General features: G+C 40.4%; 62 protein-coding genes across 62 annotated transcripts; 29 read left to right on the forward strand and 33 right to left on the reverse strand.

Annotated features, from left to right (window-relative positions):
* Positions 1 to 2,835: 2,835 nt before the first annotated feature.
* On the reverse strand, positions 2,836 to 5,499 carry HO133_003615 (uncharacterized protein; the record flags this gene model as incomplete). The annotated part of the gene is made up of 4 exons (XM_037294537.1): positions 2,836 to 3,499; positions 3,654 to 3,873; positions 3,926 to 5,195; positions 5,281 to 5,499. The coding sequence occupies 4 exons, from the start codon at positions 5,497 to 5,499 to the stop codon at positions 2,836 to 2,838; spliced, it is 2,373 nt and encodes a 790-aa protein (XP_037149225.1).
* Positions 5,500 to 8,115: 2,616 nt separating this feature from the next.
* Positions 8,116 to 8,700, reverse strand: HO133_003616 (uncharacterized protein; the record flags this gene model as incomplete). The annotated part of the gene is made up of 3 exons (XM_037294538.1): positions 8,116 to 8,423; positions 8,475 to 8,577; positions 8,638 to 8,700. 3 exons carry the CDS (start codon positions 8,698 to 8,700, stop codon positions 8,116 to 8,118), a joined length of 474 nt encoding a protein of 157 aa, XP_037149226.1.
* A 971-nt stretch (positions 8,701 to 9,671) lies between these two features.
* On the reverse strand, positions 9,672 to 10,830 carry HO133_003617 (uncharacterized protein; the record flags this gene model as incomplete). Its single annotated transcript, XM_037294539.1, has 3 exons — positions 9,672 to 9,817; positions 9,870 to 10,343; positions 10,782 to 10,830. 3 exons carry the CDS (start codon positions 10,828 to 10,830, stop codon positions 9,672 to 9,674), a joined length of 669 nt encoding a protein of 222 aa, XP_037149227.1.
* A 1,235-nt stretch (positions 10,831 to 12,065) lies between these two features.
* Positions 12,066 to 14,784, reverse strand: HO133_003618 (uncharacterized protein; the record flags this gene model as incomplete). Its single annotated transcript, XM_037294540.1, has 2 exons — positions 12,066 to 14,611; positions 14,676 to 14,784. The coding sequence occupies 2 exons, from the start codon at positions 14,782 to 14,784 to the stop codon at positions 12,066 to 12,068; spliced, it is 2,655 nt and encodes an 884-aa protein (XP_037149228.1).
* Positions 14,785 to 15,013: 229 nt separating this feature from the next.
* Positions 15,014 to 16,877, forward strand: HO133_003619 (uncharacterized protein; the record flags this gene model as incomplete). The annotated part of the gene is made up of 2 exons (XM_037294541.1): positions 15,014 to 15,168; positions 15,215 to 16,877. The coding sequence occupies 2 exons, from the start codon at positions 15,014 to 15,016 to the stop codon at positions 16,875 to 16,877; spliced, it is 1,818 nt and encodes a 605-aa protein (XP_037149229.1).
* Positions 16,878 to 17,318: 441 nt separating this feature from the next.
* Positions 17,319 to 18,368, forward strand: HO133_003620 (uncharacterized protein; the record flags this gene model as incomplete). Its single annotated transcript, XM_037294542.1, has 6 exons — positions 17,319 to 17,358; positions 17,565 to 17,627; positions 17,676 to 17,857; positions 17,907 to 18,042; positions 18,131 to 18,205; positions 18,259 to 18,368. The coding sequence occupies 6 exons, from the start codon at positions 17,319 to 17,321 to the stop codon at positions 18,366 to 18,368; spliced, it is 606 nt and encodes a 201-aa protein (XP_037149230.1).
* A 1,993-nt stretch (positions 18,369 to 20,361) lies between these two features.
* On the forward strand, positions 20,362 to 21,504 carry HO133_003621 (uncharacterized protein; the record flags this gene model as incomplete). The annotated part of the gene is made up of 1 exon (XM_037294543.1): positions 20,362 to 21,504. One exon carries the CDS (start codon positions 20,362 to 20,364, stop codon positions 21,502 to 21,504), a length of 1,143 nt encoding a protein of 380 aa, XP_037149231.1.
* Positions 21,505 to 22,249: 745 nt separating this feature from the next.
* Positions 22,250 to 25,585, forward strand: HO133_003622 (uncharacterized protein; the record flags this gene model as incomplete). The annotated part of the gene is made up of 9 exons (XM_037294544.1): positions 22,250 to 22,337; positions 22,437 to 22,473; positions 22,541 to 22,637; positions 22,701 to 23,475; positions 23,526 to 23,688; positions 23,751 to 23,830; positions 24,398 to 24,723; positions 24,804 to 25,223; positions 25,424 to 25,585. 9 exons carry the CDS (start codon positions 22,250 to 22,252, stop codon positions 25,583 to 25,585), a joined length of 2,148 nt encoding a protein of 715 aa, XP_037149232.1.
* A 1,932-nt stretch (positions 25,586 to 27,517) lies between these two features.
* HO133_003623 (uncharacterized protein) lies at positions 27,518 to 30,862 on the reverse strand (the record flags this gene model as incomplete). The annotated part of the gene is made up of 6 exons (XM_037294545.1): positions 27,518 to 28,599; positions 28,648 to 30,097; positions 30,154 to 30,309; positions 30,363 to 30,484; positions 30,538 to 30,622; positions 30,680 to 30,862. 6 exons carry the CDS (start codon positions 30,860 to 30,862, stop codon positions 27,518 to 27,520), a joined length of 3,078 nt encoding a protein of 1,025 aa, XP_037149233.1.
* A 398-nt stretch (positions 30,863 to 31,260) lies between these two features.
* HO133_003624 (uncharacterized protein) lies at positions 31,261 to 33,148 on the forward strand (the record flags this gene model as incomplete). Its single annotated transcript, XM_037294546.1, has 8 exons — positions 31,261 to 31,298; positions 31,418 to 31,424; positions 31,474 to 31,550; positions 31,698 to 31,716; positions 31,874 to 31,929; positions 31,985 to 32,124; positions 32,321 to 32,339; positions 32,428 to 33,148. 8 exons carry the CDS (start codon positions 31,261 to 31,263, stop codon positions 33,146 to 33,148), a joined length of 1,077 nt encoding a protein of 358 aa, XP_037149234.1.
* A 484-nt stretch (positions 33,149 to 33,632) lies between these two features.
* HO133_003625 (uncharacterized protein) lies at positions 33,633 to 36,418 on the reverse strand (the record flags this gene model as incomplete). Its single annotated transcript, XM_037294547.1, has 4 exons — positions 33,633 to 34,745; positions 34,798 to 34,960; positions 35,014 to 35,120; positions 35,174 to 36,418. The coding sequence occupies 4 exons, from the start codon at positions 36,416 to 36,418 to the stop codon at positions 33,633 to 33,635; spliced, it is 2,628 nt and encodes an 875-aa protein (XP_037149235.1).
* A 453-nt stretch (positions 36,419 to 36,871) lies between these two features.
* HO133_003626 (uncharacterized protein) lies at positions 36,872 to 39,292 on the forward strand (the record flags this gene model as incomplete). Its single annotated transcript, XM_037294548.1, has 3 exons — positions 36,872 to 37,135; positions 37,204 to 37,376; positions 37,432 to 39,292. The coding sequence occupies 3 exons, from the start codon at positions 36,872 to 36,874 to the stop codon at positions 39,290 to 39,292; spliced, it is 2,298 nt and encodes a 765-aa protein (XP_037149236.1).
* Positions 39,293 to 39,599: 307 nt separating this feature from the next.
* Positions 39,600 to 41,718, forward strand: HO133_003627 (uncharacterized protein; the record flags this gene model as incomplete). Its single annotated transcript, XM_037294549.1, has 6 exons — positions 39,600 to 39,640; positions 39,968 to 40,954; positions 41,006 to 41,337; positions 41,388 to 41,431; positions 41,483 to 41,656; positions 41,707 to 41,718. The coding sequence occupies 6 exons, from the start codon at positions 39,600 to 39,602 to the stop codon at positions 41,716 to 41,718; spliced, it is 1,590 nt and encodes a 529-aa protein (XP_037149237.1).
* A 488-nt stretch (positions 41,719 to 42,206) lies between these two features.
* On the forward strand, positions 42,207 to 43,278 carry HO133_003628 (uncharacterized protein; the record flags this gene model as incomplete). Its single annotated transcript, XM_037294550.1, has 5 exons — positions 42,207 to 42,267; positions 42,324 to 42,407; positions 42,462 to 42,613; positions 42,672 to 42,920; positions 43,012 to 43,278. The coding sequence occupies 5 exons, from the start codon at positions 42,207 to 42,209 to the stop codon at positions 43,276 to 43,278; spliced, it is 813 nt and encodes a 270-aa protein (XP_037149238.1).
* A 164-nt stretch (positions 43,279 to 43,442) lies between these two features.
* Positions 43,443 to 45,258, reverse strand: HO133_003629 (uncharacterized protein; the record flags this gene model as incomplete). Its single annotated transcript, XM_037294551.1, has 4 exons — positions 43,443 to 43,918; positions 44,172 to 44,269; positions 44,318 to 44,768; positions 44,823 to 45,258. 4 exons carry the CDS (start codon positions 45,256 to 45,258, stop codon positions 43,443 to 43,445), a joined length of 1,461 nt encoding a protein of 486 aa, XP_037149239.1.
* A 514-nt stretch (positions 45,259 to 45,772) lies between these two features.
* On the reverse strand, positions 45,773 to 48,993 carry HO133_003630 (uncharacterized protein; the record flags this gene model as incomplete). The annotated part of the gene is made up of 3 exons (XM_037294552.1): positions 45,773 to 46,831; positions 46,888 to 48,617; positions 48,687 to 48,993. 3 exons carry the CDS (start codon positions 48,991 to 48,993, stop codon positions 45,773 to 45,775), a joined length of 3,096 nt encoding a protein of 1,031 aa, XP_037149240.1.
* Positions 48,994 to 50,342: 1,349 nt separating this feature from the next.
* HO133_003631 (uncharacterized protein) lies at positions 50,343 to 51,779 on the forward strand (the record flags this gene model as incomplete). The annotated part of the gene is made up of 1 exon (XM_037294553.1): positions 50,343 to 51,779. The coding sequence occupies one exon, from the start codon at positions 50,343 to 50,345 to the stop codon at positions 51,777 to 51,779; it is 1,437 nt and encodes a 478-aa protein (XP_037149241.1).
* Positions 51,780 to 52,395: 616 nt separating this feature from the next.
* HO133_003632 (uncharacterized protein) lies at positions 52,396 to 54,316 on the reverse strand (the record flags this gene model as incomplete). The annotated part of the gene is made up of 2 exons (XM_037294554.1): positions 52,396 to 53,820; positions 53,879 to 54,316. 2 exons carry the CDS (start codon positions 54,314 to 54,316, stop codon positions 52,396 to 52,398), a joined length of 1,863 nt encoding a protein of 620 aa, XP_037149242.1.
* A 434-nt stretch (positions 54,317 to 54,750) lies between these two features.
* HO133_003633 (uncharacterized protein) lies at positions 54,751 to 57,263 on the reverse strand (the record flags this gene model as incomplete). Its single annotated transcript, XM_037294555.1, has 2 exons — positions 54,751 to 56,550; positions 56,742 to 57,263. The coding sequence occupies 2 exons, from the start codon at positions 57,261 to 57,263 to the stop codon at positions 54,751 to 54,753; spliced, it is 2,322 nt and encodes a 773-aa protein (XP_037149243.1).
* A 1,084-nt stretch (positions 57,264 to 58,347) lies between these two features.
* HO133_003634 (uncharacterized protein) lies at positions 58,348 to 59,708 on the forward strand (the record flags this gene model as incomplete). Its single annotated transcript, XM_037294556.1, has 2 exons — positions 58,348 to 58,838; positions 58,889 to 59,708. The coding sequence occupies 2 exons, from the start codon at positions 58,348 to 58,350 to the stop codon at positions 59,706 to 59,708; spliced, it is 1,311 nt and encodes a 436-aa protein (XP_037149244.1).
* A 1,755-nt stretch (positions 59,709 to 61,463) lies between these two features.
* Positions 61,464 to 63,808, reverse strand: HO133_003635 (uncharacterized protein; the record flags this gene model as incomplete). Its single annotated transcript, XM_037294557.1, has 5 exons — positions 61,464 to 61,578; positions 61,642 to 63,235; positions 63,289 to 63,507; positions 63,561 to 63,594; positions 63,650 to 63,808. The coding sequence occupies 5 exons, from the start codon at positions 63,806 to 63,808 to the stop codon at positions 61,464 to 61,466; spliced, it is 2,121 nt and encodes a 706-aa protein (XP_037149245.1).
* A 3,442-nt stretch (positions 63,809 to 67,250) lies between these two features.
* HO133_003636 (uncharacterized protein) lies at positions 67,251 to 69,127 on the reverse strand (the record flags this gene model as incomplete). The annotated part of the gene is made up of 4 exons (XM_037294558.1): positions 67,251 to 67,672; positions 67,747 to 67,854; positions 68,067 to 68,680; positions 68,733 to 69,127. The coding sequence occupies 4 exons, from the start codon at positions 69,125 to 69,127 to the stop codon at positions 67,251 to 67,253; spliced, it is 1,539 nt and encodes a 512-aa protein (XP_037149246.1).
* A 26,309-nt stretch (positions 69,128 to 95,436) lies between these two features.
* Positions 95,437 to 97,034, reverse strand: HO133_003637 (uncharacterized protein; the record flags this gene model as incomplete). Its single annotated transcript, XM_037294559.1, has 3 exons — positions 95,437 to 95,989; positions 96,399 to 96,913; positions 96,975 to 97,034. 3 exons carry the CDS (start codon positions 97,032 to 97,034, stop codon positions 95,437 to 95,439), a joined length of 1,128 nt encoding a protein of 375 aa, XP_037149247.1.
* A 1,571-nt stretch (positions 97,035 to 98,605) lies between these two features.
* Positions 98,606 to 99,345, forward strand: HO133_003638 (uncharacterized protein; the record flags this gene model as incomplete). Its single annotated transcript, XM_037294560.1, has 2 exons — positions 98,606 to 98,687; positions 98,813 to 99,345. The coding sequence occupies 2 exons, from the start codon at positions 98,606 to 98,608 to the stop codon at positions 99,343 to 99,345; spliced, it is 615 nt and encodes a 204-aa protein (XP_037149248.1).
* Positions 99,346 to 101,775: 2,430 nt separating this feature from the next.
* HO133_003639 (uncharacterized protein) lies at positions 101,776 to 103,265 on the reverse strand (the record flags this gene model as incomplete). Its single annotated transcript, XM_037294561.1, has 3 exons — positions 101,776 to 102,040; positions 102,089 to 103,156; positions 103,213 to 103,265. The coding sequence occupies 3 exons, from the start codon at positions 103,263 to 103,265 to the stop codon at positions 101,776 to 101,778; spliced, it is 1,386 nt and encodes a 461-aa protein (XP_037149249.1).
* Positions 103,266 to 104,907: 1,642 nt separating this feature from the next.
* Positions 104,908 to 105,550, forward strand: HO133_003640 (uncharacterized protein; the record flags this gene model as incomplete). Its single annotated transcript, XM_037294562.1, has 3 exons — positions 104,908 to 104,983; positions 105,066 to 105,369; positions 105,433 to 105,550. The coding sequence occupies 3 exons, from the start codon at positions 104,908 to 104,910 to the stop codon at positions 105,548 to 105,550; spliced, it is 498 nt and encodes a 165-aa protein (XP_037149250.1).
* A 479-nt stretch (positions 105,551 to 106,029) lies between these two features.
* On the reverse strand, positions 106,030 to 113,122 carry HO133_003641 (uncharacterized protein; the record flags this gene model as incomplete). Its single annotated transcript, XM_037294563.1, has 6 exons — positions 106,030 to 109,398; positions 109,465 to 109,986; positions 110,123 to 111,174; positions 111,838 to 111,858; positions 111,914 to 112,997; positions 113,045 to 113,122. The coding sequence occupies 6 exons, from the start codon at positions 113,120 to 113,122 to the stop codon at positions 106,030 to 106,032; spliced, it is 6,126 nt and encodes a 2,041-aa protein (XP_037149251.1).
* A 2,399-nt stretch (positions 113,123 to 115,521) lies between these two features.
* HO133_003642 (uncharacterized protein) lies at positions 115,522 to 117,129 on the forward strand (the record flags this gene model as incomplete). Its single annotated transcript, XM_037294564.1, has 5 exons — positions 115,522 to 115,560; positions 115,608 to 115,901; positions 116,057 to 116,439; positions 116,494 to 116,555; positions 116,690 to 117,129. 5 exons carry the CDS (start codon positions 115,522 to 115,524, stop codon positions 117,127 to 117,129), a joined length of 1,218 nt encoding a protein of 405 aa, XP_037149252.1.
* Positions 117,130 to 118,472: 1,343 nt separating this feature from the next.
* Positions 118,473 to 119,423, forward strand: HO133_003643 (uncharacterized protein; the record flags this gene model as incomplete). Its single annotated transcript, XM_037294565.1, has 3 exons — positions 118,473 to 118,867; positions 118,916 to 119,265; positions 119,329 to 119,423. 3 exons carry the CDS (start codon positions 118,473 to 118,475, stop codon positions 119,421 to 119,423), a joined length of 840 nt encoding a protein of 279 aa, XP_037149253.1.
* A 324-nt stretch (positions 119,424 to 119,747) lies between these two features.
* HO133_003644 (uncharacterized protein) lies at positions 119,748 to 121,457 on the reverse strand (the record flags this gene model as incomplete). Its single annotated transcript, XM_037294566.1, has 3 exons — positions 119,748 to 120,713; positions 120,928 to 120,946; positions 121,189 to 121,457. 3 exons carry the CDS (start codon positions 121,455 to 121,457, stop codon positions 119,748 to 119,750), a joined length of 1,254 nt encoding a protein of 417 aa, XP_037149254.1.
* A 1,723-nt stretch (positions 121,458 to 123,180) lies between these two features.
* HO133_003645 (uncharacterized protein) lies at positions 123,181 to 125,527 on the forward strand (the record flags this gene model as incomplete). The annotated part of the gene is made up of 3 exons (XM_037294567.1): positions 123,181 to 123,258; positions 123,326 to 123,443; positions 123,510 to 125,527. The coding sequence occupies 3 exons, from the start codon at positions 123,181 to 123,183 to the stop codon at positions 125,525 to 125,527; spliced, it is 2,214 nt and encodes a 737-aa protein (XP_037149255.1).
* A 213-nt stretch (positions 125,528 to 125,740) lies between these two features.
* Positions 125,741 to 126,680, reverse strand: HO133_003646 (uncharacterized protein; the record flags this gene model as incomplete). The annotated part of the gene is made up of 2 exons (XM_037294568.1): positions 125,741 to 126,552; positions 126,605 to 126,680. The coding sequence occupies 2 exons, from the start codon at positions 126,678 to 126,680 to the stop codon at positions 125,741 to 125,743; spliced, it is 888 nt and encodes a 295-aa protein (XP_037149256.1).
* Positions 126,681 to 126,960: 280 nt separating this feature from the next.
* On the forward strand, positions 126,961 to 128,944 carry HO133_003647 (uncharacterized protein; the record flags this gene model as incomplete). Its single annotated transcript, XM_037294569.1, has 2 exons — positions 126,961 to 127,652; positions 127,753 to 128,944. The coding sequence occupies 2 exons, from the start codon at positions 126,961 to 126,963 to the stop codon at positions 128,942 to 128,944; spliced, it is 1,884 nt and encodes a 627-aa protein (XP_037149257.1).
* A 740-nt stretch (positions 128,945 to 129,684) lies between these two features.
* Positions 129,685 to 130,210, forward strand: HO133_003648 (uncharacterized protein; the record flags this gene model as incomplete). The annotated part of the gene is made up of 2 exons (XM_037294570.1): positions 129,685 to 129,700; positions 129,753 to 130,210. 2 exons carry the CDS (start codon positions 129,685 to 129,687, stop codon positions 130,208 to 130,210), a joined length of 474 nt encoding a protein of 157 aa, XP_037149258.1.
* Positions 130,211 to 131,388: 1,178 nt separating this feature from the next.
* Positions 131,389 to 132,601, reverse strand: HO133_003649 (uncharacterized protein; the record flags this gene model as incomplete). The annotated part of the gene is made up of 4 exons (XM_037294571.1): positions 131,389 to 131,556; positions 131,615 to 131,841; positions 131,896 to 132,235; positions 132,293 to 132,601. 4 exons carry the CDS (start codon positions 132,599 to 132,601, stop codon positions 131,389 to 131,391), a joined length of 1,044 nt encoding a protein of 347 aa, XP_037149259.1.
* A 41,768-nt stretch (positions 132,602 to 174,369) lies between these two features.
* On the forward strand, positions 174,370 to 175,160 carry HO133_003650 (uncharacterized protein; the record flags this gene model as incomplete). The annotated part of the gene is made up of 2 exons (XM_037294572.1): positions 174,370 to 174,410; positions 174,467 to 175,160. The coding sequence occupies 2 exons, from the start codon at positions 174,370 to 174,372 to the stop codon at positions 175,158 to 175,160; spliced, it is 735 nt and encodes a 244-aa protein (XP_037149260.1).
* A 1,398-nt stretch (positions 175,161 to 176,558) lies between these two features.
* Positions 176,559 to 177,330, reverse strand: HO133_003651 (uncharacterized protein; the record flags this gene model as incomplete). Its single annotated transcript, XM_037294573.1, has 4 exons — positions 176,559 to 176,704; positions 176,803 to 176,826; positions 176,916 to 177,008; positions 177,087 to 177,330. The coding sequence occupies 4 exons, from the start codon at positions 177,328 to 177,330 to the stop codon at positions 176,559 to 176,561; spliced, it is 507 nt and encodes a 168-aa protein (XP_037149261.1).
* Positions 177,331 to 179,134: 1,804 nt separating this feature from the next.
* Positions 179,135 to 180,000, reverse strand: HO133_003652 (uncharacterized protein; the record flags this gene model as incomplete). The annotated part of the gene is made up of 4 exons (XM_037294574.1): positions 179,135 to 179,352; positions 179,512 to 179,744; positions 179,804 to 179,887; positions 179,933 to 180,000. 4 exons carry the CDS (start codon positions 179,998 to 180,000, stop codon positions 179,135 to 179,137), a joined length of 603 nt encoding a protein of 200 aa, XP_037149262.1.
* A 1,725-nt stretch (positions 180,001 to 181,725) lies between these two features.
* On the forward strand, positions 181,726 to 182,501 carry HO133_003653 (uncharacterized protein; the record flags this gene model as incomplete). The annotated part of the gene is made up of 2 exons (XM_037294575.1): positions 181,726 to 181,734; positions 182,052 to 182,501. The coding sequence occupies 2 exons, from the start codon at positions 181,726 to 181,728 to the stop codon at positions 182,499 to 182,501; spliced, it is 459 nt and encodes a 152-aa protein (XP_037149263.1).
* Positions 182,502 to 182,867: 366 nt separating this feature from the next.
* Positions 182,868 to 183,863, forward strand: HO133_003654 (uncharacterized protein; the record flags this gene model as incomplete). Its single annotated transcript, XM_037294576.1, has 1 exon — positions 182,868 to 183,863. The coding sequence occupies one exon, from the start codon at positions 182,868 to 182,870 to the stop codon at positions 183,861 to 183,863; it is 996 nt and encodes a 331-aa protein (XP_037149264.1).
* A 312-nt stretch (positions 183,864 to 184,175) lies between these two features.
* On the reverse strand, positions 184,176 to 185,270 carry HO133_003655 (uncharacterized protein; the record flags this gene model as incomplete). The annotated part of the gene is made up of 3 exons (XM_037294577.1): positions 184,176 to 184,932; positions 184,955 to 185,180; positions 185,255 to 185,270. The coding sequence occupies 3 exons, from the start codon at positions 185,268 to 185,270 to the stop codon at positions 184,176 to 184,178; spliced, it is 999 nt and encodes a 332-aa protein (XP_037149265.1).
* A 3,368-nt stretch (positions 185,271 to 188,638) lies between these two features.
* On the forward strand, positions 188,639 to 189,932 carry HO133_003656 (uncharacterized protein; the record flags this gene model as incomplete). The annotated part of the gene is made up of 3 exons (XM_037294578.1): positions 188,639 to 188,992; positions 189,045 to 189,493; positions 189,545 to 189,932. The coding sequence occupies 3 exons, from the start codon at positions 188,639 to 188,641 to the stop codon at positions 189,930 to 189,932; spliced, it is 1,191 nt and encodes a 396-aa protein (XP_037149266.1).
* Positions 189,933 to 191,262: 1,330 nt separating this feature from the next.
* On the reverse strand, positions 191,263 to 192,534 carry HO133_003657 (uncharacterized protein; the record flags this gene model as incomplete). The annotated part of the gene is made up of 1 exon (XM_037294579.1): positions 191,263 to 192,534. The coding sequence occupies one exon, from the start codon at positions 192,532 to 192,534 to the stop codon at positions 191,263 to 191,265; it is 1,272 nt and encodes a 423-aa protein (XP_037149267.1).
* Positions 192,535 to 192,945: 411 nt separating this feature from the next.
* Positions 192,946 to 193,446, forward strand: HO133_003658 (uncharacterized protein; the record flags this gene model as incomplete). The annotated part of the gene is made up of 3 exons (XM_037294580.1): positions 192,946 to 192,984; positions 193,046 to 193,310; positions 193,376 to 193,446. 3 exons carry the CDS (start codon positions 192,946 to 192,948, stop codon positions 193,444 to 193,446), a joined length of 375 nt encoding a protein of 124 aa, XP_037149268.1.
* A 455-nt stretch (positions 193,447 to 193,901) lies between these two features.
* On the reverse strand, positions 193,902 to 195,457 carry HO133_003659 (uncharacterized protein; the record flags this gene model as incomplete). Its single annotated transcript, XM_037294581.1, has 2 exons — positions 193,902 to 195,099; positions 195,156 to 195,457. 2 exons carry the CDS (start codon positions 195,455 to 195,457, stop codon positions 193,902 to 193,904), a joined length of 1,500 nt encoding a protein of 499 aa, XP_037149269.1.
* Positions 195,458 to 196,024: 567 nt separating this feature from the next.
* Positions 196,025 to 197,775, reverse strand: HO133_003660 (uncharacterized protein; the record flags this gene model as incomplete). The annotated part of the gene is made up of 2 exons (XM_037294582.1): positions 196,025 to 197,653; positions 197,704 to 197,775. The coding sequence occupies 2 exons, from the start codon at positions 197,773 to 197,775 to the stop codon at positions 196,025 to 196,027; spliced, it is 1,701 nt and encodes a 566-aa protein (XP_037149270.1).
* A 994-nt stretch (positions 197,776 to 198,769) lies between these two features.
* On the reverse strand, positions 198,770 to 202,360 carry HO133_003661 (uncharacterized protein; the record flags this gene model as incomplete). The annotated part of the gene is made up of 6 exons (XM_037294583.1): positions 198,770 to 199,645; positions 199,694 to 199,974; positions 200,024 to 200,197; positions 200,248 to 201,094; positions 201,148 to 201,936; positions 202,106 to 202,360. The coding sequence occupies 6 exons, from the start codon at positions 202,358 to 202,360 to the stop codon at positions 198,770 to 198,772; spliced, it is 3,222 nt and encodes a 1,073-aa protein (XP_037149271.1).
* A 1,341-nt stretch (positions 202,361 to 203,701) lies between these two features.
* Positions 203,702 to 207,758, forward strand: HO133_003662 (uncharacterized protein; the record flags this gene model as incomplete). Its single annotated transcript, XM_037294584.1, has 5 exons — positions 203,702 to 203,782; positions 203,838 to 203,963; positions 204,019 to 204,087; positions 204,346 to 204,911; positions 204,959 to 207,758. The coding sequence occupies 5 exons, from the start codon at positions 203,702 to 203,704 to the stop codon at positions 207,756 to 207,758; spliced, it is 3,642 nt and encodes a 1,213-aa protein (XP_037149272.1).
* Positions 207,759 to 208,183: 425 nt separating this feature from the next.
* On the reverse strand, positions 208,184 to 208,823 carry HO133_003663 (uncharacterized protein; the record flags this gene model as incomplete). The annotated part of the gene is made up of 2 exons (XM_037294585.1): positions 208,184 to 208,531; positions 208,662 to 208,823. 2 exons carry the CDS (start codon positions 208,821 to 208,823, stop codon positions 208,184 to 208,186), a joined length of 510 nt encoding a protein of 169 aa, XP_037149273.1.
* Positions 208,824 to 212,983: 4,160 nt separating this feature from the next.
* Positions 212,984 to 213,430, reverse strand: HO133_003664 (uncharacterized protein; the record flags this gene model as incomplete). The annotated part of the gene is made up of 2 exons (XM_037294586.1): positions 212,984 to 213,113; positions 213,195 to 213,430. 2 exons carry the CDS (start codon positions 213,428 to 213,430, stop codon positions 212,984 to 212,986), a joined length of 366 nt encoding a protein of 121 aa, XP_037149274.1.
* A 729-nt stretch (positions 213,431 to 214,159) lies between these two features.
* On the forward strand, positions 214,160 to 215,217 carry HO133_003665 (uncharacterized protein; the record flags this gene model as incomplete). Its single annotated transcript, XM_037294587.1, has 4 exons — positions 214,160 to 214,584; positions 214,637 to 214,721; positions 214,833 to 214,852; positions 214,902 to 215,217. 4 exons carry the CDS (start codon positions 214,160 to 214,162, stop codon positions 215,215 to 215,217), a joined length of 846 nt encoding a protein of 281 aa, XP_037149275.1.
* Positions 215,218 to 215,485: 268 nt separating this feature from the next.
* On the reverse strand, positions 215,486 to 216,239 carry HO133_003666 (uncharacterized protein; the record flags this gene model as incomplete). Its single annotated transcript, XM_037294588.1, has 2 exons — positions 215,486 to 215,922; positions 216,206 to 216,239. 2 exons carry the CDS (start codon positions 216,237 to 216,239, stop codon positions 215,486 to 215,488), a joined length of 471 nt encoding a protein of 156 aa, XP_037149276.1.
* Positions 216,240 to 216,409: 170 nt separating this feature from the next.
* On the reverse strand, positions 216,410 to 217,740 carry HO133_003667 (uncharacterized protein; the record flags this gene model as incomplete). The annotated part of the gene is made up of 2 exons (XM_037294589.1): positions 216,410 to 216,440; positions 216,722 to 217,740. 2 exons carry the CDS (start codon positions 217,738 to 217,740, stop codon positions 216,410 to 216,412), a joined length of 1,050 nt encoding a protein of 349 aa, XP_037149277.1.
* A 2,221-nt stretch (positions 217,741 to 219,961) lies between these two features.
* Positions 219,962 to 225,026, forward strand: HO133_003668 (uncharacterized protein; the record flags this gene model as incomplete). The annotated part of the gene is made up of 8 exons (XM_037294590.1): positions 219,962 to 222,106; positions 222,163 to 222,254; positions 222,304 to 222,862; positions 222,916 to 222,932; positions 222,987 to 224,016; positions 224,066 to 224,395; positions 224,446 to 224,685; positions 224,853 to 225,026. 8 exons carry the CDS (start codon positions 219,962 to 219,964, stop codon positions 225,024 to 225,026), a joined length of 4,587 nt encoding a protein of 1,528 aa, XP_037149278.1.
* A 1,527-nt stretch (positions 225,027 to 226,553) lies between these two features.
* HO133_003669 (uncharacterized protein) lies at positions 226,554 to 228,120 on the forward strand (the record flags this gene model as incomplete). The annotated part of the gene is made up of 2 exons (XM_037294591.1): positions 226,554 to 227,655; positions 227,705 to 228,120. 2 exons carry the CDS (start codon positions 226,554 to 226,556, stop codon positions 228,118 to 228,120), a joined length of 1,518 nt encoding a protein of 505 aa, XP_037149279.1.
* A 1,586-nt stretch (positions 228,121 to 229,706) lies between these two features.
* Positions 229,707 to 231,738, reverse strand: HO133_003670 (uncharacterized protein; the record flags this gene model as incomplete). The annotated part of the gene is made up of 4 exons (XM_037294592.1): positions 229,707 to 229,725; positions 229,781 to 231,482; positions 231,536 to 231,592; positions 231,642 to 231,738. The coding sequence occupies 4 exons, from the start codon at positions 231,736 to 231,738 to the stop codon at positions 229,707 to 229,709; spliced, it is 1,875 nt and encodes a 624-aa protein (XP_037149280.1).
* Positions 231,739 to 236,549: 4,811 nt separating this feature from the next.
* Positions 236,550 to 240,853, reverse strand: HO133_003671 (uncharacterized protein; the record flags this gene model as incomplete). Its single annotated transcript, XM_037294593.1, has 5 exons — positions 236,550 to 236,678; positions 236,733 to 238,671; positions 238,753 to 239,217; positions 239,271 to 240,196; positions 240,260 to 240,853. The coding sequence occupies 5 exons, from the start codon at positions 240,851 to 240,853 to the stop codon at positions 236,550 to 236,552; spliced, it is 4,053 nt and encodes a 1,350-aa protein (XP_037149281.1).
* Positions 240,854 to 243,061: 2,208 nt separating this feature from the next.
* Positions 243,062 to 243,970, reverse strand: HO133_003672 (uncharacterized protein; the record flags this gene model as incomplete). The annotated part of the gene is made up of 3 exons (XM_037294594.1): positions 243,062 to 243,119; positions 243,175 to 243,325; positions 243,529 to 243,970. The coding sequence occupies 3 exons, from the start codon at positions 243,968 to 243,970 to the stop codon at positions 243,062 to 243,064; spliced, it is 651 nt and encodes a 216-aa protein (XP_037149282.1).
* An 870-nt stretch (positions 243,971 to 244,840) lies between these two features.
* On the forward strand, positions 244,841 to 247,911 carry HO133_003673 (uncharacterized protein; the record flags this gene model as incomplete). The annotated part of the gene is made up of 11 exons (XM_037294595.1): positions 244,841 to 245,013; positions 245,141 to 245,177; positions 245,345 to 245,400; positions 245,452 to 245,630; positions 245,784 to 246,002; positions 246,062 to 246,198; positions 246,765 to 246,928; positions 247,005 to 247,188; positions 247,237 to 247,270; positions 247,320 to 247,477; positions 247,609 to 247,911. 11 exons carry the CDS (start codon positions 244,841 to 244,843, stop codon positions 247,909 to 247,911), a joined length of 1,644 nt encoding a protein of 547 aa, XP_037149283.1.
* A 505-nt stretch (positions 247,912 to 248,416) lies between these two features.
* On the forward strand, positions 248,417 to 249,813 carry HO133_003674 (uncharacterized protein; the record flags this gene model as incomplete). Its single annotated transcript, XM_037294596.1, has 2 exons — positions 248,417 to 248,601; positions 248,652 to 249,813. The coding sequence occupies 2 exons, from the start codon at positions 248,417 to 248,419 to the stop codon at positions 249,811 to 249,813; spliced, it is 1,347 nt and encodes a 448-aa protein (XP_037149284.1).
* Positions 249,814 to 250,104: 291 nt separating this feature from the next.
* On the forward strand, positions 250,105 to 250,759 carry HO133_003675 (uncharacterized protein; the record flags this gene model as incomplete). The annotated part of the gene is made up of 2 exons (XM_037294597.1): positions 250,105 to 250,148; positions 250,591 to 250,759. 2 exons carry the CDS (start codon positions 250,105 to 250,107, stop codon positions 250,757 to 250,759), a joined length of 213 nt encoding a protein of 70 aa, XP_037149285.1.
* A 3,227-nt stretch (positions 250,760 to 253,986) lies between these two features.
* HO133_003676 (uncharacterized protein) lies at positions 253,987 to 255,256 on the reverse strand (the record flags this gene model as incomplete). The annotated part of the gene is made up of 3 exons (XM_037294598.1): positions 253,987 to 254,526; positions 254,798 to 255,136; positions 255,188 to 255,256. The coding sequence occupies 3 exons, from the start codon at positions 255,254 to 255,256 to the stop codon at positions 253,987 to 253,989; spliced, it is 948 nt and encodes a 315-aa protein (XP_037149286.1).
* Between the last annotated feature and the right edge of the window lie 28,532 nt (positions 255,257 to 283,788).

Below are 283,788 nucleotides of genomic sequence, written 5' to 3' on the forward strand. Positions count from 1 at the left end.
GGTTCCAATTTTGCTTTGTGCCTGCTTACCACTGCAATGCCGTTCGATCCAGCGGTTCATTCGAGGCTTGTTTGGACAGACTGAAGAAACTTAGAGTCTGCAGGCAGTCTCTGTGTGAGGGAAAACAACGCAAGTGTCACAAGTGGAAACCGTCACTCAATTGCTTGAAGCGTTTCCGCTCGCAAGGAGCAAGGTTGGCGAGGATTCGAGACCGAAGCCCCTTAGCCATGAATTGTTGCGCCATTGTTTTGTGACATCTTAAGGGTCTGCGGTGTCTATGACGAAAGTAGTCTGCAACTCCAAAACAAAACGAAGTGCCTCTCATTGTCATTGCTGACCTCCAATTGTAATAGGGTGAGATGATGTGAAGTAAAGGCCCTGCTCCGTTCTCGAATCGCGTCCATTGACGACATTGTCTGACCTACAACTAGCGAGATTCGTGAAATGCCATGTTGGAGAAGATGAGGTGTGCTAGACTGATGTGGTCTTTCTTCAGGGAAGGGTACAGCAATCAAATTCTGCAGGAACTGTGGATCAGCTATTGCTAGCGGCCGTTTATGTTGTAGATGTTGTAGATGTTGAGATTGCAATTGAAAACTTATACGTCAATGTGACGTTCGAACAACTTTATATCTTGTGAAATAACCAAAAGATCATAAAGACGATTGTGTATTAGAGAATTCCATGAGGGCAGGCATGATCAATAGCAGACCTCATCAATAGATGTTCGGGAACACCATGATTTGTAGGCGGGTGGAGTCACAAGTAAATTGTCACCATTGCGGTCAGTGCTAACAGACTTTCGTCTAACACTACCAAGGTATTCTGTTGATGATCCTCTCGGGGTTGCTGAAAGAAAGAAAACTTACAGTCTTTGGGAAGTGCGACTCATCCCTATGCCGCTGAGATTGTGCTGGGAGAATGCTGACATTGTTTGCGAAATGCTGATGGAGGTATGGAAGTTTGTAAGAAGAATTTATGAACACAATCTCTGTTAGGATGGAAGCTTCGGGGATGCAAAGAGGCATGGTGAATTCCATGTTCTTCCCATACCACTTGCACCGCTAAAAGCCGAACAACCTTTGCCAGATTTACCATTAAACGCCCTTGCGTCGGTAGATAATGGCCGCGAGCAAGATAATCTTTGAGGTGACAGACATTGCATGACACGTATTTGTAATGACTTTCGTAATGCTCCACCGCGAATCTGCAGAATGGCACTTCGACCACAGATTTGAGTTCATCGAGCATTTCATGAAACGTTCGGTAATGGCCCACAAGATGTCGTGGGGACGAAAGCGATGATAGTGGATGGAGCAAAGTATCTGAGAGGATTTGCCATTTGCTGAGATGGTCTCGATGTAGTCACATTGATCTGGCGTATAGCGGATCGTGGCAGTCGGAGTTGAACGCGAGGAGAGAACGAGAGGAGCTCTAGACGGCCTTGGCTTAGTCCCTATCACTGTATGATTGTTAGCATTCACAAAGGCCGTGGGGGCCAGGAGGTACAAACGTGCGGGGGGAAGGTTGACTTGACATTGACAGGTGAGGTGTGGGAATTCCCTTCGTAGAGGTTTGTACGTACGCCAACCTCGCGGTCTTATAGCACCAACAGGCAGTAGAATCTTGTTACCAATGCTTGGGGTTGAAAGAGCTTGTAAGGATGCAAAAATTATAATTCTGGACGAAGACATGCACAGAAGACGGAATCAACTCTTGGGGAAGTGATGGGTTAAGTATTTTGTGCAGACAGGTTCAAGTACTCTCGGCTGAGCTTCGTCACTAGAGGCGTCCAGCTTTCCCATCCCATGCGTGAAAAAGCTCGTAGTCAGGAAGTCAGCTTTGGAAGGTAGAGCCATTCGCTGCTTCATCAGAGCTGGTGAAAATATGTATATGTAGGGTAGTGGCCTTCAAGAATGACATAATAGCAGAGCTGTTTGATCTTGAGATTGACCGACATGACAATTGTGGATGGCATGTTTCTGGTGCGGTATCTGTGCTGGATGTGAAAAGGATTGAGGCACCAGAAAGGATCCCCGTTGATGCAATGGATCTCACGACTTTGGTTAGCACCTTCCCTCAATCTTCAATCTTGCCTAATATATCGTAGAAATCCTGCAACTCATGGCGCTCACTCTGCGCGTTGTGCTGCTCGATTCCGCCATGAAAACGTAATTGCAGAGGAATTTTACTCAACATCAAGCTCAACTAACAATGAAGATACAAATTAGTGGCCTCTTGTTTGGCATAATGAGCTGATGAGTAGAGTGAAACTGCCAGAGAAGTTTGAATTAGTCACGAGAGAGATGTCAAAGTATTCAGGGTTTTCAACCGCCGGTTGATGAACAAGGCCAACATGAGACAGGTATAGGAGGTAAATTTAGATGGCAGATGGGAAAAGTAGAGAGCAGTACTGTGGATAGTGCGATGACATAGGGGCTTGTTCGGTAGGGAGACAGAAAGCCTTGTTGCACCCAGGTACATGCGGATCCACCAATAGATCATGTGTCAAGGTCGATAGCATTTTCATTGTCCAAATAGGATGCTGTGGTTCAAGAAAGGGAAGAAGGTTGGAACATGCGTGGGGGGTAACTCGCCGGTGAATGAAGCAAGCGTTCCAAGCCACCAGAGACCGGACAGATTTCCCGACAAAACATGCCGCAGTGAAGTAGTGAAGACCGCTGAGCTGGACAAAATAAAGGTTATTAAACAAAATCCAAGCCGAAGAAATTTACAAGGTCCCCAACTGACTTTTCAAAATAACTGGAACTAGGACAAATCCAGAACAGCTTGTCGATATAGTCATACCGCCCTTTACCAAGAAAATCTCGCACATCATTGCATGGGCCAGCTACCGAAGTCAGGCATGTTATTGAGATAATCCATCTGGTTGAACACCTCCACGTTCGAGGTTTCGCTGTCTTGATAATTCTGGGTCTGGTCAGCCTGTATCAGATGCGTGAATAGATTCGGGTGGAGATCCATTGGGAAGTCGAAGGCCATATCATTCCAAGACGGTTGCAAGGAGTAATTCGCATCAGAGTAGCCGTTAGATGATTGGAACTGATTGGGCCACGCGGTAGTGTCCATGGTAGGATTCTTGCTAAAATCGTTGCGAAAGTTAAATTTTTCTGTGTATTGTGAAGGGTCTCCTCGTGTCAATTCCGTTGGTCTAGAAAGCTCAAAGCCTGCAGCCGACCGTATTTCCTCATTTGCTGGCCTGTGTGGCCTCCCTTGTTGGTGGAACCACACCCTGACTTTGGTCAATATTTGGAGGAATTTGGCCCCAAGAGTGTGTATATTTTGGTCGTCCAGGGTGGCCACCGCCCTAAGATGAATAAGAAGCTGCTCGAGGTAGAGTGAGACCTTGATATCCTCGGATTTCAGCACTTTTCCGAGCTCGGTTGTACTTGTACTGACGGATAGTTTGATAAGAATGACGACAGCGTAGACTACGCGGACGTAGACGAGCGTTGGGGTTGCGCGGATCTGTTGGACGCTGTAGAAGATACCGAGCTCAGTAAACCTTCGAGAAAATTTCTGTTTTACTAGGAGTTCCTGGGTAGCGATACAATTTCTTTGGTCGCGAAATATGTTTTACGACCCAGAAAATAGTAACAATCAAGGATCAAAGTGCTTCGAATGTTACGTACCTTATGTTCAAAAAGGTCTTTATCAAGGCATCTGATGAAGAGATACATTGAATGATCGCATTGATATACGGTGGAGTCGGAGTTCCTGTTGGGGTGTGTGGCATGGAATCATTCACCGCTACAGAAAATGGTGGTTTAAAGTCTTCGGCGTCGTGATCAGGGTGAAGGGCAATTTCATGCAGGTAAATGTTATTAGCGTGGTAGGTGATCTCCAGGAAAGCTGAACGAGCGTTAGCACCAATTCTTGGAAGCCAATGTGGGGGACGACTAACGGTTCATGATGTTGTCATTGCTAACAGCATGTTGCCTCCATGCTTCCAATTGCTTCTCATAGCTCTGAAGCATGAGCTGAGCGCGCTCATCTGCCAAGCTGACCGTATCATCAGGGCTGTCTAATGCGAAATTTGTTCCGCACTCCTCAACGAGACGTTGTAGCTGGACCCATGCCACAAATCGCTTGTCAGTAGGCGCAGCGTCTGGGGATGTTCTCAGGACTTCAGAGCAATCCGCCATCCAAGAAGAATAACGCATGAAGTTTGGAAGGCGCAGACTCATAGATACCGAAGCACAGAACAGGTAACACGCCAACAATGCTCGGCGGCAGTCTAAGGAACCACTATCCGGCAAATGCTTCTTCGGGGACATCACATGGTTTGCAGACTCTGTATCATAAGAAACATCGAAAGGCTGCCCGCCGGGAAATCTCGTTGGCAGGCTCGTGGACCCTTGATCCTCCGCCAAATCGGGATTGTCCCCGGCAGAGAGCACTTTGGAGGGTTGCTGCCCCATCGAGTTCCCCTTTGGCTTGTTAGCGAGCCCCAAATCCAATGCCATCGTAGCTGCCATGTGTATCTGTTGATGGAACTTCAGGTCCTCAAACTTGTCTGGAGGGTAAGTCCAGAGAATCGAAACCAAAAGAGACTGTACCAGCTCGAGCGACTTGAGACCCTGGATTGACACTTTCGTGGCATATACCCTTTGGATCTCCTGGTTCAGTCTACGATTCAAGGACGGATCTGATGATCCTGAACCTGCCGCCAGGACAGCCAAGAAGAGGATAGGTTTTTTCGATCTAAGCTCGGCCACATTGTAGCTTAGTGGAACTGCCGGATATTGTGGCAGAAGTACATCGAGATATGTTTGATACAACTCCGTAGCCTTGGCCATGTTCAGTATGCCACGATCGATTACGTCCGGCAGAATCGATATTGACTTGGGAACTTCCGTGTTCTGTTCCCAGACCTGGTGGGACGAGGCGGGGTTCTGCGGTAGTCCTTGCTGTTTGCCATGGCTCACGCACGTATCGTCTTTGGTAGCTGCTCCTGGACTGAGACTGCTGTTCGAGAATGAACGGACCCTTCCGATGTCGCTATTCATCCCGTGAGTATCGACGATCTCGTCCTCTTTCTCGAAACTTGACGGTGTGGAGCTACTCCTCCCGTGTTCCAAAAGGAAGCTCATCTCCGCAACCCGTTGTTCAAGCTCCTTTACCCTTGTATCCGTTCTTTTTCGGCGGCGGGTCTTGCTGTGCGTAGTGTAAACCTATAAAGTCATTAGCTTCTGCACTTCCCCAAGGCTGTCGCGTTTCGACATGAGCAGTACGGTATTGGATTGGTAGGGATCGTACACATTCTCTGCTTGCTCTCGCACAACGTTGGCATTTCGAGGACCTCGAATCCTCATTGGCAAGACATCGCACTTTCCTTAGCCGGCAGGCATCACAAGCTCCAATGGTACCCGGTTGGCTCTTCCCTCGCGTGACGATTGCTTCATGTTCGACTTCCTGATGCCCTGGTATCGTAGGCACCGCTGGTGCACTTTGCGGAGAGTCAAAAGTTGCCTCCATTGCTGCTGTCAGTGTGGTGTTGGGAGGACGGTGTGAGCATCAGCTATGTAGTGGTGGGATGCCGCCATAAGCTAAGGTACACACTCTCGCACTATGCCGTTCCAAGAAATACAGTTGTAATCGACCTCCCACACTCCCGCACATGGTCGGGTTGCCTCAGTCCCTTAGACCAGCCTAGCCCGTCACTAAGCCCCTTCGGATCAGAAAAACCGAAATTTGTTTAGATCGAGTATCGATTTTTGAGTGTTATACGATGAAATATATTAATAGCTAGCTTCTATTTTCTATTAATAAAAAATCTATATATATAATACTTTAAAGCTTATTTTAAAATTTAATAGTATTAAAATTAAATATTATATATAAGTATTCGATATCGTTATATATATAAATCTATTAAATCTATTAAGATCTTAATATTATTTTCTAGAGATTAAAAAGATATAATATAAAATAAAATATAAATTTCGATACCTTTTTAAAATATTATCTTATAAAATTTTAATCTTACTCGACTAGTTTAATTAAAATGAATTATTATATTTTTTTTAAAAAATATAAATTAAACGTTAAATAGTATTAAAACTAAGTTAAAAAAAGATTAAAAACTCGTAAGTAAAGATTTTTTTTAAAGAAAACTTATATATATATTTTTAATTTCTTATATACGTTAAATATATCTTATAAAGATTATATATTAAATTTAAAATAGTTTAATATAAATAATATAACAATCGACGGCAAAAATAAGATAAATTAATTATAATTTAGGAATCTACGCTTAGGTGTGCTATCTGAAGATTTCATACCTTAGCGTGCTTAGATAGTAAGCAAAAGGGTCTTAGCTACGGTTAGCGAAGAATGAAGCTTAGCACGCTCTAAGGGAATGAGGCAAACGTGAGGCTGACGGCTAGAGTAGCACGCGGACTCTAATCTGTGGTGCAACTGCTCATATTGGCAACGGCTAGCGAAGCGCCGAAGGATTCACGTGTCATCCGGGCAAACTCGACGTGGAGAAGTTGGGCAAAGCGAGGTGTGGTGGGTGGGTGGACCCTCCGGGCGCTTCCGGCTGAGCTTGTGTACAGATAGATCGTTGTCATTGCTACAGCATGCTTGTTACGACGGCCAAAAAGCTCATAGCCCCCAGCAACACCTCCACTCCGCCCCCTTGGCCCCTCGTCCGCTTCCCGCCCTCGTTGATGATGACATAACAGCCCACGGTTCGTGTGGGGGCACCAACGTTCGCCTCTACTATGGTTTTGTATCCCGTTGAACAACTGCCCGAGCTCGTCACCTCCGCCTCTTGTCCTGCTGCCGCTGTTGTAGTCGTCGTGTAGGGAGAGTATACTGATGTGGTGGGGCTGTAGTAACTCGTTGTCGTTGGAGAGTAGTAAGACTCGACAGTCGTCTCTGTCACGGGGACAATTGGGACGACGTTCGGCGCGGTCGACGATTCGCAATTGCAGTTCTGACTGGCACTTTCGTAGACGGTCGTGGTTTGCTCCGCTTGACTCCATGTTGATGATGACGAGGTATAATATTGCCCTGCAGCGCCTGCATTGGAGCTGTATGCGCTACCCTGACAGTTGTACCCAGACGCGCAACACGCGACTTTCCCTGCATCGTCCCAGGCGCATGATTGACCAGAATTGCAGCAGTATTGCGATTGGCCCATGTTGGAGCAGGATGTTTGGTAGGAGGCGACAGGAGCGCCATTGAGGTAGATTGCTGTGAAGAAGCTTCCAACGCTATTTTGGGCCGAGGTCAAGCAGTAGTGGAGAGAGAGCAAGAAGAGGACGCATGGAAGGTAGACTGGAGTCACCATCTTGGCAGTGTGAAGGGCAAAGCCTGCATTCGGAAAGTCATTGATGGACAAGTCTGACCGCTGCTTTCGAAGGGGAATGTGGAGGTTTGTGAATAGAGAGCATATCTAGCGTCATTGGGCAATAATGTGGGAAGGAGAGTGATAGACTTTCTGGACTAGCATTCGAGCTCTCCCAATAATCAGTGGAAGTTGCGAGATTGGAATCTTGGAAGCTGACATTATTAGAGTATTATCAGTCTGCCAGGAAGCCACGCGGAAGGGTGATTGGAGAAGTGGGGCCCTCGGGTCTAGACCGAAAATCATTATATCATTATCCCTCTTCAGCCTTATCGTAACCCTAATCAATCTGTTGGTGGTCTGCTTCCCAGCCTCCTCCAAATCGAAGCATGGGTCATGGCGTCAGCAGAGGAAGCTGATAGGACTATAGATGAGAGCCAATTGTAACGCTGCATGTTTCATGGATGCTTTTACAAGTATGGAGGATTGAGGGAAGAACACCCGGGGTATAGTTGTCTCATGATTGTTGAGAGCTGAACCTTTGGCATATTGGACGGCTTGATAAATGTGAAGGTGTATTGAAAGCGTTCGGGACTAGGCCTGTTGAATTCTGAAGAGGCTGGTACCCAAATGCAATAAAAAACTCGAAAAATTGTAGCGAGCTCGGCGTCTCAAGGGCTGATCCCTTCAGACGACAAGAAGCCATTGCTACCAATCCCAGCGGTACAAGACCACATAAGACGGAACTCTCCCATCATGTTCAGCAAATGCCTGAACCCCCTTTCCACATTCAACTAGATCTCAATCTCTCCCTTCTCTTCGAACACAACATATTGCTTCTGTCCCCCTTTTTTGAAACTATCGGTCGATCCGAGAGTGTCTTCCATGAATTGCATGTATGTCACCTTTCCGTCTTCGTTGACCTTACACCAGATCGAAAACGGACTGACGGACACCTGTCCCAAGGATCTCGAGCGATAGGTGAAACTGCCAAAGACCGCTACATCTTCCCCAGCGCCAAAAAGGGTCTGGATCTCAAAGGCTTCGTTGGCCCAGATTCGATTGACGGTGGCAAAGGTATCGATAATGGCCTGTGGGCCGGCTGGGACAGTCGTAAGCACAGCCACTTAAGGCAGGCAAGATAGCCTGGTACCTTTTGTATGGCTACCTGCGTACGGCAGGATCTTGGTAAGATCAGGGTTGTCGTAGTTGAGTGATACATAAGTTGCATCTGGGGCAACGAGCTCTCTGACTACCTACTAGGCGGTCAATATCCAGCGGTTCTGCGATTGGGCACGAATAAGAAGCGGACTGACCTCGGGATTGAGTGTGTTCTTGAGAAGCTTCGAGACAACTTCGGTAGGTGTAGTAGACGACATTGTGGCAATAACAGTCCAGGGTGTCGGTCAAAGAGCGAGAGAGCGGAAGTCTGTGGACATGGGAGGGAGTGCGGACGAGGCCCATCTTGAGTTTCTGCACTCAAACGTTGACTCCTCAGCCTCGACGGGTCGACGTGGGGTAGATGCCCAAACCCCGCGCATTAGTGATTGATTGTCTTCCATCTCCAAGGCTTAGAAATATTTCACACGGTTTGGTGATTTGTAACGCTTGAAAGATGCGTTGAGGGTTGTTTGAAATCTGCTTTGTAAGAACGATCGGCGCCAAGAAGGATAAGGCTGCATCTGCCGCTAGGCTTGCTAGTTCCGCCGATATCAACGCTAACCCTGTCAAATCATTGCAACCAAACCACTTCAATTGAACATGTAGACCAACCGTAAGGTACCCCGACCTTCGTGATGCATTGAGCTGCATCAGCTTATCCATAGCGCTCATTTAGATGCATTACAAAGCTCCCTAGATCGGGTCAGAGTTCTATTGTCATAATTGCCAATCCCTCACACATCACACGAATGCTATCCCAAACAGTGTACAAGCAGCAAGCTGCCTTGTCGTGGACTGCTTTCGCCCCTCCCCAACGATGGAGATAAGTTCAAAAGGTTGATCAGCAATACAGCTAGACTAGGTGACCAGACGTCGGACGTTCTGCTTTCCTGGCCAGAACCCTGAAGCTCTCCTTGACTTGTTGCTCTGGTACCAATGTTGAAAACACGCCATCGCTTGCAACACTTACGATCGAGACACATGGCAGCCGAGATCAACGGGCTGTCATACTTGTTCTTGGCTAGGCTACATCGATCCTCCGCTGCAGAAGCATAGAACCCATGCCAACCAGCCAGTCTTCCATTGCCAATCCTTTCCCTTTCAATTTGTCATTTCAAAGTAAGCTTCGTCGGCCTGGAGTCACATTTCAAATCCTCATGTCATCCCTGGTGACCCATCCAACATGTTCTTACTTCGGAGGAGGATTGGTTGTCGAGAAACAGTAGCGTGCGATCTTCCATTCGCCGCCAACTTTTTTGAAGACGAACAGCTCCTGATTGGCCTCGTTCCCTTTGCCACGACCTTTCACGACAGTTGTACCAGCGGAGTTAGTACCTGCATTTGGTCAGCCCCCAGGGTTTGTGCATAGGTCCTGCTCATTGCTTACGAGCGAAGGCGTATTCAGGGCTGACAGGCATGACCTCCTGGATGTCGAATTTGACATCGAATTTGATGATCTCGAAGAAGCTTTCGTAGGCCTTGCGCACGTTGGCAATGCCGACGAACGAGGGCGAGTGTTGGGGCATGACGATGCCATCTTGAGTGTAGAGCTTCACGGCGTCTTCAACGCTTGCGTTGTTGAGGGCATCTTGGTAAGCATGTAGGACAGCCGAGATCTGCTCGATATCTTTAGACACTGTTCTCACACGGTCAGGATGCTGTCTGTTGAGCTTGGAGACAGCTGTTTGCGGGACGTACTGATGAGGCTTCTGATATGTTGAGGCAGCAGTCCAGCTATACACATCCAACTTTTGAATGATCAAAGTCGTACCCTCCTGCAAGAAACGGGTCCTCGTCTCCTGTGCTATGTTCTTGTCAAGATTCTCTTTCTGAGTGGGTGTGAGGTCTCCTCTTATAAAGACTGAGGGAGAATGTGACAGGTCTGGTAGAGCCAAGCGCGGCTCCTACTCGTGGATGGTGTTATCTATCTTTCCTTAGCCTCCCCCTCCTGCTTTGGGGCTTTGGCAACAGGCTTTTCTACCGCATAGTATTGTCTCGGCTACAGGGGGCCTCGAACTCTAGCCTAGCGTGCATCGTGGTTAGGTAGGGTGATGAGATGGCTAGCACATCTGCAACCCGAAGGGCCTAGCGTGAGGATTACCCCGTTTTTGTCAATTAGTCAGAGCCCCGAATGCTTTGAGTTATCCTGACAAAGCTGACTATCTCAGGCCATCAATGCACTCGATCCTGCCGCTTTACACCTGTTGCACTGTCTCCGTAAGGCAGGCTCGATGAGACTAGACCAATCATGTTCGAATTCACTGCTGACATGTGACCAAGAGCAGCAGTCTGCGCAGACTTCCAGACTCAGGGCTCAGGGCGGCGATGCCGGCTTGACCTTCTTCCATGACGTCCACCTTCCCTAGTCTGGCCCCACACATTTGACGGCGCCTTGCCTAAAGAGCCTTTCTCGCTATGCTCTTGACGGACTGTCCTTGAACCCTTGAGGGTTTGAGACGGTCTCATGCAATCACGGTGAGCGAGCTCTGATAGGTGGATCAGGTCGGTGTTTCCTGCACAAGGTCTCCCTCCGGCATCCTGAGCATGTGATCAATTGCAAATCATTCAAAACCCAGGGACCCTGGGTTGGGCGCATGACTCGTGATCTTGTTACATTCCTTGTTTGGTCAAGTCTAGGCACGTTGCAACTATGAAGGTACGAGAGCAACTTGGCTGTCGGAAACAAGCCGAGACTACTCAAGTTTCAATGGAAACGTTGTGTCCAGCGTTCCTGCATCCCTTAATATTCTATGCTTTGGTCATCAGAACATTCGAAAACCCCTAGCACAATCCGTGAGGTCAACTTGCTTCTTCTCCTTGTTCCTTAACCTACCGAACCTCGGGTTTGTGAATGTGAACCCGACCTTCTATATCTCCTCCCTGTCTCACAAACCCCAGCCGCCACAACAAGGGAAAGCGACTCGAACCCCCAAATCCAGCCTATCTCCCACCTCTCACGTTTGAAACACCCTAGTATTGAAACCCAAAAAAGCCTCGTCGCTTTCAAACTTCTCAAACCTAAACAGGCACCAGAGACCTCCCTGTCGAATTCTCTCATCCTCCCTCAAGCCTGAAGAATTGTGAATGCATGACCTTGATCTCGATTCCATACTTACGCTACTACGGCTACCGGACCACCGGTTGCAGGCCCTGAGACATGTCCATTTCCATACTGCCAAAAGCAATCGATCCTTCTGCTCAAGAGGGGCAGAGCAGCCCCGGATATCAGCAGTCTCAGATCAATCCGCAGCCGACTATATTTTAGTCAACTCGCCCAGTGATGAAGAGGAAGTTCCCAAAATATCGGCCCCAGAACTATTTCGATCGGTCTGAGACATTTGCAGAGTATTGTCAGAGCGATTGAATTGTGACTTGGTGTTAACTGTTCACTATGATACACGTAGCTTCAGCCCACATGCAACGAGCCAAGAGGCGTCTAGCTCTGAAACAACGTGGAAGTCATGAGCACAAATGCCATCAACGTGATCGTCCACCGAGGAACCGGCCATGCCAAAAGCTACCAAAACTCCAGCTCATAAGATGCTAGACGAGAAAGCAGCAGTACCAGAACTCCCTCTTCTCCCTATTCGTCTGCAAAAATCCACTTTCCCTTCGGCCTAATCGCCTCCCAATATCTTTCTTGCACTTTCTCTCGCTCCATTATGTCCGCGGCAGCCCGATTGTCCGCTTCCTCTTGGGTAGTCGGAAAGTCCACTTCCCAAAGCCCTGGAGCCTCTCGTGCCCGTGGAAAGGCCTGTCTATGACAACCATATCGATTGGCAAATTCTTTAACCTTTGCTTCAATCAAGAGATCCGACCTCTCCTTCGAGGACATACTCCTCAACTGGCGGTGGTTGTCTCCAAGAAACTCTTGCATCAGACGCCAGTCCGCCTCGTCTTCGCTTTCTCCCGGCTTCTGAGCCGTGTTATATCCGCTATCGGTAATATATTTCCGAAGCTCCTTGCATCTTAGACAGTGACGGTCGGTGCAACCGGAGAGAGACTTCTTCTCATCGTGTCTGCGGACGGTCTCGTGATATGCGTAGTCACTATAAGAGGGATTTAACTTGAAATCTTGCAGGCCGAGGCGATCTACTGGTCGCGTTCGGAGAGGTTCCTGCTCTGGCCGGGTTTCCGAGTAGTCTACCAGTGGGGCCTTGCGAAATGCTGGGAGATTCTTTGTTCTTTTAGTCACGGCTTGCGCTGACTCGCTAAAATTTGCCAGTTCGGATTTATTTCCTGGGCAATGGTTGAGCTCAGATCTCTTGGCCGGGAGGCTTCGAGGTGTAGCTGGAGCTTTGGACCTTTTATGATACACTGACTGGGGAATTGGCGTCTTTGACCATGCCTGATCAGGAGAGACATGGGCAACAGACTCTTCGGATATGAGGAGCGACTTCTCAGGAGAGGGTTTGGTCAATAGAGCCCCGAGGCGATGGTGGGTAGGTGGCGCTTTGGGTTCCTTATCCGCAGGCCCATGCGAATTATTTTGCACGTCCCCAAGAATCTTCCCAGTCTTAAGTGCATCACAGTTGGAAGACAGTCTTTCTCCGTCTTCAGCTAAGACTGCCATATAGGCTGCACCGCGATCTTGGCGACTTGGAGGACAGGGCCGCTTTCGATTTGCGGATGGATCGCTGGTCCTCGGTAAAACAGAGGCATTGACATCTCTAGACTGTAGAATAACAGGGCTAGCCAATTGGGGTTTTCGTTGCCCGACTTCTCGAGGGTCGTTAGGCGTGTGGGGTTGTTGGGCAGGCTCGTTGGTAATCGGAGATGAGGACCTGGGAAGGTCGAGAATGGGGTTCCTCTTCTCAGCGGCCTCTAGCCGTTGATGAATCCGATCATTGTGGGCGTGTTGTCGGGCCATCCTCTCATCTCTGCGAACTTTCTTCTTGTCATCTGCTGTTTTCTCGGGTAGGGTGGTATACTTTTCTGTGGATGAGCTGGCTTGCTTGTCTCGCTCGCCCTCGATATCGGAGTGCTCGTCATCTAAATGTCGAGGATATTGGGCCGCCGTCATATCATCTAGCTTGTCTTCTTCGTCCTGCGCTGCTGTCAAAGTTACCATCATTGAGGACCTAAGCCGTTCCTGCGCCATTCGTTGCCTCTTCCTCGGCGTATCGAGATGGCCTCCCACATCGTCCAAGTCAAGACTGTCATGGGGTCCATTCAAATGAAGGAGAGGTGGAACTGGTATTGGACTTGAAAATTGCTCGTCTTTAGGGGGGAAGGTCCGGGGAGCTGCTCCCAAATGGCGTTGATCATCCTCATGCACGTGGATGTTTTGGGCACTACTCCTCGCAGAATGCCTTCGCTTTAATGATCGTTCGAATACTATGATGGGTGAACTACCACCAGTGGCTGGCTCGATTTTAATTGGCTCCGCTTGCCCTTCAGACTCAGGAGTAGCCTCGGTAACATCCCCAGAATCTGACGCAGTGGCGACCTTATGCCCAGCTTGCAATATGCTAGTCTCGTCTGACCGTGATCCCCAGTCCCTGCTATGATGTTCAAAGACCTGATCGTGCCGGTATTCTGTTTCTTTTGGATCTGCTAGTGCATTGTGATTAGGAGATAGAGACCTAGAAAAACCACTAAGAGAAGGAGTGAGAGCCTCGGGGAGTGCTGGCGGAGCGGGAGCACTTGAAGATCTGCGTTGTTCCGCTGTTGTTAGTGGGCTGGCTCTCGTAGAGCTAGGCCGTAGATGACCGAGCCGCTTATTGGGATGTTTCAATATCCAACTCTTTCGATATTCTTTCCACTGTCTGAGGGAATCCTTTTGCTCCCGAACCTTTGTCTCCAGGTGCTCTCGGGCCCAGACAAGTTTTCCATAGTCACTTCCAAGCTTGATCAAATCCTCTTTGACTCGATTGTACTCTTCAATGTCAACGGACAGATTCTCAGTCTTAGTCTCGGTCTTAAATGTAGCACTTGATCGATACGCTTCGCTATTACCACCGTGGCTACCAATGTTTGAGTGCTCTCGGTGCCGCTGTCTGACTTCTTCGAGCTCCGCTTTGAGTTTCTTATTTTCCGCTTCTAATTCCTCGGTCCTTGCCACTTTTATTCGCAGAGCATCAATCTCTTGTAGATAGTTGCTTCTTTCAACCGAGTAAATTTTGTCACCTGAGGGCATCCCATGCAATTAGCCCACATCTTCAACCTCTCCACCACATACAGGAACGCTTACGCTCCGTGAGCTTTTCGGTGAACTCTCCAGTCAAACGATGTTCGAAATCCTCCAGGTGCTTTCTGACGGTATGCCGGATCTCAGCCTTCGGTCCCTCGGGTGACTCCATTGAAATAAGCTGGGGCTCCTGCCCTTCCCCCTTCGTTGCGAGTATGCTAATTCATCCTCAAGGTGGGGGTTTTAATTGTTTGTGGACGCGCTCTTTGTAGAGACGCGACCAACGTTCGGGTTGTAGTTATCTTATCTCCGAAGCCGGGATGCTTGCCGAGAAAGAGGCAGAACTTCCTTACTTCCACTTCGACCGATTCTACGGTATCTCTCCGTCGTGAGAAGCTGCAATGGCAAAGCGCTCTCATGAGGATCAAGAAACAGACGACCGCCCAGCAAAGCGTCTACGTCCTAGCGATCCAGACAGACTGTCACACTTGAGCGATGAGCTTCTCATAAGAACTCTCTCCTACCTATCAGTCTCAGACCTTGTTCTCTGCCAAAGGTGCGCCTGCAGAACGTTACTCCGAAACTCATAGCTGACCGTGCAGACTTTCTCACCGCCTCAACTCCTTGGCTGGTGACCTCCAACTGTGGAAGGCTCTTTTCTACGACCGCTTTGTTCGCCCCCGGGCTTCTCGAATACCAGGCGTTCGAGACCAGGAACAGTCCCCAAAGTCTTTATACTACTCGTCCAAGATATCTAAATGGCTTGATGATGACCATCTTGTAAGGAGAGGAAGCGTGACCAATTGGAAGAGACAATACAAGCTACGCCATAACTGGTCAAGGGGCAGCGCAAATGTCAGCGAAACCCAACTTGCAGAACACCCTTCACAACCTCCACTGCTAGTACGCTTGCATGAGGACATAGTTGTGACTGCGGACCCAGTCGCTGGTTTGAGAGCGTGGGTGCTGAAGGGAATTGATCGGCTGATTGCTACCACGCCATTTTACAGGGGCAAGGATGATCGCAGTGCTGGTCCGACATCTTTGTCAATCGATGGAGCACAGTCAAGAAAGGATCGAGTGAATATATCGGTTGGGTATGATGATGGCAGCTTTGCGATCTACACACTACAGCGGAATGAGAGGAGATTTGCATGCCGATATGTGCATGCTCCATCCAGGAACGGCGCGATTCATGCCATTGCGTACGCTTCACCGTATTTACTGACCATGACTGGAGCACCTCTACTATCCCTATATCGCTTTGGTCATGAACCAGAGGAAATCATGAGCAATCTCGAGTCGAGTTCCGGCAGAAGAAACAACATGGGTTCCATCTTCACTAAGGAGCCTAAAATCCTTGTGAAAAATTCTCACGGAGACGCCCAAGAAGATCTAGGTGGCTCTGGTGTGAACAAGGGAGAGGTAGACGATGATGCAATGATGCGGCCTCCGACCTTGATATCCTCGTTGAGGTCGCAGACAGCCTATCCTCCAATATCACTTGCCATCAGGGCTTCATCAACTAGCATCGTTGCTTCGATAGCTTATGCAATGCCCACTTGGACGTCTGGATGGTCCGTTGGATTGCAAGAGATCCGTATAACACCAGATGGCACCATCATTGATTCTCGTGTGGCATCTGCAGCGACTCGAGGTGCTCTATCGCCACCGTCGAATCCACAACTGGATCGGTCAGTGCACAATTACAGTACGACCACTTTGGATCAACGAGTCGTTACAGGCGTGAGGATGGCTCTTGGCAGTAAACCGACGTCTCTTTCATACAATCATCCTTATCTATTATCAGCTCACCCGGATAACACGCTCACACTTTATATGGTAACATCAAATGCTGAGGAGCTGAGCGTAGGTGTGGGAAGCCGGCTGTGGGGCCACACTTCTTCCGTTTCTGGAGCTCAGGTTGGTGACCGTGGCAAGGCTGTCTCTGTCAGTGCACGAGGTAACGAGCTACGGGTATGGGAGCTGGAAGGTGGGATGTCTTCGAGCACATCCCGAAAACGGGCAGCTGCAGGCGAAGCTAGCGTACGAGTACGTCCTAAGAGGGCTACCTCTGAGACGAAAATAGAAAACACATCGAGAGCCGACATTGGTGCTGTTGCCGGCCCTAGGTTCATGCGAGAGCAAGCATTTGACGATTCGACTGTCACCCATGGCTGGGTTGCATTCGACGAAGAGAAAGTGGTACTACTCCGGGAGAAGATGCTAGGGACTCAGGCGTTGGTGGTGTATGATTTTGAATAGCAAGGTCAATGCGTCGATATGTTTGAATAAGAAGCGCTGGAATCTGGCATTTTATCACATCGTCATGGCATTGATTACTGCTGGGCAGTGACTTCTTTTGTGCTTCTGACCGTCCGTTGAAAATGACGAGGATGCCAAGATCCAGGGTTCTTTAGCGAGCTTTCTTTAGCGCTTTTGCCCCACGACCCGGCAAATCTCATGCTTGACACCAAACAAAACTTCCTGTCAACAACCTCATCACCTCCTGTAACGACTGAATTTTCGTTGCTTACCACTGACAATTGCGATTTGGTACAGTCCTTGCCGATCTCGACCAAAGTAAGCGAACCCACAGCTCACCATTCAGAAGCCTCAAGCAGCGACGCTTAAACTCAGTGAAATATCAATGGCGCTTCCACGCTGACCTTAAGTACTTGCATAGATCAATAGATACCAGTAATCATGGATTACCAGCAACCTGGCGGGCGCGGCTGCTATAACTGTGCGTTACTGAATCGCCCTTTTCTCGTCTTCTGCTATTTTAAAAGCTGCAACACTAAACACCTGGATCGCAACGCACCCTACTGGCCCACAGTTTCTACATTGCCAACCCTGGTTGCTCTGTACTTAGTACCAGCGTTCCTTGGCATCCTCGATGTCTCAATGCATGGGCGAAGATTCATGGCTGACCTGTCGCTATCTCAACAGGCGGCGACAGCTCTCATCAAGCCCGCGATTGCCCAAAGCGTGGCACCCCCACCTGCTACAACTGTTAGTGTCGAGAAGCCCCTCTCGAAAGCCGTCAACTGACCTTACTAGGTGGCGAAGAAGGCCATGTCTCTCGCGAATGCAATGCTCCTCAGAAAGAGAAGGCCTGTTACCGCTGCAATGAGGTCGGCCACCTGAGCCGAGAGTGCCCCAATGCTGGTGCTGGTGCTGGTGGAGGAGGGGGCATGGGCGGCGGATATTCTGGCGGAGGAGGCGGCCAAGAATGCTACAAGGTAACAAAGTCTGGTTTGATTTCGCTGCAGCGCTGACTACGACTTGTAGTGCGGCAAGGTTGGCCACATCGCTAGGAATTGTACCGAGGGCTACGGTGGAGGTGGAGGAGGCGGCTATGGAGGTGGAGGTGGAGGATACGGTGGAGGAGGGTACGGAGGAGGTGCAGGCCGTGGAGGAGGCGGAGGTATGTTTCTCATCCTTTTTGGGAGAGGCTCGCTCGCTCTCGTTGTCCGCTCTACGTCTGTTCGATACTAATCCCCCATTCTGTCTAGGTCAAACCTGCTACTCTTGCGGAGGCTATGGCCACATGTCTCGTGACTGCACCCAAGGCCAGAAATGCTACAACTGTATGTCACACCCGCTCCTGGAGGCATCTTCCAAGTCTGACTGACCGCAACAGGTGGCGAGCAAGGACATCTGAGCCGCGACTGCCCCTCGGAACCTTCTTCGGAGCGCGTCTGCTACAAGTGCAAGCAGCCAGGACACGTTCAGGCAGCTTGCCCCAATTAAAGCTCTCCCAGACCTCTCTACTCGGCCAGGACGTGGATCATCACATTCTTCTTGTCTTCCAACAGCGACTGCATATCTCGCCTGGCGGCGGTTGAAGGGGGCTTCCGCGAGGAATCTACAATTCTTGTATTCTGATTTCCGGCATTCACGCATTAACGATTTTATACCCAAGCATTGAAGGCAATCTTGGTGGGGATATCGAAGGGCGAAGAGCAGAGAGAGATGATGTTGAAGCCACAAAGGCCGTGTTGCATAGCGATGGCTACTCATGTATGCTAGTTTGATGATGTCTTTACGGCCTGGTCAGCATTCAAAAGTTGATAGGAAATGATGACCGATGTCTCCGATCTCAGGACATTTTTCTCCTACAATACTGTTCCGTGATGCCCGATGACCCCTCCTACCAATTATTGGTTTGGACTAATCCTCAGACAGAGGCACTCTGATTACTTTCTATCACAAAGCGGACTCGGAGATGGTGGGAGACTTTGGTTCCTTCTCTCACAATGGGAGAAAGAAGCATACACGGAAATGGCATCGTGACCATCTACGCTGCTTCCAATTCTTACTACGCCACTGACTAGTCCAAGTAAAATGCGACCACATATCATTTCGGATCACAGGCTGAGTGAGGTCAATTGACCGTAGTGCATTGGTGCATAAAGGATGCGCATGACGTCCCGATGGCTTGCATCCTTTTCTTGCCGATCTCCCACGCTCCCATGGCATGTGAACATTGAGAGCAAGGCTGACGCCCAAGAGCATCACATTTGTCTGTGAGGTCGGCAATTGGCTCTCCTTTTCCGTGAAGCTTTTCAAGGTCATGAATGGTTTGTGTATCATGTATCGAGATGGTGTATAAGAAATGCACTTGGGATATGCACTTTGAATTGAGTTTCTTCCCGAGGGTCTGTGTGTGGCTCAAGATATGCGCGACAGGGAGGTTTGGGTGTTTTAAGAAGCATGGGGTACATAGGCGGGAAGGGCTACGGAGGCACGAGGGACCTGAGTGCCCAGTGGACCCCTTAATTTGCTTTTTTTAGGGCATTTTGGGGAAAGGGAAAAGGAAAAAGGAGATATCCGGGGACCAAAGTGGCGCAAAGATGAAACTAGGCTTCTTATTGCCTGGTGTCAAATATTGACTCACTCAGACTCTCCAAAGAACTATTACTACTTAAAATATTTCCATTATTATTGTTCCACTCGTTCCCACTCCCAAGGTAGCATCTGACTTATTTGCTCGAACCACCCTCACACCATCTCGGACAAAGGAAAACATTGTTTAGTCTCTCTTCCGTCCCATTGACCAATCACGGGTGGAATCATCTAGCACTTTCTGCTATGATCCTACGGCCCAGTCGTTTCACTGCCGGCTGACCACAGGATGCCAATGGCGCTTAGTCTTCCCAAGACCTGAAGGAAAAGGCAGCATTTTTGCTCTCCCTCTCCCTCTCCCTCTCCCTCTTCCCTTTGCCTCATCATCGTTTGCGAGTCATCATCTTGAACCAGTCATCATCTGATCCAAACTCTGCTGCCTGACCATTGACCCCCCCAATTCACTTTCTGCGCCCCACTCATTGTCCCTTCCTATTGACTCCTTCCTTCCTCCTGCTATTCACCGCCAGCCTTGTTCTGAACTTTCTGAACAAGGCTCCCTCATCTTCTACATTCCATCCTTCCTCCACAAAGCTCTTCCATCTTAGATCATCATCAACGACTGCTGGCTCTCCATCTCTTATCATCAATTCATGAATTCTTGGCCATCGATCCTTTAGAACATTCCAACGTTGTCCCGCCTCCGAGCCTTTGCCACCCTCTCGGACCACCTCTTAACACCTCTTAACACCGTACACCTGACAAATCGCTTTCAACGCAGCCACAGGCGTCCATTGACTTCTGCCTGCTACCACATCATCTACAACTATCCTCGCCAGCCTCCAGTAATCTCTCCTCCTACAACATTCATCAAAAGTCATCGACACACCCACCAAGCATGTCACGCTTGCCTACAATATCGAACCTCATGTCTCCTCCGGAGGCAAAACCACTTGAGAGCTTCTCTATCACACCCGCAAAATCTCCATCCACAGCACATTCCTATCGCTTGAGCCCGGAACAGACCCTCGCGCCAATGGCAAAGAGCACGACTCCAGATACCAAGACGCTGAGAATCCTACCATCACCACCAGTCTCGCCATGGATGAACAAGCGGTACAAAGGAGCAAAGGGCGAGCGTGCATCGCCGCAAAGTCATGAACGGCGGTCTGAGGTGGTCAAAGACCCTGTATTGTATCCAGAAGGGTCCTTTGAGTCTGTCGAAGAACATCCTCTGTTCCCGGCAGAAACTTCGAACTCGCACACGGAAGACATCATCAGCAATCACATTGCAATGCAAGGTGGCAAAAAGACCAACCGCCCTACGCGTGACGAGTACCGCCTTGCACTGGCTTGCGTCTCTCAGATCGGTAGTCTCTATAACCGCAATCCTGGTGCCTACATGAAGAGACAACGGGAAGAGGTGGAAGACCAATACTGGCAAGCAAAACGTATCTGTGCCAAACCCGGCACAAGAGCTATTCCGGTCGCCATTGCTCCAGCACCGAAGCAGGCAAAGCGAGCCATCAACCGTGTGGCAACACCCACCAAGGCTCCAGTCCCAAGGGTCAAGCGTACCCCGAAAGCTTCACCAATGGCCAAGTTGATGGGCTATCCAGACAAAGGACGCTCGGCAACGCCTGACCGCTTGCCTGGCACAAAGCGCGAGGACGTCGACTACAACTCTCTTCCCGACTACGCACCTCCTACAGACACCCTTCCAAAAGGGAATCCAAAGGTTCTAAAGGCAGATTGGGCTAGCAACAACGTCCTTAACCTGTCCAATGACCCGGATCGAAACATGCTCCATGAGGCCGAAATCAACCTCGCAGGCACTCTCCGCTTGAGCTGTGCAACTTATCTCTGCAGCAAGCGACGAATCTTCGAGGCCCGCCTCAACGCTCTCCGGATTGGCAAAGAATTTAGGAAGACGGATGCTCAGCAAGCTTGTAAGATCGATGTCAACAAGGCTAGCAAGTTATGGACCGCCTACGACAAGGTTGGGTGGTTCGGCAAAAGCTACTTTTTACAATATCTCTGAATCACTGCTTCACCCACACCCTAATCACTATCTACGAATTTCAAATTCAACATCTACACTCATTCTACGACGATCAGATTGAATAAGGCGATCCGATATTACGACACTCCACTTTTTCCAGGAACATCCACGGGCAGGACCCGCATTCACCGATCGACTCGGGCAAGGCGCATCTCAGGTTTCCTCTCCACTCGGTTCGACACCTTCTTCACAGCGACGGTGTTCGGCTCATCATTGCTCTTGACCACAGATTGTTCGGTCCAGCACTCAGCTCACAGATACCCCTTTTCGCTTTCTATTTGCCTCTGGGCAATGTTTTGATGGACATAATGACAGGATATGGATCACGTACGATTGGCCTCGACTTGAACCGAAGGGAACAGAGTAAGGAGGGAGGCAATTGACTGATGTCACGTGAATTGGAGTGACTCCGGGAGGGAGATTGGAATGGCGGGCCAGAAGCATTATGCTCGCTCTCTTTTTGAGCCTGTATCTAGTCCAACCCAATGCAATGAAGTCAATGACACCCATACATATCTTATATGCAGGACCCGTGAGCTAATTCGGAGTTAATGTATGCACGTAATGCGAGATAATCCGTATGAAGTATTTTCGATTGCGGCACGTCCTTGGCGTCAGCCCTACGCCTACCTGTGCTGCCACACTTGCCATCAACCGCCGACCTCAAGCTTACCAACCACAAGCATACTGTTCCGAAGGCACTCATGCGTACTTCAATCGCACAATGTCGCAAACTCAGACACACACGGAGTCGGTAGATGGTCAAGACCACGATGAGGTACAGAAGAAGGCAAAGAACAGAAGGCCAGCTAGTAAGCTCACCACCTTCACGCCTCCCAAACAGCGTTGGCCGGTAGACCGGTACTTTCAAGATTTGTCCAGTGTCTGACAAAAGCCTCGCGGCTCTACAGATACTGCCTTCCGGCAGCAGCGACTGAAAGCGTGGCAGTAAGTGGCCTGCGACCTCCTACCAGCTACATGTCCCCGTTACGGACCACTACTGAACAATTTGCAGACCCATCCTTACCCCCAAGACGGTTTTGCCTCTCTTCTTCATAGTTGGAATCATCTTCGCTCCAATAGGAGGGCTTCTACTCTACGCCAGTGCCCAAGTCAGCCAACCTCAATCAGACTTTCCACACTCCCACGCATCTTGCTAATGGACACGTTGATAGGTGCAAGAGATATCAATCGACTATACTCATTGTCGGGACGAGGCACAAAATACCTCGATTGACAGCACAGAATACCAGACAATTCCCAGCAAATATACTTCGTCGTCATTCAAAGGCTCCAATTCGAATTGCTCAAGCAACCCAACATACAAATGGAGATCATACAACATCAACCGTACCTACTACAGTGACCAACCTGTGGATACTTCGGTCTGCTCATTGCAGTTCAACATCCCCGACAACCTCAAACCTCCGGTACTCCTCTACTACCGTCTCACGAATTTCTACCAAAACCACCGCCGATACGTTAAATCTCTGGACTCGAATCAATTGAAGGGCGATGCTATAAACAACAATTCTCTTGGCGCGTGTAGTCCTTTGAACACCGACCCCAATGGGAAGCCGTACTGGCCTTGCGGTCTCATCGCCAATTCAATCTTCAACGATTCATTTGCAAATCCCGTGCAGCTGAATGTGCACGATAGTTCTGCCTTCAACGTTACATACAACATGACAGAAAATGGTATCGCCTGGAGCAGCGATAAAGCTCTGTATGCTCCTACAAAATACGACCCTGCAGATATCACTCCTCCACCTAACTGGTATCTGCGATACCAAGACGGTTACACCTCGGACAACTTACCAGACTTGGAAAGCGACGAAGCTTTTCAGGTTTGGATGAGGACTGCTGGGCTTCCGAATTTCAGTAAGCTGGCGAAGCGCAACGATAATGAGACCATGCAGTGTAGCATGTACCAGGTGGATATCGAAAATAGTATGTTGTCCGCCTCAATCTGCTATCACATACTGAAATACGAATTCTAGACTTTCCGGTCGACATATATGGAGGCACCAAATCCTTGGTCATATCCACTCGAACAGTGATGGGAGGGAAGAATCCTTTCCTTGGGATAGCGTATGTGGCAGTTGGTGGCATCTGCATTGTCCTCGGCGCCTTATTCACAGTGACCCATCTCATTAAGCCCCGGTACGTATAATGGAGACTTTCCTACATCGTGGCTGGCCGGACTGACGATATCGTCCATGTAGCAAACTCGGAGACCATACCTATTTGTCATGGAACAATGACCAACCCAGCACAGCGACCGCAACCGGGATTTCAAGACCAGGTAATGATGCAGCATGACCTACTTATATAACGTCGTCGTCTCGACGTGCGTTTTGCCGGAATAATGTTTGGCGTTCTGGTGATATTTTGAACAGGCGCAGCTGAAAAGGGTATAGCAATCTAGAATTTCGTATTTCCTTTCCAAACAACCTCGTTTGCAACATTTTTGGCCTGGGATGTTGATCTGCCCTAAAGATGGGGAGTGGTGGTAGTGGTGGTAGTGGCGTTGGGAAAGCAACAAGAATCCCTTTGTGCTCACCCTAGGGAATCCGGATGCAGTCCACTGAGCTTCAGATTCAATGCAAGGTTCATGCACACAGGAAGGCGCCGCTGAGAGCAGAGGACCTTTGCAATCTTTGCTTCGGTTGACATTGTGAAAGCCTCAGCGGTACCACCTCCGATGCTCTGAGATGCCCTTTTGAGCTCTTCTCCTGTAGAGGTGTATAACACGAGGTAGACTTCTCTCCTTTTGATACTTCATAAACGTCTACTTTGCGTTCCAAGGTTACCCCTTGCCGACCGATTCCCTCAGAAATATAGGACGGTTGCATCATGCTTCTTCCAATAGTGTTAATTTTCCTCTCCACTGCTGCCAATCCCAGCTTTGCCCATCCCGCTGGTGCTAGTCTCGACCTTCTTGACAAGCGAGCCCTCGGCACTGTAGGTCGAAATGTCAACCTTTTTCAAAATGTCACCCAAGTATGCGGCACTCGTGGCCCCAGCGATGAGCTCCGCCAAGCACACGCCGATTTCCTCGAGCAGTCACGACACGGCAACAAGGAACGACAGGCAAGCTCGCCGATCGTGGTACAAACATACATACACTTCGTCTCCACAACCGACCAAATGGACCACTACCCATCCAGCGTGCGGACCTCCATGGTTTCCAGCCAGGTACTCCCCTTCTCACCCATCCCCCCTCCTCTCCCTCCACTCTTCTTGTGAAATTGACAAAACACCCACCAACCCCCCAGGTCTCCATCCTCACCAGCCTCTACCGCCCCGCCGGCATCACCTTCAAGCTCATCTCGACGACCTGGACCGTCAACGACGCCTGGGCCACGGACGCCGAATCGACCCCGATGAAGCGCTCCCTCCGCCGCGGCAACTACGAGGCCCTGAACCTCTACTTCCAGACCAACCTCTCCGCCGCCCCCTACGCCTACGACGCCGCCTCCACCCTGCTCGGCTACTGCACCCTGCCCACCACCATCACGTACCCGGGCCCGGCCGGGCTGGCGCTCGAGTACCCGACGCTCGACTACGCCACCGACGGGTGCAACGTGCTGGCGGGCAGCATGCCCAAGGCCCCGGTGCCGGCGTTCGGGTACGATTTGGGGAAGACGGCCGTGCATGAGGTGGGGCATTGGTTCGGGTTGTTGCATACTTTTCAGGTCTGTTTCATCGTTTTTCTCTCTCTTCTTTCTCTCTCTTCTTTCTCTCTTTTCTTTCTCTCTCTTCTTTCTCTCTCTTCTTTCTCTCTCCATCTCCCCGAACGGCAATCCCGATGGCCGTCGTGCTCGTTTCGAGAAAGAGAAAGAGAATGAATGAATGGGTTCTGACCGACCGACCGACTGACTCGCCCTCCGCCCAGGACAACACGTGCGCGACCGGCGACCCGGGCGACTACTGCGACGACACGCCGCAGGAGAGCCAGAGCACGACGGGTTGTCCGACGGGCAAGGACAGCTGTCCCGGTTCGCCGGGTCTGGACCCGGTCAGCAACTACATGGATTACTCGACCGACGCGTGGTAAGTCTCGGATCCGCTCTCCTTCTCTTCTCTTCCCCCCCCCCACCCCCGCTGCGAACCTGAAAATGTGTGCGAACCGTGGGGGACACGGGAGGGTGTGGGGGGGGGGGGGGGGGATTGGGGAGAACGTTTGAAAAAAGACAGGGACTGACATCTGCACTCGCTCGGTGCGGTATAGCTACAGCCGGTTTTCGCCGGATCAGTTGGCGCGGATGAAGAATATGTTCGGTCTGTTCCGGTTGGGGTTTTGAGGTCGATTGGGGAAGGGGATGGGAGCATCGGTTGTGGGCCGGGGGGGGGGTATTGCAGCGCTTTCTTTATAGGAAGGAGGATGGAGTAGTTAGGGAAACACGTGCACTTTGTCGAACATATTGCCCGTTGTTGCGTTCGGTGTTTGGAAACTACGTTGAGCAGCACCGCTGCTCTGGAAAGATTCTCGGGTGCGCGACAATTTATCTCCCTATCATATTCCCACTCGTCACTTCCACCCTCCTTACCAACCCCCCTTTCCCCCTTCTACACCTACACCCTCACACCCACCCACCCACCCCAACCTCATCAACCTCATCAACCTCATCAAAACCCGTCCCCCGTCCCCCGTCCCCCGCACCCCTACCTCATCAAACCCCTCCCCCCTCCCTCCCTCCCCCCCCCCTCCCCCCTCCCCCTCCTCCACCCCCGCCCAAAATCCAATCCCAACCCCAACCGCACTCAACGGACAAAAGAATCCCACAACCGACCGGCTGACCGAGCGAGAACCCGTCAACGGCCAAAAGATCCCGACGGGAGCGCGAGAGCTGCCGACTTCATACGAGAAAGAGGCGGCGGCGGGGACGATGATGATGATGCTGGATCGCGCGGGCCGAGGAGGAGGGGATGGGTGATCGGCGGCGGCACGTGGGTGGTTGAGGGGGTGGGTGCGGAGGCGGTGGGAGAGGCGGGTGGAGTCGATGGTGTGGGAGCAGGGGAGGCGGACGGGGTGGGGGAAGGAGGGCGGGCTCGTGGCAGCTGGGGTGGGGGGAGTAGGGAGGGCTTGTGGCAGATGGGGGGGGGGGGGATTGGCGGTCTGGGAGTGCGGTGTCTGGGACGGAGGGGAGTTGGGGGAGAGAATGCGGAGGCCCATTTTGGAGATTGGGGTTTGGATGGATGGATGGGTTGGTTTTTGTTTTTTTTGGGGTGGGTATTGATGTTGGTTGGACTGGAGTGTAGATCTGATTTGAGAGATACCGTTGGTTCTGAGCCGGGTTTGAAGCTTTGGGAGATCTTACAGGCGGCGGCACAGTTCCGGTGGCTTCGATCAACGGGCACGGTTTTCGATAGAGGGGTTTGATCTTTTGGCAAGAGACACTGCTGGAGGTGAGGGAGCCATTGAACACAGGGTTGGATGGAGGGAAAAAATAAAATGTGCCTATGGGCACCTTTCCCCATTGCTCCGCATTGGAAGGTTGAAGAAGATTCATAAACGGCTTCATTAATGATAGGGAAATTGTCTATTGTCGAGCGAGCTATTCGAAGTGCTTTGCAGTAGCGTGGGTCTGGACCGTCTGTTCAAGGCGTGTGGACGCGAGTCCAGTTGGTGGGTTTGATGCTGGAGAAGGAATAATGACGGTCGTGGCTAGGCTGGAAGGACCTCTGGAGTTTGGTGGCAGCCAGTAGTGGACACGTTCGAGATCTGAAAGACGAAGCGCCGAGACCATGCCTCAATCCAACCCGTGCTGGGTCTGAAATGACTCAATATGCGAAGGGTATTTCATCGTGATCCTTGTCTATTCAAAAGGCTGCTCAATGACTAACACCACGTCGTCAGATGGAATTAACCAACGCTTAATGCCCGAGAAACTTGCGTCTGTGGGCTGTCAAACACACAACTGCCCAGGACGAGTCTCGTATCAAGTGGATGACCAAAGGTAAATGTTCCCCAATCAGTAAAGGCAATCTACCGCTTCTTCTTCCTTCCGGAATCCTCATCTTCCAAACCACCCTCTCTGTCCTTCTTCTTAGCTTTCTTCTCAAGCTCATCCCAGTCCTCTCCACCACTCTCATCGTCGCTTGCGTCACCTTCATCAGCAGAAGCGTCGTCATCGAACTCCGATTCGTCCTCGGACTCAGACACGTCAGCAGCAAGATCAGAGTCCGACATTTCGAACGCGGACTCTTCCTCCTCGTCTTCCTCGTCTTCATTGTCAGATTCCATGGTCAGGAACGACCAACCACCGTCGACAAAGAACTGGTGAGGGTCCGCAATCACAGTCTTCATGATAGTGCCCCAATTGAGATTCAGAGGACCTTCGCTGTATGGAATATTGACGGAGTCGAGCCAGTCTTTGACAGCCTCCAGGCTCTCCACTGGTACCGTGTTGATGTGGACAGGCGGTCGATTGAAATCTTTGAAGATGCAGACCATGTCAAAGTTCTTCAAGCCAAATTGTACACGTTCCAGATGGACGATCTCAATCTCTTCTAGGGTGAGTACCATGAAAGGCGGCTCCGTCAGTTGCACCAGGCAGTCAGTAGTGGGCTGGCATAGCACGTTCGAGCGGTTAGGTACACCGCTAAAGCCCAGATCTCGGAATGGAATGTCGACCCCCTTGGAATCTGAATCAGCGGCCGTTATCTTCTCTGCGAAATTCTTGAAGACTTTGTCAAGCTGCGCTCGTCGTCTTCTCTCCTCCTGCTCCTGCTCGAACTCCTCTTCGTCACCATAACGGTGCTTCCGCTTTCGGTTTCCAGTCTCATCAAACGCCATATCCGTGGCTTCGCGATAAAATTGCACATCTTTGGCCTTCTTCTTTCCAATCATGATCGGATCTCTCAGATGAATGTGTATGATGACGATCAGCTCGTGCGTAGAGGGTTGAAAGAAGAGATGCTTCATGTTACTGAAGAGGATGTCAATTTGACTGCCACGATGGTCGTGGTAGCGGAGACCGTTATTATGGATCTCCAGTTCACCAGCAATACGCTTGCCGTCAAGGCCAGGCCGGGCGAAGACATTGTCGAGACCCACTGGCTTACGGTCTGGGTGATGTTAGTAATCTGTCTTCAAGACAGGATCAAAATACATACTTCGGACAACACTGAGCTTGTCCTGCTCAACCACGTCTTCCAGCTCTTTCTTCTCCTGTTCTCGACGCACAGCGTTCTTTCGGAGGTCGGTTATCTGCTGTGCGATATCCTGCATTCGATCTGAATCCGTAGATCTGAAAGTCAAGCTTCTCACAAAGTGTGCTGTTGCATCCTCGAAAGGCTGGTCGTCTTTCCTGCCAACACCCTGCCCAGGCGAGAGGAAATTGATTCGCAGATAGGAGAATTCTCCTTCGTCACTTTTGCTGGCGTTCTTGATCGTATTGATATGGAATGGCACAGGCCGGCCCATGATTGGCAATACGATTGTTGAAGCCTTGACATCGACTACGATCGAGAGGTCTGCCACCCTTGAAGGAAACTGATTGTCCCGTTTGTAAGACTCAAATTTCTTGAATTTTTTCTGTGTCACCCCATTCGCATCGCCGATTGCCTCGCTGTACTGCTCCAAGCCATTCTGCTGGATCTTCTGGGAGAGTTCCTTCTGATGGTCTCGTCTCCGTGCTTCTGCTCCTTCGTCCACCTGTTTTGCGCGGTCAGCACGAAGCTTCGTCTTCACCACGTTGCTAGATGCCACAGCTCCAATTTTGGGATCTTTCTTGGCTTTCGACTTCTGCGCCGGCGTTTCTTCTTCCTCTTCATCCTTGAAGTAGAATGATACTGCCCCGAGCTCCAATGCCGCGGCATTGGTAAAGTTGGCAGAGCCTTCGGATCGTCCCTTGACGCGGATAGTGTCCGATACGAAGAGTGTATAAGCTTTGCTTTTCTTGTCCTGAGGACTTGGGTTCTCAATGTCGGTGAAGCCAGGGGCGATATTCAGTGTCATTCCATCCTTAAGCTGTCTGGTATTCTTTGCGTTTATAATGAGGGTTGAGTCCCGACTCTCGATACCAATCCCCCCACCTATACTCTTCAGGAAATGTTTCTCCAGTTCCGGCTTCTTTGTCTTGATGATATTCAGGGCTTTGTTGTAAAGGTCTTTGATGACAACACCTTCCCTCGCCTCCTGAATGAGCGTATCTTGTATGCTGTGAAGCACTTTGTAATTCGCTTCCTGAGACGAGTTGGGATCCACCAAGAACGTGCGAGCTACCATCGAGCTGTAGCTCTTGTACCGAAGGCCAAGACCAGCGATGATAATACCGGGATGTAGATTGTTAGTGTCAGAAGCCGCTGATAATTTAAGGTCGTAGTTCCCACCGCTCTGAACCATTGGTCCGTACATAAAGTCAAGCTGGCTGTTGTCGAAATCAGATGGTAGCTTGGTCTTCAGATTTCGGAAAAATTTCTGGTCATCGAGCTTCTGGTCAATCTTATCCGAGAGTTCTTTATGCGTCACTTTCTTCTCCGCATCCAGGATTCCTGACATCTCCTCGACGAAGAACTCTGATAGAAGTCCCGTACAAGCCCTTGACGCGTTTCGCATATTCCGCTGCTCAGTATAAGCGACCTTCTGAGCTGAACATGGATACGCATTGGGGGACCCACCAGCTCGTTTTCATCCTTCACTGCAAAGGCGGCTCCTGAAAGAGCCAGGGAGATGTCGACTTCTTCAACCTCTTTGGAGATGTCACCATAAGCCTTCTTCCACTCCTCCGCAAATGGCCCTGCTGAGGCATCCTTGGCAATGATCCCAACTTTCTTCTGAACGATGTCAGCGAACCTGTACAGCAACTACAATGGACCATGTAACGTACTCCTGCGCCTTTGATGACATCGAGGCACTTCTCAAACTGCTTCGCATTCTGTTCCGCGTCCTTGCCGCGGACAAGGATCTCGATCGGGACCTTGCCACCCTTCAGAGGCTCAAGGTGTTTAGCTAGAAAATTTCAAGTCAGTCCAGAAGCCGCGCGCAGCTCGGCTGCCACGTACCTTTCTTCGAAGTAGTGACGATATAGAGGGACTCCAATGTGAAGACCATTAGAGTAGCAGGAAATTCATATCCAAGTAGCCAGAACTGCAATCACCTGTGTAAGCTCTTGACGTCAAGGGGCATTCTAGTAGTAGCACATACGTGCATGGCGTTGTTCTTCTGAAACGACTGACTCTCCTCATTCCTACCCAAGAGAACCACTATGGACCCCACGCCGCCGAACAGCGCGTCGTTCGACTGTCGTTTGTCGCCCTTCCATGTCGAAACAAAGTGTGAGAGCCGATTGTTGAAGGTGTCCTTGTCTATCTTGACTTCGTCTCCCATTTTCTCGAGGGCTCTAGACGAACTATGGTGGGAGGAAAATGAAAAAAGAATGATAGTGTTGTGAAGAGTAAGGTGGAGAAGTGTCAGTGAAAGGTGAAAGGTGGAAAGCGCGAAGCGCGTAAAATGGCTGCAGACGCCGATGAAGCTTAGCGCCCTATTACGAAACGGGTATAGCGTGGCAGGCACCGACCTTCACTTCATCTCAACCTCGCAGGCAATCACAGAACCGTTAGATGCGTGTTTCCTTGAGATCGGAAGTAGGTAAGGAGCAAGTGATATTCCTATCCAGTGACACAGATGGCTTGGGAGTAGGATGTTTGGGACGTCGACCAAAGGATTATCAAACACAGATTCGGCTTCGGATATACCAAATAGTCCTCGAAGAGACAAAAAAAGCAATGCCGCCACCGGAGCATCCGCATCAGGAGTGCGAGCTGTTGCCTCTCAGACGGTAGCCTTCTATTTCAGGGCTCCAGCGAAGGCCTTCTTTCGTACTCGTGTTGAGTGAGTTCAGTGTTACGTGTAGAAGAGATGGCCATGCTTATCTCTGTGTAGCTACCTAGTACGATGCATTCTTGATAGTTTTGAGGAGCTGCTGAAGCCAGTGTCAGGCCTTCGCAAGGGCTATCAATCCTCGAGTTCAGGCTCAGGAAAGTTGGTCTCTCCGAATGAGTACGCCTGGGCTTCTGTACGTATTTTCGGAGTCCATATTTCTTCTTCTGAACTAAATTTTGAGGCTTGAGAGATGTCTTGGGAGTGTTCACTCTCTAGACGTGTTTCAAGGCTCGCCATGCCCCCTCAAACAAGCAAGACTGACCCTGAGTTCATAATCCAGTACTCATGCCGTTCGAACTGTATGTACATTTCAGCAATATTTTCATATCAGAGACCATTGTATGAGTGCAAGGCCTGTTTGGGGGGCGAGAGCTCCTTTCTTACTGCCGCAGTCGTCATAAGAACAGTCTTTAGCCTCGAAGAAAGACAACATTCTGACTCTGACGTATTGGATAGTACGGATGGACCTTCATTCCCAACCATGTGCTCCCGCCCATGCTTGCAAATGTTGGGTAATGCCCCCTCTTCTCTCCACGCTAGTAGCCTTGAATGCCTGACAAGTGGTAGAGTTGGAGCAGTTCTGTACACGTCTTATCTCCAGATCTTAGGTACTCTGCACCACCCCTCTTCGCAATCGCTGAAGAGAATCTATCCACCTCCACCAGTCTACTGCACAGCCTTAGCCGGATTTTCTGCCGGCGTAGTCCGTACGTACATTTCGGAGCTGATCCTTTCTATTTCGTAATGAAGTTGAGTCGAACGATATATTTCGAGAGCCAGAAAATCTTTCTTGTCCTCAGACCTGTCTTGCAATTCCATTTCCTACCCCAAATAAACAATGCTGACTCCGAGATCTGCGCAGAGTACGTATCCTCGGTGCACATGTCCTTTCTTCTTGAACAGAGATTCGAGTCTTAAACAAGTCTTGGGAGTGTTTTCACCTTAGAGATTTTTCCAGGCTCGGTATTCCCCCCTGAACAGGCAGATACTGACCCGCAATCTGGATGCAGATCAGTGATAGCGGCTCCTCTTGACGCTCTGTCCGTTCGCTTCCGTACCAGCGAGGTCTTGAGCGGCAAATATAACACGATGTGGCAATACGGCCGCAGCAAGCTCCGCGAGATCGGTCCTCGTGGTGTATTCGCGGGTTGGGGCCTGTCTCTTGTCAAAGATTCATTCGGCTATGCGGCCTTTTTCGCAACCTTCGAGTATGTCAAAGCCCAGGCTTACTACGGCTTCGTGGCCAAATACTACGGCGACTTACAGAGCAATCTACTTTCCCCAATTCTGAGTCCCAAACTGGATGGGACTGGGCCCATCGATGCCATCAAACCGCACTACGCCATCGAGCCGACCTTTTTGATGCTTGCCGGAATCGCAGCCTCAATAAGTCAACAGATCGTCCAGCATCCACTCAATTTAATCCAGAACGTCCACTACAAGTCGCTCGCGTTCTTAGACTCACAGGCCAAGATTGATCAACCCAAGGCCGCGATGTTGCGGAGCTATTACGGGGCTTACAAGAAGACATATGACCAATGTCTGGTGTACGCCCGCCGTTCTGGCGGTTGGCTAAGGTGGCTTTATAAGGGGGTTCTCGTGAACACTATCAAGCAAGTCCCAAGTACTAGCGCCGGCCTTGTGATCTTTGAGCTCGTTAGGAGACGGTATGGTAATGAAGCGGAAGCTGTAAAGATCAAGAAGCACGGTTATGACATCCTTCTAACGTGATAAGGGCCCGGAAATGCGGTCTGAAAAGGGAGCACTCATGCGGTGGATAGCCAACCTGGCCTACTCTTGAATGGGACGATATCCCCTGCTGGCCTAGAGGGTTTTCCAATTTAATGTACAATTAGAGATGGAAGTGGTCACACAACTCACTCAAAAAGCAGCGTTGACCGTGTGATCACGGCAATGAACCGCTTTGTCCTTTGTTTCGAGTCCGGTAGCCCTCGCGTGCACCTCCTGGAGTTCCACACCAATGAACGTACAGAGTAGCAATCATTGTATCCACTCAATTAAAGTATATACAATCATATGTAAAGTATAGCATACACAGCAAGCTGTGTGCATTAGTGAAAGCTGCTGCCAACATGTGCCCATCTGCTGCGACTCTTCTACATCGCCAACTCACTCTACCAAAATGAATGCGCTTTTCCTTTCCTCTGGGTATATGCATCCAAGCACACGAGGACTGCAACAGTCGACTTTTTCCCTATGTATTCACCCTCTGATAGAAAAGAATGTATGCGACTTTGTTGTCCTTGACGGACGCCCGATGAACAGGAGTCATCTTTCCAGATGAAATCTTGGGTATCTCATTCCCATTAGCAACCCCTGACCACTTCTTGCCGACTGAAGACGAAGTCGAGGCCACGCCATTGACCTGACTCCATCCTTTCTCCGCCTGCTTCTGCTCCTCTTCTTCCGCTGCAAACTGTTCATAAACGTTGCTGCTCTGATGCTGACCGTTTTTGTGCTGCTCCAGCGCAGCAGCTAGAACTTTAGGATCCTCTTCGCTCCCGCCTTCCGCCACATCTTCGCTTCTAATTCGCCTTATGACCGTGTCATCGAGTCGAATCCACTCCCGTCCCTCTTGCCGCCGCACGTCGACAGTGTAGTGACCTCCGCTAGCATTCTTCCCGTGATGATATACAACACTAATGAGACGATATTTTGGCAAGCCTCCATGAGCGAGCAAACCTCCCCTTTTGTGTTGCGGGAAGACCTCCTTCGGAATCTCAAGGTCCAAGGGGTAGCCCACTTTCTTCCAAATCTTCTGAGTTCCGCCACTACTGTCGTACTGAAAACGCTTCAGATGAAGGATGAGCACTTGTGGCAGAGTTTCAACGGTGACCTGTTTGGTGGCCGTTGAACCTGGGCCCCTCGGTGAGTTGAAATCGCCATGAAGCGTTTCTGGCTTAGTCAACCCTTTCAATGCGTCTATGATATTGCTGACGTGCGGTGCGCCAATGTCAAGCTGTAAGGGCTGGTATGGTTCCAGTGTGACCGAGTTCTTCATGCCTGGTACACGCAATTCTGAGCGAAGTTTTCCACCGAAGATCTTGGTAACCGGTGATTCAGTGGCAATCGCTCCTGATGATCTAGTAATGGCAGCTCTCTGCTTCGGTCCAACTTCCTGCCAAACCCCATCATCTATTGCATGAGGATCAGTAGATTCGCTGGTCGGGGATGTCACTCCGTTAGTAGGAGTTGACGCTCCAGAGGACATTTTCGCATTGGGTGATCTCATCGCCCGACTGCACTCATCATGCATCTCTTCCAGAATGAAGCCGAGGAACTCTTCTGCATCTTGCTGGTGTCCACGCTGATGGAGGTCAGTAAATGTCTTAGCGATCCAAGATAAGCAAAAGACTTACTCGCATAGACGAGAATCGAGGTAGTCGGCGAATGACCTCGTACACGAACTCTGGAATGAAAGCTTCGCCATATTGCTCAAGCTCATTTTCTTTCAGACGCATCCGAAGCTGGTCAACAGAAGCTGCTGCATCGATGACAGGGAATTCACGCATGAACATAATCCTGAGAATAGGTCAATACTACTCGGCTGACACATGGCTTCACTACTGGCTTACATGGCGTCCATGAGTGGAGTATCACTTTTGAAGCTATGTGCCGCTTGTCTTCCGATTTTCTCGAGAAAATTGTAGAATGGTATACAAAAAACAAGGACCTGCAGAATCTATTGGACTGATTAGAGGCGTTTAAAAATACCGAGGAGCAACTAGGACTTACAGAATTCATGTAGCACATGTTGCCAGTATTAACAAGGCCTCTCGGCTCCAGGAAAGCTATTTTCGCATTCTCGTTATTCTCCTTCACGCTGTATGAGCTAAGGGCGTCGGCCAAAGACCCGGCTTTGGTTGGGGTAAAGCCATTGGTCTGAGCTGCGGAGTCACTAGGAGCTTGAGCTGTTCTAGCTGTAGTGTTCTGTCCCATAGTTCGAACGAGGTCTGCCCAAGACTTTGGTGCGGCTTTAACAGGAGGCAAAGTTACAGTCTCTACAGACTTGGCCGGGTCTTCGCTCCCCTCCGCATTGACTTTAGCAGCAGTCTCGACAGCATTGGCGAGGTGATCAGCGTTCGCTGGTACGCCATTCATTACATCGGAAGCGGCACTAGCTGAGGCTCGCTTGGATGGCCGCGAGGCTAATGGAAGGTTTGGGACCGCAGGCACTATAGGAAGTAAAGGGATGCTCGGTCGACTTGAGGCATTCATCTTTGGAGTAATTTCAGAGGAAGGAGTGGTCGGCTGGGTAGACAGAGCTTCTGATGGAGGTTGTGATGTCAAGGGGGTCTCAAAAACAGGAGGGTCGCGTAAGGATTCTTGCATGGGAGGTGGAGCTTCGACAGCTAACATAGCTTCGTCAGGTACAGTCTCAGCATCGCCGATGGATGCTCGACGAGAAGGAAGCTCAACAGGAACGCTTGATGACTGCGGAGCGGGCGTTTTTCTTCTTCTTCGAGATGCTCTAGAAGGGAAGGCGCCTTCGAATGATTGCCAAGGAAGAGGTGGGTAAAAAGGAGTCCGTTGAGACGGCTGTGGCACGGATGGAGGTGGTGGAGGCGTCGGAGGAGCACGGTACGGGTTCGACACAGTCATGGGTGTGGATGAAGGTACGTGTACGGACGTGTTGGACGAAGATGGTGAGAGCATGCCTTGGACCGAACGTATCGAAGATGATGAGGGGGCTTGTTGTGATGATGGACGCATAGGTGGCAGGTGTGGTGGTATTGGATAGGGTGTTATCGAAGGATATTGCTGGTAACCCCTTCCCATGGACATGGGTACTGGATAGGGCGTCCATTGCTGCGGAGGCCGCTGGTAATGGACAGGGTATTGATATTGATAGCCTTGGTAGTATGGCGGCTGCTGCGGAGGATGAGGGGAAGGGGCGTAGGGAGCATTGTGCCCAGGTCGGCCATTGGAAAGAGGTATAGCTGGCTGCACCTGTGGTAAGATGGGTTGGTGAGAGTTCATGGCCGTGTGCCCCAGAGGGGGACGTAGAACGACTCTCGGCGCGCAACAATCTCTTTTCTAAGTCAACATGGCATATGCCGTCCGGCATTGAGATGTCATTGTGGAAGCGGTAAAGCAGGAGGTATGCCTATAGGTGCCTTTCGCAGAAGATATCTGGGATAGTCTTGCGAGCAGGCGTCAAACAATGATGGTCGAGGCTGTCGTTTGCTGGACGGTATTATCTACTTAGGTTATTTTCCGTCTATCCAAACCGCCAAGCACCAAACGGCGCTAGGGCTAGACCTCGACTGCGAGTCATCTTGCCCCTCCACCCTACCAACAACAACGTCCCTTTTGGGGCCTGTACACCCCATAAGACACACAGATGAAAGTGCGTTCAATACTTGTTCCTGTATATCTCATACCTTGTACATAAATCACATTCGAGCCCTACTAGGACCTCAACTGAACGCGATGTCAGCAAACTCGTCGGTCTCTCTGGCTTCAAAGAACGCGTGCAATCCATCCCAGACGCCTTCGCCCTCACAATCGCAAAGCGGGTCTTCCATTGGGATCGAGGGTCATACACAGCGCCGGATTGGTGGTTCGGGAAGCTTCGGCATAGGATCGACGTCGCGGTCCATATCCTCCACTGCGAGGAACAACCAGTCCCTGAAGAAACAACACAAAGGCCAAAGGCGGCCCAGGCTTGCGGATGAGGATGCTGCTGCTGAATCCGTGAGCCAGAACCCACATTCCTGAGACAGAAATGTTACAGACGGCGACTGACACCTCGTGATGGATAGGCGGCCATGCAGTCTACCAATAGTCGGAAAGGACGGACTTCGATAACCCATTTGATGAACTTCACTTTACCCCCTCGACCTCAGTCTTACCAACCTCATCACTTCGGTCGCAACACAAGACGAAACCCCACTTGGGGGCTGGGATCTGGCTATCATGCTGAGGATAAGGCCAAGTAGGCAGATCTTCCGTGCACATGTGGTTGAAATTCGACGCTCATAAACAGCAAGATACATACATGCCAACTACCGCTTCATTGTCAATCCGAACGGGGCTTACCAAGCCCAAGGCGTGGACGCAGATGTGCATTTAGACTGGAGTAACGTTTTGCAGATCCTTGTTTCTGCTCAATCACAATCAACCAATTGTCCCATATGCTTGTCGACCCCGGTGGCTCCTCGAATGGCCAAATGTGGGCATATTTTCTGTCTACCATGCCTGATTCGATTCATGCACTCGTCTGATGATACCGGCCCAACACCTGAGAAGAAAGCAAGATGGAAAAAGTGTCCCATTTGTTGGGATAGTATATACATCTCGGAGACTCGGCCTGTCCGATGGTTCACTGGACAAGAGGGAGAGCGACCCCAAGAAGGGGCCGATGTTGTGCTTAGACTGATAATGCGGCAGCCTGGAAGTACGCTTGCTTTGCCTCGAGACGGGGCTGAATCTTTGGAAAAAGCTGAAGACATCCCTTGGTACTTTGCTGCGGAGGTCATGGACTACGCACGTGTGATGAAAGGGAGCGAGGAATATGTGACTGACCAGTACGACGAGGAAATTGAGGCGCTGCAGCAGCAAGAGAAAGAGGACGAGCTCATGTTTGGGGAGGAAACTCAATGGACAAAGAAAGCTGTGTCATCCATTTTGGAAGCTAAAGAGAGAATTAAGGGCATCGGCAATCCTCCGAGTGCGCCCAAGCAGCCCAGCGAAAGGAAACCACGGCGCCCACTACTCGACTTCGTTAAAAGCAGTGATGGCACGAGTGTCCCCGATTTCTATTTATTACAACATGCTACAAAGTCTGGTCAATCTCTGTCTGGAAGCTCCGTTGGTCCACAAAGTCTATCTGGTTCTTCATTGGATCCGTCGCCGACAGCCACATCAACCAGCCAGAGTAACGAAAGGACATCTTCGGCAACAGTGTCTACTGAGTCCCAGAGTTCAGCTACTTCTCGCTCGCAACCTCTAGCATCAAGCACTGACCAAGCGTCGTCGTCGCGCTTCCGAGACAGATCTGGCGCTGCCTCTCGTCATGCCCACAACGATCCACCTTTCTTCTTCTATGAGGCTCTTATGCACTACTACTTATCCCCCCTTGATATTCGCATTTTGAAAGCTGCGTTCGGAGATTATTCTTCTTTTCCTACAACCATACTTCCACGAGTAGAGCGGGTCTCCACAGGACATATCATCGACGATGATCTCCGACGGCGCGCAAAATACCTCGCACATCTCCCTCATGGATGCGAGGTCGGATTCCTTGAATGTAATTGGACCGACGTTGTAAGTCCGGAAGTCCTCGAGGGATTTGCGGTTGAGATCGAGCGACGACGGAAGAAGAATCGGGAAAAGGAATTCCGTGAAGAGAAGGAACGTATAAGAGCAGAGAAAGAGGAGGACGACAAAAGATGGGCCGCTGCAAGAAGGCGACGCCCTATCCCATCCCATGATCTTGTCACCGAATCCGATTTCCAGCCACTACCTGATACGTCAGCTATAGACCTCGCAGCAGCCTCCTCATCACCGCCTTGGTCCTCATCAAGGGCTCAAGGTGGCTCTGGATTTGCCTCTTTAGCGTCCCCATCTACCAGCCCTGTTGCCTCCAAGACTGTATGGGGCACAAGAATGATTGTGCCCACGTCACCAGACATGCCTGCAGTTCGGGACGAGCATGAGCCGTCAGAGAACGATGGCTGGCTTCAGGGATGGGAGCGAGATCTTTTACAAGAAGAGGATTTAGTTGCTCAGGTTGAAGCAAGCAGTCTCGAAGCCAGCAGTTCCAACCAAGCAATCCCAAATGCGAGCAACAAGAAGAAAAAGGGCAAGAAGATCACGTTAATGTCTACGAATGTGCGCAGGGGCGCATAGTGACAAAGTGTTAGTTGACGCTATTTTAGGAGAACATTTTGGGTGTACATAGGTATTAATTGCATATCAAGCAATTCACTGTAAATTTCTCCTTCAATTTTGTGTCTTTGAGCGGAGTCAGGAGTAGCACTTTGGACCAAGCCTGATGATACTTGATAGATATTTGTATTCCCGTGACGATACAAACACGAGCACTTTGACAAAGATACATTACCCGAAACTTTCTATTGTTGTTGTTGTTGTTGTTACCAGATACATATGTTTATACCTTAGAATAGAGTAAGTAGGTAGTGGGAAGTAGATGACCATGTCCATCAATGACGATGTTTTAGCGGCGGAGCTTGCTCCGTACGCCTCTCTCCCTGTTTAAGAAATAAATCGCGTTCCACAACGTTTATAATTTATTCCTATGCCCATTCCTATGTATTACTTTCATTCCTCTGCCAAGCACAAGTAGAGGTCAACCTGTTAGTTTTCATGATAATCGCTATATTCAGCCACCCTTCGTACTGAGACTGGGCCAGGGACCGTAACGTCAGTATGACATTGACGCGTTCTCAACTGGGAGAAACCCCTAAGTACGATCCCATTGCACCACTGCATTAGTACAGGCTGATCGCACGTCATCCTCTTATCATAACTGGTTTCTTGAGTCGGCGACTGACTATCTTCTAGGAAGACAGAGCGTCCTGGCTACGTTGAAACGCCCACGCGACGATCCAAGGCTCGGAAGTTCACAGCAAGGGATGGAAGCTCAGAGGTCTCTCCAGATGCTATGCAAAAAAGGGGTGACAATAAGGCCGCTAGCAAAACGAAACAGGTAAACGGAAGCGCAAACCTCAACGGGAGCGCGAATGGACATGCAAAATCCTCAAAGAAAGGCAAAGACCCTCGCATTGACTACACTGGACACTTTGAATTCGGCGGATCATGGGGCGTCACTGCCATGATGATTGGCTTCCCTCTCTTGATGTGGTATATGTGGATTGGAGCGACATATTACGATGGCCACCTTCCGCTGCCGAAGCAAGGAGAGAGCAAATTAGAATTCGTCACATATCTGGTCGGCTTGGTCTACGACGGTGCTTTCCCAAAAATGAAGGCCTGGATCTTGTACTGGGGCTTCTTGCTCTTCCAAGCCGCATGTTATCTCTATCTACCGGGTATCCACTCGGCTGGCAAACCATTGGAACATGAAGGGGGCAAGAGCTTGAAATATTATTGCTCGGGACAATGGTCCTGGTATACGACCATTGTCACTGCTGCAGTACTACATGTCTCTGGAATTTTCAAGCTTTATACCATTATTGACGAGTTTGGACCGCTCATGTCCGTTGCCATCATCTCTGGATTCATCGTCTCCATTGTGGCCTACGTTTCCGCCTTGTACCGCGGCGCTGAGCACAGGATGACCGGATATCACGTCTATGACTTCTTCATGGGCGCAGAGTTGAATCCAAGGATGTTCGGATGGTTGGACTTTAAAATGTTCTTCGAAGTCAGGTTGCCATGGTATATCCTCTTCTTGGTATCATGCGGCGCCGCAGCACGTCAATATGAGCGGTACGGTTACGTGTCTGGTGAAGTGGGCTTTCTCATCATGGCCCACTTCTTATATGCGAACGCCTGCTCCAAGGCAGAGGAATCGATCGTCACCACGTGGTAGGCATGGCCCTAATATCGACATTAGCATCTTGCTAATTCGGATGATAGGGACATGTACTACGAGAAATGGGGCTTCATGCTTATCTTCTGGAATCTTGCTGGTGTACCGCTCAGCTATTGCCACTGCTCAATCTACCTAGCCAACCATTCACCTTCGGATTACCACTGGAATCCTATTGCTCTGACTCTTCTTTACATCTCTTACCTGTTCTTCTATTGGGTTTGGGACACCGCCAATGCGCAAAAGAATCGATTCAGACAATGGGAACGCGGTACTCTTTCTAGCAGAAAGACATTCCCCCAACTGCCATGGCAAGACCTCGATAACCCAAAAACTATTCCGACCGATCAGGGTGTCGCTCTTCTGGCAGACGGCTGGTGTATGTTGATCGTTTGTGGTGTTTAGAAAGTATACTAATCAGCTTCACAGATGGAAAGGCTCGCAAAATCCACTACACTTGTGATCTGTACTTTGTGGGTGGCTTCTCATTCTCAGCGCCCGGTTTCGCTGACAGGACATGCTAGGCATTAATGTGGGGCCTCGTCACTGGCTTTAATAGCCCATTTCCTTGGTTCTACGCTGCGTTCTTCACGCCAATGATTCTGCATCGAGCCTACAGAGATATCCAGAAATGTTCTGCCAAGTACGGTGATGCTTGGAAAGAGTATGAACGACAAGTTCCTTATCTATTCATTCCAGTAAGTTGTCCTCCACCTTACAGATGGCGCCTCTGGCTGACCGCTTCTAGTATGTTTTTTAGATACCCCTCTATGAATATATAGCACGCAATAGTGTTCAATTGATCAAATTTGATTGTGTTCTGTTTCAAGCAAAGATGCCGAATTGATAAGAAGCTCCACATATTCCTCATGAGCCACCTAATAGCGAACAAGGATACTTTCCAGAGGGCGTCTGCATGGTCCATACTTTACTTCGTTTAGTATGTCAAATGCTCACTGGCGGTTTCTCCTTCAGCTACTCTGGAAGGGATTGAAGGCGAAGGTACAATATCTTTTGGTAAGGAAAGCCAACTCTTTCAAACATTGATCAGCGGCACAAGCACCTTTGGATTGTCATATGGAGATGTCTCGAAAGGCAGAAAATGTGCTACCGGAGAGCTCTGTGGTGGGGCTCTGCGGAAGGAAACCGCTTTGACGCAGAAACGCGGGTCAACAACCGTCTTCTCTTTCACGTTGATATTTCAATTTGACACGACCACTCAACAGCTACTCATTGTCAAATCGAACCATGTTGATCCACGAAACCCACCAAGATGTGGAGACTTTCGCAGATGGCAAAGGAAGCATGCGTACCGACCCCCCACCCTTCATTCCTACGTGTCACACATCTATTAAACAATTTCAGGAATATACCTCTACCACCCCGTCATCCCCGGCTTTTCCCAAGCCAAATTCCCCGGCGTCGTCATCTTCAGCGAAATCTACCAAGGCCCGCTTCCCTTCCTCTCCAACCCCCAACCCTTCAATTGACCCGAACCCCCAGTGACCGGTCCCGTCGCCCGCTTCGCCCGCCAAATGGCCGGCCACGGCTACATAGTCGCCGCCCCCTCCTCCTACCACGAATTCACAGGCCCGGAACCCCTCGCCTACGACGCCCGAGGCACCGATGATGGAAACAAGTACAAAATCGAAAAGGTCCGCCCGGTCCCTGCAACCGGCGGCAAGCCCCCGACTGACTCCCGACTGCGCTCAGAAAGTGCACGCGTACGACGAAGACGCCGCTCTCTCCGTCACGGCCCTCCTCTCCCTCCCCACCTGCAACGGCCGCGTCGGCACAACGGGCATGTGCTTGGGCGGGCATTTGGCATTCCGCTGCGCATTCGACAAGCGCGTCGCCGCCGCCGTGTGCTACTTCGCCACGGACATACACTCGAAGACCCTCGGCGCCGGCGGAGACGACAGCCTGGAGCGCGTGGGCGACATCGAGGGCGAGCTCGTGATGGTGAGTCTTTGTTTTCGCCGAAGCGAGTTTGTGGCCCTTTCGTGCCTCTCGGGCCCGCAATCGGACGTTGATCGATGGAGGGTGCGTGCAGATATTCGGCAAGAAAGACAACCACGTCCCGCCCGCCGGCAGGGACTTGATCCGGAAGACGTTGCATGAGGAGGGCGTCTGCTTCTCCTTTTACGAAGTGGCGCACGCCCAGCACGCGTTTATACGGGACGAGTTGAGCAAGGGGCGGTACGATCCGTTCGTGTCGAAGGTTTGCTTTGAGATGTTGTTGGAGGTGTTTGGGAGGGCGTTGAGGGCTGATCTGGGACCGAGGGATGGCGGGCGGGAGAAGATTGAAGATGTTTGTTGAGTGTGGTACCTCGATACCCTTATCTGCTTGTTCATAGATCCGATCGCGTCTCGAGGATGCAACTGGTAATTGTGTCCGATTTGAAAGGCTTTCTCCTACTTGAGCATGAATATCCTGACTCCGTCCACGCGCAGGATCTTGGTGTTTTCAACGTCCTCGAGAGCTCACACTCTAGTCCATCCTGCAAACCGCACCACTTCCTCCCTTTTGCCCTCATCCTCTTTCTCTATGCGCCAAACATGATTTATACCATGCGATGTCGCTTTTTGCTGGGTGACCACTCCTAATAAGCGCTTCGCGGAATGGTTCATCATGTTGTAGATTTCTCGCTGTCCAGGGTTGACAGATTGGCGGACAATTGATATGGCGGGCGCGTGGAGTGGTAGAGATGATCGAGGAATGTCGATGTGGAAGAGGTATCCGACGGCTCCTTGGTCTTTGCGAAGGTTGAGAAGGTTCTGGTCCGCGGGTGATGGGATGAAGTCTCTCCAGTGTTGTTCGGAAGGGTCCCAGGCGCCAGTGAGGTCGATGAAAATTGGCTCTTCGATCTGTGAGAGGAAGTAGAGCAATTGGTGTGCGTATGATTCGAGGACCCTTTTTGCGCGGGCGAGGTTTCGTAAAAGCCTCTGATCTGCGAGGGCTGAAATTAGGGAGCAGCGTTGGTAAAGCAAGCGTGGTGAACGCCACGTTGGGCAAATCCTGACATGGTTTCGGTTGGAGAAAGGTAGCGAAGAGGTTCATGGATGTGAACGAATAGCTTCTACCTTCCTCATTCAGCCAGCCCCATTTCGAAATGGAGTCAGCCTGCGTCTGGAACACAGGCGATTGCAGCTCAATACTTTGCTTGGATCTGTCGCATTGGTCCGTTGGAGAATGTCTTCGTCAGATCTCACTCTTCCCACTGAATTTCCGATGCAAAGCCCTCATAATCGAAACAGCCCCAGACTTGTAGCCCCCGCCGAAAATCGCATGATGATTCAAGTGATGATACCTACTCTCAGATTAGCTTCATCCTCGCAGGCCTTCTGATCACACTTACAGTTCGTATAAATTGACCCGATCCTCATACTCGTCCACCGGCTCCGTCTTAGGACAAATTTGATGATACTCCTTCAGAAAGCTTCCCCCAAACCCCCCAAACATCCTCATTATCCCCAACTCATACTCGCTATGGGCATAGCAAGCACTCGGATCAAAAACGACGTCTTCGACAGCCCCTTTGCCACCTATTCTTCCTCTTCCCTTATTCCCGCTCCACAAATCGCCGTGAACAACGACAGGGTTGATTCCCTTCCCACTGTTTAGGTGTTTGTCTCCTATGAGTCTCGGCACGGTCTCTGCGACCGTCTTTTCTACCAGAGAGCGAAGGGTAGGGTCCTTCCCGTTCGTGCGTTCGCTTTTCTTCAGAATTGCCAGGAGACGATGTTGGGCGTAGAAATCGGCCCAGGACTCTGTGTAGTCGTTGGGCTGTTCTGTGTCGCCGCAGCAGGCTGTAAAGGGGCGCGTCAGGGAGAATTTGATAGTTGCATGATGCTTCCACTTACTCGGCACCGGAAAGCCAAAGACAGGTTTCTGAAAGCCTTCTGGAATCGGAGCAGCCGTGGTGTGCAGCTTCGCCAACTTCGCCGCCAATGACATCCCAGACCCCTTTTCGCTCCCCAACGACGTTCCACTCATATCCAGAAAATCCGTGACCAAGAATGCACCCCCTGCAGCGTCCTCAAGGGGCCCGTGTGCGAAGCTGGCAGGGCATAGTGATGGCACCATGTGAATCGCATTAAGCGAGGCGTGTTCACCTGCAAACATGACTTCGGCGTCTTTGCCCTTGCCCGTCTTCATGAAAAAGTGCTTTTCAGTGCCATCTTTCAGCGTCGTGGTAATCTTCGCAGTGGTCGAAAACCCGGATCCTCCGTGTCGGGCAACTGTTGTTCTGACTGGGTCGAGGCTCAATGCCTTGATGACTGCAGAGTCGATTTTCATTTTGCTGGTATGCACGTCTACGAGGCAATTGAGAAATATTAAGAGTACAAAAGGAGGAATGCTATAATCTACGTCAAAATAATTTGTCGATAGCAACCCTAACCCTAACCCTACAAAGCTGCAAAGGCACATGTTATCATCGTATGTCCGACAGGATAGTAGTCGTAGAACTCGAAAGCACGGAAAGAAGATAATATCTAAGAGTTGTTTCGTTGGAAAAGCCAACCGTCAAGGCAAGCTATGATCAACAAAGCGAAACAATGTATGGGATACAACAAGAGTGCGTCACAGTCAAAGTCGTGGAATCGTCGAACCCAATGATCGTTCTTGCTCACGTTAGTCATACAGTATGTACATTGCTGGAAAAGCACCCTTCGAAACGAGTGCACAAACGCCAAACGAACGAGCTAGATGCACAACGACATTTGGCTGTCATCAGAACCGCAATGGCGTCACATGCGTCCTGAGGAAATGTACCCTCAGCGTCCGGGAAGCTGTAAGAGCAGCAACCACTCTATTGCCGTAGCAGGGTCGACATTTGATTTTTGGCAGTCCGTGCACGCTCTCGACAATCCAGATCAGCATCATGCTCCATATGCTCCAGCTTCTCAGATACCCCAAGCTTCGTCAACTCGCGAGCCCGCGCCTTGCAATTCATGTTGTCAGATGCGTCATCGATCCAGGTAAGGTTGATGACAATCCACAAGCAGCAAGCGCGGACATCCTTGCTTGGGTGGCTGAAGAGTGGGACAATAAGCTTCAAGAGCTCTGTCTGCGAGATGAGCAGTTGGCGTTGGCGTGTACTCCCTGCAGCGATGTGGACAATGATGTAGCACACAGAGACAACAATGCCAGTCTGTGGTTGGACATGCCGCACTCCGTTTTCAGATGATCTTCGTTCGCGATTGAAGGCGTTGAACACTCTGGGTCTCAGCTTCGTGGCCAGTAGCTCGAAAATTTTATCCTGACCAAGTTCTCTGAAGATGTGCTCGATCATATCGGAAGCACCTGATCCGCAGATGAGGTTTCGAATGAAGTCCAGACCTTGCTGCTGTATCGCCAGCTCGTCTGTGAGCGCCGGCTGTGAGGAGGGTCGCCTACCTGTCAGACCTGCGGTCTCCGAGATTGGGCCGCGGCCACTGCTCGAATGCGAATACAATTTTCGATCCAGCTCTGCTCTGCTCAAAGCTCCGATGCTGTCGGCCATCTTGAGGTCTTCCTCACCATCCTCCTCAACATCTTGACTAGACTCTCGGGAATCTTCTTCGACCGCGTTGAGTAGGTCCACTTGCTCGCCAGCGGCGTTGGGGGTACTCATCCTAATTGGAGTCGACGAACCATCCTCGCGATCTCCACTCCTCGACGTCATGCCGTGATTTGAAGCCTCGACGTCATTGTTGACTATTTGCTTTAACCAGCCAGGTCCAAGCTCCTCTAGGCAGCTCATCTTGATAGCGTTCGATGCCTCAAGCACAACATGCTTAAGCGCCCATACTGAGTTTAGACGCAGTTTTGCATCCATCGAATGAGCATGCTCGCACAAGATCTTCAATGCACCAGCTTCCATAATAGCCTAGCATTTGGTCAGCGGATAAGTTGGAAGAAATATTAGGATACAGAGATAAGAACCTCTCGCATGGGGCTAAATTGGAGGACGAGATTAGTCACAACGGCAGTTGCTGCAATCTGGAGCTCCATGTCTTGGCACTTGATCAAAACAAAGAGAGGGGCTGCAAGACCAGCATCCATGAGGCTCGTCCTCAATGTACTGACTGATCTTGACAAGGCCCTGGCTGCTCCACAAGCAGCCAAAATAGCATATTTGCAGTTTCCTGTGAACGCTCTTCGATACCGCGAAGTCCCCTCGGCCTGGCCATCGGCTTGCGCAACAGTCTCACTCTCTTCCGGTTTCAGAGTCTTGATGACAAAGGGTACGACTCCATTGTCTATAATCAATCTCCTGTAATCGTCCTTTTCCGAGGCAATAGCAGCAAGAGCGGTAAGTACCGATTCCCTCAGCCTCATCACGTGATAAGCTGTAGCTGACAGTCCAGCAGAACCAAGCTTTGAGCCGTCATCTCGGCCCTCAGAATGTCTAGAAGTAGATGACTCCGGCGTCCACATAGCCACTGAAGAATTGGCTGGCATCTCATCGTATGACTCCTTAAGAAGCTGAGACAGCTTCTTAATAGCTCCAGCATCAGCTGCCGCCTTTTGTATCTCCAAGCTATTCACTGCGAGCATAGCCAAGACCGAAGGAGCTTGCTCCTTAACGAGCCTGTCAGGAGAAGCAATGAGGCTGGTGTCGTAGGTATTTGAAGCGTCTGAGGTCCTCGAATCTTTGTCCAGCATGCGTACAAGCGAAGGTACAAGTAGGAGCGCAAATGCTGCCTCTCGGCCGCGTTTCGTCAATCCGTGCTGGTACAGGATTGCGAGGACCCGAGCGGCCGTCAATCCCGTTACTTCATTCTCTATTCTAGCAATATACAGCAGCCATGCGATCAGAGTGCTCTCCTCTTCTTCTATGAATTCGAGTCCTTGGCTCTGAATGACTTCAATAGCAGAGCTAAAACTTCTCGACATCTGGGTTTGCTTACTCGAGGACCCAAGAGCCCCAAGAGGAGGGAAACTAGAATTTGGCGCCAAGGAGCTCCGGAAATGGGTGCTTGGAAGGGGAGGTATCAGAACATCAATGGCGTTGGGAGGTGTCTGGCGGACATTGAACATGTTGGAAGCATTAGGACCCCAAACGGTGGGCTTCTTTTCAAATGATGAAGTGACATCCGCGTCAGGTTTTTGGAATACAGAAGCGAAGGCTGGCGCGTTCAGGAACTGTATAGCTCTGGGTTTTGAGTGTTGAATAATAGCTCCAATAGCTTGCAATATTGGTGATATCCTCGATCTTGAGGTTGCGGGAGCAATATCGCCGATATATTTGGATCCTCCATTACCAGTGTTGAGAGAACATCCGGTAGTCACGACGAAGGATGCCAGCCTGACCGCAAGGGCTTCCAAGACCCCGGTCTGAGCCAGCATTGCCTGATGGTGCTCGTCTGGACATGTTTTACTTATCAGCGCCGCTGTCAGAGCAATCTGTTGTTGAACTACTAACGAAGGCGACGTCTGTAGTAACAAATTCGCTATGGTTGGCAGATGCTGTTCCGTATACAGTAAGTTGAGCAAGCCATCCTCACTTGTACCATGATCTGAATAGGATAGGGAGAGCGAATCGGCCACAGCATTGAGAGATCTCAAGGCATTTAATACCAGGTGAGGTGAAGACTCTGCGGGCGAGAGTAGGGCGAGCAAGGGGGATATGACAAGTCCAGCAAAGATAGGCGAGACGTAACCTGGACCGCCTGTTGGCCATTGCAATGTCAGAATTGAATCCGCGAGAAGCTTCGAGAGAGCAGCTGTTCCCTACTGACCATGTGCCAAGCTACCGACAATGATGATTGCTTGGAGTCGAGCTTCCTCCTCGTCGCTTCTGCCACCCCTCTGCTTGGACTGATTGGTACTGCTGTTGACATCTCGGTGTCTTCTCTTCCCATTTCCTTTGTGCGTATTCAAGATACGCGCTATAGGCGCCAGCACCCCGAGACCAACCCACATCTCCTTCTTCTGCTCGTGTCCAATGACTTCATTTTTGAGAGCCCGTAATGCTGCAACTTGACTGGCGGGGGAAGAAGCACTTCGTAGCTCAGATAGGATAGGAGGGGTCGATGGTCGTGTCATGCCTAGGGCAGTGCAGGAGCGTCAGGTGCGGATGGGATAAGCTTGCCGAGTATGAAGGGTCATAGAATATGGGGGTATAAGTCGATCAAAACGTAATAATAAATCGCTGCAAGCGCAATGAATGTACAGTGAGTCAAATTAGTAGTTGGGGATGATGCCCAGCGGCGGAAAGTGCAGAAGCGTGACCGGGAAATTTAGGATAGGCCGTGAAATTGGCTGCCGCCAGATCTGATCCAGATGGTCCTGCAGCTTTGATCAACGAATCTGCGCAGCTTGACCCAGGTATATATTATTTGCGCCAGAGGTTATCAAACCACGTCGAGTGCATACCGTAGATGTACTTTTACACCAGTAAATTGTAGACGAAGTTGACATATTCAGCCACGCTAATCTCTGTAGGGTTAGCGGAATCCGGGGTAAATCCGACTTGCCGAAACCATCTGTCTCTCTTTATCCCAAACGACTTAATTATATAAGAAAAAAAAGTCTTTTGTCTGCGACTACCTGCACATGTATACTCTCTATCTGACGGACATCCACCTTGCGTTGCTACATTTGAAAGAAGCCCTTTTGCTGAGAATACTGAGCAGTTGTTCAACGGCGAAGTGCTCATTTTCTTTTTCTCCTTCCGTGACCCGTTACAAGGTTCAATTCAACAAAGTTCAGCGAAGTTGTCATTGCTCGAATTCTCTTTGATCTGATCGCTTTGCACGTGGGCCTCTTCATGCTAGTCATTGGCTACGGTAACCATCCGACCTGATCATTTTGCCGGGCGGCTAACATGGGTCGCTATGATAAATAATCTTGCGGCTCTTTCTCTCCAGATCAACATCTGAAACACAAACAATTTCCTTGTCACTGTGGCACTGGTGTCTAGATTTTCTTCCTTCGCACTACGCATTCAACGGCAGCCCCTCGGTGAATGCGGAACACAGTTCGCCTGTCGTTAGACATTATGTTTGCGGTGCGCTTCCCGCAATGCTCAAGCTTTTGCAGGGAGACAATCTGGGGTACATGTCAAGGAGCTCTCCAAACAGTTGACGAAAGGTCGAAGACGTTGCGCAAGGCTACAGCGGAAGAGAGGTCTATTAAGTTGCCACCTGGAGATGTATATAATAAGTGGATGTGCTAGATATGTGGATCTTGGTCGTCTGAACAGCATACAGTAGTCTTTCTCTGCCCTTTCCTTTATCTCTTCAGGTATTAGAAGAACAATCATGATAGTCTGAACATCAACCCTTGACTTTGAGATTTATTCTCTTGCGCCGAAGAGAGAGAAAGCGTTTTCATCCGATTCTTCAACTACTCTAGAGTTTGATAAGAAACCCACGCCTACCTTACCTTAGATAATGCCAAGCCACACTAACGGCATGCGGCCCACGGGTATCCGCCGGCGTCAGCATCACCCACCGCCTTACTCTGGCCAGGCACGACATTATTACTCCAACGGCTCGTGGTACAATCCATACGCTGCTAGAGAATCCTGCTACTCCGACTTCGTCCCTTGTACATACGACGAACGCACCTTGCTCACTCGCCTCTACAAGTATGCGCGTGACTTCCTCGCCCAGACGAACGGCACTTTCTTACAGCGGAGTCCTCTCTCCAACGCCAGTGGCAGTAGTGGCAGTAGTGGCGACGGCCACTCCACCTCTGATATTGAGATGATAACCTCCTCTCCCTCGCCAACGATCCACGCCAGCAGCACCACATCATGTTCTCCACGATCTTCCTACGATGGAACATTTCGCTTTCCCTCCTCACACTCCCCACGTCCGTTCATTAAGCCGCCTTCCCCAGCAGCTTTTCCACGGCACGTCTCTCAGTCGCCTACGGTGACCGCAAACCCGCATAAAAGATATCTATCTACACCTTCCACAAAGAATGTTACAGTAGATGCAGGTACACAATACTCTCCTCCCTGCGCGCCAATGCCCGATCCTCCCAGAAAGGCGGGCAAGCGGCGTGGTACTCCCAGTCCACCACGACCAGCACTGCCACCACCGGAGCCCGCTTTGGAACCGCAACTGCCGTCCAAGCGTGCTGCTGAAGCCGTCGCAGATCCACAAATTGCTTCGGTATCCTCAACTACACTTGCGAAATCTTCCTCGTCCTCACAAGGCTCCTCACCAAAACGTGCCCGCCACCTCAGATCCAGGGTGAAGCTCATGCCGTTGCAGTATGAAACCTGCGATGTGAAAGATCTGGTACTTCTGATTAGCAACATGCTCCTCGAGCTGATCAAATTCAATGACGAAATCCCACTGAAAGATGGCCGGCTGACCAGATTCCACTCTCGAGCCCCTCCCGGCATTGGCGTCAAGGACTATTTACAACGACTGACGACACACGCTACGCTCTCCCCACCAATATTGCTGAGTATGGTATACTATATCGACCGCTTATGCGCCCTCTACCCTGCTTTTACTATTTCATCCCTTACAGTGCATCGATTCCTCATCACAAGCGCTACGGTAGCAAGCAAAGGGCTTAGCGACAGTTTCTGGACAAACAACACATACGCTCGAGTAGGCGGTGTGAGTTTGAAGGAATTGGCCTTGCTGGAACTGGAGTTCTTGTGGAGGGTGGAGTGGAGGATTGTACCGAAGCCGGAGGTGCTGGTCGACTACTATCGAAGCTTGGTCGAAAGGAGTGAGGGATTTAAGATCGAGGAAGATTCGGCGAGCGATAAATCCTCGTCCAAATCCTCGTCAAGTGAAGAAGAGATGGATGTCGTGGACAAAAAGGAGGACAAGGAGAAAGGCGAAGAGGGAGCTCAGAAATGATACCAATTGATTCCAAGAAAGTACGGGGCCTTTGACTAGGAAGCGAAGCTCGGGCTTGGGCGAAGGCCCAATACGAGAGCCATTGTACATAGGTCATGGAGTATCGCGGCAGTCCAGGTCACAGAGCCATGGCGGTGAGCGGGATTTCGAAATCCAGTTGGTAAATACAATACTGAAACTTGTTCATCTTGTCTTAATGCTCGTACTATTGATCGACTACCTGATCGGACAAAAATCTCCATGATTCGTTCAACGTAAAGACGTAGAATTACATACCCCTGGAAAAAAGGGACCGTGAGAAGTCCACGGCTGCAGCGAAGAAGAGGGTATCATGTTCGAAAAATCCGCCAGCGTTCCCCCTAAAGCTCTACACAGGTCAATCGCCCTCCCTACATCCTTCCCCCAAAATGACCATATGTACCGAAGCCGCATAAGCCATCCGAACCGCACATGCCACACACCTGCCCATTTCGGAGTCAGTATGACTTCGTCGAAGCAGAAAACTCAAGTCGAGCAAGATTGGGAAACATTATGAGTAATTTCCCCCCAAGCCATGTCCTGGGACTCACCCATGGTATAGACCGGTGGGGAGGGGGAATCGCTCCAAAGAGTGCACTTACGTCTCCCCGCCAGTCGCCACGACGGCCGAAAACCCAATATGCGAAGCCCACGCTCTGGCCAAGACCTCATTATCCTCCACCCCGTACGCCTCCACCACAAGGATGGACTCGGGTGCCGGCATCTTCTTGCCCTTGGCGTCCGCACCGCTCGAGCTCGTAGAGCTAGAGGCACAGCCGCTGTTCTCGCTGGGTGTCTTCGCATCGACGAAGACGCCGTTCCAGCATCGGAGATCCAGAAGGAGCTCGTCCACTTTGGTGGTTCGGTATGCGTAGTCCCAGAACAGAGGATGCTGACCGCAGCAGGGAGGGGCGTAGATGAAGGAGACGTTGTAGCGGAGGCGGATGGGGACGATCTCGTTCGCAATGGCGAAAACGATGGCTGCGTCGTAGGTAGTCGGGTCATCGGCTGAGATTGGAAGGGAGTGCATGTTGAAGGCTAGTTTTTGGACTCTGACGCAGTCGACGATGTTGGTGGAGTCTGGTAGTGGCAGCACGTAGTCGCGGACAGGGTAGCGGTGAGCTGGTGGACCGAGGGGCGCGCTGCGTGCTGCCATTTTTTGCACACGACTCTTGCTCGGTTTGACGGGGACGTCTTCCGTGCGTATGAGCACTGTCTGAAGTTTGAAGAGATCATCGCTGGGAATGCAGGGACCAACCCAGCCGTGGTCCTGGTTGACGCCTCGCGAAGCCCCCAAGACTTTTCCGACAATGTTCTGGAAGTACCAGTAGGTGCAGCCGCCGTACTGAAAGCCGAAATTGGACTCCATCTTGTCGAAGCCATGGGGCGGGTTGATTATGGTAGCATCGCAGTCGATCAGGCATCTCATCGCTAGCCAACATACGGATGGGCCCGGTAAAATCGTGCCGGTGATCCAGGAAGATGTATGTGCGTTTTGGAATTCAAGAGGGATGCCACCATCGCTGTCCTCTTCGAGCATGGATTCAACATCGTGCATGCCCACCCACTTCATGCTGCGTGCGAAGTTTAGGAGCCTCTCCCTTTGAGCATCTTTGGTGAGAGCTGTGACATGAAAATGGGTAGCAGGTCGCAAAAAACCTTCATCAATCGGCACCAGAGCCATCTTCGACAGCCAGACCTTACTCAATGCGAGGTCCCAAGCGACTTTGTCAGGGACGTGAGAAATCATGGAATGTTCCTGGTCTCCTGCTGCCCGCAAACGAAGGTCGAGTTCAACACTCAGAAGCAGCTGTTGCCAGAAGTGCTTTTCCACGTCGACGTCCTCTGTGTCGTAATAATTTGCTAGTACCTGAGATGTGGGCTCGCGAAAATCGATCCAACTAGGGTTGCTCAATGCAGCGATGAGAACCATAATCTGCCTCGCCAGCTGCGGAGGTGCTCCTTTCTGCCAGAGAGGGTCATAGACAAGCTGTGTGCACAGAAATTCCTCCGCAATCTCGATCTAGACCCCGGTACCTATCAGTGTCTCTCGAATCAGTGAGAGGTTCCCTCTAGCTTACGTCATTGTCCCAGCCATTCCTCATCAAGTAGTGCAGGCGCTGTAGCACGAGCAAGTTGTCCATGGCGCGAGGCTGGATTTCATACTTGGGCAAGCGTTCCGGATGCCGAGGACAGCTGATCGCGTTTATGTAGCGATTGAGTGTGACTGTTCCTGGTAGCGCGCCAAAACATTGCTCCATGCTGGGCTTTTCGAGAGGCTGGCCACTCAACACAAGCGACGCGTCTACAAGAGTGGCGCTAGGCTGAGGAGAAGCTTCCAAATGCTTTCCAGCAGCTGCAAAGCTCACAGTCGCGTAAAAGCGAGGTTGGCGAATGAGGGTATGATTGGCTTGTAAGAAGAGACCTCCGAAGAAGGCGGCGCCTCTAGAAATCAGCAGCTCAGCTTTTTCTTCAGGAAGCTCAGACTCTCGACTCAAGCTATGAGGTGGCCATGACATGTTGATTGCTGTGATTCGGCGTGGTACACATCAAGTGCTTGCGCCTCCTTTCACGTCAGCACGTATCATAGTTTTGGAGCAAAAGCAATGGAAATGGCAACAGATGGGAAATCGATGGTAAATAGACCGGGAAATGAGGCCTCGGTGGCAAAGAAAATCTCAACTTATCACTTGATCTAGCTCTCATGTAACTACAGTCACTTAAAATCATTAGCATATTGCAGCAGCTTGCACATGCATAATCAGAACTGGAAGTGGTTCAATCCAGGTAGACCATCTCTCTTTAGATTTACAACTCCTCATTCGTGTCACACATGGAATCATATTGGAGAAAATACTTAATTACGGGGTTTTATTCCTAAACCCTGCTTGTTTAGTGGGAGAAACGGTCTTATTTCTCAACTTCACTCTCGATGTACCACAATTTTACACCATCAGCGCAACTCCTGATGTATGGCTGTGGTCCAGTCAGACGTGTTCCCGGTCGCCAAATCTAACAAACCCAATATCTGACTTGCAGGGTCGTCATGTCCCTTCTGTTCCGATGCTGCTTGATACTTGAACCCAAAATTGAGACATAGAGCGATGACAAGTCCAATGCAAACGACAATTGGACCTATCACGTTGTCGAAATCCTTGCCGCTACGCTCCTGAATCATCCGACTGCGGACGATATACATCCACCACCCCCAGGCTCCAGCAAAGAGCGCAATCAGAGTATAGACAACTGCCAAGGCCCGAGCGACGTTGTTGGATTCTCCAGCCGCGTTGTACAGACCGAGAGATAGGGAAGCCAGCAGCACCGATACGTGCTGCCACTTGATGAATGTCCGCTGGTTTGCAAGCCACACTTTAGGCTCCACTCGGACTGGGTTCATATCTTTAATGAGCTTGCCAGGTTCTCTGACTCCAGGAGGCAACTGCACCGATCCTTGTCGATGTGCGCGTGCATACTTGGAATTCGAGAAAGGCGACAAGGAAAGAAGACCGGAAAGAACGCCGGGCTCCGAATGAGTTGGCTGATCGGTTTCATCGTCAGTGTCGGCCTCTTCAGCGACGTCTTCGGTGCCGGTCTTTGATCCTCGTTTCCCAAAGTCGGTGGCTGTTTTACCTGCTGGGGATCCTACCGCAGCTTTGAACGAAGGGACGGACTTTGATCCAAGAAAACTGCCGACCGCTGTTTGGTCTTCCGCTTGCTTGGCCTTCTTCTCTTGCTCCTCTTGGAAGGCAGCCACGGGATCTTGCCTAATGTCTGTCTCCAAATCGCTTAGCCAGAAGGGGAAGCTGTTGACTTGATCTTCAAAAAGCTGGGCCACCCCATGAACGAATTTTGAGAATCTTGGTTCTTCTTTGAGGAGATGTGACGACATTAATTCCGACACCCAGTCATTGGTCTTCTTGCTGGAACCATCTTTCACTTTGATCTCTAGGAGCGCATGTGGGAATCTTGAGATCTCTCCTTGCCTGACTGCGGAGAAGGGGTACTTAATGCCAAGTCTGTCAATATCCCCACGATGCCAGTCCTCGGGGTCTCGACACGGTCGATCTTCATCAAGCGAGTCTTCTCGAATGAAAGCCACATTGGTGTCGATGGATATTCGCACCTTGTCATCGCCAGGAATCTGGAACGCCGTGCGAGTGTAGTTAGCTCTCAGCACAGGTTGCAGCTCGTAATCCTTAATAAACTGTTGAATGTCTTCGACACTCCGCTGGAGGCTGGCAACGCCATTGCCTTCGGTGCCTTCCCGATCTCGGAGCTTCTCTACACTCTTCTCCATCCTGTAGTCGCCTTTGATGAAGGGTTGAATATACTTCTGCTTGATAGGGAAGCGGGAATCTTCGCTATCTCCGCTTTCTTCGAGTGTCTTCTTTTCGAAGAAGATTTCAGGCTTTTCATCAAGCTGGCCAAACCACCTGAGCCTTAAAGAGGAAGCATTTGAAGTCTTTTCGACTTTCTTATTATAAAGGGCAAATTGGGGGTTGTCAAAGTATAATGAAGTTATGGTAGGGTCGGACTGGCCACTTTCCACAACCTTGGATGTCCGGAGGTTATAAACTAGGACCGGAAGGCGGCGCAGAATGTACGTCTTGACTTCGAGGAGATTCTCAGGGTGTACCCAGACTGAAGTCATAGTCAGCATGGATGCCTTTGCACGATGGTTTTGGCAGGCCACTTGCATTTGTGTGATGTGTAAGTCTCTTTGCCGCTTGTAGTCCCTGCCAAAGACTTGGATCTTTCATTACTACCATTCATTCTCTGTCTAATGAATGAGTACATCGTAGATATTCTAGTATCGACATGAGCCTCAATCCAAACGACTTGTGGAGTGATGGATCATTGTGTCACGTGCCTGTAGAGCAAGGGCGAATAATCCTCCGAATTGAAAGGCAATGCTGCCAATCTGACTTGGAGCAACGGTCGGACCTTATACTTTGACCCGCGTCTTCGGTCGTGTTTCTTTACAGCCTTCAGAAAGCCGGTATAATTGATACGGCTGTACTTCTCTAGCTCGTTGATTTCCTTCATGATGCCGTCCAGCTCCTTGAGCACCTGTTGCAGCTTGCCGTCTTCCTGGCTCTTCTCATCCTTCTTTTCATCCTGCTTCTCGTCCTGCTTCTCGTCGTGCTTCTCGTCTTGGTCATGATTCTGACCCGAAGCCTCCTCGCCCTTTGTCTCTGATCCTGCTTCTTTTTCAAGTCGAGTCTCGCAATCGGAGGTTTGCTCACGGAGGCGTGTGTACGTCTCGGCTTGGAAGGCATTGACCTTTTCTAGCTGAACATTGACGAGTTCCTCCACGAATCTACCCTCATCATCCTCGGTCCACTCTCCGTATTCTTCCTCTGAAGGATCATCTTCCCGAAGAAGCTGCTTTAGCTTTGCATAGTCAATGTAGTTGGAGGCCCACGGCTCGTAGATCGATTTCTTCAATGTCTTGCCGAAACGCATTGTGATAGGAAGCGAATCACTCAATACAGCGCACCCGTAGACGCATCAGCGGTAAGAGTGCAATGCTAATAGAAGAGATCCAGAGATGGGAGCATACTTACTTGCTTTTGGCGGGGTACCTAGCGACTAGGAGGGAGCTTCCCCGCGAGAAGCGCGTCGCTTATAATGCTTTTCCCCTAAACTATTCTGGGCCCCAATATCATCCCCATGGTCGGAGACCCAACTTGTGTCTGTCTCTACGTAAGTACACAGATTGTCATCACTAATAAGGGGGTTAAAATGGTCGGAGACACAAGTTTCCCCACCAATAAAGGGGGTTTCATGGGCCTAAACCATGGGGACCCAGGTTCAAAACACCTCGGAAAGCCATAACGACGGTGACAGCGACGTCCTGAATAGGTCTATTGAGGAACAATGATACTACCATGCAGGGGAATTTTACAACCAGATCGAGTGGGAAGCTGTCTGTATAAGGGGATTATGCGCGAGGCATGCTATGTTGGTTGCCTGTGTGGTGATATAACATGAGGACAAGTAGAGTCGCTTTCCTCTTCAAATCCGGAGATGCTGAGAACGTTATAACCAGATCAAGCGGAAAACTGTCTTTTGATAGGAAGTATACCCGAGGCATGCTATGTCAGTCGCGCGTGTGCTGGTGTAATATAAGAAAAAGTAGAATTTTCGCGCCATCGTTCTGATCGTCAACCACGCTCAAATTGCAAAGCATGGCGTGGGAAATCCACTGCCTGAACTTATGCCAAGGTCGTTCTGAAAACCTATGCACATCCCCTCCCTTCTCCTCTCCCTCCTCTCCTAAGCATTGCTGCTTCAGCGACAGTCGTATCGGCAACGGTTACCGCATCGCCCTTCAAAACCAGATCAAATAGACTGACTTCAGAGATCACCAGGAGGTACTTCCAAACAATTCAATAAGGTGCACAGGAAAAGAACGGCGCTCCGACGTAGATTGTAATTTACTTTCGGCGTACGGAGGTTTCTCCGGGAGAAGCGCGCTAGGCGCGGTTGACGGACTTCCTGAATATCTGTTATCCTGTTCCTCCTCCGCACATGATATTCTGCAACAATGGGACTAGTTGATAGCGGACCCGAGGCTCCAGGCTCGCATCCTCTTCGTCTCAAAGCCGTACTTGAGCAGATTCACCAAGAAGATTGTCCCCAAATTCCAAATCCTCCAGGATGTACGAAACGGGCAGCAGTCGCTTTGGTTCTACGAATCCGACCCACATACCCTCACCAGGCAGTCTACGACAAGAATCAATGCTCCTCAGTAGCCCAGCCGTTCCAGGAATGCTTGGACAGCTTTTTCTCGCAAGCATGGGTCCAGGAAGGAGATGCCGAGGTTCTTTTTATCAAACGAGCTGCTAGGGTAGGCGACAGATGGACTGGTCACATTGCCCTTCCAGGTGGGAAGAGGGAGTCGGCTGATTTGGATGATCGTGCAACAAGCTCAAGGGAAACAAGGGAAGAGACGGGCCTTGAGCTTGACAGTGAACATTGTCTTGAAGTCGGCAATTTGCCTGAGAGGATAATCAAGTCACCTTGGGGTAAAACGCCGTGGGTTTTCTGTTTCTGCTCGATGTCTCTGTTTCTGATCAACTACGCAGGCTAATGGTACTCTGTCCATTTGTCTATCTTGCTCTGCGGCATGACCTTCCTCCCTTAACCCTCCAGCCTTCTGAAGTGCATTCGGCCCATTGGGTGGCATTGAGAGGGCTTTTGGCGCCTTCGCTTCGGACTGTTGAACGATGGGACCTTTCTAAGGGCTCACCGCGGAAAGGCTACGTTGCGCAAATGCTTACTCGGGCCACAGCTGGTTATATGCTTTTTGGTGGGATTAAATTGATACCAACCGAGAGTTTATACAACAGTGCAGCCAGCGGCTTCATCCCTGAAACCAGGAGTCCAGCTACTTGGACCGAGTCTGCAAATCTTATGATCAGGAACGCTTTCACAGGAGATCCTACCCAGCATGTTGAGAATGATCGTTCTCTAGTGCTGTGGGGTTTGACTATGGGAATTATGGCAGACTTCCTCGAAATGCTTGACATACATGGAACGTCAAAGCTATGGTACTGGCCCCAGTTTTCACCTTGGGATCTGCGTGTAGTGGTAATGCTGCTTACCTACAGATTCCGTTCACAGAAGCTGCAAGAATTGACTGCGACAATCGCTAGGCCTAGGCCCAACGATGTCCGGATTAGCGGGTTCGATGCCACGACTTTCACGACATCGGTAAGGCGACAGAGTACAGGGTCAGAGTCTGGTATTGCTGGTGGGCTGTTGCTTGAAGGCTACTTTGATCGCCTGTTCAAGGCTCTCTATGTGGCCCTTTTCGCGAGATTTGGCCTCGGTCTTGCTTTGACGGCTTTCATAGTCCGACGATATCGTCGGCGTGCCAAATCATGCCTTCCCATATCTGGCTGACGACTGAACATCAGCCTGACAAGTCTGGGCTGCGCGGCAATGATCATGTCCGTGTGGCGCGCGCTGCGGAATTTTGCCAAAAGATTCTGTCAAAAAGAAGAGAGGGCAAAGGACAGGGGCATTTCGAGTGTAGTGTAGTGTTTGGAAAAGAAGCCGACGGATCCGCACTTGAAGGGCACCATTCCGTCAAACAGGAACGACACGAGCTCATCACCAATAAACACCTGAAAAGGAGCAAAATTCCTTTCAAACCGCACCAAATGGCAAGGACACCAGAAGAGAGAGCGCAATAGGGATCTAATGTGAGAAAATCTCAGAGAAAGTGTGGTCATAGACGATGATGTAATCGCAAATTCGAGATCGTTCAGATCATGCAATTGTTAGACATTTGTCTATCATATATCCCATATTCTGAACAGCAGTCGCTTGGGATGTTTCGATGTGGCCCCAGCTGATATTGGCGTTGCTCCCGTCTCCTATCACCCTACCTTTTAGTCTCTACAAAACCTGCTCTCCATCCTCATCCTTCGCTGTCACAAGCATGCATACACAACACTTGTAGCACCAATTACATGACGTCGAAGGCGGAGAAGTCATTGCAATGACGTGACGATGTGAAGTTGGCTTTCAACATGACCGCCATAAGGCTTCACCAGAGGTTACAGGATCGATTCCTAGGCACGATACCCGTACGGGTAATTTATCCGAAGTCAGGGGAGGGAAAGAGGAAGGAGGGCAAGGCGGCGGCCTCGATCTATTTCCACGGAGGCGGGTATACGGTGGGGGGCTGTGGATGAGTTTGAAAACGGGTTGAGGGTTGTTGGCCGAGGAGTCGGGTGCTCAGCTACTTTACCATCACCACCACCACCACCACCTAGCAAAAGGACAACAACAACAACAACAACCATGATAAGAGCCTCCATGCTAATACAGCAAGCACACACCCAGATCTACGCCATCGGATTACCGCCCCGCCCCCAAATTCCTCTACCCAACCCAACTCGACGAACACCCCGCCATCATCGACCGGACTCCACGGCGACGGCGGGGGACTCTCGAGGCGTCGATCCCGATCTCGTCTGCGGAGGGGCCGACTCGGCGGGTGTGGACATGACGGCCGCCATCGCGCTTTCGCCGGACGGGACGAGGGGAAGAATGAACGTAGCGGCGCGGATGCTGTTGCCACCCGAAGCCCAGGATCCCCATCTTTCGGCACTCCGGCCGGGACCGGAGAACGACACGGGGGGTTGTATCTCGGGTGTGATGGGATTTTTCCTCGTTTGCGGACCATGATTTGCCCAGGGGGATGACGCCTGCGTTCGAGTATGTTTCGTTGGGTGTGCAGAGTTTGGAGTACTAGTACTTGGAGGGAGTGCCTCCGGCGGCGGTGTTTACGGCGGGGTTTGACCCATTGAGGGATGTCGGTGTGGAATATTCCCATAAGTTGGAGTGTGCTGGGAACACTATGCAGTGGCATCATTATGCTGAAAAGACGCACGGACGGCTTCAGATGATGTCCTGGTCTTAGGAGGCTGTGAATGTTGTCAAAGAAATTGCTACGGAGATGAAGACGTTGGTGCACAAAGAGGGTTGAGTATCTTGGTGTATCAAATTCTACATGTTTCACACGCCAAAAGTTGCATGCCGACTTTCGCTATGCTCTATGTAAGAAATGCCGGAAAGCCCAACCCATTGTGGAAATTGGTGCCAAAATCTATTGATGCAAATGCGGGATCTCGAGGGCAAAATTTCTCATCACAGCTTCGCTTGGACGTTCTTGCCCGACTTCTCCTCTGCCAGTGCTTCAGCATATAGCTCATCAAGATGCTTCCTATACACCTTGGCCGTTGGTGGACGCTTCATCTTCAGACTAATTGAATATTGTCAGCACGATACTGCGTTCGCGATGTAAATTACCAAGGTTAGAACTCACGTTGGCGTCAGAAGCTCATTTTCAATCGTAAAAGGATCCACCATCAAGTAGCAATTCCGGACCCGCTCGTAACCGGCAAATGAATTCTTCCTTCCCACCTTATCCAGCTCTTTCATGACCGCTTTTCTGATCTTGACATCTCTACAAGCTGCAGCCACGGCCTGCGAATCCGTAGCTTCAATCGTTCGACCAAGCACCTTGCTAGCAAAAGGCGCAAACATGTCCGGCTGCACCGCAAAAATGGCGACCAAGAAGGTCTGCATCGAATCACCATGCACATACGCCATGGCCAGGAAGCTGAGATGCGACAGGTAGATGTTTTCAATACGTTCAGGCGAGATGTACTCGCCTTGAGCGAGCTTGAGAACATTTTTCCGACGATCGATAATCTGGAAACGACCGCGCGAGTCAATGGTACAGATATCGCCGGTACAGAACCATCCATCAGGTAGCATAGCTTTCTTCGTCTCTTCTTCGTTTTTGTAGTAGCCGGAAAAGAGCGAGCCACCTCGAATGCAGAGCTCGCCGCGGGGTTGAGGTTTGTCGGTCGAAAAGTACTCCATGTCTGGTACGTCTAGTAGCATCAGCTCAAGAGTAGGAGCACAGGCGCCACAATTTCCGACTGAAAGATCTCCCTTCTGTTGGCAAAGACCTTGAGCATATGTCTCGGTGAGCCCGTAGCCTTGGACAAACCTGTTTCCAAATGCTGCGCGGAAGAATTTATGGAGAGTCGGGTCGAGGGGTGCGGAACCCGATACCATGTCGTGCACATGATCAAGACCGAGAGCTGCGGCGACCTTGCGGCCCCAAATGCGGTCGTAGATTGCGTGCGTGTTTGTTGCGGATGGGGAGTCGGCGGGCTCCATATTTGCCAGCTTGGTGGAAATTACGTGACGGGCCGCTGCCCCTTTCACGCCTGGTTGCTGGACTGTAGCAGCGCGGATCGCACCGCCGAAGCGGTTGTAGAGCCGGGGGACAGAAGTGAAAGCAGTAGGACGGAGATTCTGCATGTCATCGACCAAGGCAAGAATGTCGCCATGAAAGTATCCGATTGAGCCGCCAGACCAAAGCGCGCCATGCTCGGTCATTCGAGCGTAGATATGTGCCAAAGGAAGATAAGAAATGAACCTATCAGTAGGGCCTTGTTGGCACGAGACAAGTGCACAGGAAGCTGCAACCACTGCCGCCGCGTGCGTCAGTACCACACCCTTGGGGGGCCCTGTGGTACCCGAGGTATAGTTGATTGTTATTATGTCTGTTGGCAATGCATGATTGTACTGAGGCGGGCCGAAAGATGCTCCAATAGCTTCCACCTGTTCTATAGAGTAAATCTTAAGACCTAGTTCCAACGCCATTGCACTCAGCAGAGCATGCTTTGAATGCCCTTCCCTCTCCCCATCGTCAAGAGGATCTAGAGATATGATGACCTTTAGGGAGGGTAATCTTGGCTTGAGCTTCAAAAGGGTTGGGATATGAGGTAACGAGGTTGCAATACAGGGAAGGGAGGCATGGTTGGCAATATACTCGGTTGCCGAGGGCCCGAGAGTGTCGTATAGCGAAACGGTGTACAGTGCTTGTGACATACAAGCCAAGTCTGAAAGCAATGTAAGATGGCAGATCCATCCGCAAGCTGTTGGGGCCCAATACCTGTTATCTGCCATTCTGGCCTATTCTGGCACCAGAGCCCAACCCCATATTTCTGATCCAGTACTCCAGCTTCTTTGACCACGTATTTGATGCCAACACCAAAGTTCGCTCTTCGCTTCTGAACGGTAGCGTAGTCCATGAACTCATATTTGCCGAACGTCTTGGTGGCTGGATTGTAGGGTCGGGAGCCAAGACATTTGGCTGACGGTTGACGATTCGCTAGGACTCGGATTTAGCGTATATCAAAGTCCACCTAGGTGGTGTTGACATACCTGTGTTCTCAAACATTTGGTGGGCGTTAGTGACCTAGCTGAAGAGTCAATTGAGGCATCCCAAAACATTCCGCAAAGACTCTACCAACATTTGGATCCAGACTCTTGAGTAGTCCATCCCTGAACCTCCAATGTCTGTATGTCGCACTCCGTCCCGGTTGCTCCGTGCCTGGAACGGTCACTGAGTAGGGGCCGCCTGCTGGAGGAGGGGTATGGTAGTCTTTGGCAAGCTCGAGGTAGGCGGCCATGATGTTGGGTGACAATAATTGTTGTCTTTTCTTAGAGCTGATGCAAGAAGAATGGAAGGCTGTCTATCTGCATTACAAGATTAGCTTCGAGTGTTGAGGGGCTTAGACCATGGGTCCCTTCGCATCTTACCGGTGCATGCGTGTTACTAGAATTAGGAAAGTAGTGTTGAGCCCGCACATGGAGGTTTGAATTGAGGCAAAAGAGGGGTGGAGATGACACTATCGCATCCAGCGCAGTAGGAGCTCCTCGACGCCTCTTCCATCTGGACCTCGGCAACTCCGGGGGCGCACCAGGCGTTTCATCGAAGTATAAAAAGACTTTGGATTGAAGGATAAACGATGGATTGTGAGTCTCAATCTCAGTCCCAATCGGAGTCGGACCTTCTTCACCATGTTGCCTCTCGAGATGATTTTTATGAATTGAAAAATTTCTGCACTCAATGTCGTTGGTAGCGTTCATGTGCTCAATGAATGTATTTGCTGCAGGGGTGCTTCGCTTCGGCGCGCTTACAAAGCCAAGCCACAAGTTTTTGTCCGTGCTTTTCCATGTCTGCTTTCCTACTCTACATCTCAAGTCTATCAAGTTTCTCTATGCCATGTGCTGCAGTATGATCAGAATACAACTATGTAGTAGTACTACTACTACTACAGTCGGCGTGCATGTCATGTGCGGAGCGAATGGCGCTAAGTCTAATTGTACTGCGCCAAAACAAGACTCTGTTTGGGAAATTGGCTTTCTTGTTGCATTTGAGCCATAATCCGAAGAGCTCATGCATGCGAAAAGCCGCGGAAAGCCATCAATCAAGTCCTTTCTGCAAAGTTCATGAATTCCTCGGCGAACCCAGCGAACGAAAAGCACTCGATTTGAAACCGGCATCCTCCTTTTTGCAATCAACATCGCCGGATACTGCCAGACGCCTGTAGACCAGGATAAGAACGCCAAAACCCAAAATAGCCCACGACTCTAGACCATAAAGCAGCTCTTTCACCTCCACGGATGTGCCGATAGGTCTCCTGTACTCCGTCCTCAAGCATGATACCGAGAGCTTGCGTGGTGAAAAACCGTAGTGCATCTGACTGACTTGGGGGGATATTGGCACCGAGGTCCGATACTATATGGAAGAAGCTGCGCGGATTTCGGAGTCAGCATTGCTTATGAAGTTGCGAGACAGGTCTCGGGAGTAAAAAGGTCCGCTTGCTTCGAAACATGTCTTGCGACTCAGCTTCAAGACCAGATGGGAAGTATCGGCTCCGAAATGTACGTACCCGGAGACGAGAAAAACGAAGAAAATGAGAGTGTAGCGTTGGATGAGCCCCACCCGTGGAAGGCGCAATACATCGTATGTTATGAATCGAGCTGGTCCTAGGAGATTGAGTTGCAGATTCTGATGCCAGAACTTCCTAGCGTGGCATGACAGTCAGTTATTTATTCTATAATTACTATAAGTATAATAGAGATAATATACGCGTAATATTTATTAATATAAAAGAGTTATATTATTATTATAATAATACGTTTAAATTATATATTAAAATCGTTATATATATAAAGATTATATTATTACTAGATATTAATAATACTTATATATAAGTACTTTTTTTATTATTCTTTACTTTTTAACTTTTAACTCTTAACTCTTAAGATCTCGGGTATGAGAAGTAAGTATATTCTTCGAAAAAGTAGTTTCACGTATGAAAGAAAGGTATTTCTTAATATGATAGTAGTTAATTAATGCTAGAAAGCTATAAAGAAACGAAATTAAAGAAAGTAGTAATACGCTAAGTTACGCTAGGCTAGAAACTACTAGAAATATAATAAACGCTACTTTATAACTTATAACACTCTATAGTATTATTAAACTTTAATTTAATAGAGTTCTTTTAATTTATTAATAAATTAATTCTCGATTTAAAATAATATATAAGTTAAATCTTTTCGAGATCTCTATTAATAAGATTAAATTATTATATAAAATAATCGATTTACTTATAAGAATTTACGATATATTACGTTATACTATAAGTTACGAGTAAAGGCCTATGAATTAAATTCATAACCGTTTTTTTTAATCAGGGCTGTCGAGTAAATTTGGTGAGCGGTCTTTAGTGAGCGATCTTTAGTAAGCGATATTTGAATTCCATACCTTTGAAGAACTATAAGACCAAATTTTAGAATTCTTTTTTTTATCTGAAAGCCCACATTACGTTTTATAATTTAAAAGAAAAATCTCGAAATTTTAATAGAAAACAAAAAAGTTATTCTAAATTCGAATAATGTATATCTATTTTTTGATCAGGGCTGTCGAGCGAACTTTGGTAAGCGAACTTTGGTGAGCGATATTTGAATTCCTTGCGCTTTAATAATTATAAGACCGAATTTCATAATTTTTTCATTATTGAAAAGCGCAAGTTGCGGGCTATAATTTAAAAAAAAATCTAAAGATTTTAATAGAAAATAGTAAAGTTATTAAAGGGTTAAATGTAGGGTAAGAGATTTTGATGGTTGCGGACGCTAATTTGTTTACCCGCGATGACTTAGCCGGTCTAATCAAAGGGCGTAGCGAACCCGAATTTATGATTGGCTGCACATACAAATTCAAGGTTTTCAAGCTCAGCCCTATCTTATTCTTTTATATATACTTATTACTTATTTTATCTATATTTATTTTATTTTATAAATACGTTAATATTATTTAAACTTCTCTATCTTCGATAAATTCGTCTCTACTCTATCTTAACTTTAATTCGAAATTTAAAAGCTTTAATAATTTATTTTTCTCTAATTTCTTTAATTATAATAATAATAATAATAATAATAAAAACTATAAAAAAAAGAAGATAAGAAAATAATAAAGAGAGAGAGAGTAGTAATAATAAGCTCGATAAGAGCGATAATTAATATATAAATAATATTTAAAATAAAATTACTATTAGCGTCGCTATCGACGCTAATAAAATAAAATAAATAGATTTAAAAAATAAGAATAAGTCGATTTTTTATTTTTATTTTATATACTTTATCTATCTAGTTATTATTAATAATATCTATATAGCGTCGTAATATTATTACTTAATTAATTTACTATAATAGATCGTAAGTTTAATTAAGCTTTATTTAAAGAGTATACTAATTTGATACTAGATAATCTCGTATACTAGGTGACTCGTCCCTCTCTTGTATTTTTTCAATACATATCTCGTGAAGATGGAGGTGTAGGTAATGGAAATGCGGAGGAACGTGCTTGAAGAGGAGCGACCATTGATTGGTATCTCCTACAAGGTCACAGATCTATACGTGGAAAGCAATCGCGTTATCAATTTCACAGTGGCCGAATTCCGAAACCCGATATAACTTCACCATTTCCCGTTCGATGTTGAAAGTCTTCACAAGAATCTCTTTTCCATCTAGTCGATAGAGATATCCCTACGCGGCATCGCCATGTTAGTACGGTCCAACATCAGGGAAAGTCAATCTTAAGATATCGGGTCTCACCCTGACCCTTTCTCGAGCCCTCTCTTTTCGAATATCGGGACCCGAATCCCTCATTTCCATTCGCGGGCTTTTTGTTGGTCCCTCCGATTTTAAGGGGAACCACATCATTGGAAGTTCCAACTCTGTCAGTACTAGAAGATCCGGGAGCCTCAGGGCGGCAAGCTCGTTCGGACGCGCAGACAAATTGCTGCGAATGAGGTTATGGAAGTGTATTTGTAATGTCGTGAGAATGGGGTGCGAAATGGGGTAAAGGATTTCCGAATTGAGCACGTCAACGAGTTCCCAGCGTCCAATTGCCATAGCTATCTCGAGCGCGGTCATGTTACGATTCGGAAGTTCGGATGAGCTGGTCCAGGCAGTGCGGAGGAGACCTGGAGGCAAGAGATTAGTGGCAGTATGGTAGAGAGATAGGAGGTACATTTGAGGCTGAAGAAAAAAGCCTCACGCAGAGAGCCAAAATCCCGAACTAGGCGGGTGATGTGGTCTTTGGATGCTCCCATGTAGACAGCTTGATGAAGAGGGATCCATCCGGACGCTTGCTGAGGTGTCCTGCCTATTGATACCTGTGTATCAGCGGTGGAATCAAGCTTGTAACATTCAGCAAGGAAGTCCCTTTGTTTGCTTCACTAATGAATAGAAGGAAGTCCTTCAGAAACATAGTCGATGAGCTGTGAGATGAATAAATTTTACGTCACATCAATCGACATGGCGATCGGACGCTCGGGAATATCGTTTGTAGGACACCAAAGACAAGGCACTGCTTACTGAGTCGTGGTGCGTTTGCCCATGACTGCGCATAGGCGTGTTCCACATCAGCTAATACTTGGAACAGTGTCTCGAATTGGCCGGAGTAAGCCGCGTCTGAAAGTTTATCTCTCAACGCAAGATACCTTCTGTCAAAACCTACAGGTGAGAGATCGCCAAACCAGACCGGGAGCTTACTAAGCTGCTCTACTTCTATACTCTCGTCGTTGTTGAATAAATCTGCTTCAAAAATGGCTGACTCGGGGTCGTGGTCTTGCATAAAATCTTGAGATTCCTTCGGAATTCGTGATACATGGCTCTGATCGTTGGTCTGAGGTATTGTATCGTCATATTCTTCTTCAGCCAGTGTCTGCGTGTCTGAGATCTGCAATGAAGAGAAGCCATTCATGGACGGCTCCCAGTGACTTGGTATGCTAGACTTTTTCTGACTATCCACAGAGCCTACCACAGAATTTCCCATTCCTGAAACTCTCGGCCTGAGGTTATCGGCTTGAAGGTCAGGCGCGTCAACGGCAACAGGTGCTTCAGAGCTGAAAGGGGCCGTGATTCTAGAATGAAGAATCGCATCTTCGCGTATTCGGCGGATCTCGTCCTCCGTCCTAACGGCTGCGGACCTGCGATGGCGATTTCAGTCACAAGAACAATCATTTCCAGCTTGGGACTTACGCTGCAACTGATAACAACGTCTGCATAATTTCTTCTTCGTGACGATGAAGCCTCTCAACCAAATGATCAGCGGCACTTCGGTTCAGCAGTACTTTGATCCTGATCAACGCAGGTGTTTGAGCAATACTTTGAACGAAAGCATGAAGCTCGTTGATCGTTTCTTTGGGGCCGCTATCATTGAAGTTCAGAAGAATGCCAGCTCGAGGCCCAAGCTGTGCTGTGAGGGCGCGAAGTTGCTCCAGGAAAATGCGGATGCGTTCCGTTTGGCTCAAGAGCCTTAGAAGGAAGCTCTTAGCATTCCGAATAGTCTCGATTGTCTGCTTTAAGACCTTCACAGCTTGAACAAAGATAGTGATAAGCGCCGCAGCTGAGGCACTCAATGAGACTGGGTCCATGACGGACACAATCTGTTGGGAATTTTCACTTAATCTTTGATGAAGCTGGATCGTGAGTGTGGTTTAGCAGTCAGATACAAAAGGAATTGATTGATTACATCATTTTGCCCTAAGGTTAGCCTCTGGTGGGCCAACTACGCGAGATTATATGATCAATTTATTACCCCTATATTCTTAATCATTGGAAAACTAGAAAATTAGCATTCGGGCTAGCACCCCCCCACCCAAAATCGTACTATAGACATACCCACCATATTATCGCTTTCATCAATCTCTTTATACCTCGCTATCACTAAATATAGCTACTAATATACGAAATAAGCGAGTCTCTAATAGATTTAATAAGAAGGTTGCTTAAATCGTTATCGACGCTATTAAAGAGAGACGTAAATCGAAGAAATCTATCTTAAAATCTAAGTCGATAAAGAAATCTTTTCTTCTTATTAATAAGTCTAATAGAATTAAATAAAGTTCTTCTTCTATCGTCTAATTTTAATCTATTAATTCTTCTATAAAATTACTAATTTATTTAATTAATATAAGTATTCTATAAAAAGAGAAGAAGATATATATTTATTTTATTATTTTTAAATATTTTGATTTCTATAAATTTAATTTAAAGACTATTTAAGAGATTAAATAGAAAATAAAAAAGAAAGACTATAGAGTAATCTTTAAAGCGCTATTATTACGCTTTTATTCTTAGAAAATATTAAGACTATAAATAGTTAATACGGCGATATTACTAAGTAAGAGAATATTAATAATCTAATAAGATAATAGTTAGTTAAAAAAAAGAGAAAGGGGATTATTATAAAGATTATATATATCTATAATCTTAAATAAGATTTCTCTAAATTAGAATCTTTTATTATAAAAAAATCTTTTTTAAAGAAATAAAAGAAGATTAATAAGATTATTAATAATAACTTTTCTTTAGATAACTTCGCTACTATATTAAATAATTCTAAATTATTTAAATCTAATAAGAAGAAGAAATAGAAGAAGAAGATTAAGATATTTAAATCTAATAATACTATTACTAAGTAAATACTATATATAAAGAAGATAAAGAAATTAAAAAAAAAGTTTAAATCTAAAAGTTATAAGATTATAAAGCTATAATTATATTTAAAGCTTAACTATTAAGAAAGAATATATTACTACTAGTAATTAGACGATCTCGATAGTATTTATTATCTACTCGATAGCGATTAAATTATTAAATAGAATAAGGCTATAGCGAAGTAGGAATATAGTATTAATATCGAAAACTCATCTATATAAATATAGAAGTAAATAAAATCTTAATAGAATTAAGCTATAAAGGTAAAGGCTATTGATAAAGAGATTAAGTCGACTAAGAAGAAAGTTTATACGATTATTAACTCTAAAGAAAATCTATATAATTATTAATTCTTCTATTTTTACTTCTATTACTATTTTAATATTAATTAATATATTACTTAATAAATTAAATATCTTATTTTTATTAGCGTAAGGCTTTTAGTAATAATAGTATAATGCGTATTAATAGTAATATAATCTATATTAATAGTAATAAGTTTAAGGCTATTCGCTCTATTAGCTAATACTTTAGTAATCTTAATATTTTCTTTTATAGTAATACGCGTATATTTAGAATTAGTTTATTTAATCTTATCTATTTAGTCTAATTAAGCTATTATCTTATTTAAATATAGCTAATCGATTATCTTTTAAAGCGCCTTAGTTATTAAGTAATTTAATTCGAGTAAAGAATAATATAGATAAACTGCGGAGAGTTTATTTTATTTAATAAATTTAGAGGAATCTGAGTAAGGAAGCGATCTTTATAAACGCTCTAAAAAAGATTAAAATAGAGTTATATATATTAAAGTAAATACGTTAGATATTATCTTCTAATTAAAAAGAGATAGAGATTTTAAGAGAAATAATTATACGATTAAAGAATAAGATAAAGAACTTTATAAAGATGCTACGATTTCGTATTATTATCTCTACTATTAAATTCGCTAGTCGTTAATTATATACTACTTTAAACGCCTTTATTATTATTATTTTATTAGAAAATAAGATTATTAATAAAAATAGTAATAAGAAGAGAAAGAAGAGGGAGAAGAAGATTTGAATAGCTATATATCGAAGTTTAAAAAATAAGGTTTAATAATCGATAATTAGCGTCGAGCTTATCGTTATTACGTAAATCTCGAATATTTAATATATTTAAAATTAACTAATAATTATCTATTTAAATAATCTAAATAGTATAAAATTACGAGTTAAATATAAATTAAAATATAAAAAAAAAATCTCGAGAAACGATTATATTTTAGTATAAAAATATAAGTAAAGGCCTATGAATTAAATTTATAAAGTTAGATTTTTCTAAGTTAAATGGAATTTTAGCCCTAGCCCTAAGTTAAATCGAACTCTAATCGCTTACTATGCGTTTTTAATCTACTTTTATTATTACGAAATTAATAAAGAAGGTGAAAGCTCTAACTCTAAATTAAATTAGACTTTACTTACTTTCTATATAATAAATAGCTTACTTCTATTACTATAAATCGCTAATTAATTATATTCTTATCTAAAAAAGAAGTATCTACTTAATAATCTTATTTTTAATATATCTTATTAATCGAGTAAATTATCTTCTTAATAAATCGTCTAAAATTATAATTAATAAATCGATCTTATTAATAACTTAATTTAAGATTATATATAATTAATTATAGATAAAAATCTCGGAATATAGATATAGATTAATCTACTATAATAACTAGCTTTAAGACTTATTAATTATTATATTAAAGATTAATTAGATTAAAAATTAAATATATCGAAAAAGAGTATATAAATCGTTTAAATTAGGCGAAATTAGAGGAATATATAATATATAATATTATTTATTATTATATTTATCTTTAAGAATATAATAATCGAGTATCTTAATCTTAATATACTTAATTTATAGACGTATTTTATTATATAAATTTATATACTACTTTAAATTTCTTAATAATATTATTATATAATTCTATTTTAACTTTAAATAATAGAGTAAAAGCGAGATTAATTTAAAGGTATTTATTATTTTAATAAATAGAAGAAAGCTATCTTTCTTATTAATAACTTAATTTCTATTATTATAAATAATTTTAATTTTAAAAAACTTATTAAGAACTTAACTATTAAACTAAGCGATATTCTTATTAAGAATATAAAGAATTATCTTAAATATATAAAAATTAGCTATTCGATATAGATTAAGATTATTATAAATAATATTAATTAGTTAAATAATAAAGTCGTCTAATAATTATTTAATAGATTAATTAATAGCTTCTTATTCTTTAAAGCTTATTAAAATATTATTATCTATATCTAATAGTCTTTAAGCGAATTTCTTTATATTAATTTAATCTTAATTAATTAAATTTAAGTTTTAAAGCCTTATATTTTTTATTAGTCTAAGAATTTAAATATAATTTTAAAAATAAAACGTTTTTAATATAGTTTAAGCGATATAATCTAATTTAGTATTTTTAATAATTAAAAGAATTTAATAAAAGTTATTATAGAAGTATATAACTATATTATTAAAAGAAGCGAGATTCTTTTAAATATCTTAAAATATATAATCGACGATCTCGATATTATGGTAATTTTATATAGAGATTTTATTTTAGAAAATAAGCTTAATTATCTTTAATAATTAAGTTAAATTAAATTTTATTAATATATTATAATTAGATTAAATAATAATATTAAAAAAAATCTTAAAGTAAAAATAAGTAATAACGTTATTTTAAAGAAGAATAAAGATAATATTAGATAAAGCTATAATAATAACTATCTTAGAGTTATATTATACTCTTTATAATATAATATTCTAAAGTATAATTTTATTAATATCTCTATAGCTATTAAAAAAGAAGAGTTAACTATTAGAATAAGAGATCGCGTTTTAAATAGCGTCGACTATAACGATTTAATCGTTATTAAAATTCGCTTATATCTACTTTTAGATATTAATTTAATAGCTATATTCTTCGCGTAGAAGTCGATTTTAATTATTAATATAATATTATTTATAATTTTACTAGATTATAAGTAGATTAAAGTTAATAATAAAGCTAATATTCTTTATAAAGCTAATATTACTTGTCAGGACCGGTACAGATGCAATATCAATGTAGGTATGTTGAATAAGATAACTAAGGTACCGAACTATGTAGGTGGGAAGGAGGCATGATATGGTAGGGGATGCCTCCGCCAAGGCCCGCTAGCCATAGGGCTGAGGGGTGTGTCAAGGGTACGCTCGTAACACTACCCCCCCCCTTCGTTAAATCATGTCCCATGATTGGTGAGTGGAAAGGTAGAAAAATGGGTATGCATGCACGCTTGACGTCTGAAAAATGGTAAAAGCAGTAAAGAAATAACCGTATCCGGGAACCCCAGCATCGTACCTTTCTCCGTCAGAGGTATTGGGGACGGTAGCAGCTTTTTGTATTTGCGCTGTAGCGACGTCGCTAGCCGGGGTGTATGCGCATGTAGAGGGCCTAGCCGGGAGCAAATCGGTGTGGTGTGGCGAAAACCATGCCCATGGGCGCAGGGGTAAACAATGGTGATTTCCGAATTCGTATTTGAGCGGATGGGATGTCTGTGGAATGATGCGACGTGATTGGTTGAGGGCTCCCGAACCGAACCGAGCCGCAGGCGCTAAAAACTCTAATCCAATATCAAGTGACTTTGGTGCAGTCTTCTCTGTGGTATGTCATTTAGCTGATATCGATCATGTTTCGTGACAGCGACAACGTGGTCCATGTGTGTACTGGTATGGCTCCGGAAGGTCTTCAGGGTTGTATTAGCAACGGGGGCCTGCGCGGAAGGCCATGCATGAGGTGATTCCTGATTGAAATGGGTCTGAGGGATCGATTCTCGGTTTTGGAAAAAATGAGGCTATCATGAAGACATCGGACGGTCTCAATTCGACTGAAAATGGGGTGTCCGAGGTAGTTCCGGCCCGGGGACGCTGCCGCTGTTGAAGGCCCCTCGCCCTGGTTCCTTTATAGGTGAGGCTCTTCGGGATATCGCTTGTGGAAGTCGTCCACCAGGTCCTGGCAATTTTCGAATTCACCGCCGTCCGCATTATACCAGTTGGGGTCATTGTCGAGGCCTTCCCACTTAACTTTGTACTTGAGACGGCCATAGATCAATTTGGAGCCAAGTATTTCTTCAACAACCCATTCGGTCCGACCGTTGACAGTGACATGCTCCGGCGGAGGGTTTACCTGCCCTGGTAAGGGGTTATTTGCCGCGAGACTCAAGAGATTGGGGTGGAAGACGTCGTGGATCCTCATGGTTGGCGGAAGTTCCAGACGGTATGAGGTTCCCACAAGGCCTGTAATCTCGAATGGACCGAGTCTCTTGTGGTCCAGTTTGCGGGAAGGGCGATCGGAGGTGATGTTCTTGCTGTTTAGGAAGACCTTATCGCCTATTTGAAAAGTAACCTTTTGTCGATGCTTATTGGCTTGTGTAACCATGGCCTTCTGAGCGCGGTCCATGTTACTCCGGATATACTTGAGAACTTGTTCCATGTGGTCCGTGATATCCTCCGCCCGAGCAGCATCGAGACGCTTACGTGTGGTCTCGTAGTCGGTGGTGTCCGGGCTGAAAGTCATTCGAGGATGGAACCCCTTATTCGCGAGGAAAGGTGGGATACCAGTAGCCGATGAGGTAGCATCATTGTCGGCGAACTCGGTGATAGGTAGCCACCTTGCCCAGTCGTCCTGCATGTAGTTGCAGTATGTCCGAAGATGACGCTCCATATCCTGATTCGCTCGTTCGGTCTGTCCGTCGGTCTCAGGGTGGAAGGCTGTTGATAGCTTGGCTGTGATGCCCAGTCTCTCGCAAAAAGACTTCCATATGGTAGCTATGAATTGAGGGCCTCGATCCGATATTATTGAGGCCGGCAGGCCGTGTAGGCGGAACACTTCCTTGAGTAGTAAGTTGACTGTCTTCTCAGCGGTAGTGCCTTCATCGATGTCGGAACAGGCTACGTAGTGACGTTCCTTGGTGAGTCGATCGATCGCTACCCAAATAGCGTTGTAGCCGTCGGACATGGGCAAGCCTGTGACGAAGTCGACCGATATGTCTTGCCATCGTTTCTGTGGGATTGGTAGAGGCTGTAGTAAGCCATGCTCCCGATCGCGAGGCGCCTTGGCCCTCTGACAGGTGTAGCAATTCTTAACGTAGGTGGCCACGGTAGCCCTCATACCTCGCCAGTAGTATTCCCTTTTGAGCAGTTCATAGGTACGTGCTACCCCGGGATGGCCGCAGGACGGTTGATCGTGCACCTCTCGGATAACATCGGTGTACATGTCATCGGACACCCACAAACGGTCCTTATGGTAAAGCACCCCGTCTTGTACGGAGCATTTACTGAGAGTAATCCCTCGAAACTTGTCCTTGCCTTCGGCGATAGCCTCACGGATTTCCGTACAATATTCGTCTTCCTTGTTGGCCCCTACTACTTTGTGGTAGATAGGGTCATCGATTGCATGTACGTCGATATGTTCGCCGTCCAATTCCAATCGATCAGGGGTAAGGATTGTCTGATGCTGTTGGCGTAATCGTTCGTCCCCGGGATCGGTTGGTTTGCACCCAGCCATTCGTGTGAGTGCATCGGCCTTGACGTTCTGAGGTCCAGACCGGTAAATGATCTTTATGTTGAATTCTGACAACATATCCAAATACCGGGCCTGGCGTCGGCTGAGGTCCCTTCCCTCAGCAAAATACATTAGTCCTTTGTGATCGGTGAAGATCCTGACAGGGACGTCCGTACATTCCAGTTCAGGGCGCCAGTGTTCTAGACAGCGAATGATTGCCAGCAGTTCCTTGTCGTAGATCTGGTAATTGCACTCGGCCGGGGTCAGGTTTTTGCTGTAGAAGGCTATCGGGTGGAGTACTCCCTCATCGTCGTACTGGGAAAGAACACCTCCGTTGACGTAGTCGGAAGAGTCAGTCTCTAGGACGGCCTCCTTTGTTCTATCGAAATGACGTAGGACTGGAGCTTTAGTGACGGCGACTTTGAGGAAGTGGAAGGCCTCTTGACATGCTGGGGACCAATCAAATATGGCCTCCTTTGCCGTGAGTTTTACCATGGGTTTGACTATTTTAGAGAAGTCTCTAATGAATCGCCGGTAAAAATTGCAAAATCCGATGAAGGCCTGTACCTCTTTGAGGTTGGTAGGTGTGGTCCACTCGACAACAGCCTGGATCTTGGTAGGGTCCATTCGCAACCCGTCTATAGACACCAGTAGGCCCAGAAACTTGGTTTCCTGGACGTGGAATTCGCACTTAAGGATGTCCACCTGGAGGCCGGCGTCCCTCAATTTCTGGAGGATTTGTCTGACGTGTTGGACGTGTTCCTTTTTTGTCTTACTGTGAATGAGTATGTCATCGAGGTAGACCTGGCAGAAGTCGTTCAGGTATTCGAACAGAATGTCATTCATGTATTGTTGATATGTGGCCGGGCCGTTGGTCAGACCGAAGGGGAGGACCCGATACTTGTATGCTCCAAGGGAGGTGACAAAAGTAGTGAAATCCTCGCTATCGGGATGCATACGTAGTTTGTTGAACGCGGCTATGATATCTAACCGAGTGAGGTATTTGCATCCCTGGATCCTTGCCAAAACCTCATCTATCAGTGGGATTGGGTATCGGTTCCTTTTTGTAATAGCGTTTAGCTTCCGATAGTCCACACAAAAACGCAACCCTCCATTCGGCTTTTCCGCGAACAGGACGGGTGAGGCGAATGGTGCATGGCTTGGTGTTATGAATCCCTTCTTCAGATGTTCGTCCAGGTACTTCTTTACCTGTTCCAGTTTGTGTCCTGACATTGGATAGATCCTGCTTTTCGGAAGTTTCGTTTTGTCGGAGCTGTCGTTGAATTCGAGCTTGTGGTCATAAGGACGGTGTGGGGGAAGTATGTCCGCCTTAGTCCTGTCGAAAACATCGAGGTAGTCGTGATACTCCGCAGGTAGCTTACGTTTCACCTCCTCAGGACTGACCTCGTCGGCGCTATTGATCTGAATGGGGCAGTTAGAACCACAACATCTCTTATATTTCTTTCCTGAGTCGCAGGGACACGGTTTATTAACCGGTATGCGAGTTCCGCGAGGTGTTCGGGCAGGGGGAGGCGTATGTGGTGTAGGCGACGTGTCATAGATCCCATTCATTGTCAATGTGAACAGCTTGTTGCCTTTTTCACGGGCCAGTTGGTAGTAAGCCGCTGCACCAATCTCAGCGATGTCAATGGACTCAGGCTCCTTGCTATTCTCGTCCTCATTTGATGAGGAGGTGTCCGAATCGGTCTCGTTGTCGCAGGTGGGTGGGGGAGGGCTTTGTCGTTTCAGTATGACAGGTGGGGGGGTGGGTGGTGTGGGTGGTCGGAGCTCCGGAGTTGGTAGGAAGGGGAGGTCGTCCATTGTTGATATTTGATCACCATCATGATTACATCGACCGGGTAGAAAGAGTATCTTATCCCGTAACATGTCAAGGACTACCCCGTGTTTGTTCATCCATGGTTTTCCAACTATCATGTCGTGTTTCAATGGTGCAATTAGCATTGGACATGTTCCTTCTCGATGGCCTTCCACTGTCACCGTAGGGAGTAAACAGTGTGTAATTGGTCGTTTTGCGATCTGGCCGTCGTAACCCCTTAGTGGTTTAGGTCGTGACAGTGGGAGTGGTTCCAGATGTAAGGCCTCACATATCGCTGGGACCAAGGACTCATTTATGACTGTGTAAGCACCGGTGCATCCACTATCCACAAGAGAGTCCTGAAGTAAGTACTCCCTTCCTTGTGAAGATAGCGTGACTTGTGTGCGGAAAGGACGACGTGCCAGGGCGTCATTGGGGGTGTCTACCAGGCACACTTCATGAGTACCTCTTATCGTGACTTTGGAAGAGGCTATTCGTTTCCCGAATTCGAAGAAGAACCGTCGCTACCCGTGGTGTCGACGTTATCGATTTCGAATTCTTCGTTCATTTCCATCGCGTGGAGTCGTGCCTCCTCGAAGGCCTTTTTGCCGGCCTCGGTTTGGGTAGTTATTGTATAGTCCTTCCGGTAGTGGCCTTTCTTGCCGCAGTTGTAGCACATTGGTTCCCTCGGTTTCGAACCGGTCGTGACATTCAGAGGCGTAGTGGTCGTACTTGAACTGGACCCGGTGACGGGTATGAGGCGTGCATTGGCCGCGGGTGCTGTCGTCGATGTCCGTGTTGTAGTTGACTTGACAGTGGCCTTTGTGGACTCAAAATCCTTGTAATCAGCACGTTGTGAGTTATCCAGCTTCCGAAGGTATTCTTTTGCAGCCTTCAAGGTAGTAAAACCTCCTACGACCTGCCATGCCTCCTTCAGTTTCTTCCTCAGTTTCTTGGGAAGGTAGTCCTCCAGCATAAGGGTTTCGTCATAGCCAAGGATGGTGCCTAGTCGAATAAAGTCTGAATAGAAGTCGATGAAGGGTCGGGTCCCTTGCTGTAGAGCATGCATGTCACGCAATGCATCACTACGTCGGTCTGAGTTCTCGTAGATATCGGCCAACTCGTCCATGATCTCAGTGAAAGACTGGTACGGGTTGGTGGAGTTCCGAAGTCTTCTATGCATCGTATGTTGTGCAGCCTTACCGCCGAGTCGTGAGACTACGTAGGCTATCTTGGAGTCCTCGGTAAGGTAATGATCGCTGTTGGCCTTGAATTTCTGTTCTATTCTGGAGGACCAGTCGTCCCAGGTAGGGTCGCTACCGTCGATGAACAGAGGTGGATCTGGGACCTTGACTGATTTCTCTTTTGAACGTCTAGGCGTGCGTTCCTCCTCGATCGGTGACAGCCGTGAGTCTTTCATTGACTGTATCTCAAGGCCATTGACTTTCCGCTGCAGGGAAGTCATGTCCTTCTGGAAGTCTCGGGCTAGTTGGTTTGCCTCCTCGGTCATTCTGTGGGCCTGGTACAAATCGTTCATGGCCAGGTCCTTTTCCATCACGGCGGCGTGATACCGAGTAGCAACCTCCCGGAAATCGTCTCGCTCCTGACGAATTTCATTCAACATAGTCATGAATTCGTCGGGTTGGTGCTTGGCCCAATGTTGTAGTTGTAGGCTATTAGCGACATCCCAAGGCGTATCTGCCGAGTCTGCCTCGTCAGGGGCATCATCTGGTAGAACTGACACCCGTCGGAACTTGGTTTGCTCTAGTAGGGTCTTGATTTGATCCATTCTTTCGATGTTGGACTTCGCCATGGGAAAGAAGAAAGGAAGGTTTGAAACAAAGTGGAGAGGAGTTTAAATACTCCGAAAGAATGGGTGCTGGGGACACCAGATGTACTAGAGAACAATGAAGCCTCTCCAAGGCGTGTCGAAATTATTCGGTGTTGAGAATAAAAAATTTCACTGTGAAGCCCAAGGCAAGGTTGTTTCTTTGCGGGGGTTTAACACACTTATTTCCTGACCGTTTGAGGCGTCAAGAAGACTGTAAGTGCTTTGAACAGTGGCCTTTCGAGTGCACTTGCTCCGCTCAGGGGGTCCCTTGTCTCGTAGAGAAGTTGTATGCGGGGAAGTTTCGGAGAACAGTATCTTCAATTGGCTGTAACTCGGTCGTTTCTTGTCTGATTGGGGCCCCGTTAAAACCTCAGGCGTTGTAGTGTGTGAAGTTGCAAGTGGTGCTGCTGGTGTGTGTTTTGAATGTGGAAATGTGAGATGGTGTTGGCTATTTCTTTCGATTCGCTAGCCGTACGAATGGTCCAATGCCTTCTTTATCCCTCGACCACTGTTTGCCGAGGCCGTTTCGCTGTCCCTTTTGGGCTCTTTGAAATCGATTTACCTGTCTGGTAGGCTTACCCAGGGATACGATGGCTCAACTTGGTTTCTTGCCAAAGCCCCTGCCAGCGCGTTTCTTTGAATTCGTCCGCTAATACGAATGAAATGAGTGGGTTGACCTTAGTTATAGTGTCAGGACCGGTACAGATGCAATATCAATGTAGGTATGTTGAATAAGATAACTAAGGTACCGAACTATGTAGGTGGGAAGGAGGCATGATATGGTAGGGGATGCCTCCGCCAAGGCCCGCTAGCCATAGGGCTGAGGGGTGTGTCAAGGGTACGCTCGTAACATTACTTTTCTTTAAGCGAATTTAAATTAAATAAAGATAGAAGTCTTTAATAATAGTTTATTTATATTATATATTATTTAATAAAGAAAGAGTATAGTATTAAGTTTAAGGAATTTAAATAAAGAATAATAAGTATTAATTAAGAAATATACGTAAAGTATAAGAGAAGAATTAAATTATTTATAAGTAAAAAAAGAAAAAATATATCTAGCGCGAAAAGTTTTAATAGTCAAAAAAAGAATACTATATTAAAAAGTATCGCGATATTCTAAAACCATTATTAATATAATAATCTTCTTATTTTATAGTTTAAAATACTTTAACTTATTAAAGAAATTACTAAGAAAAAATATATCTAATATAAAAAGTTTTAATATATAAAAAAAGAAATATTATATTAAAAAAAGTTATAATATTTTAATATTATTATTAGCGCGATAAGCTATTTATATTACGCTTAAAAATTTTCTATTTAATAAAAAAGAAATTATCTATATATCTTAATTTATAATTATTCTATAGATTTAGAGAATTATTAAATTTATATTATAATAGAATTATTACGAAGAGATTTTATAAGGCGTATTCTTTTTATTAAACTACTACTTTATTTAATATTTAATCTTATTTAATATTATTATAAAATAAATCTTTTATTATATAGATATTATAATAAAAAGAAAGAATATTATTATCTATTATATATAAGTCTTTAAAGAAGATATCGTAGATAAAAGAGCTTTCTAGCGTTTAAATTAATATAATATATTTTTTAATAATATCTCTACGCCTCTAATATAAACTTTATTTAAATATATCTTTTTTTTTCTAGATATATTACTTCGATAGATTAATATAAAAGAAATCTTTTATTTATCTTCGCTATTAACGCTATTAATTTAGCTAAAAAAAGATTATTAGCTTAATTTAATATTTATATATTATATTAATTATCTAATTTAGATTATTATTATTATTAAATATTATATTATATAAACTTATTAGAATAACTCTATATTATATATTTATAGAAAATTAGCGATAGATAGAATAGAAGAAATAAACGATATAGATCTATAATATAAGATAAATATTACTTATATAAAGCTATCTCGACTAATAGTTTTTCTAATTTATAAAATAATTTCGCTATTTCTACTTCGCTAAATAAAAAAACTTCTATTTAATATATTATCTATATAGGATATATTATTATATTATAACTATTTATCGAATAGAAAGATAAGAGAATAGCGTAGAGATATATAGGCTAAATATTAATATAAAATATTAAATCTCTTATTACTTTAAGTTTCTACTAATATATCTCTAGTCTTAGATATATTTAATAGATTATTAATATTATTCTCTTAGATAATAGTAACTTTATCTAAAGTAAGACGATTATAGATATATAAATTATAATATTATAAGTTCTTATAGAATAGCTTATAATCTCTTATATTTAAATTAATCTCTAATCTTTTAAATATCGATTTAAAAATATTAATATAGAGATTAATACTTTTAAGAATTATAGCTATTTTATAATAAAGTGTTTAATTAATATAATTATAGTAGCTATATCTAGTAAAGTTAATATAAGAAATATAATTAGAAGAAAGTTATATTATATTATAAATTAATTTTAAATATTATTTATAATATAGATTTAATTAAAGATTAATTTTTCGCTTTTTAAAAACGCTAGAGTAGATATATGAGTAGTAATCGCTCTCTAGATTTTATATATATAGAGAGCGATTAAATAATTAATAGTAATTTATTATAAGACTATAGAGATTATATTATTATATTAAACGCTATAATAATAGAATTCTTTATAATTATTAGTAAAATTTAAGATCTTTAGCGTTAAAGAATAGAGAATTTAATTAATAATATATTCGCTAAGATTAATAAGATTATTTATACTTATTTCGACGTTTTTATAATTTTATTCTATATTATCTACTTCTTAATTAATATCTATTTTAAATATATTAATTTTATTAAAATTCGGATTACGTGACTCTTAACGTCTTGGCGATTACGTGATATAGTCACGTGATACGCCTTAGCGCGCCTATATTAAGTCGCTCTTTTCTTTTATAAAACTCTTTAATTAATATAATTAAGTATTCTATCTTTATATTTTAATAGATTATAAGCTCGAGCTATACTCGATAATTATTTTAATAATAATATAATCTATCGCTATAACTGCGATTATCTTTAGATATTTATATTTATTATAATAAAGATAACTATAACTATAAAGAACTTTATTAACCTCCTTAATATAAGAAATTTCTACTTTAAAATAATTATTCTAGATTTAAATAATTATAATTCGCTTATAATCTAAGGGCTAGAGGCTATTACTTAGATACTTTTACTTTCTATTTAAGATAATATAAAGCGAGTTAAGATATATCGTATCTAGTCGAAACTATTAAAGTCGCTATATAATTAATTATATTATATTATCGCTAAGATCTCTAGAGTATTATTAGCTTCTCTATATAAGATACGCTAAATAAAGAGATAATACGCTTTTATTTATATATTATAAATATTAAAGAATTAGATAGCGAGTATTTAGACTTCGTATTTATTTAATTATAAAATATTCGTAATAGAGACTAAAAACTAGCTATCTTAATTATCGCTAAAAGAAGCTAAAAAAAAAATTCTAGTCTCGACGCTAATTACGTAGTTTCTAGTTATCGCTAATAGAGATATATTAATTAAAAGAATAAAAATCCTAATCTTAAAAGCGAAAGGGGAAAGAAATCTCTATCGTTATAAAGAAGTCTTAATGCGAGTATTTATTTTAGAGATAAAATATCTCGATAGTAAGTAAATAATCTTATAATTAATCTCGATCTTAATCTTAAACTTTAATTAAGTTAATTTTAAAGAAAATAATTAAAGCTTTTAATTATTAAGATAGTTAGTATAATTTTAATAATATAGTATTATATCTATATATAAGAGATAGATTCTTACTATTACGATATTCTTAAACTATCTTAATATCTTTAAAATTTATTAATTACTTAACTTCTCGATAGAATATTATTTACTATTTCGAGTATTAATAGATAATAAATCTTCGTAAGTAAAGATTTAAATTATATTAAATTAATTTTAAAGCTTAATAAGATTTCTCTTATACGTTTAAATCTTTAGTGTATTACGAAAAATATTTTAATAGCGAGAGTGAGTATATATTAAGCTCTCTTATCGATTTCAACTTAATATTAAAGTAATTAACTTTTAAGTCTTTATTAGAGTTAATCTTTAACGAAGATCTCTTTAATTTTCGAGCGCGCTTAATTTTATTAATATCGCTTATTCTAACTACTTTTTTAAGCCTTATTAATATATAGACTTTATTCTTAAATTTAGACTTTAATAGAGCGAGTTTATCTAATTTATTCTCTAATAAAGAGAGCTTATTGAGTCTCTAAATACTATATCTTTCGAGAAACTTAAAATCTCGATCTCTTTAAGTCGTTTCGATAATATCGATAAGCTTAAAAGTATTTTTAATTATTAAATTTAGAAGTAATAATTTAAGAATAAATTAAAGCTACTTAGATTATAGCGCTATATTAAAAAAAATTATATAAAGTTAATTATTAATACTATTATTATTAAAGTCTAAATCGATAACTAATTATAAGCGTAAAATTAAATCTATATTATATTAAAATTACGCTATAAAAAGAATTTATATTCTAAAATTAAGAATAAGATTAATACTAAAGAAGTTTAGAAGACTCTAAATAAGTTTAAATCTCGAGATTTAAATATTCTTAATTTTATATTTAGAAAGATAAATAATATTACTCTTATAAGATATAATAATAATTTTTAATTCTACGTTAATAGATTTATAAAAATTCTAAATAAATTCGATAACTTACTTTTAAAGTTAAAGTTCGATAAGAATTAAAAAATCTATCGCTTTTATTTAGACTTAGATTCTCTATATAATTTATACTATAAATAATATAATTAAAATTATAATACTTTTAAGAATAACGATATTATAAAGTTCGATTTAAACTATATAATTACTCGATTTATTAATATTATAATTAATTCTATTAACTTAATTAGTATTAAAATCTATATACTAGCTACGCTAGTTAATAAATTCTTTATATATAATTTATAAAGCGTTATTATATTAATTATCGTCGATAAAGTTATTAAGTATAAGATTTAATAAGAGGTCTATATTAATAACTCCCGCACTTATACTTAGACTTATAAATATTATAATTATTATAAAAAGAACTAGTATAATAACGTTAAATATATTACTTTATATTTCGAATTTAAGAAATAAGATAATAATAATAATAGAGGAGATTATAATAATTATAAAGGTCGTAATAATTATAATAATAAAGATAGCGATAAAGATAATAATAATAATAATTTCTTTAGCTCGAATAATAAAGATAAAAATAAAAATACTTAAAATAATAAGTCTATTATTAATTACTAATCTAGCAATATTAAGATTATTGTAACATATATTTAGCTAATAATAATATATAATTTTATAATATATATTAATCTTAATTTAGAGAATATTATATATCTTATTATTAATTCTTAATTCTTATAAAACTAAGTTTATTATTTCTTTATTAAAAAGGGTTTAAAGACTATAGCTTAAACTTCTTCGATATCTATAGCCGCTATATTATTATATCTATAATTTATTAATAATATTTACACTTAATATATTACTTATAACTTCTTAATCTTTTAAATCTTTATTTTATTTAAATTATATTATTTAATTAATAAAGTTAATAATTTAGTTATAACTATAAGCTTTAAGCGTATTAAGCTTAAATATAAAGGTTTTAAAAATAAATAAATTTTATATATAAAAGATATCTAATATATCTCTAATAGTAGTTTTAATCTAATTTCTTAAAGATAACTCGAAGATTAAAACTATTCTCTTTAGTTTATATCTAAGAATATTAGAGTAAAGAAGTATAATATTATTTTTAGACGTTAGCGTAATTATCTTTATACGCTAAATATATAGATAAAAACTCTTATATATTTAGTAGTTATTAATAAAGATATCTCTATCTATAATGAGTTTACTATATCTATATCTATATCTAAATCTAAATCTAAATTCTTATTCTTATTTACTAATATTCTAGATTCTTAAATTAATAAGAAAATCTTATATATATAATACGCTTATTACGACTATTTAGAATTTTAGAACCTTAAGAAATTAATTAAAATATATATTAAAATAAACTTATCTATTTTACTTTCTAGAGACGCGTACGAATTATATAATATTATTAATATAAAAATTAAATTATATAAGCGTTATATAACATTAAATCGCTAGAAAAATAATCTAATTTACAATAATCTCTAAAGAGCCTTTCTCTATTTTTTATAATAATTATAAATAGATAGTAATCTTTCTAGACGATAAAACGCTTTATTTCGCTATATTCTTACTTTCTAATAAGAATAATCTTATAATTCTCGCGATATTTAAATCTTTTCTAAATTAAGTTAAATATAGAAATTACGTTTATATTAGATTTCGTAATAATTATAATTTTAAGTACGATAATTATAATATATATACTTTTTAACTTATTAAAGAAATTATCTAGAAAGATATTATATTTAATAACTTTTAAATAAATAGTAAATTCGAATATCTCGATTAAACGATATAACGTAAGATTAGCGCTATACTTAAAGAGAGTAAGTTATTATAAAAGTATTAATCGAAATTCGCGTAAATTTCTAATTATCTACGCAATCTATAATTAATATTAAAAAGAGATATTATCTCTTATAAAACCTTTATAAATTATTTATCTAATATTTCATATCTTTAAATTATTAAATAAATTAATTTTTATTAAATATATTTATTAAATATCGATTAAATTAAATATAAGGACTACGTCTATAAGAGGCGCTTAATTAATTATAAAGCTAATTAATTTTATCGTATATTAATATTAAATAGTAAAATTTAAATCTATTTAAATATAATTTAAATTAATAATATTTCTTTTAAGCTTATTTTATTTAAGCTTAACTTTACTAAAGAAAGAAAGATTAATAATTAAAATTTATTCGAGAATAGAAATAAGCGTTATATAAATACGCTATAAAAGATTATATATAAGCTATTAATTATTTTTTTAATATTAATTTTAAAGGAGAGAGTTTTAAAAAGAATAAGATAAGAAATATTTATCGAAGTAGTAATTATTTTAGCTAAAGCCGTTAGAAGAGAATTTATTACTATTATATAAATCTTCGTTAGGAAAATACCTCTATAGATATCTCCGCCGTAGATATTATTATAGATATATCTAAAGAGGATAGAGTCGGAATCATCTAAAACCCTAAGCGAAAATACGTGTTACGAGCGTACCCTTGACACATTACTCAGCCCTCAGCCCTATGGCTAGCGGGCCTTGGCGGAGGCATCTCCTACCATATCATGCCTCCTTCCCACATACATAGTTCGGTAGCCTTATTATCCTATCTACCTCACCCATACTGGTATCGCATCTATACTGGTCCTGATAATACGCTTACGGGATCTATCTTGATAGTATTAATATCTCTAATATAAGCCTTAATAAGGTCTATAATTAAATCTAGAATTAATTAATAATCTTTTTTAAAGTAATCTAGGCGATACGAAGTCCTTAGAGCTTATCGCGATCTTTTATTAGATTTACTTATTCTTTTAGCTAAAGCTAACACTTCTAAATTATTTAAGCTCTAAATCTATTAAGAGATAATAATAAATAAATATCGGAAAATAGAATAGAAATTTATTATATAAAAAGAAGTTAACTTTCTTATAGTTAACGATATTTAGATCTTAATAGATTTACTCTTAAATTACGTATACTCTAAATAATAAATAGATTTATAAATTTAAGTGAGATCTTATAGAGAAGATTATATAATATAAAGCTCGATAGATAATTTATAATTTTAAATAGCGCGAAGGCGTAGATTCTAATAAGACTTTTATCTTTATAATTAAATCTATAAATTATAAAGCGATCTTTACTTTAATAATAGTTCTCAATTAGAAATTAAAGTAAATGAATATTAAAATCGCTTTTCTCTATAATAATATAAAGGAAATCATCTATATAATATAGCTTACGAGTTTTAAGACTAATAATAAGTATAAGATATATAAGCTAAAGAAGACGCTATATAATTTAAAGTAATCCCCAAGAATGTTACGGATATAGTGTGCTTTAGAGGATTCTTGCCGTTCAGGTAAGGGTCCACGCTCTTTTGGCGCTTTGGCGCAGCGGTTTAGCGATAAGGCACGCTTTTCCGTGACAAATGGTAGCAACACCGGTTCGATTCCGGGTGTGACCCGGACAGTCTGAATAGGTTACTTGGCACTCGGGTTCGGTGAGGATTTGGTGGGGACTCATAATCCTCGTGCCTTTCTTCGTGCCTTCCCTCGCACCAGGCCGCAAGTAGCTTACGGGGTCACACCCGGGGGGTTCCTATATACGTTACTCATGCGTGTAGGCCAGCGCATGGGGACATGCGCCATTTTTCGAAGTGTGCAATTGTTACGGATATAGTGTGCTTTAGAGGATTCTTGCTGTTCAGGTAAGGGTCCACGCTCTTTTGGCGCTTTGGCGCAGCGGTTTAGCGATAAGGCACGCTTTCCCGTGACAAAGAATCTAATATAATATACTCTTTATATATCTAAAGAAATTAGACTTTAAGCTTATTACGATTAATTTCTCGATCTTTACTAATAATATTATAATTATTATAATTTATATGAATAATATTCTTTTAGCCGATCTCGATAAAGTAGAAATTTAAGATATTAAAGATAAACTTAATAGTTACTTCGAAATAACTAATTTAGAATTATATATCTATTATCTAGATATAACTATTATTAGAAATTATATTAATTATATTATTCGATTTAATTAAATAAAGTATATTAAAAAGTTTCTTACTAAGTATAATATATAAGAATTTAAAGATATATCTACTTCTATAAATATCGAAAGATATTAAATATTTGAAGAGAACTTTTAAGTCTCTAAAGCCTCTTATATCGAGTATTAGTCGATAATAAGATTATTAATATATATAATACTTAATATAAGACTAAATATTATATTTATAATCTCGATAATATTTCGATATAGTTTAAACTCTAACGAAGTCTATTAAAAAGCGATTAAGCGAATCTTTCGCTATTTTAGATAAATTATCGACTATTAACTTATCTTTAAAGGAGATTAAAATCTCTAAGCGATTATATTAACGCCAATTAAGTCGATAATTAAAATATCTATTGCTCTATATCTAAATATATATTTAACGTCAATAGCGAGATTATTAATTAATTATCGAAGCGATAATTTACTATAGTACTCTCGATCTATAAGATTAAATATATCGACTAAATATAAGTTATTAAGAAAGTAATTTAGCTATATAATCTATTAAATTAATTTAATCTTAATAATAAATAAGTATAAGCGGTGGTTATCTTTTATAATAATTAAGACGCTATAATACTAGTTAAAAACCCTTAGTTTTATATCTATATTAAATATATTAATATTCAATATTATTATATATAGAAATAAGTTATCGCTAGAAACGTCGCTCTAGACTACGTCTTTATTAATTAATAAATAGTCGATAATCTTATTAAGACCCTCTATAAGAATAAATTTAAGAGTTTTTATCGACTTATTAAGCTAAAATATTATTTATAATTATAATCTAATAGTCTTAATATAGAGAAGTTATCTACTTTAGAGAAGCTATTTTATTAATCTCTATATTACGAATAATCATCTCGAGTTATTTATTAAGCCGTCATATTAGACTTAACACTTAGCGAACTCGCCATTTTATATCGAAATAGCTATTTCTTTAACGCTATTATCGCTATCGTTATTAAAACTTCTAAAGCTCTTTTAAGAGATCTAGATCTATTCGTTATTAATATCTCGAGTATTATATCTTTAAATCGCCGCTATTATAATTACTATTATTAAGAACTAATTATCTAAAACGGCCTTTATAGAAATCTTATAATTAGCGATATACAGTTAGAAGAATTTCTTTTAATTATTTTATTTAGCTACTCTTATATATATTCTCTAATCTCGAATTAATCGATTTTTAATATATATTAAATAGTCTAAAAATAAAATTTTCGAAAAATCGCTTTTTAATAAAAAGTAAAATTTAAGTTATATTTAAATAGAGGCCATAGTTTAATATAGTTATTTTTAGATTTCGACTTTTTACTTTATCTATTCTATTTTAGACGTTATAAACTTTAAATCTCGTATTTTTTAATTTCGTTCGTATAGAGAAATAGAAGTATAAGAGATATAATTTTATATTAGCTATTCGGCGCTAACTTACTTTAGCTACTTAATATTAATTTTACTTTTACTATTCGACGCTAATTACTTTATCTTATCTACTCGATTTTAATATTATTAATATTAAACTTCGTAGTTACTAGATTTCGCTTATAAAAGAATATATACGAAGAAGAGTATTGAAATTCGGATCACGTAACTCTTAGCGTCTTGGCGATTACGTGACTACGTCACGTAATACGCCTTAGCGCGCCCGTATTAAGTCGCTCTTTTCTTTTATAGAACTCTTTAGTTAATATAACTAAGTATTCTATCTTTATATTTTAATAAATTTTAGTCTTTTTACTATCGCAATATTATTTAACTATCTTATCTTTTTATAATATTATATTATAGCTATTATAAATCTAATTTATAAGACTTAAATTATATTATATAGATTTTATAGTATATAAATAACGCGCGATATAATTAATAAGTCTTATTAAAGATTAAGTAGAATTTAAATAAGAGCTAAAAGATAGACTAAAAGGATATAGACTATCGAAATCGTTATTAAAGAAATCTATTAATAGGTTTTATAATAGAGAGTTTTCGATAGGGTCTTTCTCTTATTTAGAAGCTTTTTTTTAATGATATTTAAAATTTAATACGCGTTAAAAGGCTTTAAAATAGAATAATAAAGAATAAATAGGTGTTACGGATTCCTTGCCAAGGCACTAGTGGCTTGGCACTACGCACATATCTGCCAGCAGGCCACATTGTATTCTACATCTTTATTACATATATCAATAGAATACGTACCCACCGAGGCCTCGTTAAAGATCGTTCCTTAACAATGGTAGCAACACCCTGGTTCTGATCAGGGTAGCCTTCTTATTGCATTCGCCCACCTCGCCTTCGTCCAGCACCTACACGGACCCTACCAATGCCTCCCTTCATGCACACCACAGTGCTGACACCCACTACCGGAGAAATCCACAGAGAATACCACTCCCATTGAGTGCAGTATCTCCAGTCTCTCTTAGACGCCCACCTCGCCTTAGTCCAGCACCTACACGGACCCTACAGCCACAGCCCTACAAACCACGCCGGGCCTCGATCTCTTCACTGAGTTATCGATGCAGTAGCCCTCACGAAGCTACGACTTCCTACCGACCATTGGCTGCCATTGCACCTGCCGTACACCAGGCACAGCCCTATCAATCACGTCATGCCCCACGGCCCCTGACAACTACCATTACGGAATACGCCCACCTGTGACCCCACCTAATGGCCACATCATATCAGCCATGTCGCACGGCATGTACCTACCAGCCAGCACACCGGGTGCACTTTCGATTCTACCACAGCGGAGAAAGAGTTAGAGAAACAGGGCTACCACACATGGCATATCTCCATCATCTCCAATGAGTGCAGCGAGGACGCTGCTTTTTCTTCTTCTTAGTGGGCACTGTTACGGATTCCTTGCCAAGGCACTAGTGGCTTGGCACTACGCACATATCTGCCAGCAGGCCACATTGTATTCTACATCTTTATTACATATATCAATAGAATACGTACCCACCGAGGCCTCGTTAAAGATCGTTCCTTAACATAGAGAAGAAAGACGCGTTTTAAAAGATAGTATTATTAGATTAAAAGATATTATCGCTAGCTTAGAAGGAATCTATAGAAGAGAATATATTTATTTAAACTCTTTTTAAGAGTCTTTTAATATATTTATAAATAGTAGTAAATAGCTATTAAGCTCGCTTACGATCTTAATTATTAATAATAATAAATTCGTTAAGAAATAATTTAAGAGTGTTAATAGAGATTATAAGAGATAAGTAAAAGAGATATATATATCTTATAGACTTAATAATATGAGAGTAAGAGATAGAGAGAATAAATATATTTATATTAATGAAATTAGTAGAATTAATAGAGTAATAGAGAAATAATAATTATATAAATAGATGAAAGAATTATTATTTAATCTCGGATATATTTAATATAATTATAATATTTAAATATTAATTTAATTTATTAATAGTAAATTAAACTTTATAACTTTTATAGTATTAGAAAGTATAAACTAAGCTCTATAATTTACGAAATTATAAAGTAATAATATTTTTAGAAAGCTGATTATTTTAGAGTATAAGACTTCTATATATAAATTTTTATAGATTTTTAATAATTATAAACGCCAATTTATTTACTTATAATATTTAATTAAAAAGCGTAGATCTAACGAATTTATAATTAATTATATATATAAATTTAAGATTTTCTAACTTAGCTTTATCTTATTCTTTTATATATACTAATTAGATATAAGAGTTTTTTCTCTATATTACGCTAAGATATAACTTAAAACTCTATCTTTAAACTTTTTCGTTATTTAAATAATAGTCTTTATCTTTCTTATATAACTTCTCTTCTTTCTCTTTATAATCGCTTATTAATATATTAATATATATAAAATAAGTCTTAGTATAAATCTCTATATTATAAGTTTATATAGCTAGCTTTAAATATTATTTAAATAATATATTCTTCGCTAACTTAAAATATCTTTTTAGCTAGATCTTAAAAATCGAAAAGAACTTCTTAATAAAGTTAAAATCTAGCGAATATAAAGATAAATATAAGATTATAATATCTTACTTTTTATAGAGTTTTCTAACGTTAGCGATATAATATATAAAATAATTATTTATAATAAGAATCGATTTTAGATTAGAGAATAGATTATAGTAAGAAAGAACTTCGTTCTTAAGAAATTATTCGAATTAAGTATTATTAATATTATTTTAATAAATATAATAATAAAGAATATGATTTAAATAGTATATCGATAGAACGCTATATTACTTAGAATATTTAATAAAAATTTATATTATTAGTCGAATTTTAAAGGCTATATAATCTCGCTTTCTTTATATTATATATTTATTAATAACGCTTTTATCTAAAAAGATAAATATATTATATATAAATTTACTAATCTTTAAAAAGTATATATTATAATAAATTTATAAGTATTCTAAGACTTTATAGCAAAGACTTTTTCTATTAATCTTTATAAAGTATAGAGTCTTTAAGATTATAAACTAATTAATAAATAAATTAAATTAATTAAATAGATTATACTATATCTTATCTTAATATATTTATAATTTATTCTCAATAAAAGCCTTTAATTTAATTCTTATAGTCGAAAAAATCGCGAATAATTATTCTCTTTTAATTATATAAGACGTAATATAAATATTAAACGCGAGAAGATTATCGATAATATAATATATAATACTCTTTTTAACGCTCTTAATAAAAATAATAAAAGCGATAATAAGTTTATTAAGAATATACTATTAAATACGATTCTTATAAATATTAAATAGTGAAGAAAACGATATTTTAAGGCCTTCTATACGTTAGTAAGAAACTCGAAAAAAGAAATATTAAATATTCTATATATATAAGCAATTTTAGCCTTAACTTAACGATATAGATAATTATAAAAACGATAATATAATGGATATATCTATAGTAGAATTTTGGATAAGAGAGATACTAGTCTCAATGCTAATTTTCTAATTTTTTAATAATTAAGAATATAGAGATAATTAATTATATTACTTTATTTAAAACTATTAAATAACTATATTTATAGCTATATAGTTATTTTAAATATTTTTATTTAATATTAATATATATAATAGAATAAGATAGAGTTAAGTTAAAAAATCTTAAATTTATATATATAGCTAATTATAAATTTAGAGTTACTACGCTTTTTAATTAGATATCGCGAGTAAATAAATTAGCGTTCGTAATTATTAAAATCTTTTACTCTACTTTTAACTCTTTAATAACTTTACTATTTTCTATTAAAAATTTTATATATTTTTTTAAAGTATATAGAATATAGACTAGACGTTTTAATAATTTAAATTTTTTAAATTTTAATCTTAATATATTAAAAATGTTTACATATAGAAGAGCGTATCACCTTTCTAAATTTTCATTCAGCTATATACACTCAGATATGATATGCTTAAAAGACATGGATGAAGGAAGCGAAAATGCGTAGCAGTATTCTTGAAATAACTCGAAGCCACAACAATATTCAGACTGGCCGACGGCGATCCTGTTGCAGACATATTGACTGAGAAGCCGACAGAGAGAACGTCAAGCATTCGCGAGCAGGGTTCACCTTTAACGTCGCTTCCCCTCCATGTCCGGAGAGACTGAGCAAAAAGCTGTGGTTGCGCGAAAATGATACGATTGTCCCAGGCGCTCTGGTGATGTTGGATTGGGAAGTATGAGGTGCAGGTGGTATAAGCTTGAAAGAAGTAATGCCACGGCCATAACTTGACCGCCAACAAGGCACTCGTCGAACTTCGCCCACATAATTTTAGACCTCATCAAAGCAATGTAGTTTACTACTCTTGGATTCATGACTTCTGTGGTAAGTGAGACGTTATGAAGCGCAAAGCACCAAACTGTCTGTTGAACTAAAGATAACACTAAACTGAATACTAACCTAATTGAGGTTTTGTGTCCTGTCGGCTTTGAGACCTGCGGTAGGTTGTCCGCATTCGCTTTGTCATCCGTGAAAATCCGGCATATGCTAGCTTCACCCCAGCCGAACTTTCTTTTCACCCCTGCCCAACTGTAAACCCCGCCTCTCGGAGCAAAGTGCTAAACGTCAGCATTCCCGCGCAAGGCAGCATACCTAGCTTGGGATATTGAAGTGTTGAAGAGCCTTGATTAGCCATCAAAAGGAAGCTTCCCCTCCGACATTAACCAAAGCAACACAAATGTCAAATGTCAACATCCATTGCACACCATCCTTCCATCCGGATCGCTGGGGCAATACACGCAGACAGGCACCATGCTGCCACAACCACTTCACCACATATCGAGCTTTCCTTCTATGCACCCCTTTACAGCGTCTAGGAACTCATCGAGTATGACTTTACTGTCGCTTGCTTTAGATTTCCAGGCTCTTGCCGCCACTGGTGATGCAGTAATGCTGGCCTAAGTCGTTCGATGATCGAGCGTTTATGGCATTCCTCCAAGACCCCCAACCAAGACCCAGGGCTGCCACGCGCCATGGCGGGCTGGAGGTTTTTGGCAGGAAGAGTGTCTTTATATCAGGAGAAGCGGTATCTGAGATTAATATGCTTACGTACAAAACTGAGAGGCCAAAGTTGATCGCTAGTCTGCCCAAAGATCGTTGGATGGATCAGCCCCACCTGTCAGTATGAGGGCGTTGCCGCCACCGAAGTCCAAGCGTACGAGCCTAGGTAATTGCGAGTGGTAGCTTCAACGGTTGGCGCTATGACTTGGAAAAGCACATTCAAGGCGTTGTCCGACATGACCCTTTGAGAGGATGTGCGACTACGAATCTTTTTGCTACTGTCACATAGCTCAACTTACCACGCGCCTTTGTTTGCGAAGACTAAGATCTCTCTCTTCTCCCATCAAAGTTTCAGGGAAAAGGCAGGACAGCGGATTCAACTAGCAGTATACTGGGTCGTTCCAATAGTTCGTTACAGCAGGAGGATTACCGCCCACCTTTTCAACCTTGGTTGGAAAGAACCCGATCCTCAAGCAAACGGTGTCTGAATAGCCGCCAATTCCATGATTGTTAGGACCTTATCAGATGTCAGCCAACGATGTCGAGAGATAGATTCAAGCGACAATAGATGGCTTACAGTCATTATAAGTTTGCCATAGGATGTCCCTTGTTGCAATGGACTGATCACTCGCAATAGGATTGGCTGGATTTTGTGAGTCCACCGCAACACATCCGGGAATCCAGCCAATATTCATAAAGTAATTCAACCCTTTCACCGTCACGACCTCAGTGCTATTCGGAGTCCCCGACGTCATTGGTCCGTTCGGAAGTTGGGTTCCAATCATCGCATCGGCCGTTGTGTTGACTGTTTTGGCGTCGATGTCGGTCCAGCAGTGGCTGTAGCTGGTCTCGTATGTGTTGCAGGTTATCGGTCCAACAGTAGGTGAGGCAGCTGCTGTAGTGCTAGTTGTGAGGGTGGTTGACGACGTCGGGCTGGTCAATGGTGCTGGCGGACAACTGTCGATTGAGGGCTGGGTGGTGTAGGAGCAGTCGGTACTTGTAGTGCCGGAGATAACACTTGTCAAAGGAGGGACAACGACTCCGCCTCCGGACGGGCAGTAGCAGTGCTGGTTGGCGCACCCATCGTTCGAACCGGGAGCAACAAGCCTGAAGTGGTCTATCAGTGGCGCTCTTCAAGCATCTGCGCGCTTGGCGTTTGGGAGCAACTGACGTGCAAGAAGGTAGAGCGCTCGGCGCAGTTGCCATCGTTGAGAGACTAGAAAGAATTAAGGCCCACGAGGCCAAGCCGGCTGTCCATGCGTTGGCATCGAATGGTGGTTCGGCTATAGTCCTGTTAACAATGCGTAGAATAGCAGCGATCAATGAACTTTTATTCACCAATGGGATCTATCAGTGTAGGTCCGCATTTACAACCCTTTTTCTCTGGCTACTCGTGATAGTTGTTAGTCCATAACAAGGGTTCTGCCCATGGCAACATTATCTGACCTTTTCGCAAACGTCTTTTGGATACTGACCCCCACAACCATCGGTTTCACACCTTATCTGGACAACTTACATCAGTGACACAAAATCTCGTTTCCTTACCAAGTCACCGCTTACTATCTGTGAGGGACAGGATGCCGCACTGGATACTGCGACGGAAGGTGCCACCGTCGGTGACGAATCAGCCAATAGCACAGTCGCTACCGGGCCCGCACTCGCGGTCTCGATGTACATCACGGTCGGATTCGCGAACGCAGCCTGAGCTGAAGACATCTGTGCGACATCTTCGGAGAGGATCTGTACGTGGATCGGAACCGCTGGGTGAGAATTGAACAAGTAGGAGATAGTTCCGAGAATGAAAGCCCCTTCCGCAAGTGCGGCACTGCCAAGTTGTTTCTTTTGTATGTTGTAGTTAGCAGCGATGATGGCATTCTGGATCTTCGTCTCAACGCTAGTGCCATTTGTGGAACTTGACTTGATTGCTTGGATCTGGTCTCTCAAGCCATCGCTCATGTCAAGGCCAAAGTCGCCATTGGGATAAATATGAATGGCGCACGATACACCCGTCAACTGTGCAGAGCTCGCAGACTACAAGATATCAGCGATGAGCCACACGAATAGCCCGAGCACGTCTTTGGAGTCGGCTCACCGCTGTAGAAGTGATGAAGTCTGTCCCAATGGAGATGGTCTGCCCCAGTACTTGAGACATAAAAATAGTTAACCAAGACAAAAATAATACAGACGTTCGAGAGGCCAAGGTACGAAGCGCCATCATGATTGCTATTGAGCGAAAGATTCTATGGGATTGGGCAGATTTGGCTGAAAATGCGCAATTCGACATATGGTGAGCTATGTGGCAAGATCGAGCCTTTTAATTCATGCATCGTACCAATACCTTGACGATTTACAGGTTGATACTTCTAGGGGTAAGAGCAGCCGAGCAACATGTTGTCTTCGAATGAAGGGAGTCTTCTATGGGTCATCTCAAGAGCCAATCGCAACTGAAGTCATCAAGCCGATGTTTGGGATAGAGTACGAATTTCATTCATGGCGGCAGTAGTGCACAGAAATTGAGAATAATGCCTTTCAACCTTCAACTGGCAATTCCTCCCCACTCTGAGCTTCTGAATGGAAGCACAGGGATCAGTTTCAGGTATATGTTGATGCTGCAGCTGCACGATTATCCGTGAGGCTCAGGCGAGTCGGTATACCTTGAATGAAACGTATTACCAACAGACGTGTTCTCCACCGGGCGCCCGAGATGTTGTTGTTGTCTTGCAGTTCGCCTAAGCTTGTCTTGACGCACAGCCCATGCTGTGCCGCAAACAAGTGGGGGACCTTATTGGTCGCTCCTCCATCCTTGCCTAATCGATGACTTGAACATTTCAGACGACGGGTAATTAGCTTTTGCGCAGAATTTGCTCCACCCTTCCGGCTTCCTTGATCATGCCATCATCGATGCTGCGAGTGGCCCTTAATTTCGCTCTCCCCAGACAGTCCAGCTGTTCGCGAAGTGAAACACTTCAGCTCCACTCACACACCAAGGTCTCGAAGCTAAGACATGCGAGACGAAAAGAGTGGAGACTCAGGTATGAAACCTCAACTCAACGGAGCGTTTGCAGTATTGCGGAGCTGGAGCTTTTCGCAAATCTGACCACTTAGGGTTAGCTCATGAGGTTTTCGTATGCCGACTGTGTAAATGCCTGTCTGTGTATTTGATTTGCATGTGATATTTCTATTTGAAACATCCATACTATGGTATCGGCAGCGGCTGAGTCTCCTGTCGCTCTTACTCCCCTGTCCGCCTATGAAAGAGCAACAACGTAGGTCAAGAGATGGCAACAACGAGAAACGACAGGCCCTTTGTTGTGTTTATATGAGACCACATTCACCCCTTCCCCTTTCTCTTGCTCGGAAAGCTCGCTCTAGTTCTGTACTGTTCTCGAGGACCTGCAGATAAGCTCGATTCCTGCCTTGCTGCCAAACCCACGGAGTGCACAAGAGGCAGTCACTTACCAACCAGTATATGCATTGAAATCCCGCCGAGTGTATTGCAATGCCGTGGACTCCTTTTCGTCCTTCCGTTGCCCCTATCCTGCTTTCACTTTCTCTCGCGTTTCTATGCGACTGCGTCATCTTGCATGACTCATGCGTGCCTCGTGAGTCCTCCAGCTTTGCTCATGTCTTACCAGTGCATTGACTGAACATGACCCAGGATATACCGACCTGATAAGCAAAGCGCTAGGTTCCGCTTTTGAGACGGCAGAGTATGGTGCAGATATGCCAACGGAAGTTGATGAGGATCTCATTGAAGTTTCTGGATGGTTGTTCGGTAGCGAAGCAAACCAGCAGTTAGCTAGGCGTGAGTGTGCGCTTCCCTTGTTTCAACTCCTAGGCGATTCATATTTTGCATGCATAATTCTCATTTCCTCTCCGCAACATGCCATGATACGGTCTGGAGTGCTGACTCTTCAATTTGTCATCTAGAACGAATAGGAATACTCAACGACTTTCCTCACGCCATTCGTTATGATGCGGCAGTCGGAATCGACCCCACCATGATCACTTGCGGTGTCGAGTACTTGATACTCGGAGATGACCCGAACTATGTCTACGACACCTTTTCCAATACGTTCGAGGACATCACCACCGAGGCTTACACCGGGTGCCTGAACCCAAATATAGTGTTACGTGCACCAGCACTCTACTCCACGAGCGTCAGCTCAAATACACAAAACGTCCAGTCTCTTAATGTGATCCACATCTGCAAGGCCACGCTCGACGTAATGGTGCACGACCCTAGTTTAATGACTATCTCAGCCCAAATTGAGGACCTGGAAAAATGGCTTCAAGGCGGCCGGCATTCATCGATGGACAGCTGGCGCTGGCTGGACCATTACTTGTTACACGAAATGGCTCATAGCCCCCTCCTCGGTACGATGAACAGTGATGAAACCGGTGAAGTATACAGATGGAATGATTGCGTGACGGCGAAGGACCCGGCGAATCCTGGTGAGTGAGATCTGCAATCATACCAAACGCGTCTCGGGCTTTCGATGACGCACAAGAGCAAGCTAAGTCGTCCCGTCGTGCAAAAGATTCGCTGGCGATCTACAGCACGGCCGCGCGTTTCATCGCGGAAAGTATGAAGATAGCTCTGGACGGTCTGTACCCCCTGTGCTCCGCTTTCTACCAAGCTCCATCGTTGCTGACCGCGTCCTAGGAACCGTTCTTGTGTCTCAAGGTTGATGGCGATCAGATGGACCGGACAGGCCACTCCTGGAGACCGAGTGGCTGAACAGAAGCTGTCTCTAGCTCATGGTGCGTGCCACATGGACACTGTCCGGGGAAGAGTGGAAGCATTTCGCCAACAGTCTCGGAGCTTGTTCTCAGCTGAAGTACCAGTTTCGTGTTGCCATTGATGGCATTGCGGGTCGACATGGACCTCGCTCGCGACTGCTTCGTGATGGCATTAGAGTCTCTCCGCGAATAATCGTCGTTTCTCTTCGTAAATACTCCATCTACCTGTTTCACACAGACTTAGAATATGTCTTTACCCCAAGCTCCACGCAGCTAACCAATTTCCCCGCTAAGATCCTTGTCGTACAATGCATTAAACCCTTGACCCGCAGAGCCCGCAACATCGACGTACACACGGAACATACTCACTGTCGTGATTAAGCTGAGCATCTTACGTGGCGCCCAGGGCTCAGAGCCAGCGTTGACTGTTCGTAATGAGAGATATGTGTGGAAGCACAGAGAAGAGAGGTAGCACGGTAGACGAGAGTCTACAGGAGTGTTACGGCTTCGAGCCCAACAAGGCATCCGATCCGTCCGGCAGGTCCAGATTCTATGCGCCTGTTAGATGATGGTGGCTTCCGCGACAGTGAAGCTTCATGGCTCTTGGCTCGCAATGGTCGGTATTCGCTGGCGTGGCAACTGGATGGATATGCGGAGACAGGAAACGCCCGTTGAGATGTCCAAATTTACACTCCTTGAAAGAGGCATTCAAGGCGACACAGCTTCGTGCTGCTCATGCATTGAGTACGAAGATGGGGCTCCAGACATCGAGGGTGAAGAGATTCTATCATCATTGGGAAGACTGTTAATTGAAAGTGGTATAGATCAAATCCGCTCTCGCACTGTCTATCAACAGCCTCCAACCCATTGAAAACCTAGTCAAGATCTCGCTTGACGAATAACTCCCAATACGCTTTACCAGCCTCTGACTTCTGATTCATCGCAAAGTGCCAACGCAATGACCCACCTTGGCCTCGCAAAGCCTACCTTAACGTGTAGTTGTAGCAGCAGGGACGGAAACCGCGGACAGCGAAGTGGAAGACACGGTGGAGGTAGGCGAGCTGGAAATCGACGAGCTGCTGGAGATTGGACTGGGCGGGATACCGACCGTGGAATTGTCGATCGATAGCTGAACGCACGACGTCACCCCCATTATCTACCAGCAGTTGTTGGTCCCGGTTCGAATCCAGGCACCGCCATTCTCCTGCGTTAGCGAGCCAAGAGGGTATGCGCACTGGGGATTACCGGGGGGGCGGGCTCGTTATACCAAGAAACAGCGGGCATTCGCGCAAAACTGAGCGTTTCGTCGGGTAGCAGGGAGCGGCTGAGCGTGAAGGAGTGGAAAGTCTCATTGGGCGGCATGGTATATGCTTGATCGTAGGCCATTGAGTTGAATGTGAGTACGCCCTGATCACACGCATAAGACCCAAATGCTGTAAACGTGAGAGTGGAACTGGCGTTGGTGGAATTGGATGCGGCGGCAGGCACGGATAGGGCAGTCAAGATGAGGGGAAGGCGAGCAACAGGGTATACATGGCTCTGCTCTTGTAAAGGTGTGGTGATGGTGAATATTCAAGTAGTCGATTAAATCGTTTGTGGTAAGATTAGTCAATTGTTCTTGGTATGATGGATAAACATGTTCTGTTTCGAGGGTTGGTGTCTCAACATGTAGGAGCAGTGTCTAGATAGTCGACTGCAGTAATAGGTGAACGCTTGTTCGTGCTCTGAGCCTCAACTCTGAAAGAGGCTTTATCAATTCGGGCATAGGTGAAAGACGCTCATTGTGTCTGGTCCCGGATGAGACGAGATCATGATGGCCTCGTGTGATGGTCGATGGAAGCCCATGAAGGATCCTTTCATAGACTACATGTGTTCCGAATAACCAACAAAAGGAGAATGCTTTGTCATGAACCATGTGACAAAAGCTGCTGTGTTTGGCAATCTTCGAAGTCTTTGGTGGTCGGTATTAGTGCAAGCGTTAGTCTTACCAATTAAAGGTTGCTGTGGTTTGCTGTGTCCCGGGCAAAGAACGGGATTCATCAGGATTATAGCCTTCGTCATGATGCGACTGTGATTAAAGTATTCTCTTTTGTGAAACACAAGGCACCATCATCGAGTCCACAACGGCTACATCAGAATCCGTATTCGTTTCATGTTGCTCCACTCAATTTAGCGTCCCCATTCGTATTGCCCTTTACCTCCCCATTCTCTTCCTTCCCTTCTGCACTTGGCTTTGCAGCTTTGCTTGCCGAAAAGGATTGCTCAAAGTCTGCAATTATATCGTCAATATGCTCTGTTCCCACCGATATCCGGATGAGATCTTCCGTGACACCGCTATCTGTTTTCTCTTGATCGCTGAGCTGTTCGTGCGTTGTGCTCCAAGGGTGGATTGCCAGGGTCTTCGAGTCGCCGACACTGTGGCCTAATAAGCTAGGGGCGGTTACGAAGGAGCGAAGAGCATACTTAGCCAGATTTGAGATCAACTTGAAGCCATCGACGACTTGACTTCCAGCCTCCTGCCCTCCCTTCACCCCAAATGATAGTACACCGCCGAATCCTCTGGGCAGATACTTCTTCGCGAGCTTGTGTGATTGGTGACTCTCCAGGCCCGGGTATGACACCCAAGAAACTCTGTCGTTCTCTTGAAGCCATTGAGCTAATTTCAAAGCGTTGTACGCATGTCTTTCGCACCGCAGACTCAGAGTCTCAATGCCCAGCAATAATTGTTGCGCCGCGAATGGATTCAGCGCCGTGCCAAGGTCTCGCAGGATCTCAACTCTGACGCGAATGGCGAATGTGATGGGGCCGAATGTATCCCAGAACTTGAGACCATGATAGCCTTCCGAAGGATCGTTGAACTGTGGGAAGCGCTTGGCATTCTTGCCCCAATCGAACTTGCCGCTGTCGACCACAATGCCTCCAATTGTGGTGCCGTGGCCACCAATCCACTTAGTAGCCGAGTGAACGACGATGTCCGCACCGTGATCAATGGGCCGACAGAAGTACCCTCCGGCGCCGAATGTATTATCCACCACCACCGGTACACCGTTCTTATGCGCAATTTCCACAATCTTCTCGAAATCGGGCACATTGTATCTCGGGTTCCCTATGCTCTCCAGGTACACACACCTCGTCTTGTCATCGATAAGTCTCTCGAATTCCGCCGGCTCGTCACCCTTCACGAACTTTGTCCTTATGCCCAGTCTCGGCAGGGCCACCTTGAATTGGTTGTATGTCCCTCCGTAGAGGTTCGACGTTGATATAATATTATCGCCTGCGTGAGCCAATGCCGCAATCGTCATGAATTGAGCCGCCTGTCCTGAGGATGCTGCCACGGCTGCAACACCGCCTTCCAGAGCCGCAATTCGTTTTTCGAAGACGTCAACCGTGGGGTTCATGATGCGGCTGTAGATATTCCCAAATTCCTTGAGGCCAAAAAGGCGGGCGCCATGCGCGCTGTCATTGAAGACGTAGCTGGTCGTGGCATAGATGGGGACGGCGCGGGCATTGGTTGTAGGATCTGGCTCTTGTCTGTCTCCGCAGTCAGTCAATTGCTTCCGTGTATCAATAGACTCGAGACCTCCTACCCAGCGTGCAATTGCAGTGTCTCAAATTTCTGCTGTGGAGCTTCCGAGCCCATACTGGCAAGTAGAAGTTCAACGTAAGGTTACGTTGAGGTGTGAAGTCGATGATTGAGCAGATACAGTTAAAGGCACGATGAGTATCAGTTCAATTGAAGCAAGAAAAAAACCGCGTCGCTCTTAAAAGTCGCACTATTGACGACGTGAAGCCGCATTATTGCGTCTTTGCCATATTCCCCCGCACTCGGGTTTAGCGGGGATGGTGTCATCGTGTCAGACTTCCCAGGGGGCAGAAGAGCCTCGGAACGGTGGCATCATGTACCTAGTGATGACTGCTTCTCTCAACCTGGACTTCAGTATCATGATTCATGAAGCTGTGGAAGAGGATTCTGATGCCGCCGGAATAGCATGGTTCGGAGAATAATTAATACCTAGGTACAGTACCTAACTCTTCAAAACATCTTATCTGCTCGCTTATGATAAAGATAAAAGGCATCGCTGAAGTACCAGCTACTGCTAGAGAGAAGTCTCAGGGTCCATAGTGTGGCTTACGAGTAAGCGCCTCAGGCCTGAGGCGCAGCGACTCATACACGATTGACACCAAGTCACCAACCTTTCCGCCTCTCGAGCCCCCTTATCCAAGATGTAGCATTGTACTTGACCACTCCTGACAACTCCTCGCAAGCTCTCAGGCTACACTCCTTTGGGGTTTTGACCACTGCTTGTGTTGAACTTCGTAACGGAGAAAAGCATCCGGAAGGTCGGAGCACTTTCTCATCACTCTTCCGCATCGTGAAACATCGGTCTTTGCAATTTGAAGCATGGTAAAGTGCTTATCCATATTGAACATACAAGTAGCACGCGAGAATATTTTAGGGAATGAACTTTTTGCTATTCACACGAGACAACGATTCAACAGCAAAGCAGGCGCATATTCACATACCTGTTCTAGAGCACAATTCCTCTCGGATATAGAGTATAGGTGCCAGTGTCAACAAAAGTCCCACAAGAGCACCAAAAGCAGCGCTGTACAATACCGGAGAAACACTAGGTGGCCTGCACGAGTAGGAATGCATGGAGAGTAAAATGGAGCTTACCTTCAATGATGACAATGCAGTAATCATGCTGTATCTAGATGAAGAGTTCATGTCAAGGCAATGTTGCCAGTAATAGCCTCAGGCTCTGGCCTTCAATTTTTGGCTTGGCAGTGGATTTGAGGCAATACAGAGGCGGTAGGGTTCTTTTGCAGACGGTCCATGATCGAAGCGCCTTGAAGAACAAGCTCTTCTGACCAAAGGCGTTAAAAGACGAGGAGATATACCAGAGCAAGACCAAGTATAACGGTCAGAGTCCTCAGTCCTGAAACATAGCACTAGAAAGCGTCAACAAATCACATCCCTGCAATTTCGCCAAGCGATCTCCTCCGAAAACAAAGTATCCTCTCGTCGCCCAGTTTTCGCAACAACACCTTCAATCTTTCATTCATTCACTCACTCACTATATTTTTCTTTCATATAGCTTGACGCTCATTATCGCCTAACAAACAGACCCGCACATCCTTTGACAGGATCTCTTTTCACTCTTCCATATATTCCACAATCAACATACGCACACTCCCTTATCCAACGAACACCTACCCCACATTCCAACTCCACATACCGCAAGCCACGATCTTAAAATCACGATACACGACACGTCACGATGTTTAACTTCAACCTTCCTCTTCGCGTCTTCCAGCTCATCCTCGCCATCATCGCGCTCGGCTTGAACGGCTACGGTATTCACCTCCCCTCCCTACCAAAGCTTCCTTACCCCGGCCCCAGAAAATAAAAGCTGACATCTCCCCCCCCCCTCCTCAGTAACATCCTGGTATCTCCATCACACCCATCCCTCCACCACCCCCTCCGCGCCCCCCTACCTCGTCTTCGTCGGAACCTCCACCCTCCTCACCCTCCCCTACCTCTCCCTCAACCCCGTCCTCGCGGGCGGCAACAAGCCCAACGGCCGCTTCTTCAACAAATGGCTCATACTCGCCCTGGACTCCGCCACCTGCCTGCTCTGGTTTGCCGGGTTCGTGGCACTGGCGGTGTTCCACCGGGGATTGATCCTGTGCGGACCGTGTGACGTGATGGTCGGGGGCGTCATCGTCGGTGCTCTTGCGTGGTAAAGCTCCCGAGACTCAGTGTTGGGGGGAGAGAGGGGAAGGAGAGGCTAATCGGGGTCCAGGGCGACTTTCCTCGCGACCACGGTCCTAGCGTCGCTACACATCATGCGCACGCGCCGCGGCTCCGGCGAGCAGACCCACGCGGGTTGGGTTGGCACACAGGAATCTGTGCAGATCTAAGAGACGGTGCAGTGTGTTACAGTTGCACGGAGGCCAGGGAGTGTGTAGAACATCCGAATGGTGCATGGATCGCCCAGTCCGTGGACCATTCGTGTTAAAAATATCGGCAATTGTTAACTGTGGAATCGGTGTACGCTTCTACTCAGGCTCTTCGTTCTAAAATGTCCTGTTCTCTAGTGAAAGTGTTGGAAAGGAATCTTTAGAAAGTACACAATGGCTTCTTCGAACGGGAGAAGTTTCGAGCTTGATATCAGGAGCACAGGCGGTTCTACGATCACTTTAGAATAACGAATACACGCAGAATTTCTTATGCAAACCTAGCCAAGGTAGTGGCGTTTATTGAGCTATATTATAAGTGATCTAGGGATAGGCAATGCTGGCTACGTATGGCTCAGCCTGTTCGGATTGTCACGATCTATCGATAATGACTGAGCGCATCGCAGCTGTTACTGAAAGCCTCGAAGCTCCAGTAAGACCACCTAGTATTTCACTCGTCCAGCCCTCGCCTGAGCGATCTCCTCCTCACCCATCCTCACCCACCAGTAATTTTCCTCAACCATCTCACCTTCGGGAATTGCATTGTACTCAACGCTATGATCCTCGTTAACATCGACAACAGTCGCGCCAACACTTTCACTATCTACGGAATCGACGAGGCTTGTGGAAGACGGATGAACGACGGCAGATGCTCCTTGCGGTGTCGAGAAAAAGGGACTTGTCTGGAGGCTTTCTCCATCCTTCGGTTGCTGCATTGCCTTCGGTTCATGCTCATTAAGGTTCGCCATCTTGTCGCCATCCTTCTCACGATCCATTGTTTCCTTCCTCTCGTAGAGCAAAGAAGTCATTGGTATTGCTATATCCCATCGCTTCTCACCCCTCTTCGAAATTGGTTGCTTCTTCTCGAACCTTCTGCGCAGGCGGCCAATACCAGGCTCGACGACTTCTTTTCGAGCGTATGTAGCGTAGGGACCTTGGTAATTAAGTCCCTGTCCAACCCCAAGTTCTTTATGATGCTCCAGTTGACCTGATTCGATAAGCGATTTAGCAGCTTCAATACCCTCTGTGCCAGGATTGTCATCGTTTTGATCAAGTTTTAAGCCGCTTCCATCAGAGGCTCTCACAAGATCAATATACGCGTCTGTGCTTTGGACATTTGAACGTGGCCCACAAGGAGCAGATGAGAGAACGTGAATGCCTCCTTCGGCATCACCGACAAGTAGATTGTTACCGTCTGGCGAGAAGGCTCCGCTTTGTATACTAACGTCAAAATTGGCAACATTGCTGATCAGCGCATCTTTGGGATGGCGTCGAACATCCCATGCCTTGATCATGCCGTCGGAAGAACCAGTGTAGAACAGAGAGCCACCAGGACCCCAAAGGCTCAGCATCACTCCGGTATCAGCTTCTTCCCGTTCTCTGGTGTGATCCAAATCCACCAGGGGTCTGCCGTGCTTCAAGCAATGGAGTGGCTGATCTGGCCAACGCCAATCCCAAACGTAAGAAATGCCGTCTGTACAGCCAGCAGTTACAATATTTGGATTTAATGGAGAGAAAGTGATGTCTTGCATGTCTATAGCAGGACACTCATACTCGACTTGAAAACGTTTCGGCGTTCGGACATCCCAAGTGCGAACGACAGTTTTGGTGTTGGTTTTGTCAATGATGTGATTACCGGGAGCGCCACCCGTAGCAAAGAAAGGCTCCGTGGGATGCCAAGCTGCAGCATAAACGCTTTGTGACGATGGCGTGACTTTGATGCTCTCGAAAACATTGGCGTCCCAGAGGCAGAGCTGTCCCCCACCGGAAAGCAAATCCCCCTGCTGCTCCCATTGTTGGAAGCCTGCCAGTAGTAGATGATTGTTGTAAGAGTTTGGGCCCCACCTTAAACATTCTGGATATATTTTCCAATTAGGCCTTGTTTCTGCACGCGAGGCCGAGAATTTCATGTAGTCCGAAGGTTCTGCAGTATTGTAATAGATTCGAACGGCGCCGTTGACACACTTCGAGGCAGTTGCAAAAAGACTTTGTCGGTTCCCTGAGATCTCGACGCTAGTCACCCAGGCTTCGTGGCGGAGAGTGCTCAGACATTGGTGTTTCTCGGCAGAGATATCCCAGATCTTTACGGTACAGTCATGACTCGCAGTGAACATTCGATCTCCGGTGGGTGAGAATGCAATTGAGGTAACGGTCTCGTATACTTTAGGATCGCAAGCTTCGTAGACAGCTCGAGTAGCATTGGGTCCATTGGGAATGGTTTCAGGTTTCGGCCGATCGACCCTGTGATCGGGTAGCTCTCGAATTTGGTTCGAAGTGAGATTACCGAGTAATAGGTTGCAAGGACGGTTGTACTGTATATCCTCAACATTTGTATGTGCGGCTGCCCCAAACGCATACACATTGGAATCTGGGCTCCATGCAACAGCAACCACATCACCAGATGCTCCTTTCCAATTTTTCCATGGCTCAATCATCTCACTCTTCAATTGACGGAGCTCACCCATCGTTCCGACATGTCGTCCACGAGGGCTTAGGCCGAGCTCGCGGTTCCGAAGCAATGACGAAATGCAACGTCCTGGGTAGCGGACAGTATCGATAACCTTTGTCTCAACTCTAACAACCTTTGGTTTCCCAACTTTGGAGGTGAGATCAGCATGTTTCACGATGCTTTGATCAGCAACGAGCTGCATTCGATCTGTGAGTGTAATAGAGTATCTCTGTCCATCCTTATATGGCCGGCTGGACGTATCAATGACCAAGACTGCCATGACGTGCTCGAGACTTGGATCGAGCGCTGTGGCGGGGTTAGGGCGGCATCTTGGTCGAGGTTCTTTTGGGGGACCAGTGTCTTCCAATGGCCAATTTCTTGGAATTTGCTGGACTGATTGATGGGTTGCAGTGTTGTTTCGGTGGTTTGCAAGATGGGAGAAAACCGGTCCGCGGCCACCGGCGGGCGTCTCTCCCACGTCTGTCATCCTTCCTTGACCCTTGGCCGGAGCTTCTCGCAGTGCGTTCGAGGCGTCATCGTAGCTTGCGGACTGAGGTGCGACAGGCCCCACGTTTGTTGATTCTTCTATGCTGGCAAGAAGCTCCAAAGCCGATTCTTGAGTTATAGGAGTCCTTTTCTTTTCGGCAGCAGTCGTCAAGGTTGTCAACTGCGTCTCACTCACCCGAGAGGTCGTAGGTTGACTTGCTAAAGCTTTTAAGAGCCGCACCTGGTCTTTGCCATTCGATACCCCCAAATTATTGCTATGCTGGTTTGAAGCTGGAGCAGTCAAGCTTGGATCAGTCGGGAGTCTTGTGACAGGCCGCGAACGCGAGTAATCATCAGAAGGTATAAAATGATTTTTTTTGAGTTTAGGGGTGGTTTTTGAAGTCCTGGCTGGCGTATAATATTTATTGCCGCGTCTACGGCGCAGAGCAGGGTACCGACCACGATCAAAATTGGGTCCGAAAGGGCATGTTGAAAACTCAGTTGGTGAACTTTGTAACGACAAAGACTGTTGTTGATCTAGGGGTATGGGAGGCGGTGCCTGTGCCTCTTCTTTTTCGTTTACTGCAATGGCCTGACTCATGGAGGCATTCTCAGAGTCATTTAAACCGGGTACACGAGCACGAGGACCTCCAGCCGTGCCTTCTAGATCTGGAGAACCGGATGAAAGCGTAGCTATATCAAGTCTTGAACCATTTACAGGAATAGTTGGGTTATGTGAAGATTGCGCATTAGTCCTCCGAACCTTTTGACGAAAAGACTTCTTCACGAAGTGCTTGATTTTCTTCTTTGTATCCTCGTCCAGCTGGTATGAATTCTCTGAGTGAGATGCTAATTTGTTCAGAACATCGTTGACAATCTAAAGGATTAGTGCATGTCTATTAAGGCTCATTTTCTTCAATCCTAACATCGAAGTAAGACTTACAGTTTTGCCGATAGCATCTAACTCTTCTCGAGGAAGACTGTCTTTGTGACGCTTTTTTGACTTCTTCATGGCAGGATACACTACTGATTCGAACAGGGCAGCATATGCGACGAGCCCGGTGGATGCCGACGACAGTATAGGCTCAGATGTAGTAGGACTAGCAGCTTCGTGGAATCTAGGGTGGAGCCTAGGATCTATGTTCTCTTGCGTGTACAGCATTGATGGCTTGGATCGTCCGAAGAGACCAGCCTCTGCCTGGTCTGTCGATGTGCTATTCTCCCTAGACTTTGTAGTCGATGGCTTCGATGGCGACTCATTGTTCGTCTTGACGATATTCTTGATAGACGAATCGCGCTCGAGTCGAGATGCTTTAGGATCGCGGTTGAAGGGAGGATCAGTGACACCTTTCGGGGAATCCTCTGTGAAGGCAATCAAGTTGACAGGGAGCCCACTTCTAACCTTCAGTGCTTTCTCATGAAAATTCTCCGATACGGATTTCAATATCAATTCCGTTCGTTGATTCTTAGGACAATTAGCACTTGCTGGACAAAATGCCTCTACTCCTTGCTCCAAAATTTCGTTGGTAATCTAGTCCGTCCGTTATGTTTTTCCCTTTGGACATAGGATTTTCACCCTAGGGCTCCAAGAGAAGACTTACGCTGTTTCCGATGCCAGTCAATTCGTCCCCTGTAAGGCTTTGCTTGTATACTGCTTTCGCTGCTTTGAGAGCAGGATACACACACCTTGGGAAGCAACCAGCGGGAGAAATGTTACCTGTTCCATCGTGCACATGCTCACTGCGGGCGGGCTCAGCCACATTCGGAGGGGTAGATGGATGAGGAGCGCTCGGCTCTGCATTCCATCGAGCCAATTTGACAGGAGAAGGATGGGATTGGAACGATCCTGAGAGCTTCCGCTTCTTTGTACCTAATGAGGTCAATACTCCTTTGATGGGGAACAAGCCATTGTCTTCGTTGGCTCTCAAGTCTTCGTGTTCGTCAGCGGATGGTGTCGGTGCGTTGGTGACAACTCTGCCCAGCCCCTTTCGCTCTTCTACGTTGTTCTTCGTAGTCGAACTGGGTGACCATTCATCGGGATCTTTCTTCGGTCTCCCCGGTTTCCTTGGTGTACTGACGCCAGCCTGCTGTGGTACTAGGTTTGGATCTTTGTTGACCCAATCTTCCATTTCATTGCATGTGTCGGCGATATTCTGCTTGGCGGAGACAGCAGCTGAGCGTGGCGTGCGGATAGTGGAGGTATCGGCCCTAGGAGTGACAGATGTGTTCTCCCTTGGCTGTCGCTCGTCTCCTTTCGCTCTCTCTAATATTGAGGGAGACTTCGCTGGCCTTGAAGCCGCTATCCCTAGAGCTGACTGAGGGAATGAGACACCGAGGCTGGGGATCATGGAATCTTGTCGTTGTATAGTATTATTAATCCCGTCCTTCTTGAGCCCATTCGTTTCATTCCTAGCGGGATTGGAAAATGTTCCAAGCCGAGGCGGCACCAGCGGTTTGGGAGCAACGGCTGGGAGAGGATTCGTTTTCAGGGATTCAAAGTGGGTAGTCAATCGAGATGCGGCCGCAAAGGCCTTCTGACAAGCAGCATGCGCCCTTGCGATGCTGTCGTCATTGTCATCTTCACCAGTTAGATCGATGATATTACTTTGTACGGCTTGTGCCATAGTGAAGGCTTCAAAGACAGGATCTGAGACTGCCTCGTAAGGGCAAATGAAGAGAGACTGAGCTCAGTCATTTCATAATGTCGACCTCGCGGGCTAAGGTGTTGACCTGAGAGGTGAGCGCCGACAAGACATATGAGTAGAGAGAAACCTTGAGTGTAAACGAAGGTTTAAAGACATTAAAAAGCAGCCGGTCACAATCATGCAAATGTGATTGTAGGCAGGCATACTTTGGTGTTTCGTGATCGCGGTGGACCGCGACAAAAGTCTGAGAGATCCGAAGTTCACCCGTATAGCCAATTAAGGTAGACTTCAGACTTTCAGAGGCTTAAAGTAGGAAATTTTGGAGGACAACAATGTCTTCTCCTACATCTTCGTTGATATGGAGCGTTGACTTCTGGTCTTAAGTGCTATTGGGGTCTCAAATACAAGGTGTTATTTTCATGTTACAGGACCTTCAGGTATATCCACAGAATTATTGCCAAGTAATAGCAACACTACAATAAGGCCACCCTCTGGGAAAGGCACTTTCTGAATTGTCTCTAGTACTGTGTTTCATTTCTGGGGTAGAGATTTCGGAGGAGCCTTCAATGCTCCAAAAACAATTGCACAAACACCTAACATGCCGGCCCCTCCGATGGCGTATGCAATATCTCGGCCTGCCCACCAATATAGGCTACAGAATAATAGAGGACCACAAGATCTTCCGATCTGCCCTAGAGGCCATGGGTCAGTAATTTAGGGCTATGATAGCAAGATCTCGTGACTTACCCCAACTTCGATGATTACCCAGTTTCCCACCCCTTTCTCCTTCGGCAGCCTCGAAGCTACTCATGCTATTCAATCCGGTCACAACGGTAGCAGTCGTTACTGCCAATAACGTGGCAGCTCCCCACAGTCCCGCTTCGGTCGTCAGCCTGCCTAGCATAAAGAAGCTCGCTGCGCATGCCACTACACCGAGCTGGACGACTCGAAGCGGGTGCAGTTTCCTGGTGACGGATCCTTGCAGTATCGAAGCGACCAAACCCATGAATCCGAGGAGCCTGCCAGATTGGGAGGACGTGTAGGCAAATAAGTCATAGGTCATAAACGGGAGAGAGAACTCCATGCCGCTAAAGAAGAGGATGAAAATGAAATGGGTAAAATTCAAAAGGGTATGGGAATTCGTACGAATATGCTTTTGCTGCTCTGACCCGGTCTTCAGTATCGAGCCACTGGTTACCGGCGTTACACGTGATGAAGGTAGAGTCTCCGGTAGATAGAAGTAGAGATACATTGTCTCCACGACAATCAAGAAGAGCGAAAACCCAGCAGCTGTAGCGAACGGATTTGCGACTACTGTTTCGATGTTTGCGAGAGCCGCTCCCAGCGCCGGTCCGAATGTAAAGGCAATGGAGAAACATACTCCAACCAGAGCCATTGTGGCACCTCTTTGCTTGTCATTGCTAACATCCGCTGCCATTGCGGTTGCTAATTGGACATTCCCTTCGCTCAAGCCTCCTACTACTCTGCTTGCCAAAAATGTTCGGAAGTCCGTCGCGGCTACCCATAAGGCCACCGAGGCAATGTTTCCAGCCATTGACCAGAGAAGTGCAGTTCGTCGCCCATATTTGTCGGAGAGGGTTCCGATGATAGGAGAAGCAATTGCCTGAAGGAGGGAGAACAGAGAGCCGAGAGCGCCTCCGAGGAGGACTATGTCATATCGATCGCTGATGGGGCGCGAGAAGGATTGCTTATAGGCATTCAAGCCGAAAAAGATGCGATTGAGAATGGAAGAGGAGTCATCTTGTGTTTCGAGGTTGCGGTAAAATTCGAGGAGCTTTGGAAAGAGGGGAAGGATGAATGTGAAGGATATCTGGGACTAATTAGCAAGCTCACTTTGCACGGCGAGTACGGGCACACCAGGTCGAGCAACAAGGAGATAAAGATGACCCGTAAGATCTGCTTTCGTTTGGCAGGAGATACTGGGGTGGCAGACATGGTAGGTAGCTAATGGTAGTAATTGATTCTTGGGGATATTATAGAGTACGCGCTTTGTATGCAGAACCACGCTTGCTAAGTAGTGAACATGATGGGAAGCAAGATGACATGACTTGCATAGAAGACAGAGTGTCTTGAGGACAAAGCGGACGCACAGTGTGGCGGACGTTGCACTCAAGCAAGCCTCGAAAGTTCTGAATGAGGCAATCGAGCTTCGCCGGGAAGCCAACAAGCTCGGGGGATCCGGCGCTTATAATCCCACGCTTTACCCCCTCGAGCGACACCCACTACGGGGTCTACCTCAAGTAGGTAAGTTCTAACTGCTTCCGCCATGCCTGCTGCACCAAACGTCAACTTGATACAGAATGTCGTGATTCGCAGACAATCCCTGGTAGCTGGAAGCCGATGCCACCCTTCGAAGTATCTCGCAGAAGTACCGATGTCTAGCTAAACTTCTGATTGCCTTCATATGTTTGGTCCACAAGCATCGTTCGTCTACCTCACAAAAGAATGCTGTGGATGGGACGGGGCCTAAGGGATATCGCGAGAGCAGATGGCGGGCATAGAGTGCTGCGGATGGGAAGGGTTGTTGCATGAATGCATCTTAAAGAGCAGGTGGCCGGTCATCGAGGCTGCGGAATCACGGTTGAGGTGGCATTTCAACAGGCGGAACAGCGGCAAGCATGTGATTCTAACTTTGGGGAACGATGTTGTGTGGGAGGCCTGCAAGATTGAAATGGGGTTTCAAGCTTTGCATAAACGTGGGATACTTTCCCTTTGTCATGGTCACCATAAGCGTCGGTAAATTGTACTGGCTGCAACGAACGGTCACAGCAAGAACGCGGTTTCTCGAATGGATAATTTTGCTTCACTCTTCACTCCTTCATTATTCCTGAAATTTACTGAAAGGCCTGGGCAAATAGAAAACGACTTGATTGGCCAGTACTCTGATGTCATGCTTCTCGGTTGACAGCGGGCCTAGCCTCAGTACTCAGACTCTACATTTTTGGGGGGGGGGGGGCCGGAACATTATATTGCCGAGCCGATTCCGTCATACCCCCCCTATAGAGTCTGAGTAGGAAATCACGGAATCGCTACATTGACCGTTATTTTGTATGGGATCCTCATCAAAATTAATCGAAATAGAAAATAAACAGTTTCTTTTATATATAACTTTTTACTAAGAACTCTAATTAAAAAATAATCTTTTATAAAATAACTATTTAAGTATCGTAGAGTTAGATTTTTTTTTTCGATTTTTAATAAAATAACTTAATTAATTATTTTCGGAAGATTTAAATTAGAGTTTTAAAAACTATATTTTTAACCCCCCTCTTTTTCTTTAACGTGTATCGAGAAAATTCTAAAAATAATCTTAAAATATTCGTTATATTTATAAGTTTATTTTAAAATATTATTATAGAATATACCCGGCCAGATTTTTTAAAATAATACTTATTAAAATTTTATTTAAAATTTATTTTTCTAAGCTATTATCTTAAGTAATTTATTAAATAATTTATAATTTTAAATTATTATTTAATAATTTATAAAGATAAGTAAAGATATATAAAGTTTTATTAATATTATTTTTAATTTTATTTAATTATTTAATTATTTTAAGATTTTTAGAAAAAAAATTAAAAAGCTTAATATCTTTAAAGACTTCGAACTTCCAATTTAGAAAATTTGATATATTATTATTATATATATTAAGAATATATTTATAAGTTTTTATAAAAAGTGATGGTTCGGTTATTAAGTAATGATATATAGAGGTCTGTATCGAAAGTCCTGCACCCGCACTAGTGCAGCTCTAACCCTACTTTCGGAAAGCGGCCCTATACAGGGGAAGCCTAGAAATATCTTCTCACAGCGTATGGATGGGACTTTAGGTACTTCTTTTGGCTTGATAGGGGTATTAAGTCTTAAAACCTGGCTAGGGCTAGGTGCGATTTCGAAAAACTCTAGACGCATTGTTCAGGTAGCCCTTTAGGTGGGGTGTTATCCGAAGTCTGAGCGTAAGAGTCTTGGCGGGTGCAGGACTTTCGGTGCAGACCTCTATATCGAAGTTATAGATTATTAAGTTTCTTTGAAATAGTTTCGGGGTAGCTCGCTCCGGGGTAACAGCTACCCCGGAACTTATTAATGCTGATATACCTAGGGGTAAATATCTCATATCAGCCAAACCACCAAAAAAATGAGGCTTGGCACGGTTTCCTGCTCAGACCCACTGCGTGGGGCCACTGAGACTAAGCGGGCCAATTATGACGATTTACCCGAACTCTGACGACACAGGCAAAATGTAAAATATGATGAAGCTGTTTTCAATCCATATACATTCTGTTTTCAAGATTGATTGAGACAAGATCAATTCTCATCTCTGTCCTTTTGCAATCATGGGTCCTTCAGTGTTCCAGCTGCAATGCACCTGCAACGTCTGTTTCCCATCACCTTCCAATGCCCTTCGTCTAACAACGAGCAGAACTATCCATGGGGCCGCGTCGGTACATCATCCATGTCCGCCCGCCTCTGCTCCAAAACTCCCAACACCGGCTTCGAGATCGAAGATAAACCCTATGCGGAGATGTGGATGGGCGATTATCCTGTACAGCCTGCTAAGAGCTTGAAGACTGGAGAAGAGCTGCATAAGATCGTGGACGAGGATAAAGAAGGACTGCTAGGAAAGAACGTTATGGAGAAGTTCGGAGGTGTACTGCCGTTTCTGCCAAAGATATTGTCAATCGAAAAAGCGTTGGAGCTGCAGATCCACCCGGACGTATGTACATTTCGGAGCTGATTCTTCCTATTTGGTAATGAAGTTGAGTCGCAAGACTCGCTTCGGGAGCAAGAAGACCTCTCTACTCCAGAGACCTGTCTTGCAACTCCATTTCCTAGCTCGAGTAAATTGTGCTGACTCCGAAATCTGCGTAGAAAGATCTCGCGGCTAGGCTACACGCCAGAAATCCCGATCAGTTTACCGACGATAATCATAAACCAGAGATCGCGATAGCATTAGGCAAATTCGAGGTGTTTGTCGGTTGGAAGGCGACGCCCGACATTCAGGCTCTCTTCGATGTTTTGCAGCCGATCCAAAAATTCCTCCCGAACGGACAGACGCACTTCAACAATGAGACACTGAAGCGAGTTTGCCAGACCATTCTGACATCTAGTGATGACAGCATCAAGGAATGCCAGGAACAGTTGGGCAAAATTCCCCGAGAGAGATTCGGCAAGCAGGCTTATATCCTCGACTTGTTACCAAGGCTGCAAGAGCAGTACTCGATTGAGGATCCGGGAAACCTGGTCACTTTGCTGTAAGACTTCCTGCCTGACTGCATGCATACCTTGATGCTAATGCAACTGTCAAGCTGTATGAACTTCCTCACCCTCGAAGCCGGCGAAGCACTATACGTCCCTGCCGATTGCCCACGTAAGTAATTTGCCCTTCCAGAAACCTGGGCTGAAAGACACGTATCGAGAATCGAGATTATCTTAATTTCCAAAAAAAGCCTCTTCACCTAAACCCCAATTTAAAAAGTTAAGGCTGACTCAGACAACATGAAGACGCTTATCTTTCTGGCGACATCGTCGAGTGCATGGCCCGCTCCAACAACGTCCTCAACACTGGATTTTGCCCACGTGCAAAGAGAGATAGCATCGAGCTATTCACTGAGGCATTGACCTTTTCGCCCCACAATGCGAAGGATGCGATGCTAGGTGCTACCAAGAGCAGCAAAGGGAAGATGGGGAAGACGGTGGACTATGCGCCGCCGATGAGCGAGTTCAACATGTTGAGGACGAGTTTGCAAGCCGGAGAAAAAGAGATTCAGGAGAAGATCGCCGGGCCAAGTGTGATCTTTGCAACGAGCGGAGCCGGGAAGATGAAGGCGGGTGGAGAAGATTTTGATTTCAATGAGGGCTACATTTTCTTTGCCGGTCAGGGGGTGGAAATCGAATTCTCTGCAGAGAAAGACTTAGAGGTGTACAGAGCTTACGCTGAGTAAGAGCAGACAGTGAAGAAGATTCAACAAATACAACAAAACACATTTAGCTTCGGGATTGAGGGGCAAGGGATAAACTTGCACCACCTGTATATAGTCGATTCGCCCGAAAATGTCCATGAAAACCCCTAAGCTTACGGTCGCTTACTCTTCATATACAGTTTTGAATATGACGGATATAGGGATGCCTGTTAACGAGCGTCAGGGTTTTGCATCCGGTCATCGCCGACAATTGATCTTCAACAGCGGGGATGTAAAGCCGTTATGGTTACGATCAAGCCACATGCCACATGAGACGTCTCGGCAACGTCAGTTTTGAACTTGAGAGCGTTTCCGCAAAAGAGATCAGCATCAGTCCCGTGACAAGGTCTGTTCAAAAAAGCATGACAGGCGATAGGGGGTGAATGGATAGCTTTAGCGCCTTGGCATCAAACCGCGACGCTTGCCGCGCTTGGACTGCTAACGACGACCACAACTACGAGCCCACGGTTCATATGTATCTACTAAATCGTACCTATAGTTCAAGTGTGGGGGATGCTGCATTACGCAACATCATGACGATGGTGCTTCGGGCCTTTTGCAACTCTGTGGGTTTGACTCAAAGAGTCAAGACGAGGGCTCAGGCCTCAAGCAGATTTGAGGCTGGACTCAATGGTAGAACCCACTATGGAGCTCGTGGCTCAAAATCTTTGATGATAGAAACTGAAGGCTTTCATTGAAAAGAAAAAAAGATAGCAGGAGAATGAACGCTGCGGCTGCGGCGTTACCACTATGCTTTGTACCTCCACCTTCTAATTTGGGTTGACAAAGAACTTCCGAAAATGCTTTGAGGTATGTTCGGTCCACGCGTATCCAAGGGACAAAGGTGGACTTGCTGCATTTACGCCGTCGAGTCTAGAATGCATAGCATGAGAGAGCAAACTTTGCTCCCATTCATTCCACTTTTCACCCTTTTCTACATTTCCCCAAAAGTCCGAGTTCTTCCTGGTCTTCTCACTGTCTTTACCCAGCACCTTCCTTCGAAAAACACATCTTCCGCTCTTTCATTCCAGAATCCCCTTTTTCACACTGTCTTTGCTTTCCCATTCCATTCCTTGAACGTCGTTTCGCCAGTCGACCGCCTCTGACTTTTCTTGTTGACCGAGTCCGACCCCTTGGATTGGGTCAATTATTTGTCTACCTGTCCTTCGCATCATCTTCAATCTTTTTGACACTCCTCAGCATCTACCTATCCTTACAGTTTCTCTGGCGATCCGTGATCCCAAATCCTGTCTTTACCAAAAGCGAAACTCGGAACCATCATGCGGTCTTCCAGTCTGACTCCTCTCCTATTTGCAGCCAGCGTTATGGCCAGTCCAATCATGGACACTGTGCTTGACGAGATTGTCAGGACTGCTGTGGTCCACGATGTCGTGACAGTACATGAAGGGGCAAATCAACCAGCACCCACCGCCGCAACCTCAGTAGTTGTTAAAGTAGATGCGGTGCAAGCTCAATCGCCTGCAAACACGGCAACTTCTGTCGCGCCAGTAGCTGCAGAGACTTCTCCGCCATCCACGACCGGTCTTCCGCTGACCTACCAACCTAATCTTGACACCGAGAGCGCCACATACCAGGGACTGGTCCTGCTAAACCACAACGTCCATCGTGCCAACCATTCTGTCCCAGATCTGGTGTATAACAGTACTTTAGCTTCATACGCTGAGCAGATCGCCAAGACATGCTTCTATAAGCACAGCAAGTAAGTATACCCATCCTGCCGCAAGCTCTAGCGCTCACAATTTGGCAGGGCCGCAGGCGACGGTAATTACGGACAGAACATCGGAGCTGGGATCGATGCTGGCAACATCTCTGCTCTGCTCACCAATATGCTGTACAACGATGAGATTGAGAATTACCCCCTGCCGTACGGCCAAGATGTCCCAGACGGCTCACAGTTTGAGCAGTGGGGCCACTTCAGTCAAATGGTGTGGAGCGATACAACCTCCGTTGGCTGCTATACTTATGATTGCTCCCCCGCCGGTCAACCTACTACGCAAGACTGCAATGCGAATGGCCAACCATATCTAGCGAATACGAATTGTGGCCCTGATGGTGGTACTCCCGCTGTCTTCACCGTCTGCAATTACTATCCCGCAGGTAAGAACCTTGTCCGAAGCTCAATAAAGAGACTGTGAAGCGAGACTAACGAATTTGGAATAGGCAACGTCGATAGGGAATATGAGGCTGTGAAAGCACCGTTGGGCCATGGCATTGTGCAGATGACAGAAAATGGACTTACGGGACCAGATCTTTAGATTTGGAATGTGTTGATTTCTTTGTTTGGTACAGCCATTAGTCTGTTGTCTTCATCGTATATATTGGGCAGTGTAAGCTTGGCTTTTAGGGGAACTATCATTTATTCTAGATCAAACTCGAGGCCTTAGCCGTCCGGGTTGTCTTTTTTTTGCTTTTAACTACCCTTTTCCCCATGTAACGCAGGGTCATCGGTCGCAGCGGTGCATGGCTACACACTTCAATCTGATCCAGCTGGCAAGATGACACGTGAGTGGACGAGCCTAGCTCGGGTAAGAGGACCCAATATCCCACTAAAATTATTCAAGCACCTCCCTAAAGTGCAGTCACCTGCGGTCAAGAAAGCCCCAAGACCTGACAAACCCGAACAATAATCGTGGATCTGTGAACCCGACCCAACTCCTCTTTGCTCTCACTGTCATTAGATTTGACAAAACCCATTTAACCTCCTCAGCGACGACATCAGGACGACTGAGATGGACGTTGTGTCCACAGTCGGGGACATTCCTGAACCTATTATTCCTTGACAACCTCAACTGCTCTCTCTTCAACTGCTCGTCAGCTTTATCCATAGCCTCAAGCATGCCATCACGCGCTCTGCGCTGCTCATCTGACACGCTAACATCCTCACCCCGCCGCGCGCTGAAAGCGGACTCGCCCCGAATAACGCTCAGCGGACGATGACCAAGCACCTGTCTCCGATACTGCTCCTCAGCATACCGACTCTTGGTCTCCGTGCCCGTCTCCGAAAGCACCATGCCTACCACGTCCCTGGCGTGCAGGTGCAGAAACTCTCGAGCCACACAGCCGCCGTAAGAGTGCGCCACAAGGACATACGGACCGGGCAGGTTAACGGCTTGGAGCAGCTTGGAGAGCTCGTCCGCTGCTACGGGTCCAGTATCCCGATTTGGACCGTGTTCGCTGCGGCCTAGCCCCGAGCGGTCGTAAAGAAGGACACGTACGGTGTCTTGGAGGAGAGATGATACCGGTTCCCAAGATTCGCAGGCGGCGTTCGCGCCCGGGAAGACGATCAGTAACGGGTCGCCTGGTATGCGAATGGGCCCGGAGGTTGAGACGTAGAGCTTGTGGGTCCCTACGCAGACGAAGCCTGCTTTCTCCGAAGTAGTCCATTTGTTAAGTGCTTTGGCCATGCTCTTTTTTCGGAGAATTGTGGCATTGGCGTCGTCGTCGGCACTAGAGCGGCCAATTTCGACAGCATTGTTTTCGAGAAATAAAACCCTCATCGCCCTCCGCCATTTTTCGCTATTCTTCTCCAAGGATTCTCCAAGGAACTATATTCTCATGAGACAAGGCTGATCAGTGAGGCTTGTTTTCAAGTACACGGCGAGCACGGCTAGATCTTAGTGAGGCTTAGCGGAGTTACACAGACGTGGGCAATATTGAATTCCGTAGGGGCGCTTTTGCCTCAGACGTGCCAAGATCGCTTAACCCCTTTGGGTTAGTCCACTGACTGGTTCTGTGGTTAGCTAATCCGAAGGGCCTTACTCTAGCGAGCTTGGCACGTCTAAGGGACTTAGGCAACTTTCCTACATCCATAGAGTATTCAAAGACTTCTCCTCTTGTCCAACAGCAGTACCTGGAACAGAAATAGCTGAACCGTAGTAGTTGGTAGCCACCAACCGGGTAGCGTCAGCCTATCAGGCCATTGCTTTCTCCCCATGTAGTGTTTCACGCCATGCATTTGATCCTATCATGTTCTCTAATGCACATCAATTTGTATTCCAGGAGAAAGCACCTTTCATGTACGACCCAAACGCTTTCCCAAAGCCTTTCTTCTCCTTCACAAACAGCTTAGGCGGTCCCACGTTGTTCTGCTGGAGTATTGCCGCTAGTTGCGGCGAATCGAAACCATCTTGGTTATACTGCAGTCGCTGTATCCCAATATCGTATCCATGCTTCCTAACGAGAATAGCCAGGACGTGGGCGGCTTTTTTCACCATGACCTGAGCCGTGGCGCCAATGCAAAATGAGCCGTACATGCGGCTGAGCGAGGCTATTCTGGTCGAGAGGCGCATCGTACCTGTCTTTCACATCTTTCACGTCTTGCTGCAAGGCCACGTAGATCAGGGAGAGGAGTTTATGGAGGCGCTGGTGCGTTGCCAACTAACCAAAGAGCAGCCGATGGCGTTCGTCGTTCACCAAGTGTCTCAGAGGTCATAAGGTCCTCTGTCAAGCGGCGTATGAGCTCAAGCGCGATATTCGTCGATACAGAAGCGCTCAAGAGACCGATGGAATTGGCATTGTACTGCGCCCACGTTTTTAGACTCACAAATGAAAGCTATAAGGGTGCCTTGTTGACATGGTTGAGGCGCCATCTCTGCTACCGAAAAATGATATTTGAAGCGCGTTAATCCATACAAAGGACAGGAATCTTTGGTAGCCAGTCATCACATTGTCTTTAAGCAGTAATGCTGCCATCCTAAGCGGGTATACCAACATTTTTCTCTCCAAAGGCAGTTGGCGAGCCACTTCTGGAAAAGTCTATACCATCAACAAGCTTTGGTAGATGAAGCGGTGACTCCAAATTTTAGCGACATTTTCCTGTAGATAGTAGAAGACCCAAACCATTTGCTACCAGTGCTAATTTATTGGCCTGACAGAGACAATGTAATCGCGAGAAGAAGGCAAAAACCTGGCGAGCCAAATCGAGTTTGGCTTCTTAAAGTACTCTCAATCACACCAACATGCAACTACTCACAAGTATCCCATGGGCTGGCTTCTTGTAAGAGGTCATGGGTTTAGCCCCACCTGCCAACACACTTTAATTTCACACGAAAACTGCTAGCCGATGGGTTATTTAAGCCCTGCATACTTTCTACGTTTATGAATCGGCATCAGAAAGCTGGACGAAGGGGAATATAGCAGCAAGCTACAGGAGCGAAGAATAATGGTCAAGCAGGATGTTTTAGGGTCTGTTACAACGCAATCAGCAGCAAACATGCCACATGCCACATTCAGGCAAATCAGGATCTTGTGGCCCTTAGCCATTGGAGTCTGTACCTTGTTCTTTGGTATGTACACGGACAAAGTTGGCTATCGTTTGTAGCAAGATCTCTTTCTTGCAGGACCGAGTCTGGATAAGTGATCGCGCTTCTATCCTTTTTATGTGTTTCTGTGTGGAGAACCTGGACTGTCGAACTTTTTCCCGATCTCATGGATTGGTGAAGCTTCATTGAAACTTTTGCGTGATAACAAGTATATTACTCAGTTGCCGCTCTACAAGAGGCAAAAGCAGGCTATTGACGATATGTTCTGAGTTTGTTTGTCTCTCAATCGTCCTTACTTACCTCGGATTAATAGATAGGTGGCTTTCGATCTTTTCGTATAATAAGCGGCCGCAGGAAAACTTCGACCAGCTAGGCCCAGGAACTAGCAGGGCCATACCACTTATTTATATAACTATGAGAATAGAGTGACAGAGCGATGAAAGAAGTTTGCCCGGCAAGTCTTGGTTCAGCCCTATGGATAACTTATCGGTTGGCCAATGACGCTCCTGGTGCACCACCAAAGCACCCAAACAGTCTGGCTTCACAAAGAACTTTCCAAAGGCTCAGCTTTCTTGTGTCAGCTAACCGGTCGTTTTTGGAACTTAGGCGATCAGGTCATCGACGAATTTGGTCTCAAGCAGCGTATGTAAGGCCTACAACACCCAGGAGCTGGGCAGGGCGGGCTTCCGAATGTCAAAAACGGCCATTCCATCAGACACACGGAGCTCCGAAAGTGCGCCAGAGCTCAGCCATGGAGGTTGAGAATGGTAGAAATGGTCAGGATGATTTGCGACTGGTCAATAGGCTGAATGAGAGTAGGAGTCCGTACGTAAGTCCTACTCTGTCGCTTCGAGGCCAACGATGAAAACACTCAAGCTGAGAGGCTTCTCGCATAGGTCCGAGGACACAGGACCAACCCAGTAGCATGGCAGATGTGGGACCCTGAAGCTTTGAGCTTGGCTAAGAAGCACAATCGCCTACTTTTCGTGAGCATTGGATATGCTGCATGCCATTGTACGTCAGAGCTATCATTCTAACACATCTTCCTCTCCAAGAGCTTTCCTTATCGTGATTTACCAGGGTGCCACGTCATGGAACGCGAATCTTTTTGCTCTCCAGACGTCGCTCAACTTCTCAATACCCACTTCATCCCCATCAAGATCGACCGTGAAGAACGACCAGATGTCGATGCTATCTACATGAATTACGTTCAAGCTACAACCGGGTCTGGAGGATGGCCACTCAATGTTTTTATTACACCGGATCTCGAGCCAGTGTTTGGTGGAACATATTGGCCTGGTTCAAACAGTTCAATGACAGCAGTCGGCACAGCTGTTGCTGGGACTGTAGGCTTCGTGGATATACTGGAAAAAATGAGAGATGTCTGGACTCAGCAAGAGGGCCGATGCCGAGAAAGCGCCAAGGACATCACGAGGCAACTGAGAGAATTTGCAGAAGAAGGCGTGCATAGTCATCAGATGGGAGAGAAAGGCGGAGGTGGAGGACTAGAGGTTGAGTTACTGGAAGAGGCGTTTCAGCACTTTAGGAAGAAGTACGACAAAATCAATGGAGGTTTCTCGACTGCGCCAAAATTCCCAACGCCGGTGAATCTCAGCTTTCTACTGAGGCTCGGACAGTGGCCGCAGACAGTAAAGGATGTTGTGGGCGAAACAGAGTGCCAAAATGCCTCGAGTATGGCTGTACACACCCTTCGAAACATGGCACGTGGAGGGATCAGAGATCAAATTGGCTACGGTTTTGCGAGGTATTCCGTGACCAAAGACTGGTCGCTTCCACATTTTGAGAAAATGCTGTACGATCAAGCGCAACTTTTGGATGTCTATCTCGACGCGTTCCTGAGCACTCGGGATCCTGAGATGCTCGGCGCTGTGTACGATATTGCAACCTACCTCACAAGCCCACCAATGGGTGCTCCGACTGGGGGCTTTTTCTCAGCAGAAGACGCCGATTCTTACCCGACAAAAAGCGACACTGACAAACGAGAAGGGGCTTATTACGTCTGGTCTCTCAAAGAATTCCATGACGTTCTGGGTGAGAAGGATGGGGACATCTGTGCTCGATTTTACGGTGTCACGGCTGATGGCAACGTCGCATCTCGGAACGATCCCCACGATGAATTTATAAGTCAAAACGTGTTGAATGTTACCACCACTCCCAGTGCATTGGCCAAGAAGTTGGGGATCCCCGAGGCCTCGATCACCCAAACCCTCAAATCAGGGCGGCAGAAGCTCCGCGAACACAGGGAGAATCATCGGCCACGCCCCGCCCTCGACGACAAGATCATCGTCTGCTGGAATGGTCTCGCAATCGGTGCGTTATCTCGCACCTCTGCCGCTTTACGGTCCATCGACCCTACCAAAGCCTCAGAATGCCTGGAAGCCGCCATCTCTGCTGTCGTCTTCATCAGAAAAGAGCTCTTTGACCCTGACACCAAGACCCTGTACCGGGTCTACCGGGAAGGCCGAGGCTCTACACCGGGTTTGTGTGATGACTATGCTTTCTTCATTCACGGTCTCATTGATCTATATGAAACCACATTTGACGACTCATATTTACAGTTTGCAGACGTACTGCAGAAACGACAAAACGAGTTATTCACCTCTTCGGATTCTCCAGGCTTCTACTCCACGCCATCTCCGCATCCACCAGATCTCCTCATGAGATTGAAAAGCGGCATGGATGCCGCTGAGCCATCATCCAACAATATCAGTGCCCGGAATCTCTACCGCTTGAGCAGCATGCTTGACGACGCCTCCTATTTCAAGAAGGCGAAAGAGACGGTCGAAGCGTTTGAGGCCGAGGTCGAGCAATTTCCATTCACCTTTTCAGGCATGTTGGGGAGCATCGTCATGGGTCATTCAGGCTTGAAGGGCGTTGTACTTACAGGAGAAAATGACGAGATGCTGAAGCGATTGAGGCAGACCGTAAGGCCCAACAGTACTGTGGTTGCGCTTGGAAAGAGTAAGGGCGCGTGGTTGAGGGAGCGTAATGAGCTTCTCAAGCAGATGGATGCAGAGAAAGATTGTGTCATGGTCTGCGAGGGTGGTGCTTGCAGGGAAGGGACCGAATTTGTGTGATATTACGGTTGAGGAGTCATGTTTGCAGATACGTGGTTGGCTCTCTTGGAAGAATGCAACGAGCATATGCATGGCGTTCGGATGGTTGTATACCAGATCCAGATATCATTTTTTTGGCTGGAATTAGTGCACTATTGGTCATGCTAGTAATTAATTTAATCACGGCTCGAATCATATACCGAGTGCCCACGAACGACCAGCTTGCGATTTCCCTCAAGATCTGTCATTCTCATCAAACTTCGCCTGCCAGAATCCCCTATAATGCTTCTCTGTACCGATTCCCGCCAAATCTTTGACCTCCTTTGGTGTTAGTGTGAATGTCATTGCCCTCAAATAAGCACTCAATCTCTCTTCCTTCCCACTCGTTGTGATCGCCACCACACCCTGGTCAATGCACCACCGCAATGAAATCTCGCCCTCGCTAACAAAATACTTCTTCGCCAAGAACGCCAGCATCTCATCGCAAGGTCCAGGCTTGGCTTTTGTGACAGCGGTTAGGGGACTGTATGCAGAGACAGCAATGTTCTGAGACTTGTGGTAGGATAGGAGAGAGCCACGTTGCAGGTACGGATGAAACTCAATTTGATTGATTGAAGGGGGCGTATTGGCGGTAGCGAGTGTGGCCTTCAAGTGGGATTCAAGGTAATTGGAGACTCCTATTGATTTAGCTTTTCCAGACTTCTTCACACCCTCCATGGCCATCCACGCTGTCTGTAGGTCTTCATCTGACTTAGCGAAGAATGGCGAGTGAATCAGATACAAGTCAACGTAGTCTAATTGCAGTTTCTTGAGGCTTGCATCGATTGCTTTGGGTATGTCCGCTATGTTGGTGATTACTTTTGTCGTTACGAAGAGCTTCGATCGTTCAATTTTGCTTTCTTTAATGGCAACTCCCACTTCAGGCTCTGTATTATATACCTCCGCATTGTCAAGGTGGTAATAACCAAGCTTGATGGCGGTCTTGATGCCCTCAACGGTCTTTCGGTCGACGCCGCCTTCGGTGGACTTATACCAAGCAGTCCCGGCTTGGGACTGTCAGAACGATGGGTAAACGCAGCAAATGAGTAAAAGACTTACTGCCATAGGCAAGCATAGGGATCGATGTTCCATCGTTGAGTTCCAACTGGGGAATAGGCGTCGGGATGTTCGCCATCTTTGAAGTAGTGCTTAAGTCTTGTAGGATAGTCGCGTTGACTACGTCAGGAAGAAGTTCGCTCTGCGGAGATAATATCTCGGAATAAGTCCGCCTTCAAACGTCATATTGCTGACGACGGCATTCTTTTTCTCTTTCGCATTTTCACCATTTGCTCATTGCAATGCTCTCTCTGCGATATCTGCAATTCTGACTATACGAGTATCAACATTTGATGTTGTATATGCTTCTCCATACCTTGCTACATCGTCCACATATTCCGCACCTTCGCCTCGCGCAAATGACCGCCCATCTCACGAGTGGCGCCACGAAAGGGGTCAGCAACGGCACCTACTCTGGTGTATCATTGCAAGAACTTCCTAAATCACACACCTTCACAGCAAACTTACCCCCAGATCCTGAATTCAAAACGCCCTCCGACTCTCACAGGGCACCGCGAGGAGACCTAGGCCCTCGCATGGTCAAAGGCGCACTCTTCACTTATGTCAGGCCGGAAGAAACAGAAACCCCTGAGCTTTTGGGGATCAGCCGAAGTGCATTGCACGATATTGGATTGAAGGATGGTGTAGAGAACACGGAAGAGTTTAAGAACGTGGTGGCGGGAAACAAGCTCTACTGGGACAATCAGACAGAGGAGGGAATATACCCCTGGGCGCAATGCTATGGAGGCTGGCAATTCGGCTCTTGGGCAGGCCAACTTGGCGACGGTCGAGCAATATCACTGTTCGAATCCACCAATCCATCGACGAAGACTCGCTACGAGATACAGCTTAAGGGCGCCGGCAGGACCCCTTACTCGAGATTTGCAGATGGAAAAGCCGTTTTACGCTCAAGCATTCGCGAGTTCGTCGTTTCAGAAGCGCTCAATGGCCTGCACATCCCTACTACCCGGGCCCTTGCCCTCACACTTGCCCCAAAATCTACCGTTCGTCGCGAACGACTTGAGCCTGGAGCAGTAGTGGCCCGCTTTGCGTACGTATTTTCCGAATGCATATTTTCTCTTTTGCTCCATGGCCTTCAAACATATACCCCCTATCAAATAGTCAACACTGACGGCGAATTTCTCGTCCAGCGAATCCTGGCTACGAATCGGTACCTTCGACATAATCCGCGCTCGAGGCGACAGAAAACTTGTCCGCACTCTCGCGAACTACATCGCTGAGCACGTCTACACGGGCTGGGAGTCTCTCCCGTCGGCTCTGGAAGATCCATCGAAGCCCGGCCCATCCGCTATCAATCCTCCCCGCTCCGTCCCATCTCATAAGATAGAAGGTGCGCAAGGAATAGAAGAGAATCGTTATACACGCCTCTATCGCGAAATTGCCCGTCGTAACGCCAAAACCGTCGCCGCCTGGCAAGCTTACGCTTTCACAAATGGCGTCCTGAATACCGACAATACATCTCTCCTTGGGCTTTCCCTCGACTTTGGGCCCTTTGCTTTCCTTGACAACTTCGATCCCAGCTACACCCCAAATCACGATGATCACGCTTTACGGTACAGCTACAAGAACCAGCCAAGTGTTATATGGTGGAACCTCGTGCGCCTGGGCGAATCATTGGGTGAACTCATCGGCTCTGGCGCCAAAATCGATGATCAAACCTTTGTGGATAAGGGCGTCTCAGAGGATTTTGCGCCGGAGCTAATCAAGCGTGCTGAGACTATCATCGGAAACGTGGGCGACGAATATAAAACTATTTTCTTAGCTGAATATACACGCTTGATGCGCGCAAGGCTCGGCTTGTTCTCAGAAAAAGAGAGCGATTTTCAAGAGCTATTCTCCGAGTTGCTGGATACGCTTGAGTCATTGGAGTTGGACTTCAACCACTTCTTCCGAAGGCTAAGTGCCGTCAAAGTCTCCGACTTGGAGTCTGATGAGCAGCGAAAGCAGAAAGCGAGCGTCTTTTTCCACGCGGAAGGTATGACCGCCACGAGCGGTGTCACAGAAGCCGCAGCACGGGAGAGGGTTGCTGCGTGGCTAGACAAATGGGCGAAGAGAGTTAGCGAAGACTGGGGTGAGAGGGATGAAGAGAGGGAGAAGGAGATGAAGAAGGCGAATCCGAAGTTTGTACCCAGATCCTGGGTATTGGACGAGATTATTCAGAAGGTGGAACATGACGGGAAGAGGGATGTAATTAAGAGGGTCATGGCGATGGCAGAGCATCCATTTGAGGAGGAATGGGGAGGCGATAGGGAGGAAGAGGAGAGGTGGTGTGGCGATGTTCCGAGGCATGGGCGAATGATGCAGTGTAGTTGTTCGTCGTGAGCGTCAGGCAGGGTCCATAAAACACTGGCAGTTGAAATATTACATTTTTGCATTCTCTATCACTTCTCCAGGAGCAGTTGCTATCATGAGCAACACAACATCCCAGGTTGATGCCCGAAATCGAGGGAAAGATGAATGGTTTCCAGCGCCTCCGACTGCCATTCCGTCAGCAGCTTGCCTGGTATGCTCGAAACTGTGAACGTGAGCAAGTAACGAAACAAAGTGGTTTATCCACAAATGCTTGAGAAGAGAAGTGCCCATTGTACATCGACAGTTCTACCCCTTTGCATTATATTGGCCCTTCTACCCTTTGTATTATATCGACCGTCTATCCAGTGTCCCAACACCTGGGACCGTCTATTATTTGTATTATCCCGACCGTATATCCTGATGATCATTCCCGAGTCAGCATGCATGCCTTTTTCGAGAGAGAGAGAGACTCAACTCTTAAGAGAAGTCTGAGGAGCACAACGACGGAAAGAAGCCCATTGCGTGACAGGAAGTCGAATCGTCAGACACAAGTCTAGGAGCAGGGGAAAGGGAAAAGAAGCCCCTCTTGTGACAAGCAGTGGAGTCGTAAGGACAGTCTCTGAGTAATAACTGGTGAAGAGGTCCCTTTTTTGCTCCCAAAAAATGTTTCACAGCCCAGACTGGAGTATCAAGAACAGGAAGGAGGGATTTTGGAATAACGTACCGTTGTATCAACGCCTGCGCTCAGAACCAGATCCACCACCATCAATATGCATTTCCGGGATCGTATGCAACCTTGACATTATCCACCTCAACATCCGACCCCCCATTCGTACAGCTCAACACGATCATGAGCACGTCGGCATTGCTCACGGCCTCGAACGTCGCGACCATCGTGTCCCACACCCGGACCGGGGAAACATGACTGTTCTCGGACACGCTGCCCGTCGTGGTCCTGTACGGATACTCGACCTTGATCGGACACTCGCCGAGATTCGACGAGTCGAGTTTGTACTCCAGCGTGATGGAGTATTTCGTTCCGGCGCAGGTGTTCAACGTCTGCTGCAGGGTGAGAGAGCAGACGCGGTTCTAAGGAGAGGTCAGCAGGAGCAGAGAGGCATCGAAGGCGTAAGTGTTGCGGCCGGGGTTGGTACTGCCGGGGTTGGTACTGCCGGGGTTGGTACTGCCGGGCGTGACGATGCTGTGGGTACTTTGGCCGACAATATCCGTCACGGCCCAGGGCGAGTGGTTACAGGTTTCGAGGCCGCCGTTTTGGATGACGGGGCTACCGCATGATGCGGATGCTGCTGTGGTCGCTGCTGGGGAAATCGAGGAGGAAACTAACGCCGGCGCTGGTGAGGACACCGGCACCACCGCCACTATAAATATATCAGAATCAGCGTTCCTTCTTCAAGGCAAGAGCTTGAGTAATGAGACAGGCCGAAGGGGAATTGGGAGCCTTTCGTTCCCAAAATATGTCTCGCGACTCATAGCGTGATCCAGGATAGGAAGATTTTGCCCTGAAAATGGACGTACCATTGTCAATCTTCACGACCGCAGTCGTCTTACCAACCTCGAACCCAAACCGCAAGTATTATGGACTGACCGTCGCCGTAAAGTTGACGGTATTGTCTCTATACGTCCCTGGCCCAAAATCGCAAGCGTCGACCGTATATACCGGGGCATGGTTCAACATTACGCCCACAAAGCCTTCCGACGTAGTGCAAGCGTCCGAGGAGGTTCGGAATGTCAGTGTATACGTTTGACCGGCGGTGACGACTAGATCTTGATTCACGCTCGCCGGATTCAAGCGTGTGCTGGGATCAATTGCGCCCGTTTGATCGAATTCGTAAAGCGAACATGGAGTTGTCACCCGGGGAACTGACAGAATGTTTGGTATCGATTGCGTCTGCTGCGATCCATGGGGAAATGCCGTATTCGAAACCGCCATTTTGCACAACATTGTTTGATGGAGTAGGGACGCAAGTAGAGGTAGGCGTTGAGGTGGTCTGGGGGATCGATGAAGAGGTTGGTGGTCATACTGGCGAGGAAGCCAAATGTGACAATGAAGAGGTTGGTGGTCATGAGGAAGCCGAGGTTGACATTGAAGAGGACGCGAGGGAGGATACCGCAGTGAAGGCTGATGAGGGCGGCGTTGAACATGAAGATGCAGAAGAATAAGAGGGCGAGGACACTGAAAATATTGCAGAGGTCGCCGGTGATACCGGACTGGGGGTACAAAACGACTCTATTGGTGGTTCATTGGTATCGTAATACCTGGGCATCAAACCAACCCATCTGCTGAGTCTCCACCCATAGCTCCTGACACCCAAACAATGAAAGGTTGAATTTTCCCAATGGTGAAATGGAGAACATGAGTTCATTCAACTGTATCTGATTACGGCTATTTACAACGCCCGCCGCCAGCTTTAAGTAGACAAGAAACAAAACGCCACCTGAAATCGCAGAACCACTTACGAGCTCTTGGTGTAGCTGTAGGATTCCGACACTGTATAACGGTCAGAACCGCGGTACTGGCCGTAGTTTGTGCCGTACGAGGGTCCCCAGGTCTCATTGTACAAGGAGCAGTAGAGACCTTGTGGGATAGCGTTCTCGGAAAGAACGTAAGCATTGAAGAATACCTGGAGGATATGAGTACAAGGGCACGTTGTGTAGCAGGGGCATTCATTGAACACGTACGCATGACATAAAGCTCCCGTCAGCTGCTGGGTGCTGGCTATCATAAGTCGTTTGAGCATCGCAAGCATCCCCGCACGTCTGTGGGTCGTAGCCTTGGCTTTGGCTGAAAGGGAAGTATTGGTAGCCGATGTAGCTGCCCGAGCTGGTTGGAGCATTGATCGCTCCGCCAAGTTCCTGGGGACCAACGTAGCCGCTGACGGCAGGCGGTGGGGCATCTTTGTTATAAGCTGTTCATAACTGTTAGAAGGATGGATCAGTATACCGTACAGAGGAAAACCAACCGTTTGAGCCAGCAATGACAACCTGGAATGAGTCTTGGTACTGCCCTGAGTTGGTTGCCTCTGCTGATGACACAGGAGCGCCCCATAGCGTGCACTTGAAGTTCGTCGTGCTTGGCGGGTTGGGGCAGCTCACTGCGTTGGGGTTCACCGTGGGGTCGCGCTCAAGGTAGATGTTGAAGGCGGAACAACCAGATGCTTGATCGCAATAGGAAGCGCAGGTCAGGGTGTCATAGCTAGTGAGGGTGTAGAGACCCTTGTAATTGGAAGCCTGCAGGGATGCACCAAGGTTGTTGAAAACCACGGCATATCCGTCCGGAGTCGGAGCATCGTTGGCCATATTCTAGTCATGATGTTAGAATGGCTATTCCGCAAGCGTTGTTCGATGGCAAAGACGAACCGCAAAGTCGGGGTCTGACTGGAAAGCAGCAGGAGTATCCGGGCTGGGAACGGGTCCGGACCCGGCAGGGTAAGGTGAGCAGTCGCCATCTCGCTTTTCCACCTCAAGGTCTCGCTTCTTCGCTGATGTGCTCAGGAGGGGAAGGATTGTGGGGGCAATGGACGGTGCTGGGATGTTGGAGACAACGTTGACGGGTGCCTTGACCAAGACCGGTTTCGCAAAATCCAAAGCGATTTCATCCAGGTTGATCAATTGAGGGGCAGAGTAAGCAAGGCCTGCCAGAGCAGCAATACATAGTGCAGTATGCATGGTCACGGATAAGAGTGTTGAGTGATTGCAGAGAACAGTGTCTTTGACTCTTTGATTCAATCACTGGGAATGCTTGACTGAGGAATGTACGATGAGAGGAAAGATGCACTCTTTTATACCTTTCACAGGTACCCGTGCAAAGCATGCTAACATGGAGGACTCGGTCCCAACATCTTTCGATCATGTGCTCGGTCGTATCTCCTCGACGACGGTGCAAGTTTTTAGCCAGCCAGTGCAGCCACCAGTCCTGACTTTCAGCAACACCAAAGCTAGAAAAGGCAATGAGAAGAGAGCAGAGGGCCGAGTAGCCTGGTCATCCAGCCAGGTGAAAAGGACTAGACTCTTGGGGCGCACGCGGGTTCCAGAATTCGTCGCACACCCTAACGCCAAGTCGCTTCCCCAAATGTGGTTAGGGTGTGCGACGAAATCTGGAACCCGCGTGGGGCGGAACCAAAGCAGGAGAGTCTCTTAAGACCTGGGCTATGAATCCCAGCTAGCCAGGAGAAGAAGCTATCCACATTGTTGTTATCTTAACTATTACTATTATTATTATTATTATTATTAGTCTCAGTAATTCAGACTCACGACTAGTCGAGGTACCTATAGCCAGCTCTATACTCGTGCCTCGCTTCGAGAATCAATCATATCACAAGCTTATTACGATATACCCCTTTTTTAAAGTATATAGAAAATTCTAGAATCGCTATATAGATTATTAATTTATATAAACCTATCGTAATAATTATTTCATTATTCGAAAATCGCGATTTTCTTTATTTTTTTAACTATTATTATATAGTCTTTTAATATTAATTAAGAGAGTAATAAATCTTTCAAGATTATTAAATAAGTATATAAACTTTTTATTATAATCGAATAGCTCGTTATTATTATATAAGCTTATTCGAATATATATTCTTCGCTAATAATTATAATATCTATCTTTAGTCGATTATTTTTTAATAATTAAATTCTAGATAATAGCGTATTATATTTAATATTATTAAAAGATTATATAATAAGTTAAGTATAATAATTAAATTATAAATTTAATTATATTAATATCTAAGAGAAATCGTATTAGAATTACGAGTACGAGAAGTAAGTATATACTTCGAGAAAGTAGTTTTACGTATAAAAGAAAGATATTTCTTAATATAATAGTAGTTAATTATTCTAGAAAGCTATAAAGAAACGAAATTAAAGAAAGTAGTAATACGTTAAGTTACGCTAGACTAGAAACTATTAGAAACGTAATAAATCGAGTATTAAAGCTATTTTCTCTATATATATATTTATTAACTTAAAAATATATTACTTAGAAGTTAAAGAAAGTATAAAATATATATCTTAAATAATTTTAACGCGCTTAATATATTTAAAACGAATTTAAGCGAATAAGAAAATTATAAAAAACGCTTAGATACGCGATTTTCTCTTCGACGACGATAGTAAGATATTTTCGAATTATATATATTAATCTCTTTATAATTTATAAGAATATTCTTTCTTTTAATAAATATAAAATATTAAAAGATTTAGCAAATTAGTTCTAGAGTAAAGAAAAAAAGTTTATTAAGATTATAGGTAGGAGAAGTATATATGTACTTCGAAAAAGGAGTTTCACGAAGAAGAAAGGTGTTTCTTTATATGGTTCTGATTGATTAATTAGAAAGCTATAAAGGAAAGAAGAAAGTAGTTACACGTTAAGGCGCTAAGTTACGCTAGGCTAAGCAACACTAAGTTACGAAAACGTAATAAAGTTATATTTAATTTTTAGATATATAATTAAAGAGATAATTAAGCGATATTCGATTAGATTATTTATAATAATAACGTAAACCTTTCTATATTTAAAGACGATTAGAATATCAGATATGTAATGTGTAGAACGGACGGATTAATTCTTTAAAACCTCTCCGGGGCCAGGTTCTAAATATAGTACAAAATTAGATGGCTAGAAAACATGGTGGCTGGGATGCGCGGAGGCCAAACACATGATGGATGCGCGGGGGCCACATTTCGACACTCCTCTGCAGCCACGCTCCCAGTTCACTCAACAAGAAATAAAGCTATATATAACTCCCATCAACGATAAAGGCCATTCCAGCCTTAAACAATAATAATAGGCCATTCCAGCCTTCGACAATAATAGGCCATTCCAGCCTCAACAACAGGCTATTCCAGCCTTCGATAATAATAGGCTATTCCAGCTTTCGATAATAATAGGCCATTTCAGCCTCATCCAGCCTTCGACAACAATAGGCCATTCTAGCCTCAACAATAGGCCATTCTAGCCTTTTAAACAGACCATTCCAGCCTTTCAACAACAGGCCATTCCAGCCTTTCAACAATAACAGGCCATTTCAGCTATATCACACATTATCCTGGTATAACACGTCTTTCTAACGTAACATTTGACATCTATTCTAAGTAACACATCTTCTTAACGTAACACCCCTTCCTGAGATAATATGATATGCCTCTGGAGCGTAATACCCTTCCTGAGTAATAAGAGTAAGACGTGATACTTCATCTCGGAGTAATGTAGCCATTTCACATAGAACTTGTATGCTACACCGATACGTGTCTTCATAGAGTTATCTATAGTTCTTCGCGACGTTCCTCTTTGCTATTATCCTATTCTTTCTATTCTATAGCTCGCCCGTTAGTGTGACTGAGTTCTTTATAACGATGAGGGTTCTTTGCGACGACGAGGGTTCTTTGCGATGACGAGGGTTCTGTCAGGAGACAATGTGACTATGTCATGATTTGGTGTGTGGTGTAAAGATGTTCATTATTCTATCACCAGGTGTGGACAGAAGTCTGAACACCGAGGTTTACCCGGCTACTGGAGGCTTCCCACCACCACCACACTAAAACAATTAGATATTCTTCTTAATGGTCCACACCACACAATGAATACACCTCACACGCCTCCGCGTAATCCTCCGCCAATCATGAGGCTATTACGCGTTGCAAGGCTAAATTCTCTGAGGCTATGGACTCCCTGGTGATGTAATGAAGGAATATGTATATTAGATTCTCAGCTTTCTCCAGGTAGCCGGGTAAACCTCGGTGTTCAGACTTCTATCGACACCTGGTGTATGTGCCTGCAGGGCAGATATATGCGGTGCCTAGCCACGCTAGGTAGCCCTAGCCCTAAGGCGAGGCAAGGCCTTGGCGTACCGTACTCGTTTCCACCCCCATTTGCACGTTACCCCCATTTGCACGCTCTTAAATCCGATAAATCCGACATAGATAGCTACCACTATCACTCATTCATATAGCCTACCACCATAGTCTACCATAATGGTCAATGCTACAATACCATAATCGCCATCTGTAGGCCTGGCATAGTAGGTGTCACCTCGGACCAGCTATTTTTGAAGACACGAAGAGAGATAGAAGTCCTATCAAGAAAAAGGCTACTACACCTCCCACACCAGGCCCACTAATACCACTAAATCTCGCTCCACCAGAGTAACAACAGCGAGATAGACGAGGAGCTGCTCCGCCACAGTAGCGGGCTTTATCGACTTCATTGGAGGCTTCATCAGAGGCTTCACCGCAGTAAGATAAAAAAGGTGGAAGAGGTGAAAGAGGTGGAAAAGGTGAAAGCGGTAGAAGAGGTAAAAGAGATAAGAAGATAGTAGAAGAGGAGGTAATAGAAGAAGAGGTAGAAGAGGTAGAAGAAGAGGTAGTAACGGTTTTTTCAAGATATAGTAGACCGATAAGGCCTAAAAAACTGTGATTTAGGTTCTCCGATCTTAAGTCTAGATAGAAATAAAAGATCATTATTAATTATGCTAGTTTGCCATACAAATTTAATGAAAGGTAGGCATTTTGGTGTTACGTCGGATTTATCGGTTTTAAGAGCGTGCAAATGGGGGTAACGTGCAAATGGGGGTGGAAACGAGTAACAACATGCCCGTAAAGAATGAAAAAAAGACACGTTCTCGTGGTCTATGCCATTGACCAATTAGAATACATCATTGCTAATGGCCATGATGCTCCTAATTTACCTCCTCATCTTCCTCATAGACCGCATAGCCATCCGGTGTGACGTCAGCGATATATGCATGGCTTTTGTCACCAATCGGTACCCTTGGTGGAAATCGATTGTTACCTCCCTTGAATGAATGCTGCTGTGGAGGGTAGTTTCTCTGTTCATTTGTATGGCGGTTAGGTATAGAATCCTGGAGAGCAGGCTTATTTTGCCATTGCCGTTGCGGAGACTGTCGCTGTGCCAACTCCAGCTAAATAGATGTCTTGCTATGGACTTGTTCGAGGAACTGATCAATAGTAGTGCTTGGCTGAGGTTCAGGTATATCGCGGCGTAGATTGACGGCGAACTGATTCCATAATAGCGTCAATTGATTGAATGTGGAGTGGAATTCGGCTGATTTGGCTAAGTGGAGCATTTGTTGAATAAATGCCCGAGGGGAGGTATGCTTCATGTCGGCTAATGAGTACATTTATCCTACTAATTGAGACAGTGCCACTGCTGTTCTCGTCTTGAATCGACCAATAAGGGTAGTGTACCACTTGTCCAACTCCGTATCTCGTAGTAGGGTACGCTCCAGCTCCGTAAGTTCCATAGAATACCACATTAAGGCTGAACCACGAAAGCATGTAGTCATGACTACTTTGACGTCGGCTTCTCCGCGCTGCACGGCTAAATCTTTAAGGCGATCCGTGAAAAAGTAGACGTCCTTGTAGAAAACATGCTTGCCGGCATTGATAATAGGATTATTTGATATTCCCTACTCTAACTGGTACTCAGGATCGAAGTATCCCACGTCCTCTGCTCGTAAGTGGCCTGAATTTGTATGGTAGAACGAGTCATTCGTGTGAGAGAGGTTCTGCTGTGGTATTTCGATATTGGGAGGTGGATTTACCTGCAGCTCTGGCTGCGGTAGATGACCTTAAATGCTGGGAAAAGGGCTGTTTTGCTGGCGATTTGTGTCAAAGTTTCCAAGTCGCTGTTCGAGTCTGGTATCCACTACAGCTGAAATCATAGTCATAAGACCAGTGACTTATTCTTGTGAGAAGCCGGGGATAAGAGCGATGGACGTCGTATTGTCGTAGCCTGTAGTGCCTGCGATAGGAACAATTTCTCTGCTTGTTTCTCCGCTATTTTCTCCGCTGGTACCTGGGCTTTCTGGTTCCACAGTAGCCTGACGGGCCTTATCCTTCTTGGGAGGCATGGCGACTGGCCTATCAAAAGGATCGCTTAGGGACGATATCGTGTAGGGACTCGTGGGACTGTGAGTACTGATGTAGGAGCGTTTTTGGTGTTGAGGCAGGTGGGGGCTCTGGGAGTAAGAGCACTGTAGAGGAGCGAAATAACTTAATAGACGCCTGTTGAATGATCTTCAGGTGTTGCTACCATGTTGTCAGGAGACAATGTGACTATGTCATGATTTGGTGTGTGGTGTAAAGATGTTCATGATTCTATGTGCCTGCAGGGCAGATATGTGCGGTGCCTAGCCACGCTAGGTAGCCCTAGCCCTAAGGCGAGGCAAGGCCTTGGCGTACCGTGACAGGTTCTTTGCGACGACGAGGGTTCTTTGCGACGACGAGGGTTCTTTGCGACGACGAGGGTTCTTTACGACGACGAGGGTTCTTTGCGACGATGCGACGACGTAGTTATAACTCTGTACCTGAATTAGTCTTATAGGAAGCTGGCATCATAGCGACTTAGCCTGTATGCCCTGCAGACCGGGCTTATAACCTATTAGAATATTAGGTATGTGATGTGTAGAACGGACGGATTGATTCTCCAAAACCTCTTCGGGGCTAGGTTCTAAATATAGTACAAAATCAGGTGGCTAGAAAACATGGTGGCTGGGATGCGCGAGGGCCACATTTCGACAAAGACGTCTTTTTCTATATTCTATATACTTATAAGAGACTTCGATATTATGCGAGATATTCTTATTTATTAATATCGCCGCTATTAATATCTAACTTTATATTATAATTTTAATAACTTTACTTATATTATAACTTAATTAAGCTTAGCGTATTAAGATCTTTTAATCTTTCTATTTTACTATAAAACTTATATTTATAATAATCTTATATAGATAATATTCTCTTTATACTATAATATAGAGTTATTATATATACTATTAAGTCTCTAATATAATGCTATCTATCTTTCTTTTAGAGCGATAATAACTTATTTATTAATTATACTAAATATATAATTAAAAAGAGAATATATTATTAAGAAGTTAATAGCTATAGCTAAAGGAGCTTACTACTTAAAAGATTATTTAAAAAAAATCTTTTATTTATATAAAGATTAATCTAGCTAGATTAAATAAGAATCTAAAAAAAATAGATATTTTTAATATATTAAAAGAAATAGATCTTAGATTAAATCTTTTTTATACGCTTATTAGCTTAATATTAACTATATATCTTTTAATTCTAAATCTAAATAATATTTAAAGTTAAATTATTATAAGTAAATTATAAATATATTATTATTTAGAAGAATTTGAGAACTTTAATAAAAAGATTCTAAATATTAGTAAAGCTAGATTATTCACACAACGTAAGAGAAAGCGTTTTATCTTTAGAAGATATACTATTAAATTTAATTTAAGTTATATCGAAGTATAATTTATAAATATTATTAAAAAAGAGTTAATTATAATCTTTATCTTTATTTCTAACTTATAAAATTTTATAAAAAGCGCTATTGAAACTTTTAATATTTAATATAATAAATTAAAAATATTAATAGAAAGCTTTCGAACTATTAGTCGCAATATTAAGATACTTTAATAATAAAATAAAGAATTTAATTATAATATCGCTTAAGTTAAAATAAAGATATTAATAATTATTATTTAGCTAAATAATAATAATAATTAATTATTCTATAAATAAGAAATTAATAATAAACTTCGAGATTTATATAATAGATATTATATTAATATTACGAAACTTATTAAAAAAAATAAGAAATTTAAATAAGACTTAAAATATAAAGAGTAATAGTTAAAAAAGTAATAATCTTATATATTAATTAATTTAAAAAACTTTAATAAGAAAGATATAGAGATTATATCTTATTAGTCGAATATTTCTATTAATAATATCTATTAAAACTTATATTATATCTCTATTATAAATCGCGTAAAGAGTATAAAATTAAATAAACGATATTCTAATATCTCGAATTTCTATAATATTAATAATCGAAATAAGTAAGATAGCTAGCGTTAATATCTTAAAGCGAAGTTTAAATAAAGTATCACAATCTTCTTTATTAAACTTAAAAAAATTGATTATATACGAGATTATTATAAATTTATTATATATAATATTATTAAAATAAGAGTAGATAAAGATATCTTAGATTTATATTAAATTATTTAAGAAATAATTAACGAATTAGATAATATATTTAAAATATATAATAAAATTACTAAATCGAATATTAAGATATTTAATTTTAAATTTAATATAAGAGTAATAGATAAAAAAAAATTATTTAAGAATTTCTATATACGATTCTCTATAACTATCGCTCTCTTAAAATTTACTAATATTTATAAGATATTTAATCTAAAATAATTAATTTTTATATATCTAAAATATCGAATTTTAGAATAATCTTTTAATATTTTTTGAGAATTAATTATTTTTCTATAAGTACTAGATATAAATCTTCGAGCTATTAATAATATATTAGATTTAAAGAGTAAAAAAGAGATTAATAAAACTAATAATAATTATAAAAACTTTATTCTCTCAAATAATTAATATAATTCTTTTTTTATTAAAAGAAATAATAATAATATTATCGAAAATTCTTATATATAAGAATATAAGTATCTTAAGTTATTAATAAATAGAATTCGAAAAGAAGATAGATATTTTAAATATCTAAAAACTAAATATCGTTTTAGCGATAATAGTACTCTATATAAAAATATAGATTTATTAATAAAAGAATAGATCGATATAGTTCTAAAATTTGTCGGCGTAGAGAAGAATATCCCCGCCAAACTATTATAAGAATCGAAAAACTAAATATCTTTAATTAAGTCGTCGCTAAGGATCTAAAAGCTTTATATATAAAAATTAAAAAGTTAGAAATAGAAAGAATACTCGCTTTTATCTCTCTATTCGCGTATATTATTACTATTAAAATCTCTTTATAAAATAAATATTAATTAGACTTTTATAGAAAAATTATTATATTAATAAAATAGATTAAGATTAATTATCTCTTAAATATTAAAGCTTTAATATTAAGCTTTATAAATATATCTTTTATTAAAATAAATAAGCTATTTAAAGTAGTATTAATATAATTTTATAGATTATAATTAATTAATAATAAATTTATCTTTATTTTTAATATTATATATATAATCTTAATAAAACTTATTTTAAAAGATTATATAGAAAAACTTTAATACTTAATTATCTTATTAAAACGATTTAATATTATTCTAGAAATATTATAATTAGAATAATATAATTTTTATATATTCTTTAAATTTAGAATTATTATATTTAATTTAGATTATTATATATCTAACTATTTATTATATAGTAAATCTATTATTATTTAGAGTAATAATAAATTTTTAAAAAAGAATTTAAATTATATAATAAAGATTATATTTAAGAAAAAGAATATAGTAAAGATCTCCGCCTATATTTTTATTAAGATAATTAAGAAATTAGAAAATTAAGTTATTATTATATAATCTAAAGACTTTAAATAATTTTTTAACTTTATTAATAAGAAAGCGAAGTTTATTATTAATATTATCGCTATTACGATAGAAGATTATAAGAAATTCTTTTATAAGCTAAGAAAGAAACCTTTAACTATAAAATAATTATAGAAATAAGTTTCTATAATATATTATAAATAATTAGATATTTAGAATTCTATTAAAATTAATAAACTTCTCCTTTATCGCTTTATTAATTACGAAATATATTTTAAAAAAGAAATTATTTTATTATCGAAAAGAGTTTATAAACTCTTTAGAGATTAGATATTAATTATAAAGAAATATATTAATAAGATATTAGAGAAAGACTATATTAAACTAAGTACTTCTCTTTATATAGTATTTATTTTAATTATAAAGAAATTTAATAGAAGATTTAGATTATATATAGACTATAAAGCTCTTAACGTATTTACTATCTTTAATTAAAATACTTTCTTATTAATTAAAGAGATTCTTATTAAATTATACGCGGTAAGAATATATAGTAAATTTAATATTATAATCGCTTTTAACGAAATTATTACGAGCGTATTCTTAATATACTCCTTAGTCCTATAACTAGCGAGCCTTAACGGAGACATTCTCTATTATATTATACCTCCTTTCTATCTATATAATTCGATACCTTAATTATCTTATTTAATATATCTATATTAATTCTAATACTATAACTAAGATTAACTTACTTATTTCATTTATATTAATAGACGAATTTAAAGAAACGCGCTAATAGAGACTTTAATAAGAAATTAAATTAAGCTATTATATCTCTAGATAAGTCTATTAGATAAATAAATCGATTTTAAAGAGTTTAAAAGAGATAGCGAAACGATCTCGATAAATAGTAATTAAGAAATAAAGAAGATATTAGACTATTTATATAACTAGCGAATCGAAAGAAATAGTCAATATTATCTCATATTTTCATATTTAAAATATATATTAGTAGTACTACTTATAACTTTATATATTATAATATCTAGAGTTTTAACGAAATCTTAATTAAATAAGAAACGGCCGAGTTATAGTTAATTAAAGATACTATTCTTCGAAACTTTCTTATATATAACTTCTCTATAAGATAAGAGACTCTCTAAGCGAAGTAAGTATACTCGAAAGACTACTATTTAAAGTACTTATAATCTTCTTAATATCTTAAATAATTAAGAAATAAGTATATTAAACCCCCGCAAAGAAATAATCTTACCTTAAACTTTATAGTGAAATTTTTTATTCTTAATACTAAATAATTTCGATACGCTTTAAAGAGACTTTATTATTCTCTAGTATATCTAATATTCTTAATATTTATTCTTTTAAAGTATTTAAACTCCTCTTCACTTTATTTTAAATCTTTCTTTCTTTTTTTCCATAGTAAAGTCTAATATCGAAAGAATAAATTAAATTAAGATTTTACTAGAGTAAATTAAGTTTTAATGAATATTAAATCTATTAGATAATACTCCTAACGAGATAGACTCGATAAATATATCTTAAGATATCGCTAATAGTCTATAACTATAATATTAAATTAAGTATTAATCCGACGAATTTATAATTATATTAAATAAAATTCGTTAAAAGCGAGACGATTTCCGAAAGATTACTACTCGATATTACGCTATTATAATAAAAAAGAATTTAGCCATAAACGATTTATATTAGATCTATAGAATAATTAAGAAGATAAATTAATTAATCTAAGACTTTTAGAAGAATATAATTTCTTTATAGTGAAAAGTTAATAACCTTAATATATAGTTAATAAAAGACTTATAACTATTATCGATTAAGGAGAAACGCACATCTAGATATTTAAAAGAGAAATTAATTAAGATTCTAGATTTATCTCTATTTATTAATAATTTTAACTCTATCTAAGACAACTAGTTCTCTAGAATAGAATAGAAATTTAAGATTAATAGCGATTATTACTTTATTAAAAACTTTAAGATAGTTTACGTAGTTTTACGACTCGGCGATAAAACTATATAATATATAATATATAAAAAACTTCGAAACTCTATTAACTCGTATTAATCTTTCACTAAAATTATAAACGAGTTAATTAATATTTACGAGAATTTAAATCGATGTAATAATATATTATATAATATATATACTCTATAGTAAAAGATTTAAATCTTTATCGATTTCTATTTAAATCTTATTTGACTAGATACTATTCTTAGTATTAATAAAATTCTTATACTAAAGAACTATCTTTTTAAGAAACTAAGAAAGAAATTAAGGAAGTTATAGTAGATTATAAAAGATTTTACTATCTTAAAGACTATAAAAGAATATTTTCGAAAGCTAAATAACTTATAACGTGCTAATTATAAGAATTTTAAATCTATAAAGACTACTATTAAGTTAACTATAATATAAATATCGACGATAGCACCCGCGATTAATATACGCCTTATATTTATTATCGAGTATAATTTAAATATAATTACTACGCCTCTAAATATTATAATTAATTTAAAGTTAAGGAAACTAATATATTATAATTATAATAAGAAAGACTACTATCGAAAGAACTATATAATAACTATCTAAACCGAGATTAATAAAAAGACCTTTAAAGAAATATAACTTCACGCGATAAAAATAAACGAAGAATTTGAAATTAATAACGTCGATATTATGAGTAGCGACGATTTTTCTTTAGATTTAAGAAACGAATAGTCTCTTTTAAAGTTATAATAAGAGATATTTATAAAGTATATCTAGTAAATACTTCTAATAACGCCTTAATACGTCGTCCTTTTCGTATATAAGTTACGCTATCTTTATAAGAGAGAGAGTATTTACTTTAAAACTCTCTTATAGATAGCGAATATACTAATACTTATATAATTATAAACGAGTTCTTAATTCTAGCGATATATAAAGCCTTATATCTAAAACTACTTCTACTATTACGATCTAAATCGCTAAGAGATTATAATAACTAAATCGTAAAACGACTAATTATATACTATTTACTCTTTACGATAATAATAAAAGATTATTAAGAAGAAATATATTTAATACTAATTATATTATTAAAATATGATATAATAATTAGAAAATCTTAAATAAATAAATATGAGGTAGTTCTTAATATATTACGAGATAAGATACTCTTTCTACTCGATTAATATAATTATAATAATAATTAGATATTAATAATAGACGAACTCTCTTTTCTATTAACTTTAAAGCTTCGATTATCTATATTACTTATTCCTTTATCTATTATATTAAAATAATAAAGCTCTCCTCTACTTATCTGCGATAATAGCGAGATTAATTTAAATATCTTCTTATTAAATAAGAACGAGAATAGTAAGAAGTCTAAGTTTATTAATATCGCTAAGATTAATATAGCGGCTTACTATTAACTAACCCGTGAAAAAGATAATAAACTATTTATATTAATAATAAATAAGATCTATAATATATCGTTAATATTATATACGCCTTTTACTATACGAATAGCTCGCGAACCTTATATATCGATTAATAAATTCTATTTTTACGACTTAGAAAAGAAATATAAAAGATATTATAATTCTAACTATTCTATTTAAATTAGTAATATTAACGAAATTAATTCTAAAAAGATAAAACGTAAGTTATCTTCGAAGTATTATAACTATCTAAATATTTTCGATAGAATTAAAGCGAATATACTTTTCTTATATCGTTTTTATAACTATAAGCTAAAATTTAATAATAGCTCTAATAAAACGAAACTTTCAAAAAGTAGAATTTATTTAATATTAAAATATAAATTAAAATAGATAAAGAAGTATTTAGATAAATATCTAAAGAAGAGATTTATAATACTAAATTATATATTATTCGTCTTACTTATTCTATTCGCGAAAAAGTTAAATAAAGAATTACATTTTTATATAAATTATTAAAAGCTAAACGCTATTATTAAAAGAAATTAATACTTAATTCTATTAATAGATAAGATTTTAATAAGAATTTAAAAATATAAATATCTTACTTAATTAGATATTATAGCCGTATTTAATAAACTATATATATATCTTAATAGCGAGAATTTTACTACTTTTATTACCTTTTTTAAAGTATATAAATATTAAATTCTTCTTTTTAATCTAATTAACGATCTAATTATATATTAATAATATATAAATAATATTCTATTTAAATATCTAAATAATTTCTATTAAGTCTATCTCGATAATATACTTATTTATAATAAGATAAAAAAGAAATATATTTAACACGTTAGATAAATTCTCTAGAAATTAAAAAATGTTAACCTCTAGATAAATATCCTTAAGTGCGAATTCCACGTTTAGAAAATCAAATTTTTAGGCCTATTAATATCTATAGACGGGTTATAAATAAACTTTATTAAAATCTAGACTATTATCGAGTAAATTATATCTATTAACCTTAAAGAGATATAAATCTTTATTAGATTTTATAATTTTTACTAGCGATTTATTAGAGACTTCTCTAAAATAATTAAATTTATAATAAAACTTATAATAAAGAAGATTATATTTAATTAATTTCTAATATATTAAGAGATCTTTTACTTTCTTAAAGTCGCTATTACTAAAGCTTTAATTCTATATTATTTTAATAAAATAAAAAAGATTATTCTAGAGATTAACTCTTTCGACTACGTTAACGAAGATATTTTTTTTTAATATAACGATAAGAGAGTACTCTACTTAATAGCCTTCTATAGTAAAAACCTAACCTCGACTAAATATAATTATTAAATCTATAATAAGGAATTACTAATAATTATTCGCTATCTAGAATACTAATATTTCGAGCTAGAATATATAAATATTTCTATTAAAATCTTTACTAATTATAAAGAATTAATATATTTTACTAAGGGAAGAAACCTCAGCCGACGCCAGGCCCGATATTTAAATATATTATCAAAATTTAATATAAAGATTATTTATCGATCTAGATCTTAAAACGTTAAGATTAATATACTCACACGAATAGCTAGATATAAATTAACCGATCTCGAGAATAAATAATTACATTAATAGTATTAAATAATTCTTATTTCTAATCGATTAAAATTAAATAGCGAATATATCGATATATATATAATCGATAACCTTATCTACTATAAAGTAGTAGAGATTAATAAAAAAGATAAATATTATACGAAAATCCGTAAGACTATCGTCGAAAATAAAAATAAATTTCGAGAAATTTCTTTTAATAAATACTTCGTATAAGACGAGATACTTTATTATAAAGATCGTTTATAAATATTTAATAATATATATATCGATATTATTCGAGAGATCTACGATTAATTATTCTATAATTATCTCGAGATAGTATATATCTATAAACTACTTAAAAGAAAATATTATTAATAAGATATAAGAGCTATCGTAGTCATCTATATTAAGAATTACTATATTTATTAAAGAGCTAAAGCGTCTTATAATCGAGAGTATAACTTACTATAGTCTCTACTAATTCTATAAAAATAATAATAAAATATATTAATTAACTTCGTTATAGACTTACTTATATCTAATAACTATAATACTATTTAAATAGCGATTAATCGATTTATTAAGAAATATTACTACGTAGTCTATTCTAATATTAATAAAGATATTACTACTAAGAAGATAGTTAACTTACTACTCAAGAAAGTATTCCGCCTATATAACCTATTAACCTCAATAATATTAAATCGAGGCTCTCAATTTATAGCTATTATATAAAAGTTTTTTTATAAGAGATTAGATATTATAGCTAAGCTATTAATAGCTTTTCACTCTAAGATCGATAGATAAATTAAATAAGCGAATTAGGATATAAAGCGTTATCTTCGAATATACTATAATTATATATAAAATAACTAGATAAAATAGCTATCTATTACCGAGTTCGTCGATAATAATACTATCTTATCGGCTACTAATATCTTATCTTTTCTTATAAATAAGAAGTTTTATTCTCGAATAATATTTAATTTAAATATTATCGACTATAAGATTATATATAAGCGTCTTAATACTACTTAAGCGAAGAATATTATAAACTATATAAAATAAGTTTTTAAGTATATTCGAAGTAATATAAACCGCGCTTAGAAGGCTATAATTATATAAGTTAATAAGTATTAATAAAAGATTACTTTTTAAATAGACGATAAGATCTTTCTAAATAATAAGAATATTATCTTTAATCGCCCTTCTTATAAATTAGACTATAAGAGACTTAGTCTATTCAAGATTATAGGTCTTATAAAAATCTTATATTATCTAGAACTTTCGCTAATTATAAGAATTCACGACGTCTTTTATCTTAATCTCTTAAATCTCATAATAAATAACCTCTTATTAAGATAGATAAATTCTTCGTCGAAGTATATTACTATTAATAATCGAATTAAATAAGTTATTAAAGAAATACTTAACTTCAAATTAATCTATAATTGTCTTAAGTATAAAGTTAAATAAAAATATCTCGATAATAATCTTATCTAATATAATATAAATAACGATAAATTCGAAAATTACTAGAATCTAATAGACGACTTTTATAAGCGATATTTCGAAGAGTCTTATTTATAAAGAATTAACTAATAAGATTTTAAAACTATCTTAAACACCTTATTTTCAATTAAATTAAAACCGTTCGATATCTTTATAATAGCCTTATTTTTTCTAAAATCGAGAATCGATTTTTTAGACTTATATTAATTAGGAATTATCTTATATATAATCTTTCGCGTAAGCCTCTCTTATTAATATAATTCTAAGAATCTTTTAAAGCTATACTAGTATATATATAAACTACGTTATCGCTATTACGAAATATAATTAATATCAGCTAAATAATATATTATAGAGAAGACTATATTAAAGTTATTTAATATTAAATTAGAGTTTTTAGCGTCTACGACTCGATTCGATTCGAGAGCGCTTAATTAATTACGTCGTATTATTTCATAGATATCTTATCCGCTTAAATACGAATTCGAAAATTATTATTATTTACCCCTACGTCTATAAATATAATTTTCGCTATATTATATCGATTTCCTCTCGACTAGACTCTTTATATACGTCTATATCTTGACTAGCGACGTCGCTATAGCGTAAATATAAAGAGCTATTATTATTCTTAATATCTCTTATAAAGAAAGATACGATATTGAGGTTCTCGGATATAATTATTTCTTTACTGCTTTTATTATTTTTTAGGCGTTAAGCGTATATATATATTCATTTTTCTATCTTTTTACTTATTAATTATAAAATATAATTTAATAAAGGGGGGGGTAGTATTATAAGCGTATTCTTAATATATCCCTTAGCTCTATAACTAGCGAGCCTTGGCGGAGATATCCTCTATTATATTATACCTTCTTTTTATCTATATAGTTCGATATCTTAATTATCTTATTTAATATATCTATATTAATATTATATCTATATCGATTCTAATAGAAATTAGAGTAAAAAAGAATTATAAAAAAAAATTATATTTCTTACTCGATATAGCTTATTCGAATATATAATAATATCTTTTAAGTTATATAATACTCTTATTACTTTTTAAATATTTATTAATAATATCTTATACGAATATCTAGATATATTCTATACTATCTATTTAGACGATATTCTTATCTATAATAATATTAAAGATAAATATATTTAATATATAGAAAAGATATTAAAAAAATTTCGATAAGCTAATCTCTATCTTAATATTAATAAATATAACTTTTATATTATTAGAGTTAAATATCTAGAATTAATTATTATAACGAAAAAAGTAGAAATAAATATAAAGAAAATTAAAATTATTACTTAATAAAAGAAATTTAAATATATTAAAGATATATAAGTATTTCTAGAATTCGCTAATTTCTATTAAAAGTTTATTACGAGATACTCTAAAATCGTTATATCTCTAATAAATCTTATTTATATTTAATAGAAAAAAGACTTTATTTACTTATAGATTTAAGAATACTCTAAATAACTCGCTTTTAAAATACTTAAAAAAGCTTTTACTACTATCTCTATATTTACTTATTTCGATTTAAATAAAAAGACTTAGCTAAAAATAAATATATCTAATTTTATAATTATTATTATTCTATTATAAGAAAATAAAAATAAAGTACTTAGATCTATAATATTTCTTTTTAAAAAGATATTTTCTATAAAGTATAATTATGATATTTATAATAAGAAACTTATAATTATAATATAAATCTTTAAGAAATAATATTCTAAGCTAATTAATATCTCTATCGAGAATCTTATTAAAGTTATTTTAGATTATAAGAACTTATAATACTTTATATTCTTTAAATAACTTAACTCTTATTAAATAAGATAAGCGAAGTTTCTTTCTAAATTTAACTTTCGTATTATTTATCGTTTAGAGAAATAAAGTATTAAATCTAATAGTCTTACTCGATAAGTAGAAGATTTATCTAAAAATAAGAATAATAATTATACTTATTATTAATATCGTATAATTCTTAAAGATAATAATCTTAACGAAGATATTAAGAACGTTATATATCTTATTATTATACTTCTAAATAATATAAGAGAAAGTATTATCTCTCTAATTATAATACTATATAAATTTAGTAAATAAGATAATATTAATAGTAAGAAGTCTAATAAAGAATTATTATTAAAGGCCTCGATAAAGACTTCTTAAGAGAAGTCTATAGAAGAATCGAGAGAAGTCTTTACTATTAATACTTCTAAATTATTATATTAAATAAAAAATACTTATAATTATAATAATATCGCTTAAAAAATTATTTAATTAAAAATATTTAAATAAAGAAAGTTATTATTTAAAATAATTAAGAATAATCTTAAGTTAAAATTAGATAATTATTATCTTTATAATAGATTATTATATATTAATAATAGATTATATATATTAGATATTCTCGAATTACGAACTAAAATTATTAAAGATATTTATAACTCTTTACTCGAAGGCTACGCTAATAGATTATTAGTATATATAAAAGAATAAGATAGGGCTAAACTAGAAAACCTTGAATTTGTATATATAGTCAATTATTAATTCGAGATTATTACGCCTTTTAGCTAGACTAACTAAGTTAGCCCGCTAGCTCTTTCGAGCTCTCTTATTAAAAATTTATATATAGAAGTTTTATACTTTAAAGTACTTAGTTTACGATATATATAGTTACTTCATAATTTCTTAAATTATAGAGCTCGCTTTATACTTTCTAACGCTATAAAAATAATAAAGTTTAATCTACTATTAGTAAATTAAATAAATATTTAAATATAATAGTTATAATAGTTATATTAGACGCGTCTAAGATCGAATAATAATTCTTTTATCTATTTATATAACTATTCTTCTTCTATAATTCTATTAATTTATTAATTATAAATAAATTCGCTCTTAATACCCCTTATCTAAATATTACTAAGTATCTAAGATATATATCTCTTTCACTTATCTTTTAAATCTCTTATTAACGCCCTTAGATTACTTTTTAGCGAATTCGCTATTACTAATAATCGAGGCTATAAGCGAGCTTAATAGCTATCTACTACTACTTATAAACGCGCTAAAAAACCTTTTAAAAGAGCTTAAATAAATACGTTCTCCTCTATATACTTCTTCTAAACTAGCGATAATACCTTTTAATCTAGCGATACTATCTTTTAAAACGCGTTTTTCTCCTCTATCTATTCTTTATTACTCTATTTTAAAGCCTCTTAACGCGTATTAGATTTTAAATATCGTTAAGAAAAAGCTTTTAAATAAGAGAAAGACGCTATTAAAAACTCTCTATTACGAGATCTATTAATAGACTTCTTTAATAATAACTCTTTCGATAGCCTATATTCTTTTAGCCTATATCCTTTTAGCCTATCTTCTAATTCTTATTTAAGTTCTATTTAATCTTTAATAAGACTCGCTAGCTATATTACGCGTTATCTATATATTATAAAGTCTATACGATATAATTTAGATTCTATAAACTAGATTTACGATAGCTACGATATAGTATTATAAAAAGATAAGATAGTCGAATAGTATTGCGATAGCGGAAAGACTAAAGTCGATATATCTAAAATAGATATCGATTAAGAAGTGAATAATATAGAATAGAGCTATAAAGGCGTCGAAATGAGTATAAATAATTCGATTAACTTTAGCGAGTATATTATTAATTAAATCCTTTATTCTTTAACGCTAGAAATCTTAAATTTTATTAATAATTATAAAGAATTTCGTTATTATAGCGTTTAGTATAATAATATAATCTCTATAATCTTATAATAGATTACTATTAATTATTTAATCGCCCTCTATATATATAAAATCTAGAAAGTAATTACTATTTATATATTTACTCTAGCGCCTCTAAAGAGCGAAAAATCGATTTTTAATTAAATCTATATTATAGATAATATTTAAGATTAGTTTATAATATAATATAATTTTCTCTTAATCGCGTTTCTTATATTAACTTTACTAGATATAATTATTATAATTATATTAATTAGACGCTTTATTATAAAATAGCTATAATCTTTAAAAGTATTAATTTCTATATTAATATTCTTAAATTAATATTTAAAAGATTAAAGATCGATTTAAATATAAGAGACTATAAGTTATTTTATAAGAATCTATAATATTATAATTCACGTATTTATAATTATTCTATTTTAGATAAAGTCGCTATCGTCTAAGAGGGTGATATTAATAATCTACTAGATATATCTAAAACTAGAGATATATTAATAAAAACTCGAAGTAATAAGAGATTTAATATTTTATATTAATATTTAATTTATATATCTTTACGCTATTCTCTTATCTTTCTATTTAATAAATAGTTATAATATAATAATATATCTTATATAGATAATATATTAGATAAAAGTTTTCTTATTTAGCGAAGTAGAAATAATAAAGTTATTTTATAAGTTAGAGGAATTATTAATTAAGATAACTCTATATAAGTAATACTTATCTTATATTATAGATCTATATTATCTATTTCTTCTATTCTATTAATCGCTAATTTTCTATAAATATATAATATAAAGTTATTCTAGTAAATTTAATTATCTTCTTTACTACGATAGATTATTATAATATTTTATCTATAATATCTATATAATTATTAAAAGTAATAAACTTTATTAATTAAAGATAAATTAGAAGATTATTTAGACTAATATCTATTAAGTAATTATTAATACTTACGTTAATAGAGTTATTATAGATAATTAGACTAATAAATAATATATTATTCTCTCTTTCTTCTATTAAGAAAGTCTATAATTTATAAAATAACTCTATTAGAATATTATTATCTTATCTATTAAGTTTAATCGACTAAACCTTTTTATAACTTTTACTTATAATTTAAAATAAATTAAGATTATCGAAAATCTTCTATTCGACGAATAGACTATTAATCGATTTAATCTAATTATTAAAATATTTAGATTAAAGCTAAAGGCTCTTATAAATAATATTCTAAAGAGAAAGATACTAGATATACTTCTATTCTTTTTACCCTCTATTATAATATAATAATCTTTCTCTATTTTATTTAATAGAGTAATTCTTTAAACGATATATTAGTTAGATAATTAGTATAGATTATAATCTCTAAGAGTACTTCTAATATAATTTAATTTATTATATATTATAATTCTTATTAATTAACCTTATAATATTATCTAATTTTTTTTTATTCTTATAAGAACGAAGTATAATCGATTAAAATATCGATTAGTTTTAACTCTAACTAAATTTGCGGGCAATAGATCGAGTTTTAATCTATATTTATATTATTAAATTTTAAAAACGAGGCCTATTATATATCTATATTCTTATTATTTTATATTTTAAAATCTAATTCTTTAGCGTTACTAAGATCGATATCGCTATTAATACTAAGATCTCTAATTAAAATCTATTTCTTAATCTCTATATAATTATTATTAGATATATACTCTATAAAAATTATAGCTAATATACTATTAATAGAATAGATATTATTTTATCTTATTAAAATTTAAATAAAGACGTATATAGTAAGTAATTTCCGAAGAACTTTAGCGATTATATCGTCTTTAAATTAGACTTTAAATATTCTATATATTATCGATATAAGTTTACTAAGATATTAAATAACAAATCTAAATAGAATTACTAGATAATACTTTATAGTCTTTATTTATTAATTAAATATAATACTTATATTAATATAAAGATCTATATTAACGTTAAAGTCTATAAATATATTTTTAAGTATATTTATAAGAATAGCGATTAGACTAGTCTTCGAATAGAGTATAAGAGCGATATAGATTAAAACGATATAAGGCTAGACTAGATAAATAAGATCTAAAAATATTAAAACGTATAATGAGTAAACTCTGCGAAAGTTTATTAGAGGATTTTTAGCTTTAAATTATATAATTATAATTCTTCTATCGAATAGTTATTTATTTATCTCTTAAATTAATAGAGCGTAATATTTAATAATAATAATAATCTATTTTATATAATTAATATAGAATATAAACGCTAGATTAAGCTAATAGTCTTCTTTTAATTAAATTAATAACGTCGATAGAGAAGATAAATAGAAGATTTTTTCTATATCGATTTATCGATATAATATATCTAAAAAAAGAATAAGCGAGATATATTTAAATAAAGTTTATATTAGAGGCGTAAAGATATTATTAAAAGAATATATTATATTAATCCGAACGCTAAAAAGCTCTTCTATCTACGATATCTTCTTCTAAATATATTAAATTCTATATTCTTCGAAGACTTACATATAATAAATAATAATATCCTTTTTTTTTATTATAATATCTATATAGTAAAAGACTTATTTTACGATAATATCGAATAAAATTAAGTATTAAATAAAGTAGTAGTTTAAAAGAGAGGATATTATTTATAAGATTTCTTTATAATAATTCTACTATAATATAAATCTAATAATTCTCTAAATCTATAGAATAATTATAAATTAAGATATATAAATAATTTTTTTTTATTAAGTAAAAATACTTTAAGTGTAATATAAATAGCTTATCGCGCTAATAATAATATTAAAATATTATAACTTTTTTTAATATAGTATTTCTTTTTTTATATATTAAAACTTTTTATATTAGATATATTTTTTCTTAGTAATTTCTTTAATAAGTTAAAGTATTTTAAGTTATAGAATAAGAAGATTATCGCGCTAACGATAATTTTAAAATATCGCGACTTTTTTTAATATAGTGTTCTTTTTTTAGCTATTAAAACTTTTCGCGCTAGATATATTTTTTCTTTTTTTATCTATAAATAATTTAGTTCTTCTTTTATACTTTGCGTATATTTCTTAATTAATACTTATTATTCTTTATTTAAATTATTTAATAATCTTATTTATATTCTTTAGACTTAGTATTATATTCTTTCTCTATTAGACGATATATAATATAAATAAGTCGTTATCGAAAACTTCTATTTTTATTTAATTTAAATTCGCTTAGAGAAAAATAATATTAGCTCTATAAAAAATATTAATCTTATTATTAACTTTAATTTATTTATAATTTAGCGAGATTATAAATAGTATTATATTAATAATTAAAATCGACTTCTATACGAAGTATATAGCTATTAAACTAATATCTAGAATTAGATATAGATAAGTTTTAATAATAATTAAATTATTATAGCTAACGCTATTTAAAACGCGATCTCTTATTTTAATAATTAACTCTTCTTTTTTAATAACTATAGAGATATTAATAAGATTATACTTTAGAATATTATATTATAAAAAGTATAAAATAACTCTAAAATAGCTATTATTATAGCTTTATCTAATATTATCTTTATTTTTCTTTAAAATAATATTATTACTTATTCTCGCTTTAAGATTTCTCTTAATACTATTACTTAATTTAATTATAATATATTAATAAAGTCTAATTTAACTTAATTATTAAAGGCGATTAAGCTTATTTTCTAAAATAAGATCTCTATATAAAATCGCTATAATATCGAGATCGTTAATTATATATTTTAAGATATTTAAAAGAATCTTACTTCTTTTAATAATATAGTTATATACTTCTATAATAATTTTTATTAAATTCTTTTAATTATTAAGAGTATTAAGTTAGATTATATCGCTTAAATTATATTAAAAATATTTTATCTTTAGAATTATATTTAAATCCTTAAACTAATAAAAAATATAAGACTTCGAAACTCTAATTTAACTAATTAAGATCGAATTAATATAAAGAAATTCGCTTAAAGACTATTAGATATAAGTAATAGTATCTTAATAAGCTTCGAAGAATAAGAAGCGATTAATTAATCTATTAAGTAATTATTAAATAACTCTATTACTTAGCTAATTAATATTATTTATAATAATCTTAATCTATATCGAATAACTAATTTCTATATATTTAAAGTAATTCTTTATATTCTTAATAAGAATATCGCTTAATTTAATAGTTAAGTTCTTAATAAGTTCTCTAAAGCTAAAATCGTTTATAATAGTAGAAATTAAGTCGTTAATAAGAAAGATAGCTTTCTTCTATCTACTAAAATAATAAATATCTTTAAATTAATCTCGCTTTTACTCTATTATTTAAAGTTAAAATAGAATTATATAATAATACTATTAAGGAATTTAAAGTAGCGTATAAATTTATATAATAAAATATATTTATAAATTAAGTATATTAAGTCTAAGATACTTAATTATTATATTTTTAAAGGCGAATATAATAATAAATAATATTATATATTATATATTCCTCTAGTTTTATCTAATTTAAATAATCTATATACTTTCTTTTAATATATTTAATTCTTAATTTAATTAGCCTTTAATATAACGATTAATAAGTTCTAAGACTAATTATTATAGTAGATTAATCTATATTTATATTTTAAGATCTTTATTTATAATTAATTATATATAGCTTTAAACTAAATTATTAATAAAGTTAGTCTATTAATTATAATCTTAGATAATCTATTAAAAAGATAACTTATTTGGCCGATGAGATATATTAAGAATAAGGTTATTAAGTAAATACTTCTTTTTTAGATAAAAATATAATTAATTAGCGATTTATAGTAATAGAAGTAGATTATTTATCATATAGAAAGTAAGTAGAGTTCGATTTAACTTAGAATTAAGGCTTTTATCTTCTTTATTAATTTTATAGTAGTGAAAATAGATTAAAAACGTATAGTAAGCGATTAGAGTTTGATTTGACTTAGGGCTAGGGCTAAAATTTTATTTAACTTAGAAAAATTCAACTTTATTTGACTTAGAAAAATCCAACTCCATGAATTTAATTCATAGGCCTTTACTTATTAATTTATAATAGATTAAATAGATATTACTATTAATTAAGAATAATAAATTTTATTACTTATTATATTAAGAGCTATTATATTTATAAGAGATTTAAAACTTATAAAGAGAATAAATAAAGTCTTCTTAAATCTCTATCTATTCTCGAATAATACTAGTAAGATATTTCTATTAACTTTATTATATTATTATCTATCTACTTTAAATATAAACGCTTCTCTTAATATATTATAATAATTATAAATAGACTTAATAAGAAGAAGAAATTTATTCCCTTAGACTTCTTAGAAGTAAAGATAATAATTTAAGCCTTTATCAAATTTATATAGCGAGAAAAAGAATATCTATTTATTATTATCTCGAATCGAGATATCTAATTTATAATATATTTCTAAAAAAAAACTATATAAAAGAATTAGAATTAAATCTAAACTTTTTATTATATTTTATCTTAAAATTAATAAATAGATAGAGAACGCTAATACTACTTTAAAGTAATATCTTAAAGCTTATATTAATTATAATTAAAATAACTAGATAAATCTATTATTAATAGTAGAGTTCGAAACTAACTTCGATAAGAACACCTCATCGAGCGTATTACTATTCCTTCTTATTAAAAAATATATTCCCTACTCGAGAATAGAATTTTTTATTTCTTAAAATTAATTCGCTAATTAAAAAGCGAAGAGAGATATTAAATTAGCTAATAAATTTATTAAAAAGATAGATATTATAAAAAATTATTTAAAGAGTTAACTCGAATAATTATAAGCTTTATAGAAGAAATAAGCTAATTATTATCGACTCTCTATATTAGAATTTAGAGTTAAAGATATAATTATACTTAATAAAAGAAATATTAAAATTATACGCTCTAATAAATTACTAAATTATAAGAATTTCAAATTATTTAAAATTATTAAAACTTTAAATAATTTCGCTTACGAGTTAGAACTCTCTATTTTTATAAATAATATTTATTTTATCTTTTATTTATAACTACTATATCTCGATAATAGCGACTTACTATTAAGATAGATTAAGCCTTCACCGCCTTTTATCGATATTAACGAAGAAGATAAAATTTACGATATTAAAGAAATAGTTTAATTTAAATTAAATAAATAAAAAAATAATTCCTTAACTAGTAAGAGAGGATATCTAATATATAAAATTAGATATAGAGGCTCTAAGATCGAGGAAAATCTATTCTAATAATTATTTACGAATATAGTAGAATATTCGAATCTAATAGTAGATTTTTACTATTACTACTCTAAGGTCGTTAACTCTTATTTATTATTTAAAAGATCTTCGAAATAATCTTCTCTATTAGCGCTATTAATCTATAATAGCTATATTAATTTATAAAAAGATCTTAAACTTATTACGAAATATTAAGTTAATATATTTAAGAATATTACTTTATATACGTCTAGATATACTTTTTATAAGATTAATATCTACTATATAGTAGTCGTTATCGAAGCTTCGAATTAAAGAGAGAGGTAATATTATAATTCTAATAATTCTACTTATATTATAGCCCAATTAGGCTTAGCGTATTAAGATCTTTCGACCTTTCTATCTTACTATAAAACTTATACTTATAATAATTCTATATAGATAGTATTCTCTTTATACTATAATATAGAGTTATTATATATACTATTAAGTTTCTAATACTTTATATTAAAAGAATAAATTATCTTCGCTTCGCTCTTCGCTCTACTCTTCGTAAGTTTAATAGCTATATTATATATAATTACTTATATACTTATTTACTTATTTATATATATTATCGCGATAACTCTTATAAGTTTAATTATTTAAAAATAAGAAGAGATTACGACGTTTAATCGAAGTAATAAACTAATTAACGAGATTACGATATTTTCTTTAATATATTATATCGTCGATTCGGCGAGTATTATAGCGATTATCTCGAGAATTTATATACTTTAAAGAAATTTCTATATAGTATTTACGTATTTATTAAAATATATAATATTTTTAAATATTAATATCGCTACTATAATTAAGTTTATTAAATTTTTTAATAAAATAAGATTAAAAGCTTACTTCTTAATTACTATATTATTAATATATATAAAAGAATAAAATAGAGCTAAGCTATAAAATCTTAAATTTATATATATAATTTATTATAAATTTATTAAATCTACGCTCTTTAATTAGATTAACTAAATTATCGCGAGTAAATAAATTAGCGTTCGTAATTATTAAAAAATCTCTTACTCTACTTTTAACCCCTTAATAACTTTACTATTTTCTATTAAAATTTTTAGATTTTTTTTAAAGTTATAATCCGTAGCTTACGCTTTTTAATAATTAAAAAATTAAAAAATATAGTCTTATAGTTTCTTAAAGATATAAAATTTAAATATCGCTTATTAAAGTTCGCTCGATAGTCTTAATTAAAAAATAAATATATATTATCTAATTTTAAAATAATATTTTTATTTTCTATTAAAATTTTTTAATACTTATTTTAATTTATAGAACGTAATATAGGCTTTTATATAAAAAAAGAATATTTAAATTTAGTCTTATAAGTATTTAAAGATAAAGAATTTAAATATCGCTCTTTAAAGTTCGCTCGACAGTCTTAATTAAAAATAGATATATATTATTTAATATTAGAATAACATTTTAATTTTCTATTAAAAATTTCTAATTCTTTTTTTAAATTATAGAACGTAATATAAGCTATTAGATAAAAAAAGAATTATAAGATTTAATCTTATAAATGCTTTAAGATAAAGAATTTAAATATCGCTTATTAAAAACTTATCTAAGATAAATACTCTATTAAGAATATTCTTTAATATAAGCTTATATAGTCGAGTATACTAGTCGAAAAGATATAATATAATATAATATATTAATTTATTATACTATACTTTAATAAGATATAAGATATTAATATTTATATAATTTTATATCTAATATAATATAAAATCTTAGCGATATATATTACGATATAATATATCTATAATATTAGTATATATAAAAGAATAAGATAGAGCTAAACTAGAAAACCTTGAATTTATATGTGCAGCCAATTATTAATTTATTAGGTCTACGCTTTTTGGTTAGACACCGCGGGTAAACAAATTAGCGTCCGCAACTATTAAAAAAATAGGTATACATTATTAGCACATAGAATAACTTTTTTATTTTCTATTAAGTTTTTAAGATTTTTTTTTTAAATTATAGACCGAAATATGGGCTTTTAGAAAAAAAAAGAATTTCTAAATTTAGTCTTATAATTATTAAAGTGCAAGGAATTCAAATATCGCTCATCAAAGTTCGCTCGACAGCCCTAATCAAAAAACAGGTGTACATTATTTAGTTTTAAAATAACTTTTTTGTTTTCTACTAAAATTTTGAAATTTTTCTTTTAAATTATAGAAGGTAATGTGGGCTTTTAGATAAAAAAAGAATCTTAAAATTTAGTCTTATAGTTCTTCAAAGGTAAGAAATTCAAATATCGCTCACCAAAGACCGCTCACCAAATTTACTCGACAGCCCTGATTAAAAAAAACGGTTATGAATTTAATTTATAGGCCTTTACTCGTTATATTATAGAATAGTATATATTAATATATATAAAAGAATAAGATAGGGCTAAATTAGAAAATCTTAAATTTATATATATAGCTAATTATAAATTTATTAGATCTACGCTTTTTAATTAGATATCGCGAGTAAATAAATTAGCGTCCGCAATTATTAAAAATCTATAAAAATCTATATATAGAAGTCTTACACTCTAAAATAACTAGCTCTCTAAAAATACTATTACTTTATATAAAAGAATAAGATAGAATTAAATTAGAAAATCTTAAATTTATATGTATAGTCAATTATTAATTTGAGATTATTACGCCTTTTGGCTAGATCGGCTGAGTCACCGCGGGTAAATAAATTAGCGTCCGCAACCATCAAAATCTCGCCCTCCCACGCCTCCCTCATCAAAAAAATAGGTGTACATTATTGACACATAGAATTACTTTTTCGTTTTCTATTAAAATTTTGAGATTTTTTTTTAAATTTTAAAGCGCAGTTTGTGCTTTTCGAATTTTTAAGAATTTTGAAATTAAGTCTTATAATTATTAAAGCGCAAGGAATTCAAATATCGCTCACCAAAGTTCGCTCACCAAAGATCGCTCACCTACTTACTCGATAGCCCTAATTAAAAAAATGATTATGAATTTAATTCATAGGCCTTTACTCGTTACTTTATAATTTCGTAAATTATAAAGCTTAGTTTACGCTTTCTAACGATATAAAAATTATAAAGTTTAGCTTACTATTAATAAGTAAAATTAATATTTAAATATTATAATTATATTAAACGCGTTCGAGATTAAATAATAATTCTTTCACCTATTTATATAATTATTATTTCTCTATTACTCTATTAATTCTATTAATTCTACTAATATAAATATATTTATTCTCTCTACCCCTCGCTCTTATATTACTAGATCTATAAGATACGTATACTTCTTTTATTCTTCTTTTAGAGCCCCTACTAACGCCTTTAGACCGTCTCTTAACGAATTCGCTACTACTAATAATCGAGGCCGTAAGCGAGCTTAATAATTACTTACTACTACTTATAAACGCGTTAGAAAACTCTTAAAAAGAGCTCGAACGGATTTATAGTTATCGTTCTCTTCTATATACTTCTCTTAAGCTAACGATACTTAATTAATCGCTTAATTAGATCGTTAGCTAGTTACTTAGTTATTTACTTAATTAGCTACTTAACTAGTTATTTAATCTAATACTCTATAAGAGAAGAAGTAAGAGAAAGAACTATAATAAATAAATATAAAGAATACTATAGAGAATATTATGGAGAATATTACGGAGAAACTAAGCGGTAATAAGGCTATTATTATTAAGAATATAGCTTAACTCTTTAAGATCTTATATTATATTAGTTATTTACTTAGTTAGCTACTTAGCTAGCTACTTAGTCTAATACTCTATAAGAGAAGAAGTAAGAGAAGAAATTATAATAGATAAATGCGGAGAATACTATAGAGAAATTAAGTAATAGTAAGACTATTATCGTTAAAAACACGGCTTAACTCTCTAAGATCCCACGTCATATACTCTCTACGATTTCATATTAAATTATTACTTAGTAAGCGGAGAATACTACTATAATTTAGTCTGTTATTCTTATTATATTAATATAGTATATTATTATAATAACGTTATAAGAGAAGAATTTATAATAATAATTATAGTTAATTAGATCTCTATAGAAGAAACTATAAGAATAAAAGTACTCAGAGCGAACTAATAGGCTCGCTTACGTCGCTTGCCAGACTATAAGCTATATAGCTAAGGCGAGTATCTAATATATCTAATAAAGTCTTAAATATTTACGAATTTCCTTTTCTTCTTTTTTTTTTTTTTTAGTTATTAATTTATCTAGTAACTAATTTATTTATTCTATTAACTATATATCTAGATCTTATAATTATATAGCTATTACGTAGTTTTATTAAAAGAGATTTTACTATCTTATAGTTTTAATAACTTTATTTATACGAAATTACTTAGTTTAGTTATAGCAAATAACTCGCGAGTTAGTTCTATTAACTTGCGAAGTAAAAACGTTTTATTATAATCTATAAATAACGTTTTTAACTTAATAGACGACTCTTATTAGAATATATCTACTACGCAATTAAGTGATTATAATATTAATTCTAATATTAATAAGAATTTTAATAATACTATCGACGAAAATAATAATCGCCGAAACGTTATATTTAATAACTCTCTATTTATAAATAAAAATACTTATCTTATAGACTTAATTTAAATTTAACGCTATTAATTTCTAAAGCTTAATATTAAAAAATACTTAGTTATTAAAAAATTTAAGCTAATTAAAATATAGAATATATAAGAATATCGTTATAAATATAGTAATAATTACTATCGTAATTTAAGCTATAAAAAAATAAATATTATTAAAATATTTAATATATAACACTTTAATAACTATAGCTCGATAATTATATTTCTTTAAGATTATAACGATTTTATTATCTTAGCATCTTATATCGATTTTTATATAAATAAAAAAAAGACTCGCTAGTCTTCTACTCTATTAATAAATATTAAAAAGTAAATTTAAAGAAATATTAGGAATATAATACTATATAATATTAAGAAATCTATTTAAAAGAAATATAAGAAGTAATATTTAAATTAAGTTTATAATCTAATTATTAAATCTTATAACGTAGAATACTAATTAACTAAAATAATTATAAGAGATATATAATCGATAGTTAGCTTTAATAATTATTTTATTATACTTTAATTATAATAAGATCGCTATATAATTAATCTAGAATATATAAAAGTCTTATAAGATAGAGTAATAGAGAAAATTTCTCTAAAAGCTATAAAGAAAGTTACTTAATCTATTATTTATATTATATTATTATAATAATATTAGAATATAAAATAAAGACTATAAAAAATAAAAGAGCTTTCTACTTTAGATAAGACTCGCTTTAATAATAAAATAAGTAATTAGAAGAGTAATAATTAATAATATACGAAGTTTAAGAAATAATATATAAAAAATTAATAAGATTAAAAGAAGAGTTTATTCTTATTAATATCGTAAGATCGAAAATCTAAGCGAATTAAATTCAAAAATAGTGATTCTTATATTAAATTTAAAATATTTTTTATTAAGATATAATATTATAATTATAAGTAGTTAAGATATTATAAAAATTCGTTTAAATATTTAAACTACGTTATAAATAATAAAGTATATAATTATAAATTAAATAAGAGAAAAGATAAAGTCTAATACTTATCGCTATAGTATTAAATACGTTATTAATTAAATAATAATCTCGCTTTTTATTATTAAGAGATAAGATTATTATATCGAGTAAAAAGCGTAAAATAACTACTTTAATAAATATTAATAGCGAGAAAATCTTTATATTATAATCTTTTATTAAAGAGATATAAATTTCTAAATCTAAATACGCGTTAATAATAGTGCGTGTTATCGATAATTATTAAATACTCTTATATAAGAAGTATAATCTAATCTTTAATCTCGCGAATAATCGAGAAAAAAAGTAAGAGTAAATCTTAAAGGCGTATATTATAAATATATAAGAATACGATCTTATTCTTAATTTCTCTTAAATCTATAATATTAATCTAAATATTTATTAATACGAGTAGTTCTAGATCTATCGCGATTTTTCTATAAGTAATAAAATATAAATAGATATCGTAATAATAAATATAAAGTAGTTTACGTTATTAACTAATATAGTAATTATATATAATCTAAAATAAGTGTTTATTATTTTTTTTATATTAGATTCTATTTAAAAGTAATAAAAATAATTATAACGAAGCTATATAATATAATATTATATAGCTAAATAACTCTAGCGTATCTAAATAACTTAAAGACTTATTAGAAGTCTTTTTAGAAGAGCTATCTAATAGTCTTAATACGCATAATTAAATCGAGTATTTAATTAATTTATTATCTAGAAAACTATTTAGAAATAGTTTAATTTATAATATATTATATAATAAGTTTATAGCGATTAGAGATTATCTAGATATTACGCTTAAGAGAAAGTAAATTTAACTCTTAATTAGTTAGATTAGCTCGCTAATACTATTTATTAAGAAATTAAATAGCTCGCTATAATTATATATTAACTATTAAGAGCTTAATAAGATAATTATTAAGAATAATTACTTATTATCGCTACTTTTAGAGATTTTAAAAAGATTTATATATATAAAGTACTTTATTAAGATTAATATTCGTAATATATATTATAGAATATAAGTACGAAAGGGAGATAAGTAGAAAATTATCTTTCGAACTCGCTATAGCTAGTTCGAGTATTAAATAATATCTTTTAATCTTATAAATACTCTTATAATCTTTTAAGTTTATATAAATAAAGTACTTAAGCTATATATCGATATCTTCTATATAATATATTTAAATAATATACTAATCTATTCTAAAATAAAAGAATTATATTAAGAGTATATATATAAAGTACTATATATATTATTAAAGTATCGACTCTATATAAAATTATTAAAATATACTTTTAATCGTAATAAGATTATCTTTCTAAAATTCTTAATAAATTAATATAAAATTTAAATAAAGCTATCGCGTATTAAGGCTATTATTAAATAGTTAGAATTAAAATTTACTAAAGATATCTTAATCTTTCTAGAGTTTATAAACTTTTATTAATAATTTATATAAGACTTTTTATAAATAACTATATCTTTAATAAATCTAACTTAAGAGATGAAGAAAGATAAGATTAAATTACTCTTTATATTTAATAAAAAAGTATATAAGACTTTTAAAATACTTAAGCGAGTATTTATTATTATATTTATACTAAAATATTATAATTAAAAAGTATTACTTATTATAAAAATTAATACTTTTAATATAGATATAGATAATATACTTAGCTAATTAAGCGAGAACGAGTAATAATACTCTATTACTTTTTTCAGCTATAAATTTAAAAATATTAAACCTCGCTAGAATATATATAATAAAAAGCTCTATACGATTATATTAGACTTTAAGAATTAAAGATATTACTTATAAGATAATAAATACTCTATTTATATAATCTTAGATTATAATAACTTATATTATTTTATAATAATAAAAGAGTTTAATATAAAGTAAATTCGTTAAGCTAAAAAATTAGCTATATTTAACTTTATAATTAAATATTATAAGAAAAAATTTAACTTTATAAATATATTATTAAGAAGATTTAATATTATTAAATCGAATAATAGCGAGAATAATAATAATAATTTTCTCTCTATCTTATAAAATAAGCTTTATAATTAAAAATATTAATTTAATTTATAAAAATATAATAATATATCTACTATAATTAAACTTATAGCGTTAATAAAGTAATTAGATAATATTATTATTATAAATATCTAAGTTATTAACTTAAATAAGAGAATACTTAATAGACGAATACGTATTCTAGATACTATAATATTATCTTAATTTCTAATTTATTAAATTTTAAAATTAAAGAGATTTTATTTAAAGTTATAGAAATTAATAATAATATAACTATTTAAATTATAATATAAGAATACTTTTATTATAAATAAGAAGTAGCGTTAAAGATACGCTATTAAATAGAATAAGCTTTTAAAATAGAGAGTTAATAAAGATAGACTACTATATTATAACCTCGTAATTTATATTCCTAACGATTCTATTACGAAAAAAGAGATCCTTCATATAAATTATAATAACTCTAATATTAAGTACTTTGTCTATAAGCGTACTAAGAAGAATATTAGATTTAAGTATTATTAAATAGATATAATAAGCGATATAATAGAGTATATTTATACTTATCTCAATTATTAAAGAATATAAATTTATTATTATAAGTTATATAGCGAGTTAACGTTAATTTTCTTAGATAGCGTAAATTTATTTTATATTATAATATTAGATTTTATTATAAATCTATTACTTATAAGAAATTTATATATTAATAAGATTTATAATATTATCTTAATCTTAATAGATAAGTTAATTAAGTATATAATATATATAGCGATTATAAAGAATCTAAAGACTAATAATCTTACTAATATCTTATAATAAAAATTTATATTATTACGCGATATAATACGTAACTTAATTTCGAATTAAGACTTTTTATTTATAAGTAAGTTTTAGATAATACTATATTAATATCTAGATACGAAGCGTAAATTAAGTATTATATTTTATTCTTAAATTAATAATTAGATTAAGAGATAAAATTAGATATTAAAATACTATTTACGAGTATATTATAATTATAAATAGAATAATTAATTTAAAATCTTATTAATAGCTATATTCGTATATAATAATAGCATATATATAAATATTAATAAATATTTATAAAACCTACTAATAGAATATATAATAGATTTAGAAAATACTTTTAAAGATAGAATCTTAAAAGAGAAAGTATTACTTATTATAAAGCGAGTAGAATAATTATAAGAGATAAGATTATATCTAAAAGAATTATAAGAGCGAGCGTTAAAGTAGTAAGTAAAGTATTATAATAATAATTATAAGATTATAATTTTTAAAAAAGAAGATAAAGTACTATTACGAAGCTTAAATATATATATCTTACGATTAAAGAAGAAACTTAATTATAGATAACTAAGGCCTTTCGAAGTATTAGAGAAAATAGATATATAGATTTATAAGCTAAACCTCTCTATTAGATATAAAAGAATTTATTCTATATTTTATATATCGCTATTAAAGTTATAATACTTATATAATAATAATTTAAAGTTATAAATAATCTTAATTAATAAAGAAGAAGAATAAAAGATTAATAAGATATTGGATAAAAGAGTTCGTAAGAGTAAAACTAAATATCTTATTAATTAAAAAAACTTTTTATTTTATAAAGCTTTATAGAAATTAATAGAGTATCTTAAAAATATTAAAGACGTAATTAAGAACTTTAAATAAGTAAAGAAATTATATAAATTAATATTTAAGATAAAGTTAAAGATATAATTATTAAGAGAAATTAAGAAATAAGAAAGATTAAGAAAGTAGTAATAGTAGAAGATTTAGATAGGTAAATAAATTATAATTAAAAGATCTAGCGAAAATAGCTAAAATACTTATAGATCGATTTTAAAGCGTCGAGATATTATATATAATAAAAAAAATAGTTATTAAAGTTATATATAAGATTACTACTACTTAATATTAGTTTATCTATTATCTTATATTAGAAAGTAATTATTTATTTAAAAAACTTATTAGATAATAAAAAGATCTAATATAAAAAGTAATAAGAGAAGTAGTCGAAAGAGGGGTAAAGATAATAATATTATATCGAAGTTTCTTAATATAACGAGTCGCTATATATATTAGCTACGCACTTTAATATATACTAATTAAAATTTATATCGATTTAGCGATAAAGAATAGTATAAATATCTCTATTAATATAGGTCGTAGCGAGAATATTTACTTAATAAATAAGAATCGAGTTTATAATATATATATAACCCTCGCGAAAGTATCGTCTATACTTATATTAACGCGAGCTAGTAGAAGATATAATATAAATTATATAAGAGTTATATATAAGAGTATATATATAATAATAATAGAAGAAATCTAATATATATTAGCGTAACCTCTTAGTTATCTAATATCTCTTTTACTTATAAATAATATTTAAAGTAGTAATAAGAAGGGCTAATAGTCTTCTTAGCTAAGTATATTTTTAAAGTAGAAATAAATACTTACTAGCTATAGCGGGAGATATAGAAATAATAATAGCTATAAGTATTTAATAACTCGTAGAGCTATAAGAGCGAAGATTTAATATTATTATTAATATATTAATATACTTCTTATACTATTTAAAAAATATCGTAAAGTATTCTTTAAGATATTTATTATATATAAAATTAATTTAAATAACTTTAATCTTATTTAACTATTATCTTAATTAATATATATATTATACTATTATAATAATACGTAGCTCGCTATTATAATATTACGATAAAAATAAATAAAGATAAAATAGTAGATATAAAGAAGAATTAAGTACTTATTTATAATAGTATTAATATTAATATTATTATTAAGAAGAATAAAAGTTAGATTAAAAATAAGACTTTTATATTTACTAGCGCGACTTTTATAATTATAATAATAAAATTATTATAATTATTAAAGTAATAATAATAATAATAGCGTATAATAATAGTAATAATAGTATATCGTAATAAGATAATAATACGCTTATATTCTATTAATTAAGATAATAATATATATAGCGATACTATCGCGATTTAGTATATAAATATATTAATATACTTAAAGAGATCTTAGAGTAAGAAGTTTAAATACGCTATTATAGTATATATTAGTTTAAATTATATTTAAGCTAGTAATAAGTAATATATAAAAAACTAATAAGTTTATAAGTATTTAATTATAAGACGTAATAATAATAAAGTTTAGAGATTAAATCTTTTAAGAGAAGATATAATTATAAGAATAAAAGTACTTAAAGCGAATTAATAGACTCGCTTATATTGCTTATTAGACTATAAGCTACGTAGCTAGAGTAAATATTTAATATACTTAATAAAGTCTTAAATATTTACGAGTTTTCTTTTTCTCTTCTTTTTTTTTTAGTTATTAGTTTATCTAGTAATTAATCTATTTATTCTATTAACTACGTATCTAAATCTTATAATTATATAGCTACTATATAGTTTTATTAAAAGAGATCTTACTATCTTATAGAAACTATAATAGATAAATACGGAGAATATTATAAAGAATATTATAAAGAATACTGCGGAGAAACTAAGCGATAATAAGATTATTATTATTAAGAATACGGCTTAGCTCTTTAAGATCCCACGTTATATACTCTCTACGATTTTATATTAAATTATTACTTAGTAAATAAAGAATATTACTATAACTTAGTCTATTATCTCTACTATATTAAGAAGTAAGAGAAGAAACTATAATACATAAATGCGGAGAATATTACGGAGAATACTATAGAGAATACTACGAAGAAATTAAGCGATAATAAGACTCTTAGTATTAAGAATACGGCTTAGCTCTTTAAGATTCTACGTTATATACTCTTTACGATTTTATATTAAATTATTACTTAGTAAGCGAAGAATACTATTATAACTTAATTTATTATCTCTATTATATTAATATAATATATTACTATAATAACGTAAGAAAAGAATCTACTACGACGATTATAATTAATTAAATCTCTATAGAAGAAATATCGAACGATATATATTTAAATAAATTAAAATCGTCCGATATCTTACTCTAATAGCTATTTTATTATTCGAAAGATTTTACTACGATAGAAGATAATATAGAATTTATATTACTAATTAATATATTATCTTTATTTCTTTTCAATATTTCGATACTTCTTACTATAAGAATATAGCCTTTCTCTATTTTTTATAGATAATTATTATAAATTAATTCTTTATACTTAATATACCTTTCTAATTAGACCTTAGCGCGCCTCTCTTCGTATATATATATTTATATATAGATTAAAAACGTATAGTAAGCGATTAGAGTTCGATTTAACTTAGAGCTAGAGCTAAAATTCGATTTAACTTAGAAAAATCTAACTTTATAAATTTAATTCATAGGTCTTTACTTGTATAAAATATCTTAATTAAGATTTCTATATTTAGAAGTATAAGTAGCTATTCTAGTTATTATTTTAATTAACGACTATTTTCATTTATATTTATTCGATAAATTCGATATAATAACTATTACTACTATAATTATTACTATTATAGCTTATAATTATTACTATTATAACTATTACTATTATAGCTATTACTATTATAATTATTACTATTATAACTACTATTATTATAGCTATTACTATTATAACTATTATCGAAAAGTAGCTCTCGCTTATCTTAGCTACTATATTTTCTAGTTATCTAATTTTATACTATATTTAAAATCTAATCTCGAAGAGATTTTAGAGAATTAATTCGTTCGTTCTATATATTATATATCTAATATTTTAATAACTATTACTATTATAACTATTACTATTATAACTATTATTATTATAACTACTACTATTTATTATTAAAATAATCTACTATTATATAATAGTTATAATAGTAATAGCTATAATAGTAATAGCTATAATAGTAATAGTTATAATAGTAATAGTTATAATAGTAGTAGTAACAGCTATAATAGTAATAGTTATTATATCGAATTTATCGAATAAAGATAGTCGTTAACTAGAATAATAACTAGAATAAACTAAAATAGCTACTTATACTTCTAAATATAGAAATTCTAATCGAGATATTCTATATATATATTATTTTATAATATAATATTATAGATATATTATATCGTAGTATATATCGCTAAGATTCTAAATCTATATTAAAAAAAAGATATAATATTTAACTCTATTTATATTATATTCGAGTATAGTATAATATTACTTAATATAAAATATTTTATAAAATATATTATATCTTTTCGATTAATAGTCGAGTAATAATAATTTTAATAAATTTCGAAACTATTTCGCTTTATTCTCGATTCGAATTCGTAAATCTCTCTCGTTAAAAATTCGTAAAATTCGTAAAATTAATAAAAAATAAAAAAATTATAAAATAAAAATAAAAGAGAATTATAAGTATAAACTATAATAGATATTAAAATTAACTTCTTATTAATTAAATTTTAAATTAATTTAGAGTTAATTAACTTTTTATAAGCTTATTATTAATATAACTTCTCTTATTTCTATTAAAATTCTTTAATTATTTTTTTAAAATTATAGAACGTAATTTACGATTTTAAATAATCTAAGAATTATAAAATTCGAGCTTATAGTTCTAAGTAAATCTTAAATTAAAATATTTTCACTCTTCGAGAGTCGAATTCAATCTCGAAATTAGATTTAAAAACTATAACTTTTTATAAATTTAATTTATAGACCTATACTTATAGCTTCTAATTTAATAAGAATCTATTTAACTATATTTTTTAAATTTTTAAATTTTTTTTTAAAAAAGACTATATTACGTAATTACGTATTTTTATTAAGAATTATATATACGTAGAATATAAATATTATATATCGAGCGATATACTAAAAAAATGAGTCTTAGTAGGATTTTCTACTCAGATCCACCTCAAGGCCGATAGGGTCAAGCTGAGACTATATTGTTATTATTATTGTCCTTATTACACAGCAGGCGACTTTGAAGGTTGAGATGTCGTTCCGAAGTCAAATTGTCATCTCATGGCGTGAAGTAATGGGAGACACTAGCACATCCTGCGGGTAATCGTGCCTCGCGTGCATACTACTTATACTTTAGCTAAAGATTAAAGTAAAGGGCAATTTAAGTGTATCCAACAGGTCGCCCAAGCTGGATAGACGTTGGTCAAAAGGGGAAGTGGGGGCGGAGCGGCATGTTTGACTAGCGCAATGCCAAAATATACTGTAGTACTTTACAAGTACGGGGTAGAACCAGGAGTTCGTTCACGAATCACGAGTATTCGCTTGGCATTGACCAAAAGTCTACATACTTGGCCGTTTTATGCACCATGCTGAGAGGAAGACAGACTGATCTACATTCTACACTGTTGTCCTTGTTGCCTGCATTGAGCTGAATATTACTTTACTATTATCATTATTGCGCCTTTCTTTTGCGTTATCGAATTTCATTTCGTCTTCGGGGAAAATGACGAGCATGGATGCTTGTTCTTTGCCCCCAGCCAGTAGAGTAGCGGGCGCACTAAACCCCATTCAATCTTGTAAGCGTGTAAGCGCCTCTATTCTCACGTGTTTGCTTCCTTTTCGGACATTTTCCACCTTTCCTGTTTGTTGATTGGTCTGGCCCCAACTGGAACTCCAACCGGTAGGGCAACTTACGATGCTGCACGCGAGGTGCGAGATCAGAGTCTGAACGTAATTTGTATCAAAAAACATGGATGAACGGCCTGATCTCCCTGAGCTCAAGCTACCATACCATTATTGGAACCACCCGTTACTGTTGTCCCGTGCTGCTCAACAAGTGCTTCGGTTGTTGAGACATATTCTACCACCTGCTGCGTGAAAATAGCCGAGCACGAATGTGTAGAGAGATCAATAGTAGCCGTGTGAGACCGAGACCATAGATACTCAGGTGTATGCCACGTCAAAGCTTCCAGCATATGTCCGAGTGGCAAGGCCAATTTGTCATCAGCTCCATTGGCCACGTGCGGAAGCTTGCTGCTCTGCTCCTTTTCTTGTCTGAACTTTCCAGAGTTATCATCTCGCGAACTTCCTCGAAATGAGCGAACGCCCGGAGGATTTGACAGGGACCACAAGCAACGTGGATAGAGCTCAGGCATTTCCCCATGGGGATATGGTTTCATCCTCGGTTTGCAGCCTCTCCTTGACTAGCTTCTTGCTTTCAAGGGAAGGTCTACTACCGTATCATCCCAGTCAAGATTCCCATTTTTTCCACGAACTATAAAAAGCTAGCCCGGACTTTGTACGAGATCACGACTGCGCCAGTATTATGGAATGCGGAAACCGGATGATTTCTGCCAATGTGTTCTCTCGAGTCTCAAACATAACAGAGTCTTGCGGAAAGCATGTGCAAAATCAAGGCAGAAACTAGTATAAACAACTACAATGTCGTTTTGGGTTCCAGTGAGATGCAATAAGTAATTCCGAGAGATGAAACATCTTTCAAGTCAAAATTTCAAAAGGAATGAAACAAAGGAATTTCAGAAAGGGAATTCTGTATGATGCTTCGGAACGTTAGTGTACAACATTGCTATGACTCGTGAGAGGGGAACAATAATACTTTGAAGAGACTTGCCTTTGGATGTTATCCAGAGGGCTAAGGATGACGACCGAAGAATTGCCCGAGATCATGACCTGGATATCGCCGCCCTTTTGCATGAGGCGAAAGGCATTTTACTTGCTCTCCCGTGGTGCTTCAGCTGGTCTCGGAGCATTGTGCATCGTGCTATTGAGTAGAGTCCATCAGTATTACATTCTGCTGGATGGCAGACCCTAACACCGTGCATTCACTTACACACTTCTTCGCATCATCGAGGTCTTCGCGAACTACTCTTATCAAGGTCTCTCTACCTGTTCTCGTAGACACCCAATATGTTTGGTCAACAACAATATCCTCAACCCTTCGAGGCCTTTCATCAACTTCGTTTGCCAATGTCTTTTGCCTTCTGAGCTTCCGGCCATTCGCCAAGTGGCCATTCATAGACCCTTTTAGAAATATTTCCGAAGCCTTACTACTTCAAGTGATGCCCAAAATTTTTGCTAGCTCTCGCGTCAATGCATGCTTTCTTTGCTGCTTGCATCAACAAGTCTGCCCACCAGAAGAGTGCAGAATCTGGTCCGACATGGCCAATTCCACCCTCCTGGTTTGAGATTATCAAAATACCGATGGAAGTAAAACACCCTCGGCTTCCATTAATCCCCGCCGGACTCCGTACAGACCAAGATTCAACTGCAAGGTCCTCAACATGCACAAGTATGCTATCTTAGATCTTCTAGTTTGACGACGTGGAGAATGGTAAGAGAGGCTCACCGATTGCTTAGGGTTAGGGTTTCCACCACGGATAAATCTCGGCAAGGCGGAATGACGCCAGCCAGCCATTCTTCTCTTCGCTCGTCGATCAAGGAAGTGAGCCAACCAATCAACCTCTACTTTCAACACCAATTTCATCTGATTTAACACCTCTTCTTCCATTCTTCCCCAAGCGTCTTATTTCTTGTACAGCGATTCAATCATAGTAATCCATATCTCACATCTAGACCAATCCCACCAAATCCCACTTTTCTCAGCCAAGCAGAATGTCCACTTCCTCCGAACAACCCGAGAAGCCTCTCCACCAGTACGTCTCTCTCCCTGGCTCCAATTTCCTCCAGCTCGCTAATTTGTTCGATCCAGGCTCCTCACCACATCCCTCGTAGACATTTACGTTGGCTCGGAAAACACTGATTGGACAATCCACGAGAAGCTCCTTTGCTACCACTCCCCCTTCTTCCGCAAAATCTTCTACGGCAAAGAGAACCGCGAGAGCAAAACCAAATCCTACGGTCTCCCCGACTCCGATGACCTGCCCTTCGAGCTCTTCGTCGGCTGGCTCTACTCCCGCGCCTTGCGCTACCCAGAGGCCGAAAAGGACGTAGGACCACTCCTCGACCTCTACTTCCTCAGCGAGCAGTTCCAGATCACGAAGCTGAGTGACGACGTCGTGGAAACTGTGCGCGCATTCTACCACAACAATGAGACATACCCTGGCTTGAGGCGTGTGCAGTACGTCTACGCAAACACGAGCGAAGACAATGAGATGCGCGAGATGATGGTCAACAGCGTCGCAAGATACTTGACACTGAGCGATGCTATCCCTGCGCACTGGGAGAATGCGTTGAAGAAGAACGGGCAATTGAGTGTGGATATCATTCGCAGCATTCAGCAGTGGCACTTGGAGGGCAGAAGTGTGCCCGACGCTAGAGACGTCAGCCAGGATCGTGGGAGGGAGAAGGTTGGGTTTAGTGCTGTGGCAGAGGGAATGTCGATGACTGAAATCAAAGACGAGGACGTGGATCTTGACCACAGTAAGACTAACGGGAGTTCCTAAGGTTCCTGGTGGGTTAGAGGAGAACGGATGGGGGAATTTTTCACATTGCTCGCGTTGATTTATGGGTATATCCTTGGATGCTCTCTGTCTTGCGGAATCGGTGATGCTTTCCTTCCTCGGCGAGCGGTGCCTGTACATCTATTGGAAGACGGATCGATATTATTGGTCTTTTGACTTTTCCTTCCCCGTCTTCCGAAACATCGTTGCCAAGTTAATTACAAAGGTTGCCTGTAAATTGCGTGACTCTTTCTGAAACATTCTTCGTCAGCTGCCAGGGCGTCAGTCATATCCTCGGTCAGACCATCAATAGTCGCGGTCAGACTCTCCCGACACATGCGCTCCTTTCAGACTTCTCCGGCTATAATGCATGCATGCTGGTCGCATTTCCTCCGGTATCTCATCGGCTTTTTCCCTGCTGCTCTCTCGTCTGCTTCGCTTTCTCCTCCACTCCCCTTGCAAAGCATGCCGCGCACGGATAGGTCTTTGTCGTCTCGGTGCTCGTGGTAATGTGATTCATTTCGGACATGGCCAGCTCGCACATGGTGTATTTCGTGTCTTCTGGGTGGCCGCAGGAGAAATGGATATTCTCGATATGGCACATTTTGAAGAGAAGATGGTGAGGTGGAGGGAGGCGATTGTGTGCTGTGGGGGTCTCTCGGGCGAAGAATGTGATGCGATGGAAGTTGCTGATTGTGGGTGGCAGTAAGGGGCTCGTTGGAAGAGGCTTGCGGCGTTGGAAAGTGCTGGGACCAATTGAGAGGGATTGGAGGTGGGCAAGGTGGATCAATTGAAGGCCGTGAGGGTGAATTGGGTGGGTCAATCGAGGCATACAAATGCTTGCGACGTGGGTTGCGGAGTGTGGTCCGACGTGTAATCGTTGGCCGGTTTTACTGCTTCCGCCAATGTTGATGAATGGCAAACTTTAAGCATGAGGGAAAGAGTTGATTTGTTGTTTTGGCTCTTGGGCTTGTTGTGGGTTTATTTTGTTGTTGTTGATGTTGTTGGGGTGATTCTTGTACGACTCGATAGGAAAAGTGAGAAAGCGATGCTGACGTTTTGCGTTGCTCAGTATTTTCGGAGTTGCCTCAATGCGGCTATTGATGAGGCTCGATGCCTGACGTGCATTTTGACACATTTGACAGGTTTGTGGAACGACGAATGACAGAAGAGGACTGAATGAATTAAGGTTAAGGTTCTTCCGGTGCAATGGGACCAGGACCCGAATGGTACTTTAATGACAGGTCAATTCAAGAAAGGGAAAAGGGAAAAGGGAAAAGGCGAAAAAATCATGCATCCACGCGCATCTGTCCTGACAGGCTGATAACTTCTGGAGGCGCGGAAATCCTTGACTTCTCATTCGTCAAAAAAAACTTTAAAAAAACTTCATGCAATGCGCCTCTATGCGGCCGCCTCTTCAGCTGCATCCCATCCCTTACCTACGATGCTTCGATACGCCCTTTTGTATCGGTCGATGCTCTTCAACGCAACGTCATCAGGCATCTCCACCATTTCTTTGCCCTTCATCCCATTCTTCACCAGCCAATCTAACCACATTGTCAGCGACATTCGGAGAATTCTTGACAAGGGTCTACCGCGCAGATACTGCTTGTCATATGAAACTTGGCCTCTGCCAACCTCGTACCTTTCAGCACTCCAAAAGCGGCTGCTTGAGCACTTCGTCGATAAGAACCACGGCAGCCGGCGTAGTAGATTCGTCAGGTCCAAATTCGAACTTGGTATCCGCAATGATGATACCTCGCTCAGCGGCGTAAGTGTTGGCTTCTTTGTAGAGCTCTAGCGAAAGCTGTTCGATTTGATCTGCGTAAGCTTGCCCCACAATTCGAGCCGCTGTCACCAAGAGCGATCAGCTTTGCCCGCGCAATTCATACGTGAAAATGCTACGTTCAAGCTTCGGAAGTCACCAACCTTCCGCAGGACTGATGTTCTCGTCCTTTCCTCCGACTTCGGCCTTCGTACACGGAGTCCAGAGGGGTTGCTGCAGCTTCTCGGACTCTTGCAGGCCTGGAGGAAGACCTCTGCCGCACACCGTGCCATTCTCCTGATAGGAGCTCCAAGCGGACCCAGTAATGTATCCTCGTACAATGCTCTCTATCTGAAACACTTTGAGGCGTTTGACCACCATACTCCGGCGCTGGAGTTGGGAGATCATTTGAGAGGGCAAGTGTTCTTGGAGAGCCTGAGAGCTATTCAAGGAGACGTAGTGCGTGCGGGATCTTGGACTGCAACAACTCCAACCAGAAGTGGCTGAGTTGGGTGAGGATGGCGCCCTTTTGGTCGATGCCCTATAAGTGCCAACGTAACACTCAGTCATCTCGCCTTGCCACTGAAAAGGTCAGATCGAGAATTGGCGTACATCCTTCATTACCACGTCGTAGGCTGAGAATATGTTAAAAAAAATACCAGTCCATGGCCGCTTTGAGTCGTATCTGATATTCGATCGGTGGCAACGAAGAGTAGTGTTGAGTGATCAAGCTTGTATATTTCGCGAACTTTCCCAGAGGCCACAAGAGGAAGACAATCCCGGAGATCTGTTTGCATTACCGTGCATGACCCGAGCCATTGCTTGGATCTAGCAGCTGGAACGCCTCCCAAGATACGTGAGAGATAGTATTGGGTTATCAGCCAGTTGGAGGCGAACTTTGACAGCTGAATTGCAAAACTAAGTTGTACTCAGCGGGTTCTCTTCAAGCGTCAAGCGTCAAGCGATGATAGGTGGCAAGCTTTCGAACCCGCAAAATGCTCTTCCGGAAGAGGCTCGGAGGAGTCGTCGTTGTGACAACTCTTGTCTGCTGCATGTGATGTTGGAAAATATAATGATATCCCTTTACATAGCTTTTCAATATTAATATATTATACAAGCCTAAATGCCTATGAATTAAATTCATGAAAAGTAATTTCGGAATTAGATTCGATTCTTGAAGGGTGAAAATACTTTGGTGAGCGATCTTTGATGAGCGATCTTTGGTGAGCGATATTTGAATCCCTTGCCTTTAAATAATTATAAGATCAAATTTCAGGATTTTAGAATATTTGAAAAGCGCAAATCGAGCTCTATAATTGAAAAAAAAAATCAAGAAATTTCAATAGAGAATGGTAAACTCATTACAAGAAGTAGTCTAGCTCTGCGGGTGACAAAAAAAACGGAACGCCAAGCCCGCACTGACAACAGTACGACTAAGGCACTAATTGACGAGGGGTGGACTAATATTTCCACATCGTTTTTTAACGAGAAAGTGGATAGTATATCAAATAGATTACAAGCAGTTATAGACGGTAAAGGAGCAATGACAGGATACTAGAACAGAGATTTACATAGAAATTTGTATGTGTGTCTCCGCGCAGTAGTCTGGCTTGGCGTTCCATTCTTTTTTGTCACCCACGAGTCTAGTAGGGAAAAGGTTTTGATGGTTGCGGACGCTAATTTATCTAACCGCGGTGTCTAACCAAAAGTGTAGAGCTTTCGAATTTATGATTGGCTACACATGAAAATTCAAGGTTTTCTAGCTCAGCCCTATGTTGCCGGGGTCTCGGCGTTTATCGGATATATACTGATTACAGAGGTTGGCACCAAAAGTCCTGCACCCGCCAAGGGTTAGGGCTGCTACTAGCGCGGGTGCAGGACTTCTAGTATCAACCTCCGTGCCTCCGTACCTACTTTATAGCCAGGTGGACCGCGAGAAATTTATTTCATTGTGATCCCAACATCAGAGTTGCATCGGAGGTCCAAGCACCTCCGGTGCCTCCGACTAGCGCAGCCCTATGCTGTAGGACTTTTCCCCGTGCAGAGTCAACAGAAGTCTACATCTCAGAAAGGCGCTGACTTATGCGATCGATGGATGGACGGTGTCATCGATCGCTATATATTGTTTAATCTGTCTGCATACATAACCCGCTCCTCATCCCCAACAAAAGAGCTGAGCTCCTAAGGCGTTTCAATCCGTCGAAGAAGAAAGTCATGATAAGGCTCTTGGGTCCCCGACCCTCGGATCCCTAGTTGCGTCGTAGTTTACCTCTCGCTCGACTTGGCGAGAAGGCGGGAAGTCGCTTGCAATGGGCGTTGGGGCACCGTTCGTCCCGGAAAAGTTGCCTGCGTTTCGACTGTCCTGAGCCCGTTGTATTGCACTCAGTGTGGGCTGAAAGTTTGCATCAAAGCTGTCCAGTTCCTCAATGGCTAGATCGGAGATTCCTGAATCAGTCTATCTTTTTCAAGCTAGAACCTTTTGAGGTCTGAGGAATGTCGTCGGAGAAAAAAAGACCTCTTGGCTTCCAAAACATGCCCTGCGACCCAAGTTGCGGTATTGGATGGGGAGGAACAAACAAGAATACACACCTCTCTTAGCGATACCTACGTGCTCACTGGATGGAGGTACGCCAAAAACTGGCTGCGACCTTCGACTTGTCCTGACCACTGGTTTTGGCTTGTGGCTCTTCCAGCCAAGTCGCATTGCAGCCCGAAGTTCGTCGGGGCGAGGCTCTTGACGTATGTTCTGAGGGGAATTACCCGGTCCAGCTTCGTCATCTGCGTACTCTTGCGCACACAGCGCCGTCTCACGTATCTTGTCTCTAATAATTCGTGATCAGCAGAAAAACCCTCATACTGATGGTAATACAAATGCTCTTACTTCATACTCTGCTCATGCTGCTCAAGATGATAAGCGGCATAAGCAAGCTTTTGCTCGCGGGAGAGGCCGTTGAGGGGCGGTACCCTATCATATTGAGTTTCATATCCTTCCCTGACTGGAGAGTCATACCTTGGGAAGGGTTGAAGAACAAGACACTGCATCTCAGCGTGTGCTGCATTGGAGCTCGAGTCACCCATGTAAAGTTAGAAGAAGCGTGAGGATATGTTAGGGATCCAGGTTATGATGGCTCCGACGGGCTTGTGTGATAACGAGTCTAAGCAGAGAGAGTCAGCCAGTACAGATATAAAACCTGCGGCTAACCACTTATCGAGCTCTTGCACTCCGAGCTTGCATCGAATCCTCATAGGTCAGGAAGATTCACACTTTACCTAATCAAACTGATTGAAAGACAGTCGCTCGACGTGGGACACGCCCGATGAGAGACCGGTATCAACGGAAAAATACTTCTACGGTACCAGCGATAGCCGTATCCGAAAATCTGACTGACGGTTTTGGAGATAACAGCTGATTGGGGACGAGGCAGGAATATTTGGTTCAGGACAGAATCATCGATGGCCAGCTAATCGTATTCACTAGGATTTGCAATCTACTAGGATTTGCAATCTCTAAAACTGAATCTTTATAGTTTATCATTCCATAGCATTATAATAAAAAATTCGAAAAAAATCCTAAGATGATATAAAATGCGATTTTTATATTTTTAAGAATTTTCGAAATCGAGGTAATAATGATTAATTTATCTGATAGCGTAAAAAACTTTAACGATTATATCTTAATACACTATTATATAACTTTATCAATTTAAGTCCAATTAAGAAAAAGAAAAAAGATCTAAAAACTGTATTCTATATTCTCTTAATTTTTTTTTCCTAGTTTTAATTATATTGTTGTAAAATAATAAATTTTAAGAACTAGATTTTGAACATTGCAAATCCTAGTGAATACGAGTAGACGCGTAAGCGCGCGCGTCTATTCATACAATTTTCTTGTGGCGATCTCGGGATCAAGGATCCAAGAATTCCGAGCTCTACTCTGTAAGTAGTTACTAGTAATCAACCAGAGCTTACCACACCAGCCTGGGACAAGATTCTCTCATGACCATAATGCGGCTGTATGTTGATTGCAGTGGTAACGGCGAAAGACCAACAAATTTCAAAATTGCAATAGAACTACACTAAACATAGTGCGACGAAAGCAAAAATCCCCTGACCGAAACATCAAACTACATTGGTACGGGCGTGCTTTGATGACTCGATCCCCGAGCCCCTTCAAACGCAACGAAGGTCCAGACGCAAGGATTACTTTTGTTACTGTCGAGGTTAGCGGCTGTTGGAATATGGCGCAGATGGCGCCCGTCACACGGCATGATACTTGCAGTGTCTCAGCCCCTTCCCCGGAGTTGCTCAAAGTCTCTCTATTTTTGCGGAGCGGAGCTGATTGCTTGTCATGAACGAGACCAAGGATTGCCGTTGAAGCTACCTAGTTTCAGAGCGAGGAGTCCTTCAGTAGCACCGATTTCCGCTCTGCAATTTTATACAAGGAGCGGGCAGCTCTTCCTTTACTCATTGTCCTAACAATCATTCCTTTCAAGCAAAACTACCGTTGTTTGGACGAATTCCTTCCAATCAAGATGCATTCATTGTCGTACATTCTCTGCTTGCTGGCAAGCCTCATTTCTGTTCTCGCTGCTCCCCAGGTCAATACACAAACTTGCCAAGACGAGGGCATCGTCACTCAAGAGAACTTCAAAGTTTCATCGAATATTTATGCCGCAAGTACAGGAAAAGGATATCAATGCTCGCAAATAAACTCCGATACTGGCAGCGCACTTGCATGGAGTACCACCTGGGCATGGCAAAATATCGCTTCTGACAACCAAGCTTGGAATTGGATCAAGAGCTATGCTTACGGTACGTTTGTTTGAAGTGATTCCTTCCTGGTAGACACCGAATCTTGAGACACAGGACATGTTTCGGGAGTGTTCTCTTCTGGTCTCTACACATGTCCCATAACTCAAAATCCATCTCAAAGAATGATATGCTGACTTCGAAAAATTGCACAGCTTATGATTTTTCTGCGCCTGCATGCAAATTGGCCACACCGTTGAGCCAAATGAGTGGCAGTATCCAATCGCAGTGGTCATGGAGGTACGGACATCACCAATATCCTTTTGAAGCATCAGTGGCGACACACTCAATGTTTTCGCCTTCTGTCTCAACACTGACAGGTCTCATTCAGCTACTCTGGAGAAGACGTGATAGGAGATGTTGCTTACGATGCCTTCCTCGGCGAAGGTTGCTCCGGAACCACCGGCCAACACAGCTACGAAGTGATGATTTGGCTCGCTGCATTGGGATCTCTGGGTCCGATTGGGAGCAGCGATGATGGTGGCTCAGCCTTTGGTTTTGCCCCCCGAAACGTGAAAATCAGCAACTCCGATTGGGTGCTGTACTATGGCATGAATTATGGAACGAATACCCCGGTGTATAGCTTCATTCCACCCGCGGGCACGCAGTACAACAGCTTTGGCGGCGACCTCATGCCTTTTTTTACATATTTAAAAGGCATCAATGGAGCTCTTTCTTCTCTGTTTCTGCAAAGCATACAGGCAGGGACGGAGGCAGTGAATGCAACAGGGCCGGCTGTATTTACGACCTCGTCATATTCCATCGGTTGAAGCATGACGCGGGAGACATTGCCCGTTGTGGAGTTTGGAACAGAGATGGCATGTGTCTAGAGTCCGTATGGGACATCTCGTACAACAAGCTGTACTATGAGCTATCTCCTAGTATCCGTAGCTAATTTCCACTGTACCCTTACAAGTGTCAAATTTCATCTTTAGAACAGCCAGTTTGCTGACTCGGCTGATAGAAGATTCTCGCTCGTCTAGATTGCCGACGGCGGATCTTCGGCTACATGACAAATGCTTTGGTGCAGCCTACGGACGGCCTCTACCTTATGCTACGCTCACCATCCATTTCTTCACCTATCTACCTGTCAGCATTGAGAAGACTTGTTTTATTCTCGGACCAACGCCCTGACCATGGCAGAGGAAGCTCCTAAATCAGCAGAGACAATCGAAATCACCTTCACCCATCATGGCACGCCTCACACCTTCAACTTTCTCTCTGATTCTACCATCGCTGACCTCTCGAACCGCATCTACAACGAATTATCTATCCCTGCGATCAACCAAAAATTCCTGATAACCCCTAAGCTCGGCATCTTCAAACCACCATTTGTGGATCCTCTCCCACTCAGTACCCTCAAATCGAAGAAGATAGTCCTACTTGCGCCAACGCCCGCCGAGCTCGCCTCCCTCGCGTCTCCTCGCCCTAGTCCCCAGCCTACCAGTTCCACCACTAAACCGGTCGCCCCGTATCGCCATCGCGATTGGCAGAAAGCCCAAGAGGAGGCAACCTACACCTTCCAGACCATCCTCCCACTCAGCTACCTCCCTGGCCCGGCGCGTTCGCAAAAGTTCCTGGAGCGTCTGCGCGACGATCCGGGCATCAAGGCCAGCATGCGCAAACACAGATTTAGTGTGGGCGTGCTGACGGAGATGAACCCGGCCGAGCATACAACTCATGAATCGCGCACCCTGGGTCTAAATCGAAACAGAGGCGAGGTCATAGAGTTGAGACTGAGGACGGATGCGTATGATGGATATCGAGATTATAAGATCATTCGCGATACGCTCTGCCACGAACTGGCGCACAACGTCTTTGGCGACCATGACCGGAATTTCTGGGACCTGTGCAAGTCTATCGAAAAAGAAGTCCGGGAGGCTGACTGGAAGCATGGGGGGCAGGCAATCAGCAATGAAATCTTCTATGATCCGGAGGAAAGAGAGGGGAGCGGGGGGGATGTGGATGGCGGAGGGTGGTCTGGAGGGGAATTCGTGCTGGGAGGAAACGGTGGGAAACAAGGGGTGCCATCACAGATGCTGAACAGGAGAGAGGCTATGGCCAAGGCGGCGGAAGAGAGGATGAGGAGACAGCGACAGGCTGGGAGTGGTGGGAGTGGCGCACCGGCTTGATATGATCAGGTGTCAGGATCCTCGTCCAAACTGTATAGCACACCGTAGCAGCTTGGCATTTGATTTTTTTGACTACCTATTCAATCCAAAAAAACACCGAGGTTGATCAATTTTGACCCATATATGGAGGCAAAGGTCCCTCCATTTGTGCCAATAAAAAATCTGAAACGCAGCATTGAATGCCGTATTTAGTCCACGCTGAGTAAATCGTAGCACGTTCCCTGTCGCGGGACTACGAGACATAGCCTCTTAAGCCACAGCCATACCCAATGCCTATCCCGAACAATGTTTCCCGGACAATCCAACCCTCAACTATGCCCGCTGCGCTGGTATTTGCAACAAGGCCGGCAGCCCTGTTTTCCGTGTGCGGTGGCGAAGATACTGCAGCAACAAGTCCAGCCCCTGTTCTACCCTCCGATCCCCTTTTCTCCTAGCCCAAGCAACCAGCAAACCCAGTAGAGCCAGGTCCACAACAAGATGTCGTACGGTGACCCACACAAGCCAAGTCATCCACGCCCAAAGTCCATTTCGCCTCCTCCCGTCCCCTATCGTTTTCGCTTCGATCTGTTCCCTCAGCGCCGCGACTTCCGTGGTCATCTTCACAAGCGCTTGTTCGATCTTCTTTCTCCATTTTCGATTCCGGACGTCCAGGTCCTGGGATTGCCCTGCCACTGCCATGGCAGCCTCTTCATCGTCGAACGGGCCCCCCCGTGTCTCCTCAGACTCTTCGCCTTCATCGTGTTCTTCCTCCCCATCACTAACAGGCCTCAAAATCCTAAGCCCCTCACCACCGCCCTCAGCTGCCCTCCCGCTCCCAGAACGCCCACCGATGCTAGGATAGCTTGGGAGCATCTGCTGCCCTTGACTCCTGGTTAAGCGTCCCGGCGAAGATGATGAAGAGGAAGCGGAATTCGACTTGATCTGATCCCACACGAACTCCAACTCGGCAACAAGCTCTCGGGCTTCCGTGGTCGTAGTGGCATATTTATGCATAGTTTCAATGAGCGTGGCGATGTAACGGCGTTTGGCTTCTGTGCGGCTTAGAGAGTGCTGGTCGGACCATGCGTCCCTGCAAGAGATTTTGTCAACACCTTCCCAAGCGCATGCCTATGGTAGCAAATTCATTATACCATTTTTGTTGTTCGGCTAGTGATTCCGGATCATTGCTCTCTGGTCTCCGTGAAATTCCTTCGACATCTCCTTCTGTGCTTTGCTTGTAGAGTCCATAGAGCTTAAGGCGGTCTGCTGGAGGTGGCCGAGCGGAGCCCGTGCGTGGAATGCGTTTGACGGTATTGAGCGCGTGGACGAAAACCCTGTCTGAGAAGAGAGTTGGTCAGTCGCATATTTGGATTACGAAAAGCAGAGTTCGAAGTTGGAGCAAAGAGACTTACCCACTGAGTCGGACATATTGGCGGAAGTGGGTCGACTGAGAGCCTCGGGCGTTTGTTTAGTCGTACCGCATCATCAATCGAGGGAGGATATGAAGTGCTTGAAGTCACAGTAAAAAGGATTCAACAACTTTATCAGTCAACATTTGAGGATTTTATGATATACATCAGTCATGCCGTGTAGGCACCGTTTGTTCGAGTTGCACCATACAAACAATATAGGGCTGCGGGTGATGACGAGGATCGCCGGCTTTGACAGGTCGTCTAGACCGAGGGTACCACGGAGCCTCACATTCCACCATTTCCTGCTTTTTATTTAATATTCTTTCCATTACTCCAATCAACTTCAAGATACTAACCTTCTGAGTATTGATATGTCCAAGTAAGGCTCCGGCTTCAGACCATCGATTTCCGTTGGCCGCAAATATTCCATCTTCTAGATCGGCGTCCGTACTTGGGTTCGTGATCCCCGTCCGGGAGAAGCTATGGTTATCGTGAAAATTCTGGTCAACGAAAGGATTTGGTGAAATCGGGTTTTCATTTGCCAATCTTACGGGCATCCCCCAGCGTTGTCTCTGTTCTCTTTGACTCCGCTCGAGAGATTATCAACGTCGTACCCTCGATCTCCGGAAGCTGTGGGGTTTTGCACGGCGACCTCAAAAGAAAATCCGGGTGGACTTTGGGCTTGGGAGCCGCGGTTATCACTACTAGTCATACAGCAAACAGGAGAGTTGCGCTTTCCCCTTCAATATCTTTCATTGACGGAAGGTGTTGGAATGTGAAGCTATTCTTCCAACTACCCGTATAGGGTCCTAACTCAGAGTCTTGCTTATCAAAATCGGCCCCGCAAATGTTTGTCCCGTTGTCGAGACCTGATCATATTTTTTGCATGTTTCCAGTCGCGAGCCTGACTTATGAGGTTACTCCCTATTAACCGCGAGTCCAGCCTCTTTAATGTCTTTTTCCCAGTTGCTGACATCACATAGCCAATCGATAGTATTCATCATTAACTCTATGACAGCAGGCACTTGATCTTCAGAGAAAGCTCGAACTTTGGAAAATCTCCGACTCTGAAAACCTAGTCATCGATAAGAACACCTTGACTCATCCTCTTTATGATTTCGGTCAAGAGGAAGCCTCGACATAGAATCAGCAGCGAAAAACCTACTGCCTTGCGCCCCTGAGGCTGCCATCCTCATCGCTCCGTAGAGGCTCGCCATCACATTGCCGTTTTCATCTCTTTCCCAATCTTCTAGGTTATCCTGTGTCGCGATTCGCACCCACCGGCGTACAAGCATCATCAAGCCACTCGGAGCACGAGGCGCGCAGGCGGAGTACTTCATATTTGCAAGTCGTTCTCTGGGGTTGTTGCGCATGGATGCAATTGCTTCGCCTGGTGGCGTGTCTTGTTGGCGCTGTCAGTTCAATAAACGGCACGGTACGAGCTTCTTCTTGTGCGGGCTCTTTTCCCACCGTCCTCCAAGCTCTCGTCGTTCGCCTCGCGTGGCCTCCTCTCCTTTCCCTCCGTATGATTTTCATCAAGAATGTGCGAGTTCTCTCGCGTATGCGATTGCTCCCCCTTCGGCTGTCAGAAGGGAAGAGCTGCCGGAGAGGGAGCGAAATAAGGGTGTCGCGTGTGCGAAAAATAGCGTGTAATATGCAGAAAGCGTCGCAAAGATTGTAGGCGGTATGCGTGGGATATTATTTGACGGCCATTCCTACTTTAGTTTTAGAAAGATTTTATCAGGGTTAGAGTAGGACCTAAGAGGAGTGATGAGCTTATTTATCTTTTTACTTCGGCCCGAGAAGAGGTCTAATTAGATTCACGGAATCCGACCCGGTTGCGAATTGTATAGCGCGGGGAATACGGGATAACGGTTACATGAGAGCAGAGGAGCAGAGGAGAGTGCACGGGAAATAGGCGAAATGGTGGAGTTGCTATGGGCCGTTGAACAGGGTCTTGCCGAACTGCACCGGCCCTCGTGTGGAAAGCTAAGTCGAATGAGGAAGGCGTAGAGTAAGGTAAGGTAAATACTTACAGAGGTCTGCACCGAAAGTCCTGCACCCGCCAAGACTCTTACGCTCAGACTTCGGATAACGCCCCACCTAAAGGGTTACCTAGACAATACGTTTGGAGTTCTTCGGAATCGCACCTAGCCCTAGCCAGGTTTCGAGGCTTAATACCTCTATTAAGCCAAGAGAAGTACCTAAAGTCTCATCCATGCGCTATAAGAAGATATTTCTAAGCTTCCCCTCTACAGGGCCGCTTTCCGAAAGTAGGGTTAGGGCTACACTAGTGCGGGTGCAGGACTTTCGGTGCAGACCTCTGTACTTAGATCTAAAAAGTCGATCGTCCGTATCAACGTATCACCGACCACCGTATCAGTAGCGCTCATGATTCATTCAGTAGTAGGTACATGTACTTTATGATTCGTGAATCCATCAAGGCTCCGAAGAGTACTGTAGGGACGGAAAGATATCAGCGCATACGTACGCGTAGATGATAGAATAATCTGAAGCAATACCTCAGATCTCAATGAATGAGATGCATGTGCAGACCTACTTTACTGTACCTCGTTTGATTTTCCATGTTTGGACCCCACAAACCGGACTTCCCGGATACCCTCGATCTTATCGCTTGGCACTCGGCACTTGGCGTCATCATCACATTAAAATACCAGAAGTTAGAACTAACCTACGGTTTTCGTCCCGTACTTAAACAGCGATCCAGTGTACAAGAGGAGAGCATGTTCACCATACTGTAGAGATTGATTTCATCGGTCGACTACTATTGAGAGTAGTCGTCATGTAAAGCCGTAGTCGCATGCTTGCTTGATCAGGGGCAAAGTATGAAAATAATTAAATAAAGAAAATAAGGAAGAACATGGATTAACGAATTTTCGTACACGCGTCCAGCTGCCGAAAGAAGCCGTGCTGGGCAATGAAATGGTGTAGAACTGCCAAGGACGATGCCCAGAATAATGCCAAGTGAAGCACACGACCTCTTTCTGGGAACAGCGCCGACCTTTTGCTTATCTGCTTGGACCTGAGGAGTTTTCTTCTTCTTCTTCTTCTTCTTCTTCTCCTCCTTCTAATTGACGAATTATAACCATGTCACCCGTCTTCTACTATATTTCCCTCTGCTTCCCTCCTTTTTCGCTGTCTTCCTAACACTCCAGCAACATCATCCCCACGTCAGCATTGCGAATCCATACCCCGGTCCCCGCTATATCTCCCGTCGCTCTAGGCTCTAGCATAGAGCATTCCGTTGCCGCTCTGCAGTCTGCAAACAAACATTGTGGCTCTTTACCACGCCCTCCCTTCGGGGACAAGTGAGCCCCGAGTGCTCTTTGTACATATCTTGTAACCTTGATAGAACGCGCCATCATGAGGATACGACCAGTACTTCTTTCCCTCGCCCTCCTGTCAGACCTTCTCGTTGAAGCCTTCCTCATAAATCCACCAAATCACCAATCGATTTCCGCATCGCTTACCAAGAGGAGGAAAAAGAAGCCGCCAAAGACGCCAGCCGATGGCTGGGCCAAATACTTCCACGAACCTGGTGGCACCGACCTCTCAAATCATTATGATAGCAGATACGAGCACGGCATCCTGAGCTATGAAGAGAAGCAGGATTCGCAGGTACATATAATGAGGGCATATCTAGACTTTTTCAAGAAAAACAATATAGAGACATGGCTGGCACATGGCACTTTGTTGGGTTGGTGGTGGAACGGAAAGGTATGACCCCGGCCTGAGAATGCACATGTGCCGACACTCACATCTCGCTTAGATGCTTCCGTGGGATTGGGACATAGACACCCAAGTCTCCGGGCCTACACTCATGTTCCTTGGCAAACATTTCAACGGCTCCATATACGAATACAATTCCGCAGACTCAGACCCTGATCTGCAACCTGTGGTCGAGCGGCAGTACCTGCTCGACGTCAACCCTGCCATAGTAGAGCGAGATCGTGGTAATGGAGACAACGTCATCGACGCGCGTTGGATTGACATACGAAATGGTCTCTACATCGATGTGACCGGCCTCTCCGAGACGGAACCAATGGACCAGCCAGGGGTGTGGAGTTGTAAGAACTACCATCACTATAGGACTACGGACCTGTATCCCATGAGGGAGACTATGTTCGAGGGAGTTGTTGCCAAGGTGCCGTATGCCTATGATCGGATTCTCGCAGAAGAGTACCAAGAGAAGGCATTGGTCGTGACGGAGTACGAAGGGTATGCTTGCATGGCCAGCAATCCCAAAGACACCTACTGATGCGTGTACAGTCACAAGTGGCATCCGGACATCAAAGAATGGATCAAGAAGACTCCCGACGAGATCAAGCAAGAACGCCTGAGCAGGCAACAAGCTCGGCGGAAGAAGCAGGAGGAGAAGGCACAGAGGAATAAAGCAAAAGAGGAAAAGGAGAAAGCGGAACAGGAGGCCAAGGAAAAGGGCGAGGCCGTCCCCGATGAGGGAAAGAAGGACGAAAAAGAGGAGGAGCATTCCGCTGACCAAGGCATCAAAGAGCCCGAGAAGGAGCCCATCAAGGTTAAGCGTAACGCAGAGCCTGATCCCGAACCTGACCCCGAACCAGTTGCAGAGCTAGAATTGATGAAGGAGTCTTCAGGCCTGGCACACCTCCGTCATCGACATTTGGATTACATTGTATGAACACAAGAGTGCTCGACGCGCTACACATATTGGCCATCTCGCACATACTCGGCTCGTGCTGTTCGATACCGATGATACCCACAGCTTGTTGCATTCCATTGTTCTATCTTTTCGCAGCATTGTTTGTCCACCAGCATTTGTCGGCGCAAGAGCGAGCCTTTTTCTACTGCCACAGCTCTCCCATTTTGGAAATTGTTACCTGCACAAGGATCGGCGTAGCCCATGGAAATAAAATTTGGTGCTCCAAATGGAGCGAGAGTCGATTGGAAGGATTCAGGAGGCATAGTTGTCCGTGCATAAGATGCCGCTACATTGTACATATTCACTGAGCTGTTGTAAATAGTAACATCTATATGGATGGCCAGTGTTCTCTCGAGTCTTCATCCCTCGGAATTCAGCTCACAAACGTCACATGCCACAGCTCACAATCTCCGCACAGGGCAACCTAGGTTCCTAGACCAGTGCTTCCAAAGTCAGACAGACGTGGTTCGACTGGAGTCAGTGGACCGGTATTTCGGACGTTTCGACCATTGGGTGATGTGCTTCACCACTGGTGCCACTGCTCACACGCTTGGTTGACCAGTCCGGCGTGGCGTACCTGCCTTTCCGCATAGCTGTACATCCCCCAAAAAGCAAGCTGCCTGCCGGCCATCGTCGTCTGCCTCGTACCGCCCACGCCGGGACAAAGAGGCTGCTCTCGATGCGTCTCTACGGCCGACGAGCGTTGATTGGAACTTTGAAATATGGCCGGCGGCGTACCGGTACGCTTTCGAAGAAGAGGTGGAGGAGAATAGTAGTGTTGGTCTTTGCATGCATAATACAATGGAGTCCAGTGGTTGTATGTGGGGCCCATCCTATCATCCCGTCGGGGATGTGGTATGAATCGCTATGTTTGAATGAGTTTCGACCCCGGCTCACAATCTAGACTTTAATTCTTTTTTTTGTCTCCCAAAAGACATCACTTATAGCCAAGGTGCTTCAGGAAAAGCAAAGACTATAGATCCTGACGAATGTTAGAATATTCGAGAGTATGTGAGACCTCGTTGTTACCAGAGAATAGGGCCATTATCCGTTCCGAAAGGGGCCGTTCTATCAAATCCCTTTGTTGGGATTTTAATAGGATAGCCAGATGGCTACGCCCGAGCTTTTTGCCATTCGTTTCGATTCGGCTTCGCGATTCATGTTTGATCTTTATTTCGCCTCTCTGGTTTGCAAGCTCTGACTGCGATCGCAGGAATAACATAGTGCAAGCTGGAGTAGTGAACCGCATTCCGTATGTATGAGACATTCTTCTTACAAGCGAGCCTCAGTTCAATACTCTTTACATCAATCATAATCTCCCAACTCCACCCTGCTTCTCCTTATCTGCCTCGTCCTGAAAACTCCTCTCCAACGCCACCTGCGCATCAAAATCTCTCTTGACACTCGCCACCTGCGCCGTCAACGGATTCACCATTGCATCCGCCGCGGCCTTCTGACCTGCTTCTTGCTTGTTCAGTCCTTTCCCACTTCCTAGATGCTGATCCTCCCAACCCCATCCTGTCAGATAGACACCAACTTGAAAGATCAGCTTTCCTTCCTGCCTAATCTCCACGGGAGGTGCTTCATCGCGGTAGTGGATTTTGATTCCTTTGCCCATGATTTTCGCCGCCAGCTGCATTTTGGCCTTTGGATCTACTATCTCTGTATCCTCGCGTTTTTGCGAGCCCAGCTTTAATTCCCAAAGCGCTGCGAGCCATGCTTCTGCAACTTGAAATCCTTGTTCAGGATCTGAGATGATGACGGCAGCTACAAAGGCTTCGAAAATGTCGCCCAAAGTCTTCAGCCATAGCTTTCTGCTGTCTTTCCCTGGCGTGTTGTAAGTACTAGGCAGCTTGGCTTTCTCATCGAAACCGTACGCGAGGGCGTATTCAGCAAGTGTTTCGTTTTTGACAAGCATTTCACGCTGCTGGGATAGTCTACCGGCTGCAAGACGTGGAAAGCGAGGGAAGATTACTCGTGTTGCCATGAGCTCGATGTAAGCGTCGCCAAGGAATTCGAGGCGATCGTAGCTGATGTTAACCTTTGAGGCTGTGTCGCAGCTCAGAGAGCCCGGATGCGTGAACGCAACGGACTGGAGAGCCTTGTCTAGGATAGGTGGAAGTGGCGGGAGGGTTGAAGGGCGGCCATTGTAAGGTGGAAACTTGACGGACTCTTTTGGAGATGTGGAGGATGGACGGTGTTGGGTGGATACGGACGAAGATTGTTGAAACACTGGAAAATTCAGAGCTTTGCCCAAAGATATAGAGTCGCCATTGGCATTCGACTGCTTAACGTGAAGTGCATAGCCTGAAAGCCGTGGATCTTGGACTTGGGCCTGAGTAGACTTGGACGCTTCCTGAGGATGATCATGGGCCTCTCTGTCGCTGTCGGACAGGGGCTCTGAAACAAGTTTTCGTGTGTTCTTTTGGCTCTCGCTGACTTGAGAAAGACTTTGACCTACGTGAGAGGATGCGGGTTTTGGAATGAGGGACTTGTCGCTAGAAGATGCCGTGTGTTTCTGCTTCTTCTGCGAAGACTCCAAAAACCCTCCGCCGGAATCGTGGCTTCGCTTCTTGCCCATACCGTAAACTGCTTGAGAAAGGTCTCTATTTTTGAAATTTAGACAAAGAAGAAAGTAGTCACCGGCAGACTGTACCGAAATTGCTACCTTCGGAAGAACTATACAAGACAGAGTACTTCAATAAAAATGCTTCAAGCTTGAGAATGATGAATTCTGTCCATATGGCTCACGGCCTAGAATGAAACTGTAAGAAGTGAGATGGTTTCACATATCACCTCCGATTACCTAGTCTGTTATGGGAAATGATGACTTCCAAGATATGTTGACATTGAGTGGTGAAAGCGAGGGATTTTTTGCAATTCAATAGGGCTGATCCCTAGCGCGAAATGGACGTCGGCCTGCAATGCTAAAGTATGCGACCTTCGGCCCCTTCTAACTTGACATTGTTTCAATTCGCCTCGCTCAACAACGATGTCGGTCCCTCAGTCTCGTATCTTTGATCTCCTTCAGGTATTCTATCATCAATCCCACCTTTCTTCTCCCGCAGCCCCTATACTAACGCCTAATCCAGGTTCAATGCCGCATTTTCTCCCAGACCTTTAACCCCCAGCGCCTACGGACCGGCAATCGAGTACTCCGCCAACGATTACGGGGACCTTCCGTCGCTGCCTATTATCCCCGACGTGTCGCCACAATAAAAGATCTGAAAAAGCTGTACAAAGGCTTTGATGAGGAGATGGAGACGTGGGATGACGATGAGGAAGACAGATTGGAGCATTTATTGCTGGCGAAGCAAAGGGGTAAGGGAGCGCCGAAGAAGAAGAGGACCGCTGAAGGTGAGTCTTTATCCTGTTTGCTGCTCAGATGTGAGAGAAACGCCTGCTAATACGTCGATATTCAGAAAGCAAGAAGATAAAGGGGAAGAAGAAGCCTGCTGTTGCGGCGATCGCGCCAAAGGAATCAAAGTTCTAGCAAGAGTAATCCTGTATTTACGCATAGCATAGGAGTTTAGGCGAAAGTGTCTGATCAAACCTGAAGGGTTGGGTCATATCCCAGTTTTTGATGCAATTAGCTACAATACTGGGCAACCGAGGTCCGCCAACAAATAGGCGAACGGTAGAGGTAGAGAGCAAAGCTGCGTAGGTGGTATCAACGGACCTTCAGTGATGGTATCATTGGTATGTGATGCTATGGACTATCTATGGTTTCTCTCATTCCCCTCCCTAGCAGCTACACTCCAGAGGATGTGAGTGACTTGAGCGTTATTCTGGCTCAACTGGGATCCTGACCGCACGGTATCTCCATTTGAGGTCAGAGACATTGATAGAGCATTACGCCCCGTCCGACTTGACCACGTAGGTGAAGCTTTTGGAATTTCCAACGTCGAACTGTTTCTCATGTCCGTTCTTCAACTCAAAAATCTCTCCTCAGAAAGCAGTCCCAGTCCCCGCACCTTCCCCACTCATCGCCTCCAAGGCCTCTTCTGCCAACTCGCTCCTCAGCCCATCCCTTCTACTCTCCCTCTCTTTGCTGTCCCATTCCCTAAGGCCCCTTCTCTTCTCCCTTTGCTTCTCGTCGATCTGGTCTTGCAGTTTCTTTTTTTGCTCCTCCAGCTCTGCCAACCGCTTTCTCGCAGCTGGATCCAATGCACTTGGCAAAGCTTCGCCACCTGGGACGATAGCTGGCACCGAAGCGAGGTGGTTTGTATTAAAGCGCTGGGTGCGTGGATATGTAGTCGAAGATGAGTTGTTTGAGCGGAAGGGCGGTGGAGCGCGGTATGAAGACTCGAATGGTGCCGAAGGCCCGTGGTGGGCCCGTGGACCGTGCGGAATGTGCTCTGATGGCGGCGGGCGGGACTCATATTGCTGGCGGGATGGAGCGTGGTAGGTTGATTGTGGTGGTGGACGGCCGCCGCGATGAGGTTGTGGACCGCTGTAAGGCTGACCCCGTGAGTCTCGCCCTGCGAAAGAAGGGCCGCCGCGAGGGCGAGTGGGTGCGGAGAGAACAGATGCGCTGGCTGGGCGATTGTGAGCAGACATGGAGATCGGAGCTGAAGGTGGAGGTCCGGAGGGAGATTCGCGGGCATAAGAATCTCTGTAGCCTCCCGGTCCACTTGGAGGAGGACGAGAGTCTCCATTACGGTATCCTGATGATTGAGGCGTTGCCATCTGTGTGCCTGACCAGGTGGCAGGAGTGTCGCCATTTCGATAGTCGTCTCGCTCTCGTGGGGGCGGTGATCGTGCACGATAAGGTACAGCTTCGCGCGGTGGAGAGACGGGGACTGGCGAATAGCCTCTTCGTGGAGGCGATTTATCGCGATAGCCCGAATATCTTGCAGCAGGGGGTACGCGGGAGCCTCTGAAAGCGGGAGAATGAGGACCTGATCCAGTATTTGCTAGCCTGTCTGTATGAACATAAGGCGAAGAGCGACGAGAAGAGATCGGGGAGGCGATGCGAGAGGCGTGCTCAGTACGTCGTACTGGAGAAGCAGAGCGTTCGGGATGACGGTAATTACTCTCGTTCGGGAATCTAGGTCGTGCATTCCTGAGAGGAGAGAAATCGCGTCTCTCGTATCTCTCCCTGGTTGGTGAAGGTATCCTTTCTCGTTGAGAGGGCGACCGCGGTCTGCGGTACGGCGATGATTCTCTCTTCACAGGAAGTGGCGATCTCGCTCGAGGCACGGGAGATCTGGAGTAGCGACGTGTTCTGGGAAGGGGTGATCTGGCGCGTGTATCTCTTCGAGGCGAATATGCCCTCGCTGGGGACCTCGGTCTTCCTCTGTAGCTGCTTCCATCCCTACCCCTATATGCTGGGCTTCGCGAACGTCGTCGATCTGCTGCTGGAGTATATGTGTCTCCATACGGAGGTGGAGTGCGCCCTCTTCGAGGCGAAGACCGATAGCTACGAAAATTGTCTGACCGAGGTGGTGGATTGCGTTCTGATGGTCGATATGTCTCCCCACCAAGAGGGCGGGTATTCTCATACCTGCGGCAGACAACGCGTCAGAATAATGTTTTGCACAAAGCTTCTCTTACTTTCCCGCGAAACCAGGACAGGGAGACATATGGGATACTCGTAGTTCAAAGCTCCCAAAGTTCTATGGAGTAACGAACCTTCGATCACGACCTCTATCCATAGTTTTGATATGTGCGTAGCCAAAGGGAATAAGGGAGTAAAGCTATTTTTCTCACAACTCAACCAGGAGCAGCTACGAAATCCCGCAGACTGTTGTCGAGTGCGACGGTGTTGCTCGTCACAAATATTTCCAAAAATCTAGCTCGGCACGCTAACCGCATTAGGATTCTGGACTAGTTTCTTCAGCATCGCTGCCGTCACTCACAGGACTGGCTGATTGTAGGTATATTTGCTGCATTGTATTTCTGGAAGGGCCTCGGGCTCAGATCAGTCCTTATGTGCATGGCCAGTAGTGAATTTTGAAGCCTCCTCCGCATTCACGGTCATAGTGATGCATTCCTTATTACTTCTTGAGATTCACTTGCAGCCGAAAATTGGTATCTTGAACGAGCAATCCCGAATTAATCTCACACTCCTAGCGCCTGCTTCTCCTTTCCTCGTCCCTCTTCTGCCTCTTTCGACTTTCGCTAGCTATCATGTCACTCAAATCTTCTTGAAACCCATAGTTGCCTTGATCCTGCTGCTTCTGCGCTTCATATAACCTCTTCATGTCTTCCTTGTCCAACTTGTCTTTAGCCTGCAGATCATCTGGGTTCATAGCTACATCCACATCACCAGGCTTCTTCCTCTTCCTGTTCTGATCCTCTTGACCGAGGACCGGCAGGCTGCTCTGAGCTGCCTTGAGATCATACGTCCGATCTCCGCCAAAGAAACCGGAGACTCTTGCTTGTTGCTCAGGGATGACCTGGTAGGCGGTCCTATGGTGCGTAGACTCTTCCGTGTCTGTGCCCCGTCTTTGCTTTCGTAAGTCGAAATCACCCGTGACGCTCTCTGCCCCGCCGTATTCGGACGGAACCGTCGATGCTATGCCTCCTGGCGTCTCCAACCCACTTGGAGTCTGCAACCCTGCGCCAACGTCTTCGACATCACCATCTTCATCCTCCTCGTCACTCTCTTCTTCTTCTTCTGACTCTTCCTCAGGCTCTTGCAGTTCGCCCCAAAGAGTCTTCTCTACCGGTTCTCCTAATTGAGTATTCTGCTGCGGCTGTAGAACACCAAAGATATCACCGCCGTATAAAGGCCGATTGTACTCGTCCACAGGTGGCTTGCCATATCCACCAGGATGAAATCCCCATGCCCCACCAGGCGGGGGAGGAGCATTGAGTCCTGGTATCTTAAGCGCAGTATAAGATGGCGGTGGGCCAAAGCGCTGTTGATTGATCAGCCATGGCGGCGGCGCGCCGGGTGGAATGTTTAGAGCTTCCTTCAACTCTTCGCTGAGCTCACCAGGTCGCAGATGTTTGAGATTAGTCTCATACTCCTTGCCTTCGTAGTACACTTCTCCATAGCGGGTGAGCTCTGGCTTGGTCTGGAATCTGAAAAAAGCTTCGTAGAGTTTTTGATAGTCGATATCAAGCTTGCCCATCTTCGGTTGCACTCGCTCTCGTTGCTTTTGTTTGAGGCTCGCCTGGTCCTGCTTCTCCAAAACGGCGTCTCGCATCTCCGCGATCCCGGTTTCCTGGATGAACTTAGGTAGGGCAAAAGGTGGCTTTTCCACACCGCGTTTGGATGATAGATACTCACGCTTCAGAGACCAATGCGATGGCACTGGTACAACATTTCGGTATGCCTTGATGTGCACAAGTAATCGGGGATCTGAAGCTGAGGTATCTGTCCAATCCACCGTCTCCGGTTTCTCGACTAAAGCCTTGAGTTCAGCAACCGAGAGTTTGTCTCGCTCCTTTCGCTTCTTTCTCGACATCTTCGGTTGCCCTGCCTCTTCTTCCTCGTCGGGTATCTCGTCGTCATCATCGTAGTAGATCTCAGGTTTTTCTACCTCTTTCGTAGACGGATCCTCCTTGTCACTCTGCTCAAATCTGCCCATGATGTCCTTGTACATCTCATAAAGAGGGTCTGTTTCGCCAATGCTGTCAATGCCATCAGAGGTCCCATCTTGCTCTTCGTCCGCTGGAGCTGCAGGCTCAATTATGGATGTCGCCGGTTCTGGTTCCCTGGAAAGCTCTGGATCTGGTGCAGAACTCGCCTGTGATAGCTAGTAAGTAAGTAGAATTCCACTGCGTAGATGCGACATACCTCATTGTGTTTCGCGGCCTTCTTCTTCGCTCTTCGGAGCTGGTTTTTCGTAGGCTTCGTTGCAGTAGACATCGTGGCTTCGAGGTAGCGATAACACTCCAACAGACGGGAGGACCTCGATTGGAGGCTTGATAGGAAAAGTTCTCAGTTCTTTCAACGCTGAGTGGCAGAAGTGTTGCAATGTAAAGGTTTGATTGAAATGAGCGCTGGAGTGAAGCACATAGGAAGATCCACGCTAGTTTGAGCCTTACGAAGCGACCCTGAGATTTCCTGGCCATCAATCTACGATTGCTTAAATCATCCACTCTACATCAGATTGCAAGTATGAGTTGAGAACACCAGATGGGATTGATCTATCAAATGCTTCTAAATGCAACGAATGCTTCTGCTTTGATCCATCATTGCTCGTTCATCCATCTGTGCAAAGCATCCGTATAGGACAGCTCGGACAGTATCTCTAGCGCGAAACAGAATATTCTGGCTGAAGGGTTGTAGTCGTACGCGTGTCAAGGAGGAAAACCATAGTGGGCTGGAAAGTGGTGCATGCTGCGGTCATTGCGGATGAGCAGGTAAGCATCGTGGGGTGCTATCATGGACCACGCATACGTCCCAGCTGCGCCTTTTAAAAGATGCGGGATAAAGCTATGCGTGGTCAAATGCATAAATCGGATTTCGTATTAAGAGTCGTAAAAAGGAAATTCGTGACAGAATGAAAATCTGTGTCTGAGTATGGTGTACCAATATGGACACAAAGTATCAAAATGGCTCTGTGTCCATACTTGGGTCCCATGTAGAGGCCACCAACATGATTCCGCTAGATCGAGCAGAAATGTCGTTGAACTCCTTGCAGAATGCTAGGAAAGGCCTAAAGACCAAACGTGCTTTCCAAACGCGTAAAAAGAGTGCCAATGAGCGCCATGCTTTCACATGACTTCGATATCTAGCCAATCGATATCATGTCGGCAAGATGATCTGAAAACTTCTGCCGTATTCGTAAATGTGTATCGTGAGGTGGCCGTGATGTTCGTGTCGTCATATCGATTACAGTCTAGATCAAGGGTTCTCTTCAGAAGAAGCCACCGTTGACTTGAGGCAGACGCGCGTAAGATTGAGCAGGCTGTTGTACAGATTGTTGATTGTCCGGACTAAATTGCATAAAGTTGTTCGAACCGTTGCTCATACTTTGAGCGTGAGATGCTGGAGGCTGATACTGAGGGTAGGTGCCGCCAAAAGGGGCAGCGAAGGCGTTGTTGACGGCATTGTATCCATTGGAAGGTGCTGCGTACGTGTTCGAGGCAGGACTAGAAGTCATCTGTAACGACAAGGGGATCTGCCCTGAAGAGCGGTCGGTTGGAGTGCCGCTACCACTGAATCGACCTTGACCTTGGCCTTGACCTTGGCCTTGACCATGGCCTTCTTGTGCCATGATCTTGCTCTGAATGCGACGGCCGTGGGGCGTTTGACGAACCAGTGGCAGAATTGGGCGGATAGCTTCGACGAGGCGACCTTTGGTCTCCGGGTCCGCGAAGTCTAATGCTGTCTGGACAACGTAGTTGGCGTATGGGTCGCGCAACATTTTCTCGAGCTCATTGGCGTTCAGCATTTCTTCAATCATCATCTGTGTAACATTCAATTGGGCTCCACGAAGACACTTCTCGATGACATTGGAGCTGAACTTCTGCTTTGACAATTGAGGTATCTGGCCTTGGAAGACATAGCAGAGCGGGTCAGTGAAGCAAGACTCCTGGAGGTCGACAATGTACTGAAGGACGTAGTTGCCGAAGGGATCTTGAACAAGATGGAAGGCGCTGTTGGTGATTTGACTGATGAGCTTGGCTTTCTGGTGACCGGTGGCGTGATCTATGCAACGCTGCAGCACGCAACAGCCATGACGATGGGTTCCAACGGACACGCAGTTGGTGCCAACAGTATCAAAGATGAACTACCATTGGTCAATGAAGTTTTACCGAGGCATGAAAAGATAACATACCTGAGCATCTTCCGGGGAGAGACGATTCAGACATTTCTGAATGACATGATTGCCATTCAAGTCCTGGATGAGCTCTACTACCTTACCATTGAGAGCATTGATGACGGTCTGAATCTGCTCGGGCGTAGAGACGAATTCTATCATCTTCTGCAGAGCGCGCGTACCATGGCTGTTCAAAGCGATCTTGACCATCTCCGAGGCGGCGTTGTTGATCAAGACTGTACGCTGCTCATCATTTGAGAACTCAAGCAGCTTCTGGCAGAGATAGTTTCCAAAAGGATCTATGTTCGTCAGCAGGAGCACTCCCAGTGTTGGCATGGGAATAAGTACCAGTCATGAGCTCTACGACATGCTGGTGTGTCTCGATGAAAATCAGCTGGACATGCTCAGGATTGCGCTCTTCCAACTTCTTCTGCAGGTAACGACAGCCATGCTGGTCTTTACAAAGTAAGAGGATCTCGCCTTGAAAATTTTCTAATTTGACGTTGGTGAAGCGGGCATTTTCTGGATTTTCTGTCAGTGACGGTAGTCGAGAGAGGTGGGTTTGGATTTACCTTCACCATTTTGCAAGCGTCTCTGCTGGATAACACGCGCTTGGCTATCCTGGAACCGGCCTTGAGGACCGTAACTCGGATAATGAGGTAATCCGTTCTGCGGCTGGAAAGGTTGCATCTGGTTATGGAAAGCCATAGGATTGGCCATATGCATCGGATTCAGTCCCATGTTCATCGTCTGCATTCCAAAGGCAGGGTAGTAGGCATGGTTTGGAAATTGCATCGCATTGTTAAGCTGAGCCATCGCATTTGGCATTGAATCCACGGGCGAGGCGGCGGTTGTAGGAGGACCAAAGGGAGCAGCGCTGGCTTGCAACCCAGATAGGACCTGTTGGTAACCATTCGGCTGCTCATCACGTCGGGCATCGCCTCCCGAAAGCTCACGGCTATGACGATTGCTCATCGCACTCGGAGGAATACGGCCCAAGCTAGCGTTGTGGTTGTGGAATTGTTGCTGAGCTTGAGTCTTGGGAGGAGTGATATTCGACATCAACCCATTAGCTTTCTTTAGTGTGGGAACATCGTTAGTCGAGTATGAAGAGTGGATGTTTGCTAGCGTAGGTCGGACTGGCTCGTTCGACACAATTTGCCCGTGTTGGGTTGGCTGACCATATGCGGCCAAACTTGCCTCCATGGAGTGTCGGTTCAGTCGAGTATTGCCCATGGACTCAGAAGACTTCTGAGAATCGGAGTTGGAGGTACCGTTGCTCGAAGGACCGAGCGACAAGGAGTTCATAGTCTGTGGCAGCGCCTGCTGAGAAAGGCGGTGACGCGCGAATGGAGTCCATCCTTCGCCGTGCTCTGGACTTGAAAGTGCCAGGTCTAGTGCAGCCGAAGATGCAGAGAGCTGCAGCAAGCCATTAGCTATGACCATATCTTCAAGTCCTCGCTATCACTTACGACTCCAGGGAATTCGTTTCGACGGACCAAAATTGGAAACTTATCGTCTGTGGCATTCATTTGCAGATAGCTTTTGACATCAGGGGAAGTGGTGGACTCTTTAGAATCTTCATCGTCAAAGAGAAAGCTCGTAGTATTGATTTGTCCCAAGCCCATAGTAGCAGAGTGCTCAGGTACGGTCTCGTGGTTCCGGCTTCTCAGCCCAGTGACAGGCATGGAGTAGCGGTTGTTGACTGCGGCATTGCGACGGCTTGTACCATTTGTCTCCGGGACGTAAGCCGCTGTTCTGTCGCTAGACCCACGCCGAGACCCCGGTACAGACCTTGACGGAAGCATATCCGAATTGAAGGAATTGTGTGGTGTCTGGGTTAAATCCGACGGAGGTGACGTGAGCTGGGAGCCAGAACGGCTGCTACGAGTGTTCAGACCGGGAGGAGACGTGATACTCGAGGAAGAATACCGATTGCTCCGAGCAAATACTGACGGAAAGGCGTGGTCACGGTACTCAGGAGGTGTCGTAGGTTCACTCTGGTGTCCAGCGTTGTAGCTAGCTCGCTCAAGGTCCAATGTCATTCTGTCCAGTTCTTCTTTCTGACGGGCCTCTTGAGTCTGGAAGTCGAACAGCAAGGCGGCGTGTTTCTTTCGCTGTTCTGCAAGCATCTCGTATTCCTGCCTCTTCTTCTCAACCTGGAGGGATTCAAAGTCAGACATCTTGGCGGAACGACGGGGCTCCATGGATTGACAGGGTCGGAGAGAAGGGTTGCTTACTAGCTGGGCCGTATGGAAAGTCTAAGTGAGGGATAGTCAGCAAGCTGTAGCATACTGTAAGACAATCATAAGGTAAGAGCCCCAAAGATGTGCAAGAACAGTTTTCTTTTCACTGAATGAGCTAAAGATGGGAAAATGATGGAAAATAATCAGGAAAAGCTGGACTCGTTTCGGGATCTCGCGTACACACCGTAGGCAAGTCACCTGGCTCCACTGCTTGAGCGGGCTGTTGACCGATCGGGGTGATACCGGGCATCTTGCTCAAATCAGTGGTTTGACGACGCTGTAGACTTCCTCGTGCGTCGTTGAATGGCTGACTCTGAGTCTGCATGAAACTTCCAGAGTATCTTGTGGGAGTTGTAGTTACGGTAGTGTTTGAGGATGAAGGAGGGTTTGGTGATCGTAGCTCGTCGTAACGAGCGGAAAGTGCGTTGTAAGAAGCCATGCTGTAGTGATCAAATAGAATGCATCAGCGTTGTGATACAGTGATGATCAAGTAAGGAAGGCAGGCGGGGCAGGTGGTGGTGAGGGAAAGTGTGGAGGTTGAAGAGGTTGAAGATGTGAGAAAGGAAGAAGAGGAATAGTGAGGAAAAGACTTTGTAGGATTGGATGCCGGCTGTGAACTCACTGAAGTGAATGAAGCACAGTGCATAAACAATGTGAAGTTGCAGAGTCTCAATGGTAAAATTCTGGCGTCAATCAATTGGGTCTTCCGAGTGAATAGAATTGCATTGGTTCGGCCTGCGAAGACCCTTACAGATCCTCGTATCTTGCGGATTCGTACAGGTGGTTTGAAGAATGAAAATGGTGAACAAGGGATAGTCGTCGTACAAATACAAGGACACACAATGGCACCAACGGGGGATGGGTTCAAAGTAAAGAAAGGAAGTGGGATATTGGCAGGTGGAAGTGGGCTGGCTCACTGGAGACTGGAGATTAAAGCCGCTGGGGTCCAGATTTCATGCGCTAGTACTCCAGGTTAGCACTTCATGCTGCTCTACAACGTCCTGGTACCTTAGTTTCACTAGTTAGTTTCAAGGAAAAATAAATCTATGGCATTATTATTATTATTATTAGTATTGTTATTATTATTATTATTATTATCATTTGTTGGTTTAAAATAGTTATCCTGAATTCAAAATTGACTATGCTCGCCATCCGAGAATTCTCATGTGAAAGCTCCCGAAGACTCTTCCAGGAATTACCTTATTGCCCATCTTGCTTGCTTTGCTTGAAGAGACAATGAGAAAGTAGTAATTCGCTCGCTGGTCCCGGATTACCCCATCAAAGTCCCCGCAGCATCGGTGTAGATAGCACTGCCCTTTTAAGCCAGCTCATAGTTTCTCCGATGCAGGAAAAATGAGGCTCATGATTTAAGCGTGGTAGTTCCCCTGGATCTAACGGCTCCCGTTGCAGCCTTTTAATTCGGAAGCAATAATGTAACCCATCCCTTCTACCAAAGGAACCAAGGAGGATTCTAGCCGAACGCAAGAGAATGTTCCCCGCTGGTTACATGGTAGAATGTATGGGCCAATTGCCAAGGAGTGGAAACCGAGATGCAGAAAGCGAGAAACCCCACATCAAGCGGTGAACAGTGGAAAGCACTAGTGCCGTCAGGGTCCGGTCTAAGCGGTTGATCTGCCGCTCTATATGGCAAGTACATCCCGAGCATCATAGGATGGAAATCGAAAGAAAAAACCCCCACCTGTCCACCACATATCTAATCTCACCAATCAGATTCTCCACATCAAAAGTCTTGACGGAAAAAAATGAGAAGCAAGTATCCATGCCTCCTTCTACCCGTACCAGGTCTGTCGAGCCTGTAGCGGCATTCAAAAAGGCAAAGTCTGCCAAAGATTCTTCCCAAGTATGCATGCTATATGAAATGAATAGAAACGTTGATGGTAACTAACACATGATAGTCGGCGTCAAAACCACCAGCAAAGAAAGTCAGAATAGTAGCACCGCAGAAAGAAAAAGAGGCTGCGCGCGAAGATGATGCAAGTGCAGTGGAGCCAAAGCCTCCAGCGAAGAGTGGCCAAGATGATGTGTGCATTCATGCCCATTTCAAACCTCGAGAGGCTGTTATTGAAGTTGCCCTAGGGTTTTGATGCTCTTCTCGAGCCTTTCTACCAAGGAAAATCTCTGACAGATCCCATCGATACAGCAAAGGTAAGATGCCTCATTCCTTCCACTTCCTCTTTGTCGTATCACGTTGCATCATCTCGTATCTTTGAACACACTTCATGCCCGCAACGAACGATTGAACGAAAGCAAAAAAGACTTGTCCAATATAGTGCTCGTGGCTCGAAGCCAACATCTAAATTGGATATCAGGTTGTAAGGAAACAAGTTCTATCTTTTCAAACAGGGTATTACCCATGACCTGGGTAAATGAAAGTGCCGATTCCACGGGTCTGACCATGTCTAGGACAAATGGAACCTTCTTCCGGCATTCTTGAAGGTGAAAGGTCTCGTCAAACAGCATATCGATTCTTACAATTTCTTCATCGATGTCGACCTCAAGAGAATTGTCAAGGCCAACCAGACCATACTCAGCGATATAGATCCAAAGTTCTACATCACTTACACAAACATATATGTCGGGAGACCAACCCGCCATGACGAGGATCTAGCGGACATGTCTCGCGCTAAATGGACGTCCACAGTCACTCCTAATGAATGCAGGTTGCGCGACACGACATACTCAGCACCAATTCTCGTCGATTTAGCCTACTGGCGCGGCGTGCGGGAGGTTCGCAGGAAGGGTATGGTTATTGGGCGGCTTCCCGTAATGTTAAGAAGTTCTAGGTGCATCCTCTCAGACAAATCTGAGAATGACATGGGGCAGCTTCAAGAATGTCCACTAGACCCCGGCGGTTACTTTGTGATCAATGGAACAGAGAAGGTAATTCTAGTTCAAGAGCAAATCAGTAAGAACAGAGTCATTGTCGAGAAAGGTACCAAACATGGGATAGTTCAGGCTTCCGTGACATGGTACGTGCACATACGGCCTCACGCATTCTCTCAGCTAATGATACCAGCTCAACACACGAGCGAAAGTCGAAAACATACGTCGTCATGAGGCACGATCGGATATACTTGAAGCACAACTTTCTGAACGAAGACCTCCCAATAGTGTTGGTGCTTAAAGCTTTGGGGATTCATTCAGACCACGAGATAATGCTGCTTACTGCGGGGCACGATGCATCTTACCAAGATACCTTCGCCGTCAACTTCGAGGAGTGTGCGAAGCTAGGCATCACTACTCAACATGAAGCGTTGGAGTACATTGGGCTCAAGATCCAAATCAAAGGGAGAATCACTTCATCGGATCAACGACGCAAATACTCACAAGAGGCAGTAGAAGCTCTATCCAACGTTATATTGAACCACGTTCCTGTGCATGGGTTGGACTTCCGCCCGAAAGCTCTGTATGTGGCGGTCATGGTCAGGAGAACACTAATGGCCTTCCATGACAGCACATTAGTAGATGACCGAGATTACTATGGGAACAAGCGACTTGAGCTGGCCGGCCAGCTTCTGTCGTTGCTCTTCGAGGACCTTTTCAAGAAATACAACCATGACATAAAAATCGCCATCGACAAAGTATTGAAGAAACCAGTGCGAACAGAGGAATTTGACGCTCTGAGGTATCTAACCATGCAACAAAACCACATTACCGCCGGTATTCAAAGAGCTGTTGCTACAGGAAATTGGGACTTGAGACGATTCAAGATGAAACGAGCGGGCGTTACACATGTCTTGAGTCGGCTAAGTTACATCAGTGCTTTGGGCATGATGACTAGGATCTCAAGTCAATTTGAGAAGACCAGAAAAGTGTCCGGACCGCGGGCACTGCAACCGTCACAATTTGGCATGCTGTGTCCATCGGATACGCCTGAGGGAGAAGCCTGCGGTTTGGTTAAGAACCTAGCTTTGATGACACATATAACCACCGACGACGAACAAGGTCCTGTGAAAAAGCTGGTGTTTGCACTTGGAGCGCAAGACATTACCGTGGTTAATGGTATAGACATATATGGTGACGGCGCCCATATTGTATTCATCAATGGTACCCCTGTTGCCCTAACCCATCACCCGAGGCACTTTATCACTAGTATTCGGAAGCTTCGCCGATCTGGTCGTGTCTCTGAATTCGTCAGCGTCGCTCTCAACGGTCATCAGAGTGCAGTGCATATCGCAACGGACGAGGGGAGAATTTGTCGTCCTCTAATAATTGTCGAGAAAGGCAGATCCAAGGTGACTGCTCGTTCGCTACAAGCTCTACGCAAAGGCAAGATTGGCTTCGATGATTTTCTTTCCCGAGGTCTCGTCGAGTATCTAGATGTCAATGAAGAGGATGATTCCAACATCGCGATGAACGAGTCCAATATCAATCAGACGACCACTCATCTCGAAATTGAGCCGTTCACCATTCTGGGAGCTGTGGCAGGACTCATTCCTTACCCTCACCACAATCAGTCGCCTCGAAACACCTATCAATGCGCTATGGGAAAGCAAGCTATTGGCGCCATTGCACACAACCAGTTTACCCGCATCGACAGTATCCTCTACGTCCTCGTCTACCCCCAAAAACCCCTCGTCAAAACGCGAGCTATCGAGCTCATCAAGTATGACAAACTTCCTGCTGGCCAGAACGCAGTTGTGGCAGTGATGTCCTACTCAGGATACGACATCGAAGATGCCCTCGTCCTCAATAAAGCCTCATGCGATCGAGGTTTTGGACGCTGCCAAGTCTTTCGTAAATACAACACCATCCTTCGAAAGTGGCCGAACGGCTTGGAAGAGCGTGTAGGTGACCCTCATTATGAGAACGGTTGGCCCGTCAAAAAGCATGCCATTCTTGATGAACATGGCCTTGCCCAAGTTGGCGAAAAGATCTCGTATGGCGATGTATACATCATGAAGCAGACTCCCGTCAATCCTCACGCCAGTAGCATCGGTAGCGAGTGGGGTAGCGGTGAGTACAAAGATGCACCAATGGCGTACAGACTTCCAGACCCCAGCCATATTGATAAAGTCCTGGTCTCCATCATGGAGTCGGAGCATAAGCTCATCAAGGTCCAAACCCGCCAGACAAGAAGGCCAGAAGTTGGTGACAAATTTTCTTCCCGCCACGGTCAGAAAGGTGTCGTAGGTCTCATCGCTGAGCAGGTGGACATGCCTTTTACCGACGACGGAATCGTGCCCGACATCATCATGAACCCGCACGGCTTCCCCTCTCGTATGACAGTCGGTAAAATGCTCGAGCTCGTCTCTGGCAAAGCTGGCGTGCTTGCAGGAGATCTGCAATATGGCACAGCATTTGGTGGCAGCAAGGTCGAGGATATGGGAGACATACTGATTAAGCACGGTTTCAGCTACGGTGGTAAGGACTTCGTTACGAGTGGTATCACGGGCGAGAGCCTACCAGCCTACGTCTTCTTCGGTCCCATCTACTATCAGAAACTCAAGCACATGGTCATGGACAAAATGCACTCTCGTGCTCGTGGTCCTCGCGCAACCCTTACACGGCAACCAATGGAAGGGCGTTCTCGAGATGGTGGTTTGCGTTTGGGAGAGATGGAACGTGACTGCTTAATCGCCTATGGTGCCAGTCAACTGCTACTAGAGAGGTTGATGCTGAGCAGTGATGCGCATGTCGTGGATATATGTGCGACATGCGGTATGATGGGGTATTCCGGGTACTGTCAGAGCTGTAAGAAGACGGAGGGAATGACGAAGATGACAATTCCATACGCGGCGAAGCTTTTGATACAGGAGTTGTTGAGTATGAATGTGGTGGCCAGAGTGGGGTTGGAGGACGAATTTCCTGCGTAACGAGGGACTGTGTCTCTTTGATGAGGAATGGGACTATGATTGATGCTACATGGTAGTATAGTTCTGGAGCAGCATAGATAGCGGCTCAGCACTTGCGATGACCTCTCCTATACCAAAGACGCAACTGCGGCAGTAAACAATATACTTAGATCATGCGTTCTGCTCGTGCCCTTTCCCTCGGACAACTTGCGTCTGTGACAAAGTCTTGATTATGCTGTCAGCTGTATTTACAAATTGAAATGGTTGACAAAGACAAAACCATGTCGATGCTTTCGGATATGCTTTGGTTGTATCCAGATCCAATGCACATGCCCATACCTTAATTGAACCGACTCTCCAATGCCGTGTGCCTCCATCCATTGCATGGTGTTCCGACCACCCAGTCCTACAGCAACCTAAACATTCCCAAGTATCAAAAATGCCTTTCAGATCATCTGACCCGCACCTTTCGTCCCCCCCACTCCTCCCTTCGCCTCTGCTTCGCCCTTCCCTCCCCCACCCTTTTCACCCTTAAGCTTCTCCCTCTGCCTCGAGAACTTCTCACCGTACTCGTCGGTCTTTTTGAACAGCTCCACAGCCTCCCACGCACTCGGTCGTCCCAAATCTACATCCGCCCCTGCTTCGAGCAGTATATCCATAATCTCTTGTTCGTTCTTGAACACAGCGCCAGCGAGCGGGGATTGACCGCGATCGTTCAATCGGTTTGGATCAGCGCCGTGAGAAAGAAGAAGACGGGAAAGTGGAGCGTGACCGTGATAGGTCGAGAGCATGAGCTGTTGAGACATATGAGAAAGGTTCCTGTGCTAGGGTTCTTGGTGGGGGACGGTGGCATTTGGTAGGGTTGAACGTGGAATAGGCGAGGAGCCGGGGCAATTCGTTAGAGATCTCGAGGAAAGAGCGTACCAGACTGTCGCCCTTATCGTTGGTCATATTTGGCGGCAGGCCTGCTGGCAGTGCTTGCTCGAAGATTGGCATGTCACCTTGTCTTGCTGCATCGTACATTCGAGTCGCAAAAGCAATGATTTCAGGGGACTCGGGGGTTGGTTGGATCGCTTGGTCACCCATGGCTTCAATTGAACAGTCTCCCGTGACAAGGAGGATGATACTCAAGGCGGTTTTTAATATTGGGCCACTAAGCTACTTTCGTTCAGGTGTGCGACGCTATCCAGAAAAGGATAAGTGGCCCAATATTAAAAACCGGCTTGAGTATGCAGGTGGAGAATAGAATGAGTGAAGCCTCGCCCGCCTCGGAAGCAGCAGCAGTTGCGCAATTGGATACTCGTATCTACCCTCATTTGCACGCCCTTAAATCCGATAAATCCGACATACTCGTATTCACTAGGATTTGCAATCTACTAGGATTTGCAATCTTTAAAATCTGATTCTTATAATTTATTATTTCACAACAATATAATTTAAAACTAGGAAAAAAAATTAAAAGAATATAACTATTATAACTATTATAATTTTAATTTTTTTTACAATTAAGCTTAAATCAATAAAGTTATATAGTAATATATTAAGATATAGTTATCGAAGTTTATTACGCTATTATATAAATTAACCATTGTTACCTCGATTTTAAAAATTCTTAAAAATATCAAAATCGCAATTCATATTCTTTTAGAATTTTTTTTCGAGTTTTTTATTATAATGTTGTGGAATCATAATTTATAAAGATTAAGTTTTAGAGATTGCAAATCCTAGTGAATACGAGTAGATAGCTACCACTACCATAGTCAACACTACCACTCATTCAAATTGCTTACTACCATGTTCTATCATAAAAGCCAATACTACGGATTTGAGCTTGTTCAGCAGCGATTAGACAACTTGGCTGCTAAGCAATTCGAGAAGCAATTTCGAAGCATATGTCACCTCGAACCATCTATTTTTGAAGACACAAAGAGAGGTAGGAGTCCAGTCAAGAAAAAGGCTACTGCACCTCCCACAACTACACCTCCCACATCAGGCCCACTGACACCACTAAGCCTCGCTCCACCATAGCAAAAACAGCGACATGGAGGAGAAGCTGCTCCGCCACAGTGGCGGGTTCCACCGGAGTCTTTACCACAGCAATAACAGTAAAGGTGGAAGAGGTGGAAGAGATGAAAGAGGTAAGAAAATAGTAGAAGAAGCAATGGTTGAAGAAGAGATAGTTGAAGAACAGATAGGGACGATCTATGCAAGACATGGTAGACCGATAGGGTCCAAAAAACGGTGGTTTGGATTCTCCGATATAGAAGCCTTGATAGTAATACAAGATAAACCATCATTATTGTGCTAGTTTGCCAACCAAATTTGGTGAAAGGTAGGCATTTTGCTGTTGCGTCGGACTTATCGGACTTTAGAGCGTGCAAATAGGGGTAAGGTAGATACGAGTACGAGTACCCGGGCGGATATTCGGCTTAGGGCTTTGCGAGGATTCGTCATTGAATCAAGGCTCACCATGTGAATTCCGAGTGTCACAACATTCAGACTTAAAGAAACGAAGCTCATGACAGAGTCCACTGTTAGAACAAATGGTCATTGATGGAGGACTCTCTTGTGCGTTGACGACTTTACGAAGCTCATGACTTGCTTCAACCAACCCTTCGATCACAACTCGGCTACCAGGGCTATGTCACGTCGTCTTCGCGTCTGCAAGACTGTGTTACGAGATCCTCAGTCCTTCTTCTCTCTGTCAAATTGGCAACCCTAATCGTCTCACTCACATGTCCAACACCAACGAGACTCCAGTCCCAATCAAAGACCTCGACTTCAACATCATAATCCTCTCCGCCAATGACTAGTACGTTAAGCAAGCCCTGCATCGTGGATCTCAGGATTCTGTATGTCAAGTGCTGGTTTTGGACTGATCGCATTCGGACATTGCCGCCGTACGGTCCGTTGCAGCTGTATGGATCGAGATCTGGAGGGAGCCGAGAATCTCCGTCTTGAGTGATAACGAACGTGCAGAAACTGCGAACGCTTTCGAGAACGCCTTGTAAAATCACGGAATCCAAGGGCCTGCCAAAAAAAATCTTCAGGCGCGTCTGCGTGTTGGGCACGATATAGCTCATTTGCCGTCGGCGATTAGGAATGCTGGGGTCTAGAGGTTGAGGACGCAATAATGGAAAGCCTCTATTCAAGCTTTTTCAGTGTTCTTCAACTTCGAAACATGTCCAATGATCAAATTGCTCACGTTTCCGTCCGTTGCAAATCGTCAGCCACTGTTAAATTAGACTTTGCGTCAAGTGGGATTGAGAAGGCAAGTCGGTGAATCAAAGCTTGATACAAGGAAAGCAAACACCATGTCTTGATGCAATGCATAACGGAAAGGCATACGCGATGCAATGCGAGAACACCTGTCAGCAGACCCTGCTTTTCACCTTTCCGTGGGATCATAGAGAGAGGGAAAAGGCGAAATGAACCCCACGGATATATGACCATTCTGCGCGACAAATTGACGCTTCCACTACAGCTGATGCATGATGAATTGCGGGGATGCGGACGAGAGAATGTTTATCATTGTGTCACGCGACAAGCGCACTAGAGAACGGAAGCATAAAGCGAGCAGAGCCAGAGAACTCCCTGCCGAGAGTGACACTGAGAAATAAAAGAAATATAGGCGTCTTCTGACCAGGGTTCCTGTGGAAGTTTACCTTTCTGCACGGCTTGCTGTCAACGATCACAATCCAAGAAGGTCAATTCCGTGCACGTCAAATGACTCATGTCCTTCATGCATTCAAAGTAGTCAAAGATTTTAGATCCACATCGATGTACCTTTTACATTACCATCAGTGGTGTCGTCAGTACTGAAACTCAAGCAATGAATGTGTCAGTCTAACCATGCACACACCGATAAAAGGTAGTCGAATTGTTTGAGCCTAGGCTGACGGGTCGCCAATTTCAACATCTTTGACATCACCCTGTTTCTGCCCGAGTATCACAACGAAGACAATTCACGTTCTCGATAGATGACTCGATTTGATCTTCGCTGTTTCTAGAGCAGAAAGGTGTGGCTAATAAGGCGCAGGCCTCCAACGGTCTTGATATTCCATCTAGCGACTGATCAGACAGCACAAGAACGGTCTCGCCATTGGAAGGCTCACGGATGTGGCCATAAAGGGCCCCGGTTGTTAGTGAAACGGGCCGAGTCATCCTCACCCTTGACCCCCCAAGGCTATTATCCGTGGGGCCTTCATTCACCTTGAAGAGTGTGTGGTACTAGTACGATTGGGTCTGGAGTTTCTTTTGGCTATGCCTCTGCAGTCGCTCGCTGAGGGCGCTGAATCCCAAATGTTGTTCCCCATGTTGAACGTGGCTGCGATTCCAGGATGATGGTACGCTCTGGGCTGAAAGAGAGAGTGGAAGTATAACAGAGACGGGGGCGAAGGAAGGGGAAGGGGCGTGGGCGGCCTTTCTTATCCTTCATCCAACACCTTGTTTTGACGAACCGCTCGGGCAGCCTTCCAGGAAATTCGAAGAGCCCAGGACGCCCTCGAAACCTCCCATAGGCTCGATGGAGAATGCTGCCTGTGTAGTGAAGTCATTTCATCCATCATGAGAGTAAGCCTGACAAGCGAATACAGCCCAGTGGAGCAACACCAAGACACGTATCCGTTCACGCCCATGTGACATCTGTGGTATGTCTTGTCGGCATAGTTCATAGCAGTTTGGGAATTCCGTCTCATCATGAACATGTGCAACGCGACCTAGTTGAAGAGAGCTCTCTTCCAACAAGATTCATTTTCTAAACTTCGCTTGCTTTTGGTTGTACCGCCAAAAATCCGTTTGGTACCTCCGCATGATTGTTTTCCCTTGTTCGGAGGGCCACTTCCAGTCCTCCTGCTTTGTATGCTTTCTAGGCTCACAAGCTTACGAGGTGAGGGTGACATTAGAGATAATTGCACTCGCGTTACCCAGATTCAACGAACGATGCGACCACCGCTGCTTCATTACACTGTCTTTAGGCAGCATAAGAAGGACTCCAGCATCTGAAACTTGCGTCCAAGCTGGCGACTTCCTCCGTTGCACACAGAACGAATACAGCTGCAGTAGCTGCTCCATTAGGTCGGGCCAGTTAGCATCGAGCGATGCTGGAGCTTGGCTCGTCGGCTCAAAACCTCCACCTAACGTATGATCAGTTCGTATCCCATCGTTTTTCGAGGCGTGTCTCTTACCATAGGGCAGAACGTCATCCCCCAAGTCCTTTGCCATTCTGAAAACAACGACACAATTCCCTACACACCGTCACGCTCGTTGCTAGACGGACGTGGTTTTCCAAAAGATATCATAGAACTCACCGTACTCTGATCCTTGGGGGACTTCCCATGACGGGCCGGGTGGAGCATCTGAGATGAATTTGGCTGACTATAAATTTGTTAGTATACTATGATTTCACATAGTCAGTCTACGACACTTGCCCAGAATGTCCATTGAGTATAGCCATACGGCAACGTTCGATCCCAGAGCCGTCCAATTGCGTCAGCACAATGCTTCGCATCGATCGCACCAGCCCAATCCGGATTTTGGGCGACCCTTACGCAGATTGGGGAATTTCGGGCATTCAGAGTCGGAGACGGTGGTGAACTCTGGTCTTGGAAAGTAGTGTACGATGGTGAGGGAGCAGTCGCAGCGCACAGGCATTGAACAACCGTCCACAACAGCAAAAAAATGAATGATGACATGTTGATGAGTGAAAGATTTTTCTGCGACACTTTTACCGAAATTTGGGCGAAGAAGCTGAGACTGCTTCAACAAGAAGCCGTCGGGAATTATGTAGGGATGCGTGCACATTATTTGGAGGGTTGGGTGCTTTGACTGTGTTCGGTTGTTGAGGCAGAATGGGATAAGACGAGTCGCATATCAGGTTTGGAAGCGCAGGGTCCTCAAGAAGTTGCATGCACATTTGCACCGAATGAAAATAAATCGATCCAGCGGATAATTCTGTCTCTTCGCAGAAATCGATCATCTTATCCATTCGAATGGACAGTAGCAAACGGGCGAAAGACGATGATATCAAAATTATGAGCGGCGTCATAGTCTCTCGTATGCTGCCCTCAAATATGGGTATGTAGAGTACAATGAATGACTGACTGACTGACTGACTGACAGTGAGGTTTGGTGATTGGTCAAATTCTCCCAAGTATTGATGACGCTACTGGATCCCCCCCCCCTCCCGCACAATTGCGGGCTGGTGCGGGACCCGAGAATCGGACATCTCGGCAGCCTGCTTGCTTCTATATCTGATACTTTATTTATGTACTCGTAGCAAATGATGTAATTCTTTCATACGCAATACTTCACCCGCCCTATAGTTTGTCCTCTCTGTATATTCATAAATATATACTTATTCTAGTTCCCCATATTAAAGCTTCTTTGAACAAACAGCACACTGCAATTCGGACACAATCATCATGCCTCGCGTATTCCTCATTACCGGAACATCAACCGGCTTCGGTGCCAATTTGGTTCAAGAGGTGCTTGATAGAGGAGACTTCGCCGTTGCTACAGCCCGCAAGCCCGACTCTCTCTCCTTCAAAGGCACCTCCTTTCACAACTACCTTGCCGTCAAGCTCGATGTTACAGATCCCTCAAATATACAGTCTGCTTTCGCCGCCGCTCTTGATAAGTTCGGACGAATTGATGTCGTTGTCAACAACGCCGGTTACGGCCTGGCAGGGCCTTTCGAAGAGCTATCAGATACTCAGATCAAGACCCAGATGGATGTCAACTTCTTTGGCTTGATTGCCGTGACGCGAAAGGCCATGGAGGTTATGAGAGATCAGAAGCCGAGCGGAGGTTTGATTCAGCAGGTAACTTCAATTGGTGGTCAAAGAGGGTATGCGATATCGTCGAACAGAGACGGTGTATTTGCGATTAACGTGCAATAGAGTTCCCAACTTCTCCATTTACTGTGCAAGTAAGTGGGCTGTAGAGGGTTTCACGGAAGCTATTTCGCAAGAAGTCAAGCCCGATGTAAGCACCCTTTCTGAGCGATCTCTCTTCGCAAAATCCTTTTTCCCCCAAGTATACTTTTCACTGCGGCACAAAGGTTATCAAACCAAAGCTGACGCTGATGTTGTGTAGTGGGGAATCAAATTTACCTGGTATGGTGCACTAAGGTTGATCTAATTGAGTCCCGCTGATCATCCTTAGCATTGAGCCTGGAGGATTCCGTACAGACTGGGCTGGACGGTCCATGGCGTTCCCCGAGAAGAGGCATCCTGCCTACGACCACATTGACGTGCAAAAGGCTATGGGTGCAAGGCACGGGACACAAGCCGGAGATCCTATTAAAGGGGCGAAGGCCATGTATGAGCTTGCAGTTATGAAGGATCCACCGCTGCGAGTCGTCGTTGGTACTGATGCCTACAAAGCGATTATGGGGAAGATCGATTCGTATGGAGAGAACTATAAGAAGTATGAGAAGATATCAAATAGCACAGATGTGGAGGGCTACAAGGCTCCGTAAGCCGTCTCAATGACCCCCTGACCGAAGAAAAGAGGACGTGATAGAATGCTTCAGAGGAAAACTGTACGCAGATATGTGGATATGTGTAAAAACTAGCAGCGACTGGTGGCTAATGCCTTCGCATTTGAGAAACAAAATGCTAAAGCGATGACGCTCATGGGGTGACGAGTGTTTGCGCCAGCATGATCACGTTTGAGACGCACACCCGCCAGCACATAGCCAGCTCCCCCCAAAAAAGTGCCTGTTAATGCACGTGGTTTCCACTCAATCAAGTAAACAATGTGCCGAATGAATTAGTAGCTTCCCTCATCCGGCTCTGCCGTGCAAGTCCTGTCTCTGGCGCCTCTCTTATCGTGCCTCTGCCCACCAAACCCAACGCTCCATGGCAAATATCAAACTCAGACTCCACGTATCGGCCCTCGATCACCAAGAATTCCCATAAGCCATCCATAGCACCTTTCAGAATGCCCCAGGTAAGACGGTAGTCCGGCCGAGAAGGAACCACGTTAATTGCAGCCCCGTAGCCCAGGTCCTCGTGGAAAGGGTCTTCACTCTTGGGAAGCGGCCCGTCGCCCCCTTGTTCAAGCTTCTGCTCGCAGTAAATGCGAGCGCTGTTGATAGTGTTATGCACCCCCGCTTCCTTGCAAGGGAAGCCCAAGTGGAAGTAGAGTGTTGTTATAGTGTTGGGAACGTGATATTCTATGCCTGAGTCTTCCACTAGATTAGTGATGTTGAGTGGTTGAACGGTGATGGGCGATGAAACATGAGGGAGGATGTTGAGATGACTGCTGGTGAGATTGCTAGTAGGTAAGTATGGAGCGGATAGGACGGTTGGGACGAGAGTGTACTGAACCAGGACCAAAAAGCACAAGAACTGAAAGCCAGCCATGCTAGGATCAACGAGACCAAAACAACACGTTGGGAATGGCATAGGCTGTAAAGGTAATAAATGCAGAACGCGAGTAAATGTTTGGCGTCAGAAACTTACAGCCAAGGAACAAGAGCCCATCTGCGGTTCTCATGCAAGGCGACAAGCGACTTGTTACACATTTTCGGTAGCCATACATTTTCGTTACAGACTTGTTACACATTTTCGGTAGCCATACATTTTCCCTAAGCTATGTAGTAGGCGCGAAGCGATTGGCGACCTTTTGCCAAGTGAGATGGCTACAAACGGGACGCTCATTTTTGACTAGCCATATATGTATACTGCTGTACTCTGCCTAAGGCGATGATTAGCTAGGGCGCTAAACAAAATAAGGTTCACGAGTGTATGGAAGATGCGAAATTCAACAGATGATGGCCGAAGACATTGAGAAGTCGTGGTCGTTGCAAGGCGATTTTGACTTGATATTTTGAGAAACGTAGCGGACCGGTCGACGAGATGACTTCAGTTGAAAATGATACATCGATTTTACTATAATTCGTAGAAATAAATGAAATCACGACTAGGAAAAGCATACTCTGTCGTACCTCCCCTGAGGCTATGAATCAGAAAACTCACTTGCCATGCCATTTCCAGCCCTTTGCCGCGTACAATTTGACGTCATACCTCAACTTCTGCTCCGGGTTTTGTAGTACATCAGCTGCGTGGCCTACCATGGCGGCTGCCGCATCGATTTTGACACGTTCAGAGTCAGACATCCCCTCTTTCTTCAATTTGTCTGGATGGACTTCGACACGTCTGCGCTTGGCAGCGCTCTTGATCTCCTTATCCGTAGCGTGAGGGCCGATTTTTAAAGTAGCGTAATGATCTGGTAAATCTTCTTTGGCCTTTACACGTGGCACCTCCTGATGATATCTCTCCTCGTGATCCCCATGAGATGCTTCGTTCCTCTTGGTTCTGAAGCTTTGTCCCCGGCGACTTTCGCTTCTACTGCTGTGGGGACTTTCTTCACGGCGACTGCTGCCGCTCTCTGGATTTCCCTGACTGCGATCATCGTTCGTTGCATATTTGCGATTGCTGTGGCTTTTTGATCTGCTGGGACGACCGTCTGTATATCTTGGCTTAGGCTCCTTTGGCTGCGAGTGTTTTGCATGTGCGTTGCTGGGATGCCTTCGCCGCTCTTCAGCTGAGGGTTGCCATGTTGGATCTCTATGACCTTCGTCAGAGGAATACCGTTCGTCTTTATCATCTGGGTCTGACGAAGAACAAGAAGGAGCGTGCCGCCTCTGTCGGTAGCCGGATGTAGACCGATGACTGTCATAAGCAGTGGACTCCCTACGACGATGATGAGAAGTCGCGGACTCACCGCTGCTGGTGTGGATTCGATACTCCGTCACTGTAACTTTGCGACTCGCCATGGAAATGTTGCGAGGATCGTGATAATCAGAGCTGACATAAGAATGATGGCTTCTGAGACCTTCATGGAGAACATGCGATCTGTAGCTCTGATGAGATGAGAGGGCATGTTGGGGCAGAGGATGAGAGTAGTCCTCATAGTCTTCATAGGTTGCGTGACCGGAGTCGCTGGTATGTGGGTACGCCCTCCTCGAAGACTGATGTCTTGATGAATAAGACATCTTAGATAGACAGCCAGAAAAGATTCAGTTGACTTAGTGGGGAAGGTTGGCAGCGTCGTTCAATCAGTGAACGCTGTGTACTCCTTGAAGAATGGTTAAACGGTTGGTTCGGAAGATAAGATCGGAATTGATCTTTTGGATTTGTTTGGAAAGTTTTTGAAGCAGACGTAGCCATCTTATGGGCCTCTGTTCAGACCCTTAGATCCAAAATGCTGGTCAACAATGGGCTGCATTTCAGATCTCATTGTCTTCAACACAAATGCTTCTTGTTGTGCGGAAAGAGCGAGGAACAAGACCATTGACGGACCATGAACAAATCCACAATATCCGTAACACATTCATTGTCCACAGGTTGAAGCCTGCATGGTAACAAAGGATCAGGGACATTACCGTTGTTGCGGGACAATAGAAGAACGCAGACATGCAAAATCGCGCTAGACAAAGACCGGGGCATCGAGCCTACTATATCGGTTCGTACCTAGTAAAAGGGAAAAATGGGCCAAGTCTCTGGAGATGGAGAAAAGGCCAAGTCTCAAGTTCCCTTGATCGAAGTTGTGAGACCTTGGCCTGGGCCTCGGCCGAAGCTGTGTATACTCCCCTCCCTTAGATGTAGAGCCGGGAACTCATGATTCACCGAGACAGCAACGCGTTCGTAACGACTGTGCGTTGTCTGTGTAGACTTTGCTCTTAGCTCACGAGAAATTACATGGCTGGCCACTAGACCATTCCTGAAGGCTGGTTGCTCGTCTTCCTGGGCCCCTTTTAAGCGGAATTAGGTTTCAACAGCGTATTTGGCATTTTTTCATCTCTTTGTCGGGATGAATTTTTCCCAAGAGAAGACCAAAGGCAATTCGGCTCGACAGGGCAGTGACAGACACCACGACTAACGTCAATCCCACAGAGCTGGGGCGCGATAGACATTGCAATGTGTGGACGACGTATGCCCCTGGCAATAATCTATCCAGATTTGGGCATCGAATTGATGCGGAGGATGTCCACTTGCCCTTTGATCGTTGCACACGTGTGCTTGATATGATAAGATATTTTTCCATGAACTGCCTCGTGCAGCTACCTCCAGTCCCTAGAATTCAAGGCCTGCTTCCTTGCCAATTCTTCTGCTTCTTTCTTCCAGTGTTCTGGTATGAGGCCTCATAAGCTTTTGCACATAGGCGAACGGTAACCCAGCCCCGTCCACTGCGTCCTGGATTCCCATGTTCATGCGGTGGATGTACGCTTTCCGAGGATTACCATCCACCATCCTTCTACGTTCGATATAAACAAGCACATCCTTCTTCCTTCTCTGAAGGCTAACGTCAATTGCTTTTCCGTCCTTTGACTCCCAAAAGTCTATAGCGATCATTTCTTTAGTATAAGCAAATAGGACGCCCTCGTTAAGGTCAAGTCAGTCTTCATCGGAGGAGGAAGTGAGATTGTAGACATGACCGTACACTTCATCTTCGGGTTTTGTCGAGGAGACTATGTTCGCGTAGCCACGGTCTGTGCCTTGCTATTAGCCTGGCGGAGGTCTATTGCGAGCTTGATGTATAAATAGAGCACCATTGATGATACAGCGATATTGGGCCAGATGACCTGAGAAGATCAGTCGACTATTGAACCTGTTGTAGCTCCAGCAAGACTCACCGACTCCCACGTATGTACATTTTGGACATCTAAGCATCATTTGCTCTCTCCATGAGTTGCTTCCACACGCAAAGTATAGTCTTGGCCGAGCTCGAGATTGGAGGGCGGTCATGTTGCCTCAGCGAACAAGAGGTAGAGTCATTGAGCGAAGGTGTTTTTCAATGTCGATACTATTACTATCTATTAGAATTCCTTTCATGCAGGACGTTGTGGAGCAGGACCCCGAGGAGACATGGCTCTGTGGGAACGATAAAGCAAACACAGAGACATCGGGACTAGTTCCAGACTGGGTGGTTCTTTGGAATACAGGACGTCCTTTTTTCTTCTGTTTCTTCCGAAGATTCGCAGAGGCACCTTCCATCACCCGGGATGAATGCGGGACTGAATCAGGTCAAGCGCTAGGGCCGTAAAGAGCTATTCGAAAAAAGACATGACCAGAACACCCAAATTTCACACTCTCTCCATTCACGGTCTACGGATGGCTTTTACCTACAAAGCGGCCACCTGTAATGCTGAACATGGCGCATGTAAAGTCCAACTGTTGTCAGCGTGGTGATGGAGCAGCCTTCCACTTCGAGCAATGTCACAGGTACCTTTCTACCTTGCCGTTAAAGCGTCCAAAGATTACCTCTCCCCGCAACGAAGCTGTGAAGCTGACTTCTGTTATGATCTAGTGGAATACGCGGATCCATCTGGTACATATCCCTCCCTAAGCCCTGAGCTTCGCCGTCGACTACCTCTGCGTCATCTCCACTGGAAATCATCATCACGCCCCGTTCGAACTATCGACTCTCTCCACGTTACGCTCATTGCGGACGAAGGACCGCTCGATGCCAACGACAACCGGCCAGCACCCAAGGGCGAGAGCCCGCGGAAAGAGAGAAGGCATCAGATCCCTGGCTTACGACAAACGCCATATCTGAAAATTTATTTCCTGCAATGCATTGACGTTGATAATTACAAGGTGAATTCAAGAAAGTTGCTGCGAGATTGGGTCAAAGATCACACTCCACCATCTCAAAGCAGTACCTCGCTCACCAAACAAGAGAATCATGATGCTTTCGAATGGCTCATTGTTCACGTGCTTCCAGCATCTGCGGACGAAGATACATCCAGACCCTCCAGTGTTGCCAGAACCGAGTCAGAGAAAAGGTCAAGCTCTTCAAGATGGCCTTCGCGCAGCTCCTCTAGCGTCATTGAAAAGATACGTGTGGATTTCAATGGAACGTCTAAGAACGCCGTGGATCGTGTTGCTCAAGTCCAGGTAGCAGACTATCCGGGAGAGGACTCAGGGGGGGGCCAGCTACGATCTCAAGACGACAAGAATGGCTGGGGAGATTTTGTCGCAAAAATGAAATCACTGATACTAGCGTCTTTTGACCTGAGAGTGAACCAATATGAGGAAGATATTAGGGAGAAAGAGCTGCAAAGGAACCTTCCTGGTTGGAACTACAATACGTTCTTCGTTCTGAAAGAGGGTCTCGCTAGGGGCTTCGAAAATGTCGGGTTGACGGAGGACGCTTTAACTGGCTATCACGAGCTTGCTGCTGGTCTGAATGCGATCGTGGATGTTCAAAGTGGTAAGGACACTACTGAACAGCAGGCAGCCCTCTTCAGCGACTATACAGAGGATCTGGTTGAGTCATTCAAGCAGATGAAACGATGCAGCAAAAGCACTCAAACATCGTGGCACGAGAAGCCGCAGGTTGTTGATCTAGGTGCCTGCATTTTAAATACAGATCGGAAACCCTTCCGAGATCTGATCCTTGCGAATAAAATCTCCTCTTTTGACTTCCAATGTTACGTCTTCGCCCGTCAAGTGTCCCTTCTACTGCGTCTAGCAGACGTGGCTGTTCAAAGTTATCCCCCAACGAATGGTGCGATCGTTGGAGGTGGCAGCGACGCGCATTTTGATGTCGGCACCCGATTCTTGAAGCCCAGTGGCGAAGATCGAGAAGACCTTACCATACTCGCCGAAGTGGCTCAGAGAGCTTCCAATTTCATCAACTCCGTTGCTACAACTATTCGAAATGACATCAGGTCTGGGATACACCCATCAGACGACGACCAGGATGAAAATGGTGGCTTCTCATATATCGTGCACGAAGAGATTGTTGAAAATCTGGTAGCATCGTGGGTTATCTCTGCAAGCAGATGCATCCTGGAAGCAACATCGGCAAATTCACTGTCTGCTCAGCTTGATCCTCTTTTACGTCAGCTGAAGTCTTCCATTAAATCAAGCATGGGGGACAACGAAAGGGGGGTGGGACCTATCATTGACACCGTCTATCGTAAGGGTCTACCTGACAGAACAAGCTCACTGAAAGCTCACGCTTCCGTGTTGCCACACCCGCCTATTCAGGAGAACTTTCCCTCGGTGACCTTATTGGATGCCGTAAGACTACTACCGCCTGCTACCTTCCATCCAGGTGCTCAAGAACTAGCCTCGCGGCGAGGAGATTTACTTGCTCTGGCCAGACGAGCTCTTAGTGGTCTTGGGCTTCAACATGTTAATCGTCAAGGAGGTCTGGCTGATTTAGGCATGGTATCTGGGGCTGAAGAGGAAGAGATGCACGATGTGAAGCTGGAAGACACCAGAGAGCAAGAAGAAAAGCCGCTCGAGAGCTTACCAGTCACTGCACGAGCTCCAACCACCGCTGGGTTATGCAACAGAAAGTTATTCTCGGCTTTGCAGTCGAAAAATGACTTCTACCAGGCGTTTGAGGTATGTTAAGCTCGAAAGTTGGGTAGTTAGCGAGGCGTTGATGTACCTTCTTCCAGGAATCGACTGTATCAACGCTAGCCAACTATGTCATCGGTGGAAGAACTAAAGCTGCTGAAGGAATGACCGTGGACCTCGCAGTTACACGATTGTAAGAGTCTTTTGGCTAGACGCTCTGCAACACATCTAACTGCTAGCAGCCTGCTCGAAGACTACGAGGTGGCGGCATCTTATTTTCATCAACTGACCCCGTTCTACGCGAAAGATGACTGGTCGGACTTGGAATTGCTCATGCTTGACTTGTACGCCCAGTGTCTTCATCATATGGAGCGAAATGAGGATTACGTCCGCATTGGATTGAAGGTATTGGCCAAGACGATTCAAAGCAAGGCCGCTATCAAACAGCAACCACAAGAAACATTGACGAAGCTTGCAAATATTCACCAGCCTCGAAAGTGTGCGATGGGCAGTTTAAGTGGTATCTTAAGCGCCTCGAAATCACTGAAAGAACTGGTATCACTACCGATGGATACTTACTTCGACCCTATCGACATGGGAATGTATGTTCGTCATTCGCCTGACGACGATGGCTTTCAATTTCCACTTGTGTTAAGGAGTCTTTTACCAGAAAGCTTCCTGGCCGAGTCAGTGCGAGTGCAAATTCTCAGCGTAGAAGAGGATCAGCGCTCTGAGCTTTGGCTCCATGCCAACGGCCAAAATATCGAACCCGGCACGTCTAGTATATGGCTTGGTTCAAATGTGAGTTGGTTCTGTTCAACTCCCTATGCTACGGTCGCTCACAACGCATACAGACGATGTTCCCAGCCTGGTATGTCTTGAATCAGGTCACGATTCTTTCTGGAAATATCCTCTTTTCTCACAGTCTTTCTCCGCCATCCGACGGCCTCCCCTTCGCGAGTTCCAGATACTCGACAATATCTGGACTCACCAATCGACGACGTTTGCTACTCTGGCCCCAGTTCAGAAGCCTTGAAGCTCGCCTGTCTCATTCAGAACACATCCATCTCGAGCGAACAAAGTCCATCGCCGTGAAAATATCCAGCGGCTGGAACGAAATAATTCAAGGTAGGCTATCATTACGAGCTGCCTCTGCAGGGCTTCGACTTCACACCGCCCGGGCGGAAATCTGGAACGGCAAAGTCGCTATTACAGACAAGTCACAACCCGGCAGTATCTTCTTCGGTCAATTTCATTCGAATATCACTGCCGACGTGAACATTCCCTACAGCCTTGAGAGTGATCTCAAAGAGATTGTGGTGCGTGCTGAGGTCACTTACGCTACTGAACGCGGGGAATTCGTTTACGCTTGCGGTTCGAAAATCTCTACTGTTCTTCCAATAACAATCAATGTTCGAGATACTTTCAAGAAGAGTGCCCTTTTCTCCACATTCACTGTGGGCACTGCAAATTCGATCCCTGTCAAAATATTGAAATGCACCGTCGAGGGGAACGAAGATTTTAGTGCAACCTCGCAAATCCTAGACAGCGGCGAGCATGATGTTTTCGTTCGCCAGCCACTTTCCTTGATCTCAAGAATATATCGTACCTTGCGGGGGAAGCGTGACTTGGATGCAAACGAAACTGCACAGAGAAAATTGTTTCTACACGTCGAGTATCGATGTCTGGATCAAGAGATCCTCACAGTAGCTGAAATTATTTGTCTAAAGGCCCTCGCAGCTACGCCTATGCAAAAGCTTTCGCGCTTGTTGACGCCTGCATTGCTTGAGACATTACATTCGAGGTTTTCGACTCAACAGCTCGAGATGGCTGGCCTTCTCCGTGAGATCGACGTAGGCACGTTTGATGATTACGGCTGGGACTCTTCGATACTTGCTGGCCTTCCACCGGATCTTGGAGAGGAGCTCGCTAGATGGTTGAGAAATTGGCACGACGTTCGTGTCTCTTACATGCTTATGTTCAACGTTACTGACATTGTCTCAGGATCATCCCACGATCTCGTTTAGGGATATTGATCGAACGTTGCGGAGGCAACATCTTACGGTTCCATTCGATGTACCTCATGTACAGATTTTGCATACAGTACAAATGCGTCCCATGCATAATCGTGCAGCGCCATGTTTGCAGCCGGACTTTCTCGCCCTCGGATCTGCCTTGCCATTGGAGGTCGTCATACGTCACACACGCAAGTGGTGGGATGGTGATGCGAGGTCAAGAAATGATGGCAAACCCTTGGACTTCAAGTATGAAGTGCATGCTCTTCCCGATGATTGGACTATTGGGGGACAGAGGAAGGGCCATTTTAGCGCAAAGGTAAGCTATTCAGCTGCTTTATAACCCCTCGTCGCTCACAATTATAATAGGCAGATGAGAATTTAAACTTTGCAATTATCCTCTTGCCACAACGTACAGGTCACTTGATGTTTCCTTCCATTGACATACATCTTTCTCATCCACCCCATGTTTCACACCGGCCTGACGATCGAGAAGATTCGGCAGAATCATGGATTTCCTGTGAGACGGATTACCAACACCAGTCCGAAACAATCCTGGTTGTCTCTGGTCTGAGTAGCACGACTGTCAGCATCGATCCTAGTAGCATGGTAGGTGGGACGTGGCTTGTCGGGTCGAAGAGCAGATGATTTCGCGACCATGTTTTCCCCGCAAAACCTCAACTATGTAATGGACCTCGCTCGTCGGTTAAAGTAGCTCACTTGTGGGGAAGGGCTGTGGATTTGAAGCCTGAACCTGTGCGGTTGCTCTAATTTAGTCAAGACCTAGGGTTGCCGTATTGCTTACGTTGCCCACGAGCACACGCCCAGGGTCTGATCTCGCTCCAATCGACGCGGGAACTCCTTCTGACTCCATTGCTTCGCCACTGATAGCCTTGGAGATGAAGAATGGGCACGGTCAATCGACTGTCAAAGAAACAATGGGTAATTGATGGTGACTGATCGTGCGGGGCAGTCTCTGTTCAGTGGTAGGCACATTGGGTCCAAAGAGCACGTGCTTCTACTCAAGAGGGTCAATCCCAGCAACACTCCAAGCAGTACGCCCGGGGTTGATGAAAGATAAGGTAGAGGCTTGAGTGTTGGAGCAAAAGGTAGCATTGGACTGGCAGAAGGAGGCATGGATAAGACAAAGTCATGTATGCAGTAACGATACCACGCTGTCCCCACTCGGGATAGGTACAGAGTAGATTGAGTAATGTCTTTGAAGAAGTGGGCCTCCCGCTACCACGTTGACTCCTCGTTCATTTCTGCATTGCTCGCGGATGACTTCTCAGGTATATCATCACATAAAAGGGAGGAAAGGGCGTTTATCGAATAGAATTGAAGGGTGGGTCGGTCTCTCTCCATTACACACAATCCAGTAGGATGTCATGTTGAAAAGGATGGGATGGAAGGCTTGCGATTCTTTCTCGTACTTCATCCTGTTGCTTGTGCCAGGATTTGCTACCGAGATCTCAGGCCAGAACGATCTGAGACCGCCGACCGGCCCATTCCCTTACTTTACCTACTTTAGTTTCAAACGAGTGAGCCCCTCGTTTTAAGCGTAAACTAAGTTTCGATTAGTGTAAGACCCTGCATGTTAGCTTCTCCCAACAGTTTTATTAGCGCTGCATCTGCAACTGCCCATCCTTGTAAGATGATGCAAATTGTTGCATCGACCCAGGTACAATCTTTCTTGATGTTTTTTTTGTTTTGATCGAGAAGGCATACGAATAGAATATGCCCATTGGCTCTTGAATTTGTTTCCATTATCCAATTATCCAGTGATTAATGATTCAATGATTCAATGATGCAATTGCATGTACAGTGAGTAATGAGTAGCGTTCAACAATCGCCAGTGGCGCTGGGTAAGATGATCTAAAGTACCCCACGTAAAAATCATGGGTATGGTTCCTTGAATTCTTGTGGAATGGTGGACTATCATAGCCCAAATCAACATGCTATTCGTATATACAGTAGAGAAGGATAGTCGTAGCCATTGAGAAGTCAAGAATGAAGCACGCTTTTAGTGAAATTCATCATCATAGTCATCACCCTCATGTCCTTTTGTCCTTTTGTCCTTTTCCTAAGGTACCTGAATGCTACTAGCGTCTGGGATTCATTTTTTCGTTACTTACCCTCTATTAAATAAGAGTATTGAGCACATATCATTCCTCCCTTGAACACACACTTCACACTTCACACTTCAATCCTCACCTACTCTGCCTATGCTGTCAGACTTGCAACATATCTGTCAAGCTGACTTAATACTTTAACATCTAAAAATACCAACTGTCATCTATACGACCACACCGATTCACACAACCACACTTTCTCTCCACCTCTCAAACCACCCTTTTCCCCCAGCCCGCGTCGAAGATATTACCGCACACATCGCAGAACCTTCTCAATCATAATCCTTTTATTTTCACAACAATTAGTCAACTCTAACACACATTCAACAAGGCATATTCTCCAACATGTCAACCGTAGCATTCTCACGTAAGAGTGTTTTGCAGACTCCAGTCGTAGAGTCTCTACCCTCATCCTCCTCAAATTCCATCTCAGCGACTCCCGACCGCACACCCTCTCAATCTCACTCCTCAACCTCTCTTTCCTCACTTGCTTCAGACAGTGAGGTCGACGTCCAAAAATCGGCGGGAAATTTGGTCAATAACAAACAGTCAAGCGACTTGGTTGATACGAAACTGTCAGGTCAATCAGTCACTTCGGAAGCGCAATATGGCAGATTGGTTGACACCTATGGCAATGAATTCCAAGTTCCGGAGTTCACCATCAACGATGTTCGTGCTGCTATTCCCAAGCATTGCTTTGAGCGCTCGGCGGCCCGGGGCTTGATGTACGTTGCCAGGGATATTTTCTCCCTTGCTACCACCTTCGCTCTCTTCTATCTATTGTGGACTCCGGCAAACGTTCCTTCGGATAGCGTCCGTGCAGCTGGATGGGCACTTTATACTTTCATTCAGGGATGCTTTGGTACCGGTTTGTGGGTCATGGCCCATGAATGTGGCCACCAGTCTTTCTCTCCCTCCAAGACACTGAACGACACTGTCGGCTTCATTTGTCACTCGGCACTCCTGGTCCCCTATTTCTCTTGGAAGATCTCTCATGGCAAGCACCACAAGGCGACCGGACACCTGGAACGTGACATGGTTTTTGTCCCTAAGACTCGCGAGCAGTATGCGTCAAGGATTGGAAGGGCTGCCCATGAATTAGCTGAGCTTGCCGAGGAGACTCCCATCGTCACTGCGGGCTCTCTCGTTGGTCAGCAGCTTGCGGGATGGTTCTTGTACGTCTCCATTAACAGGACTGGTCACAACAGTCATACCCGTCAGAAAGAAGGTCGTGGTCAGGGCAAGAAGAATGGCTGGGGTGGTAATGTCAACCATTTTGATCCCTCAAGCCCTTTGTATGAGGCCAAGGACAGCAAGTTGATTCTTGCGAGCGATTTGGGGCTGGCTGCGGCAGCCGGAATTCTTATCTTGATTGGGAAGAACTTTGGCTGGGCGAACTTGGCTGTGTGGTATTTCCTTCCATATCTGTGGGTCAACCACTGGCTGGGTAAGCTGTTCTTCCTCCTCAACCTGAACATCGCTAACACGGTCCGTAGTTGCAATCACCTATCTTCAGCATACCGATCCCTCCCTCCCTCATTATGAGGACGCTGCTTGGAACTTCGCTCGCGGCGCTGTTGCAACCGTCGACCGTGAATTCGGCTTCATTGGTCGGACCCTAATGCACGGCATTGTCGAGACGCACGTCCTTCACCACTTTGTCTCCACCATCCCTTTCTATAACGCCGACGAGGCCTCCGAAGCCATCAAGCCCATCCTGGGTCGTCACTACCGCTCCAATGTTGAAGGCGGTCCCTGGGGTTTTGTTAAGGCTATGTGGACGAGTGCTCGAACTTGCCAGTGGGTCGAGCCCTCCGAGGGCGCTGAGGGACTCGGCAAAAGCATCCTTTTCTTCCGCAACCGCAATGGTAATGGTCTCCCACCTGCGAAAATGACTCCGCTCGAATCCTGAAGGAGGGGTAACCGCGCATTACCCCTTATGAGTGATGAGTTCACGTAGCGACATCAACGAGCAATATTTCTACATCGACAACAGTTCGTACATAGATAGTCATCTTCCTTGGCGTCCGCTTTCGACTTTCGGAATACCTATTACGCAACTCCTTCTTCTCATGCATACCTACCGAGCACCGATGACGAGTTTCCCACTCGGCATCACGGTTGCCCTATGCCATGCCATTTCCTAAGTACCACCTCGAATACCCGACTGTTCAGGATATTCTACCATTCTCCGGCTTCGATATTCTTGGTGAAAGTTGCACATCAGCATGACAGAAAAGCACTTTGTTCCCTTCTCCATGAGCGAATTGGCGTTTACAACCGATGCACATTTGTGGCCCTATCGTGGGCATTGCCGTGATAGACGCATGTCGAAGCATTCCCTGCATCAGCGTTCCATAGACCGTTAGATATCCCCTATAGACAGCATTCAATCAACTCTGTTTGTCATTACGCAATGTGAAAGAGTGAAGGAAAGCAGGAAAGGGCGAGGGTATGTGGTTGGAGGATAACTTCTTCCAGATCCTTCCCACGCCGTGGACTGCGGCTGGTGACGGATAGGAAAATGTGGGGTGCAGGACGCTTGTCGTCTGTGCCATTTCTCATGCAACTGTTTTCTTCCGCACAGATGGAATGCATCTTCACGCCCCTCTTCCTAGATTCGTTTCTGATACGTAAATACCACTCAGCTGAGTCATCGACTACCATGTCACCGCCATGTCTGTGCAGAAGCAGGTTTCATGACAAGACATCCACTGCCCTGCATTCGCTTCATCCCGTTGGTCTGATATGCTCGAGGATGTTGACCCATCCTATCTTCTATTGCTCCTGCAAGATCACCGAGATGCGTGATGTCATCTTCCACTTTGTACCAAGTCAATAAACTATCAATGGAAGGTCTGATTCTCGACTCTGGTTGAACAAATTCATTTTTATGTCAACGAATCTATGTGACAGGACAGGGCCCTTATAGCATCCACGGCGAATCCTCCACCAACGTCCCAAGCATGTCATTCCGACATGGAAGCAGCGCCTCGCACAGGTGATATCCAAAGCAAGCCCGTTGCATCCCGCTCACAAATTCAAAGAAATAGCAAAGTCATGACAATCGTGCCGCCCATGAGTGATAATACGAACATCCTTGTGAAGGGGAAGTAACGATGTTGATACCGGCTATGGACAAGATGCCAGGTCGTAAAGGCAGGAGACGAAAACAAGACGTGCTTTTATACCGCTGCTGATCGGTGTAGTGAATGATCGAGGTGCCGCCCAGTGAAAGCCAGAAAGTAGATCGTAGGGACCGCTCGCTACGAGTGATCGAATGAAGGCGTGGTTACGAAAGTCTAGGCGCAGCAAATGAGGTATATCCAGCGAAGACGCGAATATAGGTGATCTGTCTGCACCAGCATGTGTGCCTGAAAAAATTAAGAGGTAGAGAGGCGAACGACCCAACATTATTGACCAGCAAGACTTGGGCTCCAAGGCGAACGTTGTGTCCCGTAGAAACATGGCTTCAGTTCAGCGAGGCGAAAGCCAAGTTTAGCGATAATGACGACGCCTGTCACCAAAGGTTAATATACGCATTCAACGGGTTCGGGGAGTACACTACTAACCCAGATGGATCGATTGGGCTTGGGCACTTCTTCGTTTGATGCGAACCATCCGCGCGTTTGTAGACCAGCAGATTTCGAGACCTCATCATGGCTATTTCACTGTATATATCCTCTAGTTCGCCAGTGTCTGTCTCAATTTGCTCGCGGTCTCGACCTTGGTCAGTACTACTAGGGCGCATGCCAGAGTGCAGTGGCTGATCCATATGGGTTTCGCTAAACACTTTGCCGTAGCCTCGTTTTCCCGAGCGTGCTGACATCGGATCGGCGCTTGGTGGTTGGTCTATGGCGTAAGAGGAATACGTAGACGAAGCGGAAGAAGGCATGACTTGTCTTTGAATACTGTTAAGTGGTGACTGGGGCTCGTACTTTGGCTCTACTGCTCCCTGTTGATAGGTATGGTCCATCTTGAGGGGAGGTAGTGATGTCGGCGGTTGTCCATACCCATTCATGGTATTGATGGGAGTGGTAGTTCTAGACGCAGGCTGCTGTTGCTGAGCGCAGTACGCTTGCTGTAACGCAGGATGATTATTGACATATGTACTCATTGTGTTCGGAGGCAATGACTGATGGTTGAGGGGCATCCCTGCGGACGCTCTCCTGTTATCTGTTGCCGGACGGTAGTCTGTACTGTCAGAATAGACAGGAGACTGGGCATACGATGGGAGCTGCTGAGGTGGTGGTGGTGGATGATAGTTGTAATTCTGGGGAGCTGACATTTGGCGAGCGTGATAGCTGGTCGGATACTGATAGTTGGGACTATGTTGAATATAAGGCTGCGGCGCGGGCGGTTGTTGTGTCAGTGGGAAAGTTGGAGTTGCGTATTGAGGAGTCGTGGATCCACCAAAGTTCAAGTGGGAGGTGTAGGAAGTGGCAGACTGAGCTTGAGCTGGAGCTGGAGGTGGAGGCGGTTGCTGATAATTGGAATGGGTGTAAGGCGATGGTGGAAAGTATCCTCCTCCTACCTGGTCTTGCATCGATGGCCGACGACCAGTACTGTAAGGTGTCTGCGGATCCATGCTTCCATTGCTAATCGAGCGCGGTCGATCTGGCGCTTGATGTGGTGTCTGGTAATGCTCGGATTGTGTATATGAGGTGTCGTCTTCATACTCCTGGTAGCCGTCGTTGGTTTTGTCTCGGCGTCTCATGCGCACATCGCGGCGGATGCGGACTCGGCAGCCCTGCTCAGCAACGGTACGGCTAAGCGGCGTGCTCTCTGACAGCCCAGGGAACTTCTTTGCGCTGTATACCGCGAAGGGTATTGACTTGACCTCCAGGCGGAAGTGTACATGCGCACGTGGCGCCATGGGATTGCTACTCAGGAGTTTGTCTTTTGATTTTGGACTACCTCCCGGTGGTTCAACATCTGCGTCCTTGTCTTCCTTGAGCTCCTCAAACAGACTGAAGCTCAATCGGTACAACCCTTCATGGCGCACAGACAGATCTGGGAAGATGAAGTATCCTGCTGGATTCGGGCGATCAAGATATGCCATACCAGCCACAGGGGATCCTGTCAGGACAGGGAAGGTTGGCGGTGCTACCGGCAACCTTCCCTTGGCAATCGGCCGAGCATTCTCCAATGTCGTGAACAGGAAGAAGTTGGCATTGTGGGAGAAGGTAACGTCGGTTCTGTTGTCGCGCTCGCCCTCGAAGATCTTGAGCTCTACAACGGGCGGCGGATCCACAGGGCGACGATCCGCAGAGGCTTAGACGAGGTCAGTGATGGCCAGGTGTAAACAGAAAGTTGACATTACACACATTTTGCCCCAGATCCACATGCTCTGGCCCTTTCCGGCTGTTGAATGACTTTGATTTCTGTGCCATGTCAACAGGGACGGTAAGACGGGATAGAAAGAGAATTTACCATATGTAAGCTCCCTGCCATCTTTTGTAATCCTGTTCATTGAAGCTTCCGTCTCATTTTTTACTGGCAAGATGGCTGTAGCCATAGTACCGCTCATCCGAGGCACACTTGCCGAATGCTCTGGAATGATCTGGTTTCTAGGCGTGCTATAGACTCAATTGCAGGCAGCAAGTCGATGTTCCACTTGTAAACTTGTCTTGTATGGCGGAGGTCGGTAGTCGGTCGTGGAGAGGAAGAGGGTGATGCCGGGCGCAATGAGATCCAAGGATCCGGTTCTTGGGTCGCTGGCAGCCGGCCGACAGGATTGCGGGAAAAGTTGTCGAGCTGCTGGGCCTCGGGACCTTGGAAAAAATGCCAAGCAAAATAGGTATGTAGAAGGGAAGGTTTGATATAAGGATGATGGTGGTAAATGTGTCGCTGAAACGTGCGAGTTTGCGTGGTTTAATGGCCGTGGTGGTGGTGGTGGTGGAGGTGGAGGTGGAGGTGGAGGTGGAGGTGGAGGTGGATACTAATATTTTTGGAGAAATGACAAAAGGATAAATTTAATAATGTGTAGGACGAGGTATGAGGATTGTGGAGATGGGAGATTGTCCAGTAAGGTAAAAGGTAGTAAGAGTGACGCAGATTTTGAACCGGGCCCCAAGCAAAAGGCTTTCCCTTCCCCTAGATTTCCCGCAAAAGCTTAATTAAATAATTCTTGACAAGCTCACAACAAGCAACACAAGCACACCAAGCAAATCCAAGCACTTTCAAGCTCAGATTGTTGCCAGATTGCATGCCACGACGAGCATGTCGCGTCTGAAAAAAAAAGAGAAAGGAAAATGGGATGCAGAATGCAAAAGAATGCCTTTGATAGAAGAAGAAGCTGGAGAGAAGGGAAGAAGGGGAGAGGGGGGGGAGGGGCCCCCCCAATCAGCCATTAGCTGCAAGCCTGCACACCTCACACCCACGCAGACTCACAGCTCCATCCAATCAGAGAGGGCGGAGAAAGGAAGAGGATTGACTATGGTAAAGTATGGTAAGTCTGGGATAAAGCAGCCTGGATCGTGGAAGAGGCGCAGGCTCGTGCAGACAACTAAGTGACGCTACGACAGGTTCCCACTAATCAAATGGTTTGGGGAGCACTACTCCCTGGTGCTCCCGCTGTTTCCCAGGGAAATGTCACTCGCCTTGCCCACCAATCATGTGACTCGCCTGTCAGATGGGAGTGGGAGCGCTAACCTGGTGCAGGGGTTTTTCCTGGGAAAAGCCACCGAGGTCATCCGAGGTCTTCATTACTGTATTATTGTAATATCCATGTCCAAACAGCTCCCGCGCGCTCACCAACGTACGCCGGAGGCTTTGGCAGCCATCTTCTTTCGGCATACAAAGACAAAGCTCTGGCGTTGAGCATCATTACAATTACGGTGGAATATGCGCCATTCTCCCCCGGTCCATTATCAAAACGACGTCGGATTGACAGCAAGTGTAGGTAGATCAGACGGGAAGTCATTTCGCTCTTTTCACCCTCAGACCAACGAGTCAGCCGGATCGACGTGACGGGGTTTCGACTTGTGCTCCATGCAACCAGTAACTTAGGTCTTGACTGGCCGCATACTCAGCCACCCAATGATAAGGTAGCATGGCGCGTTTCAGCGGATCTTTGGACCACGGCGCAAGAGCATTATGTATGAAGCTGCTGCATGACACCCCGATCATCTTCAACATGCTCGGAAATAGTGATATTGATGGATGAAGATTATAATCGGGTACACTGGTTTGGTGGCATTTGGCAGAGACGGGGCAGTAGTACCAAGTAATATTGAAAAAGAACGATAGACTAAGGTTAGTGTACTGCAGCTAAAGAGTTAGGTTGATCTGCCCGTTAAAGGGAAGCTCGGGGTGGAAGGTCAAGGATCATTATTCCCAAATCCCCCAAGACGGACAGCAGTACCTCCCTCCCTCCCCACAAGAGATGTTGGAAGGGCGCGGAAATTCTCCGCCAGCAGGGGTAGTGGTACCAACAAGGTCTGAGGCTTGAGGCTTGAGGCTTGAGAAGGATAAAGTAATGTGATACCTATGATAGAAGGAACGGTAGCAGAATAAATAGCCTAGCAGTGAAACATTTACGACCTAGTCTTTACCAACTGACTCGTAGCACCCCGGGCCCCGCCATCCATGAAAAGTCCGAGTGGTCGCATCGCATAGGCCTCTAGTAAGAAGGATTGCCAAGCCTATCCGATCGCGAGCGTGGATAATCGATATCTTTTGTGTTAAGCGCACCCCACCCACAGTCAGTCAGTTGACTGGAGATTGGAGAAGGCCCCTCCTGCACCTGCTGCAGAAAACCGTTGAACTAACATTCAACACCTAAAGTACTTTTAAGGTAATCGATTGAGAGTGGTGGCACGGGTGGGATGGATTTATTTCGTTTTTCATTTTTTGATGGTGTCATCGGATGATCGGACCGACCTTCCCCTCTTCTTAAAACTTCTTAGCCTGCTTTAGTGGACCTGCTGATTGACTCGTCCAGTGTCCACTCACAACCAACACACTATTCCGACCCTCGGACATTCGATAAGTTACAGACTTGAAATAAGAAAGTGGGTAATGTATGTATGTATGTATGTATGTATATATGTACGTATGTATGTATGTACGTACCTTAGGTATATCAGTTAGCCACCGACCAATCTTTGCCTACATAAATCTGACGCCAACGTGCATGTGTCTACTGGCAAAGGATTTGCTCCGTACGGAGTACATCCTCGTAGAATATCTTCAATCCAGCTACCTACCTAGGCACCTAGGCATGCATGACATAGGAATTTACTCCATGAACCCCACCACCAGAGAGGTTAATATTATCCTTCCCGTAAGGTATGATCCAGATACGTCTAGGTACAGCATTGTAAAGAGAGTACTGAAGGAGAATAGCGCCACTATGACCTTTATTTGAGGTTTGAAAAAAGCCTGTTTGACCCGGCAGTCTTGTTCAATTTGGTGCTTGGCCTCCGGGGAGCTTTCTGTGACCACATAGTTGCCTTCATAGATAGGCTAACCCGAGACATTTCTTCTTTTCTATTCGTCACCTGCTCCGTCTGCACATCCTCCATCTCCCAGATAGCCGTATCCTTGTCTCTCCCTGCAATCAACCCTTAGAGTCGAATGGTTCCAGGGGCTGACGCCTACCATGCCCATGAATCTATCCAACCATGTCCTTTGGTGTCTATCACGCCATCCTCAGCAGGATAAACTTTGCTGCTTACGGGCAGGCACCGTGCTGGATGCCAAAACTCAGCACGACGCTATAATTGAGCATCGTCCAGGCATCGAAGACATGAAGGCCTCGTACCCGTGCATATCTTCTCTATGGCTCTGCCCTCGACAATAGAGTATTTGCCGCGGACAAGTGCTGAGCTGGCGTGTAGCAGTGCCAACAGTGCCAACAGTGCCTTCAACTTTGGTCCATACCACGATTACCACGCCGAACCCCGGGAAAGAGCCACCGACAGGACCTGAGTGTAATGGAGAGAGATAACGGACGTAGTAGAGCGCACAACCGAGAATTTATTCGTCACGGCTTAGACCGGAATCAATGTCGCATGGGCTGCCACTGATCCACTGAACAGCTTTGTAGAAATGACGTGCGGCGCAGAAACCAGATATTTTTACGTCCGCAATGAAGTCCCCTAGGTTGTATTGGTTGCGTCCAGAGACCTCACATAGCGAATTTAGCCATGAAAAGGATGTCGGTCCATGGCAGCGCTCCTTTGATCTTCTACGACCAATACTTTCTTATGGGATAAGTAGACAAGTCTCGAAAACTCTTGGAGGAGAGGAGGGAATTGACAGCTAGGGATAGGAAGTAAGATACCGACTCTGAAGGACTTGAAGAGATGCGGACAAATTATAGAGAATGTAGACTGGTATTTGAGCGTTGCTTTTGGGATTGTAGGCGTAGGCCGGTCACAGCGAGCGAGGAGGGCTTCGGGCCATAGAAGCAAAGAGATGTAGAAGATGTCCGTTCAGCTAGTCTTTTTTTTCTTGAAGGCACAAGCGAGAGAAAAGATGTAAGTAAAGTCCGTTAACATCAATCATTGTCTTGTCAAAGCGATATGCCTTGAGGACTATTCTCATGATGGAAGCGTCGTCTTCGACTTCTGTGTCCGGTCTCATCACACCGCTGTCGCCAATTGCAACACCGGCGCAAGACAACGTGACAAGAACGACTGGCCAGATGTGCACTCATGATTCATGAGTCTGTTCTCAGTGAAGCTGTCAAACTTCCTATCTCACTCAAGTATGGGTCAACACTGAGAATGATTGTTCCGAATGGCAAAGCGTGATGCGTGGAGTCGATTTCTTACGTAGCGAAGTGCATTCCAGACTGAAAGGCTTAGTTGCGCTTAGTGGAGAGCCTCCAGTATTCACGTCAGCTGGGTTGAGGGCTAAAAACGGATCACTGGCGGAGGCAGCATGCCCAAAGATGGCATGGATGTCCGCAAGGATGTTCATGAAGTTGGAGTCGATTGCGGTCCACGATATTTAGACAGATTTTCTCAAAGGCAATGTCAAATCAAATTAGGATCCGTTGAAAAATGTCTTAACTTGGGCCTACTGGCGAACACTGAATGTGGACACCAGATGGTGCTGCTGAATTTTGGCGACAATGCTTCATCCTTTGTTCCTTTAGTGATATCCTCTCATAAAATAAGGGAACAAAAAGCTCAAATGGAAGAAACCTAAACGAATGAAGGCACGAGTATACAGCTGTGTCACTCGGGACTATCTCCCCCCTCCTAATTACAAAATGAAGTCCCAATGAAGGCAAACCCGGAACGCCCCAAACACCAACGCTGGTCGTATGTCTTGGCCTTCGTCTTCAAGGCTGATGTCGTTCATCATTAGTGTCAAGCACTTCGTTTGCTAAGCTATCTCAACCACACGCTCTTGGAGGCGATCCTGAGCATAGTAAAGGGCTTGGCGAGCGCCGTGCAGCGCCTGCGGCACCCGATCTTTCAGCATCGCCACAAGAACAAGAACGAGAAGTGGTATCTGTTTCAGTATTAGACCATCAGATGTGGCAACTATCCGAAGATGATAGCTTACCCAAATGAAGAACAGATTCCGATCTTTCCTCAATCTTTTGACTTTCATCGCGTGTGCACTTCTCAGTTGCTCTGGTGTCAAAATAGTACTTCCTAGGTTGGCTGTCTCGAAAGCAGAGGAGCTCTTCGTTTGATCAAAGGTCTCTTCGCATTTTCTATCCACATATACATCCCCAGTAGCCCGGAGGGCAGATGTCTTCTTATCGCTCAGATCACGTTGTGAGCTCTCCGGATATATCTCATCATACGCTGGCGGTGATGGGGCCGCCCCAGTTAATAGCTCCCACCAGTGGTAATCGGTGACTTTCGCAACTCCAGTGCTCCTGTTTGCTGCGCTTGGTCGTGGATTGCGCTGAGGCACCATGGAACTTATTCGTCTGACTACAGGATAGGCTTGATAGTCTGGGAGGTTAGGAATTGGCGGCAACGCGGGAAGCTGCAAAGTTGGAAGCGTTCTTTGCACAGTTTGTTGAAACTGCTGTATCTGGGCGGAAAGTTGGTCTCTCCAAGCGGACATCGCAGGGTTCACCGCAAGGAAGGGGGTCGTTGAGGCAAGGTTGCCCTGAGAAGGATCGCCCGGATATTGAGACTCGGCGGCAAAACTATTGCGTCTTGTTTGGGCCCAGATCTGAGCTGGTGTCGCTGGCTGACTCATGTAGGCTTCGGCCAAGCCTTCGTCGCCTTCGTCGCCTTCATCGCCGTCTGTAAATGGGCCGTTCATTGCACCCGGAGATGCCACCTTTGAACGAGCTCCTCGAGAAGACTTGTAAGACATCACGCTGCTCGCTCGACTCCAATGCGAGACTGGGGTTGCACCAGCGCTCCTAGGCCGTGCTTGATGGTCGAAGGTGCTGCTTGCGTCGCGAGTTTGTTGAGACGTCGCCATATCAGCTGGAACATAACCATTTAAACTCCGCAGATTTGGATCGCCGCCAGCGGAACGGAGTTTACGGATGATTTGCGCATGACCGCGGAGACAAGCCATATGCATCGGAGTCATGCCGTTGTAGTCTCGCAGATCTGGATTCGCTCCTCGTGCTAGAAGCCCAGCAGCCAACCGGTAGTGTCCGAGCGAGGCACTAAGATGCAACATACTCTGGCCATTTATGCCTCGAGTGTTGAGTCTTGCTTGATACGGGCTATCATCCAGGTCCACAATGTCCAGACAGCTCAGCAACGCTGCTTCTAGGTCCACAATACCGGTCATAGCGGCATTGAACGAGCCAGCATGGCGATGTTGATTGTTCCCTTGAATTGAACCACCCGTGAAAGACGAATTTGAGCCAAACTGGTTGATGATGTTTCTCGCAGCGTTGCCAGCATCAGTTGCATTGCCGTTCCATTTGCGGTTGATAAGGGCAAGTGCATGTTTCATGAGCTCCTGCTCATCATCGTCGACATACCTGAAGAGAGCCTGCTTGTTTGAGGGAGAGGGAATATTTTGCTCGTAATTATGTTTGAAAGTTACTGGCACCGTACCTGCTTCTAGAGCAGGAGGTACAAGGCAAACGAGAGCGCTCTCACCCCAGAAAGTGGTCGTAGTTGCTTGGGCGTCACCGAACATGACTTCCAGACCCTGGCGGAACCCACTTCCCAAGCACGTGACTTCAATACCCCCAGATTTGGAAGCTTCTCCAGGCGTCAGCTTATGGATGACTGGAGCCCTTTGGGGGTTGGCAGCCCCGGGAACACAATGTAGGGAATTTGCCAGCATTTGGGCATGACTTTGTGCTAAGCCGTTACTCAGAGGGCTGAAAGTAGGGCTCGGTACCCGGCTTGGGTGAACTGAAACCGGGGCAGAAAATACTCCCGAGAAGCCTTGGAGATTCTCCATGCTCTGAGATCGTTGAGCGGAAGAAAAGAAACTGCCGTCAGTTGCGGTTGGGGTAGGTGGATTTGTATTAAACTGTGGAGGTATCTGGGGCATCGGAAGCCCGTGACTTGGAGCAGCAAAGTTAGGCATGAAAGCTGATGTTATATTGGAGCCTTGTGGGGTAGATTGAGTTGTGGTGGAGACGCACGAAATGGGACTATTCGGCGTTGGATTTTTTAACTTGGTCATCGTCAGATCGTTTCGAATCCTGCCAGATCCGCTGGCTTTCCGCTTCTTGTTGTGCTGTGCTGAGGGTGCCGACGGGGATGCTTGACGTGACAGATTTCTAGGGGTCAGAGTTGCCGAAGTGGTTTGGGAAGGAAACTGGGGTATGGCAAAAGGACTTCTATGCTGTGGGTTAAAATGTTGCTGCATACCCTGTAGGTCCGTAGTCGAATAAGCATTTCGAAACGACGCTAGGCCATGACTCCCAGCAGGCGCCTGCGAGAAGACTCCTGCTCCGGGGACTTGAGCGTTATCAGGGAAGACCCCATTGTTGGGAGGCATCGCACCAGGTGGACCATGTGTTTTGTGGTCGTCTGTTATTACGATGGAATTTGTCATGGTTTGCGCAACCAGATTATTTTGATAATCTATGATAGTGAATATGACCCTGAAAACAAGTCAGCAATACCGTGAATCAATGGCAAGGCATTTCGCACGTACTGAAAGCCAATTTTCTCTTCCTGATGACGACAGTAACAGGCAATGCGCATTGGGATATCTACCTGCACGGCAGTTTCTGGAATTTTTGCATTTTGACCATAAGTGGCAGGATTCTGAGCATTCTCTCCAATTTTTGAAGGCGATGGTTCCTGCCATTCTTTGACTTCCTGGGTATTGAAAACGATCGTCCTTTTTGCTTCATCCCTTTGCCATAGTTGCTCTTCCTCGACGTTTTTCGTTTTCTTTCTAGCAGCCCGCTTCCGTTCTCTCTCGATGCACCCCGTGCATATATGCACTGGGCCACCGTTGGCAGGTTTGTCCTCATCATCTTCTGAGGATGTAGTCTCGCCTGAGGACGAACGGCGACCTTCCCTCTTTTCATCGGACGAAATTGTAGCAGCCCGGGCAAATGCTCGCCCTCGTTTTGTCTGATCCTGCATGGCACTAGTACACACAAGCATAGCATGCAACTCCAGCATGTCAGGCAATTTCTCTGGGGTCGGCTTCGCCACTAGTTTTGATTTGGAAATTGTATGAGTCTGCAGGTGTATTTTCAATATACCCGGCGGCACAGGGTGCAAGGTCAGTTTGACAGGAATTTGGGTCTCGACGCGCGACTTTGGTGGAAGAGGGTGCACGTGCAACATGGGCGGGTACGTAGGACCCGAAACAGGAGCAGGAGAGGCAAAAGGCATAGCCACTGCAGGCTGCTGGAAAATAGATGGTTGGATTGGGCTAAAAGCGCTGGCTGGCCCAGGAGCGCCGCTGTATGGCCAGTCCTGCGTCCGAGAAGGCTCGCTCAACATGGCGCCATTTATATACTGGCCGGAAAAGTCCATAGACGACCCCTGTGTATGGCCTGCAGCCGATGGCCAGTCGCCTTGGTTCTTTATCATGGATGACAATGGAGACGTCTCACGCGAGCTCTGGGAATCAAGCACGGTTCAGCTTCAAATTCGCCAATGACGCTTCTTTGAGCAATGACTTACCTTTGACACTGCCGGATGGGGCCCGAATCCATGGGTAAATCCAGCATTTGGAGAAGACCGGTAAGGCATCTTGATGGATCGGACCGATGAAGGTTTGAAAGAGGGCTTTGTATCCGAGAAGGGGCTGGGACTACTTGCAGCGCTATCGAAGTCGAAGTGACACTCCATAGCGCGGTTGCTGAGGTCAACGTCTGTGGCAGGCGAAGACTTGTCGCTCGCATGGTCTCCCATATCTGCACCTATGAGGATCCCATTCATCGAAACATCGCCATCACCAGCAAGCGCTCCGGACCGAGATGAGTCGGAAGAGTGGTTCCGCTTGTGTTGATTGTTTGAGGAATCAGACGCAGAGGAGGATTCTGGGGACTGCGAAAATGCAGGACCCATGAATGGCTGCTTGATTGCCTGTCTACAGTTGGTCTTGCTAGGCACTGGTGAGGCCCCAATGGTATTGTTCCAGAAGCCCGGAGAGTCGAACTGGAGTTCGGGGAACTCGAGTCCCCCTTCCTCCATTGCGTCGTTCATGTTGGCGTCGAAGATTTGAGGCTCGTCAAACTTGGGCAAAAATGGGAATGGATCGTTATCGAATTCCATTAGTCTGCGCAGGTGGTCGTTTGTCTCACCGAATCCGCAACGAATGCAGTCCTTGTGGTCCGTCTCTTGATAGTCCTATGCTACTTAAAGGTACTGAGCCATTGGGTTGGAACGGGCGGGTTCAAGATGGTATCTGCTAATAGGCAGTCTTCGAGTTTTCCTGGAAGTGCCTTCTCCGCAATCGCAGCTCCCCACTTTCAGAGTGCACGGATGACAGTAAACTCTCATCCCATAGCGATATCAAAAAGCCGAAGAGTGTCGAGATAGTTGACGCGACGCTAACAGAGCAGCGAGCGAAATGATTCTGTACACAATAACGAGAAGGAGTGTGATAGATCGGGCCTGCCTACGCAAGAGTAAGAATCCAACTCAGAGTTCGCGCAAACGTGGAGAAGAACGCTAATATAGCGCTATCTGAAGCCTTGGCATTATCCGAACTACGAGTCTCCTCAGCTTCACTTGCATACCGAATCAATTGACATATAGGATACGTATCATATAGCCTAATCGTCCGTCCGATGGTCATTTGGAACCGTGTCTTATATGCAAAGGGGCCTTATAACACTGTGGTATCGTATAATCTAGAGCGCTAGTCGCTGGCCTTACTAAGCTCGCTGTCGCCAACCAAATACCTAAATTTAAGGCGTAGAACAACGTAAATGTTCTGCATCTAGTGTCCTAAATTATCGTTTTCCTTACCTTATTACTCGAGCGCTGCTTGTATTGTTATTAAGCGACTTTTTGAACGCTGTAAAGATCAGTAATTATGATTATATATTGCGATTTTACTAGAATTAAGTAGGCTACTAACTTAGAGCCCCTTCGATAATCACATATTTTCAAAATATGCTAACATATATTACCTCACCTCTTGGTAAATAAAATGTAGACTCAAAAAAGCACTAGTAGACACTTGAAAATATATAAAATATAGATACGATTTCGTTCGATAACTCTATAATATCGCTAAGTAAGGATCGAATATAGTATAATCGAAAAATTCTTTTTAGTTAGATAATTTTTCTATTTATTATTTAATAATTTTATAGTTAATATATCTACTATTACTATATAGACTTTAATTATTATTAATACTTCTATTATCTTTATTATTATATTATCTTTTATTATAATAAAAAGAATAATATTAAATAGTAGTAAGAATAATATTAAATAGTAGTAAGAATAATATTTATAGCTATCTCTTTAAATAGAGAGTTATCTATAATTAAAATATAGTTATTATAGTTATAAAATATGACTATTAATTATAAAAATAAAAAATATCGCTATTATAGTTATAAATATCTATTATTTCTATATACTTAGCGTATATTAAGTCTTAAATTATAGATTAATCTATAATTTATATATTTTCAATACGTAATATAGTCTAATAAGTAAAAATATGATTATTAAATATAATCGTATATATATAGTACGCTAATTTGAAAATATATTAGCATATTTTGAAAATATGTAATTATCGAAGGGGCCCTTAATATTTTATAGTCTAATTATGACCTACGTCTGAAAATCGTTATTTTAAACGATATCTTATTTGCAAAAGGGTCTTATAATGCCATAGTATTTTATATATCAATTAATTCGGTAGTGCTTCTAAGATACTCGTACTATCCAGAAGTGAGTTACCTCGCTTAATAGCGCCGGGAGAGTTGACCAATCAAGCTACTTAGTTCACCGCGAAAATCGTAGTTTGATTGGTCAACTCTCCCGGCGCTATTAAGCGAGGTAGCTCACTTCTGGATAGTACGAGTACGTCAATAATTATAGGAATAGATTCTCAACCTTGTGAATCGGAAGGCTAATGAGGTCGAGCCGCCCACCGCAACTTTGACCCCCTGTGATATTTAGAATTCTCGGCCATGAAATGTTGCAGGAATTCTGCTATGACTACTTTTGCAGTGGAATTACAGTGGTTACTGTTGTCCCTCGTGGACAAGAATAGGTGAGGTGAGCGTATATGGTGCTTCCAGTCGGGCTGACCTCCCTTGATTTGACCTCTAACTCGGATCTTCATGTGGTTATGAATAAGTGCTCCGATTTGTTCCCTGCATCACGTTCCTGTTTGCTTTGACAATATGATGGTCTAAAAATACGATGTTGAGAAATTTCGTTGTTGAAAGGACTTTCTTTGCTAACGCTCATTCTGTGATTTTTAAAAGGGTCTGACCACAACTTCTTTCTCTATGGAACGCCTTTGCCGGCTCGAGTTGCTTTCTCGCTTTGGGCGGTGTTGTCCGCGCTGCAACGTGAAATGATCAGCTTCCGGTCTCATGTGGCACCAAACCGATACTTACTATCTCTGATAGATGAGAAGGTAGTATTGATTCTCGCTTGTAGTCTCTTTGATGATTCTTTTTTCCTCGATGGCAGCCAGCCATTTTTTCCACCTATTCCAGCTCCTCTCGTCGACGCCTCCCTCACCTTCATTTGGCAGCTCAAGACCGCCTTTGTAGTGATCAAAGACTCACAATCGTACTGCCCATGGAGTCATGACAAAGTCCACAAGTGATGCTCCCTTTCCCAGGAAGAAGAAGGAATTACCGTCCATTGCATCGGAGAATTGCTTCAAAGTATCTCAGAAGTCTGACCTGTCCTTGTTCAACGAACGGACTGGGATTGAAGGAAGCGACGGAAACTGGGTATAACACGCGTCGTAACAAAGTCGATCCAGATCCTCGCTCTGGCTCTTGAGTAAGGGTCCGCAGGGAGCAGCTTTGGTCCATGCTCTGGGTAAGTGTCTTCTAGGAACTCTAAGATGACGCTCGACTCGTAAAGTGGCTTGTTGTCATATTGAAGTGGCGGCACCAAGCCTCTCGCATTCAGTTCCAGGAGGCTCTCGGGCTTATGGTATGGATTTACTTCGATATACTGAGATGGGATACGTTTTTCTTCAAGGACTGTCCAAAAACGCTGAACTAGGGACATTTTGCGCACTTCTCGCCACGGAGTATAATGGAACGAACCAAAGGGACAGAACCAGCCGGCATAAAGCTTCACCGGCTGTGGCTCGTTGTGCTTGTTCACGAGGGTCTTGGCTGGGCCGGTAGCTTCGCCATACTCGTAAAGATCGGCGTCTGGGGGAGGTGGCATTCTGACGGGGGATAAGTTCTCGGTTTTTGCGCTGAGAAAATAGTAGATTGGACAGGAAAATGGACGTTGGTTTAGTCGGAGTTTCCCGAAACTGACGTAGTCTTGTCAGTTTTATTACAAGTAATTGTAGAAGTGGCACAAGATCCACCTATGGAAAAGCATAGCGTTACCATGCACGCAAACATAATCAAGCATACAGGGTGCGTTTTGCCATTCTTGACAGGTTAGGGAGCGTTAAATGATTAAGGAGTCATGTCATGACGAGCTGCCACTGCCAGACCAATGGGCAGCTCAGAGTATAAGCGCTGAAAACAGAGATTCGACTCCATCAAGAGCTTCATGCTTGCACATGATAAATCGAATACCCGGCCTGAAAGCCAAGGTTGTGCAAAGAAATGTATCAAGCCAGCGCGTCCGCCTCCCAGCCTGCTGCATCCTGTCACGGTCTTCAGGTCGAGGGGTCCTGCAGAGCCAAGTGGAAGATTCAGGCAAGGATAATAGTTTCGCCGCTCCGTTTGCTCCGATTGACCACCCCGAGGCTTGTGGCCGCGTAGCCAATCACAATGACCTTCCTCATGGAGAATTGAATAGTAGGTATCAAAACGCTTCCGATGGCCTGATGCCGGGCAAGAACGACCTTCCGCATTAGATGTGCCGCAGATCTTGCATCCCGGATCACGGGCTACGTCGTCTCAACAGCTTATCGTTGGTGCAGAAGGAAGGTACATTCCCTCAAAGGAACAGTGCCCGCCCGTGCTATCCCCAGAGTACTCCACTGTGTTGTCAAGGCCTGAGCGTATATAGGTAGGGTCGTAGAGTCGAGCTCTTCACTCTCTCCTTCATTATCACCCAAATACTCTGCATCCAATCATGTTCCTTCCCACTGTGGCTATCACTTTCTCTCTCTTTGGAGCGACCCTCTCTCAGTTCGTATCTCCACCCACCGACCTAACCACTGCAACAGGATATGCAGGTTTCAAAGTTCGCTATAAGCAAGTTCCGCCAGGAATATGCGAGCAAAGATCCGACTTGAAAAGCTACGCGTCAGTGGAATCTTTCCCAGCCATTTCTTGTTGATTCGTACTGCGTCTCGAATTAAAGATTTGTCGCATTAACGGAGCACCCATGACTCTGGTTACTTCCGGAAGGGACATACTGACTCTGACATAGGGGTTATGTAGACATTTCTCCTGACACGCATATATTCGTAAGCATGCCTGCGGAGTGGTCTTCCCCCAGCATATAAAATTATTCCGGTGCGACGACGACTTAAAAGAGCACAAATCTCGTTGGCCTTCCTTCTTCCTCTCTTGACTTGTCTCGGATAAGTCACGTTCCATGATGGAAGGGAATTCTAACCCGAAAAATGTCCAGTTTTGGTTCTTCGAGACCAGGAATGGTAACCCTACGAAAGCACCTTTGACATCTTGGTCAGGAGCCAGCTCATGTTCAACTTTCATACGCATACTAAAAACTTGAAGGATCAATGGAGGTCCCGGCAGCTCCAGCATGATAGGTCTTTTTCAGGAGCAGGGACCATGTCGTGTAAATTCGATTGGAAATGTCGTCAACAATCCATATGCATGGACTGAGGCCAGCAATATGATATTCATTGATCAACCAGCTCAGGTGGGCTTCTCGTACTCGGTGCCTGTGCCTGGTATGTATATTCGAAATTATCTCCTCCTACTTGATAACAGTATCTGGGGATCTGAATCGCAACGCATACTCGGGGAATCAAAAGGCTGGTTCGGTGTCATTTTACGCAATCTCTGATTTTAACAGAGGCTGACTGACTCTAAATGTTGCATAGGTTACATCAGCCCCGACGATGGGTCCGTTGTCCTCCTGCCGAACGGTACTTGTCCCAACGACAACATCACACAAGGCACGTGCGGGACATACTCAGATCCCAATGTCACGGACACGCCCACATCAACTTCAGCCGCAGCGCCCGCTTTCTGGGCCACTTTGCAGGGATTTATGGGGGCTTTCCCTCAATATTCGAGAGAAACCTTCCATTTTTCCACAGGTACGTATCGTCCTTTGTCCAGCCCCACCTCCGCACTGCTGACACCGAAATCTTGCCAGAGAGCTACGGTGGACACTACGGGCCGGTTTTTAATGAATACATCGAAAGTCAAAACGCTAAAGCCATCCCCGGTGCGCATAACATCAGCCTTGAGACGGTTCTTATTGGCAATGGGTGGTACAATCCTTTGATTCAGGTGAGCTCCTTGGAAACATGCTCCTAGGGACGATGAATTGATTTATCTTGCTCAGTATCAAGCATACTATAATTTTACGGTTACTTGCCCTTCCTGAAAGCAAAAGATGAATGACTAACAAGCGGCAGGTGTATCCGGGGAACACGTACAGTCTCAGGGAATTTTTTGCCCTTGACAGGGCTCAGGATTAGTAGATGCTGATTTCGTTCAGATATGACTACTTCCCCTACAACGACACTATCGCTGCCAAGGTGTATAAGAATCTCTATGTATGTATTTTCGGTGTCCGGCTTTCCTCTTTCGGACCAAGTCTTGAGTCTCCAGAGAAGTCTTAGGAGTTCCGACTTTTTAGACATGTTCCACGGCTTAATATACCCCCTTCAGGAGGGCCATACTGACTCTGAGAAAGGGAACGGGCAATTGTGTCGACCAATGTGAGCATTTTCGATGAGGTAGTAAACTTGCTACCGCTCTATGAAGTCTCAAGACAGCTCTTTGAAGGGCTTCGAATACTCTTGCTGTTTTTGTTTAGTCCTTTCAATAGTCTCATGACCCATGTATTTTAGACTCAAGAAATACTGACGGGGATTCTAGTAAATGAATGCGCTGCCACGGGCAGCAACGTCATATGTTCGGCCGCCGACAATTACTGTGCGGATAATGTCGAGTCAATCTACGATGAGGTCTTGAATCGAGACGAGTATGATATCCGAGAACTTGAGCCTGACCCGTAAGCCATTCTAGTCATCAGCGCCAATTTGCTTACGGTCCTTGGACATCGGGAAGCCTGATGCCTTGATGAACAGTTTCCCCCCGGAGTTCTACGTGGCGTACTTGAACACGCCAATTGTGCAATCGGCCATTGGTGCATTCCAAAATTATACAGAATACTCAGCAGCGGTGGGAGATGCGTTCAATACTACAGGTGATGATGGAAGAGAAGACGGAACCGTCGCAGACATGTTGGAACTGCTGGAACAAGGTATCACGGTATGCTTGCCTACATTCTGTTTCTTAGCAAAGTCTTACTCTCAGCAGGTCATGATGTATACGGGAGATGCAGACTATAATTGTAGAGCCCACCCAAGTGTTTGCCACGGACAGTGCTAAACAACAAATAGGCAATTGGCTCGGCGGCGAGGTGGTCAGTATCGAAATAGGACAGCCGGGCTTCAATTGCAGTGGCTACACCAATGTCTTAACGTCTGATGGCATTGTTCACGGCCAAGTCAAGCAGAGCGGCGCGTTTAGTTTCGTGAGAATCTACGAGAGCGGACATGTAAGTTTGTCGAAATCCAGATTTACCCCTTGTACCAAGATTTGGGCCGGATACATATGTCGGGAGTGTTCGGTCATAAACATGGTCCTTGGCTTAGATTCCCATCTCGATCAGGCTATGCTAATTCCAAGATCTTCATTCAGGAGGTACCATTCTATCAGCCAGAGATAGCATTGGCTATCTTTGAAAGAGCGATAGCAGGATTGGACATCGCTACGGGATTGGTCAATGTGACTAGTGGCTACCGAACATTTGGCCCACCCACAAGTGACTACAGGGAGGGCAATGCCACCGTCCAATTTGAAGTCGTCAATACTAATACGACATACAACACCACTACCAACGAGCCTAATCCGCCTTTAATGGGTCGTTTTGCAAAAAGGCAAGGCGAGCAGTTACACTACGGGAAGGTTTTAAAGCCAGTGAAGCTATGAGTGGACTGTAAAACGGGTCAGTACTTGCAAGACACAGTTGCATTACTAAAGGTCGCTCAGCGTCCGTGCGTGGCTTGGAATAGACCATGATCAGTCAGTAAGCTAGCTCGAAATCGTAGGTTTGATAGATAAAGGGGACTGAACGCCCGAGTACTTGCTTGTGTTTACTACCAAAGTGGTGAACTTTTCCCCCTCAAAAGTCCGCTTTGCGTCAAAGATTGGGGAACAATGAAGATATTCTGGCATCAGTACCTGTCCGCTCGTAGCGACATCACGAGCTTCCAGGTCCAGATCATAAGGCTAAGTGTCCGAAAGACTGAGCAACTCACGGCCGTTCAACCAACGTTCTGACTTGATCCTCGCAAAGACCAAAGATGGGTCGGCTTATTTAGCCGAGAATTCTTTGGGTTTAGGGTGAAGCCGCTTAGACTTGCCGCTTGGCAAAGGCTCAGTTCTCTGCTAGCCTTTGAGTTTGAATACTTTAGTTGCTGCTCCAAGCCATTGAATGGGCTCTCCGTCAAGCTCAACCACTAAACCATCTCAGCCGGTCAATGCGTTACGTGGTGCGTACGACGGTGAAGGGGGCCATCTTGTCTCACTTCCCACCAAGGTCGAATTACAATCCAGTTGCCAAACCATCGAGGTCTTTGTCGCTACCATTCCTCTCAAGTCCGCAAGCACAGTCTTGAAGTACGTGCTTCTGTTAGCCTCATACATGACCTGACTAACATGTAATGCAGGCTCGTCCAAGCTGCCATTCAAGATGCCGCCGCTGCGAATCTACAGCACCTGAGGAAATTGGTCAAACCTGAACATCTGCCCCCGTGTCTGAGGCGCCTCGGAGAGATCTCGGAATCTCACAACCCTGCCACTGAGCCAGCAGGCTTGCCAAGATTTCCCAGAAATTATAATGGCAGTGTACCCAACGGCTACCAGACCGCTACATTTATAGCAGTCAATGGCCATGCAGAAGCGTCGCAACAGCCTGCCTTGCATTACCTTGTCTGCCCAACATCAGTGGTGGCCGTTGAAGATCTTCACACAATCTTCTCGTCAATGGAACCTTCGCTAGGCGTCGACTTCGAGCCACATCTCCGCATCATACCAGTGCCTCTGTATCCGCCTTCTTCAGAAAAGCAAGCGAAGGACTGGAGCCAAGAATACTGGCCAACGGTGTACAAGGGTGGAAATCCATTCGGTCCACACCCTGCTCTGGTGTCCCGTGCTCTAGAAGACGTACACAGTCGCACTGGAAGATGTATGAGCCTCGCGAGGCGCGCTGGGGAGGAAGTCTCGTTGGCTGCTAAAGGAGAACCCATCGGCGCCGTCATTGTTGATCGCAGCGGAGGCGAAGACGCCTCCATCATTGCGGTAGCTGGTGATGCACGTTGGCACCATATGGACAAAGCTGAAGAGCCAGGGAGTGGGAACGTCACGGCTCATGCTGTTATGAGAGCAATTGGCATGGTAGCAAGGAAGCGACGAGCCCCGCTACACAAGGGGCTGGCTGCTGAACTTTACTCCGAGGAATCGGATCTTGACGCAGACCGTCCGCTGACTCCACTGGAGAGTGACGTGTACACTGCTTCCACAGTGGCACGCGACGGATACCTCTGCCTCGATCTGGAGCTATATATTACTCACGAACCGTGCGTCATGTGCTCGATGGCAATCTTGCACTCGAGATTTTCCAGGGTCATCTTTGGGCAACGCATGCTACGTACTGGAGGTCTTACTGCGGTCTCACAAAATAACAGTGGTTTCGACATCAAAAACGATGATCAAGGTTTGGGTTATGGTTTGTTCTGGCGACAGGAGCTAAACTGGCGCCATCTTGCATGGCAATGGCTTACCGACGATGATTTGCAAACATGTATCAGTAGCCAGGACGTACATATCTAAAGTCGAAGAGGCTGATCGAGGAGCTCATACTCTTTTATCGTTAGTTTGCCTCATCTTGCCTTGATCGACCCTTTCGCGGGACGATCGTTCAGTTCATAAGTAGACTTTTTCTTTCTCTTCACTTCTTACCCATGATAAATATGTGCAAGATGCCTGTTACGATCACATGAAGGCCTGCTTCATATATGATCCTCCAAAATGTTGACCAAGATCCGTGAATGCCTCCGGTTACAGTAGCCATGAGCGTTACTGCGTGACTTCGTATTTTCAAACCTGTAGAAAGCACCCAAAATGGACTTCTATCTGTACATCTCACCCATCCAAGCCAAAGAAGTGTAAGTCCAAGCAAAGCGTCACCACGACGATACAGCTCAACCGTCATCGCCATTGAGTTTCGACACAGCAAGACCGGACTGACTGAATGATAGCTGCACGTCCATGATGCAATGAAAGGAGTGGAGGATTTTTTTGGCATCGCTTCGTACTGTTTAATAATCCTCCTGGGGAGGACCTAGTGCAGCTCATGTGGAATGTTCCTTTTAGGCACTGGCTTAGGCTACTGCTACTGCTACTGCTGATGCAGACTAGTGAAAAGGACTCTTTTCGAGATTAGTCTTTTGTAGAATTGTCCGGCCGGCAACTCGAGCTTTCTTGCTCTTTGTTGGTTTCGATGCTATGTGTGTTAGTACTCGGGCGGGCACAGTACTACAATTGTTAGTGGTAAGGGACTTTTTCGTTTCCCTGTCTCGGGATGATGCTAGCGATCAAAAATGCTAGACAGGAGATGAGGGCACTGAGGATGGTGGCAGTCGAGGAAGTCGCACGGTGTGAAGACTCGTCTTTCCTATCAGAGAATTTTGGCCTCACGAATCAGGTCAGGATCGACCCTTGGTACTTCATCGACACCAAACCAGACCTCGCAGAAATGGGCTTCATGTCGTGCTAATGCCTGAAGGGACTTACTGTCAAATTCTTTCATCTGAGAGTTGCTTTGACGGCCGGCACTAGAAACCGTGGCCCCGGATCGTGGAGTCTCAGCAATTGCTGGTTCGACAGTGCGTGATGAAGAAACCATTTGGCCTTTATCATCTACGCGGTTTTTCCTATTACCTCCGTAGAGGTAGCTGGCAGTCTGTCCCTTGGTGGTGGGATCTCCTTGGAAGGCGATCGGTGTTCCCAGTCATCTAGGCAATTTGGTCGTGGATGCTCGCTTCGACAGGTTTCGCAACATTGAAGAAAGGTGTTCTCGGATTTCATGGCAATTCAACATATGTGGCTGATACCCCTATATTCTTAGGGCCCCTTCGGTAACCACATATTTTCAAAATATGCCAACATATTTTCAAATTAGCGTACTATATATATACGATTATATTCGATAATTATATTTTTACTTATTAGATTATATTACGTATTGAAAATATATAAATTATAGATTAATCTATAATTTGAAATCTAATATACGCTAAGTATATAGAAAAAATAGATATTTATAATTATAATAGCGATATTTTTTATATTTATAATTAATAGCTATATTTTATAACTATAATAGCTATATTTTAATTATAGATAACTCTCTATTTAAAGAAATAGCTATAAGTATTATTCTTATTACTATTTAATATTATTCTTTTTATTATAATAGAAGATAAAATAATAATAAAGATAATAAAAGTATTAATAATAATTAAAGTCTATATAGTAGTAGTAGATATATTAGCTATAAGATTATTAAATAATAGATAAAAAAAAAATTAATTAGAAAGAATTCTTCGATTATATTATATTTAATTCTTACTTAATAAGATTATAGAGTTATCGAACGAAATTATATCTATATTTTATATATTTTTAAATATCTATTAATACTATTTCAAGTTTACATTTTATTTACTAAGAGGTAGAATAATATATATTAATATATTTTAAAAATATGTAATTATCGAAGAGGCTCTTAATTATTAAAAAATAAAAAAGTTCTCGTAAGTACTCCTCTTTCGATAATTGAAAAATGAAACTTCTAAAATAACTTTACAACGATAAATTATAATTTTCTAAAAACTTTACAATTATTAGAAAATGTAATAAAGACTACGACGTTTAATTTTTAGAATATTCTAATTATCTACTATATAGTAAAATAAAAATCTATTAAATTCTTAAGATTTTTCGATAAGTCTTAGCGATTATAGAATAGCCGAGGTAACTTTTTAACGTTAAGCGTATATTCTTAATTTATACTATATCTTACGATATCTAAATTAAAATCTTCTAAAATTATTAGAATTAATTATTTAGTATTATAAGAAAAGATTATAAAGATTATAGATTATTATAAAGACTGGTGGTTGTAAAGATATTCAAGAATTTTCAATTTTTGGTTTTCGAGGGGGGGGTGCTTGCGGGAACTTTTTTGTTTCCCAATGATTAAGAATATAGGGGTATGACGTGCATCAGGCGCTCGCAGTTCAATTCTCCATGCATCGGGTCGGTCAGGTCGCAACACTGCGTATGGACCAAGTTGGCCGACGTTAGTGCAGAGATCACGCGCCCTCAGAGAGCCAGATACCGCTAGCTTAGACATCAGTATGACCATGATGCATTAGGGTTGGAAGATCCAACCATCTGCACTCAGCGTCCCATGACCAGCGCTCACACCCGTTCTTGTACTCTCTTTAACAAGTTCATCGGGAGACGAGCCTTTTTTCCTGGCTACAACTGCTGCAAGCGTCACGACAAGCCCAATTTGAGTGCTGGAGAGGGCCAATATTCCAGGGGCACTCGGTTTGCCAAATGACGGTGGTCCATCTTGGTGATCCATGCCAATCAGGCAGCAGTATAGGAGGTAAGATGAGAGCAGAAAGAATTGTGATGAATTTAAGATGATAGTGAAGGTAAAATGTGTCCTACAGCTCGCGTATATACGGACTTAATTACATACGCGCTAATAATCTGTGGAAATCCGTTTTTGAGCTTTTGCCTCCAGACTTCTTGCTAGTAGTAATAGGAGTCATGGGCCCACATCCATCGGCTTGCAAGCTGCTGTCCCTTCCATGTTGGCCTCTCACGTGCGGTCAAAGCTGAGCTTGCCATTTTTATGCCAACGCTTGGCTATTGCTCCCTATAGATAAATACAGGCCCGGAGGCGGCTTGCTCCTGTCGGACTCAAGCCGAGCTGGGATTTGGTACATCCGAAACCCCTAATATACGCACCCTCTTTCCTCGTATTTCTGTCCACACATTGGCTTAGACCACTTGCTTTAGAGCTCAAGCGCTAGCCTAAGCCACGGTTTCTTGCAAGGTGTAACTCAACTGTGGGCTTCGACTTGACTCCTCAACTTCGTCTCTAGACTTAGTCTTGCATCTCTTTTGCCGGGCCTGTCCACAGCTGTACCTATTCTAGCTCGAGCTAGAGACGGACTCTGAATATCTCCGCGCCCGACTGGGCAAAACGCAAAATATCAGGTTGGCCCTTTTTTCGATATAGGAGGTAGACGAGGCATCGCAGTGATGCAGGGTTTGTCAATCCTCGGCTTGCATCTATGGTAGAAGACAACTTTGATACGGTGCAGTGAAGAACACTCCTAAACGGCTACGGTGTTCTTTGACGAAGAAAAGCAACCAAGTCAAAAGGCTGTTACAATTCAAGGTCTCGTACTGGTCATGGTCATCATGGATACGCCAAGAAGGCCAGCATCGACGCGACATGTCGACGATATACGCCAAGCTTTGACGGTCGTAATTGATCTATGCCATACAGCTACTCGACAATCAATGGGTGACGCTTTTCTCAAGGGCATGAAGTTATGAAAGCGGCAATAGTATGCGGGACAGCAACATTCATAGCTTCGACGATACCCACATATTCAAGTTCTCAAGACTAGCTGGTCCGTCGTATAGACCTGTTACCCTAAAGCTCTCGTGTTGATCTGATCGTCGACGAACTTTCAGCTGGATTTTACAGTGATAGGTAGGAGACCTACATTTTGGGTACCGAGTTCATCTATAGTGTTAGCTCCTAAAAGTCGCATTGCAGTCTGTAGCTCTTGGTCTAGTACTCTCATGCCGTCAGCAACCGCTGAAAGCACGTGTCCTTCGATATCTTACTCTCTAGAGTCCGCTCAACACCCGCAACACCACCTGCTCCCAGCCCAAATAATGCAGCTCTTCCTATGCCGATCCCCCTAGCCCCAAGGAAAAGGGCTTCGACCACATCTGTTCCCCTTTGATACCGCCATCTACAAGGACTTCGACCTTCTGCAAGACCGCCTGGCAGTACTTGCGTATTTCTAATAGCGTATGGATTGCAGGCAGTGCAGTATCCGCTGCCCTGCCGCCATGATTGGACAAAAGAATGCCCTTAACCTGTGGAGCATGTAGTGATGCCAGATAGGCATCCTCGTGAGTCTGAATGGCTTTGAGGAGTATTGGCAATTTCGTGTGCTCAGCAAGCCAAGGCATAGTGTTTTTCCAAGTCAAGTTGGGCGAAGTACCTGCGAACAGCGATTTACCAATACCACCTGAAGTTGCTTTGCTGGCAGAGCCTGATTGAGCTGCTGACGTGAATGGAAGGATTGACCCCACGTTTTTGGACCTTTCATCATCCTCTCGCTTGCCCGGAACAGGTGCGTCAAGTGTAAGACAGACGAATTTGATGGTCGGGATGGCGATTCTTCGAGCAAGCATATCCTCACTCTTCTTACGATCTGTCTGGCAATACATCTGTCAGCCAAAAGCTTGTCCGGGCTCGGCATCAGCCACAATTTGCTCGGGCGTCATCGAGGCGTTGTTAGATATCATCTGGAGAGCTGTGAGACGAAAACAAGCCCGAGCGATGCCTGCTTTCCCAGCGGCACTGAGGAGCTAGACGTGAGTTGAATGTTCACTGTCGTGGAAGAATTCAGAAAAGGGAAGGAGTGGGGCGTAAGTACTCCGCCAATCTAGCCATAGCTGCCGGTGACACGAATACTGGCAAGCCAACCTTGCATCCCATGATAGTGGTGGAGGGATTACAAAGCTCACAATCAACGAATATTCGAGGCCGGAGGAGTATCGATCGGTACACTTCGTTGTTCAGACGCTTCGATATGAGGTCGTCCCCAGCACTATAGTAATAAGCCCACGCTTTTCGACTAAGTTGTTTAGTTGCAACATCTTCGATCTCGTCCAGGTTCAGTAGGCTGTCAAGGGGCGGAGCTCTATCCTCAAGGCTCTTTTCCTCCTTCTCTGCCTCCTCCCTTGTCAAGGTGTTGGGGTCAACTGTTCCCCGTCTGTCCTCGTTTGAAAGGTATTCTTCCAGCGTGCCCGGGGGATACACAGGCTACACTTGAGGTTAGAGGGAGCGGAACAAAGACAGAAAAAGCAAACACACATCGTACTCTTCAGTAGCGTTTTGGCCAGCGAGTCCCAAGATCTGTGCATTATTCAAGGCCTCGAGCATTGATGCGGAAATTTAGGCAACGTACAATCTTGCTGCCTCCTGGATGTCGTGGGAGGAAAGTTGTGACCTGATATTTGGTATGATGCGTTGATATCAGATCGAAAAGATAAACCCGGGAGGAAGGTTTACATCGTAAACGTTGCCGTAGAGAATCACCTGCCGTATCAATATAATTAGAAGGTGGTGTCTTCATGTCCAATAGGAGCACATCGTACCCAGCAGCTTTCAACGCTGGAATGCTTCCTGACTGCATTTGAAACCGGTTAGACACGCGCCCATATGCGGAGAAAGATTAATATGTGCTGGGGCGCGGGCTACCCAGTAGTGAAAAGCTAGCCAAGTATTGTAGAAATATTAAGAATATCGCTATAATTAAATATATTTACAGTACTACATTTGATTAATTCTCTAAATTCTCCCTATAACGATATCTAAGAAATAGATTATATCGTCGATTAATCTTAGAATATATAAGATTCTATATAGTCTTATAATTACCGTATCAAATTGCAATAGATATCGCCGAGTAAATATATATATTATAATTAAATACTAATCGTTCTAAGAAGACTAAATAAGACTCGCTTTATATTTAAGAGTATATATTCTTAAGAGCGTTAAGTAATTACTCGTAATATATATCGTCGTTATCGTCGTTATCGTTATTCTCGTAATTATCGTTCTTATCGTTCTTATCTTTATTTATAATAACGATATCGATAATATTATTATATAGCTTTAGAATAGTATTATATTTATAGAGAATTTAAGCGTCTTTTAGCTATTTTATTATACTTCGAAGCTCTTTATCTCGCTATTATTATTAAATATAAATAGAATTCTTATAGTCTTTCTAAGTAAGAAGATTATAATCTTAATATAAATCTTATATATTAAAGATTAGATATTATATAAAATCTTAATAGCGAAATTTAAGATTATTATATCGATAAGAAAAATCGAGAAGAAGTATAGTAGACGATTTATTAAAGCCTTTAAATATATATTAAGAAGATTTATAAGATATTATAGACTAAGATTAATAGCGTATTATAATATTATAAAATATAGAATCTCGACGTTATTATAAATTTTATTAATTTCTCTAAAATTATAACTAATTTTGAAAGCGTAATTAGAAGAGAGTATACTCATTTTTCTATTATTAACGCTTTTTTTAATAACGATTTATAATACGTATAGTAATAGAAGAAGAGATATTATAATCGAAAAGTTTAAAAGAGTTAACTAAGATATAATTTATAGAGATAGAATTCTTTTAAAGAAGAAATAAAGAGAGACGAAGATAAAGTTAAGATTATTAATAAAATTTAATATTCGTAATTAAGAAATTTAATTACTTTTTAAATAGATATCTAACTTTCTCGATTTAAATCTTAGTAGTACTTTTTAAAACTTATCGATAGAAAGAAAGCTAGCTTTCTAATAAATATATATTAATAATCTAAAATATAATAAAAGAATAATAAAGTAAATCGACTATATATAAGAGTGAAAGTACTCGAAGCGAATTAATAGGCTCGCTTACGTCGCTTGCTAGATTATAAGCTATATAGCTAAGACGAGTATTTAATATACTTAGCGAAGTTTTAAATACTTATAAATCTTTCTTTCTCTTCTTTTTTTTTAATTTATTAATTAATCTAATAATTAATCTATTTATTCTATTAACTATATATCTAAATCTTATAATTATATAATTACTATATAGTTCTATTAAAAGAGATCTTATTATTTTATAATTCTAATAACTTTATTTATATGAAGTTATCTAGTTTAATTATAATAAATAATTTATAAATTAATTCTATTAACTTACGAAGTAGAAACGTTTTATTATAATTAATTAATAACATTTTTAATCTAATAAATAACTCTTATTAAAATATATTTACTACGTAATTAAGTAATTATAATATTAATTCTAATATTAATAAAAATTTTAATAATATTATCGATAGAAATAATAATCGCCGAAGCGTTATATCTAATAATCCTTTATTTATAAATAAAGACCCTTATTTTATAAACTTAATTTAAATTTAACGCTATTAATTTTTAAAGCTTAATATTAAGAAGTAACTAGTTATTAATAAATTTAAATTAATTGAAATATAGAATATATAAAAATATCGTTATAAGTATAGCGATAATTATTATTATAATTCGAGCTATAAAAAAATAACTATGATTAAAATATTTAATATATAATATCTTAATAACTATAGCTCGATAGTTATATTTCTTTAAAATTATAATAATTTTATCGTTTTAATATTTTATATTAATTTTTATATAAATAAAGAAAAGATTTACTAGATTTCTACTCTCTTAATAGATATTAAGAAATAAATCTAGAGAAATATTAAAGATATAATATTATATAATATTAGAGAATTTATCTAAAAGAAATATAAGAGATAATATTTAAACTAAGTTTATAATTTAGTTATTAAATCTTATAATATAGAATATTAGTTAATTAAAGTAATTATAAAAAATATATAATTAATAGCTAGCTTTAATAATTATCTTATTATACTTTAATTATAGCGAGATTATTATATAATTAATTTAGAATATATAGAAAATCTATAAAATAGAGTAATAAAGAAAATTTCTCTAAAAGCTATAAAGAAGGCTACTTAATCTATTAGCTATATTATATTATTATAATAATAATAGAATATAAAATAAAAATTATAAAAAATAAAAGAGCTTTTTATTTTAAATAAAACTCGCTTTAATAATAAGATAAGTAATTAAAAAAGTAATAATTAATAATATATTAAGTTTAAGAAATAGAATATAAAGAGTTAATAAGATTAAAAGAAGAGTTTATTTTTATTAATATTATAAGATTAAAAGTTTAAGTAAATTAAACTCGAAGATAGCGACTCTTATATTAAATTTAAGATATCTTTTATTAAAATATAATACTATAATTATAAATAGCTAAAATATTATAAAAATTTATTTAAATATTTAAATTATATTATAAATAATAAAGTATATAATTATAGATTAAATAAGAGAAAAGATAAAGTTTAATACTTATCGCTATAATATTAAATACGCTATTAATTAAATAATAATCTCACTCTCTATTATTAAGAGATAAAATTATTATATTAAATAAAAAGTGTAAGATAATTATCTTAGTAGATATCGATAATAAGAAAATCTTTATATTATAATCTTTTATTAAAGAGATATAGATTTCTAAATCTAAATACGCGCTAATAATAATATATATTATTAATAATTATTAAATACTCTTATATAAGAAGTATAATCTAATTTTTAATCTCGCGAATAGTCGAGAAAAAAAGTAAGAGTAAACTTTAAAGGCGTATATTATAAATATATAAGAATATAATCTTATTCTTAATTTTCTTTAAATTTATAATATCGATTTGAATATTTATTAGCGTAAGTAATTTTAGATTTATCGTAATTTTTTTATAAATAATAAAAAGTAAGTAGATATTATAATAGTGAATATAAAGTAATTTATATTATTAATTAATATAATAATTATATATAATCTAAAATAAGCGTTTATTATATTTTTATATTATATTTTATTTAAAAGTAGTAAGAGTAATTATAATAAAGCTATATAGTGTGATATTATATAGCTAAACGACTTTAATATATTTAAATAACTTAAAAATTTATTAGAAGTCTTTTTAAAAGAATTATTTAATAGTTTTAATATGTATAATTAGATTAAGTATTTTATCGATTTATTATCTAAAAAGCTATCTAAAAGCGATTTAATTTATAATATATTATATAATAAACTCGTAATAATTAAGAATTATTTAAATATTATATTTAAGAGAAAGTAAATTTAACTTTTAATTAATTAGATTAATTTATTAATACTATTTATTAAGAAATTAGATAGCTCGCTATAATTATATATTAACTATTAAAAATTTAATAAAATAATTATTAAGAATAATTACTTATTATTATTACTCTTAAAATTTTTAAAAAGATTTATATATATAAAGTACTTTATTAAGATTAAAATTTATAATATATATTATAGAATATAAGTATAAAAGAGAGATAAGTAGAAAATTATTTTTCGAATTCGCTATAATTAGTTTAAATATTAAATAATATCTTTTAATCTTATAAATACTTTTATAATTTTTAAATTTATATAAATAAAGTATTTAAGTTATATATTAATATCTTCTATATAATATACTTAAATAATATATTAATCTATTTTAAAATAAAAGAATTATATTAAAAATATATATATAAAGTATTACGCGTATTATTAAAGTATCGACTTTATATAAAGTTATTAAAATATACTTTTAATCGTAATAAGATTATTTTTTTAGAGTTTTTAATAAATTAGCGCGATATTTAAATAAAGTTATTATATATTAAAACTATTATTAAGTAATTAAAATTAAAGTCTATTAAAGATATTTTATTTTTCTAAAGTTTATAAACTTCTATTAATAGTTTATATAAGGCTTTTTATAGATAATTATATTTTTAATAAATCTGATTTAAAAAGTAAAAAAAAACGAGATTAGATTATTCTTCATATTTAATAAAAAAGTATATAAGACTTTTAAGATACTTAAGCGAGTATTTATTATCGTATTTATACTAAAATACTATAATTAAAAAGTATTATTTATTATAAAGATTAATATTTCTAATATAAATATAAATAATATATTTAATTAATTAAGCGAGAATAGATAATAATACTTTATTACTTTTTTTAATTATAAATTTAAAAATATTAAATTTCGCTAAGATATATATAATTATATTAGACTTTAAAAATTAAAAATATTACTTATAAAATAGTAAGTATTTTATTTATATAATTTTAGATTATAATAATTTATATTATTTTATAATAATAAAAGAGTTTAATATAAAGTAAATTCGCTAGATTAAGAAATTAGTTATATTTAATTTTATAATTAAATAGTATAAAAAAAATTAACTCTTAAAATATATTATTAAGAAGATTTAATATTATTAAATCGAATAATAGCGAGAATAATAATAATAATTTTCTTTCTATCTTATGAAATAAGCTTTATAATTAAGAATATTAATTTAATTTATAAAAATATAATAATATATTTATTATAATTAAATTTATAATATTAATAAAGTAATTAAATAATATTATTATTATAAATATTTAAGTTATTAATTTAAATAAGAGAGTATTTAATAGATAAATATATATTTTAAATATTACGATATTATCTTAATTTTTAATTTACTAGATTTTAAAATTAAAGAGATTCTATTTAGAGTTATAAAAATTAATAATAATATAACTACTTAAATTATAATATAAGAATACTTTTATTATAAATAAGAAGTAACGCTAAAGATATACTATTAAATAAAATAAACTTTTAAAATAAAGAGTTGATAAAAATAGATTACTACGTCGTAATCTTATAGTCTATATTTCTAATAATTCTACTATAAAGAAAGAGATTTTTTATATAAATTATAATAACTCTAATATTAGATACGTTATTTATAAGTATATTAAGAAAAATATTAAATTTAAGTATTATTAAATAAATATAATAAGCGATATAGTAAAGTATATTTATATTTATCTCGATTATTAAAGAGTATAAATTTATTATTATAAATTATATAGCGAGCTAATATTAATCTTCTTAAATAGTATAAATTTATTTTATATTATAATATTAAATTTTATTATAAATCTATTATTTATAAAAAATTTATATATTAATAAGATTTATAATATTATCTTAATCTTAATAAATAAATTAATTAAGTATATAATATACGTAATAATTATAAAGAATTTAAAGATTAATAATCTTATTAATATCTTATAGTAAAAATTTATATTATTACGCGATATAATATATAACTTAATTTTAGATTAAGATTTTCTATTTATAAGTAAGTTTTAAATAACGCTATATTAATATTTAAGTATAAAGTATAGATTTAATATTACGTTTTATTCTTAAATTAATAATTAGATTAAGAGATAAAATTAAATATTAAAATATTATTTATAAATATATTATAATTATAAATAAAATAATTAATCTAAAATCTTATTAATAGCGGCGTTTATATATAATAATAGTATATATATAAGTATTAATAAGATCTTATAAGAGCTATTAATAAAATATATAGTAAATTTAAAAAATACTTTTAAGAGTAAAATCTTAAGAAAAAAAGTATTACTTATTATAGAGTAAGTAAATTAATTATAAGAGATAAGATTATATTTAAAAGAATTATAAAAGCGAGTATTAAAGTAGTAAGTAAAGTATTATAATAGTAATTATAAAATTATAATTTTTAAGAAAGAGAATAAAGTACTATTATAAAGTTCAAATATATATATTTTATAATTAAAAAAGAAATTAAATTATAGATAGTTTAGATTTTTTAAAGTGCTAGAGAAAATAGATATATAGATTTATAAATTAAATCTCTTAGCTAGATATAGAAGAATTTATTTTATATTTTATATATTACTATTAGAATTATAATACTTATATAATAATAATTTAAAGTTATAAATAATCTTAATTAATAAAGAAAAAGAATAGAAGATTAATAAGATATTAGATAAAAGAGTTTATAAGAGTGAGATTAAATATCTTATTAATTAAAAAGACTCTTTATCTTATAAAGCTTTATAGAAATTAATAAAGTATCTTAAAAATGCTAAAAGCGTAATTAAGAACTTTAAGTAAGTAAAAAAATTATATAAATTAGTATTTAAGATAAAGTTAAAGATATAATTATTAAAGAAAATTAAAAAGTAAAAAAGATTAAGAAAGTAATAATAGTAGAGGATTTAAATAAGCGAATATAATTATAATTAAAAGATTTAGCGAATATAATTAAAAAGCTTATAAATCGATTTTAAAGCGTTAAGATATTATATATAATAAAAAAAATAGCTATTATAATTATATATATAATTATTACTATCTAATATTAATTTATCTATTCTCTTATATTAAAAAATAACTTTTTATTTAAAAGATTTATTAGATAATAAAAAGATTTAATATAAAAGATAATAAAAGAAGTAGTAGAAGAAGCGGCGAAGATGATAGTATTATATTAAAGTTTCTTAATATAGCGAATTATTATATATATTAGTTATATAATCTAATATATATTAGTTAAAACTTATATCGCTCTATATTTAAAGAATAATATAAATATTTTTATTAAAGTAAATTATAGCGAGAATATCTATTTAGTAATAAGAGATCGAGTTTATAATATATATATAACTCTTATAAAAATATTATTTATATTTATATTAATATAAACTAGTAAAAAATATAATATAAATTATATAAGAGTTATATATAAGAGTATATATATAATAATAATAAAAGGGAATTAATATATATTAGCGTAATCTCTTAGTTATCTAATATCTCTTTTATTTATAAATAAAAATAAAAATAATAATAAAAGAAGCTATTAAGCTCTCTTAATTAAATATATCTTTAAAATAAATATAAATATTTATTAACTATAGCGGAGAGCGTAGAAATAATAATAATTAGAAGTACTTAATAGTTCGTAGAGCTATAAGAGCGAAGAATTAATATTACTATTAATATATTAGCGTATTTTTTATACTATTTATAAAATATTATAAAGTATTCTTTAAGATACTTATTATATATAAAGTTAATTTAAATAATTATAATTTTACTTAATTATTATCTTAATTAATATATATATTATACTATTATAATAATACGTAACTCGCTATTACGATATTATAATAAAAATAAATAAAAATAAAATAGTAGATATAAAGAAGAATTAGATATTTACTTATAATAACGTTAATATTATTATTATTATTAAAAGAAATAAAAATTAGATTAAAAATAAGACTTTTATATTTATTAATACGACGTTTATAATTATAATAATAGAATTATTACGATTATTAAAGTAATAATAATAATAATAGCGTATAATAATAGTAATAATAGTATATTATAATAAGATAGTAATATATCTATATTCTATTAATTAAAATAATAATATATAAAGCGATACTATCGCGATTTAGTATATAAATATATTAATATACTTAAGAAAATCTCGGAATAAGTAATTTAAATACGTTATTATAATATATATTAGTTTAAACTATATTTAAGCTAATAATAAATAACGTATATAAGACTAATAAGTTCGTAATATTTAATTATAAAATATAATAATAATAAGATTTAAAGATTATATCTTCTAAGAGAGAATATAATTATAAGAATAAAAGTACTCGAAACGAACTAATAAGCTCGCTTATATTATTTATTAGATTATAAGCTATATAGCTAAGACGAGTATTTAATATATTTAATAAAGTCTTAAATACTTATAAGTTCTCTTTTCTCTTCTTCTTTTTTTAGTTATTAGTTTATCTAGTAACTAATCTATCTATTCTATTAACTATATATCTAGACCTCGTAATTATATAGCTACTACGTAGTTTTATTAAAAGAGATCTTACTATCTTATACTATAATAGATAATCTATCTTCTATTATATCGATGACTTAAGAGTAATATAGTCTAAAAATCGAAATATATTTTTTCTAGACTATACTCGTAATAATAAGTACGGATTTTCGCTACTAGATAGGTTTAGTAACGAATTTCAAAAGAATAATTTAAAGCGAGATTAGTTTTATTTGACGATCGCTAATCTAATTAGATAATATCTTAGACTTAACGCGATCTAATTAAATCTATTATAATTTTTTATTAACTTTATCTAATCTTTTTATTTTATTATATTTATATATTATAAACGCTTTTAATAAGAAAAATATTATTACTACGATCTTTCTAATATTATTATTAAGTTCTTAAATTATTATTACTACTATATTACGCTATAAATATATATTCTTAATAAAATATAATTAATTTAAATTTAATCTTAATAAATAGATATCGAAATAATTATAAAGAAGTATACGTTTTATAAAAGAGAAAATATATTTTTTAATTAATTACTTTAATTTAAAAAGTATAAAGTATTAAAAGCGAGTATAATTTAATTCAAAATTCGCTTTATATCTATTATTAAGCAAACTTTTATAATTATAACTACTTTTTAAATTTATATAATTCTTTAAACGCTTAGAAAGCTACTTATTTATTATATTAAATAATATATTTAAGTATTTACGAAGATATTATAATTCTATTCTTATTACGAGCGTACTCTTAATATACCTCTTAGTCCTATAGCTAGCGGGCCTTAGCGAAGACATTTCTTACTATATTATATCTTCTTTTCATCTATATAATTCGATATCTTAGTTATCTTATTTAATATATCTATATTAATATTATATCTATATCGATTCTAATACTATAACTAAGGTTAATCTACTTATTTTATTTATATTAATAAATAAATTCAAAAAAACGCGCTAATAGAGGCTTTAGTAAGAAATTAAGTTAAGCTATTATATCTCTAAATAAGTTTATTAAATAGATAAATCGATTTTAAAGAGCTTAAATAAGATAGCGAAACGATCTTAGTAAATAGTGATTAAGAAATAAATAAGATATTAAATTATTTATATAGCTAGCGAATCGAAAGAAATAGCTAATATTATCTTATATTTTTATATTTAAAATATATATTAGCAGTATTATTTATAACTTTATATATTATAATATTTAAGATTTTAATAAGATCTTAATTAGATAAGAAACGATCGAGTTATAGTTAATTTAAGATACTATTCTTCGAAATTTCTTTATATATAACTTTTCTATAAGATAAGAAACCTTCTAAGCGAAGTAAATATACTCGAAAGATTACTATTTAAAGCACTTATAGTCTTTTTAACGCCTTAAATAATTAAGAAATAAGTATATTAAATTCTTATAAAGAAATAACTTATTTTAAACTTTATAGTGAAATTTTTTATTCTTAATATCGAATAATTTTAATATATTTTTAAGAAACTTTACTACTCTCTAGTATATCTAATATCTTTAATACTTATTCTTTTAAAGTATTTAAACTTCTTTTTACTTTATTTTAAATCTTCTTTTCTTCTTTCTTATAGTAAAGTCTAATATCAAAAAAATAAATTAAATTAAGACTCTATTTAAGTAAATTAAGTTTTAATAAATATTAATTCTATTAGATAATATAGTCGACGAATTTAACTTAATAAAAACGTTTTAAAATATCGCTAATATTCTATAACTATAATATTAGATTAAGTATTAATTTAATAAATTTATAATTATACTAAATAAGATTTATTAGAAGCGAGATAATTTTTAAAAGATTACTATTTAATATTATATCGTTATAATAGAAAAGAATCTAGCTATAAATAATTTATTTTAGATTTATAGAATAACTAAAAAGATAAACTAACTAGTTTAAGACTTTTAAAAGAATATAACTTTTCTATAGCGAAAAGTTAATAATCTTAATTTATAATTTATAAAAGATTTATAATTATTCTTAATTAAGGAGAAATATATATTTAGATAATTAAAAGAAAAATTAATTAAGGTCTTAGATTTATCTCTATTTATTAATAATATTAACTCTATCTAGAATAATTAATTCTTTAAAATAAAATAGAAATTTAAGATTAATAGCGATTATTATTTTATTAAGAACTTTAAAATAATCTATATAATCTTATAACTTGGCGATAAAATTATATAATATACGATATATAGAAGACTTCGAAACTCTATTAATTTATATTAATCTTTTATTAAGATTATAGATAAATTAATTAATATTTATAAGAATTTAAATTAATATAATAATATATTATATAATATATATACTCTATAATAAAAAATCTAACCCTTTATCGATTTCTATTTAAATCTTATTTAATTAGATATTATTCTTAATATTAAAAAAATTTATATATTAGAGAATTATCTTTTTAAGAAATTAAGAAAGAAACTAAGAAAGTTATAGTAGATTATAAAAGATTTTACTATTTTAAAGATTATAAAAGAATATCTTTAAAAGCTAGATAATTTATAACATACTAAGTATAAGAATTTTAAATTTATAAAGATTATTATTAAGTTAACTATAGCACGAATATCGATAATAATACTTATAATTAATATATATCTTATATTCATTATCGAGTTCAATTTAAATATAATTATTACGCTTCTAAATATTATAATTAATTTAAAATTAAGAAAACTAATATATTATAATTACGATAAAAAAGGCTATTATCGAAAGAATTATATAATAACTATTTAAACTAAGATTAATAAAAAGGCCTTTAAGGAAGTATAATTTTATGCGATAGAAATAGATAAAGAATTTAAAATTAATAACGTCGATACTACGAATAGCGATGATTTTTCCTCGAATTTAGAAAATAAATAGCCTCTTTTAAAGTTATAATAAGAGATACTTATAAAGTATACTTAATAGATATTTTTAATAATACTCTAGTACGTTATCCTTTCTATATATAAGTTACGCTTTTCTTATAAGAGAGGATCTATCTACTTAAGAACTTTCTTATAGATAATAAATATATTAATACTTATATAATTATAAACGAGTTCTTAGTTCTAGCGATATATAAAGTTTTATATCTAAAATTACTTCTATTATTATAATCTAAACTACTAAGAAATTATAATAACTAGATTATAAAATAATTAATTATATACTACTTATTTCTAATAATAATAATAAAAGACTATTAAGAAAGAATATATTTAATATTAATTATACTATTAAAATACGATATAATAATTAAGAAACCTTAGATAAATAAATATAAGGTAGTTCTTAATATATTACGAGATAAGATACTCTTTCTATTCGATCGATATAATTATAATAATAATTAGATATTAATAATAAACGAACTTCTCTTCTTATTAACTTTAGAGCTTCGGCCGCCTATATTATTTATTCTCTTATCTATTATATTAAAATAATAAAGCTCTCTCTTACTTATTTATGATAACGAGATTAATTTAAATATCTTTTTATTAAATAAGGATAAAAATAGTAAGAAGCCTAAGTTTATTAATATCGCTAAGATTAATATAGCGATCTATTATTAACTAGCCTATAAAAAAAATAATAAACTATTTATATTAATAATAAATAAGATCTATAATAACTCGTTAATATTATATACGCCTCTTACTATATAAATAACTCGCGAATTTTATATATTAATTAATAAATTCTATTCTTACGACTTAGAAAAGAAATATAAAAGATATTATAATTTTAATTACTCTATTTAGATTAATAGTATTAATAAGATTAATTCTAAAAAGATAAAATATAAGTTATCTTCGAAATATTATAACTATCTAGATATTTTTAATAAAATTAAGATAAATATATTTTCTCTATATTATTCTTATAATTATAAATTAAAATTTAATAATAGCTTTAATAAAATAAAATTTTCGAAAAGTAGAATTTATTTAATATTAGAATATAAATTAGAATAGATAAAAAAGTATTTAAATAAATATCTAAAGAAGAAATTTATAATATTAAATTATATATTATTCGCTTTATCTATTCTATTTATAGAAAAGTTAAATAAAGAGTTATATTTTTATATAGACTATCGAAAGCTAAACGCTATTATTAAAAGAAATTAATACTTAATTTTATTAATAGATAAGATTTTAATAAGAATCTAGAGATATAAATATCTTACTTAATTAGATATTATAGCCGCGTTTAATAAACTATATATATATTTTAATAGCGAGAATTTTATTACTTTTATTATTTTTCTTAAAGTATATAAGTACTGTCCTGGCCATTACTAAAGATATATTACCGTTATATAACGGTTCTATAACTAATAACCGATAAACAACCGATGTATCACCGATGTACAACCGATATGAAACCCAATTCATACTCGTTAGAAGAATTATTCTGACTCATGATATCACATCGGTTGTTCAACGGTCACGTGACGGTCACGTGACGGTTACGTGACAGTTGTCGAACGGTTGTAAAACGGTTGTAGAACGGTTATACGATTCTTATAGAACTATAAATAATCTATATAATAACTAAAAATAAATTTTAATTTTTAAAGTTCTTTATAGGGCTGAAAATTCGCTTAGTATATATAGGCTTAAATATCAACGCTAGTAACTTAAAATTGGTTTTTTTCAAATTTTTACGAAATTTTTATATTAGAAGATATATTATATAATACTACTAGCCTATTCGAGACTTAGTAAAAAAAATAAAAATAAAAATATATTATTATAACCATTATAAAACGGTTATAGAACGGTTGTAAAACTATAACCGTAGTGGGTTCTAAGGGAAGAGGTCTTTAGTTTACGACGGTTGTAAAACGGTTGTAAATCGGTTCTAGAACGGTTTTCCAACTAGCATAGAACCGTTATAATACCGTTTCATAACCGTAATACGCTAGTTCTGAAACTTTACAAACGGACAGGACGGTATTAGATCCTTCTCTTTAATCTAATTAACGACTTAGTTATATATTAATAATATATAAATAATATTCTATTCGAATATCTAAATAACTTCTATTAGATTTATCTCGATAATATACTTATTTATAATAAGATAAAAAAGAAATATATTTAATATATTAGATAAATTCTTTAGAAATTAAGAAACGCTAATCTTTAGATAAATATTTTTAAATATAAATTTTATATCTAGAAAATTAAATTTCTAGATTTATTAATATCTATAAACGGGTTATAAATAGACTCTATTAAAATCTAGATTATTATTAAGTAAATTATATCTATTAATCTTAAAGAAGTATAAATCTTTATTAGATTTTATAATTTTTATTAATAATTTATTAGAGACTTCTCTAAAATAGTTAAATTTATAATAAAACTTATAATAAAGAAGATTATATTTGATTAATTTCTAGTATATTAAGAGATCTTTTACTTCCTTAAAGTCGTTATTATTAAAGTTTTAATTTTATATTATTTTAATAGAATAAAAAAGATCGTTTTAGAGATTAACTCTTTTAACTATATTAATAAAAATATTTTTTCTTAATATAATAATAAGAAAGTACTTTATCTGATAGTCTTCTATAGTAAAAATCTAATTTTAATTAAATATAATTATTAGATCTATAATAAGAAACTATTAATAATTATTTACTATTTAGAATATTAACGCTTAAAGCTAAAATATATAAATATCTTTATTAAGATCTTTATTAATTATAAAGAATTAATATATTTTATTAAGAGAAGAAATTTTAGCTAACGTTAGGCCCGATATTTAAATATATTATTAGAGTTTAATATAAAGATTATTTATTAATCTAGATCTTAGAATATTAAGGTTAATATACTTATATAAATAATTAGATATAAATTAATCGATTTTAAAAATAAATAATTACGCTAATAGTATTAAATAATTCTTATTTTTAATCGATTGAAATTAAATAATGAATATATTAATATATATATAATTAACGACTCTATCTACTATAAAGTAGTAGAGATTAATAAAAAAGATAAATATTATATAGAAATTTATAACGCTATCGCCGAAGATAAGAATAAATTTTAAGAAATTATTTTTAATAAGTACTCTATATAAGATAAGGTATTTTACTATAAGAATTATTTATAGATATTCAATAATATATATATTAATATTATTCGAGAGATTTATAATTAATTATTCTACGATTATTTCGAGATAGTATATATTTATAAACTATTTAAAAGAAAATATTATTAGCGAGATATAAGGGCTATTATAATTATCTATATTAAGAATTATTATATTTATTAGAGAGCTAAGATATCTTATAATTAAGAGTATAATTTACTATAGTCTCTATTAATTTCATAAAAATAATAATAAGATATATCGATTAACTTTATTATAGACTTATTTATATTTAATAACTATAACGCTATTTAAGTAGTAATTAATTAATTTATTAAGAAATATTACTATATAGTCTATTTTAATATTAATAAAAATACTACTACTAAGAAAATAGTTAACTTACTACTTAAAGAAGTTTTCTATCTATATAATCTATTAATCTTAATAATATTAAATTAAAATTCTTAATTTATAGCTATTATATAAAAGTTTTTTTATAAGAGACTAAGTATTATAGCTAAGTTATTAATAGTCTTTTACTCTAAAATCGATAAATAGACTAAATAAGCGAATTAGAATATAAAGTGTTATCTTTAAATATATTATAATTATATATAAAATAATTAGATAAAATAGCTATCTATTATCGAGTTCGCTAATAATAATATTATCTTATTAATTATTAATATCTCGCCTCTCTTTATAAATAAGAATTTCTATTTTTAAATAACTTTTAGCCTAAATACTATTAATTATAAGATTATATATAAATATCTTAATACTACTTAAGTAGAGAATATTATAAATTATATAAAATAAGTTTTTAAATATATTTAGAGTAATATAAATCGCGCTTAAAAGATTATAATTATATAAGTTAATAAGTATTAATAAAAGATTACTTTTTAAATAGATAATAAGATCTTTCTAAATAGTAAGAATATTATCTTTAATCGCTCTTTTCGTAAATTAAACTATAAGAGACTTAATTTATTTAAGATTATAGATCTTATAAAAATCTTATATTATCTAAAACTTTTATTAACTATAAGAATTTATAATATCTTTTATTCTAATCTCTTAAGTTTTATAATAAATAATCTCTTATTAGAGTAAGTAAACTCTTTATCGAAGTATATTACTATTAATAATTAAATCGAATAAATTATTAAAGAAATACTTATCTTTAAATTAATCTATAGTTATTTTAAGTATAAAGTTAAATAAAAAGATCTCGATAATAATCTTATCTAATATAATACGAATAGCGATAAATTTAAAAATTATTAGAATCTAATAGACGACTTTCATAAGCGATATCTCGAAGAGCTTTATCTATAAAGAATTAACTAATAGAATTCCGAAACTACCTTAAATACCCCGTTTTCAATTAAATAGAAACTATCCGATATCTTTATAATAGCCTCATTTTTTTTCTAAACCCGAGAATCGATCTCTTAAATCTATGTTAATTAGAAATTACCTTATATATAATCTTTCGCGTAAGCCCCCCTTATTAATATAACTCTAAAGATCTTTTAAAGCTATATTAGTATATATATAGACCACGCTATCGCTATTATGAAATATAAGTAATATTAATTAAGTAACATACTATAGAGAAGATTACATTAAAGTTACTTGATATTAAATTAAAGTTTTTAACGCTTATAACTCGATTCGATTTGAGAGCCCTCAATTAATTACGTTATATTATTCCACCGATATCTCATCCGCTTAAATACGAATTCGGAAATCGCCATTATTTACCCCTACGCCCATAGACATGATTTTCGCCATACCACATCGATTTCCTCCCGGCTACGCTCTCTATATACGTCTATATCTCGGCTAGCGATATCGCTACAGCGTAAATATAAAGAGCTATTATTATTTTTAATACCTCTTATAAAGAAGAGTATAATACTAGGGTTCCCGGATACGATTATTTCTTTACTACTTTTATTATTTTTCAGACGTTAAGCGTATATATATACCCATTTTTTCTATCTTTTCACTTATTAATTATAGAATATAATTTAATAAAGGGGGAGGGTAGTATTATAAGCGTATTCTTAATATACTTCTTAGCTTTATAGCTAGCGGGCCTTAGCGGAGACATTTCCTATTATATTATATCTTCTTTTCACCTATATAGTTCGATATCTTAGTTATCTTATTTAACATATCTATATTAATATTATATCTATATCGATTCTAATAATTCTTTATTAATATTTCTTACTTACTTATAATTGAATTTATCGATATATTTAAATTATTAAGTAATTTAATAGTTATTATAAGCGAAGTACTATTTAAACTTTTATTAATAGAACTTTTTAAAGAATTATATAATTAAAATAGAGAAAGGAGTTCTTTTATTTCGTTTATAAGAAATCTTATAATATAATTTAAATAATTATTATTTATCTAGACGATTTTATTAATATTAATATTAATTTTTTTAAAGAAAAGATAGTAGATATTATAATACTTTAGAAGTTTAATATACTTAATAAACTTAATAAAGTCTTTAAAAAGAAGCTTAAACGCTACTATATCTCTAAAAATAAGATTTATATTTATTAATATTATATTATATTTCTCTATATAAACTTAATCTCTAAAAAAAAGCGATACTTTAATATATAAATAGCGATTATTAGAGTTATAGTAAAATATAATTTTAAATAAACGTAAAAGCTATAAATATTAAATATCTTAAAATAATAAATAAAGATAGATCTTTAGTTTATAGAAGACCTCTATCGAGTAATAATATTATTAATAAACTATTATATTTATTTTTAAGAAAATAAAAATATAACTTAATTTAGAATACGATCTTCTATTATATATTAATATCTTAATATAATAATTTAATAATTTAATATTTAAACTATTTTAACGACTTTAATAAGCTCTTATTAATAATTTATTATATATATAAACTATCTAAATTAGTATTAAATATTCTTATAAATCTCGCTATCGCTATAAAGTATATAATAGAAAAGAGAGATATAATAATATTTAGAGAGGTAAATATTTTTCTCTTAGAGGCGTAAGTAATTAATTCGATTACGTCTATAGATTTTACTATCTTTTAAATTTAAATTTATATTATAATTAAATATTAAGAAGGATATTTATAAAATTAAGCGCTTTCTATTTCTACGCTATCTACTTTCTAATATTTAGAATATAATTTCTTTATAAAAATTTAAATTAGCTATTTTCTAATTATTCGAAGTATCTTTAAAAATATAAATATATTAAATTATATTCTTTCGAACGTCTTAAAATTCGCTAGAGATTTAAAAGAGTATAATAATCTTTTTATAGATAAATTTATATAAATATTTAAATTTAATAGATATATTTTTAATAGTAATAAAGAATTACTTAAAAATCTTATTACTTATATTATTATATTATAAAAAATAAATATTCTTATAATATTTCTAGATAATAAGATATATATATTAAGTAGTATTATAATATTACTTTTAATCGCGTTATTTATTTTTTCGAAGTAAATTATTTTAACGATTTTAATTCTTTTAATTTATATACTTTTAATAAGACTTTCTATATAATCTATATATTATAAATATATATAGTCTATAATCTTAAGAGAATATCTATATATCTCTTCGTTATCGCTATTAATATTAAAAGTATTAATTTATATATTTCTTTTTAATATCTTATTATTATTTTATACTTTATATTTATCTTTAAGCGTATAATTTAAAACTATTTCGAGGCGCTCTATATCTATATCTCTTATATTATAATCTTAAAAATTTATCTTAAAATCTCTATTAATATATAATCGACTTTATATAATATCGCTAATATTTCTTAACTTCGTTTAAATAGTAATATTTTTATATTTCTAACTAAAAAATATAAGATTTAATTTTTTTAAATAATAAATTTTAATTAATTATACTCTAGATCTTCTTATTTATATCTTAAATCTTATTATTAAAATTAATTTAATTATTATTAAATTAAATTACGCGTCTTATAATAGTAAGTAATACTTACTATATAAGATTTATCTTATTATAAATTTTCTTAAATTCTCTTATAGAAAGCTAGTTCTTTATATCTATTTACTCTTTTAAATTATCTATTATAAATCTATCTATTAATTATTTTAAAAAATAAGTTATAATTAATTCTAATTCGACTATTTCTTTAATAAATATAATTTCTCGAAGTATTTTTTTCGATACTATTTATTAGCGATATTTCTCTTCTTCTTTCTTTATAAGAGTAATTTTTTAAAAGACTCGCTTACGCTACTTAGATTATTAATTAATATATATATATATAATTAAAAGAGTCGAGAGTAGAGCTTAATCGACTCGATTCTATTAATAATATTAATATTATAGATAAAAATATAAAATAATAAAATATAGAATAATTAGTATATATAAAAGAATAAGATAGAACTAAACTAGAAAATCTTGAATTTGTATGTGTAGCTAATTATTAATTCGAGGTTATTACGCCTTTTAACTAGACTAACTAAGTTAGCCCGCTAGCCCTCCCGAGCTTTCTTATTAAAAATTTATATATAGAAGTTTTATACTCTGAAATAATTAGCTCTCTACGGATACTATTTCTTTATAATTTCGTAAATTATAGAGCTTAGTATACGCTTTCTAACGCTGTAAAAATAATAAAGTTTAATCTACTATTAATAAATTAAATAAATATTTAAATATAATAGTCTAGTTATATTAGACGCGTCCGAGATCGAATAATTTAATAATCCTTTCATCTATTTATGTAATTATTCTTCTTTTATAATTCTACTAATTCACTAATTATGAATAAATTCGCTCTCGATATCTCTCGCTTAAATGTTGCTAAGTATCTAAGGTACATATCCCTTTCGTCCGTCTTTTAAACCTCTTATTAATAATAATCGAGGCCGTAAGTGAGCGTAATAGCTATCTACTAACTACTGCTTATAAACGCGTTAAAAGGCTCTTAAAAAGAGCTTGAACGGATTTACAGCCATCGTTCTCTCCTATATACTCCTCTTTAGCCAGCGATACTCGACTAGTCGCTTAGTCAATACTATCTACTCTATTAGCTTAGTAATCTACTTAGTTAAATCGTTAGTTAGTTACTTAGTTATTTACTTAATTAGCTATTTAGCTAGTTACTTAGTTTAATACTTTATAAGAGAAGAAGTAAGAGAAGAAACTATAATAGGTAAATGCGGAGAATACTATAAAGAATACTACGGAGAAATTAAGCGGTAATAAGACTATTATCGTTAAGAATACGACTTAACTTATTACGTTTTCAGTATAGCGTAAGAAACCTAACTAGCGTGACTTAATATATCGCTTTCTTTCTTTAATTTCGTTTATAGCTTTATCTTAATTAATCAATCACAATCAGAATCAAAAAACATCTTTCCCTTCTTCGTGAAACTCCTTTCTAGAAATATATATATACTTCTTATATAGTATTTCTAATAATTAATAGCAATACTTAACTTTCCTATATTCTTTAATTATTATTCTTATTATTTTTCGTATTAAAGATACTATTCTTATATTAAAGAGTTTTTCTTTTATTACTTTTTTAAAAAAAGAATTTTTTTTAGAAGAAAGAATCGCTATAAAAGCTACTTAATTTCTCTTATCTTTTTAAATAACTTTCCTTCTTTTAAAAAAAACTTATCTCTTATTCTTAATACTTCCCTTTCTTTTTAATAAATCTTTCTTTTTATTTTCTCTTTATATCTTTTTATAATAGAATATAACTATTTATAACTAACGAAGTTAGAAAATCTATTCTATTAGATTTAACGATTTTATTTATTTTTTAATTTTAAACTTTTTTAATAAAAAATCCTAAACTTTATAAGTAGATTCTTAATAAGAACTATTATTAAATTATTAAATTAATTATATAAACTTATAATCTATCTATCGACGTTCTACGTAATTAAGATTTATATATTTAATGAGATTAATCTTAAAATATTAACTTAATCTCTTTTTCGAAGATTACTCGATTAAAAAAACCTCTTATTTACTTTTTTTTTAAAATTATAATTCTAGATTTATAAGTGCTTTAATAAGAGTAGTTATTATCTTTATATAAGAAGTTTATTATTATATAAATATTAATTACTTTCTTATCTAATAAGCTAGAATAACTCGCCTTAAATCTAAAAATATCTTTATTCTTAAAAATCTAAGCCTTAATTTAAAAGATTATATAGACGCCTCTTTAAAATTATTATCTTCTCCTTTTTTTAAAATAACTTAATCTTCTTATCTTAATAATAGAATTTCTTTTCTTAAACTCGATAAAGATAAAGAAAGAAGATTTATTAATCTTTTCTTATTATTACTTATAACACTTACGCGAAAAACTTAATCTCTTTATTAATCTTAATCTCTATCTTTTTTCTTATCGCTTTCGAATTCTATATTAAAAGTAAATCTTACTCTAAAAAAATTAAGTATATTAAATCTTTAGAATCTCTATATAGCTATAAACTTAATAAATAAAATTCTCTTTTTATTAGATTAAGCTATATTTAATAAAATATTAAAAAATAATAATAAAGAATATCGAAACTTTATAAGTATAGGATTTTCTAATAATAGATTTAATAAATCGACTTTTAATTAGCTAAAAGCTTCTAACTTAAAAAATATTACTTCGAGATTTAATTCTAGCGAAAATTAGCTTTTATAAAATTAAAAAAGTCTTTAATAAATATCGCCTTCGTCTATAGAAGTAAATTTAATAATATAATAAATTATACTATAAGCTATATAAGTAATTATAAAAAATTTATAATTTATATTTAATATTATAAATTTAATAGATTTATAAAATCTTCTAGAATCTTCTAGATAAGCTACTTTAAGAGAATCTAATAATAATTTCTATATCTTTAATCTAAAATTCTTTTATTTAAATCTTAAAGAATTATATAATATTAATAATATCATTTTTAATAATAAAAAAATTATATATTAAAAAGTATATTCTTTCTATTAGCGTATAAAAGACTATATTATAATTAAAAAAGAGAATATTATATATATAAATCTCTTAACTTATTTTCGAGAAACTACCTTATTTTAATAACTAAATACTTTATTTTAAAATAAAAAAAATATAATAATATAACTTTAAATAGAATTAAGAAAAACGCTTACTCGACTATAAGATCGTTTTAAAATATTTATATTCTTAACTCTAGATTAACTTATAAAATAAATTTATACTTTTAATAATGCTAATAATAAGCGTAATTCTATAAACTACATATAAAGCGTTTTTAAGTATATTATATAAATAGAAATCTTCGAGAAATATACTTAAGCTACTTAAATATAAAATTATTTAAAAATCGAGTTATAAATTATTATATCTTCTTTAACTTTTTAAATTATACTTTATAAATTTATAAAGAAGCTTAATAATAGAAAGAAGTTATAATATTATTTTAATTAATAAAAAAAATTATAATATAAGAATATATAAAAGAAAGTTCGAGATTAAGATTAAGAGAGAGATTGAGATTAAGATTATAAATAACGATTTAATAAAAATTAATCTTTATCTAGAGAATAATAAGATAAATTTTAAAAAGCTTAAAAGCGATTATTTCTTTCTTCTCGCTTTTTTATAATAGATTTATAAATATATAATACTTATTTTTATTAGTTAAAACTATTATATCTAGATTATAAATATTAATAATAATCAAATTTCTTTATATATTCCTCTTATATTTTTTAAGCTTATACGCTTTACTAATAAAATTAAAACAGTTAAATATCTTCTTATATATAGTCGCCTAAATAGTAATTTCTATAAACTTTATTCTAGACTTAAACTTAAACTTAGACTTCGATTATAACTCTGAAAAATTAAGCTTTAAAAAACGCTTTATTAACTTTTAAGTAATTATTTATAATTATAGCTAAAAACGCTTAATTAAATTAATTATAATATTTAAATTAAATGAATTATTAGAATTATAGTAAACGTTTATTCTATTTAATTAGATAATATAATAATAATTAAGAATATAATAATTAAGAATTTACGAGAATATCTATATTTTAATCTCTATAGAAGATATACTTTTATAACCTTAAAAATAAGAGCTTTATTTTTAAGAGCTATTATAAAGACTATAATTTCATATACTTATAGAATTCTTCGATATATTATATAAGTAATAATAATTATTTCTATAATATATATAAGAATAAGATTTTAGAAGATAAAAAATTCGATTATAAAGACGAAGAAGTTAATATTAAGTTTATCTTAATTATTTATTATATTATTATAAATAAGATAAAAGATTTATTAATTTATCGAAAATATTAAAAGAAGTTTTCGTCTAATAATTAGTTATATATTTATTTTAAAAAGAAATCTTATTATTAAATAACTCTTTTAAAGAATATTAAGAAGATTTCTAGAGAGAAGAATTCTATATTTAACTTATTATTAAAAAAATTAATATAAATCTTTAAGAAAATACTACTAGAAAAGATATTTATTCTTAAAAAACTCGAGTTAATCGAGTTCGTAATATCCACGAATTCGAATAATAAAATAATTTTTTAATTATAATATTATCTTATTAGGCTATTTAGTCTTTCTTTAAAAATTCCGCTAAAATTAGAATATCTAAATATCTAATATCTAATAAATATAAGAAATCGAGTTTTCTTAAAGAGACTAATATTCTCTTTCTCTATTAAGAAATATATAACTTCGATTATCTTATATAAAATTAGCTTAAACTAATATTCTATTAATAAATAAATTATTTTTTCTTTCTTTATAAAAGATAAAACTTTAGAAAAAAAATTTATTATAATTAAATTTATCTAAAATATATATATTATAAATAATCTTAAAGTAAATCTTCTAATAAAGATAAATATACTTAATTTAAAAGAAATAGTAATTAATCTTTTATAGAAGAAAGTAATTTTTATTAAATATAAAAATATCGCTATATCGATATAAGCTACTATTAGAAATAATATAAAAATTCGATAAATTATAAGATTAAAACGATATTAAGTTATTTCTTTAAAATTTACTAGATTTATTACTATATCTTTATAAGATAAGAACTTACTTTCTAATTAAAACTTCCTTTTTAAATTAAAAATAAACGAAATTTATATATATCTTATAAACACAAATTTTAATTTTATTTCTATTTAAAATAATAGCGTTATTTTATTTATAATATCTTATTATTATAGAATTAACTTCATAATTAAATACAAAATCGAAGAAGATTACTTAATTTAAATAAAGAATTACTTTTTAATAATTAAGGTATTCGAAAATAAGAGGTTTATACTTAAGAAATTTATTAATCTTATTATATTAAAGTTAGCTATTAAAAAAATAATTATAAATCTTACTTTAAAAACGCGACTATCTAATAAAATTACTATTTATAAAAAATAGAAATATATTAATATAATATAAAATATTTTAAAAGAAAACTCTTATATTTAAAAAGACTTTAATAATATTATTAATCTTTCTAAAGCGAAGTAATTATAGATATTAATTACTATAAACTAATAATCTTTCTTAACGAAGTTAAAAAATAAGATTTATTTCTTAACTTTAAAAGATTATAAGCTTATTAATAAAAAGTTTAATAAGATATATATATAAGATAAGATAAGCTAATTTAAAAAGCTAACTTCTTTTACTTTCTTTATTTTTATAATTTATAAAATAGTCTATATTAGATTTAAGAAAATATTTAAATAAAAAAAAAGAGTTATTATTAATATTAGAGATTTTAATATAATTATAATAATTTAAGAATATATTTTTATTAATATAATTAATTATAATAAATAATTTCATCTTTTCTTAATAAAAAAAGATTACTAATAATAATTTATTATAATATTTTATTAAGAATTAAAATACTTTAATATAATAGTAATAGATTTTAAAAACTTAATATTTTACATTTAGAGGAAAATAGATAACTTTCTTTATCTATATTATTACTTTATTAAATACTATATAGATAATATTATTATCTTTTCTTAAAATATAGAAAATTATTTCGAGTACTTAAAAACAATCTTTCGCCTTTTCGCGAAACTTAAAATCACTTTTAAACTTAAAAAATTATATTTTAGATATTTATTAATCACGCTTTTAGAATAGAAGATAGATAGATTTAATTTTATTATTATCAAGAAAAAAATTATAACGATTAAGAAAATATAATTTCTCGCTATTTTAAAGATATTTAAAATCTATATAAAAATAGCGAACTAATTATAAAGAAATATTAAATACTTTATTTAGATTTCTAAATTATTATAATACTTAAAAATAAAATTTTTAAAGCGATCTTTAGTCTTAAGCGGTTATCTTTATAGAAATTTTTTAAAGATTATAAAAATTATCTCTATTAAAGAAGAAGTAGAAGCTTTTTATATTTTATAGTAAATATTAATTATAGAAATTTATCTATACTATTATAACGCTAATCGCTAACTTTATATTAATCTCGATAAATTTAAAAAATATAATTTCGAAGTTATAATATATTATATAATAAATAATTCTTAAAAAAATTCTTTTTTTAAGATAAATATTTAATTTATTATATTTCTATTTAAGCTCTTAAATATTATAGAGTTATATTATTAATTAATAAAACTAAAAATAGCTATCTTAATTTAAATCTTAAAGAAAATTCTTTATATACTAAGTTAAAGAACGAGAAAGAAGATTATTATTTTTATTAATTACTCTATTATTATTAATATTATTTATTAAATTATACTTTCTTCTTTATTCTCTAATTAAATAAATTTATAACTTATATATACTTTATAATATATCTTTTAATTTAATTTAAATATCTAATAGAGATCTAATAAGTAAAATATAGTTCTTAACGCTTTATTTAGATTACTTTATAAATAAAAAGAAAAATTTAATATCTAAAATCTAGAAATTCTTAATAAAATTCTTATATATAACTTAATACTTATAAAAATATCTAAAAAAATTTATATTAAATCTATATTTAATTATTAAAAGAATAAAAAATAGTTAAAGATTCTTAATACTCTTATTACTTAAAAGATATAGCTTCTTAAAAAATAAGAATCTATAAAATACGTTAAACTCTCGAATATATAATTTCTACTTTAAGATAAAATTATTTATTATTAAGATAAGTTTAATAAGTAAGAATAGCTTTATATTCTAAAAAAGACGAAATAGAAAATTTTTAAACTTACTTATAATAATTATAATTATATTAATTTTTATAGATTATATAAAAAAATTATAAAGACTTATTATATAAGATATTTAACTTAATACTTAAAGCGCTATATTATTTATTATTTAGAGTATTAGCTAAATTAGATTATAAGATATATTTTATATAAAAGTCTTAAATTTATTATAACTTCTCCTTTAATTTTTTATATAATTATTATTAATTTTATTCTAATACTATTACTTCTAAAAAATAAATTTAATATAATAATTATTATTATTAATAAGTTTTTTAAAAAAAATATATTTATATTAAAAAAAAATATATAAAATACTATTAAATAGATAAAAGTTTTACTTCTTACTCTTATTAATTAAAAAATCTCTAAAGTTATTATTTTAAATAAAGATCTAAAGTTTTTATTAAATCTTTAAAAAGCTATCTTTAGAACCTTAGAAATAAAGCTTTTTATCTTTACTATTTATTATTTATAAATTAATAATTAATCTAAATAAACTAATTAGATAATAGAGATTACTTTAAAATTTTATATTTCTTATATTTTCGATAATTCTTAAAATAAATTCTCTATATATCTAAGAAATAGTCTTAATAACTCTATAAATATATTAATAAAAAAGACTTTTAATAAGATTATCTATAATATAAAATTTAATAATAGATTTAATATAATAAATATCTTAACTAAGAATTAGATAGATATTATAAATAATTATACTCGATATTAATAAAAAGTTTTAAATATCTTAACTTTTATAATAATTAATACGAAATTTAGATATAATTTAAAATATAAAATTTTAATTATAAAGAAAGAAGATAAAGCTTTCGTTAAGCTTTATAAAGAATATTATCTTTCTAAACTTAAAAATATAAAACTTTTAAATTAAAGAATTAAATCTTTTACTATTTTTAAGTGAGTTAAAAATTTAATTTATAGACTTAATCTTTTAGCTATTTAAAAAATTTATCTTATTATCTTAATCGCAATATTTAAGTCTATATTTAAAAGAAAAAAATTTTATTATTAATCTTATAAGAAAGAATAAGCTTCTATATTTAATTATAAAAAGCTAATAATTAAGAATTATTATAAGATTTAGAGATTAGCGAATTAATATATTAATTAATCTTTAAATTAAGAAAATAAAGATAAGAAGAATATTATAAAGTATCTAATAAAATAAAAAGATTAAGAAAAGATCTATAATATATAATATAAGATAAAAAATTTAAAAAATATAAAGAATTTAATCTATAATTATAATTTAAAATATAAGAAATATTTATAAAGAGAGTATTAAAAGAGGAAATCTTAGAATTCTATATAAATTTATAGTGTAAAAATTATTTCTTATACTATTAATATATTATTAAACTAAATATTAAATAAAGTATAATTTTTAGATTTTATTAAATCGCTAGATTATAGATATAATATACTTTATTAATTTATATTTTCTAATATATTATTATATAGAAGCTTAAATTCGAAAATTTTAAAAATCTCGAAAATCTTAGAAATTTTAAAAGACTTTATAACTTATAATCGCGAAGTAAAGTAACTTAATTAACCTCTTATTTCTTTTCTTTATCTTACTATATTTTCTTTTAATACTTTATAATTAAATATAACTTTATTTCTTAAGAAAAGACTTTTTATAATTTTAACGATTTAAAAGTTATTACTAAGAAAATAAAGTATTAATAATCTTATTTAAGATTTAAAAAAATAGAAATAGCGAATTTTAAGATTTTAATATTAATTCTCTAAAGTTAAATCGAATATATTTCTAAATAATTTAAATTCTTTTAATTAAGTCTTATAAATCTTAATAAAATAATTAATTATATTCGACTCGAAGTAAAAGAAGATTTATTCTCGAAATAGTAGAATTATAAAAATCTACTATAATATATTCTTAATTATCCTTTTTAAATTTATCTAAATTACTTTTATAAACTTAGAAATTTTTAAATAAATACGCTTTATAATTAGAATCTTTATTATCTCTATTTATAACGAGATTTTTTTATATATCTATTAAACCTTTATTATAAAAATTTAAATAACTTTCTTAATTTCATAACTCGTTATTTAAGAATATTTTTCATTTTAAGATTTAAATTAATCTTATATTAAATAAAAGATTTATTTAAAAATAAAGACTATTATTAAAATAAGATTATTTTTATTAAAAAAGTAATTAAAGATATTAATACTTCTCTTTATTATATAAATCTTTTAAATATTTAAATTACTAAGATAGTAGAAATATAAAACTTTATTAAATCTTAATAATATTAATATTAATCTTAAATATTTATAAATAAATATTTATATTAAAATTATATTATAAAAAGCTAATTAATAAAAATAGATATAAAAAATAATAATAAAATTAAGTAATATTATAAGATTATATTTAAAATTTAATAGTTATATAAAGATAAAGAAGAAGAATATAA

This window comes from Letharia lupina (assembly GCF_014066315.1).
Source record: "Letharia lupina isolate WasteWater1 chromosome Unknown contig_18, whole genome shotgun sequence".
In the NCBI taxonomy this organism is placed as follows: Eukaryota; Fungi; Ascomycota; class Lecanoromycetes; order Lecanorales; family Parmeliaceae; genus Letharia; species Letharia lupina.